The sequence below is a fragment of the Polypterus senegalus genome, chromosome 9 (genome assembly GCF_016835505.1).
Source record: "Polypterus senegalus isolate Bchr_013 chromosome 9, ASM1683550v1, whole genome shotgun sequence".
NCBI lineage: Eukaryota > Metazoa > Chordata > Cladistia > Polypteriformes > Polypteridae > Polypterus > Polypterus senegalus.
Genome location: NC_053162.1, coordinates 31537463 through 31825820, shown reverse-complemented (window position 1 = coordinate 31825820; position 288358 = coordinate 31537463). Strand labels below are relative to the sequence as shown.

Here is a 288358-nt window from a genome sequence, read left to right as displayed (position 1 = left end):
TCAGAGTGACGCAAATTTGGCCCTTTTATCAGTCTTCCAAATTTAGGAAACAACTCCTAACTTCACCAGGATTTAGGAGAGCTTGAGAGCTGTCCTTACTCGCAAGGAGCTACCAGAAGATGGCGCCAAGGCAGAGATTGATGCGAATATTCCGGGAACGGTGGGATGTTTTGGAAATATTGGACAGCCACGAACTTGTAAAAAGATAATTCCATCTCTGTTAATTCTTTCAGGGTGGGCGTCGGCTGTTGTCAACAAGAGGGGTTGAGGGTGGCAATCACCTGTAAATGGTGACAAAGCCTGCTGTTATTTTTTAGTTGGACTCCCTCTGCTAGAAGGAAAGTTAGCTTCATTGGTTTGACTGAGATTCCCTGTGCTCACGCCGGTAAGGAGAAGCAAACAATGGCAAAGATGGCATTGCCATCTGGTGAGATATCGAAGTGAATGCATAAAGCAAAATACTCTGTGGACAATATTTTGCATATTATCACTGAATTGGACTCTGACTTGTCAGACTCTGATTTTGATACAAGTGATCGAAAATGAATGTGAGGTACCAGCATCAGCTGATCGTTCCCCAGCTGATTGTGGTGCTGAACAGGTTTGTGCAGCCGATGTGCCTACGGCAAAGTTCACCTGGGAGGACCGCCACTTACAATGACCAGAAGTACAATTCAGACTGTTGCACTGCGACCACATCTGCCGCCGCCACCCTGCCACGTAAAGACATCCTGGTAGCCAGCCTGCCGTGCGTTCCTGCCCAACTAGCGGAAACCTCCACACAGCAACAGATCTTTTATGTTGATTTCTGCGTGAAACTGACGCCTTTCTGAAAATTTTATTATCCTGGAAAAAATATTTAGCCCTCAAAGAGTTAAATCAATAATATTTGTAACAAATTTGAATGTCACATGATCAGTCCGTCTACGTAAAAGCCACAAGTTCTTGCAAGGGCGATGGCATAGGTATGTCACACACAACTATTTCACGAATTTTGCACCAAACCTTTAACACACACGGAAAGAACATCGGGCCAAAGTGTTGACGAACATGCATATGTGAATAACAAGCAGTATCACCGTATCAATACACAGGTTGATATGTATCTGTAGCCAGGATATTACCCTGAGGTTGGGCTTGGCTGCATGAGTTATTGACAGTCAGCTGTCACACAAGTGGGCGCAGCTCGGCATTCCAAGAACCAAATGAATAAATTGTGTTAGATTTTACAAGCCTGGGAAAGTTCAAGAAGGCAGGCAGAGACTCGCAGAAGATAAGGAGGGGATCACAGAGAGACGACTTCAGAAACGCAGTGGCTTGTTTCAGTAACTGTTACTTTACAAGATGTCTCCTGTGGCCTAAACAGCAGGAAGGTCTGAAAGTGCAGCTGTAGAGCGAGAGAGAAGGAGAGGTTAGGAGCACACGCTGATACAGCGCATTGCCGCACCCACCACATGACAACCCAACTCGGGATCCCAGATCAGGACCCGAGTGCAGCCATGTAACGGGTGACACCTCAGCACCACACCAGTTCAGATGGCTGTAGATCATTCAAAATGTTACATAAACACACCCGTTACTGGGCTCTGTTCTTATTCAGTGCAAGTGTCTCAGTCTTCCATCTTGGTGATCGTTACAGCACTTTTCTTGACTGGCTGTGCAACGGCTTTGTGACGACTCCTCATACGTATCCTAGTCAGACGTTTAGTGCAAAACCCTAGGAGTAATTCTGAGGAGCTTGCTAAATGTGGGCACTGGACTCTGACTCAGCCCCTCCTGGACATTAACGTCGTTGTTGTTGTTTTTAAGCCATTCCTGTGTCCCTTTATAGTATGCTTGTGGGTCCTTGACTTGCTGGGAAACAAATCTTCTCCTGAGGGTGCAGGTTTCTTGCACTCCCAACAGTTTTTTCCCTCCAGGATTTCTTCGTATTTTGCTGCGTTCATTTTACCCTCACAAGCTTTCCAGGCCGGAGCCTGCCGCAGATAAGCATCCCCACCAACCTGCTTCATAGTGGTGATGGTGTGTTTTTGATAATGTGCAGTGTTCAAACATGAGACTCGGGATGCAGCCTGAAACTGGGGTCCCCAACTCTGGTCCTGTAAGGCTGCAGTGGCTGCACGTTTTCATTCTAACACTTTTCTTAATTAGTGACCTGTTTTTGCTGCCAATTACCTTCTTTTGAATTCATTTTAATTGGCTTACTTTTGAAGACTCAGACTCCTTGTTTCTTTTTCCTTAATTAGCAGCCAAACAACAATGAGATACTAAATGAGCCAAAACAGGACCATCAGGAACGTTGGTCTGCTCAGGTCCACAAAACGTTTTAGCAGAGCTCTTAGAAAAGAGAAAATTAACAAATTCAGAAATGTCTGCTATTGCAGAATGACAGCAGCAACAAGCCAAGGAATTAAAGAACGGATTTAATTAACAAAAAGACCCGGCGCCTAATTAAGCAACTGGTTGGAGTGAAATTGGAGTTTGAGGCCCCGACTTCGTTGATCTTCTGTCACTTCACGTTTCATTTCTGTTTGGGTGCCATTTAAGGAAAGAAATGAAGCAATTCAGGGGAACAAATCTTAAAAAATAAGTCCATTCAAATGAATTCAAAAGAAGTTCATTAGCAACAAAAACAGGTCACTGATTAAGAAAATGGCTAGAATGAAAACCTGCAGCCACTGCGGCCCTCCAGGTCTAGAGTTGGGGACCCCTGGCCTACACCTTGCAGCTCCATCACTGGTCTCTTGGTGGCTTCCTTCGTTTGTCGTCTTCTTGCACAGCTTTTGTGGATGGCCTGCTCTCAGCAGATTTACAGCCATACCATACTCTTTCCATTTCTTAATGACTGATTTAACTCAGGGCCGTCTTACCAGCATCATAGGCCTCTGGGCAAAGTAGTGCACTGGAACTCCTGTTTTGATAGCAAAACTGAAACATGCATAGGCATCAGAAACATTTTGCTGTTAATTAACTTCTTTTGAATTACAATTGACTTGTTTTTTAAGATTTGCTTCCCTGAATTGCTTCATTTCTTTCCTTAAATGGCACCCAAACAGAAATGAAATGTGAAGTGAGGGCCTCAGACTCCAACCTAATAATTAATTAAACCTGTTCTTTAATTCCATGGCTTGTTGCTGCTCTCACTGTGCAATAGTTGATTGTGGTTTTTTTCTTTTCTGTTAAAATGTTTTTTGTGACCTGAGCAGATCAACATTCCCAAGACCGTCATCTTATTATTTTCAGATATTGTGTTATGGACACAGTTTGGTGGTCCTGTTTTGGCTCATTTTTTTTAGTTTGGCTGCTAATTAAGGAAAAAGAAACAATTAAGGGGTCTGAGTCTTCAAGAGCAAGTCAATTAAAATGATAGGAAAAGGATCAAAAACAGGACACTAATTAAGAAAAGGGTTAGAATGAAAACCCAGTGGCGTAGCTAGGAGGGGGCGGCACATATTTGGGGGCGGCATTATTGGCCAAAAGGCTCAGTACAACTCGTGTGTAAGAAGCAGGGTTCGGAAAAATATCACTCATGAATGAAAATGGTCAAATTCTCTGATTTTTAACCACAAATGCTTGAAAAGTAATGTTCAGACTGTCCTTCTGCATCAGACACAGCACTTGAAATTTATGAGGCAGTAACAAAAATAAAAAAAAATTACACCGATAATAATTTCTAGGAAGATAAACAACTAATTTACAATTTCGTTTCGTTATCAATCCGAATGCGTTCTTGCTCTGTGCAGAAAACATCCCCACCAATCACTTGTACCCTACCTTGGTTCTGGTTTTCGTAGCGTAATTATATTAAACTAATAATTAGAACACGGCTTATCAGTGCGTCTATATTATATTCTTGTCTAGTTGATGCCTATAAATATATATAAAAAATGATTGCTGTTTCTTTATATATGAATAAATCTATGCAAAATGTATCTTAATTTTTCTCTATACATCATTTTAATTTTCTATTTAGTTTAACATATTCAGATATGTTGGAGGGCAGCAAATCGAAGCCCCGCCCCGAGCGGCACGCACTCGAGCTACGCCACTGAGAAAACCTGCAGCCACTGTGGCCCTCCAGGACAGGAGTAGGGGACCCCTGGATCGTACGGTGTAGGTATACCTGTAGGTACAGGTACAGGTACAGGTGCGTCGTCTTGCCTACAGGGAAGAGGAGATTAGTAATAATGGTATCTTGTAAAAAAACGTTCCTCAGCAGCCCAAGTGTAGACGAGCAGTGATGACGAAGTGAATCTGTCTTCAGAAGGCAGTGAAACCGAAAGTTGAATCTGATAAATCCAAAAGTGACGCTCGCTCAGTATATGCATCATCATACGTATTACACTTCTGACTGCGTACTTTTAGTGTTTTGCACGTTTTACAGTAAAAACCAAAAATGTCATTTTTTGAGCCAAAAAATGCAATGCTCGTTATGTTTTTTCGAGAAAAGGAAATGTTAATATTAACACAAATTCTTGTTGTTGTTCTACAGATCGTTTGCAAGACCTGAACAGGTTTAATAATTTCTTTTAATAAACAAGCAAAGAAGTCTGATCTTTGACACTAAATGTAATTGTCTACTAATATCAATTCTTTACAATGTGACGTTTTGATGTCCACACATACGCTAAGTTTTTTCAGAAGATTAATCATTCTGGCAAGATGACACTTTGGCTGCATCAGGATCGATAATTGGCAATACTGACATCTGTATCTCCGAATATTAAATCGAAAATGAAAATCGGCAGTAGCGCCCATCACTACTTTCCACCAGGCCTGTTGTTTGGTGTTGAGGCCAAATAGTTTGAATTTGGTCTCATCTGACCACAACACCTTTTTCCCCCCATTTGGCCTCAGAATCTCAATCGAGACTTAATGTGGCTTTTTTTTCTTGAAACCCTCCCATAAAAGCCCCTTTTGTGAAGTGCCTGTGATATTGCTGTACTGTGCACACTCTTTGCCATAAAGGCCTGTAACTCCTTCAAAGTTGCCATAGGTCTCTCTGACCAGTTTCCTCCTTGCTCTCCCATTTAGTTTGGAGGGACAGCCTGATACAGGAAGGGTCCTGGTAGTGCCAAACACTTTCCACTTCCTAGTTATGGACTCTACTGTGCACCTAAGACCGTCATAAAGCTTTGGAAAGTTTTTTGTACCCATTTCACAGTTGAGCCTGTCCACAACTTTACCCCCGAGATCTTTTGGTAGGGCCTTGCCACCCAGAGTTGATTGGCACTTCCAAGCACTGGAATGCTCCAGGGATGGCAGAACAAACCAGAATGATTACAACTGACCACAGATGGCAGCCAAATAGCTTGGTGTGCAATGGAGAAGTTGAGGAGTTACACCCGATTGAGTTTAGATGTACAGTTGATCAGTCTCAGTAACTCCGTTTTATTTATCATCATTTTTCTGAACTGATCATGTTATAGGTTGCAGCAAGTAAATAAAAGAATAAATGAAAAGATATTTGGTGTGTGTTTTGTGGCAGACGCCTGGAGGATGGAAGGTCCAGGAGAGGAGCAGTACCTCCCCTGGAACACGAGAAGGCAGCCCACCCTGGTGGGTGTTGGGGCCACGGGAACAGAGCTTGAAAGCTCAACTTTGTGGGGACCCGTGGCCACCACCAGGGGGCACCTGGATGGTTCAGAAGTCATGGTGTGCAGCACGTCTGCCACACCAGGAAGTGCTGCATGAAGGTCATCAGGGAGCACCTGGAGAACATCTGGGTGCATTATAAAAGGGGCCGCTCACTCCATTCAGGAGCTGGAGTCGGGTGGAAGAAGACGGCGCTTGAGAGGAGAGGAGTAGAGGCAGCAGAAGACTTGAGAGAGAGAGAAGTAAAAAGGACTGAGCCTTGTGGGTCATGTGTGCACTGTGTGCTGTGCAGAAGAGAATTTAATAAACGTGTGTGTTTGGACATCATGTGTCTCAGTGTCCGTCTGTAGCCGGGCTGGTCAACTACAGTTTTCATTTTAGGCTGTAAAGTAATAAAACTTTAAAAGAGGGTGATTCTTTTATAGATGTAAAAATAACAAGACTACACAGAATAGAAATATGGATACAGAATTATCTTAGAACAAAATTATTCAGCATTTTCCAGTTTATTCAATAAGCCATGAAAAGTACATCACAACCGGGCACCATGCGCTCTGCCAACTGTTAACGCAAAGAGATAACCGACACAAAACAAGCAGCAAGATGTGCTTGTTGATTGCACCAGCGTCTTTGCTCAGATTTCATTTACATTTTCTGGTGATGATACTACAACTATGATGTAACTGTATTAAACACTAGCAGCCCAGAAACATCAGTCACTGAAACCATTAAGACGAAATGAAGCTACACCTGGCAGTTAGAAAAACAACACAATTCAGGTGTCACATCTGCAACATGACAATGGCTTTAAAGGGCAGCTGGATGAAGAACCAGGGTTTTTTTTTTTGCTTGAAAGTCTACTCTTCTGCATCTCCAGGAATGTCTTTCTTTTTTTTCTTTCTTCAAACAGCACTGATCAGTGGTAACTTCAGGACGGATGTGCAGCTTGAATTTCTTTTTAATTTTTCAGATCTCCCAGTTTCAGGTGTGCAAAGTCTTTAGCCATCTGCAAGACTTCCTGGAGGCATCCTGTATTCCTGCCGGTGGCCTGGGCTGAAGTATCCTTTCCACCACCTTTGCCATCCATTAGTGTGCATACCTGTTGTACCCATTCATTTGCTTTCAGACCATGGTCTGCGGTGTCCTATAATCAAGTGATGCAAACAAATGTATCATGAAAATGTTAGGCATAAAAACACACTCACCAGCATTCAGCATGGCAGTCTGGACAGGAGCATCAACCATCCTGCACATTCAAGAACAGGTCACCACGGGCTGGGCACTGTCAAGACGTTTTTTTTAAGCATATGTCTCACCAAGCCAGTTTACTGTACATCTTCCTCAGTGGAGGAGCCGCACTTTTTCCTTTGCCCATTGTGCTGTTAAAATGTGCCAACATTACGCTACGGCAAGTTGCGTGGAGTAGTGATTAAGGCATTGGCCTACAGCAGGGGTCCTCAATTACGGTCATGGAGGGCTGCAGGTTTTTGTTCTAACCTGGTTGCTTAATTAGAAAGCAATTCTTGCCAATAATTTAATTTCATGGCTTGTTAGTGCTTTAACTCTGCCATGTCAGGTCATTCTCATATCCTAGATTTTCTTCCCCTTTCTAAGGATATCATCCAAATGACCTGAAGACTAATAAAATGGAGGAGTAATTCTCTTCACTTTCCTTCCATGTATTTAATTAAACCCAATAGTGCATGATAAATACACACAGGTGGAAATGGTGGTCTCATTTTTCATTTGCATGTTATTACTAATTAGGAGCCATTAAAAACCACGAATACGGCTGATTAAGACTAAAATAAGCAATAAGGGTTCAAAATCTCAGTGAGCGAGACAACTGAAGTGAAGCAGAAGTGTTACTTGAGCGATAAGTGCTTCTTATTAAGCAGTTGGGTTGGAACAAAAACCTGCAGCCACTGCGGCCCTCCAGGACCCGGATTGAGGACCCCTGGCCTACAGGGTTGTGGGTTCAAATCCCACTACTGATGACACCGTGTGACCTTGAGCAAGTCACTTCACCTGCCCGAGATCCAACTGGAAAAACAAAAAGAGATGAAATGGAACCAACTGTTTCTTAGATGTTGCAAGTCATCTCGGATAAAGTTGTGAGCCAAATAATACAGAGTAATATTAATAATAATGTTTCTCCGATTGATTGTGGCTGAACTGCTTAAACCTCATCCACTCAAAAGATGTAAGAATAGTCTACCTAGTTCACCGAGCGTGTCTGTATTTTAACAGGCATTAAAGAAATCCTTTACCAAATGAATCCCCGCTAATGAAAATGGCTCTGTGAGCTTGGTGGCACGTACCTGTGGCACCTGACATAAACATGTGATTTTCTCCGCTTCTGAATCAACAGCGAACAGCATGGCTGCAGTCTGGGGGGAGTTGGCTTTAAACAGCTTTAGAGACTCGTTGAGGGCCTGCAAACACAAAAAGTCAAAATCCATTCAAACCAATTTGAACACATGCTTGCCAGATATCAGTAGGCCGCTACACTTAAACGTACTCAGGCTCTAGATGTTCATACTGTGAGCAGATATGAAAAGGTGACTCATGCCAAGTGTGTAATGACAAATCATTTTTATTGTTGTTGAATGCATAATATTTGTGGAAAATGTGCACAAAGACCTGCACATCATTTGTGGCTCAGCTCCAGTCTTACTGAAGGAGTGGTTGAATTCTTTGGCTGACGACAACGGCTTGCCCAACAGCCCAATCAGATATTCACGATGATTTTTTGTATTAGTATATAATGTATATGGAGAAGGAGACACGGAAATCCTTGATATTCAGATTGACTAACTACCTCATGTCAAGGAGCAGAAAACAACCACCACCCCATCCACTCTTTTTTGGTATTTTATTATTTGGGTGAACAGTTTGAATCAGGCAAACAGAACAAAACCACAGAGTGCACTAAATCAAAAGAAAACCGCATTCGATTTGCCACTGCTTTACTTTGTTTCGTTCCAAACAAAATAGATAAAAAAAAAAAAAAATAACTGAAGGAGACATTGGGACGCCTTGGCTGTTAGTCCACCAAAGAAGCTTGATGGACTGAATGGTCTCTTTTTGTTTGTCAAATTTCTTATGTTCTTATAACATTTATCAAACCTGCCTAACCCAATTCAGGCTCACTGGAAGCCAGAGTTTACACGGGCAGCAGTGGTCTTAAGTCTTGCAGTTCATCGCCAGTGGCCCACTCTCACGTTAGGCCAAATATAGAATCACTCAACATGTATTTCTAAGGGATGTGGAAAGAAAAACTTGAGTACCCAAAGCAAAAATCTTCCATCTCGTTTTAATTATTGTAAGTAAGAGATGGTTAATTCTTGTGCTGTGTGTGCCACAAATATTTGAGTTTTTCTTTTTAACAGTCATACGTTTGTACTAATCATCATGTAATTCACACTCTTATTAGTGTTCCATATAATGTCCTATATACACTCACCTAAAGGATTATTAGGAGCACCATACTAATACAGTGTTTGGCCCCCTTTTGCCTTCAGAACTGCCTTAATTCTACGTGGCATTGACTCAACAAGGTGCTGAATGCATTCTTTAGAAATGTTGGCCCATATTGATAGGATAGCATCTTGCAGTTGATGGAGATTTGTGGGATGCACATCCAGGGCACAAAGCTCCCGTTCCACCACATCCCAAAGATGTTCTATTGGGTTGAGATCTGGTGACTGTGGGGGCCATTTTAGTACAGTGAACTCATTGTCATGTTCAAGAAACCATTTTGAAATGATTCAAGCTTTGTGACATTGTGCATTATCCTGCTGGAAGTAGCCATCAGAGGATCATGAAGAGATGGACATGGTCAGAAACAATGCTCAGGTAGCTCGTGGCATTTAATCGATGCCCAATTGGCACTAAGGGGCCTAAAGTGTGCCAAGAAAACACCCCCCACACCATTACACCACCACCACCAGCCTGCACAGTGGTAACAAGGCATGATGGATCCATGTTCTCATTCTGTTTACGCCAAATTCTGACTCTACCATTTGAATGTCTCAACAGAAATCGAGACTCATCAGACCAGGCAACATTTTTCCAGTCTTCAACTGTCCAATTTTGGTGAGCCCGTGCAAATTGTAGCTTCTTTTTCCTATTTGTAGTGGAGATGAGTGGTACCCGGTGGGGTCTTCTGCTGTTGTAGCCCATCCGCCTCAAGGTTGTGCGTGTTGTGGCTTCACAAATGCTTTGCTGCATACCTCGGTTGTAACGAGTGGTTATTTCAGTCAAAGTTGCTCTTCTATCAGCTTGAATCAGTCGGCCCATTCTCCTCTGACCTCTAGCATCAACAAGGCATTTTCGCCCACAGGACTGCCGCATACTGGATGTTTTTCCCTTTTCACACCATTCTTTGTAAACCCTAGAAATGGTTGTGTGTGAAAATCCCAGTAACTGAGCAGATTGTGAAATACTCAGACTGGCCCGTCTGGCACCAACAACCATGCCACGCTCAGAATTGCTTAAATCACCTTTCTTTCCCATTCTGACATTCAGTTTGGAGTTCAGGAGATTGTCTTGACCAGGACCACACCCCTAAATGCATTGAAGCAACTGCCATGTGATTGGTGGATTAGATAATTGCATTAATGAGAAATTGAACAGGTGTTCCTAATAATCCTTTAGGTGAGTGTATTAACAAATGATCTTAACAGAGTAGCACAAGGGCACTTGGGTGGTGCATTCACATCTCAGGCCTCAGGCAGTCTGCACTGACTTTGCTCATTCTTCTCTCGGGGGTCCAAGTGGTTTTCTCTAAGTAATCCGACTTCATCCCACATCCCAAAAGACAATCTTGTTAGCTTAACTGGCAACCTCAAGTGCCTCTGTGTAGGGGTGTAACTGAATCTGCTCAGTGACTGACTGGCACCCATACAGGGCTGGCTGATGCCCCATCTCCAGTGCTGCTGGAAGGGGTTTCTTCTGTGAGTGAAGTTATATTGGAAGAAGCACGTTGTCAGATTGAATTAATAATAAAAACAGGCCTTATAAAACAGTTAAAGTGAAGGCTGCAGCCAAACAGGATCCCCAGTACTACCACTGAAACTGACCTATGACATCAAATGTAAACTTGACAATATGACAGACTCTAAGAGCAATCCAGCTGGAGCCGTAACTGAAATAACCCATGATGCATATCTGGCTTCAAGCACATGACTTAAGATACTTAAGATTCTTTACAGTTTACCCTTTGATCTTAAAATGCACCAAATGAGAAATCTCTGTTGGACATTGAGGTTACCTTCGCAGAAGCTCCATTTTCCATTTCCATTACTACTAGTGGTTGATTGGGATTGCTATCAATTAATTGCTTTGTTTTTTCCAGGACCTGTGATGGGAGAACAGATTAATTAGTCTCTTTCATTTTTTTTCTTTCTGTACCATTAAATTAAACCTTAGGGATTTCATACTTACTCTTTTCTGCACATCTGCTTTGCTGCTCCTGTCAAGGTCATCCATGGTCTTCTTCAGCCCCTTTAGAGTTTCCCTCAGCGTATCCTTCTGCCACTGTGCAATCACTGCTGAGCCAAGCGTCTACAGCAAAACAAAACCCCTTTACTTGCAGTACATGCACAGCTGGTTCACATGCTTTTTATAGGGAGTTTCAGGATTTGCAGATAAGCTCATGAACACTGAAGATCATGGGAAGTTAGTTAATTCTGCAGTGGACTACTGTTCAGCCGGTGTTAGAAATGTGTCTAATCTCACCTCAGTCATATCAGCAATTTCCTTTTGTAGATCCTTGTTGGGAGCAGTTTGAACATTGACCTTCTTTTCAAGTTCAGAGAGAGACTGCTTCAATGAATCAGCCTTCCTTATGGCCTAAGGAAAGAAAAAGTTGCAGTGAAAGAACAAAAAGACTTCAGCAAACTCGAGTCCTGCTGAAAGCTCACACTAAGGGAGTCAATTCTGACTTTGTAATAACAACAGAATGCCGTCTTCAATGAAGGCTAATGGATATCCCAACTGCACCATCATCTTTAACTAGAAACTCAGTCCTTTCTGGGACTTGCATTTAGGCAACAACTTGCACTTTTTACTTTTCTGCACTGTGTTTTATATTCTGTGCTGCTGTTAGACAGAACAAGCGACTCTCCCTTTGGGATTAACCCATTGTAGACAATTGTTGTGAAATCGCTTCAAACCGCTTCTGGCCTGAATGCATCGCCAAGGTGGCGTACGTATCCTGCCAATGCCAGTTAATGCGTATTTGATACGTACCAAGGATCGTATTGGAAGCGCCGATCACGCCATCAAGCAGTCATAGTGGAAACTACATCCGCCTGATGGAAGCAAAGAGTGTTGGCATGGCCGTGCACGTGGATTTTGGCTGCCAATTTCGAGAAATTGTCTAAATTTGAGGTATGTTGTACTAAGATAAAAACAAATATCAGCTTACTGTTTGCTTGTGTGCTATATTCAAATTAACAATCTCCACTTAATTCAGGATCTGCTTGACAGCAAAAACACAGATAATTTCTTTTTTGAAATAATTGTAAATACATTTAGGCAACAAGGGGTTAAGTAAAGTACTCCATCTTTCTTTGTAATGGGACAGAATGGAATGCATGTGACGATGTGGGTTCTGGCTCCACACTCCCATTGCTGTTGGAAGCACTTGAACCCAACACCGTCGATAATGTAACCAAGTGAGCTAGTCAATGGAGGCAAATTACTGAGCAAGGGGAAGGTAGAAAGTGCAAAAGTGTTTTTATTAAAAACAGTCAACAAAAACAGTGTTCCAATAAATAGTGCAGTTCTTCAAAGTTCATTAAATAAATAATCCATAAAAAGAACGTGGAGGTTAAAATATTAAGAAAAAACAATCCTTTAAAACCAGAGGTTAAAATCTTCTCTAGGAAGCAGTCTTAAAAACAACAAACAAATCCGGTGCATCGTTTTTTAGCGTTTGTTAGCGTCTCACCTGCTTATCCCGTTTGGGCCAAGCAGCAGGCAAGACGCTCTCTGCAGCTGCCCTCCTGAAACACACGCATGAGACTGGAGACCTCCCGATCCCTGGCTTCGGTATGGCACTCATCCCAGTCTCGGAGAACTTGGTTTCCAACCAACGGCCAGGTCGCCCACGTTGGGGATTCCAGCACCAAGTCTCCCGACTTCCGCTGCCTTTCCATGGCCTCTCTGCGGCCAGTCGCCTTCCCTGGTCACTCCCGCTACCTGATCGCCAGCGGAGCGACATCAACACAAACACCTGGGTGTCGGCCTAACACCCAGCTTCCACGCAGCTGTCCACGAGCGCTCATTCGCTCGCCCGTCCGCTTGCTCTTCGCGGCTCTCTCTTTCACCGACCTGCTTCCTCTCCTGCTCCCGGTAACCTCCGTCCTCTCCTTTCTCTCTCCACTTTTTTCCCCTTTAAAACCAACTCGCGCTTCTTTTTAAAATGACGAGGGCCACAGCAGCTGCAGCATTAGCCACGGGACAATCATGAATGTGGGCAGTTCCTCACCTGTGCACTAGGTGAGGAACGCCCACACCCTACGGATCGTCCCGCGGCCCACTATGGCCCAACGTCCCCTCGCTAAGCCGTGAGCACATCGATTACTTATTTAAAAATGGCCTTTACTCAACGAGCTGTGGACCCATAACACCACAATGCACCACTGGAACTTCATCAGCTGATTTGCAACAGTATACCCATAATGCACTTTTCCATCATTACACTTAGTCCACGGACAAAAAAAAAAATTTAGACTGCTTTGAAGACAAATGGTGAACTTGTTTCCTATTAGGTGGAGCAATCTAATCTAGAGCTTTGTGTATATATATTTCACATATATTTTGCATTAACTATGGGTTCAAATTCTACTATCTTATTTTTCTTTGTCCAATAGTACTACTGTCACAGACTACTGACCTTCTGGGCTTCAGGACCTGTCACAGCTACAATGCGGCGTATACCCTTAGCAATGGCCTCTTCAGAAACAATGACAAAGGGTTCAGCGTGAATAGTGTTGAGCAAATGCCTGCAGATACAAGGAAGTATGTATGCCGTTAATTGTATAGTTAACACATCATTATATTTTTATCTGATGTAAAAAGCCATACACATTAAAAAAATAATAAAAATAAAATAAATAAAACCACTGATGCGTGCCAATATTGAAAATTGCTCGTAGGTGAATCTAAAGGACTTCCTACTAGGAATTATACATTTCACTAATGGATACAGGTAACTGAATACGTTATTATTTCTTTTTTCAAAGACTGTCCTTTATTTTTAGGTAAAGTTTCTAGATGATATCATTCTAATCTCTTGCTCTTCAATAACTTGGCATCAGATAACACCATCAATTTTATACACAGTGGCATTTCAGGAAAATGTCTGTAGAGACATAGTACAATGCAACACATTGATGTCATCAACACAGTGATACTAAAGAACAGCAAACAATTAAAAAAATACTCCCAAATAGTCCAGACAGACTAGAAATCATAAGCTTGACTTGCTACCTTTCTTACCTCCTAATTAGGCTAGTCTGACGGACTTGCTTAGCTTCTTTTCTCCCACACGTTAGCCTTCCCTCAACTTGCCTTTAAACTCTACATTCACCCCACAGGCCATTCTGTGTCTAACGGTCCATGCCATTTTTCCCCCCACAATGGCCTATAATAGTTCTGCCCAACTGCCAGTGTGGAATTCCTCTTCTCTGTCTGTCCCTTTCCAAGCCCTTCTTCTCCCCTGGGCCACCCTGATGCCTCTTACAACACTAACAATGTGAATGGAGTAAAGAAAGTAGAGAAGTGACAATTCTTTCACACACCCTCGGACTTCATCTTTCATAGCTGAACATTCACTGGGTTTTTTAGGCCGAGATGCTGTCCACTTTAAGTTTTTACAAAATAGTATTATCTGAAGAGCACAAATGTAATAAACAGTAACAATGCAGCATTGGAACAATATTAGTTTTATACTTTATGAACTGTGGGTGGCACGGTGGTGCAGTGGGTAGCTCGCAGTTAGGAGGCCTGGGTTCGCTTCCCGGGTCCTCCCTGCGTGGAGTTTGTATGTTCTCCCCGTGTCTGCGTGGGTTTCCTCCCACAGTCCAAAGACATGCAGGTTAGGTGCATTGGCGATTCTAAATTGTCCCTAGTGTGTGTGTGCGCGCCCTGCCCGGCATTTGTTTCCTGCCTTGCGCCCTGTGTTGGCTGGGATTGGCTCCAGCAGCCCCCCGTGACCCTGTAGTTAGGATATAGCGGGTTGGATAATTGATGGATGGATGGCTGACATCAACTGATAAGTAACTAATTCTGCCTTAAATATTTCCTCTTGATCATGTAAACATCTAATAAAAAGATATGACATGAAAGTATCCTTTGAAACATGCAGCATTACTTTTAAGGGTCTACATATTTTGTATGACACAGTATTACATACTTTTGACAAGGTTTTTTTTTTTTTAATGTAAACCTCACACTATGAATATTAAATCAAGAAAAATTCTGAGCAACAGTTTAACTTAATATACAGTGCATGATAAAATTGAGCATGCTTGAACAAAAATAACGCTGAAACGTACGTTCCTCCACAGAACTCAATCGAGGTTAAGGACCCAGCTGGCCCACTGGGGTCCTGCAGCAGATCTTGGACAGGAATGCCAATGGAGACCACACGCACTGGGTCAGGGTAGGTCTCATCAAAAACGGCTCTTAAACCTTGAATGGCCTTGGCTGTGGCTAAAGCAGCATCCAATGCATAGACAGGCTAAGAAAAGCAAAAATAAAAACACACACACACAGACATAAACAAAGCAAAACTCAGTTATCAGTTAACAATCAAGACAAGAATATACTGTGAACCACTGTTAACTTACTGGATAGAAAATATACACCAGACATAAAGTCACGAACATTTGGATAGATTTTTGGTCAGAAATACTAGAATTAAACGTTTTAAAAAGGAATTTGTTTATTTCTGTTTTAATTTAAGTAACCATTTGACCCTGACTAGTGTAGCACTCTTCAAATCAAATCTCTTGACGCTTGTTAAACAGTTTGTTAGGTATGTATCTGATTTGTGGCCATGCAACATGAACGAGAATGTTTAAAATCAAATTCATGTGATTTTGTTTGCCTATACACATGGGCTGACTGCTGCTGTCTTAAGCCAGTCACGGTTCCTCCATTGCTGGCTCCTTTCTTGTACCCACAAATCTCTTGGTGCAGCTCTGCCAGTAATAGCTGCAAAAACAGCAATAGTTAGCCATCTGGCTTTTGTTTTGCCTTCTCTGCGTAATTGCATACAGCTGATGAACTGTCTGCCCTCCTCTGGAGCAAAATGTGATGCATACACTAGCTACTAGTGCGTCCATTTTGTCGGTTTTAATACAATAAGTTGTCTCTCAAATATGACATGTTTTTATTGCTGGTGACGCAGATGATACAAATGTATCAGATGTGTTCACATTACAGTTAGATACAGGTCATTTGTACTTCTGAATGTGATCATGAAGATAAGAAAATCTAATCTGAGCAAAATATCAGAATGGAGCAATGAAGCTTATGATGTGAATGTAGCCAAAGAGGGATCTTACCTTTGCACTCTGGATCATAGAGCATACAATCTCCTCTGTCTTGCGAATTTCTTCTGTTGACATGGCTCCCTTTGCAGTAAAGTCAAAACGAAGCCTGTCTGGTGCCACAAGAGAACCTCTCTGATCTGCCTCCCCAAGAACAGAGCGCAGGCCAAAATTCAAGATGTGTGTGGCTGTGTGATTACTCATGACTAATCGTCGCCGGGCCTAAAACAAAATTCAAGTACGGTCAGTCAGTATTCATAAAGATTAATAAGAAAAAATAATCATGTTAAGAACGACAAAACCAAAGATCAAACTGTTGGGCAAAAAATAAATAAATAAAGACTAGCAGTTGCATAGATTGCTATTAATAAGTTTAATTAACCATTCATTAGTTTGATGGTTTTACAGTGTTTAGTATTAAATGTCTAGCATTTCTTAAACATAATGCACATTTACAGCATCATTACACTAACACAAGCTTTGTGAATGTAGAGCTAAGTGAAGAAGCCAAGGTTGTGGCAAAACTGAAATTATTAATCCAGAAGTATAAATTAAACTGAGTTTAGTGAGAGAAGGCCTCTTTTTAATGAGATTTGAATTTACTGCCTTTTCTGGCACTGGGTGGTGTTAGTAAAGTGTGCAGCAGCCATATAATTAAATATGCTCTTGTTCAATCTGGAATACTTTGAAGCATCTTTATCCAAAACCAATATTCACACATGCATAGGTTATACAGAAATGTTTGCATCATAAAATTATATTACTAGTCATTTATTAAAGCATTTTTCAAGTTCACATTCAAATTTATTGCCACACACAGAGCACAATTAAATTCTTGCTTGTCCGTTTGACCAACATGCAACACTGAACAGGTTCATAGGATAAATGGATATATTTGCTACACTATTTTTCTGCCAGTTCACCATTAACGTCAACTTCATAGAACTAACGAGAAACAAGTGCATGTCGCCCCATGGGCTACTGTACTCCAACCATACCTTCAATAACCTTGTCATCACTCCAAAAGCTTTCCCCTAGATGGCATTTTGAAGGCTCAAAAGAACTGGAAGATCTAGGCTGTACAGTGGATGGGAAAGAACAGTCCACCAAAGTTATAGGATTGCTTACAGCGTTTAAAACGCTTGTCATCTCAGAATGCTATTCTGACGGCCAACTGAGCATATACAGTATGCTAGGAAATGGACTGTTCTGCAGGGCAGCGAAACTAAGTGGGACATTACAAATGAACCACAGGAAAAGTTACAGCCATTTTCTGTTAATTCTGAATGATGTACAGAAAGTTGTGCAAAATCCTTTGTGCAACCGTAATTGTTTATATGCAGTTAAAAGGTGTCTAAACTAAAAGGAATTTTGTTTAATTGATAAAGTTCCCCATTGATTATGATTTAACAAAAACAGATAACTTGGCTTGATGCTTTTTATAAAAAATGAAAACACTGCAATGTCCTAAAGATTAAAACAAAGGATAAAACAAAAGCAAGGAATCAGCAGAACTGAGATTTAGCCCACATAACTCTGAATAAAGGTTGCTTTTAACTACTACATCTGTTGTAGAGATGTATGAAATCATCTTGAACAAAATGAGCTACAAAAAGGATACTTGGCTGGCTCTTCTGAAAGCTGACCGTGACGGTGCTGTTGATTTCCTCAAGATTAAATTACGGTGAGTAGCACTGGCAGGCAGTTTAGCCTGATGGATGAGATGTCGGACTGCGTTAAGTAAGTGCTCAACAGACCTACATGTGACCCTTCTTCAGATTCAACTTTGCTTTTCTAGACTGCTACAACTGCAGGAGAAGATGATTTTCAGGAGGATTATGTAAAGCAAATGTTACCTCATCAATGTGTAGCTTCACTTTGTCACCAACTTTCAGTGTCCCATATACAGTGCCAATGTGCAGAACAAAGCCACCTCTGACTTGCGTATTCTTCACAGTGAACTCCATTTTCTGAAAAGAGCAAGAAATAGACATTTAGAAACCAAATCATTTCAAAATATTCACACTATATGCTTATATACTCTTCAGAGTGCAGCAATATGCACATCATGATAAAAAAAAAATTTTTTATAAAAGGTATACTGTGTGCCACATCTCCGATTGATTGCATGGGACTACCTAAACAAACTAGCTGCATTATCTTTTTCATATAAATAAACTAGTTGAGTCAAATGGCATCTATTTATTTTCCAATCTTCTTATCCAGTTTGGGGTCACAGGAATGCTTTTTTAGTGGTATTTGAAGCAAGGTATGAACCAACTGTGGATAGGGCACCACAGGGCACACTCACACACACTGCCACAGTCATATGGTACCTGGTTTATACATGTAAATGGATATTTTATTATTCTGAACCATGTAGAACGTAACCATCGATCTTTTAAACCCACTTTATCCAAACTTACAGTTGAAGAGTGGAATCTGTCTTGGGAGGACTAGGTGTGAAGCAGAAACCACTTCTGCATGAGCTGTCATTTATAAAGAAAACTAATTGGATATTTTCATATACAGCCTGATGACAGAATGGTGCCCTGTCCAGGGGTTGTTCCTGCCTTCCGCCTGCTGCTAGCTGGTGTAGACCACAGATACCTCACAACCTCCCCTGGAAAAGCAGAATGGATGGATGGATGGATTTTCACATGCAGATAAACATTTTGGAGGAAGTGTATATAGTACAACTAAAAATACCCAAGTTCTAATGTGCTAAATATTTTGTATACTCTTCCTAACTTACAGAATGTCTACTGTCAGTCTTTAAAAAGTTTATGAAATAGAATATTTTATTGAATTTATGGAATTTGTTATGGGGTACCAGATTTTTCCCCTATTTGTTATGGGGTACCAGATTTAGCACCTACAAGCTTGTTTCCATCCATCCATCCATCCATTGTCGATCCCGCTGAATTTGAACACAGGGTCACGGGGGTCTGCTGGAGCCAAACCCAGCCAACACAGGGCACAAGGCAGGAACCAACCCTGGGTAGGGTGCCAACCCACCGCACACACACAAACACACCAAGCACACACTAGGGCCAATTTAGAATCGCCAATCCACCTAACCCAAGCTTGTTTCCCCCCCATTTTGTGTCCCATGAGTAATATTTCATCTAGAACCCTATCTGACACTTCAGAGACAAAAACAAGCAGACAGGTAGAATTACACACCAGTTAAAAGTTTTAGAACACTTCTGTTTTTTCAGTTTTTATGTCGGATAAATTCAATCCAATATCAACAAATTCTTTAGGGTAATGTTCAAGCATCAGCCACAAAGTTGAAGTTACGCAGGGGTTGGATATTCCAACAAGACAATGACCTAAAACACAGTCTGAAATCTACAAAGGCATTCATGCAGAGAGAGAAGTACAATGTTCTGGAATGGTCGTCACAGTCCCGCGACTTGAATATCTTCGAAAATCTATGGGATGATTTGAAGCAGGCTGTCCATGCTCTACATCCATCAAACTTAACTGATCTGGGGAGATTGTGTATGGAAGAATGCTCAAAAATACCTCCATCCAGAATCCAGACACTCAAAGGCTATAGGAGGCGTCTCGAGGCTGTTAGATTTGCAAAAGGAGGCTCAACTAAGTATTGATGCAATATCTCTGTTGGGGTGCCCAAATGTATGCTCCAGTCTAATTTTGTTATGATGCATATTGCGTATTTTCTGTTAATCCAATAAACTTAATGTCACTGCTGAAATACTACTGTTTCCACACTGCATGTCATATATTAAAAGGAAGTTGCTACTTTGAAAGCTCAGCCAATGATAAACAAAAATCCAAAGAATTAAGAGGGGTTCTCAAACTTTTTCATATGATTGTATATATGACATTCGGAATTATTCATTTTATGACCTATACAGTACATTTCGGAAGCGTGGCACTGATGTAACATTATTCATATTATTCATATTCATTCACATGCCTTCTGTGGTTGTAATCAGTGACTGTGTGTTTTCTTTTTTTTTCGGATCTTTCCCAGTCTAAACATTTTGGTGCATGGTGCTGTTTCTTTTGATATTTTGCTGTCAGCCTTCACACATTATACAGTTAATGTCTATATTTTGTCATTTATTACTAAAAAATGAAAAACATTTCTGTTTTAACAATGTTTTTACATAGATTGTTGTAGACACAAAACACACATCAAATTATTTCCCCTTACAATTCTGGGTAGCTCACTCCCAGATAATCAATCAAGGCAGGAAACTGGGAGAACATCTTGCCCATTCTGAGGTGATGGGGGGGATGGCATAGCAGGCTGCTTGCTGCTTGGGCTTATCAGCACATATACAAGACAAAAGAGGCTGACAGAGAGGTGCGAAGGGATTGAAGGTGGGCTGGATTTACGAGTTTTTTCGTAGGCTCTGGTAATTCTAGTGTTAAGTAATCAACAGAAGTTAGGACACCTGTGCAAACTGCTTCAACTTGCAACTTCATTTAATTACTGCAGAACATCTGTAGGTTGTAACTTATTACTTGTTCAGTGAAGAAGGCCCATTTATAATATTCAGAAATTTCCATTTTTTCAGCTTTTGCAAACCTAAACTTTAAATTTAAATCTCTGGCAGTTTACTGCTTACCTTTTCACTATTTTATGTCATTCATTGTATTTCAACTGATTAAATTTGAAGAAAAATTGGAAAAACAGATATTCTAAAACTTTTGACCGGTAGTGTGTATTTTTGTCATAGTAAGTAATTAATCACTGGTATTTTTTTTTCCAGAAGACCTGACATACAGTATATGAATTATTAGCTATTTACACTACAATACAGACATTCTGGGAAATATGAAGTATACAAAATTAGCAAAAGAACTGATACACTTCTATGGTAAACAACAAATTACAAAATGTACAAATGGTGTTACATTCAGGTGTGTTCAGGGAACTTTGAATGTTCTTTATTCCTGTTCTTGAAATTATTTTTAGAGTAATGTAAATACTGTATACATGTGTATTTGTTCAATGTATAAAGGCTTGAACGGTCATGCTTAGGAAGTGTCCTATTCAAATTATTTTTTCCCCCGTGGTTTGCATTCTTTTACTTTTACATTCATAACGATCACTAAACCGAGTGGTGATGATGAGCAACAGGAGAGAGTCAAGCAACCTGCCAATTTAACATCAAGTTTCTCCACATATGAGACTCTGCTGGCATTTCAATACTTTGTGTTGGGGATCTGTTTTGCCATGAGGAGCTGCTATCTGGTGTGTTAAAGAGAAAAATATAAAAGTTAAAAATAATCTCCCTCTCATGGTAAATGAATCAGTAACTGAGGTTGCACAGAATGGTGCAGACAAAAAACATTTTATGCAAACAAACCAAGAAACGAGAAATCACTGCTCTGCATGCTTTACTGCCCTCTACTGGCCTTTTTGAGATAGATGATTTTCAAAAATTGCCAATGCTTTTTAAATGATGATGACAAAAAGGTACTTTGCGTTTTATAAAAACACAGACTCCACAATTTCCCCATGCTCTACTACTACTTTACTTGCCGTTTTAATGCTTTTTAAATGGGAGTTGTAAAATTTCCAGATTTTTACAGCATTCTCATCTGAATGAAAATTGAACTTTCCCAACAAACGTCTTTGAAGAACAAGTCTACCAGACTTTAAAGAAATCAATCCATTGGGTGCAGAGTTGTTTTACATGGACGGACAGATGGACATCTTCACATTTTAAGCAAATGTACCAAAAAATACTGTGAGCATACACAATATATGCAAACATTAGAGTGCTTTACGCTGAAGGCGCAACATTTGGTATGCCCAATCTCAAATTAAGCACAATGCCAAAGATTTAGGGTCCTGAAAAAAGCAAATACACATTTTAAATTGTTCAAAATGTAGATTAATGTGTATTTCAAGATATTTAATTTATTCCCCTTTGTGCAGAGATTGAAGTATTACACTGGACCCTTATCATCTATATCAGAGTTTTACTGAAAAAATACAGATCTTTTAATAGTTGTTAACAGCAACCATGTCAGATTTCCTGCACAAAATAAATAAGAGAGAACATTTATGAAGTTATTATTTTAACAGTTGGTGCTACGCTGTCATGATAAAAATGCTATATATAAAAGAAACTGGTATTATTTTTGGAAGAGAGGTTTATTGAATGTGATCAAATTTTGTTTCACGCACCTTATTTTTTTTTAAGGACACATAACTAAAGAATTTATATTTTAAAATAATAAAACATTCACAAAGCTGCTAAATCCAATTCTGGGTTAAGAACCTGACCTAGCAGCACAGGATCCTAGACATGATGAAACTCTTGACGGCACACCAGTCTGTCCTAGGGGCCACCCACACACCCAATCACACTCACACTTGGCCAATTTATATGCACCAGTTAACCTAACCTGCTGATTTTCTGGAATGTGGAAGGAAAACAAAACAAAAAAAAAGTTGCATTTTGATAACAGTGACATTTAAAATTTCAGTATACTGTAATATCCTTGGCTCCCAATGTTTTACCCCAGACAATAAAAGAGTTTCTTACATCCTCAGAGCTGTCATCCTCACGGACCATGTAGCCTTCATCAAATATCTGCCCTCCTTGCTCAGCATAGAAGCTGGTGCTGTCCAGCAACACTCCGCACTCCTGGCCAGTGGTCACCTCGTCTACAAACATCTTCTCCCGCCGCAAAGCCAAGACAGTCCCCACAGCCACGTCAAACACTGAATGAAGGAGGAACTACAGTTAACCAGGTCACTCGAAAGACATACATGAACAGCAAAATCATGGAATTTATGAATGCATAATGAAAATATGATACATGTTAAAAGTTCTTTAAATGGTTTCCCCTTCCAGTTTCAGATTAGTGCCTTTTCCAGGCTGCGCATCTAAGTCTAAATTCTAGAGTTTCTGCTGCAGGGATGACCAAAAGTTGACTTAGTAGCAAGTGATAAAACTTACACATTTGGAAGGGGTTTCTTTGCCGAAAGAAATGCACAGAAAAATTTTACGTCTTGGTTTTAGCTGAAAATAATGTAAATATTAAAATCCATCCATTCGTTTTCTCTCTCATTAAATTTAATCTAGGCTTGTGGTGGTGGGTGGCAGGTTGGAGAGCTGGAGTATATAGGTGCTAGGCAGAAATCAAACAATGTTTAATAATATATACTACAACGGGATTGATTTACTCATCTGTCACGTGCTATATCTCTCTCTCTTGAAAACACAAACATGTCACTGTCTATTCACTAAGATACAAGTAGACACAAAATCTCAAAAGAATGAATGCAATGATCTTCCAAGACAATATTTAAATAATGCTACCTTCAAAAGAGACTCAAAGTCTATATACATAGTAACGAATTACAGGAGGGAAGCCTAGGAAAGCACATAGTATGGTGGACATGATAGATAGATAGATAGATATAGATATAGATAGATACTTTATTAATCCCCAAGGATTAATACATCATGTGACATTCCTGACAGTGCTAAATACTTAAAAGTTGATTACCATAGTTTCCAGAACCATCAACTCTATAGCTATATTTGGGAGAATCATCAGTGGGCTGAAAATCTTTGGACCGCAGTTCTTCAATAGCATAGATATCAAGCATGATGTGATCGTCATCTCCTGTACCTTTTCCTTGAGACTTGAGCTAAAATTCAAAAATAGAGTAATGATAAAGCATGCAGTACAGTTTTCACTTTGAATATTTGGAAGTTCAAAATGTGTAAGAGGAACACAAATTAAAGGTGTATTACCAAGTTCACAAGGCAACTTTAAATTGTTGTTTTTTTTTTTTTTAAATTATAGATACATGCCAAAAAACTAAAACTACTGGGAAATCAAAACTCCATCATCAAGTATGTGCTGTTAGGGGCAAAGATTTCATCATCTGTCACTTTCTCATCGTTCACCTGTGCAGCTTTTTTCTCTTCCTCAAAACCATCAAGATCAATCTTCATGCCTCTCTCCTCGGCAATGAGAGAAGTAAGATCCAGTGGGAAGCCATAGGTGTCATAGAGTAGCCAGGCAGTGTCACCTATAAATGTTTAAAAAATAAGCAATGTAGAGCCATTAACTGCACTTATTATGTAAAAATAAAGAAAAATGATGTATGATTAATTTTCTTAAACAAAAGTTCAGAGTTCTTAAGAAGTCTTACTGGCACTGAACACACAGGTGTGCATAAATTGTTTCAGAAGATACATCATTATACAGTTATGATGTAATCAGAGCTTAATCTGACAAAGAGGTTGTTTGTGTAAAAATTGAAAGAGATGAGGCCAAGATGTAGGTAAAAAAAAAAAAAAGTGTGATTAAAAGCTCTGATGAACAGCATGAGAGGAACGAGTCTCACAGCTAAGTATACCAAAGACCAAGTAAAGATGAACGAGGGAGTTTAGGTTAACAATTTAACTGGGATAAATCATGTGAATACATGTTAATCTAGTGGTTGTCTACTTTTTGGAACAGCATATCACATTGTCACTAGTTACTTTTAAAAGAAACACTACCAACAAAAAAATAAATGTTCACTTAAAATTACATTGCTCAAATAATTATCTGCTGTAAATAATCACGACTGATATAATCCTTACATTTGCTCAAATGAAGCTTCAATCAAAATGATTGTATTTAAAAAAATAAATATTTTTAAACATAAATACTATTAACTAATATAATTTAACAATATATTGTAGCAGATGGCATATGTAAAGATCTATAAACAAGAATTGTCCAGGATACCAAAATCAGTTACTGAAGACTTGCAAGCAAATGCAGGTTTATGTTCCAGTCAAAGTCATTAGTTAGAAGGTAATCAGTGCTGTTAAAAGAACATGGTAGAATTGTTGATGGCAGCTGTGGTGGTTCCAGCATTTTGTAAACAGCTGCACTCCTGGAATTCTTATGGCAGGAGAATGAGAAATATCCAGAAATAACCAGTTAGCACTGGTTCTGCGAGAGAAAACAATTTATTAATGAGAAAGACCAGAGAAGAATTGTCAGACTTGTTTAAACTGACAGAAAGCCTTCAAATACTAAAAAACAAAATGCAAAAGAAACTAATAAAAACTTTTTGCAACAGTGGTAATCAAAAGGATATCTCTATCGTATATACTCGCAGATAAGTTCTCCCACAGATAAGTCTGGAATTGATTTTACTGTAAAATTTCCGGTCTTCTTATATAATACGCTACCATGGCTGTTCGTTTGTCTGTCTAGGATTTTAAATCACATGTGGCTCGCAAACCGTTTGACCTATTGACCTGAAATTTGGTACACACATACTACGTGACGTCTACTATCTGCTTTCGGGGTGATGATTTTTATTACTCTTTTTATTTTTTTTTTATTCTACTGTAGAATCAAGTCTCGGCAGCGCACAGCAGGGTGGCCGTGCGGCGTTCTCATTCCCTACCATCTTCGCGGTCACTTCTCTTACCTCTTCGTATCTTAAATCATTGTTGAGGCAGATTGAAGACTTAAGTGCCAGTTTAAGTGAATCAGTTTTAACGTGAAAAGATGACGACAGAAGAAGAGAAGAAGCAGGCCGCTAGAGTGGAGAAAAGAAGAGCTGCTCACAACCTCTGTGCAAATGAATCCTAAACGTACCAGAGTATGAAAACTAGGAATGCTCAAGTCAGGTGTGTTATCGTGCAGTACGCTGTCACTGGTATTTTATAATGTCGGTTGTGTATAAGTTGAATTCAGAAAACTTGCGCTATTAGTCCAAGAGATTACGCCCATCTGAGAGAGTAATCACGGAGCACACAGCCTTTGTTTTCTATGTGGGTGCTGCAATGAGCTTTATCAGCATGTGATCCTAACCTCTCTCTCTCTATTGTGCCTACGTGACCACTGCCACAAAATCTGATGCGTCTGAGAAACTGGTGTGAGATTGGAAGAGGCAAGAAGATGTAAAAAAAATTTAAAAATGAAGTGTCGCATTTTTGAACCGGTCAGGGTCTGATTTTATGATCGATTTTTCGGGTTTCAAGACACCCGACTTATATGCGAGTTGTGGACTATGCCCGGCAGTTTATCCCGGCCAAGACCCCCAAGCCACCAGATGGAGCCCTCCCTGCTGTGTGGAGATGCCCCAAATTCCAGCAGGGCATCATGGACTTTGGAGTTGTAATACACAGCCCTGCTGGATAACGTCGGGGCCACCAGGGGATGCTGCAGGGAGGCACAGAGACATTTGGTGTTCCTACAGCCCGGAAGTACTTGCAGGTCACGAGAACGGAAGGAATAAAGTGCTTCCGGGCTGAAGAAAGAAGAGTTTTTTGACCTGGAAGTGCTAGGAAGTCACATGGACTGCAGGTTAAGGAGCACTTCCAGGTCATGTACTATAAAAGGACTGTGGGAGCTCCTGAGCTGGGTGGTAGGAGGGCAACGCGTCTGGGAGTCGGAGGATTGGTATTGTGATTATTATTATTGTGGTTAATGAGTAGTGTGGAGTCGAGGGTGCTTAGTGCACATTATTATAATACAAATAATTATTGTAGCACTTTTACCTGGTGTTTGGCTTGGTACCTGAGGGTTCAAGGGAGCAATAGCACCCCCTACTGCTACACAGTATATACAGTAAATGCATAATGTACTGTATCTAGAACAGCATGGGTTACAGCAGCAGAAAACCACAAGTGATCATGAGAACTGGATAATTAAAGACAGGGAAAACGTCATCTTGTCTAACAAACCCCAATTACTGTTGTGACATGCAGATGGCAGGGCCAAAATTTGGGGTAAACTACACATCCATCCTTTTTTGTGTCAATAGTACAGGCTCGTTGTCGTAGTGTAATGGCATACATTAAGTATCTTAATAGCCAAGCATCATTTTAGTACCAAAGTGTAACAAGGCATTCTTTTTTAGCAATTTAAACCCCATTATGGCAATGATGTACGCACACCTTAAAGAATTCAGGCTGTTCTGGAATCAAAAACTAGGTAAGCATACAAAATAAATAGGCCAGTAATCCTCCCTTAATCCCACTTTGTCCAATGTAGGATTGCACAAAACCAAACCTGTCCCAGCTGCCAGAACATTTAGATTCTCTCAGCATTCCTTCGTCTTTCTCAAATACCAAGCATTCTCTTATTTTAGCTAACACTTTGTCTTTTGCAACCAATCAATGACATATGCCTGTAGACAACTACTGTTACACTAGACGTGATGTTATTTTGGAAGAATTAAGCAGATAGCACTGGCGAGCTTTGTTGAGCAGAATGACCAGATTCCTGTCTAGAATGTTCTAATGTTCAGTAATGTGCCCAGTAAAACTCCTGGTTTATAATAAAATGGGCATTAACAGTGAACAGTAACAGCAAAATTGCCTTTTCGGGCTTAGCTCTTGCAGTCAAGATGATTAATTTTGCAGTAACACTGTAATGTGGTAGTAGGCTTCACGGGTTTACATTTTACAAAATTCAGCTGGTGAGGAATACTGACAGCATTTTAGTGATTTTAAAACAGCAAGCAGTTATTCATTACCCTAGCACTGCAAATTATTTTAATACATGGCATACCAAAACGGTCAGTTCTTGAAACTCAATAAGGTTGTCAAATGCTAAAGACAAGGCTTCAAAACTGTCAAAAATAAGAGCCTTCAGTTTTAGAGTTTTATCAAGACCAAGATACACTTTCAGAACCTCACCTGGGATGACTTGGCTATCTCCCATACTTTGAATCTTTCGATCAAGAATTCTCCGCCCTCTACTAAGAGTCTTAAGAAACTGTGTCTCTTCCTCATTAATAATATCTTTCACCATGTCTGGATCTTTGTTTAGTTCAGGGAATGCTCCTCCCTGAAAATAAGCACAAGTATTACTGGAACCTCAAATCAGAACAAAAAACAAAAGGGGAAAACAAGATGTATACAATATAACTGAAGAGCAACACTAAGAATATGTGTCCTCTACATAATTACAGAAAGTGAGATGGAAGCCCTCGGTAACAGAGACACTTACCAGTGAGTTCACAACCACATCAACAAGTGAGGCAAAGAAACCCTTTTGGGCATTTAGTTTCTCATGAGAGTATCTGACTGCACGACGCAGGATCCTCCGCAGAACATACCTGTGAAAGAAAAGTGGATTTAACACGTCGGCATGGAAACGACAGACGTCAAGACTTTTGTGAATTTTTTCTTTAACACATATTGCTAATTATAGTAATTCATATTAGCTTTAAACATCTAAAAATGTTGTGGTATAAATACTTACCCACGCCCGGTGTTATCTGGACGTCCTCCATCTGCCAGTGCAATAGTGATGGTTCGGGCATGATCGGCCAGAACACGGTATGCCATATCAATTCCATCCGAATCCTCGGCACCAACCTTTCCAGTATAAGGCCGTGCCCCAGTACCCTGTGTAACAAGAGCAGCTCAAATGAACAACACAACATAGATTTACACTTAATTTAAAACATGACAGTTCATCAATAAAATACAATGACAACTGCTAAAGACTACTGTTTGTAGAAATTCAAAAAAAGAACATATTAAAATGGAAACTTAGCAACAAAATGTGACAACTTTCTTTGAAAACTGTATCTTTAACATCATTTGTTTTAACCCTAAGTGTGACTTGGGCTCAGAATTCAGGGTGATGTTTAAGGATCTGCTTTACAGGGTAAAGCCTGGATAACTCTTGGGACAGTATTCTGCTGCCACCTAGTGGATGAGACAATATTATGCTCCAAAAACCATAAATGTTACCATGTGTTTTGCCACTCATCAACATTCATGAGTGGACTGGAGCCTTCAACCAAAATATAATGGTGTGTAAAAAAAAAGCTATAAAGCCAGATTACAAACTGAAACTAAACCTAAACCATTTGTCAAATCAAGAGAGATAGTTATGACAATGTAAATCGCCATCAGTCTTTGCCATGGATAGTGAAACTGATGCATATGGCATGGTGAATTTGGTCCTGTGAAGCTTCACTGCGTGTGGCAAAAAAGGCAAAAACATTGGGATCAAATAAATGGACAAGAAAGATGTTAGCCTACTAAGCACTCTTCACAATGCAGCAATTGTCAATGTTCACCCCAGGGGAAATATGAAAGTAACTAAACCTTGCCTTCTCATACGCAAGCAACAGAAAAATATTTTAAAAATGAGCAAAGAAACAGACTTCTACTGTCCTGATCGTGACATAGTGCATTGCGTTGTCTACTGCTTCAAAACATGTAACATGAAGGATGTATATGCATTACTACAGCATTGGATACTCGACATACATTTCCTACTGTATTTATGTTGACATTTTAATATTAACATGTTTTAAAAAAAAAAAAGCAATGAGATTTTTCTTGTTGACGTGGAAAAAAAAATCACATTTTATGGCTCATTATTCTGGGGGAAATGTAATGCTAAGGAGGCATACACACATATCAGTTCTTATTTGATAAATAAGAACATTGATAAAAGTTACTTTAGGCCAGCATCACATTCTTCTGTTGATTGTCAGTCACAGCCTTCATTTAGACAAGTTCTTAGAAAGTTGTTGATAGTCATACTAAGAGTCTGTGGCTTCCAATCACGTAGTGTGACATTTCTAATGACTCAGTCTTATTGCTCTGTGGTTTGGCACAACAAAAATCATACAAGCTTACTTCATCTTAAGCCATATTGGCGCAATCCTGTGTGAATGAGAGCTGATCACCAATGACCATTCAGTGAGAAGTGCAAGGCGGAGGCAAGGAAAGAATTAACATGGAAGTTTTGGATTGCATAAACAGCAGAGAAGCTTGTTTATCTGATGGTCTGTGTTTCTCTATTCACAACAGAATGAAATAAAAAGGCTAAGATCACAGCTGAACTTGCCAATACGGAAAAATATTTGTATAGTCCCCAACGCTGTCAGGCTGGATTAACTGGCTGTAAAAAAATGTGGTGAGATCACAATAATTAGAAATTTTAAACTATGCAGAAGAAGCATGAAAGTGTCATGTAATCTCTTGTCACCTGCTATTCCTTCTCTTGTAATCTGGCATCCTCAAGAAGAGGAGGTTCAGCAACTGCACTTGTTAAATGCAACAAGATCTCGGATTTGAAATCAATGGAACTGATACTGGCTTATCAGTATTTGTGGCTCCGAGATAGAATTCCCGTCTTTGAAAGTACTTTGCCAAATCCAAACTCACCTTTTGAATGGCATCAAAGTAAGGCAAAAACAGATCGGTGTCGTAATTGGACATCTTATTCTGCAGCACTGATACCAGCCTCTCCAAACCCATTCCTGTGTCAATACTCTTTTTAGGTAGCAGTTTCAAGGAACTATCAGGCTCCCTGTAAAAACAGTAAACAGCAAGACCTGTCTGTAATTCTTGAAGACATAAAGGAAAAACAAAATACTGGTAGAAAAATGTTTGTCAGCCCTTGGACTGTGGACAAAAATCTGATGGGCTGTGAGCTATAATGAACTAATTTCTTTAGTATGCTACACATAAAAGGCACAAAATTAAACCAAGTTAATGATCAGTATATTTAAGCATTCAGTAGGTAGTTCCAAATAATAATAAAATATCTGTAAATATCAGAAAAATCATAAACTTTAACCATGACTAACAATAACATTAAAAGTAAAGAATACTACATATTTATTTGCCTATATAGCAAGACCTTGGACACTTCTCTTAAAGTTGATCTCTTTCTCTGTCTTGTTGCCCATTGATTGACAATACAAAGTGATTGAAATTAACAATCTCTTGTATTGTAATATTAACCAAATGTTCACAATCTCATAGACCCCCAAAAGAGGACATTTCAGAGGAATCACAGCATATGGCCCATTTCCAAGGTACAAAAGCTCCTTACACAGTACAGTCCCTTCACCGCACAAGGACAGCAAGCCAATATCAAAACAGATATGATGGTATTTTCAAAATAACTACCAGTAATGCACCTTATTGATGTGCTAGATAAATATATCACATTCTCTCGAATGTTTCTAACACAACAGCTGAAAGTTAATGACAGATGCATAATTATGATCATATTGATTTTTCACTTAAATAGTCACATAAGCTGGGTGAAACGAATGGTCTCCTCATTTGCTACTGTCCTCTCTTCCCATTACTACTAGTTACACAGCATTACTTGTTGTTTTTACTATAAATACTGTACATCCAATTAATAAGATTCACAATGAACTCCCAAATCATTGAGAAATCTGTGCTAGGAAGGCAAATGTAGTGGAATTAGCAGAGACTGGTGGGAATAGACTTTCTGTTTTCACATGCAAAAGTTAACAGTCTGTAGATAAAACAAGTGAAACTGTGGGTGTGTACGTAGGGATCATCTCATTTTCATATATGTTTCTTTTAATAAAAACAAAATTAGGATTTAGAACCAAAACCACCATGTGTTATGGTTATTATATATATATATATATATATATATATATATATTGTGTGCTTCAGTAAAGTACCTGTTGAATTGGATAAAGACAAGATTCCAGATCTCCAATACATTGGGATCATCCTGATTAACAAGATGAGCTGCATCACGACCTCCAATACGATCAAAATGGATCTCACTACATGGGCCACAAGGTCCAGTGTCTCCCATTTCCCAAAAGTTATCCTTCATGCTTCCAGGTAATATGCGGCTTTCATCCATCCTATAATTTGAAACAAGGGAAAAGAAACTATTAAGAATGAAAGTATGTACAAAAATACAGCCTAACAGTATAATTTATAATACACTTCTTCAATTTGCATTTCAATAACCTAGTGCATATTTTTAGTATTTATGTAAGTGATAACAAGTCACACCCTATGATTGTGTATCCTAAATCTTTACATAAAATATAACTACTTGAAAAAAGATTGAATATATTAAAATAATATTCAAATTCAAAGTGTAGCCTGGATAAAAATATGAGCAGAAACACTCCATGGAGTGCTATTCTCCAGTAAAATGCTCTTAATAAGAACCCTTACAACATGTTTGATTTCTGTAAGATTTTTGGTAGCATTTTACATCATAAAACATTAAAATTAAAAACGACTGAAATCTCAAATGATATGCATTTTTAACAACATTTTTGGTGCATTATCTTAAATCAGCTAGAATGAACACAACAGCAAAAAAAAAAAAAATGAAAAAGAAACACATGATTTGTAAAGGTAAGCACCCTCACCCCAAGTCCAGCCAGATCTGCTTGCACTCCAAGTCAGGCTCCAGCCCAGCTTCTTCGTTTCCTCCAAAATAAGTTACGTACAACCTCTCAATTAAAATGCCAAACTCCTTAGTCAGCAGGTCCAGTGCTAACTGACAAGCTAGATGCTGTGTCAAAGAGAAGTAAACCTCAGCACCAAACATTACGGGTTGAACACTTAAACCATTAAGCATTGCATAGCTTACTCTACAGTACTTAAAAAGAAAGACATTTTATAAATGCTAATACTAAATAACACAAGTTTGTGACATACTGTATTATAAATCCTAGCCAAATAAAACAAAAAGACAAAACATCTTACATGTCTGAGAATACAGTATGCCCTTGTGAATCAACTTTGCTAAGAGATTACCTACTTCCAGTTATGTCTAAAGTATACGGAGTCTCACCTAGAAAACAACTTTTCAAATGATCTTGCTTAAGAGGAGTTTATCTGTATTTTCAGACACGATTTTCCATGCCTCTTTCTTACTTTTAAGTCTATATGATGTTCTATGACTGTCTGAGCACAACATTGAATGTAAAAAAAACAAGCGATGACACTAAAAGTGTGCAACACTAGAAAAGCCAATATGAGAAAAAAAAATGTAACTTTTCACATAAATTACTTCAGCTGTTAAGTTATTTTTTGAAGTACAAGATCAGATTTTAAAAAAACATAACATTCTCAAGTTTACTTAATAAAGGTCACTAAGGACTGCGGCCTGTCCTGGTAGCTTTGGGTACAATGTAGGAACCAACACTGGACAAGTAACTAGCCCATGACATATCCCACTCACATACACTCAAAGATGGGCCATTTTATAGTTGCCGGTTTACCTAGTCTGCACACCTTTGAAAAATGTGGGAGGAAAACCAGCGTAAATGAAGAAAAATACGCATAGACAGGGAGAACATGAACACTTCACATGGGCAGTGATGGTGTGTAGGTTTCAAATTCCACAGGCTGGAGCAATGAGACTAAACTACTACACCACTGTATCATGCCTGGTCAGACTTGGAAGTTGGTAAAATCTTTATTGGCTTATGGGTTTATTGACTATTGTTACGTGTATAGAGTACAGCATAGCTCTGAAATAAAGACAACCAGCAACAAATATTCATGTGGTAAGGCAATAAAACCACTTCTCATTTAAGAATAACAAATATCAGCAGTTACAGCACAATTGTAAAAAACGGCTTCTACTTAAAGACAAGTATAAAATAATTTTTTTTGGGAGAAAATGTCACTTTAAATCACTGGAAGAGTTCCAAATTGTTTATGAGGACTCAAGGCTTTTAGGCTTTAAATTCAAATTATTTTTAAATAAACATTAAACATAGCTGTTTATAAAAAGGAAACCACAGTAAGTCTAGCTGGGCCAGTTGATAAAAAATAGAAATTCAATATCTGATTATAACTAAACTCAAAAGCAAAAGAAATCAGACAATTCAGGGTCCGTTTTAGGGTTACAGAGCCTTTAGAAAAGGAGAAAGTGACCCTCAATTAGTTGCCAATCTGTCATAGAACACTTTCATGAAAACTCCTCATACTCTGCCAAATTAGGGTAAACGGAAAAATACCAAGAAAACACTTTATTAATGACTGTTGATATCGTTTTTTTTTTATTGTGGTTAACATATAACATTTCAAACAGCTTACTGTCAGTATACTACCGTTTCCTTACTAAGCTTAACTTTCAGCTTTGTATGAAAGACAGTGCAGTGACAACTCAGAGGATTTAGTTTCTAACTATACCACTTAACAAGGAAAAGTTGTAAAATCTAGAAATTATTATCTGTACTGGTCCACCGCCAATTTTTGTTGCGTAGGAACTTTCTCATCAGAGCCTGCAATACACAGCATTGCTCTGGTTGGTTAGCTATCAACTACCAAGTGTACTAAGCAAACTTGTTACCCTACATTTTAACCTTGAAATCCCGCATTACCCCTTTGGATTAATTAGCAATCAAGGCAAATAGTGGCACAGTGGCTAATCCAGTCCACTCACAAACCCAGCATTCTGGATTCAAACCCTATCATATCTCGTTACTGTTATGTGTGAAGTTTGCATAGTCTGCCTTTGTCTGTTCCTTTGTGTTCTTCAGTTTGACCCAGTTAGGGGTGTGTGTTTAAGTGGGCCCTTCCATAGACTGGTGCCTTTTTTTAGGGTTAATTTCTGTCCTGAACCAGAAGCTTCCAAGTGGACCATGGAATGTTAGGCTGTTTTTTATTTTATAGATGACTTTTGTTAGATACCACACAAATATGCTGCTTTTCGTTGTTCACTATCAGTGTGGGGTGATAACCTTTTTTAAACTTCTATGTTTTTTCCTACAGTATTTATATTATCTAATGTCCCACATTATACATGAGACGTTCTTGTCGGCTTTGTAAAATGTCCTTCTATAATGTGATCTGCAGAAGTCATGATACAAAAGGAGGACGGAATGAAGACCATGACATTGTACAAATCCTCTTCACCTCACAGGTTGATAAATGACTCACTATATGTTCTAAGTTAGGGAATCAAAGTCAATTTAAAATATACTTCAGTTTCAGTTTTTCATTACATATATGTTACTAATTTGATGGTCTACATTTGAAAGAAATCACAGAGATGTAACAGAATTTTGCACAAAATCTTATGTAACTGACAATCTACTAAAAAGCAAACTTACCTTGAAATAGTCACCAAATGACCATGAGCCCAACATTTCAAAAAATGTGTGATGATATACATCTTTGCCAACATCATCCAAGTCGTTATGCTTTCCTCCAGCACGAATGCATTTCTGAGTGTTAGCAGCTCGTTGCAATTTTGCCATAGGATGTGTAGGATCAATGGTATTTAAAAAAATTGGTTTGAACTGCAGACAAAATGTGTTAAAATGAATTAGAAAAGACTAAGGGAATACATACTCGGTTCAACATAATACGTCAAAAAAAAATTTACACCCAGTGGCTCACTGAATAGCTGCATAAACAAAATGTCAAAATACAATCATTGCAGTTAAACTGCCTTTTATACTGAAAACAATACATTACCTTAAGGCCATGTTATATTATGTGACTTTTCGAGCTTTTATTGATTTTTAGTCAGAGGGGACTGGGCGGTCTCTTGGTCTGGAACCCCTACAGATTTTATTTTTTTCTCCAGCCTTTGGAGTTTTTTTTTGTTTTTTCTGTCCACCCTGGCCATCGGACCTTACTCTTATTCTATGTTAATTAATGTTGACTTATGTTTTTTTTTTATTGTGTCTTCTATTTCTCTATTCATTTTGTAAAGCACTTTGAGCTACATTTTTTTTGTATGAATATGTGCTATATAAATAAATGTTGATTGATTGATTGAGTGATATTCAGTTGTAGCCTTCATTTACATAACCTTAGCAAGTTGGTTGCATTCGGCAGCTAGTTCCCATGAATCTAGTCCATGACAGGTTTGATTTTGTCTTTAGTCAGAGGTGCAGCCTAATGTGGGGTGCAGGGGTGCCCCCCCAAATATTTTAAAAACACTACTTAGATTAAATAGGTAATATCAAATAATCATGAAATAAATGTGCTTATTTGCACAATGTGCTTGGTGTCAGTGCATTTCAACATCCATTAAAAATTGCTTACTATTTGTATTTATTTAACTTCTGTGAGTGTAAAACAAAACAAAAAAAAGTATATAATTCCGTAATGTAAGGATGCTGGCCAAATGAGAGTCTATGTGAGTCATTGATCTTTTAGCAAGCAGGTGACCTTAGGCTGCCCATTAACTGGTTGCTTTCAGATGTTTTTGGGGACGTGGCTCTTGACATCCACCTTTAACATTATGTAACTACAGATGAACGAGGGCAACTTTAGAGATAGCAATTTTATGAAGAACTTCAGAAATAAAAAAATCAGGTTATTTCTTTAATGGAACACCCCATCTTAAATCATAAGATAACAGAGTTTGGACCAGACCGACCCGACGCAGAAAAGTGAATGAGAACGAGATTACACATTCTTTCAGCACTTGTTATGGCAAACGGTGTTGGCTAACTGGGTGTGGTGTAAGTAATATCTTGTTTTTTTTTTGCTTTCTCTGTTTGTTGTTTCAAATTGTTGGTATCGAAGCATTGTGGACAATGGGGGTATGAGACCTAAAACATCTTTCTGAAAAATGCAAGCGGCATGAAAATAGCCACAGTCATCTAGACAATAGCATGAGGCTAAATTTTTTTGGCAGGCTAAGTACTGCTGAACAGCTACGTAGATGATGACTACAGGATTGGCTTTGGAAGGCACAACAAAGAGTTAACCAAAAATTGTTACATCCTGTCCAGAATAATAGACTGTGAAATTTTGTGGAGCTTTTAAATTGGCTTTGTGTGGCCATGATGACAGCAAAAGCTCTAATAAGTCTGAAGTAATCAATCCTTCCTCAATCCATGCATTACAAAGGTTGAGAATACTGTGGTGCCTAGACCTGTTATGTAACAACAATTGCCTCCATAACAAATGGCCTTCTTAAGTATTCAAAATACAGAATTCATTTGACAGTGCTGTTTGCCGTACGCTATTATTGGTATCTGTAGTTTGGGTGCTATCATGCCAGTTAAGTGTTTTTTTTTTTTTTTGTTTTTTGCATTAACGTAAGGCCATTCTTTTAGTTTTCTTATTATAATAGCCAAGATAGATGGATTTTTATTTTTAACAGTGGAGTCTTTGAATTTGTGTGTGTGCACCTTCCAGTGTTGTATGCATTGCTGAGTTGGGTTTTATTAGAAGAAGATTCCCCTTGTTCGGCTGCTGATGGTCAAGTTCTATAAATTGCCTTATCTGGGTGAGAATTGACTCTGCTCCGTTGGGCCCATCAGCAAGACCCTTAACTTGCAATTGCTTCATCCTGTGTATGACGTTAGTCTGCACCCTGCCCTACAAGCAGGTTCTCCAACTTACAGGGAAAACATTGGGGTTGATGGCAGGATTGGCACCCGCTGCACTTGGGTCCCAATCCTGGTGGTTCGTCTTGTGGTGGGTGCAGCAACGTGCTATCAACGCTCTGTGTGTAGGCAACATTACAGCTTGAGTATGTGTTTTTTCTTTTCTCCTGAGCTATGAAGTGCTGCTTCAGCATGTCCCCAAAAAATGCACCCTTGTCCAAATTTTTTTCACCAGCCGCCACTGGGGGCAGCTCTGTATGCATTAGGGCTAACAGCCAATGAATGTTCACCTGAAAGTGCAATACATATAATGCAGCAATAAGGAATTGGGAAAACAGGTGCTTTGGATCACACAAACAGAAGAGAAGCTTGTCTATCTGATGTCTTGTGTTTTACATACCAAAACAGAACATAAAGAAGAAACGAAAAAGGAATGAGACTGCAGCTAGCCATGAACTTGCCATAACTGTTAACCTTTCTTACAGCACTGACTCTGTCAGGATGTCACAAAAAGAGGCAAGCACAACTATGCTGGAAGGTCGGCACTCAGCCACTAAGTGCGACATGCCCAGCCATTTTTAAATTTTCTTTTGTGAGTTGACACAGTCTGGCGGCAACATCAGCAACTGCAGTCAGCAAGTCTGGCATATCAAATGATTAGAAGTCACATAATGCAACATCAGCTTTAGGTAGATCAATTAGCAGTGCATGAAGAAACAAAAAACGCTGACTTCTAGAATTCATGAAAAGGTAAGACAACATCAGTGTTGATTAACTGAAAACTAATCGATCAATATTTTTTATTTGTAAGAAATTACCTGATTCATGCCAGCATTCGCAAACAGCAGTGTGGGATCATCCAACGGCACCGTAGCAGAAGAGTGCACATACTCATGATCATGCCTTTTAAAGAAGTCAATGAATTTCTGTCGAATCTGAGAAGCTGTAAGTGTTGAGTCCATTCTATAAATTGAGAAGAAAATGCAGACAAATTAGAATAATAAATCTTTAAACAATGCCAGCATGATATTCTTCATCTATTTCAACTAAACTCATGATAATGACCTTACAGATGTTCACTTTCTCAAATCACTGCAAAATGTAATGTATAAAATCCTTCAAATCTATGTTCATTAGTGACAAAGTACCAACAAAGACCATTTTACTTAAAAATTGAAAGAGCAGTTCTGTGTTTTTTTTCTAAGTGATATAATTTAACATAATTCAAACCTTTGGTCACTATACCTCACAATACAATAGCAAATATATTTTACTGGCCCAGCAATAATAAATTATATCATAAGATATGCTACAATTATTCAACATGCAGTAGTGGAAATTATAAATAAGACTGATAAAAAAAAGGTTAAAACTTTTTTTAAGACTTTTTTTGCCCTGCTGGATAATAAAACCCCATAGCCGAGATATACAGTGGAAGTCTGAGTTGGTAGTTGCTTTCTGGTTCTTCTTCTAGTCAATCTTTATCATTTATCTCTCCATTTTCGGGACCTACTTTTTGCCATTAGTGGATCGAAGAAAATCTGGATCTGTTTTAGCAGTCCTGGGAGAAAGAAAGGTCTTGAATCTAGACAAAACACTAGTTCTTCACAGGGCACAATCAGGCATACCCCACACTTAGTTATATTGAGCTAATTCAGAACACCCATTCAAACTTGCACAAATTGGGAATATACAAATTTCAAACAAGAGAAACCACTAAGTGCTTGGAAAACGTGAAAGCTCCACTGGACTTTGAAGGAGCCGATGATCAAATAGTAATGGGGACATCACCAACAACCGTAACAACCTTCTAAAAATCTTTTCATTCATTTTTTTCTGAACCGCCTTACTTCGATACAGGGTCACTGAGGGCTGAAGCATTCTTTAACAGCATCCAGTGCAAATCGGGAATCAATTCTAGATGGGGCAATAGTCCACCACTCATACTGAGTCAATATAAGTTCTCCATTAATTAATGAATGCTAACTTTATCGAACACTGTTAATAACTTTGGTAGATCAAAACGTAAGGAAATCCAACATATAAAATATATTGAAAAAATATATAAATGCATGTTATGTATATAATTTTGAATTATATTTTGTGTCACAAATCAAAAGTAAGCATTCAAAACGACCCATTGACTTTCAATATGGCAAGTGGGGCTCATGGAATTCCAAACTGCGCTCATGGTATTTATAGTACTAAAATTAAATTAAATCAAATGACCAATGAGCTTCAAGAGGTAGGGCAAGGACTGTCAACAAAGTTGACCTAAATTTTTCTTGTCGACTTAATCTCAGCGGTTTGGTGTTTCTGATTCAATAATGTATGTGTGTGTATATGTATGTATACATATATATACATATACACACACACACACATACATATATACATCCATCCATCCATTATTCAACCCGCTATATCTTAACTACAGGGTCATGGGGTCTGCTGGAGCCAATCCCAGACAACATAGGGCACAAGGCAGGAAACAAACCCAGGACAGGGCACCAGCCCACCACAGTGTATATATTATATATTTATATACACACACACACACACACATATACAGTACATACACACACACACACACACTTACTTCCCTGTGCTGAATATCTAAAATGTATTACATTTTCATTTAATTACTTAGTATGCGTTTTTGATCAAGGGATCTTACAAAGCAGATCTAATCCAATTATTCAAGTCTGGGCCCAGAGCGCCAGTGCCTGTTATGGCAGCAACAAACCCTGAATGACGCATTAAACAAAATATGCCACTGGCGATAAATTGTATGGCACTTGTACTTTCTTTGCACAATGGAACTATTTGTATACATGCTATATAACTAAACCCCAACAGTGGCAAACCTGACAATGTCACTTAGTCTGGATATTCTTGGACTCTAAATAAAGCATATGACGTTTAAAACAAAATTGATTAATGTGCCGTGACTCAAAAAGTGTAAACAATATATTACAGCTCATTTCGTCTGCAGAAGCGGTTAGTCGGAAATATTCCTGAGCAAGACACAAAAACCATCTGCTTTCTCAATTTACAATCGACAATTAACCTAAAGCTCAGGTAGTTGAGATGAGGTTAAAAAACATACAGGCACGCGGAGACGGACAGAGACCGGGCTCGCGTTTTGAACTGGGACTATAAAGGAACAGCGCAAGCCACTGCGCCACTTCCCTTGCTAAATTTATTTTACTTTCGTTTATTCAAAATTACAACAAAATATACATTTCCTAAATAACAGAAAATAGTATTTCGAATGTCTTAAAAATTTTTAGTACAGGTTGCAAAAAAAAAAAAACTTCATGGAGCATTAACAGGTTTGACTAGCTGCACTTGTCTGGAGGCAAGAACTACGAGGACTTCCCAATATCTTTTAAGTAGACCAAGCACATTTAGGAGGATCTAAAAAGTCCGATTTTGCCAAGATGGCAAATTTCCGTAAAAGACAACTTTTCACGACCCTTCTGTCCTGTGCGCGAAGTAATCGGGCGGTCAGTTTAAAATGCAAGGACAGTACAGTGACAGTGCGAAATAATAACAATTGGATTAGGATGATGTGGCGCGGTCAATTCGGTCGTGGCGTAACATAAACGTGGTACATAATGAGATCGTTAAAGTGCATCAAACAGCTCAGAGGCGTTAACGTATATCTGCGTGCAACTTATTTTTTTTACCACTTTTCCTGTATAATATCAAATAATACATGGATCGACACGACATGCAATTAAATGAAATAAAATATATACTGACTACCCAACAGTCAATTAATTTAAAAACACGAATTAAGTAGACTAAATTCTATCCAACTGTTTCGTATTTTAAAATAAATAAAATAGTAATTTTACCTGAAAGTGCCTCTTAAATTTAACAACTAATGCCCTCACACACCACCGGCGCAGAGAAACCACACTTTGCGATGGACCGCCCCTGAAAAACACAATTTGCTATATCTGGTAAATCTTTAAAAAATGCGAAAATCCATTGGGTAGAATTGGAATCAATCATAGATTCGGGTTACCGCCCTCCGTAAGAACTAGGTTGTGCGTAGCGCATGTGGCTGATGCAACTTAGACGTTCCCGGTGACACATGACACGTGACTGCGGTCTTAAGCAGCTGCCCCGCGCTTCATAAGCAACAAGGTTTGATAGTCTATTTAAGAAAACATGGACATTGGGCACGTTTGTGCATATATGTATATATATATATATATATATATATATATATATATATATATATATATATATATATATATGACTTAGGTCACTGAAATATTCGTATTCGTTAATGAGATCATTTTAAATTAGATACGTTTGGTGTTTTAAGCGCCACTTAATAGTGGATACCATGAAGCCGCATTTGATTTTCCATCCATCCATCCATTATCCAGCCCGCCATATCCTAACTAAAGAGGCGCAATATTCGTATTCGTTAATGAGATCATTTTAATTTAGATACGTTTGGTGTTTTAAGCGCCACTTAATAGTGGATACCATGAAGCCGCATTTGATTTTCCATCCATCCATCCATTATCCAGCCCGCTATATCCTAACTAAAGAGGCGCGGGGTCTGCTGGAGCCAATCCCAACCAATACTGAGCGCGCGCACACAGACACAGACACGCACCCGCACACCAAGCACACACTAGGGACAATTTAGAATCGCCAATACACCTAACCTGCATGTCTTTGGACTGTGGAAGGAAACCGGAGTACCCGGAGGAAACGCACGCATTTGACTTTTAAACCGATATCAGCATGCCACCATACCAACATCCCTGGCAGATTTTTGTCTGCTTGGTGCTTCAACTGGGACAGACTAAGTACAGGTACTGAGATAGGTCCAGGGTTGGTTTGGGGAAGCTACTAGGACTAACACCTACAGATAACTTTCTAGAAAAAGCAGTCTTCTCTACAGGTTGTTTGGAGAGATGCCAGATAGAAGTGTAGTAGCAATTGTTGAGTCCATAAAGGGAGGTGACCTGCTAGAGAAGAGCTGATGAGGAATTGCCAATGTGCAGTGGCATAACTAGAATTTGAAGGGTGCTAGTGCAAAAAATAAACATCTAAAAAATTCACATCTAATGTGAAATTAAATCCAAATTTAAAATTTCCACTGAAAATGAGATATGTCAAGCATATCAGCTAGTAATAGGTCCATTGTCATAATTAAATTTTATGGAGTTGTAAGGATGGTAATCAAATATCAATTCAGAATCTTTTGATGTGTAGCTTCTGACTGTCAGAAGGAGCTGCACACTTCCATTCAAAACTCTGACCTGCTCAATGTGTTTAAGAAGCGTTTGAAGACTCTTGTTTTGTGAATTTCCATCAAACCATAGCTGTTAGGCTTTAAATCCTAGAAATTGTAACTAGCTTGTATTTTGTTCAGAGTTCTTTACTGATGATCGATGTTTGTATCCTTGTCCAATAACACTGTTCTCAATTGTTTGATTATGTTGACCTGTTTTGTAAGTTGATTTGTATAAAAGCATCTGCTAGGCAAATACATGTAAATCTAATTTCATGAACAGAGAATTTTGCAAGGTAAATGAAGAGATTAACACAATTAGTAGTTATTGGCAATTTATATATTTATTGTACTGTTCATATTTTGAATTACAGAAAATATGGTCAATGTAGAGTTGCATTGAAGAGATCAGGGTTTGAGTCCCGGGTTCTCCCACAGTCCAAAGACGTGCAGGTTAGGTTGCTCGGTAATTCTGAGTTGGGCCTAGTGTGAGTGCGTGTGCGTGTGGTGTGCTCATGTATGTGAGTGTGTACACCCTGCGATGGACTGGTGCCCTGTTCACGGGATCGTTCCTGTCTAGAGCCCAGCTGTGAATTAAGCGGGTTTAAAAATGGTATGGTATTTGAATACATTCGTTATTTATATTGTAACAACCCGGCAGCAAGCGCTGGCGGAGTGACGCCTCATGGGTAATTTATGTAAATAGTTTGCGGGGAAATTATGGGTAATTTATAAAAAGCTTATTGTATGTCGGAATTTACGTATTGTCATTTGTGTTGTAAATAATGGTGTGTTTGTATTTAATTGGTTGGGTGGGTTTGGGTTATCGCCGTCCGGGGTTATTTATTTTGTAAAAAGTACCAATTTATTGAAATGTGTCTTCGTGCTTGACCTTGGCAATGGCCGCGCAGTAATGTTGAGCTTTTGTTTCTGACTATCTTCTGTAATAAAAAGATACAACAGGACAGAGCTGTTTTATTGCTAAGATTTTATCTAAGCAAACTACCGAGACACTCGGAGTCGTGCGTTGTATGGGGCACGAGTGTTCTCTTTCTTAAAGAGCTGGGTGCAGTTGCGTGCATGACGCTGGCAAGCCGCTAGCCGACAGCTTCGGAGAGGTGCACGGCAGAGTTCGGCTCGAAATCTTAAAAGACTCCTCCACGGGTCGCTACAATATCAATACTTGGTTCGGAAAATAGACGAGCGATACCTCTCCCATACAGTAGATGGCAGTAACAAAGTTAAAAGCGAATACTAAGAGCAACTCTTTTTCCACATTACGATTCACGTTGATCATCTCGCTTGCGCTGAATGGTAACTTCTTGCAATGCCGGTGGATACGAAAAGATTGCGAGGGCCAGAGGAGTCGCAAAGCCCATGGCTTTTTGTGGAACAGGAACAGCAGTCTCCGCCAGATGGACGGGAAGACGGCAGACGAAAGGGGCAAGTTGATGTGCGGCCGATATTCGCTCGTTGTGGACTGGTTAGTCAAGCCAAGGGCTCGGCCTACATCGAATCAGGGAAGACAAAACTCATTTGTTCCGTCTATGGCCCACGGGAGACCGAGAGGAAGGATGAGACCGACATGAAGTTTGGGAGGCTGGTTTGCACCTTCCGCTTCGCCCCCTTTTCCTGCGCGAAAAGATGCGGCTGGATCCAGAGTACGCAGGAGAAGGATCTGAGCCTGGCCCTACTGGAGAGCCTGCAGCCAGGGGTCTGCCTGCACAGGTACCCGCGTTCCCAGATCGATGTCAGTGTTCTCGTTTTGGAGAACGATGGCTCGGCTTTGGCTCATGCTGTCACTTGCGCGTCGCTCGCGCTGGCCGACGCAGGGATCGAGATGTACGACCTGGTGCTTGGCTGTTCTCTTCGACAAGAAGGCAGCGACTATTTACTCGACCCAACATTCGCCGAAGAAACACAGGAGCCGGCGACCGAAACTACTGGGAACCGAGGAGGTATGACGGTCGCGCTTCTGCCATCGTTAAATCAAGTTTCTGGATTACTGTGCAGTGGGGACTTGGAGCAGCAGCCCCTCGTGGAGGCGGTGGCTGCTTGCATTGAAGGCTGCCAGCGCATCTACTCCGTGGCTCAGAGGTGCCTGCAGACAGCCGTCAAAAAGAAGAATCCACCACCTGACGGATGAAATCGACGGATCCATTATTGTGCTTTGGCAAACCAAGAACTCACAATTAAATACCACTGGCTGATCTTTAAACCGGCCCATGGAAGCAAAACAATTCATTCTGCAACCCAGAAAATGTAAAGTCCTAGCAGCGCACTTGTCTCTTTTCTGTTTTCGGATTTGTTTTATGATACAAATCATTTTGAATATGTTCTGTTGTCTTTTATGGTATTAAACTGTTAATTCGGAGGACTTAAACCATTTCATTATGTATGTGCCCTAAAAGTCGGTATGTCAAATATGCAGGTTAATGTTTTAATGAGGATTTTGGGTCCAGATTCCTTGTACATTACTGCTAAATGTATGCAGAATCCGTAACGTGAGCGCCAGAAAAAACCCCAAAAACTGAAGTCCACTAGATGCTACTGGTTGCATCTGTTCAGGATGCTTATGTTTTTAAGCGAATAATGTAACTGTTTTTCTGACTTTCATTTTTACAAAACAATGCCATTGTTTTATAAAGTATTACATTTTCTGTGAAACAGCGTGATGATAATAAACACATATTGCAAACGTAAGCATGTGGAGCTTTTAATTCTGATCATGGTAACAAATTATTTATAGTTGAGTAGTAACCAAAGATGAACTCCATTTACTCAAACGATGAGTTGTGTTTGTGCCTCTCAGTTAGCCCAGGATGGGAGAATGCCTGTCCTATGAAAGACGGGCATCAAATCTAGGGCTGGTTGTTGTCGGGAAAATAGAACAAGTACTTTCTCAAAGTTGGTAGATAATGAGTCATTTTGGTTAGTAATTTTTCTGTCGGGTCAGCCACAATTTGTGAGGCTTAAGGACTGTGTGTCTGATGTGGACGTGAGCAACACTGGAGCCCTACTAGGAACAGGCCTTTCTGCTTATCTGTTCGTTGTGTACACCTTAGACTATAAATGTAACACTGGGTCATGTTACTTTCTGAACGTTTTTGATGATTCTTTCCTGAGGTGGTTCATTGTGTGGTGGATGCGGCCAATGATGTATCGGTGCATGCTCCCAACTTCCCTCATCACTCCATGTACTTATGGGGTGTACTGATAAGGTGGATGATTTAGAGGATAGTTTGGTGTTGAAAATATAGTGTACAACTTAACATTAATAAAACCAAGAAACTAGTTATTGACTTTTTCTGCATGAAAGAGCATGTACAGGTGTGGATGTGCAGGTGCTGCAATGCAGCAAGTACTTAGGGGTCAAAATCACTAAGACCGGAACTGTTTTGAGAAAGGAAGGGGCAGCCCCATTTTTCTTAGGAGACTGTGTTCTTTTAACGTGGGAAGTGATGCCCTGCACATCTTCTATAACTCTGTGATGGGCAGTGCAGTTTTCTGTGCTGTGGAGTGCTGGGCTGGTGACATCAGTTCAAGAGAGTTCAACCAAATTCAACTAAATCGGCAAGTTCAGTTCAATCAAATCAGCAACTGTATTAGAAAGGCAGGCTCAGTTATGGAATGCACTCATAACCTGCTGGAGAATGCAAACAAAACCAAGTGCCATTCTGAACAACGCTGCACATCCTCTCTCTGACGCACCAACACTGAGGACTTTCAGCCAACGAATCATTCAGTGGAAATGTGTCAAGAAGTGCTATGGGGGCTCCTTTAGACCGTTGGCAATATTACTGTATAATGCCTTTCTGCAACTCTTAAGTGCCAAGTCAGACGTTTTCTTTCTTTTTAGTTATCCTAGTGTATATTCAGAAAGTGGCTTGTTGTAATATAAAAATGTCATTTATTTTTTGAGCTTCTGTAAAAAGTCAAATTCCCCCTCTGGGATCAAATTATTTGTCTGTCTATCTGATCTAGTTTATCATAAAGCTTTCCCTTAACTGCTGCCTGAAGTATAATTTACAGAAAATATGAAAACACCTCTGTGCCAGAGGTTTCAGAAACAAACATTCCAATAATGTAATATATACATTATGACCAAAGCCTAAATTTTTCTAGGCCATTGAGTCCTTTATCCTGAAGGGTTAATTGTATTGATCTTTGAGGTTTGTGTTTTGAAAAGCTATCCATGGTGTTTTGTTGGATACCATGATGTTTGTATACATTACAGGTATCTGGTACATAGCTATAAGATCAATAAGAACAAAGCAATGAAAAGAGACTTGGATTATACCAAAGTACTTGAGCACAGTAGGCAACATTACTGCTTTACATGTTTTTGGATTGCTTACCTGGCCTTGAGGTCATCTGTATTTGAAATTTTTCCCAGTGTTCATTGATGTGCTCCATTACCTCCTGTTTTTTCCTGTAATCCTAATGCATGTTGTCACATTAATTAGCAATTATAAATTGCTTCTGTGAGTATACCCTGACATCTTATCAAACATAGTGTTCTGCTTTTGTTGGGATAAACAGTCTTTACATGTCTCCCTTACAGACAAAACAATTGTTTCAGTAGATGGATTTATAGAACAATGGGTACTGATGTGGCTGGCATAGACTCCGACTGCCTGCCTGATGGACAGTCCATGGATGGATGTGTTGCTTCTGTTTTGGAATCAACACATTCGCCGTACACTGTGTACCTGAGGTGACTTCATAACTTTGGGGGCTCTGTAAAGTTTAATATGTACAGTAATATGCATTCAAATGGTCATTGTTTATGTATTGAGCTAACTGAGTATTCTTTTATAAATCTGTTTTGAAAATAAACCACCACAATCACAGAATTTTACACCTTGAAGGGTTCAGTTGTAATGTTCATATAATTACATTTTTTTGTATACTATGTTGTTATGTAATCTGTATTTACGTTATTTTCACATGCTGCATAGCTTATGTACAAGTAGCGTACAACTTTGTAGTGTACTTGAATTTCAGGTTGATATCACAAATTATCGTGCAACAATGCAAACTTGAGATATTATGACTTTTCATAAGATCTTTGGTTGAGACCCACTAATACTTTTTTAGATAATTAACATATTCATTTTATTTTCACTTCCGTGTTGATACCATTGTACCATTTTGTGCTGCTTTCAAACCATACAACAAGTTGTGCATTACTAAGCTTAAACGTCTCTTGAATGAGAAGAGGAGAGCATCCAAATTTGGTAACAAAATGGCACTACAGGGCATACAAAGAGTGCTGAAGGAAAAGCTGAATGAAATAAATGAAACTTGCAGAGCTAAAATCAAAAACAAGCCCCCCTCAGAGCAACATGAATGGACTTATCATAAGATCTTATCTATCCATTAGTCTGTCTATCTATTATATAGTGCCTTTCACATCCATCTGTCAGTGAATTTCATTGTCTTCTCTATTATAGAGCATATTTCAGTGTCAATCATAGTGCAATCTATCTATCTATGATATAGTGCCTTTCATATCTATCTATCTATTGGACAATAAAAATGTGATTGGTTACTATCAGATTTTTATTGATTCCATGTGGTCACTTTTCAGCAGGTTCTAACTAAAGCAGAAAATATTACATGAAGAGTTTCGTTCATCTTGTTTCACACCCCCCAAACTAGCTTACTATTACAGTTTTACTGAGGTTTGGAGGACATGGCAGGAGCCAACCCTGCATTGGACACCCACAAACTCATTCACTCTAGGCCAACTAAGAGTGGAAACTTTACCTAACCTGTATGTCTTTAGAGTGTGAGAAAACCCACCCAGACATGAGTGGGTCTTTCAAACTCCAATGGCTGCCTGGAAAAACTAAGAGGATGTTAAATTATGATGGTGACTTTACATTATTGCTGTTTTCAAACTACAGTACTCAATAATTTGTCAGTCTCAAAGTTTGTGCAGTGTGGTGTAGTGGTTAACCCCTTTGGACATTTGTGGATACAGATCCTGCTACTGACACTGTGTGACCTGCCTGCGCTCCAATTGAGAAAACAAAGAAGTGCAAACAATTAATTGTACCTTATCTCATATTTTATAAGCCACCTTGGATGTAGCTGTCGGGAAAATAATATTACTGTAATAATAATAAACTGAGGTGTACTGCTGACTTGCAGTATCTTGTAGGCTTCTTAGTTCAAAAGTCTTGTAAAAGACCTTATTCTGCAGTAATAACCTGTAAGTCTGATATGGTTTGCAGCATAGGAGAGCAGCTGATGTTGGGGGAAAAAAACGACAGTTTCACAATCACAGTTTTATTGATTATGCAGAATTCAAATATTTTATAAGACAATCGTAAACTTACTATGCTTCACTTTTGAATGAGTGAATAATGGCAGCCGCCGTGAATTGATTTAAATTTGACTGCTCTCTATGCCTGGCTTCGATTAGCACAAATCTTAGTTAAAAAGCTGCTGCACCTACTTTATACACCAGCCCCTATTATTGCTATATGAGTATGAACTAGCCATCTGCCTTTTTAAACATTATTTGCATGCCTTGTTGCGAATAGAAGGGTGGTCGTTTACCACCGTTACAGTTGTGCCGGGTCTCTTACTAGTTTTTGAGAGTGTTCACTTGGAGCGTCTTGCCTAATTTTATTTTTTTTGTATCTTTCTCTTTGACAATGGTAAGTCATCCTGAGCTATATAAATGTTGTTGGAAAAATCAGCAGTGTTGTGGGGATTTTGGGCACTTTTTATTGCAAATGGTTTTTCATGAAAAAGAATGTAACGTCAGAAATATGACAGCGGCTTGTGTGCAGTGTTTTGTAAAATGGTGACGTGCACTACAATTTGTGTTTTTCTAGGCGCCGTTCGTTTTTTTCTATTGCAGTATTTTGGCGACCTCTGCTGGTCATTTGCTGAATTCAGCGATGCGCGGCGAGTCGCCCAATAAAATCCACTTGCAGCGGCCCGTCTTTTTAGGCGGGAAGGCCGTGTCGGCAGCAGCGTCTGAGCTGTTAGCGAGCTGAAGGTCTTGAATGAATTGTTCGCGGTTATCAAAGCATTACCTGTAAGGATTCTTTGTATATATTGCTGTATCTTTTGACTGAATATGTGCGTGCGCGTATATTTATATATATATATATATATATATATATATATATTTCGTGTTCGTGCCGCTCGGGGCAGGGCTTCGATTTGCTGCCCTCTAACATATCTGAATATGTTAAACTATTTAAATAGAAAATTAAAATGACGTATAGAGAAAAAGTAAGATACATTTTGCATAGATATTCATATATAAAGAAACAGCAATCATTTTTTATATATATTTATAGGCATCAACTAGACAAGAATATAGTATAGACGCACTGATAAGCTGTATTCTAATTATTAGTTTAATATAATTACGCTACGAAAACCAGAACCAAAGTAGGGTACAAGTGATTGGTGGGGATGTTTTCTGCACAAAGCAAGAACGCATTCGGATTGATAACGAAACAAAATTATAAATTGTAAATTAGTTGTTTATCTTCCTAGAAATTATTATCGGTGTAATTTTTTTTTATTTTTGTTACTGCCTCATAAATTTCAACTGCTATGTCTGATGCCGTCACAGGAGGACAGTCTGAACATTACTTTTCAAGCATTTGTGGTTAAAAACCAGAGAATTTGACCATTTTCATTAATGAGTGATATTTTTCCGAACCCTGCTGCTTACACACGAATTGTACTGAGCCTTTTGGCCAATAATGCCGCCCCCAAATATGTGCCGCCCCGACCAGCTACGCCACTGTGTACAGGGTAGCGTCTAGCAAGTTAACTGAATGCAATCTATTTTGCTAATGTCAGCGTTGTTTATAGTGTGCACCGCGGGTGTCGAACTGCAGGTTTGGAGGGCTGCAAGGGCTGCAGGTTTTCATTCTAACCCTTTTCCTAATCAGTGACTCGTTTTCAGTGCTAATTAAATTATTTTTCCTTTTATTCTAATAGCACTGTTTTTAAGGATTCAGTGCTCTGAATTGATTCTTTTGTTCATTAAATGACAGCCAAAAATAAATCGGACATGAAACAAGCCATCCGATGACCAGCCAAATTGGGGCTTCAAATTCCAACCAATTTCACTCCAATCAGTTTCTTAATGAGACGCCAGTTCTTGCTGGTAATTAAACCCGTTATTTAATTCCGCAGCTTATTGCTGCTCTCATTCTGCCATAGCAGACATTTCTAAAACTGTTGATTTTCTGTTTTTCCTAAGAACACCGTCAAAATGTTTTGGTGAGCAGAGAGATCAACCTTACTGAAACCCTCGCCTTTCTTTATTTTCAGATATTGTGTGATGGGCACAGGTGAACTGGTGATGTGGCAGCTTGTTTTGTGTCTCATTATTATTTGGCTGCTAATTAAGCAAAAAAAAAAACAAAAAAACAAGGGGGCCAGGGTAAAGTTAATTAGCAGAAAAAAACTGGTCAGTAATTAAGAAGACAGTTAGAAAGAAAACCTGCAGCCACTGAGAGAAATGGGCTATGAGATATGAGAAAGACGGTTTTGAAGAGGCAAAGAAACATCATGCTGTCTGGAGATGAAAGTAACAGTATTTGATAAGCATGCCTACCAAATGAAAATGCACCCAAATAAATACAAATTTTTAGAGAAAAAAGACAGCGCAAGGTGGGCTGATGCAAAGCTTGCAGTATGAACTTTGATTTAGACCAGGGGTCCTCAATCACAGTCCTGGAGGTCCGCAGTGGTTGCAGGTTGTTTGTTCTAACCCGGCTGCCTAATTAGAAAGCCATTCTTGCCAATAATTTAATGTCATGGCTTGTTATTGTTTCAACTCTGCTATGTCAGGTCATTCTCATATCCTAGATTTTCTTCCCCTTTCTAAGGGTATCATCCAAATAATTTGAAGGCTAAAATGGAGGAGTAATTCTTAGTCCTTCACTTTTATCTCTTTACATTCCTTCCAAGTATTTAATTAAACCCAATAGTGCATGATAAACACACACAGGAGTAAATGGTAACAAGCTAAATGGAGAAATGCTGGTCTCTTTTGTCATTTGCCTCTTACTGCTAATAAGGAGCAATTAAAAACTGAGAATACAGCTGTCTACGACTAAAATAAGCAATAAGCGTTCAAAATATTAACAAGCGAGACAACTAAGGTGAAGCAGAATTGTTACTTGAGCAATAACTGCTTTTTATTAAGCAATTGGGTTGGCGCAAAAGCCTGCAGCCACTGCGGCCCTCCAGGATTGAGGACCCCTGATTTAGATTTGTATGTTTGTATCTATTATACCTCCTTGTGCTTGATATGCCTGGTTTACCGGTACTCTGTAAACCAACTTACTTTACTGAAACCATCTTGTAGTTTGCTAACAGCTGCAATCAAGTGAGATGTTTCTGTCTAACCCAGGTCCTGTTGGACAATAGGGAGACATCCTTGTTCAGTTCTTTCAGCGGTAGAAAACTGGAAGCAGACTGCGAGTTGATCCCAGCAGTGTGCAACTATTATTGAGGTATCCATTTGTGAGTATTGCTGGGTGTACACGTAAAGCAAGTTTAATAAGTTCGGGCACAGTACAAGTGCATTTCTTCTTGTTCACCAATAAAAAAAAGAACCTAGAATGCTAGTATACTGTCTTTTTCTGGACTGTTCCATGATAAGACATTCACCCACCTAGTGTCCTTGCAGGTATGAAAAGTGCATCAGAACAGAGTGATTCTCTTTGTTGAGTTCATTTTCCTCTTTTTTTTGTGGTATATGCACTTGCTGGTGTTTGATTTTGAGCATTGAATACCATTTTGACTTGCTGTTTTAAATTTTTTTTTTTGCACAAGTGTTTTTTTTTTTTTTATACATGTGTATAAGTCATTATAATATTTAGCTTGCACCATGTTGTGAATGCTAGGATGCTATTTAGTGTATGTAGCTCAGCCTGACATGATTGATGTTTTACTCTACAGGGAAACCCAGGGGTGTGTACGTGAACATTATTGGTTTTATTTCCCTGCTTCTCTAAGTGGTGATACTTTTTATGTTCATCCTGTGGTATGGGACTTTGAGACTCCTCATCTCCAGTGTTTTATTAAAAACAATTAAACATACAGTTTATTCATCTTGTGATTATAGGCTTGGGATTATTCTTTGGTTAAGCAAGAAATGAGATCTTAATAAACAGAGTGCTGTTGGGAAAAATAAATGAGATTCCATTAATAGTCAACAGTTATGAAAAGTGCAAGGTTCGATGAAGTGAGATATGCATTATTTGAATCCCACAGCTTTAAACTTGTTTTGCTGTTGTTGTTCTGAAAGATGTCTTTTTGAAGCAGTAGATAGCACCTTTCAGCACTAAGAATGAAATTCAGTTATCAGCGTTGCCACAATCTGCATGGAGGTAGAATATTCATGGCATGTGTTTTTCTTCCACATCCAAAAGGCATGTGTGCTATTGCAATTGGTGACATTAAAATGCCTCAGCATGTGAGTGCATGAATGATACTGTCCAAAGTTAATGGCGTAGTTACTGCCTTGTAGCCAATGGTGCTGAGATAGGCTCTTGTCTCTTTTACCTAACATGGTGTGACAGATAGGGGGGTGCTGTCGTCCCCTTGAACCCTCAGACCAGACACCACATAAAAGTCCAAATGTTGACTTTCTTTATTTTCAAACGTGCACAAAGCACCTCCACCTCCACAGTATACAATAAACAATCCACAATAATTAATCCTCCACACCAAACAACAGCTCAGTCACCTTTCCTCCCAACTCGGCTCTTTGCTGGGATCTCTCACAGTCCTTTTATAGTCCTTGACCCGGAAGTGCTTCTGATCCCCCAGTCCATGTGATTTCCCAGCACTTCCATGTCAGGTGAAAACACTTCTTTTTCTTAACCCCGGAAGTATATCATCACTTCCATTCCCGTGATTGTGAATTACTTCCGGGCTATATGAAAAAGTACAAATCCCTGGGCCTCCCTGCAGCATCCCCTTGCGGCCCCCACAGTATCCAGAACGGCTGTGAAAAAAAACTCCATTGTCCATGATTCCCTGCTGTGATTCGGGGCACCTCCACGCTGCAGGGAGGGCTCCATCTGGCGGCCTGGGAGTATTGGCTGGGATGAATGGCTGGCCATATACCACAATGGATAAAGTGGGTTTGGAAAAAGATGTGTGGAAATTGTCCTACCTTGACTCAGCACGGACATCTGTTCCTTGTGACTGAGTGGCTTTCTATTCAAGTTTGAGCACTTCGCAAACTGTGGGCCCTTGTTTCCTTGGGGTACCGAGGAATAAGTGGTTTGTTTTGAAAATTCTAGGAGGTGAAAGTGATAATCTTGAGGGATATGAGGCCCTGTTATTTAGTGATATGAGGACTTGAGGGATATGAAGACCCGAAGGCTTGAACAAGTTGTCATTTAATTCCATTTCCAAGTAGAGTCACTTCTTTTCCTCTCTGTGTCTTTTTCACAGCAGAAGGTGCCCTTCAGTTTTTTAGTTTGCTAAAAGCAGAGCTTAGCCTCAGTACAGTGTGGAAACTGACACTTTTAGCAAATGTTTTACTTATTTATTAAATGCAATAGGATTTTGTCAGATTGTGAATGGTCCAATCCATAATCATAAGAAAATGTTAGATTTAATTATAACTTACAAAGTTGAAATTCAAAATTTAAATATTACTCCATTAAATGAAATTATTTCTGATCACTACTTAATTACATTTGATTTAGTCCTGCCCTTGCCAATGCACTCACAGATTAAAACAAAGACAGTGCGACATCTAGATTGTAATTCTGCTTCAAAATTTATAGATACTTTGAGTAAGTCGAGTGTAATTGTGGAAAACCATTTAGATCAGTTAACGTCAAATGTAAACGTGGAAAACAATTTAGATCAGCTAACATCACATTATAATGTGACATTGAGAGATGCTCTGGACGCAGTGGCTCCCCTTAAAACAAAAGTGATCAAAGCACATAGAAACTCTCCCTGGTTTAATGAAAACACTCGAGCTCTTAAATTAGAGTGTCAAAAACTGGAGCGCAGATGGAGAACAACAAAGCTACATGTCTTTCAAATTGCATAGACAGAGAGTGTTAAAATTATAAAAAAGCTCTCTTTAAAGCTTGCTCAGAATACTATTCTACAATAATAGACAGCAATAATAAAAATCCTCTGGTATTGTTTAGAACAGTGGCTAAATTAACACATGGGAATTCAGATCTACAGTGAAAAATACCAACAGATATTAGCAGTACAGACTTAATGAACTTCTTCAATGAGAAAATTAAAAATATAAGATCCCAGATCTCAGCATCACAGTACAAACCACATACTAGCTTAGCAGACCCTGTCTCACATTGCATTCAGCACTTTAGTAATTTTAATCCTGTAACTGAGCAGGAAGTCTTAACCTTAATTTCTAAAATGAAACCCACTACTTGTTCCTTAGATCCTGTGGCAATAAAACTAGTAAAAAGTGCAATGGATGTTCTTGCAGCGCTTATTCTTAACATTATTAATAGTTAATTACTGCATGTCACAGTACCTAATGCACTAAAAGTGTCAGTCATTAAATAATAATAATAATAATTCTTTGCATTTATATAGCACTTTTGTCACTACTCAAACCGCTCAGCAATTGCAGGTTAAGGGCCCTGCTCAAGGGCCCAAAGTCAGACCTAGACCCACACATACTTAATAATTATAGGCCTATTTCAAATGTACCCTTTCTCTCTAAAATACTAGAAAAAGTAGTCACCAGTCAGCTTCAGTCACACTTCATGCATTACAATTTATTTGAGGAATTCCAGTCTGGTTTCTGCACTGGTCATAGTACAGAAACGGCACTAACGTGGGTTGTAAGCGACATTCTGATATCCTCTGGTGAAGGAAACTCCACTGTAATTATGTTTTTAGACTTAAGTGCAGCATTTGACACCATTGACCATTCTATTTTACTGCACAGGCTAGAAAATGATGCTGGGCTTACAGGCACCGTCCTGGCCTGGTTTAGTTCTTATTTATCAAATCGATTCCAATGTGTACAGAAATGTGCTAACAGGACTCCATCATTATACACAGAACTGAAATATGGTGTCCCGTTCACTTTACATGCTTCCTCTGGGATCTATCATTAGGAAACATAATGTTAATTTTCACTCGTATGCAGATGACACCCAGTTATATCTTTCATTTAGATCAAGTGAAGTTTCTCCAATGTTGTCTTTAATTAGTTGTGTTAATTAGTTGTGTGAATTAAAGGAGTGGATGGAAGAGAACTACCTACTATATCTTTAAACACAGATAAAACTCAGATGTTAATTATTGGAGGGAATGACTAATTTTACTGAATCAGCCGCAATCTAGGAGTTATCTTGACTCTAACATGTTGTTAAAAGTGCACATTACAAAGTTGTCCAAATCATGTTTCTGCCACCTTAAAAATGTTGAGAAATTAAGGCGCTTTCTAAATAAACAGGATTCTGAAAAATGAATTCATGCATTTATTTCTAATAGGATTGACTACTGCAATGCTGTGTTCACTGGATGTTCAAACTGTTCTTTATACAGCCTCCAGTTGATCCAAAATGCTGCTGCAAGAATTATTACAAGAACAAGAAAATACAAACACACAACTCCAGTTCTTAGATCCTTACACTGGCTCCCAGTTAAGTTTAGGGCATATTTAAAATCCTCCTGTTAACATGTAAAGACTTAAATGGCCAAGGTTCGGCTTGTTTGAACATATCATGACTTACAAACCAGAGCGCACATTAAGATGTCAAGATGCTGGTCTGCTTATGATTCCAAGAATTAATAAAATAACAGTGGGAGGTCGAGCTTTTAGTTACAGGGCCCCTAAACTATAAGAGATGCCCCTTCGTTCTCAGCTTTCAAATTCCGGCTGAAGACTCACTACTTCAGTTTAGCACACCCTGACTAGAGCTGCTGATTAACTGTACCAACTGCATCTCTGTTGTTAGTCATTAGCACTAAAACATAAGTAACATGATAGTTGTAATTTGTTACTAACCCTCACCTATTCCTTTTCTCTTCTCAGTACTCAAATGTGTCACTTGGTGCCATGGCCCACCTGCCAGTTTTTTTTTTGCCAGCCTAAGGTAAAGTCATCCCTGATGGAGGATCACAGGAATCATGGGGTAGATGGGTCCTTTCATCAGATTGGCTGGCCCAGCGCTGTCTCATCTTTGGTATGGCCAAATGGGGGAGGCAGCTTGATGGCTGAGCTCTCCAGGACGCTAAACAAATCCAAATCATATTATTTGATGTCATCTACTGTTAAATTCTGCTCCGTATAAAAATATTTTTATCTTTATACTGTATTGAGAATTTGTTCTGTTCTGTGTATTGTATTGACCCTCTTCTTTTTGACACCCACTGCACGGCCAACCTACCTGGAAAGTGGTATCTTTTTGAACTGCCTTCCCCAAGGTTTCTTCCATTTTTTCCCTGCTATGGTTTTTTTTGGGAGTTTTTCCTTATCCTCTTAGAGAGTCAAGGCTGGGGGCCTGTTAAAGCTCATTGCAACACTTCTTGTGTGATTTTGGGCTATACAAAAATAAATTGTATTGTATTGTATTGTACATAAAAGAGCCGTATTTAGATGGCATTATATTTACACCAAAACTAATCATTGATCTTTTGTTTAAAAATATTCAGGCTCATCCATCATATTAATATTTTTTAATTTTGGAAGCAGTTATTTCAGTGTATTTATTTATTTCTTGGATTCGTTTTTCTGAAAATACTTTTTAGTTAATAAATTGCTTTCCTTATGGTGTTGCTTAGATGTATGTAGGTCAGAATACTCAAGGCTGATTCCTGACACCTAAAAATTTTATTCTAATTTAGTTAGAAGAAAATGGTTTTTAGAAGTACTAGACTAAGCAGGTGTAGAAAATAGGCGGTTGTGTAGATGGAGAATTTAAATGAATCAAATGTGTTTTTATAAAGAAATCATTTCAGATGGAGATATTCTAATAGAATAGGTTAGTTTGGAAAAGGTGGACTTCTCAAATACTGCAGACTGGACTTGTGAGTTCAGAGTGTCTTGGTATGTGCCAAGCTGAGGAATAGTAGTAGTAGTATTGTCATATGTACAAGGCATTGTTTCTTTATCACATTATTAGAAGAATTTTAAAGTAAATAAGAGTTTTTAAACAAACTGTTAAAATCTTTGCTGAGGTAGCAGGCTGTTTGACTTCCTGTTTTCAAGAAGCAACTTTTGGGACATTAAGTAGTGGCAGTAACTATACAACACTTCATAGTAATTATTAACCAAATTTCAGAGTAGAGACATTTTTTCACTGCTCAACAAGCTAAAACAAGTCTACTGTGTTCCTGCTTGTTAAACATTTTGCCTCCCGTGTCTTGCTGGAATCATAGATCCGTTTCCCAAACACACTGTCCTTTACAGTTATAAGATGCATGGGTGGAAAATTTACAATTAATATTTAGAATATAGTGGGTTGGAAAATCACTGACATAACAGTTGACCCACAACCATGCAGATGCATTAAAAAAAGGTGTTGAGAAAATAAAAGGATGTGTTTCTTTGTCCAGCTACTAATCCTTCCATTTTCTGAAACCACTTCATTTGTTACAGGGCCATGAATCAAAGCCATCTTGGAACAAAAGAGAGGAAACAACCTTACACTAGACACCAGTACATCACAGGGAGGATATATGTTCACACTGAGCCAATTTAGCATTGGTAATTCAGCCTTTGGAATGAGCAAAGAAATGCTGGTAGAACAATAATACTTCATATAGATTATGACCTGACTAGTAATTGAGTCCAGGTACTTAAAGCTGTACGTAGTGCTAGAAACTGTACCACTATGGCAGATGCTGAACTGTTGTTTGTGATTAAATTTGTTTTAGAAGACAAAGACAATGGAATAACAACATATAAAATGGGATACAAATCAAAATCACTTTCCCAACCCACACATTTGTTTCTGCTTTTTCTTGGAGACATCTTAAACATTAAAAATAAATGTATTGATTTTTAATTGAAAAATATGTGCTAATACTTTAAATGTGAGAGCAGCATGATTGGGCATCAGTTATTGCTGCTGCTTCATAGCTACTAGGACCTTGCTTTTTATTCCCGTCCTGGTTACGTGGCTTTTGGATGTTCTGTTTGTTTTTGTGTGGGGTATTTTGCCATATGCCAATATATCTCTGAGTGGAATATTTATTTGGCTATTGTCAGAGGTGGCTGGGGTGGCGACCCCGCAGGGACGCTCACGAGGACCAGAGGAGGGCTTGCGCCTTCCCCAGACCATCTGGAGGCAACCGCCCTGGTTCCTTTGGGGGCTATGGGTACAGAGCTTTGAAGGTCCACCCTGTAGGGGCTCGTGGTCACCGCCGGGGGGGCGCCCCCATGCCTTTGGAGCCCTGGACCTTAGCACTTCCGCCACACCAGGAAGTGCTAGGGGGAAGAGGAGCAGGTACACCCGGAGTGCTTCCGGGTGATAATAAAACTCTCCAGGGCCACACGGCTTTTCACTGTTTTTACTACTAAAATCTCGCTCCGCCTCGGATCCCTAATGCACGTTACTACAAGTATGTTTTAGGAACTGTGCAAACTAATTCCACAATGAATGTATTGACTGCTGACAGTTCATTAGTTGTACAAAATGTCAAATTCAGAAAGCAACAGGGGAACATATATCTACAAAACACATTATATAGTTCCCTCAGACGGTGTTACCTTTTTAAAATAGGCCATAATAATTCAGCCACCATTATGCTTCTTTATGCTTATACATTTGTAATATACTGTATTTTACTTATACCCAATTATTTACTAAAAAAAACAGATTCAGCTTTCCCAAATTGTGACCTTTGCCATGAATGCAGGTTACTTTTTTGCATAACTTTATTTTTAGCCAACTGATGTCCATTCCATTTCCTTGCAGCAGCACCACCTATGTGCCATTTATAAAATAGCTTTCCTGTATATAGTAAGCATTCTCAATCAGATGGCATGTCCACTCAGTTTATGTAGCACTTTTCATGATTGGCCCAGTTTTAAAGTTCTGCATACAACTTGAACAGTCCAGAAAACCTCTTTGATAGCTATTTTGTTGTTGTTTGTTTTCTACTATATCTGTGCCTGTTGATTTCTTTCCCCAAGTCTTTTCTGCATACTGAAGAGGAACCACATTTAATGTAGCCCAACTATCAAATGAATTTCAAATGGTAGATAAAACTCACGTCAGTATCCAAGATTTTCCTGTATGGGCTTGCAAAGCCTGCTTAATGTTTAACTGTGATGGGCCGTGCATGGCTGATCAGGGGAGAAAACGGCTTGGATGGCATGGAGACAGTTGGAGACACAGAGATACTTCTAGATCAGACTTGGCTGTTGTTGTGTGAGCATCCAGACTTCAAAATGGAGTATGACAAGAATGGTAGGTCTCTCTTAATCACTCTTCTCTCTAATCAGTCAGTCAGTCAAGTAAAGGCAAGGTTGTTGCTGATGGAGCTTTGGGGAGTATCCAGTAAGCCCTGATTTATTACTGGTTGGTTTTTACAGATGTCTCTGTAACATAAGTTAAAGTTAGTCATCCTCATTTAGAATAATTAAAATATTGCATAGGATCTCTGTCAATGATGACTTGAACTTGTGTTTTTATGCTTTTTGACTCTGTGTATCACAAAGAACGCAGTGGAACAGAGGATACAATTGGTTATTTTCAATTTATGTGGTAGCCAGTTAGGAAATCAAAACAACTTAAACAATCCAAATGTGACAGTTATTGTTTTAATTAATGAGGAACACTTTGTTCCAGTGCTGGGAAGCATAACATAACTCTAAATGAGTATTATGGTATTTAAAATGCATTAAATTCAGGTATGAGATTGAACTGTGATCACCAGCTTCCTATCATTCTGGTAACCAGTTTGGAAAACTGATTTTTGGAATAACTAATTGGTTTTCAAATTGCATAAATTGACTAAGTTACATGGAATGACTCTAACTGTGTGTAATTATTCCTGTCTATCTGCTGTTCTGTAATGTTTTTTTAATACCTTTGTCAGGGTGGTTCACTGGTTATTGCCTTCGTAAAATTCAAGAAAACTGGGTTCAGTTTCCAGCTGTGATCGTTTGTGTCAATATCTGGCATCTTTCCACTTCACAAAGGTGTAAAGTTTATGTTAATTGTGTTTCATTCAGTCAGCATTTGTGAGAGGGCTTATGAACAATTATGACTGTCGATTGACCTCTGTTTTTACCCAGTGCTGCTAGGACAGGCTATATCTCTCTGCTAATTTGTGTGGGAAAAAAATCAATTTATTATCAGTCTGGCTTTGTCAGGTTCAATGTTTTAAGGACTGGACCCTATGTCTGCAGCATCTGGCACAAAGCTGAGACCAACCCTACACAAGGTGTCAGTCCATCAGAGGGAGCACTCCTGTACCCACAATCACTTCCAAGGGGCGAAGCTTAGAGTCATGAATTAACCTAACTTGCCTTTGTGAGAAATGGGTGATGGACTAGACTATATAAATAATGGCTGATTCAGAGTTTCAACTTGGGACTTTAGAACTGTGAAACAGTATCGGTAAACACAGCATCACGCCATGGAAAAAATACAGTTCAGAAAATGGATGGGTGTATCATAATTTTATAGGTTTAGGTTCTATAACATATCAACAGTCTAGACACCTATTTCAGTCCATATATTCTCTTAAGCCATTAAGTCCAAAGCAAGATTGCCTAGCATAACATTATCAACCACAAGTCAGGGACAAATCCTGAACTAGACACCAGTGAACCACAGGCCACACTGAAGCACACACCCGCTCTCATTCATACCTCACAGATTTTATCTGTCTGTCTAACCTACACATCTTTGTGAGACTTCAATGTCTGGGGAAAACTTCAGCATATTCACTGGTTTGGGCAGAGTTGTGTAAGCTCCGCAGCTAATCACCAAGCTGAGATTTGAGTTCTCATCTCTAAAGCTTTGTGACAGCTGCAATAACCAATGTGCCTCTCTTTCTGTAATACTGAAATTCTTAAATATTGGAAAAACTCACTCCATGTATCACTCTTTCTTCTACATCAGGACCTGACGCCTTTCTGAGACTGTCCCAAGTGTCTGTTATTAATGTTCAGGTTTATCTCACTGTTATACATCTCCTGCTTTGATTCATATACCCCAGATTAGGCTTCTCTTCTACAGTGATCCTAACTTGAATCTTAGTGGGCTTGAAAATGAATAGAAACACTGTAAAACACTGTGAATTGTAAGAACACACTTCTCCACGTGTGACAGTGGTTAAACAGACAAGGGTTTAACAAACGTGTGTAAGTCTGAACTTGTGGCTTTTCTTAACAGGGCTACTCCTTAATGCCATCCTCTTCCTGGTCTTGTTTGGTGACTTAGCACTGTCATGTCCAACAAACTGCAAGTTTTGCTCCACTGGCCTAGCAGAATGCACACAGATCTCATCTCTGGAGGAAGGTAAGTGAAGTGTGGAGTATTTTGAAGTGAGGGTGGTGGTTGTGGGTATTCAAATCTTGAAATATCACTCCAGTAAATGTTTTTATGTATGTTATACCGTACACTGGAAGCTTGTCATGTGCAGGGTTCAGGCAAGGAAGAGAGGGTTTGGTGATCCTTAGTTGAGCCCCCTTGTATGTAATCAAAAGCTTTAACTAGAGACCATTGTTGAGAACTCTTTTGTCAATTAACTGTCTTCAGTATGCTGGGTCTGCTTTTATGGTCAATGAATGCTACTGCTGCTCCTGAAGTGCTTACCAGATGTACATGATTTGTCTCTGCATTTGTTCTGTAATGAAAATGAAACATTTCCAATCTTTTTAAAAATTTCTCTTTAAATTTTATTTCTTTTTAGAGGAAGTATGGTGACACAGTTGAAAGTGTGGCCACCTCTCAGTTTAATTTCTGGCTAGCGTGATTTCTATGTGCAATTTGCATATTGTCCCCATGCTTATATGGATTTTCTTCCACAGTACAAAAACCTGATGCTAACTGAAGATAATAAATCAGTCTGGGTCAGTGCATGAGTGCATCTTTTGATCAAGTTGGTTTCTGTTTGACCCTAACACCAGAGCTGCCAGAATAGACTCTGGTTCCTTTTTCAGAATGGAGGAGAGCCATTCACTCATCTGTTTCATAATTATAGGGTGGGCAATTCAAACCAAATAAAACTTTTTTTAGTATCTTCCAAAACTGAAAACATACAATGAACATTTATGATTGAAGCTATAAATAAAAAGCACAGTACTAGAGTCTAGTTCAGTATCTTATGTTTATGTAGAACTAAAAAACTGCATAGCCAGCTGCAAACGAAACTATACGAGCCAGTCATGTCAGCAGACTATAATTCACAGGAGCACAGTTTCACACTTTATTAGAAGTGCAAAGGCTCCCATTGTTGCAGTTTAGAAACACACTGTACAGACTCCAATGAATGGATAAGTACTTTGCAATGTCCTATGTGTAGATGTATGACATGTTTGGATAATGCATCATACTCCTTGAATTTCTGAAGCAATTAGATGCTAGCATTGATTATTGTAATTTTTATAATAATAATGATGCAATGCCCTATATAGACTATGTCCACTTCGTTAAATGCTTCTTTGTGTTTCAGTTTTAACTGCCTTACCAACCCAGACCGAGAAGGTATTATTTCGCAAAGGAACGGCAAGTCACATTCCGAGTGAAGCCTTTCAAAACTTTTCCAACTTGAATGTCTTGTCTATAACTGAATTTCCTATTTCATCTCTGAAAAACCACACTTTTCTGATGAGAGATTCTGAAAGATTCCAATTTCTGGATCTCAGCAGCAACCAGTTAACAAGTTGTGGAGTGGAGGCGTCATCTTTCACAGGGCTGAAAAACCTCACTGACTTTACATTGACCAACAACAAACTGGACAATCTGAAAAAATCATGGTTCTTTGATATGTGGCAACTTCAGAAGCTCAATTTGGCCTTCAATTTTATTTCGTACCTACCACCTCACACTTTTGACAATTTATGGAAGCTGCAGAAGCTCAATTTAAGCTCAAATGGCATCCTGTATATATCTACTGGTTCATTCTTTGGTCTTCTGAGTTTGACTGACTTGGATCTGTCAAGTAATGACATGGTATTTATTAACACAGATGCATTTGAACCTCTTGTGTCTGTGAAGCACATTGATGTCTCTCACAACAGACTAAAGACGCTGCCTGACTTTCCCAAGCTTGTAGCTTCTCTGCTGCTTCAAAATAACTCCTGGCACTGTAGCTGCCAGTTTGTGCAATTACTGGAAAGACTTAAGGATAAATTGAAAGATTCCAGAACTGTCACCTGCAGCAGCCCCGAAGAGGCAAACGACAGTCCAGCACTGATGGCTTATGCCATGGTCTGCAGCTCAAATACAACTGATGAAGTGCTTCCAACCATCACATCTGGACCCAGAGAGAGCAGCTCCTCATGGATCTATGGATTTATAGGTAATGAAAGATCTTCACACAAAGATGGAACACATTGTCACCTGTTATCGCTTAGAATCATTTCTATATACCAATATAACTAGAGTGAATTAAGTTTATATGCCACCAAGTTTTAATACTTTTTAAATATATAGAAATGTAAAAGTGGAATAGGCAAAATACCTTAAACTACATATGCTACAGTTTTATTTTGTCACAGTTTGTCCTATATAAACATTTCCATGTATTCATCCCTTCATTTTCTGAAAACTGCCTTATTTATTTCAAGGTTTTAGGGAGTTGGTGCCTGTCCTAACAAGATGGAATACAAGGCAGGCACCAACCTGAACTAAATGTCTTATTACAAGGAACACTTGCTCACACACTTCAACAAAATGGGTACATTCGAATGTTCATGTCATTCAGATGGCAAAAGGAGTTGGGTATGACTAGCACTCAGGTCAAAGGTTGGGAGAAAAATGGCAATAGTTTGCAACTATGGCTAATGCAATTCTTGATCTTTTGGGGGTTAAAGCATTTTGGTGCTTAGCAGGCCTTCAGTTGACAGGCTCTGTTATACTTTATAACCATGCTGCCATATAGACATGTAATTCATTATTTCATATTGGAAATATATAAAGCATAACATTCACACCTACTTAATACAAGTAAGAGTTTCTGGAGCTTAACTTGGCTGTGTTGGGCCAAAGGCAGGAGACAGCATTGGAGAGGACATCAGTTCATTGCAGGGCCCACTCACACATGCATGACCAATTAAGAGTAACTAATTCGCCTAACCTACATATCTCTGGGGATGTAAGAAAGTGAGAATAACATGCAAACTGCACAGAATTAACAACCAGGCACAACATTCAAACTTAGGATGCTGGATCTTTAATGCAACAACACTACTAACCACTGCATATTAAGAAATATTTATGAATTCAAATATATATCAGTGTACCTTTAAAATTGTGGTGGCCAAATGTACATGTATGCATGAGGTACATGGAACTGTCATGGTCCTGCTTAAATAATATAGAGTTTTATTAATGTTTTGTACATTTGTACATATACTACCAAAAACAACACTATTTTGCTCCATATTAATTACTGAACTAAAAAAAAACTCCTTGATTTAATTTTTTTTCCAGTTTGTATTGTACATGTTTTAGGAATGAGATTAGAAGCTCACTTGTAACACTGCACTATCTGGCTTCTTCTGCTGAAAAAGTAAAATAATAACTCAGGTCCACGGTGCAGACCACATTTAAATAAGGACAAGCCTGTAGGGTGGTCTTTCCCACTTTAAACTAAGATGACGGGAAAAAAGTATTCAACCAAAAACATAAAGAGGCTGTTCCAAGATGTGATGTGTAAAAATGAATAAGTAAAATCAAGCTGAAAAATATCAGTTTCACCAGGCGGCATCTAATACGAATGTGAAGCTGAGTACAGAAGTTTGAAACTTTCAGCCAAGATCTGAATATTTATATTATAGCAATCATTTGGGAATACTCAGAATTGAACTTTGAACATGCCAACCTGATTATAAGCTATATATAAAGACTGGCAAACTTATAAGAAAAAAATCCCCCTGTTGATGTTAAAGTGATGCATTTTTAGACTAGTCTTCTTTAAACCAGTGGTTCTCAACCTGTGGGGCGAGCCCCCCTAGGGGTGTGTGTAGTAACAAAAAGGGGGGCGCGAAGATGTGAAAAAAAGAAAACAAGAATCAAAAATATGAAAAAAACATCTGTTGAAAACAAAACAAATTAACTTAAATTACATTCTGATGCTAGAACAATAAATATAGAGTTAGATAAATGTAGATAAAAGTTAAGTAGGTATAATGAAATATGCATCTACATTTCAAAAAAATGTTAGGAGGGCGCGATCAAAACTGTTATGAAAACTCGGGTCGCAAATACTTAAAGGTTGAGAAATGCTGCTTTAAACTGTTCTTTTAATTTTCAGTATGAGCTGACTTGGAAATACTGTGCACACTAAACCCTTCTGAAATGCACTGTATTCAGAGGATAGCAGACAGAAATGTTTGCTGTTTTTATTGAACTGAAGTTAAATACACTTTAAAAGTCATAATACCTTTAGATCTGTAGGGGTTTTTAATTTCAGTTGAGACTAAGCATTGAACGTTTAAAAATAACTTATTTTTACAAATTGAAAACTGCGACTATGATTTTCTACTGATAGTGTAATGAGCACATAATTATGGTCACTTTGACCAAGTAATCCTGTCATAAAGACATCATATGCATTTTCAAGTGTGCATATGAAGTATAGAATCATATTTAGTTTGAAACCAAAAGGCCCAATCAAGGCTATGCAGGCCACAGAGTTTATAGTAACTGGTATACAGGTGTCATGGGAAGGAGATGTTTGTTATAAGGACTGGAAATGAACTAGCATGCTTATAGAGAGCCTGCGACTCCATAAACTGAAAACTTAGATCCACTAATGGCATGATTTTCTAGAAAAGTAAATAAAAAATAATAATGATAATAATTATTCAAGTAGAACAAGGACTGATGGCAACCATAACACACACACACAACATTGACTGCTTAATGCAATTAAAACAGGTGGGAATATTAAATAAAACCGCATTAATATCCTTATCAAACCAAAGATGATAATTATAAATAATCGCATTGTTTTTTGGACATTCAGTGAAAGTAATGAAATGCTTAACATACAAAGTGACTGGTTACTTCTCTTGTTTGTTTCAGGTGGACTCTTACTGGGGTTTATTTTATTCATGATTCTGTGGCTGATAAGAAAGGTTATAAAGCAGGGAATTCTTAAGAACCCTGCAATTCAAGGTATTGAGTCAGGGAGTATAAGAGATAAGAAATCATCAATAAGGCTATCAGTCACTCAACATGACCCGTTTTCAGCTTCGCCAAACCTGGGGTTTGGGCTTCGTCAGGGAGATCAGGATGATATGAAGACACCCCAGCCTGTGGTCAATCTAGATGATGTTCCACAAAACCCTTCAAACAACGAGACAGATACCGTAGGGAGGATTCGCCTGTGTAAGACTGCCCCCAGTCTTCTTCCTGCTCCAGACGTCTTCACGTCCTCCTCATGGTCCAAAGGGGGACTTGATGCCATCAAATTGCGAGGTAATTCCTTTGTTTTGTGAACCTTGCTCATTTAATTTCTGACCATCCCTGCTGCTTTTAATGAAACCGTCAATAGCACTGTAATTAAAATGAGAAGATATTTAAGTTGGGTTTAAAAAATGCAACTAGAATGAACTAGAACTAGATATTGGAATTTTTTTGCTGACAAATGCTTTTTAGCTGATTGTTCCCATTTCTAAAGTTGTATCTCTTTTAGGAGCATGTGTGTAATTGTTCAACGGTGTGCTCATTTTTCTATTTCTAACTGATACATTAATGGGGCTGGCATGCCTCACACCAGCAGATTCTCCCTCAGTGTCTTCGGCTTTGGTCCGTCTCAATCTGTTGAGTAAGATTTCATCTGGTTTATCTCAACCCTCTACCAGTTACCTCCATATAACTATTAATGAAAAAAGGAATACATAGGAATACATGCGCAAAACATGAGCATAATTCTATTGATTGTATGAGAGCGTGTTTACAGATGCAAACTGCACAGAATCATCTTAGCACTATATGATAAACCACAATCTAAATACTGAGATTATCTTTACATTTCTAATTTTGTCAAATTGATTATTTTAGTTTTGTACATAGCGCGTTTGCACTGAATCATAACGTGGTTTTTGTATGACAATTCTAATTCACACGCACATATCCAAATTATAGAATTTATTTGAATTTTTTTTTTTTTTAAAAATATCGTAATTATTTTCAATGATTATCCATTTCCGGACATAATTAAGAAAATGCAGAAAAATACAAGATGAGATAAAATTAAGAAGGTTCTTGTTAATAAAATACTTTATTATAAATGTCTTACAGTTTAAAGGGTGCCATATTTTAAGTAATCCTAAGTAATACTAAGTTACGTTTTGACACTTTAAAGCATATTAGTAAGTCTGTACCAAGAATGGCTTTAACATGCACTACTGTACTCTTCTTTACATGCCCTATGTTGTCAAGGTTGTTTCCTTTTTATAAAATGTGTAAAAAAAAAAAAGAGACACAAAGTCTGGATCTGTCAATAGGGTGTTCATGAATTAGGCTAAAATTTTGGTGCTAAAGGAAAATAAGAAGACATTTCACAAATGTACAGTATGTAACCTTACAGTTTAAATACATGAGCAACCGCAATTGCCCACCCTAAATACCTGGCTCATTTATTACACTTTAGGGGGTATTTGTGTGCCATTGCTTCTTTTTGCTCAGCCTATTTTGATAGGTAGCTTATTACCTCATGCCCCCCCCATCTATTAATTATTCTTCTTTGAATGAACCAAGCAAATAGAAAACAGCATTTAACCGAATAGTTTACAGACTTTACATGACTACAATTACAGCTGTACAACTTAACTTGCAGTACTAATCTGATTTTTTTTTTTTGTCATTAATGAATTTTATTTCATACAGTTTGTATCAGTTTGAGCATTCAGCTTTAGGTTCAGTTGCACGTATTTGTTTAGGTTCAATTTAACGTACCATTGATTAAAAAAATAATTTAATTATCATTAAACTGTTAAACTTTTTAACTATATTATTATAAAAATGTGATTCTTACATTAAGAAAACTGATTCATAGAGAGATGTCATTGTGATAGAACATCAGATAAAGAAAAGAAAACGTGGTGTTAAGGCCATGAGAGGTCCTAAAGCTAGCCTGAAAAAGGAGCTAACATCAGTAATCTGAAGAGGACCAGACAATGACTAACTTCACAATCAGCAATTCATACATGCCTACACAAACTCAACCCTAATGGGCATGTGCCATGATTATTTACTGTGTAGGTCATCTTGGTTCCCTTCCACAGTAAGACTAAAAGCCAAGAAATTCCAAATGTAAAGAAAATACATGATAAAAGAAACAAACCCAGCACAAAATGCATTGATGTGGAAAACCCAACTGTAGACCTTCTGAGACAGGGAAAACGTGATCACTGCATTGAGCTGAGCAGTAAGGAATACAATATGTGAAGTTCAAAGACACAGTCAACTTACTGCTCTGCATTTTTATTGCACTTTTTTCTTTCTTTCTTGGAACTGAAGGTTATGTTGCTAGTAACATTTTCTGGTGTTTGTGTGGATACAGAATAGCAACTTGTCCATGTGGCCTAAATGTGATTGATACCACCTTAGCAGTGACACAATCCTTTTGTGCCTGATGCTCAAAGTAAAATATTGTGGTTAAATTTAATTTAACCTTTATTATTATTTTTTATTTATAATTCTTATTTTCGTAAAAACCAATGCATCCTCACTAGTACTGTAGTTCTATCACTAGTGCCATTATTGTACTAATCTGATCATCCAATGAGTTTCTCCAACAGCATAGTAGAAATTATTGTCTTGGAAAGGTTGCAGAGGTTAAAAAGGCTTTTCACATTCAGATGTTTGCTGTTTTTCTCCCCCTTGAGAATTTGTTTATTGGAGTAAAACAGCCAGGGAAATGTGGAATGAAATAGTGGTAGTATCTGGCAAAGTCAAGAGTTTATACTCCTGTTTTTGTGAAAATGGAGTGAAAGACCCCAAGTTTCTCTAAATTTATATATACCTGTAGTTTTTAAGTCAACTTTTATTAAAAAAAAAAATCTAGATCAGGGGTGCCTAATACGTCGATTGTGATCGACTGGTAGATCTGAAAGGTAGTGCAGGTAGATCGCGTTGCATTCAAAAAAAATTTTTTTAAACGTTAGTCTATCATATATCCTCCCTATGGCATTTTCCACTTGATTGACATACAGGGTGGCCAGTCTGAGATCTCTTTTCTTCTAACACACTGGTCATCCCGCACTCACGATCAAACGCGTGAGCTACTGCAAAACTCCGGCTAGCTAAAACATCTAGCTAGCCTTCCAATTTATATAGACTAAAGAAGGGATTTAAAAAAAATTGTTGGTTATGGGCTGGATGTGGAATTAGAAGGGGATTTTTTTCTCTCACATGTCACAATTGAAGTGTGTTTGTCTGATCTGTCAATCTATCATTGCTATTCCAAAAAAGGAAAATGTGGAAAGGCACTTTCGAACTGTTCATAAAAACTATGAAACTGATTTCCTTCCGAAAAGTGATCTGAGAAAGAGAAAGGAGAGGGAACTAAAATTGCAGTTAATCGGACAGCCGTCATTTTCCACTTGGTTGAATTCAAAAGCAAAGGAAGACACACCGAGGCATCGTTGATCGATCATTAAGCATAAGAAGTCCTTCCAAGATGTAGAGATGATAAAAGATGCCTTCGTTGATGCAGATGGCTAGGGAGAAATTCCCGCTGAGATTTCAAGACCCCTGGCCAGAGAAAAAGGAGTTTCTTCCTTGTCATTAAACATGCAGAATACAATCAACTTAATAACGATCAATGGCCGCTAGACTTGGCATTTTTTTTCCGATCTGACCAACATGTTGAATGAGCTTAATTTACAGCTTCAAGGTAAAGAGAAAACTATGGTCAATATGATTAGCTCAGTTAATGCTTTCAAACGAAAAATGCAATATCTTTTCTCAATGCTGCAGTGCCTTGATTTGGGGAACATCCAAAACCTCGCGTCAGAGCTGGAGACGCAATGGAAGGCGTGTGCGCAGCTTGACAGCATATGCTACACAGAGCAGATTGAAAATTGTCTGTCAGACTTTATCTAATGGACAAAAAGTAACGATTCGAGTGTTGCCCAATGTAGCGGAGTAAGAGTAGCATTTCTTCTTCACAAATGTACTCAAGTAAAAGTAAAACGTATGGTGCAGTAAAACTACTCTTAGAAGTACAATTTTTTTAAAAAGTTGCTCAAGTAAATGTAACGGAGTAAATGTAACTCGTTACTACTCGCCTCTGATACTCAGTGTGTATATATATCATTTTTAATGTAGGTAGATCATTTTGACCTGGTCATTTTAAAAGTAGCTCGCAAGCCGACAAAGTGTCAGCACCCCTGATCTAGATTATGTTTTGTATATAACCTTTTTTCCTTTGTTTTTAATCCATGTTTTCTTTTGGCTTAAGATTGTTAATAACTGGGTTAGATCTGACCCAACCAACTACTGACAAAAACAACTACATCCCTTCGATTCAATATTCTATGTGTGGACACAGGATCGGTACCATCATATGGTAAAATATTGGTGACCCTCCAAAAAGTACTCAAGAACTCAAGTAACTTTTCTACAGTAGAAACATTTTTTACGTTTTGGCTGCTATAAGTAATCTCATTAGAACACCTTTTTTAATATATTGTCTTGGTTTAAGAGGCAGTACCTAATGTCTTGGAATCATGCCAGTTGGGCTTCACCATTCAGTTTTAGATTGCCTTGTTATGATCGGTAGCCTTTATTAATTATATTAATAATAAATAATCAAAAATACAAAATAAATATCTCAAAATACTAATTTTAAAACAAAGGAAAAAAAGCAAAATAGCTTACATGAATTAATTAACAAAAAGGCAATAACAATACATTTAAGGGCTCGTTTATACTTCACGCTCGTAACGCGTACGCGCCCGCATCATGGCTGCCATGCATTCCCAGCGTTCATTTGATGCGTCCTCTGAGCAGGTCCTTTAGAAATTAACGTGATGCGTGTGCGAGTTGCAGTACCAGCAAAAAGTAGCCGGATGCAGTGTTCTAAAAGGTGGAATGTCAGAGCCTCTGGTTACTATCTACATGTGACAGAAACATCCTTTTCAGAGATATTGCGGTAAGGTATAAACAGTAAAACAGCAGGAGCGTCCGTTGCAGCATGCGTCGCGTCGTGTGAAGCATAACTCCGGCCTTAGAGCCACAGTCCAGAACTCCAGATTTCTTTTTTTTTTTTCCAACGTTTTATTGAATTTCATTTCAAGCAATTAACATTCCACACAAGCATGTCAAACTTGACAAAACTAAATTCAAATCAGCCCCCACCCATGAGAAAGAGAGCAAGGCCCACAGCCAGAATCCAGATTTTAAGATAGGTATATCATGAAGAGACTTTAAACAAGGGAACGATGAAAAAGGAGCCAAAAATCCCAGTTGTAGATACAAATAAATAAATTTCAGATAAATGCAGGTTGAATTAATGCAGCACCTCAGAGTTAGGGTAAAGGAGCGAGGCTAAAATACAGAGCAGAATAAAATACACATAAACCAATATATCAATATCAAGAAAGCAGTGAAAAGTGACAAAAACAAGGAAAAATATTATGAAAGATGGAACAAGGCTCAAATCCTAATACTATATCTGTGGTCATTCATGGCTGAAGTGTAGTTTTACTTTGTTCCACTTGGGAAAGCAACCGACTTTGGTGATTTTAAATAAATTCTAATTTCTCATGTTCAAGGTTTATCCATGGCTGTTTTGCAATTTAGCACTTAATTGATGATAACAACAGACCCACACTGTGGCCATCAGTGACTAATGCTTAGAAATATTGATATGGAATCTCACAAGACAATGAAAAATATACTTTTGACATATATCTGCATAAGTAATACAATATGTAGGGAATGTACAAAATACAGAAAACATTTAACCACAATCTTAGTTTTCATTATGCCGATGATATTGTTTTCTGACTTTTATTGGTAAATATTCTGCTGGAAGTACTACTATACATGAGTCAGTAATGGCTACAAGGATAATTTTATTAGTGGCAACCATGTGTTAAGATGCATAAAAGTACACACCTTTAATATTCTATGTTTTCCTCACACATTCCCTGTTAATTGGAAGACATCAACCTTATTTTTAGAGAGGTCTCCGAATGACTGCTGTATACTTCCAGTATTCATTGCTTCATGCAGAAACTAATGTCACATTTCTAAGTCATATAGATTCATATTAAATGAGATACAGGGGTATAATACAGCAATAAATCTCACCACCATTTACTGAGAAGTCACATTATAATAGTTGTAGTTTAATACATTATAGTGGAAAACAGGTTCTAAATGTAACCATAACACATTAAATATACTGCAAGATCTGCATGTCACTCCACAAATGTGACTTTCCACATTACTCACAGCATCCTACAGAATTTAGCGGATAAGCAAGTGGAATGTTTTTTAAAAAACATTGTTCTTGTTCCATTCTTGTCCTCTAAAGAAACAATAATGCTTGCAAATTTTGAAACCTTTCCAACAGCTTAATGTTGTTTTAAGAAATAAATAATAAGTTGATTAAGTTCTCCTTCTATGTTTTAATCACTACAAAATTTAGGGGAACATTTTTAAAAAGTAAAGGATTTTGAAAAATAACACTAAATCATAATGTGCAAAAATATTTTCTGCTGCAGATTCACTGAAGTATTTTGAGACTGATCAGGTTGACCAAGTCACACTTCCACCAAAGGAGATGACTGTCCACACTGAAGTCTTTAACTTGCCCAGAGGAGACTACTATAACTCAGCCAGTGCCACTGTCAACCTAGAAAATCCTGGTGAGATGTTTGTGAAGTATTCTACTGCCAGAAGAAGCAAAACCTGGAGCAATCTATGTCTCAATAGCTCTAGTCCATCTTCGGTTGATCACCAAAGCACCAAATGCACGACAGCCCTCACCAACCTCTCTGGATTTACCAGTATTAAGGCTACTGGGCCTATGACTGAAGTACACACTAAAAAGACAGGGGAAGGCCCAGGCATTCTAGAGGAAGGACCAAGGAAGACTGGGTTTGGTCTAATTCAAGACTCTGATGATAGCTTCTCAACAAAGATTGATAGCTGCTTCTCTAATGATGCCTTTGAAGACAATGTGTGGTGCTACAAGACTCAGAAAAACAATATCCAGGAACCAGGAGAAGAGAACACACATGCTTCTGAATCTTCAGACTCATCTTTTCTGTCAAGCTTAGCAAAGTCATCCTGGGCAGAGAAAGACCATCATCACCCTCATGATCTAGAAGGTACCATGTGGCAAAACTCAAATGAGCTTGGGTTTGCTCAACCAAATAACAATGCCAGTCCCAGTGGTTTATTTAAGGTTGAAAACAGTGAGAGTTCTAGCACAGACCAATTCCATAGGCACTTCCAAATGACAAGGCATTCTAGTAACAAGCAGAAGGTAGAAGGGAGCACCTGGACAGGTGAATTATTGACAAGGGAGAGGTTTTGGAAATATCACACAAACTGTTGTGATGAGTACAGGCCATGCCCAACTGCTAGGAAAGTGATTAAAAGACTTAGGAATGCCAAGGTGATTGAGTCTGAAGGTGCCGATGACATTACCAGGCCTCCATGTGACCTTGAGCTTCTGAAAAATAATGAGGTGTTAGAAATGAATCTCTTAGTGAAATTGCAGGAGAGGGAAGAAAGAAAGCGGAGAGCCTTAACTCCCTGGAAGTGATGTTGAATATGAGAGAGAAAGGAAAAGTACAAATCTAGGGTCTGTCAAATTAATTATTGAATTATAGCAATTATAATATGAATACAAGAAACAGGCACTATATATGGTGATTGAATCAAAGGCTTAATTTTCTACATTTTCTTTTTGTCCATGCTTGAGAGTAAACTAGTAAAGGAAGTCAATCCGGGGTTAACACATTGTGGCATGTTTGTGTCAGTGACTTTCTTTACATACAATATATAATGGAAATAAAAATATTTAATGAACAAAATCAAAATCTGACAAAACAAATAACATGAATATTTATTTAAAAGGCAGTAGTAAAGGCAATAAAACCTGAGCTATTTTTTTCAAAAAGTGACATATTTTACAAAGTGATTTAGTGCAGCATGGTGGTGTGATGGTTATTGCTCCTTACACATTTAGTGTCCTGGCTTAGAATTCCATTACTGGTTTCCCTCTGTGAGGTATTTGCACATTCTCACCGTGTCTGTGTTGTTTTTCTCCTGGTTCTCTGCTTTTCCTACCACATCCAGAAAGATATCTGTGTTACATTAATTAATGACTTCAAACTAGCTGTGTGAAAAGCTCTCAAGAGCATTTCCTGACTTGCACCCATTGCTGATGTGATTGACTCTGGACTCCCATGGCCCTGAACGGGATTAAGTGGGTTTGAGAGAATGAATGTGAAACTTCTATTAAAAAAACGAACACAATGACTTTTGAAACCCGTACTGTTCTTATACATCTTTGTGAACTCTCTTTTTTCATTGTAGGATTATGGACAGCCAGAACTTGGGTGTAAGGCAGGAGCCAACCCTAAAAAGGACAACATTTTGTCATAGAGCATAAACACACCCACACACACACACACACACTTGCTCATATTATTCAGAGTTAGAGATGCCAGTATACTTAGACCTCCTTTCTTTAGAATGGTGGGAGAAAGCCATGGTACCCGGCGAAAATTCCCAAACAGTTATGGGGAAACATGCAAACTCCAGAGAACAACAACTGGGCTGGGAATCAAAGCAAAGACTCTGGAGCTGTGAGGCAGCAACACTAATCACTGTACTCATTAAATCTTGTAAACACAAATTGGCCTGAATGTAGACCATGTCCAGTGGTACTGGATGTGCTTATAGCCAGTTTGGGTATAAATTAAGAATTGTGAATAACATCACAATATAAATGTATTTTATATTTTAAACCTGTTTAATTTCTTTAATGTGACAGTATGTAGCTTCGATAAGATGATAAATATGAATATTTGCACATTTCTGACTACACTGTGATCTCAAAAATCATTTGTGATATTTCTTTATAGTCTCAAATGTTCCAGAAAGAAGATGTGTTAACACATTTTCTCCAGTCAATGATGTGGCATCTATGGTCCGGCACAGAGTCAATTTTAGGAAAGGCTTCAGTTTGCCTATGATGTCCAGGCTTGTTTCTGGGATTTCACAACTGGACTGCACTCATCCAGTATCCTGGAGTTCACCATGGGCAGGGCCCCCCTTGAGTTGTCCATTCCAAAGAAAACTCAACCTTAACCATTTCACTGAAAAGGAAGAGGCAGAGGTTGTCTCAGGCTTAGACAATATACTTCAGCCGACAGCAATGTCTTGTGCTTTGACAAAGAATAATGAAGTTAGGTGTTCCTTGAACCAAGAAAATGACCCTGATGTTTGTCTGAGTAATATGGGCAACCTAATAAATGGGTCTTGTAACACCTCCAGCAACCTGCACATGAGTAAAGTTGCTTTTTCAGAGTCTTCCCACAGTAGTGATTCATCTTTGAAACCAAGTGCTCCCTTTTCTGGAAACCTATGTCACCACAGTGAAAGAACTCTGCTAAAAGAAGATGAAAATGCAAGGGAAGGGCAAATCGAAAGATCGGCACAAATACCTTCTTGTATGTTCAGTGCTGCATTTGAAACCTGTAGTAAGAGCCAGTCACCATTTAAGGCTACAGAAGAAGATAAGAACAAAGCTGGAAAAAACCTGAATGAGCAAAATGAAATGAAAACAAATGAGTGTAATGGGCACTCACTGGAACAAGTGAATTTTATGGAGTCCACAAAGGAAACTGTCCACATTAAAACCATTAATAGAAGTAAAAGGACAGCTTCGGTACTGTTGGCTACCAGGGGTTTTGAAGAGACAGCTATGAAAGAAGGGAGTATGAGACCTGATGAAAAAATTGACCAGTCTTCAAGTGAAGAAGGCTCATTAAATGATTTTTACATAAATCAGTACTTGGTCCATACAACAAAAAAAGGAGTACTTCAACATGGAGGACTTGAGGCTAAAGCAGCTACCCAATCAGTAGACAATAATGTCCATGCTGATCAGACTCTTGAAAAACTACAGCAGACTTCTTATGACTCCACAGGTGAAATGAAAAGTATTCAATTGGCTAAAGATGGTCACTTCAAACTAAGCTCAGCAAATACAGAAACATGTGGGGATATATTCCGACAGACAAAGGATGCCTCTGTGGAGTTGAAGGAGTCTCAAGAAAGCCATAAAGACATTATTATCCAAAACAGAGGACACTTCAAAACACGTTACTCAGAAAGAAAATCACAAGAAGATTTACTGATGAATGCTGATTATGGCACAGATAAGTTGCAAAGATTGAATGGAAACCATCTGGCTAAACACGAAAGTCAAAACATGGAGCATTTCAGAAACAGTGACATGGGAAGAACAATACAAGAAAATTCACAGAAGGATACAGATTATCATATGGAGATCAACTCTCATGGAAGCTTCAAGGCTGTAGATGACACAGAAAGAACAGATGAGGCAGAGAAACAGAAGAATTCCTTTACAGACAAAGATAATGAAATACTAAAGACAAAAGCTCATGAAAATCATAAAATGGATGACAATGGCAATAAAAAAGATACCTTTAAAAGTAAACTCTTGTTGAGAGGAGCCCAAGAGAATTCATGGCCAAAGCTACATCATCCCTCAAAGGAGATACAAAGATTTTATGGAAGCTACCAAGGTGAAGATGTGTGTCATTTCAAAATGAATCACTTGAAAAGAGAGGAAGAGGATGCACTGAAAAAGGTGGAATGTGGCACAAATGAGGTTCTAACATATCCTGGAAGCCATATGGGAAAACATGACATTCAAAACATGGAGAATTTCAAAAACAGCAACATAGAAAGACCAACAAACGAAACCTCAGAGCCAGACAGGGATTATCATACAGAGTTAACATGTCATGGAAAATACAAAGCTCAAGATGGGACACAAAATATGACTTGTGTCAAGCCTGGCGATTTAGAAACAGAGAAACGGGAGGCTACTTTGGAAGGGACAAATTATGAAGCAATGGACACAATGTCTTACGGAATTGAACAAACCGATAGTGATGGTGGCCACCAAAGGATACACTTTAAGACTAGATGCTCTTTAAGAGAAACACCGGAGAGTTTACAGCTAAAGAAAGATAATGACAGAGAAGTATTCAATTCTCACGGAAGTTATAAGAATGAAGATGACACACAGAATATGGATCACTTCAAAAGTAACCATTTTGAACAGAAATCACAGGAGAACTGTTTTAGAGAGAGAGATTATGAAACAGTAAAAGCAAATTCTCATGGAAGCCAGGAAGCCGATGATGATGATAACAAAAAAGATCACTTGGGAGGTGATCAGGGGAGTTCATGTCCAAGCCTACATCACCCAAAGGAATTGCAGAACTTTTATAGAAGTTGCCAGGGTAAAGATGACACGCAAAATATGGATAATTTAGGAATGAATTACTTGGAAACAGAGAAACAGGAGCATTTACTATTGAATACAGAATGTGGCATAGAGGAGTTACAAAGATCTCAGGGAAACCATATAACTGAAGATGACATTCAAAATATGGAGCATTTCAAAAGCAGCAATGTGCAAAGAATAACCCAGGAAAATTCACAAATGGATACAAATGACCACATAATGGCCTTAAATTTTCATGGCAAATACAAAGCTCAAGATGATACACAAAACACAATTTATGTCAAACCCAGCCCCTCACAAAGAGATGTGCAAGAGATGTTTTTGACAAACACAGCTTATGACAAAATGGACTTAAAAAGCTTTGATGAAAGCCTTATAGTCAATGATAACACTGAGACAAAGGAGCACTTTAAAACCACTCACGTTGAAACAGCAGAGAATTTCTTCCCAGTATGGAATGATGATACAAAGGAATTTAAAAGCTGTAAAGAGAGCCACAAGGCAGAGAAGGGCGCTCATTTAGATAACTGTGACCCTTTAAAAGAAATACAAGAGACTTCATCGGTAAAGGTGAACTGTGATCAAAGTTCTCATGGAATTAATAAGGTGGAAAATGATGTCCACATTAAAAGTTACTTGGAAATGACAGCAAATGAAAACATATTCCTCAATACCACCCAGCCCTTAAAAGGTACTTGTGGAAATCTTAACGTTGAAGATGACTTTAATACCAAACACAAAGAAAGAGAACCTCTGGGGAATTCATTTTTACAAACGGATCGTTACCACGGCAGGAAATTGAGTATGACTGAAGACATTGACCAAAACAGGAAAACACAGGGAGTTTCATTCTTATTTACGGACTATAATAAAGGGCAATTACATGTAAGCCATGACGGAGATGATGACATGCAAAAAAGGTTTAACTGCAAAAGGAACCACTTACAAAAAGAAGCACTGGAGGATTCCTCAATAAAGATGGATTACAGCACTGTGGAGAAAAATCTCTCTCAGGAAGGCCAGAAAATGGATGACGACAATGAGAAGATGGACCACTTTAGATCAAAGCAGCTGGAAAGAAAAAGACAAAGTTTTCTTTCCCTTAGGATGGATGAAGACTCAAAAAAGGCAACTTATGGGAGATATTTGGTTAGTGATAATGACACCCAAAATGGAGCCCAATTCAGTACTAATGACTGGGAAAGAGAAACCCAGGAGTATGGATTTGACACAGAAACCTTGAATTGCTCTCGTGATGCAGAAGATGACAGACAAAGGAGAAGTCCAGTCAACATTAGTCAACTGAAAGAAGTGCCACATCCAGAGCGGGATGATAAAAAAATGAAGTTAAGAAGTTTTGATGGGTGCCAACATTTTGAAGAGAACACACCAAACCCTGGCCACTTCCAAACCAGTCATGCAGACAGCAATGCAATGAAGAATTTATTGCTGATGACAAATATTCAGGGCGAGGAGGTAGAAAATCATCACAGAAGTGGAAAACCAGATACGGACATCCAGAACAGAGATCACTTCCAAAACTATCTCTTGGGAAGAGAAACAGAGACAATGTTCTTAAAGAGCGATTATAATAAATCAGATACAAAAAGTTATGATGTAGGTCAGAAAATGGTCAACCAAAGCTTGGAAAAAATAACACAGAGGAAGATGGAAGGGAACAAGGAGCACTTAAAAGGTACTTTAGAAAGCCAGAAGGCTGATGATGAAGACAGCCAAAAGAATCTCTTCAATGCCAGTCATTTGGAAGACAATAAACAGAAGGATGTAATCATAAAGCGAGATAGTAGCAAAGGTAAAAATAAAAGTCATAAAATTAATGACATTCAGAGTTCACTGGATCACTATAATGCCACTCAGACGATGGCAGTTCAGGCACCAGATTCACCCTGGACACGTCTACCCAGACTCACCCAGAACAAATATGTGTCTGTGTTCAAGCTTCCAATACAACAAGCACATCAGGTAAAGAGTCAACAGAAAGATAACTTTGCAGATGAAACATCCGGAGGAACAGCACTGGAGAATTCATATGAGTCTCAATGGAAAGCCAAAGAGAAAGTCGATGTTTGTTATTCACAACCAGTGGACAAAGCAAACAAATGTCTGAAAAAAGACGTTCAGAACACTTTGCAATATGGCAGGCCCATGAGACCTTTTTCTCCCCATCAAAAAAGTTCAGTTGAAGGTCGAAGTGAAACTCCTCTTCCTGATGTAGATAACATTAGCGTTCTATCTAACCTCCATTACAAAAAAATCTCTGTCACTAAAATCCATCAGATTACGGTTCAGGAACGTAGGGATGATGAGATGGGAGGCCAAGAGAGTGACAACAGTCTTCATTTTCACCATGAGAAGTATGTTCAAAGAAGCCTACCTACGAAAGAAGAGTTCTTGGCAGACAGAGAGCTGGCATTAATCAATATGCTGTACCAACTAAGGCAGACTTTAGAACTGCAAAATGATGCATAGACGTTTATCTCATGAAACATCTCCTCAGAAATGGTAGGGTCCTCTGAAGAATGTGCATCAGTACTGACAGATGATAAAAAATGAAGGCAATTAGGTAGCTACAAGTGTTTCATCTTCTCAGCAATTGGCTGCTAGTATATGATAACCATGCAGCTAAACACAGGATTCAGGAGGATAGTCTGACCTCCACAGATGCTTCAGCTCTACATTTAGTGTGTGCTCATAAATTTAGAGTGGCTTGGCTTCATTTACTGGATAATCCATAAGGGCCTGTTCTTCCATCCAGGTTGAGCAGATCATTAGAAAAAATATACTAACCAGATACATGTTCTCTCTTTATATTTTTTATTTGCAGTGTTTATTTGCAGAACATTCATGTCAACTCTCTAATGTACAGTAGGCTCTGTCAAAATCTTTTGTCCATACTGCATATTAATGTATGGTAGTGCATGATGTACTCAGTCCTCTACTGCTGCCTCTTCCCAGGGTCTTTGGGAAGCCATTATAATTGACTGGTAATTGACTGGATGTTTATTACACGCTGCTTCAATGAGCACAGATAATTGGGGTTCTGCTTTTAAAGACGTGGATGGGTTTGACTTTAATAAAGATGATTCCTGTCTCACTGTTTTAATGGATTTTTTGGGTGCTTTCTGATGTTGGATCTCAGCCTGGCCCTGCTTAATAGTTGGTTTCTCAATTGATTTTGAGATGCCTTACACAACTGGATAGATAGATAGATAGATATAGATAGATACTTTATTAATCCCAAGAGGAAATTCACATATTCCAGCAGCAGTATACTGATAAAAACAATATTAAATTAAAGAGTGATAAAAATGCAGGCAAAACAGACAATAACTTTGAATAATGTTAACGTTTACCCCCTGGGGTGGAATTGAAGAGTGTGTGGGAGGTACGATCTCCTCAGTCTGTCAGAGGAGCAGGACGGTGACAGCAGTCTGTCGCTGAAGCTGCTCCTTTGTCTGGAGATGATTCTGTTCAGTGGATGCAGTGGATTCTCCATGATTGACAGGAGCCTGCTCAGCGCCCGTCGCTCTGCCATGGATGTCAAACTGTCTAGCTCCATGCCTACAATAGAGCTTGCCTTCATCACCAGTTTGTCCAGGCGTGAGGCATCCCTCTTCTTTATGCTGCCTCCCCAGCACACCACCGCGTAAAAGAGGGCACTCGCCACAACCGTCTGGTAGAACATCTGCAGCATCTTATTGCAGATGTTGAAAGACGCCAGCCTTCTAAGGAAGTATAGTCGGCTCAAGATAGGCCTGCCTCGCACCATATAATATGTACAGTGGATTCAGACAGTATACAGACTGACCCATTCACTTGCTGCATACTTTTTTGTGTTGTAAATTTAATTTTAAATGGATAAATTTGCCATTTTGCCCATCGGTTTACACTCAATAACCCACAATGACAGAGTGATAAACATGCTTTAAGAAAGGTCTGCAAATTTATTAAAAATTAAAAACTGAAATCGCTCATTCATGTAAATATTCAGATTGTGGTCAGGTGTACTATGTTTGCTTTAATTCTCCTTGAGATGTGTTGAGAACTTGATCGGAGTTCATTGAATTGACTGTACATTGTTTAGGAAACCACACATTTGTACCTGAGTAAAGAAAGTACGCCATACACACTGCATGTCAACCCAAACCATGAAGTTCAAGGAGCTCTCTGTAGACCTCCATGATAGAGAACCCAATGGTCACTCTAACAGAGCTTCAAATGTCCTCTGCTGTGATGCGAGATCCTGCTGGAAGGGCAACCAACTCAGCACTTCTCCATCAATCATGCACATAAGACAGCCCACTTGGAGTTTGCCAAATGGCATTTAAAGCACCCCGAGAGCATGAGGAAAATGTTTCTCTGGTCTGATGAGACAAAAATTGAACTCTCTGGGCAGAACTCTGTGAAATGTGGTGATGGCATTATCATGCTATGGGGGTGCTCCTCAGTGGCAGGGACATGTAGACTGGTCAGAATTAAGGGAAGAATGAATGTAGCCAAATAAAGAAGAAAACCTCATCCAGACTGCACACCATCTCAGTCTGAGGTAACGGTTCATCTTTCAGCAAGACAATGATCCAAAGCACACAGCCAAGACAGCACTGAAGTGACTTCAGCGTACATTTCAATGTTCTTGAGTGGCTCAGCCAAAGCCCAGGCATAAACCCCATAGAAACTCTGGAGAGAGACCTCAAGATGGCAGTTTACAGACACTTCCCATCCAATCTAATGGAGCTTAGGAGAAAATCTGCCAGGAGAAAGTGGATCAACTGCCCATATCCACGTGTGCAAGGTTTGTAGAGAGTTACCAAGAAGCGTCAAAGGTGGAAACACTGCCAGAGGGGCTTCTACTGAATGAAGTGTCTGGATACTTATTGAATGAGAAATTTCAGTTTTGGATTTTTATTAAAATTTGCAAACTTTTTGATTACGTTTTCACTATGTGTTATGTATAGATAGACGGGTAAAAATGGCAAATGTATCTATTGAAATAAAATCTACAACACAACAAAGTGTGGGGTCTGAATAAGACTGTCTGAATCCACTATTTAAGTGGACAATAATCTCCCTGTTTTGTTCACCATTCTCTCTCGTAAACTCTTTGGGAGGGCGTCACCAGAGAACCTTTGCTCAACTCATAAACTCAGAATTCTCTGCCCATTTTGTCTCAGACATAGAATGGCCGTTCAAGTTGTTCTTGGCGATAACCTCAAGGACCATTCAGAGAGTTCCTTTCAGGACTAGTTCAGATGGACCGGGTGTACTGACATCTGGAACCACTGCATGTCCAGAGTCCAGTCTTTCCACTTCTCCTTGTCACACACTGTTCTTTTATCTTAGTGAGGTTTTCATTAAATCTCCATTTTCTCAGTATATGCATGACCCCTCATTTGTACAGATCCAAACAACAAACACAAAAAGTAATAATGCTATTTGGGACGGTAGGAAGAAGCAGAAACACAGGAAAGGTACTCGGCTCTCGGAAGGAGCAACCTTCTTATTCTCCAGAAGGAACTTCTAGAAAATGGCATATTGTTTTTACACATTCAGACATCCGGGGTGTCATTATAAGTACAAAACTGGCACATCTGGGAATCAAAGTGAATCATCGCAATATGGACCATCCATCATATTTAAGACATTCAGGATCTAGCCATTGTTTGGACGCTGGTGAATCCTTGTTTGGAATCTTACATAAAAAAGAGTATTAGTAAAGCAAAGAAAACACAGAACAAGGTATTTAACAAGGCATCTCAAAATGTAAAAAAGGGAGTGGAGTGAGAAAAGTGTAGGACAGAATCCCAGGAGAGAGGAGAACCGAGGACTGGTGTGAACGTTTAACAGTGTGAGGAGCCTCAGCAGTTCTTTGCAACATCCATCAACACTTCATCAAAAAGCTGAAAAGAAGTCACCACAAGAGTCGCTTGTCAAGGCTGCATGCAGCTACTTTATTGAATTCTTACACAGAACAATAAAGCACACTGACTTCATATAAGAAATCGTACAAAATTATTTATTCTAGAACTGTTCAGAGTGTAATCTGCACATTCAGAAAACAGGGACGTTGAAGGGACAAAAAATAAAAAAAATAAAACAACAACAACAAATTTAGTTCAGTCTAAAAAGTGTTTTATAATGCAGTACTATATAAATGAAACAATATTCTCTAATACCTAAACTAAAAAAAAAAAAAATAGGTATAAAGACTTCATTTATATAACCAACAATAAGAAACTGCATGGCTTTTCAATATTCGTGAAGCAAGCGATTACTTCTGGAGATTGGGACGGTTTGGCCCTCTGGGAGAGGACGACTCTGATTGCTAAGAGTAAATATTTAGATTTTTCAGTCATTATTATTTAAAAAAAAGAAATTCCTGCAGATGAAAACTCTATGAATGATACTTCGTGATGCCGTTGACCTTACAACTGTGATTTTTCCTAAGAAGCAAAATGCATTGTATGACTGAAGTCGCTGGGGCAAACGAACAGACAGGCACACATAAACATTCAGTGCTTTAGACGTGAAAATGTGCTACAAGGTCCATCTCGCTTTGGATTTATTAATCCATTCATTCAATTTACAGTCATTATTATAAATGTATAGGGGCCCGCTTCAAATCAGCTCACACCCGTAAAGTTTAGGTTGTAACCAGCAATAAAAGAAAAGTGAAATGTTGATGTTAACTAACACATATATCCCCTGGTGATAAAAGGACAAGTGTCTGCGTGTCTGGCTATGGGTTGGTCCAGTTGCTATGTCTCTGTCATCACAAACATTTCTAGTACTAATGCATTGCATTTGTTATTCCAACAGATGGTGCACCACAAACATTACCACTGCTTTTACAAATCCCATACCAAATGGCACAGAACAGAGACCTGCACATTGCATGGTGCACTGCAAACATTACCACTCAGGTCTACGTGGATTACTTCGCTTTCAGTCCGTCTTAGACAGCTAGCACTGCTAGCTAGTGAGATAAGAAAACTACTCCCAAAAGAGACCTGCTTTTGCCTTTCGTTTGTGCTCCTAAATGTCTTGAACTAATGGAATGGTATGAAGAGTTCCAAACTTTCAAGATTACACCATTAGTGCATTGTAGGGAAGTTTTCTTTTTTTTCTCTTTTGTAGAAAATATTGACACCTGGACTTGGGTGTAAACACCATGCAAACAGCTACTCCACACCTTAATGGGAGAAACCGCTGCAGCGACAGGCAATCAGCAACTGGGCAAAAAGTCAACTAGGCATCTGCCACAGCAAGTGGGCACTTTGAGAAGACCCTGTAAATGACAGTGTGCTGAGACAGAAGAAGGGACCTTCCAGCATCTCCATTAGATGAACCGTTTAGAAAGTAAAAAGAGGACACAAATATAATGCTACTGCCCTCTAGTGCTGGCTTTAACTTATTTTATTTCTGTTTTTTTTTCAACATAGAAGGAGACTGTACATTACTTGATAGACTTACATCGTGAGATTGAGTCATCACTTATTATTTACAAAAGTACATTTTGTTACCGCTTTTTATTTACATATTTATTATATGTATTTTCAGTCCAGTGTTTTCAAATATGTTTATTCATCCATTTTCAAACTTGCTTATCCTGAGAAGGGACACATGGCAGGAACAATGTCTGGACAGGGTGCCAGCTCATTGAAGCGAGGATTTACTCACTCACTCACTCACACACACACACACACACACAAGTCCACCTAACCTTCATGTCTTTGGACTGTGGGAGGAAACCCAACTCAGACCCAGGGAGACCATGCAGACGCCATGCAGTTTTTAAATACAGTTTGTCTTCTTTGAAATGATTGACTTTGATAATGAACGTCTTTTCGTCAACTTGCATGCTTACAGTTCAATTTCACTGATGCATATATCAAAAGTGAAAATGATTTAATGCCGGCCTTATGCAATAACAAACAAGGAAAATCAAAAGTCTTTGGGCATTCAGACCAACGTTTTCTGAATTTCAGTTTTTCCTATGGTGGCCCCCCCCCCTTAGCCCACTAGTCCTGCCTGTCCCTTACGAGGTGACTCATTACACTGCATGATGCCCATGGATCAGTACAACAGAAGATGGCAGAGGTGTGAGAAAGTCCCTTTAGTGGGCTAGGTGGGTGACAGGTTTGGGTGGGCAGTGGGACTCCCACAAAGCTGCGGTTCCTTGTGTCAAAACATGTTCACCATAACAGGAGCTGATAAACTCCAATTTATTTACTTTTGTTTTGTAACATTTGTGGACTTTTTATGTGCCCACCACATACCAGAAATCGGAACCCAATGCCATTTCTCTTTGGTTATAAGCAAAAACATATGCAAAATGAAAGCCTAATGCAATGATATGGCTGATATAATCAATACTGATTTTAAAATTAAAAAACAAAACAAATGAACGATAAAATAAATAACAATAAATTAATACAAATAATTATATATACAATATATATAAATACACATTCAAACTATACACTTACTCCTGCATTTTCTATTTACTTTAGACAGCCATGTTGCCTCAAGTCCTGTATATACTGTAATGCTTGATAAATAATTGCATTAACCCCCCAGAAAGAGCACAGAACTTGTCTTTGTCTTCACAAAGTTCACAAGGAGTTGTGTGGAGAAGGACAATAAAGCGAGAACTCCTCATATGGTGAGTGGCTTATTTGTAGCTGGATGGACTCTCTGTGGAGGGGATTAGGAGAGCAGAAGTGTCCACGGGTGTGTTAAAAGAAGGAAGAGAAGACCATTTGGACCGAAGACAAGATGTTGACGGGAGAAATGTATCTTTTCAGTTTTGTTGTTTTGGAAGTGTTTTTGACACCCTGTAAATGGAAAGCGAGCGGGGCTCCAAACAAATGCAGAATATATCAATTTGGGACACACCAACAATATGGCACTAATGAGTCATTTATAGAACTATGCATACATGACATATGCGCATTTATGTTAAGTTCACATTGATCATGAATTTCTCCTTATCAAAAAGTCAGTTCTAGTTCTTGATCTTGGAGAGCTTTGACAATTTGTGATGTGGTATGTAAAATGAACACTGTTGGTATTTAAATGCAGCCAGGATGAGCCCAGGCTTCTCACGACTCTCAACTGGAAACGCTGGTAGTATACGGACAGAAGGAAGGAAGGAAGGACATCTTTGCGTGAATTATGAAGTGCACTCAATCGCTAGTCAGAAAGAAACGCCACTTTAGTTACATTGTAGTTAGATGGAATTGTTCGATTGGAATGGATTCTGTTGAGTTACAATTACGGCCACAAGGTAGCTGACAGGAGTGGATTAGTTTTTAAATTATGTATGTACACAGATAAAGAAATGCCTGCTTTTGTAACGTACAGGAGAATTCCATAAGGGTAAATGTCACAGTATCTTTACAAATGGAGAGTTAAAATAAAGGACAAGGGTACAAGCTGGCTCACTTCGAGTTTGAAACATGTCATATGCTGCATTTTAAACGGGACTCAGAAGTCTGGTGAACCTCGGCAGGATTTCATCAAATATATTTGAGTCTACAAGGAAAACAAACAATTAGGGTAAAAGGAGGCAACGGTGGTCTCACGAGGGCATACTACTATTCATAAGGAGAGTGTAGAAATGGAGAAATGCCATTGCAGCTGGTAAACAAATGATCCTCTTTAGAAAACGGCCTGCCTTTGTGCTGTTCAGATATACCAGAATGAATGGAAGATGTCCATGAAACTTCCTCAGTGGGTGAGACGGAGTTAGACATAATGTCATAACAGAGAAATGGGCGAGACACTAGAGAAGTCACCCATAGAAACGTAGGCTTAGCCTTGAAAGTGTATACAGGAAACAAACTGAAGTGGGGCTTTGTGGCTAAGGAAGACTTGTACTTCATGTACGCTCAGATCAGGATATGCGGCAATATGAAAACTAAATAAGTAATACTTGCAAATGTAGACCATTTGAATTGCGATAGCATTACAGTTCTCCAGATAATTCTCCTCAGACATCATTGATTTGAATGTTTAAAATAATTCAGATGTGTGGTACAGGGATGTAGCATTAATCCTGGGGCATCGTGGCAGGTAAATATTAACGGAGCGCCTAAGTACGTTAAAAATTAAGCAGAATGTATAGCATGGATGCTTACAATTGTTTATGGACGTATGTACATTAACACCTTTATGTTGCCTACAATTCTCAAAATTTGACCTATCCAGGACCAGCCCAAAGATTAGGTATCTTAAAATTTGTGTTTTTCAGTGTAGGTAACTTTGAGTTATTTAACAAAGGTCCACTTCTATGGATTCTCTATTTAGGAATCGATTTTTTAATAAACCACAGACATTTTTTAAAAAGATCAGTGTGGCTTCTGATCTGGTTGGATCTCTTTAATAACTAAAACAAACATGATTGCCTTCTGCTATGTCATTTTCTCTTGACTGGTAAATATTCAACATATAAAAGTTATTAATTTCCCCTTAATGATAATTACATGAATGTACATTACTGGGTAACCATTAAAAAAAGTGCAGAAAATCTCAGAAAATGCAATTTGAGTTTAATTAGGAGTAAAAGGCCATTTAAGTGAGAGATGGTTGGTCCTTGTTTGCTAAGTTTTCACTACTTCTAGGAATACTAATACACTAAAATAATTTTTCGGATGTGCATGCAAGTTTGGTTGTAGAGTTCCCTCTCCTGTTAATGTGAGTCGTTGGGAAATTACAATGAAATGCACACCGCTCCATACTTAAGCTATGAGGCGCTAATCTGGAAGAAACACATGGCAGTATTAAAACACAAATTGCTATTGTGCCAGCTAGTTTGCTCTAGTTTCTCATAACATAGTAATGCCACAAACAATAAATAAATTAGAAGATAAATAAATAATTTGGCTGCCTTCCTGGTCTTTGCACAATATATTCATTACTTAACTCTTCATATCCTAAGTTATGCCTTAAGACAATTATATTTTTAATAAATAGTCTTTTAAAGTTACATTCATATTTTCTTTTGAATGTTGATTTTCCAGTAATCAATGCCAGTTGAGTCGGAATTGTCAGGGAAATTGCAGAAGACACTATAAGCGGTGTCCTTGTCATACCATTGTGACATAACGGGTTAAAAGTATTTCACTGAAGAAGTCAGCAACCCCTGAACTACTAAAAGAAATGTATCATGAGAAGAAACACTGTCCATAAGAAGTTATGCTCTTTCTACTATGGGGAACAAGTTCCAACTCTTTGCTCTTTTCCATGATAAAATTTCTTTTGTAAAAAAAAAAAAAAAAAGGTCCTGAGCTAAAACTTCAAAAAATGATATTTTCCCTCCTGTCTTCACAAACCTAGTCAAAGCAGCATTTCACATGAGCTGATCCACCTGATAATCCATGCTGAATAACCGCCATGCTTCAGCTACCTTCAGCATCTCTCTTTCCTTTACTGTCTTGTTCCCTTTCTTTGTCCCCCAGTACCAGCCGCCCAGGGGCACTGTCCATGGATAAGGCTCCGTGTATTACACCTCTTCTAAGAGGTTAACATCAAAAAGATATGGCACACTGAAGCTCACAGGTCATTTCTACAGTGTTGTTTCATCTCTTGTTTCACTTCCAAATTCTTGTTTCAAGCCGAAGCATCCTTTTCCTTCTTGAGATTCACTTGGCACGTGTGCCAGAGGGTCTGATCGGATCAGGTAACTAAAGGAAACAGGAGAAGATGAGAATTAGTTACGTCACGTTGATTCAGCACTCTCCAGGAAAACAGAATGAAGAATGAGAAAGAGTAACATTGTTTTTATTTAAAATTTGTGGATCCTAATAGCGTTGTAATGCTGTATGGCGCAATGTGTGTGCATATTTGGTTCCAGCTATAGTTTCACTCTTCTCTACTAACTATTGGTAGATGTGGCACAGGAAGGGTAGTTAACTATAAGCATGGAAGTAATTTAGCTGTTCCTCCAAACATAAAAGGAACTAAATAAAGAGAAATAACGCCTTGTGTCTGTGGGCTTTTTATTTGACCCTGAAAGAACCTTAAGTTTCCCCTCAATGTGTGTGGCTTGGTAGTTGCACATATTTACAATGAAATAAACACAGTTGCAATAATATTTAGACATAAGCTCAGCGAGATGGTAACCACAACTCCCTGTGTGACCCTTAGCAAGTCAGTTACATTTTTAGAAATATGAGAACCATGGTACAAACGCCTGAATGACTTCAGAATGGGGTCCACTATAGAAGGGTACATACAATGCAAAAGATGTGCTGATAAGACAATTATGGCACAGTAATGTGGTATTTTCTGCTCTAAAGTAACACATTGTTAACGCAGTTGTAAAGGGCTATATAAAAGTTACATTTACTTATCTGGCAAGGATACTTGCAACATTTATTATACATCTGGTTACACTTCTTTTAGTTTTCCAGTTGGAGGACAGGCAGGTGACTTGCTCAGGATCATATGGTGTCAGTAGTGGGATTTGAACCCATAACCTCTGGGTTTGAAGTACGAAGCTTTAACCACTACACCACACCGCCAGCCAATTTTAATAAAATAAAATAAACGTAGTCTGCAGTTGTGCATAGGAAGTGTGACCTACTGACAACTAAGATGATGTCCTGTGAAGTATGAGGCTGTTAATTCAGTCACCACCATCGACACATTGTGTCAGTGTTTCAACTGCTACCGTTTTGTAGTTAGTTTGTATATGGGTGTTTTTGCTCAAAGCAATCCCATTTAGATTCATGATTTTTAAATTATTCTCCTGAAACCGAGTGCAGTGCAAATATTTTCTAAGGGGACAATACAAAATTGTTTTTGATAACATAGTTATGACAAGATAGTGTGACTCTAGTGTTCTACACAAGTGAATACATATTTTAAACAAAGAATATAAATGCTAAAAGAACCGCAAGATAGTAAATCTCAGTGGTTAAGGCTTTGGAATTCAAACCTTGAGGTTTTGGGCGTAAATCCCGCTACTGACACCGTGTGACCATGAGCAAGTCACATGACCTGCCATTGCTCCAATTGGAAAACCAAAAGAGAAATAACAAACTGTATCTCAGATGTTGTAATTCGCCGTGAATAACAGCAACAACCAAATAAGTACAGCAATAACATGAAGAGTACAGCATACTGTATATCAGCAGTTCCCAGACTCAATCCTGGAATACCCTTATGGATGCTGAGTGTATTTAATTATGTACTTTTGTTCTGTATATTCAGAAATTCACTGCAGTGTTTTGCTGTGGGGTGGCATGGTGGCGCAGTGGTAGCAGTGCTGCCTCGCAGTTAGGAGGCCTGGGTTGGTTTGCTTCCCGGGTCCTCCCTGCATGGAGTTTGCATGTTTGCTGTGTGGGTTTCCTCCGGGTACTCCAGTTTCCTCCCACAGTCCAATGACATGCAGGTTAGGTGTATTGGCGATTCAAAATTGTCCCTAGTGTGTGCATGTCAAGCAGTGGGCTGGTGACCTGCCAGAGGATTTGTTCCTGTGTTGGCTGGGATTGGCTCCCCCCGTGACCCTGTGTTAGGATATGGATGGATGTTTTTCTGTGTTATGGTGTTTGGTAATATAAGCTGGAAGCTATTCTGAGTTCTGAGGTTGATGCTAATTTATTTGAAAAAATATATAACATGGAAACACTCCCCAATACTCCAAATTCTACTCTTGTGCAGGGGGAATAATAATAATAATAATAATAAATTTTATTTATACAGTATGAGGATGTCATGACTCACTCCTGGATTCCTCATTTCAAGTCACAGTATTGTTTTAAATTCCAGCACAAACATTTTCTTTACACAGTAGTAACAGATCACAGATGAGACTCAGCTTCACTAGAGGCTTATTGCTGGAATACAACACATTTGTCAGGTATGTTGATGCATTCATTCTTTCTCAAACTTGTTTACTCCAGTTCTACATTATGTGGATGTCAGAGCCTAACTCAGCAGCAGCCGTTCTTTAATTTTGTGTTACTAAGAATGTTATTGACCCCACTTTTATTAGGCATCCTTCCAAGTGAGACAACAGAGAAGAGAGTGCATGGCTGTCCAGAGCATAAAAATACTCACACAATGTCATTCAATTCCAGGCGTGTGTCTGGAGGTGGGTTGATCAAGACATATGATAACGTGTTCTGGTGGTCATTCATTTCATCTGAAATGAGACAGACATCAGGTGTCTTCCTGGAAAGCAATATCTAAAGAAATGACTGCACTGGAAAATCATCAAAATAGACATATACTGTATCAGAAATATAGGCCTGTTCAAGAAACAAATCAAATCAAATGTCAGTCAGATCTGATCAGATTACAAGAGAGACTAAATGACTTTGAAAAGCACTGACATTTTGTAAATATGAATATTCAGAAAACATACAGTATGAAATATTTTAAATAAAGTAAAATATTGGGGTGCAGTTTACAATGGTGCAGGATTTGATTTTAAGATTGACCTAGTTACTCCAGGTGACAGTACATGAAAACCTTATTTACTGTAATGCATCATTTGACTTTTTTAATTGATCCAGAAACTTTAAGTTTCAAAGGTATTGTCTATCTTCCCCATTGTCTTGGTGAGAAAGGACTCATTTGTCGGTAATGTCTGTCCCGTGTATAGGTTGCACAGTGTTTAGATAAGCTAAGGTTAGAGTCTGACTGCTGGCAAGTTAACAAAATCGACATTCTTCAAGCTAAAGGCAGATTTCAAAGAAAAAACAAAAAATGCTGAGGAAAAGACTTAAGACTCACAGTAATAAGTTAATCTATAATGGTTTCTACAGAGACATATAAATGCACATTTTACCATGACCTTACAGATGCTATGTTAAAACTGGATAAGCAGAAGTCTGAAAATGAGGGCTTCAAACTGCTTAAAACACAGGTACTGAATATTGCTGAATCATTATGGAAATGAATGTCACTGATAGAGCACAGAACAAACCAAGCTCTCCTTTATTTTTAGTCGCAGAAATATTTAACGAAAGAACAAGTTGATCCTCTCTAATATGTGTCTTGTATCTGTTTGCTGTTTAACCTGTGGGATTAACAAAACACTTCTTCTGCCATACACATCTGGATACTTTGAGTCTACTGTGGAGAATGATAAATGTAAAAAAGAAACAGGTGAAGCGTCAAAACCTGTGGCTCTGCTTCTAGCAGCCATACCAAGACTAGTCTGTGAAGCTTGTAGTACTCATCATTGGTGCTCTTTAAAAATGAAAACCATGATAACTTAACAGCATTAAGTACATTCCAAAAGTAGTGGAATTACTTGCTGCTTGAAAGAAGAGGGCAGATATCCTGGGGTCTCTGCCCATAGTACCAGCTGCCATACCACCTGAACTTCATAAGAGGTCATCCACCTGAAGCTAAGCATGTTTAGGACCAGCCAGTACCTGGATGGGAGACCAGTCAGGAAAAAGCTTGGGTTGCTGCTGGATGAGGTGTTGGCGATTCCAGCAGGGGGTGCTTACCCTGTGGTCTGAATGTGGCTCTCAATGCAGCAGTGCAGTGACTGAGGAAAAAAATGGCACTGTCCTTCAGAGGAAATGTAAATCCAAGGTCCTGACTCTGTGTACTTATTAAAGATCCCTAGGCATCCTTTGTAAAGTGTAGGGTGTATCCCAATGTCCAGGCTAAATTATCCACCACGATTTGGTCAGTCTGGCCACCCAATCTCCTCCTGACTCTGACTTACCCCTTTACCACCTAACAGCTAATGTGTGGCGAGTGTAGTGGTGTAAAAAAGGTTGCCGCCATATCATTCAGGTTGATGCTGCACATTGGTGGTGGTTGAAGTGGCTCCCCACTCACTGTGTAAAGAGCTTGGAGTACCTTCAAAAACGCTATATACATGTAATAAATTATTATAGCTGAAGTAAATAACTTGAGAATAACAGTGTTACTCATCTAGATGTTCTTTGATAGCATGCCAGTGATTACAGCAATAATTAAGACCATGTAAGCAAGTTTGAAGGAGTACACAGTGCCTTCAGAAAAAAAAAATCAACAACCTTCACTTTTTTGAAATTATTCTAAAACCATTTAAATTCAATCTTCCCTCATCAAGCAACACTTAGTACCCATTATTGTTTTGTCATTCTGGGCTATTTGAATGTTGCTTGATGTGAGAAGGCTGCAACATAACAGAATGTGTAGAGGTGAAGGGGCCTGAATAAATTCTGAATCCTCTATAATCATATGATAATACATATAATAATATGTTACATTTCAATCATATAAGAAAATGTTTTCATTCCAACTGTCTGTAAAACCAAATATTTGCAGATATTGTATGTGAGTTTATCTGATTAAGGTACAGTATAAACCAAAAACATTTCCAGAAACTATGTAAGAAAATGCAAGACAATCTAATATTAATGTTTTTATGTACATTATTATGTTCTTAGCTCTTGAGGTTGCCTTGCTAGCAGGGCACTGAACTGAAGAGCAAGTTGGAAGAGGAATGACAGGATAAACGATTCAAGCTCAGAACAAGTGCACAAAGAGGACAGAAAGCGTCACAGATGAATGAATGCACAAAAGTGAGGGCAGGTCATGCACTTCTTAATGAGCAGACAAAGCTCTTAAAATATGTAGTTGTCAAGAAAACAGTGCAAAGCGTGTTCTTTAGTAACCAAGGCAGCATGATAAGTAGGAAACATGTCACTCATTAGTTACTGGGTGTGAAACAAATATAGAAACATATTTTCTAAATAAATATCAGGTCTCTCTGCCATTTCAGTTTAATTAAATTATAATTTAAAAACAAAGAACAAAAAAACTATATCACTGAATATTATGAAAAACAATAGTGATTTTTAGCATTCAAAAATTCTAGGCCACACTCAGTACAAAAAGTTCTATAATTAAATATTAAATGACAATAGGAAATTTTTAATGAACCAATGCAATGAACATTTTTAAAACTGAAACGCCAAGTCTTCATTTGTTCCTTTTTATTTTTTTACACAGTCTTCCTCCTTTCCCCTCCTCACTACATTTGATCTTTGCCCTACTCTTCCCAGTACGTAATATATACTGTACAGCTGGACTCCCAGAAAGCCTCATCACTCTCTCCTCCTAAGCCCTAAAAGAATAGTGCTTCAAAAGATTGTACACTTAAAAAGGAGTCAATAAACAAATACTGCTTGTTATAATTTCAACTGAATATTATTTCTTTCACAGCATCATCAGTTAGTAAAGACCATGAAAACTACTTTTTTTTCACAAGACTGCAAAGAAAGGTTAATTTTCTTTTAATGTTCTCTTTGCTTTTGATGACAAAAACCTGCGGCTTCAAATCTGCAGTAATTCTTTATGAAAAATGTCTCTGTGTTTCCTGAGATAACATGCACGTTTGTGGATGCACTTCATCTGGCTTTAATGGTCCTTGGCCACTAAAGAGAAATGTCCAATGATTACCAGATGCAAACTAATAAACATTTTATGATAGGTTGCTTCACTGCAGTCTTATTAGGCATGCCTACTTTAAAATTCAACACCCACCTGTAAGTGTCACTTAAAATGCCAGAGTGATATTGGAGAGAAAATGTCTTACAGTTACTTCTATGGAACAACCAATCTATGCACTAGGTGGCCTTCTAGCTGGACTTTCCCACATACCAGAAAACATGCCGCCACCTTCGAATCATGAAAGTCACATGGATTTCAGTGCATCAGCATTTCCATACCAGACTCCTGATCTTCAACCAGGAGGGATTTTAGAAACTTCATAGCAGTGCATGCATATACGAATAATGCTGGATGATTATTTCACAGAGCAGATTGATGGATGGAGTCACTGAGCAATGCTGTGTTTAAAATGTCCTTTTCCAAAGCTGGATCAAATCTCTGTTGCAGCATAAATTAAGCTTGACAAGCAATTCTCTTTTACCCATGAAGCATCTTTATCTCAGGAAATGCTTGAAAAGCAAGCACATGCTTCTGCATTTCCTAAATATCACATAGCACTAACTAAAATGAACTGCTAATGCAGCAGAAAGTAATGCATACAATAGAATGAATGCTTCTGAGTTCAGCATGCATTCTTTACAAAGCTTATTAATCCCCAGTCATGTCAGATTTACAATTACTTATACAGTAGCACATAAAAGAGTGGTCTTCTAAAGCAACCAGGTACTTAAAGTAAAGAGATCAGCATGAAAGAAATACTCCACAGGAAGGGGTACTGGTCAGGCAGAACAGAAAGTGTGTGGGGAGAGGTAGAAAGCATTAATTGTTGAAAGAAAGAAAGAAAGAAAGAAAGAAAGAAAGAAAGAAAGAAAGAAAGGCATTGGGAGTGAGACATTTTCAGTCTAGGTGCTAAAGTTTCAGAAAAATTTAAACTTTCCATTTTTTTAACTAATTTCCCAATACTGGCTGATTCCAATTTTTTTTCTATTCATTTTCTCAAACAATTTTGTTTTAAAAAAAAAATTTTTTTTTTTTTTTTTACTATTTGTAAAAGCAGCCATGTAGTACCAGTATGGCGAGAAGTGTTTCCTACATGGTTTAGTGCTCAGTCACCTGAAAATAAACAGCTTTTATTTCAAATTCTACTCTGTGCTACAAATTAAAAATCCAGCAAGACCCTATACAGTGCTGCGGGGATGATACTCACCATTTAACACAGATATTTGAAACTGAGCAGAATTTACTTAGTTGTAGCAGTTGCTTGTTTAGGCAGTTACTGTATGTTTTCCATTTTCTTTCTGGCATCATGGGTATAGCACAGAGTTTATTTGTTGTTGTAAACAATGAACCTTAATCAGATTTTTGTGTTATTCTGCCTTAACAGTTATTATTTGCTTGTGCCACGATGCTTTTTACAGAGCAGAAGACCTTGGACAGTGTAGTCAAGTGACTAAACACTTTGACAATTTTGACAATATTCATTAGCAATAAAAATGACTTTGCATATTACACTATATATAAGCTCGAAAGCCGTTAATGTGCACATTACCTAGCTAATCTGCAGGTTAACTGATTTGCTCCGTTAACGTGCGGAATCAAGAGTTTTCCGCATTTTATAGGTAATTTGCATATTAACGGCTTCCGTATCGTTAAAGTTCAAAAGATTGTTTCTCTCATTTCCTTTCCCTACTCCTTCTCCCTCTCCCTCCACTTTTAGTTTGGTTTTGCCAGCGTCTTGTCGTCGCCGGTTGTTTTTATGTCTCATAATTTGAGTCGGCTGCAGATGAAGGTGTCACTGTGAGAATTAAAGCACCCGAAGTAGATATAGCAAAAACTGATGCCCGCTCGATTTTAGCTGTGGTTCTTAGTAAAACAGAGGATGGCTTTTATAAACCTGGTACTAAAATGGGTATTTTAAAACAATTGTATGCAAAATTTGAATTCAGTGTTTGCAATGAGATATTTTTAACGAAAGAAGATGTCCCTGCATATCTTTACGTCAAACAGCAATAAAACAATCCCTTGGTACTGGGCAGGGTTTCAGAAAATGTGACTGCAAATCTAAATGTACCACAAATAGGTGTGCTTGTCGCAAAAACCAATTGCTATGTAATTCAAAGTGTCACCAATCTTCAGATTGCACTAATAAGTAAGCATAATTTTATCATATGTTTTGCAAATTCATTTCCTTAATTGTAATAATATTTTAAACCGTTTGATTCTTTGTATTATAGTTTTTTAATTGATTGATGATATCAACTAATTTGTTGATTGTTTGATTGTATTAACTTGAAGAAGGGGCCTGAGTTGCCTCGAAAGCTTGCATATTGTAATCTTTTTAGTTAGCCAATAAAAGGTGTCATTTTGCTTGGCTTTTCTCTACATTCATAATGGCTAACACGGTACAACAACCTAGTACTACAGATTTTAAAAAATAAATAAGTAACATTATGTTAATTTAAGCGTACAGAAACGTTGCTGTTGTTCCAGCAAAGATCTTATTTTCACTTTAACGAGTGCCTAGTAGGTAATGTGCAGATTATCTAGGTAATTTGAGAAATGAAACAATTTTCGGCACTTTAACGGATCACCCTAGTTAATCTGCACATTACCTAGATAATCTGTAGAATAACTGATATCTGCACTTTAGCTGTAACATATATATATATATATATATATATATATATATATATATATATATATATATTTCATAGCAGGTGGCAGAGTGGTGCAGTAGTAGTGCCAATGCCCCACAACAAGGATGCTGGGGCTCATATCCTGGGCCTTCCCTGCTCCCCTCATGTTCATGTAGGTTTCCTCTGGTTTTCTCACACTGTCCTTGTGCCCTGTGCTTGCTGGGTTTCAGCTTTCCATTAAACCTGCTCAGAATATACTAGGTCTAGAAAAATGGATGGATGAATGAATATTTCATTACTTTTGAATTTTTAATGAGTATATTTTCATTGTTTATCATTATATGTGATATTCTGATTGTGTTGTATTTATAATTAGTATATAGCACACTCAGCTTATATGCAGAACTGTACATTTCAAGAATAAATGAAATTCTGTGCAAACAAATTGCTCTCTTCAAAAAGCTGTGTTCCAGGTGGCTTTTGTGAAATAGTAATTTCTTATGTCTAGTGGTTACCACTACAAAGTTGCTTAATTCAGGTTGCTATAAAAAGTGGTAACAGAACATAAATGGTTTATAATGTTCCTGGAATATTTATACTTTCACTGCAGAATACCGGCAATGCCACAAAGACATGTTCATCAGTTGTAAGAACAACTGTGGGAATGAGTGAGGGCGTTAATTTTATGTGACTAGGTACTTAGATGGGCATATGATACCACACTGTGGTTCTACAGATTTGCAAGTGGGCCAATATTGTTGATGAGTTATATGTAATTGACTGCCCGGAAAAACTATAAAGCAGTAAAAATAAACATTGTTGAATTTAGGATAATAGAAGTCATATTTAGATACAGTCTTTCAAGTCTAATATTCAAGTAATACAATATTAAAAACTTTAAAATAATTACTATTTTATAAAGTAAACACATCCTAACTCTACACCAGAATAGACAGTCTAATTTCCATATAAACATTTAAATAATGAAGCAGGACAAAAGATGCATGGACAAAAATATATTGTTATTAACAATCCTAATAATAAAAATAAGTGGTAATGTAATATATTCTGTTTCACAACTAGTAGAAGGTGGCAATGATAACGCATGGAATGAGGTTTGGTTGCTGGAGCTACTGGGATCATTTCCAGATGGAGATTTCATAATCTTTTACAATTATTGTGCTGAGGTAAAATCTCACAGACACATACTGGTAAGCATTTGCTGAGCACATGCAATGAAAAAGAGATATTTATAGGAATATACAGTATAGATAGAAAAAGTAGGAAGGAAGAAGCACAAAGCTCCTTAGAGATGTCCCCCCCTCGCCTCCCCCCAAATCAATTCCCATTGAAGCAGGGCTTTCTCTGGACTTGATGTTCTGACTCACAGAAGTACTCCTGCCACAAAATCACTTTTCTGGCGACATGCAACCACTACAAGACATCTCAGAATTTTAACTATATTGCCTGATTTCATTTTATGAATGTAAAACTGTATTAAAGGTTTCCCCACATCATATAGATAACATGGTCTGGTGTGAAGCGGAAACACAGGGAACATGCTTGAAAGATGTTACTTTCCAAGTTAGAACCTGTGGTCACTAGGTGGTGCTACGTGCCTAAGACACGCCGTATTTACTGGTTTCCTCAGCTCAGGTCTAATTCACTTAGTAAAACACTTAATTAAAATAAGTTATATTGTGAAATATATTACCTTTCATATTAAAAAAAATCTGAATTTATAGGATGACTGTCTGTTTAGTAATATCTGCATGATACCTTTAGACTATTTTATAGAGGCAAATTATATTTTTAAGCAAAAAAATTCTCTATTTTGATGCACCATTACCTTCTCCAAATTCCTAGAGATTCTTCAACCAGTATTACCAGCACAAAAGTCACGTACTGTTTCTTTCTGATGTCTTGATGCTATGCACTAAGAAGGCTGTGAGACCACCAACAGGCACAATGAACCATGGTCAGATTCGTTGTGAATTACTCTAAACATATGAGCGCTCTGGATTTTTCTAGTGCCAGCCTTTTAACTCGTGGCAATGCTATTCAATTCATAGTGTATACTGACGCAGTGCACGTGATAAACAATACCTGACAGAAGAAAAGAAGTTAATGAAAAGTAAGACAGTAATTATACGAGTGCAGGCGGCACAGTGGCGCAGTGGGTAGCGCTGCTGCCTTGTAGTTAGGCGGCCTGGGTTCACTTCCCGGGTCCTCCCTGCGTGGAGTTTGCATGTTGTCTGCGTGGGTTTCCTCCCACAGTCCAAAGACATGCAGGTTAGGTGCATTGGTGATCCTAAATTGTCCCTAGTGTGTGTGTGTGTGCCCTGCCAGGGTTTTGTTACGGCCTTGCCCCTGTGCTGGCTGGGATTGGCTCCAGCAGACCCCCGTGACCCTGTGTTAGGATATAACGGGTTGGAAAGATGATGACTGATAGGATTGAAATGAAAATAAAACATTTGAACAACAAAAGAAAAATATTGTCCAAACTTACATTTTTTTAATACTGAAACTAAAAAGCTTGCTTATAAAGTCAGGCTGGAGAAAACACTGAAAAGATGGTAATTTTTGTTTGCTATTATTTTAAATAAGGCAATATAGTAGTAGTAAACTTCTGTGAGATCATGCTTCAAGTCCTGTCAGTTAACAGAGACTACCCTGAGCACACTCATTAAAAAGATGAAAGCTGTTGAGTCACTCAAACTGGTGCAAAGTCCACAAAGGCAGAGGCTTAGAATGTCAATTCAGCTGCTTCATTTCTGCAGTTTGCAAGTATTTTGTATGTTTATGATTTCTTATTAATATCAAATAAATGGGTTTTTTTACTTCACAATGAAAGGGGCAAAGTAAAATTAACCATGACTGACTGCATTTTTTTGTTTGCCAGTAATCCTTAGGGTTTATGATATGAGTTTACAATAAATGTAACAGTACCTCACTAGCTATGTGAAAATCATTCTTTATACTGATCTACTGAGGAGTGTCATGTAAAATGCAGTGCAACAGTATGCAACTGGCACCGTGATATGAAATCTTGGGGGAGTTTATTTGCCTAAGATAGAAAGATGCTGTTTATGTATTCTTTGTGCCTGTACATTAAACTGCCTAAACATACATTAAGTGGAAGACACGTTTACCTGACTCATCACACTAGTTCACTGAAAACAAATTTAACAATAGAATTTTTTCAAATACAAGTCAACTGTAGATAATTATTTTTTTATAGAAAAAATTCTGCAGTGTACATGGATGGGATACAAAGACATGACTTGCAGACCATTTTATGGCAAACATCAGAGCTTGTGGAACTGATGACCACTCCAAATCTACTGAGGCCCACTTCACTTCTCTTGGTCATGACAACAATAATCTGCTTGTTTTGTGACATAAGGATTCAAAGCCACCATCAAACAAAAGGACCAAAACTTAAAATAATGTTCAATCCAAGTTTTCACAATGAATGAAACTAAACTTTAACCCTACCCTTTACTTACTCAGGTGGACACCAGTGTTCAAAGTTTAATAGTGTTACTGTAAACCCTCGTTTATCACGGTTAATCCGATCCAGACTCTACCGGGATAAATTAATTTCCACAAAGTAGGATTCTTTATTTATAAATCGAATATTTTCTCAGTTAGAGCATAGAAAACCTGTTTACAACCTTCTAAATATCTAAATAAGTTTTTTAACATTATTAGAGCCCTCTAGAAATGAAATAACACCCTTTAGTCAAAAGTTTAAACTGCGCTCCATGACAAGACAGAGATGACAGTTCTGTCTCACAATTAAAAGAATGCAAACATATCTTCCTCTTCAAAGGAGTGCGTGTAGCAGAAAATGTCAGAGAGAGAGAGAAAAGTAAACAAGCAAAAATCAATAGGGCTGTTCGGGCTTTTAAGTATGCGACACACCGCCGGACAAAGCAGCTGCAAGGAACAGAGCAATATGAAGGTAGTCTTTCAGCATTTTTTAGAGGAGCGTCCGTATTCTCTAGGCCAGTGTGTGAACAGCCTCTCCGTCAAGAGCAGAGAATGTCAGAGAGAGTGAGAGAGACAGAGAAAAGCAAACAATCAAAAATCAATACGTGCTGTTTGGGCTTTCAAGTATGCGAAGCACCGCGCGGGAAGCATATCGTATATCATTGAGGAGTTTTATTCAATACATAATGTGTGCTCTGATTGTGTAGCTTCTCACCCATCCGCCAATAGCGTCCCTTGTATGAAATCAACTGGGCAAACCATCTGAGGAAGCATGTACCATAAATTAAAAGACCCATTGTCCACAGAAACCAGCGAAAAATCTGTGATATATATTTAGATATGCTTACATTTAAAATCCGCGATGGAGTGAAGCCGTGAAAGTCGAAGTGCGATATAGCGAGGGATCACTGTATAGAGTAGTGAGTTTTTCTTAATCAAGATGTTAGCTATCTGGAAAATCTTTAGCACAGATAGTTATGACAGCTAAGTGTCTTCCTGTTGGAATTTCTTTGAGTGCACCAACTAGGGTATAATCCCCTTCAGGTCAGCAGGTCAGATTGATTGTGTGTCCTGTCCATGGTGTGACATTTGGTTTGATGGATGGCTTTTTACTGCAGCCGGTATACAATGTGCACTAGACAATACACCCTTGGCAGAAGACACAAAATTAACTGGGAAGTAATATAACCTTGTTTAATGTACAAAGCTGTTATGGTGCAGCAACAATATTGTCTCTCATTAGGCTATGTTTGTGTTTCTTTTCCTTGCAAATCCTAGATGCACATAGAAGGCCCTTGAAAGCAAGCTGAAGAACTGTGACACCTTGCCTTGTCAAGAGACTGCATTGACTTCTTAATGAGTGTGCTTTTCAGAATCCCATGTTCCCATAAAGATTGTTTACCTTGCAAATATCCAAGATTTACCCGATTCATCACATCACTCGCTGTTAAATTTGCTACATCCTCTACAGAACGAAAAGGAACGAACAGACACAAAGGAGAGAAAGAAAAGAGTCAGCCAGCAGCAGTAACAGCAATTTAAAAGGAAAAAAGCAAAACCTTAAAAAAGAGCAAATATACAAAAGTACAGTAGCAAAGGATAAGAGGAAAAAGAGACAAAGCAGATGAAGAAATGTACAGCAGATTCTTGGCAGCAGAAAGTAGTAATTGCCTTTTTATTTTGGTACACCTGGACTTGTCCAAAAAACACAATCATTGTGAAATGTTTCATAGGTCATTTATTTAGATATAACATTGTCTAAACGGGAATGGATGTACATATCAATGCCGGTGTGAAGCAAAGGGACGAGGAAACATTAAAAGTACAATTTCATGTTTTATTGCTTTGTGTTTTTATAATAAAATACTGAATGTGAAAAACTCAGAATACAATGAAAACTTTTTAAAAGCTTATTAGAACATAATCTAAATTAAAACAAGACAATTCAATTAAAAGAGGATTGTTCCAACCTACTAATGAATGTGTCTATTAATGAGCTTAATATAAATGGCTTAAATATTTTGTAAGACAAAACATGCCACCTAAAGAACAGAGTATTGTCTGGAAAATATTGAACTTGCAATTAAACAACAATAAGCACAACAAAGATTACTAGAAAAAAAAGTGTCTAGGCTAGAGGTCTGCATTTCTGGCAAGAACTGACTCAGTATTTTGTGCCATGGGACTAAAATGTAATATTAGTACAGTATAGGGATGCAGCAAGTAGACTTTATTCCTGCGATTGTGAATGGGTGCTCAGAGCACTGATGAACCTCTGAGAAAACGTGAAAAAAATAAAGTGTGTACAGTATATTAGTTATTTCACTATTATAATTTATCATCAATGCTATAATTTTTTTTCACTATAAAAACTTATACAGTCAGAAAAGAAGAACAGACAGTGTGCAGGTGTCTGTGATATGAGCATGTCTTATTTTTTTAACTGTATTTTCAAATGAATCATCACAGGCATTGTCATGCATATATATATATATATATATATATATATATATATATATATATATATATATATTTGTGAATTTCCCCTTGGGATTAATAAAGTATCTATCTATCTATCTAGCAGCCTAGTTGGAGTGCTTTTTTTCCCCATTTCTTGCTAATATAAATGCATCACCTTTTGTTCAGGTTTGGTGGCGTGTTTGACTGTGCTGTGGTCAGCTCACATCTTGCCTGGTGTGTGCATAAGAAACGAGTGTTTAAAATGCCTGTCTTAGTAACACACATGCCAAAGCAGGCATATCTATCTACCTATTAGGGAGACCAGATTTTGTTTTCCAAAGAAGGGGACCAGGACAGGGATATAATCAAAACATTACTTGTGCCTTCATATACAATGGGTTTCTATTAGTTTTTCTAATTAAACAATTTGATTGTTTTAAACATCTTTGTTAATATTCACTTACTTGGTAAACTTTGTAAGGATTTTCAAGGCTACTGATTTTCTTTCAAAAACACAAAAATATATATTATAAAATTAATGTTTTTTAGCACGCTGATTTCTTAACATCTGAAACAGAAATGAAGACTGCTGCATGCATTGTAACCTAGGAGACAATCTCATTGATTGTAAAAATTTTCAGTTTCAATGTTAACATTTTGAAACATAATGAAATGAGCCTCTTCAAATAGTCTGTCACTACTGCTGATGAGCTCTCTTCCTTAAAAGCAGTTTTATGTTCTTTAGAGTGTGTGGTCCCCGGCCGGGACGCCCAGGAGGAGGAGAGGAGGGCTTGTGCCTCCTCCAGACCGCGAGGGGGCGTCCGTCCTGGTTATGTTGGGGGCCATGGGTACAGGGCTTGGAAGCCCAGCCCTGTAGGGACCCGTGGCCACCGCCAGGCGGCGCCCCAGTGCCTATTGATCCCGGGAGCCCGGCACTTCCGCCACACCAGGAAGTGCCGGGGGGAAGACGAAAGGGGACACATGGACGGCTTCCGGGTGCGCAGCCGGCACTTCCGCCACACAGGGTGTGGCCAACGTTAAGTGCCGGGAAGCAGCTGGAGCCCATCCGGGTTCCCATAAAAGGGGCTGCCTCCCTCCAGTCATTGGTGGATGTCGGGAGGTAGCGGACAGAGCTCGAGAGAGGACAGGAGGCGGCCAGGAAGAAAGGCACAGAGACTGTGGGCCCTGGACTTGGGGAATTCGGTGCAAGAGGCACTGGGGTTGTGAGTGCACGTGACTTTGAATATTTGTATATAGTGTAAATAAACGGTGTGTGGGTGCAAAATATGTTGTCCGTCTGTCTGTGCTGGGGCCAGTGTTCACAAGTGAAAGTGAACTTTCACATTCCAGCTCTACTGATTGCAGATTGGACCTCCTACTAGTTATGTCCTAGTCAAAAAAATGAGAGGTAATTTATTAATATTATTATTTTACTTACCTGTAGAGGTATACTTTCATTTTTTGGACACCTAATACACTTAGAAGTTGGTCTTGCATAGTAATATGGCTCTACCCACTCCACTTAGCAATAACAGGAGTAAACCTGCCATAGTTTTCTTTAAATAATTCCTATGCCACACATGAGTTATGCTGCATGCACTTTCAAAACACTTACATGGATTGGTCAAAATATGTAGGTCTGTTGCTTCTTAACATTAATATAACATTATCATTACTTAGACTATGTAATGTTTGGATGCATGGCTGGCACAAATAGAAAGGGAAGGTCACAACAAGAGTGGGCAGATGACCTGGAAGACTGAACCGGCAAGGATATTGCTAGACTAACAACAATGACAAGAGACAGAGCCAAGTGGCACTAACTTATACAGCAGTTAGTCTACACCAATGGGCATTGAGCCTATGGACCAAGAAAAAGAAGGAGAAGTAATGATCAAAGCAAACATTTAGGGATTTTATAAATACCAGCCAGAGTACTGTTTTAGATCTCAAAAAGTGGACATTGCTGGAACAAAAAGAGGGGATCTGGTCAGCCTTTATCTATTCATTTAGGTATTTAATATTTTTTGAGAAGGATATCAATAGATCAACTCTGTCATAAACCAATCTACTCTCATATGTGTGATATTTTCCCCCCCAAGACATTCTGTTGTTTTATGAATCCACTTAGGCTATGTGTCCAATTAAGTGTCTTTTAAAGGGGAAAGCAGGAATGTAGTCGAGAGCGGAAAGGAACCATTAGCGGGCACAGGAGAAAGTGGGCAGAAATAGGATGGAATTTTGTCAAGAGCTGGATGAAAATGTAGCGGGAGCAGTTGGGAGTGGAACTAAAAAATCAGTACTGTGCACTCCTCTAATTTGAGCCTTTGTAGGGTGGATGTCTGCCTTTCATTTACATTACTTGCACTTTTTCTTTGCTCAGTTCAGTTCACCACATTAGAGGGATGTCATTGAAATGGCTTTAGTTACAGTGCAAAAATAGGAGAATTCCATTGCAATATCTATAGCAAATATCTACTTGTAGCCTTACTGACTTACTGGCAAGCTGAGCCTCTTCCCTTAAAAAGGAATTGTTGTATTACTTATGCTTATCACTGATCTTGGTCTGGACTCCTACATACTTCTTAAATGTTTCAATTTTAGGAGTATGAGGCTTAAAACCTCTATATTCTCAACAATTGGCTTAAAACTTCTATATTCTGTACAGGTAGTTCTTGGGTTATGTGAATGAATGCCCACACACAAGCTCCAAAAGATACTGGAAATAATACAAATTTCTGAAATGAAAATATTCATCACAGGTTTTCACATAGCATAATTAAAAGAAGCAGAATTATTAAACTACATACAGTGTTAAAACCAAAAGCTCTTTTTTACTAATGTATTTGTACTTTGACAGATTTCCATCCTTTACCTTGTTAGACGTTAGGATAACATACCTGATTAAAAAATGAAAGTATGATTGTAAATATTCAAAAAGCACTGTAAACACAAGGATATGTTCATTATAAAAAAATAGTACGGCTTCCTTAACTGCTACATAAGCTGCAGAGTTTACAATATGTATAAATATCACCACAAGCAAAGTTGATTGGTCTGTTGTTCTTCCAAGCAACTAGGCTTCTTGTCGTCTAACTACTCTGTGTAAAAAAATAGTTCTTTGTTTCAGTTTTGTGTTCAGAATATGAGATTTTTGATCTAATTCAAGATGTTATAAATTTGACTAAGTTTTGGTTTAAAAACACAGACATTAGTCTTCATTTACATTTTTCATTCACACCACCCTGCCATTTTAACCCCCAAAAACTGAGACTTTTAAAAACACTTCCAAGACCCGAATACTTTTGAAAACGCAGCCTCAGCTTTGTAGTGTGAATGCGTGAAAATGCAGTTTTTCTAAAATGCTGCTTCTAATCAAACTCTGATTTGTTCATGCTTATTACATAGTCGTTCCCTGATTGGATTCTGGTTTTACAGTGTTGCATTCCTTAATTGGTCATCCCTCTTGGAAAAAAAACATATTCCAACATAGCAGACATAGAACAGTTGCTTTCCATGTTGCTTTGTGTGTCGCTAAACTACACATATCTAAATTGCTTTTTGTACAGTTTGAATAATGCATACATACACAAAAAGTAACTAATTTACAGGTAACTACAGTTTTGTGATAAATCCTGTGGCTGTCTGAGTTACTTTCTATTTAAGGATATTTTTTGCTGATACGTACCTGCCTAGTGTAGTGTGGAGGATGGCCGGCCGTTTATCCCGGCCAATACCCCCAAGCCGCCAGGTGGAGCCCTCCTTTCAGCATGGAGTTCCCCAGAAGACCAGCACGGCATCATGGACAATGGAGTTTTTATGCACAGCCCTGCTGGATGCCATGGGGGCCACTAGGGGACGCTATAGGGAGGAGTAATGGATATTTTCCCTACGCCCCGGAAGCACACGTGGACAAGAGGAATGACGTGCTTCCGGGGTGAAGAAAAGAACTTGTACCTGACCTGGAAGTGATTGAGAGTCACATGGACTGGGAATTAGGAACACTTCCGGGTCAGGAGATATAAAAGGACTGTGGGAGCTCCCAGACGGCGAGCTGAGCTGGGTGGAAGGGTGGCAACGCGTCTGGGAGCTGGAGGATTGTTTATTAGTGATTATTGTGTTTGTTTATGAGTATTGTGGAGGAGAGGGTGTTTTGTACACTGTGGCTGAAGAATAAAGTCAATTTGAGGACATTTACCTGGTGTCTGGAGTTGTGGACAGGGGTTCAAGGGAGCGAGAGCTTCCGCTATTTACCACAGTAGGTGAACTGCTATGTGTTTTCAGTAAACAATATGAAAATGCTAGTGTGAAGAGAGATAATGTTAGTTTAAAAATGCTACTTTTAAAAGAAAACTTACTAGTGTGTATGTTCTAATTGTATTACTGTATAGGTTTTCTTTAAGCTATTGGTACCTGTTATCTGAAGCCTATTTGTTTATAGCCTTGGTTCAAACATTCAAACTTGCACATTCTCAGAAAAGAACAGAACTCCTTATTGATATAAATGCCATCCCACAACCTCTCTGCAGAACTGCCTTTAACAAATTTTGAACGAACCTTAAATGGCGTTTAGAGTATAAGGTAAGCTTAAGAATGAGGCAAGTTTGTCCAATTGTAAAGCTGGATTCAAGTATTAGAGCTTATATGAAAAGAATACAGATATTTGGGAAGAATTCCATGAAATGGCTGAAGTTAGACATTCACTGAAAAATTCTTGAAGCAGTTTTTAACAAATTTTAAATGAGGAAGTTTTTACATCAGTCTGTAATATTTTTAACTAAATTTTTCCTCCAGTAAATTACATTATAACTAACATTTACTTATATATTTAGATATTTGAGGTTTTCACCCTTGCTTTCCAAGACCAATTTAGAGTGAAAGGCACAGCATTACTTACCATAACCAGTGGTAGGCAAACCCAGATGCTTCATTCTGTTCTTGACAAGCTCAGAAAGCTCTTGTCTCTCTGAACGTCTGTATAAGTTTACCCTTTGCTGGCTCATGCATTCTGTCTTACTTGTTTGCTTGGGACCTTTTCGACTTAGTCGCCGGGCCCACTGCAAACTTTTCTTTCTAAGTAGTGGGTGCTCAGACTGATCACTGGAGGTAGAGTTGCGATGGTTGTTTTTATGACTCCACGTTTCTTTCGCTTCTTTAGTGTCTTCGCAGTCTTCTACATTAATAGAAACCTGAGACTGAATTAAAAAAAGGAACGATAAATTTAAGAAATGTTCGTAAGAGGAAGATGGCAAAGCAATTTTTATATGGTAAAAAATACTAATTATTCTAGCAAAATCAATAATGATTTTATAAAACATCATTAATAACAAGTACAACAAGGCAGCATTTACATTTATCACAAGGATCTTGTGGTTATTGCTGACAAACATGTAAACAGCAGGTATTAAAAGATTACATACAAACTGAACAAGCTACATAGATTGGTAGGTGTTTTACAATATTGACAATTGCCACAGTAATATTTCAGGAAAACATAAAAATTATGGCTAGTGCTTCAAAGACAGTACACAATGTTAATATGATAAATAGTGTCATAGTGACAATACTGTTTAAATGATGAGCAGAACATCTTGAAACCTGTAAACGAATGAACATCAATTAAAAAGTCAGACAGGAAAGGAGCAGCTGACATGCCAAGTGGACTGCAGTGAATTCAGAAAGAAGCTTTTTAGAGTAACAACTTTTTCCTAAGAATTTAATTCTGAAATACCAAACCAAACAGCAGATGCACACAAGCACCAGCCGGCACATTATGAACATTATACTAAATTACACTGTAACCTTACAGGTCTTCAATGATTGAATTACACTGAAAAATGTGTATAAATGAATTGAGGCTACTAATGGTGTTCCTTCTGGATTCATGTTAGGGCTGTTAGTTTTACAATTTGTATTATTGACATTGCTTCTAATATAATAAAGACAATTTGCAGATAAAACCAAAAAATCAAGAGGCAGCATAAGAAATTCATAAACACTGGGACAATCTTCAGACTTGGGCAAATACTTGGAAAAATGCAGTAAAGTTAAACAAGTGCAAAGTGCTACATGCAGAAGAAGAACATTATAAATAAAGGATGGGTGACACCAATCTAAAGGAAGCACCTTTCAAAAGAATCTAGGAGTTTGTGTTGACACAACATTCCCGCTGTCCAGGCAAACAACAGAACCATCAAAAAGACAAGTGAAATGTTATGTTTTAGTTGCATTTGTATGTATCCAAGAATCTTTAAGTTCAGACTCTATAATACGTTAAGCATAGTAAGACCACATTTGCATTATTTATGCAGTTTTGGTCACCACACTATAAAAACATAGATGCCTTAGAAGTTCTGAGATAACAGCATTCAAAAATGGAAGTGTATGTCTAGTTCTGCAAAGTGTAAGAGATGGCCGGTAGCTCAACCCGGCCGGGACGCTCTAGATATGGAAGGATGGCGGAAGGCAGCTTGTTCAGGGCACTGCCTCTCTCTCTCGAGACGCTAGATGGCAGCTCCCTGGGTTTCCAACTGACTCGGAAGTGCTGGCAGATCACGTGGCTGGGACAGCAGAAGCACTTCCTGGTTGGACAATGTAAAAGGACCAGACCAACCTCACACAAATGGGCCAGAATTGGGTGGATAGTGGAAAAACCTTGCTGGGAGGAGTGGAGGAGGAAGAAAGAGAGACAGACAGAAAGATAGAAAGAATAATGGTGTGCTGTATTGTGTATTTACTTGTGGCAGTGGTGGTGGAAAGAATTTACAAAAATAAACAAGCTCTTGGTGTTTTTAACGTGTTTTCCGTGACTGTGTGTTGGGTTTGAGGAGCAACAGTGCCTTCTAGTGTCCACAAAGACTATAGAAATTCAGTCTCCTTAGTTTATAGCAGGTAAGGCTGTTTGTGAACTTAACTGAGAATTCTCAAATTCTCTTAGCTAAATAGAGAATTATGTATGAAAGAACACTGGTAGAAATTAGGAGGAAAGTCATTTGAGACAGACTCTAGGATGCACATTTTCACACCAATAGTCATGGAAATCTATAGGAAACTACTGATTCAAGACACTGAAGTGAAAAACATGGCATTATCTGGATGATGAAATGGGACAACTTAGCAGCCAACTAAGCAAATGAGCCTGATAGACAGAATGGGTTTCTTTTGTCTGTTAAACTTAAGATCTCGCTGCAGAGGGGATTCTGTGAGACTGCGGAAGCTGCTATTTTCCACCTAATTTGTTGCTAAGTAAATTGCATTATATTCTTTTTCTTTACTCTTGTCTATAAATGGGAAAAATAAGTATAAAGTACTCAGGCACCCATTAAACACTAAGTAGCAAGCATTATCAGTGATAGTTGAGATTAGTAAAAGATAGATGTTTATTTTAAATGTCTTTCTATTATTTGCTGCTTAACACTTTGTTCACAATAAATATAATCACTTATATATTCACTAAAGAAAGGGTTAGAAAGCTAGATGGAATTATGGTGAGCTATACATTAGCCATATAATTACTTTTACTGTACTGTATATGCTGGACATTTTTATAATAACTTTTGAATAAGTAATAAGAACTACCAGATCAATAAATTAAAAATACTCACTTTCCTGAAATCTTGAAACATAAATGTGTCCAAAAATAAAATATAATCAAAAGACTGATCTTTAAGGACACACAACCTGCTCTTCATGAAGCCTTGAAGTCTTTAGCAAAACAAACTGAAGGCAAAATTATACATCACACCTACTATAAAAACAGAAAAGCAGTGTATTGTAAACAAACAAATATTCTTTTTAAATGCTAAACCGTATACCTAAGATACCAGCAGACACTGCTCTGCTGAGAAATATAGAAATGAATCTCTCTAAAAATTAAAAAAAAAAAAGCTTTCATACAGGAATAAGTAACTAATTCAGTCCAAAAATATAAATAAATTCCAAATATATAGTATATTGTAAATAAATAAGTAGTGTTATCTTAAATACTGAACAATCTTATGTGTGTTTGACTACTAGAAAATACCTCTAACAAAGAAAATCCACTTTGGTATTAAACAACAGCGTTCAAAAATTAAAAATGTACTATCCTGTGCTGTAAGACAAGACTGTAAATCATATGAAGCTAAATTTAATAATGCAGATTCAGTTTGTATACACAAACTATGTACAGGTAAACAAAAACAAGTTCCTAGTTAAGTACACCTTTAAATGAAAAGCATGGATTATATTCTGAAGAAGATACTGGTCACAGTGGAAACTCTTAGCTGCAGTGGTCTAACCAAGACAGAGACTGTGTATTCCTGGTATGAATAAAAACATTGACATCATTACAAATATAATATACATGCATAGTCTGTCTAGGTTATTGAAGGCTTTCACTATGTGGAGAATGTTCCGCCCCACATATTGTTAGCTGTTACTGTTATTTGTTGAACTGTGCTCTCCCTTTGTCTTGTCATTTATTAACACACCTGTCAGTCACGTTCAACACTCACAGTGGTGTCATAAATGTCTATGAAACTCACATAAAGCATGTAGGTCCCATGATAAAATTTAAATACAATACACCCCATGTGTCTCACGTAGGCACCCCTTTATCTCTTGTTTCGGTCATGTCTGAAGTGTATCTTTAAGGTATATAAACCCCTGCGTCTGGTTAGTTGTGGTACGCAGCAATCTGAACCTCTGTCTATGCACTTCTCTTTGTCTTGATCCAACAGTGGAAATCACTTGCCTCGTAAGTGTCTTTTAAAGCTTTATTGTTTAATGTATACTGCCTGCTATGTATTGCTTTGTAAATTATTATTTATTGTCTTTGGTTGTACACCTGTATATGCCTGTATGTTTCTTTTGTATATATTTCAGTTTACAATAAGGTACATCCAGTAAAAGCCTTTAAAAAAGCTCACCCTTGTTGTTTTTATATGGATGTGCCGAGTTGTTTCATAGCTCTGTGGCCGCGTTGCACGGACAGCACGGAGTGAGGCAGAAAAGGGATCAATTTTATGTTTATATTTGTTCTTTATGCAGAAAATTGAATTTTGAATAGTTGTTTTTTGACTTAGTTGTCTGTATAATAACGTCAGCAGTATGACATTCTTTCCAGGGTTATGCCTGTTGGTACCAATATACTTTCCAACTAACTCCCTGTAACTATTTCTAATAAGTGGGTTTAGATTAGGTTGAAGAAGTGTTTGCAGCTGATTAACTGCTGACCTACTTGAGAGCAATGAGAAATTGTCATCAGAAAGCTGATGACACCCGAAACTGGATAACTGGGTAAGAAAGACAATGGAAGTCACTGGTCAATTTAGGCTAGGGTTAGGAATGGTTTATTCAGTGACAGTAAGCTGCCTGAAGTGACAAAACAGCCACAAACTGCAAGGCTGATATGACCATTTTCAACAGCTGACACGTTCGTTATTTGCACCTAATTCTACAACTGGCATTATGGAAACATGTCTCCAACTTATACACAGCACATTGTTCTAGTAGTCCTTGTTGATTTGTTTTCCTTCCTTACTTCTCTGTATACTTTTGGTTTAATTGTGGTAAAGTATGCATTATGACCATTTAATATTAAGTCATGGGATGACAGATACATGTGCATCAATTAATCTTCTTTTGAAGGTCTTAACTGTTAGACTAAATTTTACATTTTTACTTAAAGACAAACAGGTCATGTTACTCCTTAATAACTATCTACTTATTTAAACATAGTTTTGAACCTATAACAAATTGTAAATATGCAGGAGTTGATTAAGCCAGTGAGGTCTAGTAACAGTGCTGTTATATTAGGTAAACTTAATTTATTAACGGAAGTGGACTGGACCATTGGTTAATGTTACTGCTTCACAAATCCTGCATCTTGGGTCAAATTCCTTATATATATATACAGTATATATATATATATATATAACCGCACACCTTTCTGATCGTTTTGGGAGGATGGTCTATAATCTTCTATTACCCTGAACTGGATAACCCAGGTTCTTTATCCATGTATTAATGTAATCGATTAATGATACTCTAATAAGAATCATATTCCTTTATATTCACATGTATCACAACACCTGTCCACTCCCAACCTCAGCCTGTAGTTTTATTAAAAAAAATAAAAAAATAATACCATGGGGCACAAATATTCTTAATCATACAAGCATGTAAAGTATATTTCCTTCTTCTCCAGATTTAAAATAAACAAATTATGCCTGTATTGTATTACAGATGTTTACTTCAAGAATATAAATTATTTTGTAATCTTTAAAACTTACATAAAGAACCAAATAGCAACTTAAATACTTATTTTACTTAGCTCTATTGACATTAGCATAGTTTCTTTCATTTTAAGACTCACACTCATACTTTTTTGGGTTTGTATTAAAGTATCAGTGATATTTTTTTGTGACAGTGTGCCATTTTTGGCTGCAGCAGTGATGCCACAGAGGTTTCTTATCAGGTCAGTATGACACCTCTTCCTAATATCATCAGTTTAGCAGATAGTGACAGAGACCTTTGATTCCAATTTAAGTTTAATTTCCTCTTCTAAACTAAAACTCACCACACAGCTCATGTTATGCATTGATTCAGAAAAAAGAAAAAAAAAGAAAGAAAACAAGCAGATGGTTTCAGGATGAGACAGGCAAAGCTCTCTTACCTGTGCAGCAATATCTTGAGACTGCAAAAGAAACAAAAATCATGACTGCAGAATTGTAAAGTTGCTTGCCATCACAATTCCACCAGATAAGCCGGGAGGGCCAATAAAGCAACGTCACTTTGGAGTCCTGCCTCCTTATCTAGTCTTAATTTGCTCATTTCATTCCCCACGTTATCAAATACACACTCTGAGGTCTTCACTTGTTTTCATTTGAGCAAGACTGCTTTTTTGGGTTATTTGTCTGATTCTTCTTTTAGGTGTATAAAGATCAATCATTTTTTAGTTTAACTATGCTTTTATGAATTCCAAATAAGTTCTAAAGGTAAACAATGTAATCTATACACTGGACAAAATTTTAGCCAGGAATGAAATTAGCAATTAATTAAAAAAAAAAACACACACATTTTAGATTATGTGCCGTTTACACAATATAGCTTGAAAAGAGCATAACATAAACTCACATGATGAAATAAATAGTTTATTTCTGTGTATATTCATACTTTTGTTGTTTCCTTAGATTTTAGCTAAATTCCTCTTGAGGCTGCGGCAGACAAATGGACAAACTGTCATGATAGCTTGCGAGTAATTTACGAGGACTTGCTTAGTGCTGTTGCAGAGGTTAATTCTTTACCCAGCCTTGTGTAAATGCCAAAATCCTTAAGGCCCTTTTTATAATCAGTGAGAACATATTCGACCTGTATGAAGTCAGGAGGAGAGGGCGTATGTAGGGTTCCCAGAGATCAGGCATTCTAAGATTACTCAGTGTTGATATGTTGAAGTTACCAAAACAATGTTAAAGTAAATTAACCATAAAAATAGTTACTTTGTACAACAAAATTAAAATGTATGGTTCTAGCAGGATTATAAAACAGGCCAAAGCAGTGCTCATAGTGAGCATTTCAGGGGTTAAAGGTGGAAAATATGGCACAAATATTTTGGTAGCAAAGGATTGAGAAGGAAACCACACCCCATGGTGTAAAACACAGATATCACTCTCTATATTCAACACAATTTATTGGAAGCAGGTACATTCATATAAAACATGCTTTAACTCCATTATGTGAGACAAGATGTCACAGCAGACCCAAAAAATAGCCATGCAAACAGGCATAACATGAACATGCCAGCACTGTTTGCAATATTGCACTATCCATTTACAGTGTTAATTAAATTGATTTGAGATGGTTGGATAAGAGCATTTTTCTAATTATATCAATATAAACATGAATTGTAGAGAATTTTAATTCTTACAGGCAAGCTTTTCTTTCTTTGAAATCCAAGTCTACCACTTGTTATACTGTCTAGCATGTACTTATGCTATTGTAAAATGCCTAATAGGGACCACGGGCCTCATGTATAAACGGTGCGTACGCACAGAAATGTTGCGTAAGAACTTTTCCACGTTCAAATCGCGATGTATAAAACCTACACTTGGCGTAAAGCCACGCACTTTTCCACGGTACCTCATGCCTTGTCGTACGCAAGTTCTCCGCTCGGTTTTGCAAACTGGCAGCACCCAGCGTCAAAGCACTGCTACTGTTCCTGTGTGATTACTCATTATTTTCATGACGCGGCTTTATAAATACACAGAAACTAACCGCATATTGTTTATTAGTGTAATGCATCTGATTGTAATTAACTCGTAACAATATAATGGTCCAGGGAACAGCCATAGTATTCCAAATACCATAACTGCTTTAGCGTTGTTACTCTCACTTCTTCTTCTTCTTGTTCTTCTTCTTCTTTCAGCTCCTCCCGTTAGGAGTTGCCACAGCGGATCATCTTTTTCCATATTACTCTCACTGCACGACTCGGAGTATTTACGTATATCACTGTATCTGAGTGTGAATCACAGCAGCAGCTGATCGGAAAGAGAATTATCGGTATACAGCTTTAAGGACACGCTACTTCAGCCACTGCAAAATGTTTTAAAGCCTTTCCTGTACAGACCTCGCGGTTCAGAAACAGTTTAATCCCAAGAACTTTAAATGCACTCAATCAATTGCTCCTTGTAGAACGGTTTGTACTTATAAGTACAATCACCCCACTGTAAACTTGCACTACAGTTATATCTCACAACCTGGGCCACTTTATAAAGCGCGTATTTACATATGATGACGATATCATTTTTAAGGTGAAATGCAGCAAAATATGTTTGTTAAATTATACACATAAAACTTTAACTTCATTTAAATAATCTATATTCTTCACTGGGAGTGTCGTGAAGGATAGAATAATTAAACATGTACTACGAAGATATTTCAATGTTCTTTAAACGTTTTGAAGAATCGGCGCTAAGCTTACAGATGGCTTAACGTCTATTACAGAGCTGATTGTGTGGCGATCGGTTACTTGGGGAAAGAAAAGCAAGGACTCTTGGGCGCACGCCAATATATATTGAATATAAAACAGAAAGAGAAAATAACAACACAGCTAAAAACGCAGCGACAAATTTCGACAAAAGATAAATGCTTGTCATGAGCACGAGGCTCATGAAACACATGTTTAATAATGTGCTTTAGCTCCTATCATCATGAAAATGACATCACGTATACATCTCAGTATTTTAGTTATTCAGAGAGCTGTAATATCACGAATGTAATGGACTCTGTGTCCAGTTGGAGGAAGAGAGCCAGTTTAAGAAGCAAGTAGTGATTCACACACATAGATCACATACGAGTAGAAGATCAAATACAAAACAAAGCATTTAACGTGCTACTTTAATTACGATGTAATTTTGAGAAACTGGTTAATTAAACGATTTTAAGATGAAGTTTATAATGTTCTACTAAATGACAAAATAAACTACGTGATTAAAGTGGAAAATTCGAGATTAAAGTTGACATTTCGTGCTTTTTCCCCACCGTGTGCCTTTTTTCTCTGTACCCTAATAAACTTTCATATGACACTCAGACAGTGGGCTTACAACTCTTCTTTTCACGGCAACTTTGATATGTGACTTCTTTTTTATTTTCGGCACTGTGCGATTTTGTGAATGTGAGCTTTCAAGTTTCTCCAACACGCTATGTCACTCGATCAACTTCATTTTGTTGATTATACCACGGTTTATTTGAACAAATAGTATGTTTTTCCTTTGCCTCCACATGGTATTCGCTGAAATTCTTATATTTTCCCCGTGCTTTTCCCATTGTCTTTTCACAGAAGGCTGCGCTTAAGGGCGATTTATATTGATTTGCATATTCAAATAGGCGTAATTCTGGGAGGATTTAGGTCGTTACAAAATGCGCGTGCACGAGCGTTAGTTTTCACGCTGATCGGGATTTATGTAGCGGAAGAACGTGGAAGTTGGAGTACGCACAGATTCCTGCATCTGGATTTTTCTGTGCGTAAGCACATTTCGGCTTTTGTGCTTACGCCATGTTATAGTGCGAGTTCTACGCACGGCGTTATACATGAGGCCCCAGGCGTCCAGTTTGCCTAGGTCATCAAAAGGGTGACTTTCATAACTGATCATGAGCTCCCAGAGCTTGACTTTCTCTAGTAATGCTAGTCCTGGGGTTTTTTCTCTTTATTTGTTAACTGTCTATATCTCACTCATTAATAGACTTTATATTGCCATTTCATTATATACTAATCATTTAAATTGCTTTGTTTATTATGTGCACTACACAGAAATAAAACTCAATATTAAGAACTCTCTTTTCTGTTTAACTAGCCCCTTTACAAAAAAGTCAACTTCAAAATCCTATCATTAAATTTCTGAGTGGCTGGTTAAGAAAGAATAAACAAAACCCCAGTAAAATAACAGAAAAGCAGGATATAAATTGAATACCGACTTTTCAAAGTAACACCAGTAATGCAACAATTCACATATTACTGGGTCATATTATAACGTTGGGAAACAATGCTCAATTCTCCCAATTAAATGAAATCCTAAATTCACTCATAATGTACCATCTATATTCTCAGATGTTTACAGGATTGTCATGCAGCTGAAATGAATTTTTGTAAATGACCTGTTTAAAAGTAAAGGTTATTGTAGTTGCAATTCTTAGGTGACTAATTTAAAGACAATGGTTATCTGTCAATTAAATGTAGCATTTATACAATTCTATAAGAAGCCACTTTCATTTCAATCCTGTAAGAATTTAGAAATGTGAAAAAAGGCTTTCTGATTTTGGAAATTTCCTTAACTTGTGGCTTAATTAAAGCTTGCCCGTTCAAAGAGGATACTTTAGTTTATCCCTCCGGATTTTAACACATGCATAAATATTGATGTGATTAAGAAATGAGTTAAAATGAAAATCAGCAAAACACTGCATTATTTATTGATTGGATTAGATTGGTAGATAGAAATGTATTTGTTCCAGGGAAATATAGCTTTTACAGAAGTTTAAGAATTATAGGGAAGTCATTTTTAAAACCATTAACTGTATGAAATAATAATACAAGTGTTTTGTTCTGAAATAAAACCTTACAAAGAAATATGAATATCAAAAAAAAAAAACCTACTTTTACAAAATAGGATATTTCTTACCTCAGATGCTGAAAACATGTGAGATTCTGTTCGATAGATGCCAATTGGAATTTCAGCACTGGAAGAACACAGCTTTTGAAATAATCTGCCATATGTTCGGATCCATAAATCATCTTCTGTTATTTTCATCTGATTACATGAACAAGTCAAAAAAAATGTGTAGAGTTAAAAATGAACAATAGAATCTTGCATATAGAGAGAGTGCTGTACAGTATCTGGATGAAATTTAATTAGGTAGGGTTTGTTGAGCACTCCAAAAAAAATCATAGATGTAAAGCCTAAGGTAATTAACACCCATAGTCTTCATTATGTTCGTTTATAAATACCGCAAAGTTGCTGATCAAATATACTAGAAATCATCAGAAATAATGTTGTACCTGTATTCAGATAGGGGAGAAGAAGTGAAACAACACTTTTATTTGGTTACTTATTTGGCATGAGTTGCCTTAGTGGCTGAGGCAATGGGCTTAAAGTCAAAAGGTTTAATGCACAAACCCTTCTACTACTTTACTGCTTAATTCAAACAAGTTACTTCACCTGTCAGTGCATGAAAACAACTGCATTTTTACTTTGGACTAGTAAAGCATCTTGTACTAATGTTTTTCATGGCTTTTATTTCCACTGATGTGCAAATTACACATTTATAGTCCTACATTTAAAAAAAAAACAGGATCTGCAAATTGCACTACTTGCTCTGTCATAAAACAAAGTAAAGTCTTAGTCAAAATAAACATGTTACGCACCAAACAGTGTCCACCAGCATTAACAATGTGGCTGTCTGAACAAAATATTGCTATTTTTTCTAACCTTCTTCAAAGCTAAAGTCCCGTGTTTAAGTAACAATGCAATATATAAACGTTTATTATCCACTATAGGGCTGTAAGAAGCTGAAGCAACATTTAAGGAAAGGCAAACCATTAGCTTTGACAGAAACCCAGACTATTAATGGGCATATTCACAGATACACTTGAATGCTTAATGCAAGGCCAATTTAGAGTTGCTAATTAACACAATATGTAAATGCTAAGGGAATGGGTAAAACTCACATTGGCTTTCTTAAAACTTGGCACTGTGGTGGTCCAGTCATAATCAGATAGCACATCATCACATTAAAAACCAGGTGTAAAGAAACTCACACTACATTTGAAGGCAGTCAGAAAAGGATAGTGACCACATTTACAAAAAAGTGTAAATGCAAATTGTTGTTTTTTTTTTGCAAACGTCAACCATGTAAGTGGAAGTTCATTTGAATTTTGCCTGGGAAGATGATATCAGATCTCTATCCAGATAAAATGCAGCTCTATTGTCTACTTTGTCTTATTTTTTTTTTATTTGTATTTATTTTATTTGAAGAACATAACATTGCAAACAATCAAATCAAATGTATACAACAAATGACTTCATATTCAAACTAAAAATAAAGGGACAAAAAAACAAAACATAGCAAAACAGAATTCAATCCCAAGCTGAGAGAAAAAGAGGGCAGCTAAGAGCATAGGCAAAAATAGTTAAGAAAAAGAAAGGAAGATGTCCCTATCTGCCAAATATAAATGTTTATTCTAAAACTACTATTAATTAAATCATAACATATTTTAGAAAAGTTCTGAACACATCCTCTAAGTGAAAATTAGATTTTTTTTTTCAATTTCAGATAGTAATTACAAAAGGTGGGATGGGATTCTTCCAGTTAAGCAAGATAAATCTATGTGCTAGTAGCGTGGTGTCAGTAATTACAATCAATCTGTCCTTCTCCACTTTAAACCCATCTGGAGGTCCATCAAACACAGTTGTTAACAGTTTAGGAATGATTGTGCCACCAAGGCTGTATCTAAAGATTTTTATCCAAAATGATGTCAATTTGGTGTTCTCCCAAAACATGTGGCCCAGGTTGGATGTTGCCCTGGATATATTTTGGACAATTTTAAACAAGATACCATACCATACCATACCATTTTTATTTGTTGAGCGCTTAAAAACACAGCATTACAACTGACCGAAGCACTGTACAGTTAAAAAGAAGCAAGACTAAAAACAAAATATTAAACACAAACATTAAGAGAGAAATTAAAACAGAGATACTAAAAAGAGGCCAGAGGACCCAATAAAATAGGGAAATAGGAAGAAACAAGTGGAAATGAGACAGGTTAAGAAGTAAAAGTGTGTTTTTAGGCGTGATTTAAATGAGGCGACTGAGGTGGCTTTTCTAACCACTAAAGGTAGGGAGTTCCAGACCCTGGGTGCACAGACGGAAAAAGCCCTTTCACCACGAGCTTTAAAACGTGCCTTGGGAACAGTTAACCATAAATTAAAAAACAGTTAAAGATAAATGCAATTAATAAAAGATTTCAAGTTTAATTATAGGATGATTTGTACATTTAGAGCTAGAGTGTATTCTATGCATAGTTGCATGTCACTCCTTTTCTGAGATATTAATTGAAAGATCCTTTTCCCATTGTATCCTAGAATCTGTGAAAGGAAGGGACTTTGAGATGTTCTTATGTATTGCTGAAGTGCTGTCTGAGTATTCAAGACTGAGCAGTATTTTTTCTGAAATAGAAATGGGTGGGAGGTGTGAAAAATTGGCTAGGTTTCTTTGAGCAAAATTTCTGATTTGAAAGAAGTAGAAAAATCGTGGTGCTTGGAAGCTGAATTTGAAGCATAATCGTTCATAAGGTACACAAGCTTTATCTATATACAATTCTCTATATGTTTTAATCTAGGATGATTTCCAAAGATAAAATACTGTGGTGGTTTAGGAGGGTTGAAAAAGGTGATTATCATGAAGAGGAGCAAAAGATAAAGTTTCTCTGCCTTGGAGTACATCCTGCATTGGTTCTATATGCTGAGTGTTGATAGACAATTGGATTATTGGTATATTGACAAAAAATTGTATTTACTGGGGCAAAAAGCAGGGCATACAGCAAGATTATATGGCCATTGCAGACCAGGCTTCTGTAACTTCCTCAATTTGTGTCAATTTCCAGGTCTTTATACCTTGTATATTTACTGCCCAGTAATAAAACTGAAAGTCAGGTAGTGTCTTGCCATCTTCTGCTTTAGGTCTTTGTAAAGTCACCTTCTGAATGCATGGGCGTCTCTAATTCCAGATACATGAGGTTATAATTGAGTCGAATTTCTTAAAAATCATTTTGTTAATGTAGATGGAGATATTCTGAAATAGAAAAAGAAGCTTGGGAAGTATGGAGTTGCATTTTAATAGCAGGTGTAAAGGAGATCAATGACGTGTAAAGAACATAAACAAGCTCTACTCAGTGACCATGTCAGGAATCAATCATTTGAGCTGGCAGCTATAAGGCTTATCTTGTACTGTATATATCCTCATTTATAATTGATGATCTTTGGCCCTACATTCCAACATAATAAATTTCAAGATTAAGTTTTTTGAGGCTTCCTTGTTTTATGTATATTCTTTGACAGTTTATATTTTTAATGCATAATGTGTTATACAATATAAATAAAAGAAGAACTCAATAAGATACAAATGATACATATGGGTGCCTTGTTGTAAGGTCATTGTTAAAAAAAAAAAAAAACCTTATTATGCATCTGATGGCTGTTGCGAGCTGTATTATACCTAATAATAACATACTGACATTTTCTAGCCCCACATGACCACAGCTTTGTGCTACCACTGGTTAACTGCCATAATTATAATATTCTTATTACATACTATTTCAAACATACAAAAGCAAAGTCAAAGATATTCTACATATGGTTTTTAAATAGGTAAAAATATACACAATACACCCCCCTATAGGTAACCATAAACACAAAACAACTGTAGCTGGTCTCATATGGATTTTTACATTTACATTTGCTATTGTAAGATTTATATTTAAACAATTAGCTTGTTACTAAAGAGTAAAATTTAATGGACGAGTCACATTTTTTGCATGATAATTTTTTTTTCCAATATTTCAGAACAAAGTGTGTTACGTGAGTGATCAGACTTTGTTATTGCTTAGCCTGTGTGCAAATCCACAATTACAAAAGTTACCTGTAGTCAGTTAATCATAACTGAGATACTGCATTACATTCACTAACCATTCTAATATACGACATAAGTTCTTTTAACTATGTTCTTCACATTTTAGGGGTTATGCTTATAAACATTAGTTTGCGCTTTGAAAACCTAACAAATAATACAAATGTAGTGTTTTCAGAGTTGTATTCAGCAATGAAGCAGTGCTGTTTTGCTGTACTGTTAATGTACATATCATATTAATTGGGAAATGTGCTTCAATCACTTCAAGGACTGAAATCTTAAATACATTTTATGTTAGTACTAACAAATGGAGCAGCTGCATTTTATCAGTGACTTAGGCAAGCCAGATAGCCACTTCGTTTGAAACTTGCCTCGATGTTTATTTTAATTGCTTCGACTCTTGTCATCACTGTCGCTGTGCCTGTATGTGTAAGTAGGTGAGTGCAAGGTGGTTTCACCTACAGCCTTTAACTATATCCACCAGTTACATGGACGAACAGGTGTCGATGTGTTTATTACAAACAAGGAATGAATGCGAAGCTTCCATTCCTTTATCGGGACTATGTAGGACACTGCATTAAAAAAAAATAATCCCCCATCATTTCATCTGCTGTAAGAATGTGTTACACTACATGCCAAACAGTTACAACTTGCATCTGAGGGCAATAACAAAATCCTGTGTGTCTGCGTGTTGGTTTTTTGTTTTCATTGATATGCACATTTTCCCAATTCGCACTTAACACATTTGTATTAGCAGTGTAAATGAGAGCCAAAGGTAACAAATAGTACTGACGTCGGGTAAGTCGCCACCTAGCTAATGTTACAACCTTGGCATAAATCTCAGGATTGCGTGCTTCTAGAATCCTTTTCAGGTTAGTGGTGTTTTTTTCTGTGAGCTTCATTTCACGTGGCTTACACTGGGTATTATTTTCATCAGTGTTGTAATTAAAGTTGGTCCATATGTCTGCTTTTTACACAAGAGAATCATGTTGGCTGACATAGCAGAGAATAATGGAGCTGTATTCTGGCTGATGTGATAATTTTTTGATGGCGCCCAAACTTATCCAAGTATAAGCATGCTTACAAAATGATTAAAATTGCATCACTGCGTTCATGCTCGTTCCTTGTTGTGTAATGTCATTTATAATAGAGACTGCAAACAGCTTCACATTGGCCACTGTCCTGTCATCCGTCTATAACATTTTCATCTTGTTTAGTTTTTGTGAAAAATGATTTTAAAAGCATTTGTCTTAGTTTTCGTCATTAAAGAAGAATTTGTATTTAGTTTTTGTTCTGTTGTCGTTGCTGAAAAAATGTCCTTGACAAATATTTTTTGTCTTAGTTTTTATCAATAAAATGAACACTGGCTTGGATTACTTTATTGTTTAAGGCAACTCTTTTTGCCTTCTGTGCTCCATGGAGCTCCATTCTTCCTCAAGAGCATTTTTTTTTGATAAAATAATTTTTCTTATTTTTTTTAAAAGGTCCCACATTTGCCCATGTACCTAGCTGGGGTTTGAAGGTATACCCACTCTAGTGGGCATTTCAGAGACCTGCAGAACTCTTAAGTGCTTTGAACTTCAAGTTCATAAGAGTTCTGGAAAACAAATATTCCTCTGAGAATGCTGCATGGCAAATTTTCACGAAAACATTCAGCAAACAAGGTGATAATTGCTGTGAAAAACACTTTGGCATGTGGCCCTCTAGGTGGGCACCGTCAGCTCAACCCAGCACAGACAAGTGTGGGACACAAGTTCAAGGAACACAAGGTTTTTATTTTTTCCTTTTTACCTTGTGGGAAACGCCTTCCCCATTTCCCACAAGCCCAGCACAGTCCCCAAGCACAACACAACACAATTCTCTTCCTTTTCTCTTTACTTTTTTCTCCTCCACTCCTCCTGGCAAGCTGCGTCTCCCTCCTACGACTCCGGCTCTCAGATTAGTGGCTGCTGACTCCTTGTATGAGGTACCCGGTGGAAGAGCTGTTAATAGCAGCAGTATCTGCTGTCGCACCCCCTGGCGGTGCCCATGGATTCCATCAGGGCTGCATCCAACTCCAACTCTCGTGGAGCCCTGCAGGAGTCTGAGGCACCGCTGCAACCCAGGGGGGCTGCTACCTAGCATTCTGGGGGAGGTAATGCTCTGGATACACACCTCCCCTGGTCCTTCCAGCGTGGAGGTGTCCAGGCTGGGCAAGGGCCACGGGAGTAGACAGGTGAATTTTGACAATCAATAATAGCACTGATCGTAATGTAGTTATGGCAGCCTATTTCTCAGCTTTGATTGCTTCCTTCTCTCTAGGTAAGAGAAATCAAATGTAAAAAAAGAGCTGAGGATAGGTTTTGGAGTTAAAAACTCAACAGCGACAACTCTTTTACAGATAAAAGTGGAGTCTAGGAGCAAATACAATATTTATAAGAATACCTATTTTAAAGAAAGTAATCTGTAAAGGACAGGAACCTAGCAAACTGCCCAGATGTTAGAATTAAATTGCTTGAGCTGAGTCTCTGAGATCCAACCAGCATTGAGCACATAGCTGCAACCAGCTCTGGGCAGGACAATAGTCCATCACAGATCATGCAGACATTGACTGGCCCCACTCAACCATTCACAAAGGAAACAGACATGTTATTTAATCAGTATATTGCATATCCATGCAGAATGAGGTCTTTAAAGTTCTATCTATCTATCTATCTATCTATCTATCTATCTATCTATCTATCTATCTATCTATCTATCTATCTATCTATCTATCTATCTATCTCTCTATCTGTTCTTTAGTGTTTCACTAAGAAAATGGATGATACACAATAAAGGCTAACTGCAAAGGTGACAAAGATTTTTTCCTGCAAACATAACAAAAGGCCTCATCTGACTGGTGTGTGTGTATATTTGTTTGTTAAAACACTTTATCATGGAATTGTCTCCTCTGTTAACTCCTTTCAGGTTGTGCTATATGACCTTGTACTGACAATTAACATTGGCAATCAACTACTAGTAAGTCAATAAAACCGACAAGTACAGTTCACAGATTCAGATGAGTGCAGGAATCTTGATTCAGGTTTAAAATTGAAAATATTGAAAAGCTGATGAAAATGTACACGTAATGAAGATTACTTACAGCACACAGGTATCCTGAGCCAGGGGTTGTGTCAAGCCCAAGTAAGAGTCTTGCAATTGGGATCATGTAATCTTTGACAAAGGACTAGGACAAATAAAAGGAAAAGTGTAAACATGTGAGTAGGCTATATATTGACAAAAGCACCTACTACCTTGTCCACATGGAACAGTACTTTCTATAGATTATTATATTTTGGTTTTTTCATCAAGTATATGGAGCATTTTCACGGCAGAAATTCTCACTGCATGCAGATATATTGGAAATACAAATATAAGAACATTTCTGCTATTATTAAAATCTGATTCCGCTATTATTGAAAACTGATTTAATGTGAAAAGAGAGCATGAACTTTGACATTAACAGTAGTAGAAAGCTTAGCCAAATCCTTAAAATATGAAACTCTACCCCTGCTGTTTTTAGGTAGATGGGTTACTTCTGCAGAGGTAGCATTGAAGGTGGAGGATAGACCTTATTAAATGGTAATAATGTTAAATTAAAGCTCAGTCATTTTCTAACAAGCCAAAAGTTGCTTAATAGCCTTGTAGCTTTAAAATATCAAGGCTGATGCATAAGGAAAATGTAATTTACCTGGTAAAGCAAAGTGTCCAACATGCTAATACTGAAAACTCTCCCAGCAGCAAAAGGAAGCCTGAACATAAAAGCCAAGTTAGAGCCTTTCTCACGTTCTTTCTAAAAAACAAGAAAATGAAAATTAAACTTACAGATTAAAACAGAACTGTATTAAATAATTAATTAATTAATATTAATTTGTATTCATAGCAGTAAGAAAATAAAATAATATCAATACATATAACATAGCAGTGCCATTTGTTTCCACTGTTGTGATGTGTTTTCTGGTTGTGATATGTTGGACTGTAAATGTAAACATGTACTGACTAACCATGTTATTGTAATGTGTCATCAATCCAACAGTAGAAATATAAAAGCATAACATACAATACCATTTTCAAACCTTATTAATTCAATTTATGGTTGGAAGCACTGGGTGCATGGCAAGAAACAGCCTTGGATGGGGTACCAATCCATCAAATAACTTACTTCGTACATACCAACACCTAATCTGCATTTCTTTGGGGATGTGAAAAGAGAACCATCTTCCCTAGAGAAAGACACACACACACACACACGCACACACACACACACACACACACACACACGTAGATGTGATGCAAATTCCATATGGACCACAAGCAGGCACAGGGTTAAAACGCACCAAATCTATAAAAAGCAGCATTATTTGTTATGCCACCAATCATTTGAAATGATAAAGAAAAATAAATTAACCCTTTTTCTAAAAGTAATTATAATATAGGTGGATACAATGCTTAAAACTTTAGGACAAATATGCCCACTCCTGGCCTTATAGAAAGGACTGATCTGCTTATTTGCCCATATTGTAATATGATGCTTGGCTTAAAAAGACACCATATAAATGGTGCAAGAAAGAAGAAGATCCTGTAGAAAATCTGTGTAGCAAAAACAGCCCCACATTGACAATGGGAAATCACATTGGCATGTCAAGGTGGAAAGAAAAGTGACATGGGAGGGTAGTGGCGATAAATCACTTAGTTGTCCCCCAACCCAAAGTATATGAGAACAGATACCCCAGAATGCTAGACAAAGACAGCTGAAATTGAGAGAGACAATGAGGTCAAGGTGGACCTACAGTAGTGAGAGGCAAAAATGGCCTTCAAGGTGAAAGTGTGACAATATAATGTCCCTAACTGGCAATGTGAAGACCATGCTGCTGATTTTAGAGCAGGGGTCCTCAATCACAGTCCTGGAGGGCTGCAGTGGCTGCAGGTTTTTGTTCTAGCCTGGTTGCTTAATTAGAAAGCAATTCTTGCCAATAATTTAATTTCATGGCTTGTTAGTGCTTTAACTCTGCCATGTCAAGTCATTCTCATATCCTAGATTTTCTTCCCCTTTCTAAGGATATCAACCAAATGATTTGAAGGCTAAAATGGACGAACAATTCTCAGTCCTTCACTTTCCTTCAAAGTATTTAATTAAACCCAATAGTGCATGATAAATACACACAGGTGTAAATGGTAACAAGCTAAATGGAGAAATGCTGGTCTCTTTTGTCATTTGCATGCTATCGCAAATTAGAAGCAATTAAAAACCAAGAATGCAGCTGTTTAAAAACAAAATATGCAATAAGGGTTCAAAATCTTAATGAGCGAGACAACTGAAGTGAAGCAGAAGTGTTACTTGAGCAATAAGTGCTTCTTATTAAGGAATTGGGTTGGAACAAAAACCTGCAGCCACTGCGGCCCTCCAGGACTGTGATTGAGGACCTCCATCTTAGAGGAATGCCGGAGTGGGGCTGACAGGTCAGTCGTCTCTTGTTCAGCCAGTAGGAGGCAACATAGTTACTGATTGAGAGGAAGGAGACATTTTTTACACACTGGCCTTTATGGCCTTTATGTTGCAATACTGTGTTGACATGGCATGGTCCAGCTTTGTGTTCAGAATAGCCATTTTGGATCAATCAGAGTGAAGGTGGTAAGGCAGACAGAAAATAATCTATCTGTACAATTTCTGAGTTTAAGCTTTCCAAGACAGGGTCAAGAGGAGAAAGAATCTATTCCAGAAGAAATGTGTGTAAGAAAAAAACTAATTGTGAACAAAACAACAGGCCATAGCGCCGCTGCCTCGCAGTTAGGAGACCCAGGTTCGCTTCCCGGGTCCTCCATGCTTGGAGTTTGCATGTTCTCCCCGTGTCAGTGTGGGTTTCCTCCGGGTACTCCGGTTTCCTCCCACAGTCCAAAGACATGCAGGTTAGGTGAATTGGTGATTCTAAAATTGTCCCTAGTGTGTGCCCGGGGTTTGTTTCCTGCCTTGCACACTATGTTGGCTGGGATTGGCCCCAGCAGACCCCATTGACCCTGTAGTTGGAATATAGCGGGCTGGATAATGGATGGATGGACAACAGGCCATTGAAGGGCACCCTCATGCACATACTCATATAGTGACCATTTAGTAATGCCAATTGACCTGACATCATATCTTTGAATTATGGGAGAAAACACACACAAAAATGGATAAATTCAGTTGGCAATTAATTCAGAGTTCAATTGCTTTGAGATAACTATAGTATGTTGCCTGCTATGCTAGAGTGAATCTATGAAATTAAATAAAAGGAACAGCCTCTGTGATACATCTTTGACCAATCTCTCTTAGGGCCTCTGATCTCTTGTACCTTCAGCACATGACATGTCAAGAATAATAATTAGCATGGAATCTGAAAAAGAAAAGCCCATACAGTACCATTAGCTAATGTTATCCACTTAGTTTAAGTAAATGTTGTTTGACTGCTCCAGTTAAAGGTTTAAGAACAAACTCTGAACAGATTCAGAATGGGATGTTCCCACAGTTTGACTGTTTATAACTATGCTATTAATAAGCAGTGATGCTCTCATCGTGGAGTGCTTTTTTCTTCATAATAAAAAGCCAAGGCCTGAAACCATCACTGCTTAAAGATTACCTGCCTAATCTTATTCAAATGGTCTCACCTTTTCAAGTTTAGAAAGAGCAAGAGAATAGCAGTCTTTGGCTCGGAACTGCATGAATCTCATATTTGATGGGTGAGTAAGTTCTGTGATAATACTGAGACTGGGAAACAATCTGAAAAAAATGAAAAACAGAGAAATAAGGAAAGGTAAAATTAGCAAGAATAACACAGAAGTAGATTAATTCAGAAAAATTCAAATACCTTACTTAAGACTTTATCAGATACTTGGCCAAGTACTGACAGGAACAGATGTCCTTTCTTTTTCCTTACTCTTTTTCTGTTTACACTGTGTCTTAAAAGATGAGTAAAATCACATCTGCTGCAAGCTACTATGCTGCTTTTCAACAAATTCCAAGTGAAGGAAACATCATTTTAAAAGGTTATATTAAAGCACAAGGACTCTTCTGTGCATGTTCATGAGCCTCCTGACACAAAGGCTGTGGAATCATCACAGCACCATCTGCTCCAATGTTAGGCTGACCTACTCTAAAAACATGCAGCAGTAAAAACAAGCAGAGTCACTGCTTTCACCCCATCATTTTATTTTCTCCAATGAAAATACATAAAGTATAAGAATGGCTTTGATGAGAACAGGCCATACCATCCAATATAGATTGTCAATCAAAATATGCAATACATAATTAATATGTAAAGGTTTCCAAAGCAATGCTATCTACTACAAAGCTTGGTAGCCTGTTCCATAGATCTGTGATTTTCTGTGTGAAGAAAATCTTTTGAAAATGTATGTGAAAATTAAGGTTAACTAGCTTCCAACTGTGCACTTGATACCGCTGGAGATTTCATTATAAAATAACACCTGGAAATTATTTTCATAATTTTAGAGACTTCTATCTTGTCCTATCTATTTTTTTTAAACAGAACAAATTCTACTTCTTCAGTTTTTCATTGAACCCCATACCAAGCAATATGTTATCCAGCAACATTATACTGTGTGACAGATTACGGGGTTTTCTCGCACCCTTGTACCCTCAGACCACACGTCAGACACCAGATAAAAGTCCAAATAATTATTTATTATAATAATTATGTGCACAAAGCACGCTCCTCTCCACAATTCTCCAATAATAATCACAAATAACCAATAAACCAATCCTCCACTCCCAGACGCTTAGCCACCCTGCCTCCCAACTCAGCTCATTGTCTGGGAGTTCCCATGATCCTTTTATACCTGACCCGGAGGTGTTCCTGCCCAACAGTCCACAAGTCCTTATTCCTTCCGGGTCAGGGTAAATAGTCCTTTTCTCACCCTGGAAGCCCGTCGCTCTTCCTATGACGAACTTCCGGGTCATAGGGCACGAAGAACTCTTCGGTCCTCCCTGCAGCTCCCTCTCGTGGCCTCCATGGCATCCAGCAGGGCGGAGCATAAAAACTCCATTGTCCATGATGCCCTGCTGGTCTTCTGGGGACCTCCATGCTGCAAGGAGGGCTCCACCTGGCGGCTTGGGGGTATTGGCCGGGATAAACAGCCGGCCATCCTCCACAACTGATATCTTTTGGGACTTGTACTGAAATGTGACCTGTTGTGTTAAGATCAAACAAGGATTTATAGAAGAATTTTATATTGAAACTGGTGTAAGACAAGGTTGCGTTTTTTTCTCCATTCCCGTTCATCTTGCCTATGGATTTCAACATGCGATGGGCAACATGTGGTGCATACATTAGTATCTCATGGACCAATGTAGCTCGACTCGTCGTTTTGGATTTTGTGGACGATGTGGCGCTATTAACTGAGACGTAACCAGCTCTACAGAATGCAGCCACATAGCTTGTGAAAAAAGAAGCAAGGAGCACTGGTCTTTGAGTCAGTAATTAGAAGATGAAGATTATGTGGTTCAATCAAACTACAAAACTGTACATCACAATGGGAGACCAGATAGTCGATGAAGGCCAAGTTCACATATGTGTACAGCATCATTACAGTAGACAGCAGTGCAGATGAAGATGTGTGCTGAAGGACTGGTGAAATTGTGGCAGTATGTGGTTGATGGCGTTACTTGATTGCACAGCAAGTGTGAATTTAAATCAATATTATGGTGTCATCTGCTGTATGTGCTGGGAAGACATGGAGGGTGGTGAAGGGTATAGCTCAGTGCCTCAATGTGCTTAATCAAGGGTGTTTACAGTGAAGAATCTGCATTATGTACCACGAGTGCATCATCACCAATGAAGTATTACCACTGAGTGACCTGTCAAAATTGGACGACACAGTCACTGCCTGTCGAATGCACTTAACGAGGCACATGCTCAAATTACTCGGCCATCAGATCCCCAAGGCAGTGATAAACTGGAAATCCAAAATTGGAAAAAGAAGGCAAGGATGGATATTTAAGACCTGGTGAGCGACCTGCCATTAAGATCTCAGGGCAATCGATATTAAATGGATGGGATGTAGCTGCAATCATCGTGACTAATTGAGCTTGTTGGTGAAAACATACTGCCCACTGTGCCAAATGGTGTGGGAGAATCTAAGTCATACTTTTCAGTCCTGGGATCAGTCTATTAGATTTCCAAAACTGCACATAGTGTTCCGGGTGAGGCTCATAAAGGGTTTTTACAGCTCCCTCTCTCTTTGCCTGAATGTAGCTGTGGCTCTGCAGCTAGACTCTTCTTTCATCTGAATATTAGTCTTGGCTCTTGCTATTAGTGTCTTATGCCATGTATCCATAATCGGGTAGTAGTCACATGATTGGAGGGTCAAGGTAACTAACAGAGGAAATTTGCAAAGGCACATCTAAGTATGGTTTGTCTTTTTGTCAAGTCTGCTTTTGGATACCTTTAATTATTTGTTAAAATATCAATATATGATGATTTTCTTAATCTCTTTGGTCTCTGCTCCTTTATTTTCCCATATGGGAATTGGTTGCTGCTGCCTGTTGGCTGCTGTTTGATGTTGCCTTTTGACTTATAGACGCTAAATAATGCACCTGCAATATACATTTGGCTTGTCCACTAATCAAGATCTGCACCCTAACCTAGGTTCCTGCTGCCTGCTGTGCTTTTACAAGGGTGCTTACTTTATTGTAGCCCTATGGTTCACCTTTTCCTGCAGGAAAGCCATCACTAATGGCCTGTACTGTGAATAGTCATGCCTCTACGCACCTACCACCCTTAATTTGTGCTCCAGACATAGTGTTATGTAAAACAATATCCAATTAGTATTAATCCTTGCTGTACATTGTCTGGATGTTATTAGTGATGATTCCAAATCAATTCACAAGTCCTTCACATCAGGAATGCTTTCAAGTTTAGTAAACACTCATTACATAATTCTATCTAATATTTAATAATTCTTACATGTAGATTTTTACATTTATTAACATTAAACTTAATGAAAGATATATGCATAAGTATGCACTCTGTGTTTTGTACCCTCTAGGACATGCCCTTAATTTAGTATGTTATGAACATTTACAGTAAGCAGCTTTTTTATTGAAACTATTTACATAAATCAGTACTTCACCAGTGGGACTCTGAGGGACATAATGCTTAATTATCACCTAATTCAGAAAAGTTCCCTGTCCTATAATCTCTTGTTTTCTCTGTTAAAGACAATTTTGCCCCCTTTTGCACCTAGCTATATAATGTAATTAATAAGTTTGGCATGTCTTAAGTTTTCCTTATGACACACTTTTAAAACCTGTTAAATGCTTTCTTATCAATGTTTAATGGAGGTAGCTGTCAGCCTGAATGTTCTGTTCATGGCATATTTCAATAGTAGTGTGCCCTTACCTTGCTGTGCTTTTTGTAAAGTGATTGACTCAGCAGTGGGAGGCAAAGGAAAGGAACATTCACATAGCAGTGTGAATGGAAGATTTTTCTGTGGTTAACAGACTCATTATAACGTCTTGAGAATAAGAAAGCCTACTGCCTCCCTGGAGTACAGATCTTAATGTACCGAACTTCATAGAGGTCAAGAAAAAGAATGAGAAGTATAATAACAAAAACAATAAAAAGTGTTACATAATACTGACGCTTTTCAGAACATTCAGACTGACATGGTCCATTTGAGATGCTTCTCAGTTACATACATAGCTGTTTTTTTATTTTAGGATGTGCGTCCATTTTAGACAGGGAACATTTTCATTTCTTGCTTTTGAAACTCTGAAACTGACCAAACCAAAGCAGCCAAGCAAATGATTCAGGGCCCTGACACATTTTTCCTGTTCATTAAAAAAAAATATTGTAAGGTTATAAAAAAACAGCTGTTTCAAATCCCCAGTTCATGATCAGCATTTTCCTCCTGATAAAGAGTTAAATGATCATCAGTGCCAATTTAGCCTTTAACATTTCACAAGAACCAATATTAGTAAAAGATTCAGGGAAGAGTACTTTACAAGGCTTGCAATTCAATTTTAGACTCATTGTTTCCCTTTGAATGAGTTTCTAAACCTACCAGAGGTAAAATTACACAAACATAAAAGTACCTTTACTATAACTATAAAGCATTTTGGAAAGGCACTTACCAGGGTAAAAAAAGTAACATTTGGTATGTAATACCACTATGGCTAACTATTGTGCTCTAGTCTCTAAAAAATACAGCACTATAAACCATATGACTGGTGATCCCATCACCATCAAAAACACAAAGTGAAACCTTGTGTGAGTCACTGCACTTGTCAATACTCTATACAAATATGGAAAAATACACGTATAACAAGTAAAGGTATATTTCTATGTGCATACTACTTGGGATTTATTTTATACTTGGATTTACTTTATTGTCATTCAAACCTTACAACAAAGAGTGCACACCCGAATGAAATTGTGTTTCTCCAGGCTTATTGTACAAACACAGAGAGACAAGTGCATGTTACACCACAACAGACAGACATAATAGACGGCATAAACAGACAGAATATATGTATAAACCAATTGACAAATTGGTGAATAGTTGTAAAGTGTTCAAGCGATGAAAAACATTAACATCATGCACAGACATAACAGCATTTTAGGAGAGATGAAATTCTGGTTATATGTGTTCAGACAAATCTAGTATTTAGCTGCATAGAAGTAAACAGTATATTTAATGTAAATCACACATCACTGTTGAGAGCTGGAGTGGCCGCCGCCATAACGGGCATGCCATAGAGTCATATTTAGCACAGTGGACTTCTACTTTATTGGATAGTACTTGTGATTTATTGCTATTTTGTGCTTCAACTACATTATATAAGGATTGGGTGGCAGGTTTTAAGACATTATCTGCAATTCCACTTCTCAAGAGTCTCAAAGTTGGGAATTTTTCATTTTCAAAGTATCTTTCTTCACAGTCTATACATTTCTGGCAGTGCTCAAAAATTGCTCAAACCAGTAAACATGTTAAAATAATATTCAAGGCAGCACCTGTGGCTTTTTGTACTTTATTCATCAGAAGAGAATTTCCTTTCTTTTCATTTGTATTTCCAAAGTTCATTGATTATGTACTCTGAGCTTTACACAACATTCAGCTGTACATCTGAAGAAACATCACTTGTGGTTGCCAATGCAAAACAGGAGCTTAAATATTGCATGTACTTGAAAGTTTTGCAATTAGGAACAGGCAAAGATTTCTATAGATCAGTGTGAAAAACCAATCAATAAGTGTAGGATGCACCGGTTTATAGTCACAGATGCCACAAGATTGAGTAATCAATTACTGAGCCCAACAGGTATTACTTTTTTACATTGGGGACATGCATGCTATTTCTCTATGAATAAATTAATTAAGTTTACTTAAATTCTGCTGATGACCCCACGTTTAAATGCATGGCAGTTAAGACGTTAATTGACATTTTACCATTGTTTGTTCTTTTGGGTGTGCCAAGCTTCATTTCCAGGATATTTTTGATATGCTGTTTGTGCCTCTCTTATCTAGAAGGGGAGTGACATAATGAGATCGATCCTGTCTACAAAGCCATGAGTACTAATACTACAGCTGATCCAAAATGCCTTGCTGGTGCAAAAAGCTGAGTATGAAACTCACTGCACCTGTGCCAAATGGTATATTTTGGGTGTTAAGCCTAGTGAGCTATTGGTTCTTAAACCGTGTTGACATTAGGTTTTGGGTTTCAATTCCACTTTTAAAAATAAATCAGGTATTCTTACCACTCATCCATGACCCAGTTTAAATAAACAAATCTTTTCATGAGTTTTATTCAAACTAAATACCTGACTGTCCCTTCCCACGTCCCCATAAATGTGTCTCCTCCTTTGAGAATCTGTCACTTATATTGATATGTTCTGAGATTACTCCCAAGTGTTGAAGTTCTGGTCTGAAGTGTCTTGATTTTCTGGTGTCCTTTATCTACATTCATATTTTTCTTCCCCACATTTTTCTCATTTTAGATTTTTCTTAACTTCACTGCTTTAGGGACAATAGCTGTGAAACATGCTTTACCCTAAGCTGGAAAATCACTGATTATCTTTCTCCTTCTATTTGCAAATCCTCCATTTCCAGCCTGCCCTACTAGAGCTCTCCACAGTGAAGATCAATATATTTTAAATAAAACCTAGAAGGCGGGGTTTCAAGTGAATGAGACACCTCATATGATGGCTGGATCAAAACCAGTAAAATGAAATCTAGAGGCCAAGATGTAAATATAGTAATTATAAATCAATTCAACGTGCTCACCTGAACATGGTCTGAACATTGACAATTGTTTTTGCGTCCGCCATATAGTCTTCCTCAGCACTCATTGTACTTTCTTTATCCACCACAACTAAATTATCTGCATAAATGATTCCACATTGCAGGAGGTTGTCAAGACTGAAATAAGCAAACAAGATTATTATACATGGATTATGTGTACAGATATCACCCCCTTTTAAATGAAGTGAGGACGCCACACTTCAGCAAGCTCAGTTCCAAGTATCTGAACTTGATGGATGTTTTATTCATTTGCTTGCATTTGTGACCCACATATTCCTTCTAACAGCAGTGTAGGAGGTGGTTAAATGTAAGAGTTCTATGCAGGCATGAAGAAATTGAAATCAAGAGAAAACAGCTAGCTTTCTATATACAGTAGTTAACTCTGCTCTTTATAAAGCACATGGACTTTTAACTATATAAATATTGAAATGGAAAAGTTTCACTGAACATACTTGTCAATTGTCCCAGCCATGAAGTACACCATTGGAAAATAGCAGATAGCTTCCAGGAAGTGATTATCAGGGCTGCAAAATAAAACAAAATAAATAAAATTATTTTTTTACTGTTAAACTATCAATTACTGAACCGATCTGTCCTTAACATTAATTGACAATGGAAACAAGTAAGCTTCAGGACTATCAATGATAATGCAGTATTATAAAGATCAGTAATAACAAGATGTGGCATCATAGTGGTACAGGTGATAGTAACCAGATAATAAATCCAGACAGGACTTCATTAGCATATATATACACAGAGATATATATTTTTATAAAACTCTACATATAAAAGTTTACTAATTTTTAATAATGCTTTGCCTTTTTGAAGCAAACCAAGTGAGACTATAATGTTTGGTTAATTTCTTTTTTAAAGATACGGAACTTTATTTTAAATAGTAATAGTATGAAATGGCACGGTGGACACTCAAATAAAAAAAAGCTTTTGTGTGGCCATTACTTTTGTGGTTATTGACTTTTGTTTTGATTTTCTTTATTACAATTTTTCAATGGGCGGCACGGTGGCGCAGTGGGTAGCACTGCTGCCTCACAGTTAGGGGACCGGGTTCGCTTCCCGGGTCCTCCCTGTGTTGAGTTTGCCTGTTCACCCCGTGTCTGCGTGGGTTTCCTCCCACAGTCCAAAGACATGCAGGTTAGGTGGATTGGTGATTCTAAATTGTGTGTGTCCTGCGGTGGGTTGGTGCCCTGCCCGAGATTGGTTCCTGCCTTGCACCCTGTGTTGGCTGGGATTGGCTCCAGCAGACCCCCGTGACCCTGTATTTGCATTCAACGGGTTGGAAAATGGATGGACAATTTTTTAATGAATAATTTGGCTAGTTAAAAGATAGTACTGATAAAAGATAGTACTGCTTTTCTGGGTATGATTCTCTGTTCACCCTTTAAAATCTGGTAGCCTTTTCTGTAAGGCTTAATAGCAAATACTAAATTTGTGCTGTTTATTGGTTTTTCAAGCCAAAGTAATGTTCATGACTGTGATAACTAAATTGTGATGAATGTAACAACACATATTTCAATCGTTCAGAAGAGAATGGAATGTTGTCCCTGCAGTTACAAGTAATTAGTGAATGTACTGTATAGTCTGTCTACTTCAAGAAGTAGCGGCAGGGGATGAGGTGGCAGTGCGAGGCATAGCTTAGCTCAGCAACTGGACCGTGGCGGTGCCAGGCATAGCACAGCACATCAGTAGGATAGTATCTATTAATAGTAAATATGTCAATGAGTTTCCCAGCAAAAAAGGAAGAAAACTATTATGATTACAGCTCCAATAATACTAAAATACATATTAAATTCAAAAACTGGCTGGAAGGTAGTATTTTTGTGTCCCAACTGGAAAATTGGCTTTTAACGGAACTGAAGAAATAAAGAAATATTACAACAAATAACAACAACACTAACCCTTTTTAGACATGCTCAAGAATTACAAGACTTGGCTAAAGATAAGACAGCAATCACAGTGAGGCATTCTAACAGTGTATTGCCATAGGTATGATGTAACCACAGTAGTGGCCTACAGATAAAACCAGCCCAAAACTCAAGAAACAGACTTCAAAGCTTGCAGAGGTCAAAATTGACCAGACTGAAGAAATATCACAATAGAAGGAAAGGAGGGGAACCGTTAAAACCACTGGCCCAAGAACAAAAAGAAGCCAAAAAAGATTTGCCTGCAAATGAAAACCATAAAACAAGCAAAACCTAATCTGAAATCAAAGAATCAATAACCAAATAGAAAGGCAAATAGTCCAGAAAGCAAAATAACCAAGAAAACACAAGTAATCCAAAAATACTAGAATAACCTGAACAACATAAGCAAGAGCTAAAATGTCAGCACTAGTCCTGTAGCCTTATGAATTAAAAAGGAACCGAGGCAGTCCTACAGCGGTAGCATCAGGTGGCCCTGTCTACTTTGGCTCAACATCACTTCACTGGGACTAAGAAGAAGGCAAAGGTAAAAAGCAAAATTAAAGACAGTGAGGGACGGGAGCACTTAAGAATTTATTGTATTAATAGTTGCGTTAACTTAGAAAGAAATAAAATGGTGAGGAGACTTAACAAAACAGACAGGTGTAGGCAAAAGTGTAGTAGAGATAAAACACATTCAGCAGGCAGCTTAAGAAAGCTTATAGTAGTACTTGTGTGCATATCTTTAACAGTAAATACAGGGGCTTAGAGAGGGTCAATGGGTTTTAAGCAGGTACAATGATTAGTTAAATTGATATTTAATTTATATTTAATTTAAAAAGGGCTAACTGTCAATCACACCCAAAAAACTTTACATGAATCCAATATAATGCAAGTTCTATATGATGTCGGACTTTTTGGAGACTGGCTTTGATGAGGACTGCTTCCAGGAGTGTTACATCAATGCCAGCTGATTAAATCTTAAATTTAAGAAATTATGAAAAAGTTTAAACATAATTATCAGACATGCTATATTTGTTTGATTGATGAATTTACTAGGCAAATTTGCCTCTGTTTCACACAAAAATGCACACGTAAAAAATGTAAAAGGTCATATTGTATGAATGAGGATGCCTATGGGGTTCTGGGTGGTGATATAAGACGGTAGTCTATAGATCCTGGTCTTTATTGCTGTGAGCAGAAATTATTTTAATGGTTTTGTCCATCTACAATATTCACAGTGTGCACCGCTGCTTTAACAGCAGGTTATTACAGGTTTAAAATTGCCATGTTACCTCTAATTACTATGTACTGGAAGCGTCAAGGAGAAGCCAAAAGGATGTGCTACTATTTAGAGTGTGTCCCCTGAAAGGCAGAATAGGCAGCAGAAATGTGGAGATGAATTAATAATGAACATAAAGAGTATGGAGGAGAAAGGAAAGTGGCTACTGAGATTTAAAAAATGTCTTCACTTGTGCTATAAAGTGAAACCTGAAGATTACTGTTTATCTCAAGGGCATTAAGACGGAGGTGCTAGAAGTAATGGCTTTTGTTCTGATTTGTTATAGAGCCGTTTACTAAGAGCTTAAGTCAGTAGGAATATCTTACAGTGCTAACCTGTTTTTTCTTTTATTGTCAGTATACAAACTGAGATGACTTTGAGGTCATTTAGCACAGCATGCTCTATCTGACTCATGAGAAAATCACCAATTTTAAAAGAAATAAATTGTTTATACGATTCCCATTGACAGAAGATTATCCCACAGCCAAGGAAAGACTCTTTACAATCATGCTTCAACATTCATGTCAAGAATTTCCTTAGAGATTCAGATTTGCATCTGTAACCATGGTAATCCTTTTAAACTGCCCACATGGGAATACCTGACAGGAGCTTTAATTGCAGAAAAATGTTACACACCAATACAATGAGGAGCTTCAGTAGTGTAACAGAAATTCTTCACAACTAAAGATTTTTCCTTAAATGTCACTGCTAATGAAACTTTGAATATAAAGTATCTATTGATGTGATATCTTTTCATCAGCTGTTCAGATTTAAAGTCTATATTAAAAATGCATGTTACAGAAAGACAAATATTACTATAATAAGCAAGCTGTACAGGAAATGAACACGTTTGGAAAGGGCTACAATGAAAACGCCATTCTTACAGAAAGGGAGATTTGCCAGTTGAAAGGTGTTCTCTTTGCTTTGGGTATACTGAAAATTAACATCAAATGTATTTGTGAGGCATCAACCAGTTACAGAGATTACTTTGGAAACTGAATGTGCCTGAACTGACAGATATGTGCTTTTCATATCATAGTGAAATCTGGCATGGTCAATATGCATTATTAGATGGTAATGAATTCCCTTCAAAAGTGTAAGGTGAAAATGGACCTTCAACTTAACCATCTTTGGTAAATGCTTTGTTCCATTTCCATGATAGATATGAGAAGTATGGCTTTGCCAGTAGGAAATTCCTTCCAAATGGTAGCCACCAGATGAGTTTTTCAGATATAACTTTGTTACTAAATTTCACTAAATTGTAAAAAATAAATTACACTCGGCCAATAATGACATTTTATGAGCACAATGTATTTAGAATGATACAATGTCAGCTGAATTATAGGAATTAATTAAGGGCTTTCTGTAAGAATCTAATAGCAAATCAACAGTGTCCACAAATTTCTCCCAGTACTCCACCTGGAAATACATGTGAAGAAAATTGGTTGTAAAAATGTGATTTCACAAATAGGAATTCTGAATCATATTGAACCGTGTGTAGTTGTTGAGAAAGCCTGAGAAAACTACAGTCTCTGCTCAAAAATGTCTTGTGAAAATGGATGAAGAATGGGAGGGAGGGGGGTTTATCATTAAATGAGGGAGTGTCAGAAGACAATTCTACTATAGTCAATCTGAGGTTTAAAATGGATTAAGCATGGTTTTATTTGTTTATAGGAAAGAAGAAAAAAAAAATATATATATATATATATATAGAGAGAGAGAGAGAGAGAGAGAGGAAGGAATATATGACACCCCAAAATATGCCCTGTAAAAATATTTTGTAAAAATATTGTCCTGTAACACTTGTTACCAAACAGTCCCTACAGACTGCTATTTACTCTTTTTTGCAAATTGCTTTAAACAAAAGTGTCTGCTTAGTAAATACACGTAAATGCAAATGTAAAATTACTTGCCAGAAAGCCAAAGATGAACAAAGCTCAGTCTACAAACCATAATTAAAGTCTGAAAAATCAAGAGGAGAATCTATAAACCTAAGAATCCAACAAAGAGAAAACAAACTAAAAGAGAGCCGAACAAACATGAGCGAATGCCAATGAAAGTCCCTGAATCTCTTGAAGACTTACATAGACCTGGGGGTGTACCACAGCAGCAGCATCAGAGCACATCACCCACTTAGGCTCAATATCACAAGAACAATGTACTGTACATAAAGCTAATAAACACATAATTAACATTATACAGTACTAACTGATTGACAGTACTAAAAGATAAACCAAACAAAACTCATAGAAAAATAAAATATAAACAGAATGAAAGTACAAACATAATTTACAAAATATTATTTACAAGACAATGAAAAGGTCACATATAAAGAAAAGACATTAAGCCAGGGATGAAACCTTGGCTATAACATAACATTACCTGTTAATGCATGTAATATCCCACATGTGAAGGATGAAATACTTATTATTAGTTTTTAAGTCCTTTGTGGGAATCAGAAAGTGCCACAGTGCTCTAGTGTTGGTTCAACAATAAAGTCTTGCTCTGGTACTATGAAGTAGGTAATGCTATCAATTGTGATAAGCAAATCTTAACCAAATGATGCATCATACATGGATACACAACTTGTCACTGAAGGCCACACCACCTTGTAATTCTGACTTGAATCACACAGATCAGCCACATTCCATAAACTATATATTCTGTACAGGACAGCAGAATCTGGCAATTCACTTGACATAGCAGTGCTGATGCCTGCTTCAATAGCAGCAAAACATTTCGTTAAAAGTTTTTCATTTGGGATATTTTTAACTTTATTGTTTGCTTTTATAAGAGTTATGACACAGTTGCTCTTCTCTGGATTTTCTCTGTCGCTGCTATGTAATTTAATAATATGGAGACCAAAACTAAACACAATACTCCATCATGCATAATGGCGTGCGTAGAATTCACACTAAAACATAACGTATGGACAAAAGTGGAACTGTGTGTACGCACAAAAAAATCCAGATGAATAAATCTGTGCGTTTGCCAACTTCCATGTTCTTCCGCTCCATAAATCCCGGTCAGCGTGAAAAGTAATGCACGTGCATGCGCCTGCTGCCACTCCCCAACTCCTCCCAGAATTACGCCTCTTTGAATATGCAAATCAGTACAAATAGTCCTTAAGCTCAGCATTCTGTGAAAAGGCAATGGCAAAAGCACGGGGAGAAATAGAAGAATTTCAATGAATACCAAGTGGAGGCAAGGAAAAACGTATTATTTGTTGGTTTAAACAGTGGTACAAACAACAAAAGTAAGTTGATCGAGTGGCATAGAGTGTCGGAGAAACTCGAAAGCCCAAGTTAACAAAGTCGCACAGTGCCCAAAATACAAAAGAAGTTGTCAGATATCAAAGTCACCGTGAAAAGGTGAGTCATAGCCCACCGTCTGAGTGTCATATGAAAGCTTATTAGGATACAGAGAAAAGAAAAAAAAAAAAAATAGGGACACAGTGGGGAAAAAGCACAAAATGTCAACTTTAACCTCAAAATTTCCACTTTAATCACGTAGTTTATTTTGTCATTAAAGAAGATCATGAACTTCATCTTAAAATCTTTTAATTTACTAGTTTTTCAAATCCCATCGTAACTAAAGTAGCACGTTAAAATCTTTGTTTTGTATGTGTTCTTCTATGTGCTGTATGTGTGTAAAACACTACGTGCTCTTAAACAGGCTTTCTCTTCCTCCAACAGGACACAGAATCCATTACATTCATGATATTACAGCTCTCTGAATAATTTAAATACTGAGATGTATACTTGATATCATTTTCATGACAATAGGAATTAAAGCATGTGTTAAACATGGGAACACGGTGGCGCAGTGATAGTGACGAGCTGGCGCCTCATCCAGAGATTGTTCCTGCCTCGCGCAAGATGCTTGCTGCGCCATTCGCAACCTTTGATGAAATAATTTACTGCAGCAGTACTGTCTCTCTCAAAATGTACTAACCTCCAATTCCTGTCCTTCCTTTTCTTTCTCCAAGTAATCAATAGCCACATGATCAGCTCTGTAATAGATGCCAATCCATCTGTAACCTTAGAATGCTGATTCTTCAAAACATTTATGAAACATTGTAATATCTTTGTTGTACATGTTTAATTATTCTATTCATCTATCCTTCCAGTGTCGCGCCAGCCCCAGCAAGAATACAGCACGAGACAGAAACAATCCCTGAATGGGGCGCCAGCTTTTTGCTAGTGCTGTGACACTGTGTCCTCACATGTTTAATTATTAACAATATAGATTATTTAAATGATATTAACATTTAATATGTAATAAACATATTTTGCTGCATTTCATCTTAAAAATGATATTGTCATCATATGTAAATACGTGCTTTACAAAGTGGCTCAGGTTGTGCAATATTATAAATGTATTGCAAGTTTACAGTGAGATAATTGTATCTTATAAGTAAAAACAGTTCTACAAAGAGCACTTGATGGACTGATTGATTGTGTTTATAGTTCTTGGGATGAAACTGTTTCTGAACTGCGAGGTCCGTACAGGAAAGGCTCTGAAGCGTTTGCCGTCTGGGAGCAGTTCAATAGACAGCATGGCTGAGGCAGCTTGTGCTTGATGCTGTATACCAATAATTCTCTATCCGATCAGCTGCTGTCCAGCTGTGATTCTACACTCAGATACAGTGACATAAATACTTTGAGTAGTGCAGTGAGAGTAAAATGGAAAAAGATGACCGCTGTGGCAACCCCTAATGGGAGCAGCTGAAAGAAGAAGGTACAGTGAGAGTAACAATGCTAAAGCAGTTATGGTATTTGCAATAGTTTGGCTATTCCATGGACCATTATATTGTAACATATTAATTACAATCAGATACCGTAAACTAATAAACAATATATGGTTAATTTCAGTGTATATGATAAAAATGGTAACTGTTTTCTTGTGAATCTAAACTGAAAAAATAGCTGTATGCTCAGTTTATACATCAAGATATAAAAGATATTCCCATCGGAATATCTGATGAATCTTTGGGATCTCTGGCAGTGAATAGCTCCTTTCAAAAGTTCAAAATGAGAGCTGCTTAATGACAAATTTAGCTGAAACCTTATACATTAAAACCCTATATAAAATCATTTTCTGCTGCTTTTGGAATAACTTCAACATTCAAATTTAAAGTGCATGTTGCATAGGCATTATAATAAATCTCATACATTTTTCTTTCATAATATTTATTTGGTGAACAAATTATGTCAATCTTGTAAAAATATTGCAATATCTAAAAACGTAGGTCATGAATGTGATTTTTTATTTTTAATGTGCTAGAAACGTCTCCTATAAACATAACGTTTTAAATATAATAAGCAATGTGAGAAGGATATTTTCACAGAAATAAAGACTATTCAACTTACGGGTTATCCAGAAGAAGCACAATGGGGTTGAGCTCCTTTCTGGGTCTGTAGTAGGCCCTCAGGGGCACAATGAAGTTGTACAGCCCATTTCCGGCAGTCTCTGCTGAAACAATTATGAGTTTATTCTTAAAACCATAAGCCTTGGCATCTTCAAAACTGTTATGCTTGCAACCCTGAATAAAAAATAGACAAAACAATGAAAATTAAAAATTGATTTAATATTCAAAAAGAACACAATTAAAAGCATGAACAACATTAAAACACAATATTTTAAAGCAAAATGAACTAATATAAGGTTAAAAATTAGAACTAGTATAAGCAGAAGGATGAAAGCAGTAATAAAATAGGATATGAGGTGCTTGGAATAAGCTTGACATTAAGAACAAAGAAACAAGTGCTGAGAAACCAGAGAAATCAACAAAAAGTAGAAACTACTAAACAGCTTTGACTGAGGCCCAAAAATTATCTTTTTTATTGTTAAAAAAGTAACAAATTTTTTCATTCATTGATTTTCCAAACCTGTCTATTGTAATACATGTTTGGAATGGGGTTGGAAGAACGTGCTAGCAGCATAATATGAAAGGCAAAAAGCAATCTGAGATTAGATGTAAGTCAGTAAAAATGTACAAAATCACCAAGGACATTTATTGACTCCACACAAACTAGCAGCCTGACCTTGGGCAGAAATCAGGGCCCTTGGAAGAAATTAATCCAGAAACAGGCAACTCAGCAGAGAGCTGAACAAAAAAGTGCCACTTTTTCTGCCACCGTGTGCTCATCATGTAATTTAATGGAGATCAGTAGAGGAATGAAATAAAACACAATCAGTAGGACAGTTGTTGTACAGGCTTTTAAATGTTTGAAGCGCCGCATGAGATGCAGATCACGCAGCACGGCAGCAACAGTAGCAAGCCAGCAGCTGATCAAGCAAAGAGCAGTTAAAAAATACTATTTGCTTCCCATTGCATCACTGTTTAAGAGGGGGTTTTGGAGGAATGACCAAGTCCCCTTGGGGTGCAATCAGCCCCACTCTTCACAACGCAAGCGGCAAAGATGCAAAGTAGCTGGTGAGTGAAGCAAGCGGGGGGAACCCCTAGGATATATATATCTATATATCTATATATACTAGCTGTGTAAGCCCATGCTGTAAAAAGCCCGGGCTCCTACAAACCATGAATTCTGGCACTTCAATCAATCAATCGCATCAGTTGTGCATTAGCAACTAAGTGAAGTTCTCTTTCCTCAGCAGTTTTGTTTTGTCTTTGTGCTCGCCTCCGTTGTCTATCAGTGGCTAAACAAGTTTCTCTCTCCTCGGAGGTTTCGTTTTGCCAATGTGCATGTGTCACTTGTGTATTAGCTGTTAAGTGAGTTTCTCTCTTTTCTCGGCGGTTTCACTTTGGCCACAGAGTCACTTTCTTTTAGCTTCATGCTGCAGCCTTGCACTTCCGGGCCAGACAGACAGACACACATGCTTCCATGCGCAGACATTTATATATAAGATATACTAAGTGGCTCCGCCCCCTGCTCGCTTCCCTCTTCCACCCCGGGGTTTGGTTAACCGGATATACAATTTAAACAGATTGTTATTTTCATTTCATTCATTTTTTATTTCTTGATATTTTCCAGTAATAAAACTGTAGTGAATGAATTATTCCCACTCATCCCCCGGGGCCTGCTATGCGCCAGCCACTTTGCATCTCTGCCTCATGCGTTGTTCTGTTGATGGCGTTCTCATTTGATTCATTCAGCCCTCTGATACTTTTAGTACTGGCCTTAAATCATCAACAGACATTTGGACATAAATCCAGCATATGCAAACTTAAGAAGAAGATGTTCATAGTAAATAAAACTTTACAACCAATACCCCACGTAATTTTTGCTATTATATATATATATATAAACAGAACATAGAAATAGAACCAACAGTTTTCTGATTCACATTTTATTGTAAGTTCCTCCACTCTGGATTCTGTCTGCTGCAGTGTTTCAGACGTCCTTGAAATAGACTTTCTTGTGGCATCTGAATTCTACGTTTTTTTTCGGTGGCATGGGTATGTTAGCGAAAAGCAGGACAATTATAATGTGTTACATGGTATCACGTACAGAATAGGCATCACAGTGAGATGAATTGATGTTATTTACAATACGTTGGAAAGCGAACAAATAGCACCAGTCAGTCAGAAAGAGCAACACTGAAATCGTACTGTGAGTCAGAAAGCAAGCAAATAGCACCACAAATACGGAAAGCCAGTGAGAAAGAGTAGCACTGAAACCGTACTGGGAAAAATGGCAGGGAGGGGTGCTCTGTTTCTAAGGAGCGTCTGTGCTGAACTGTGATGCCATCTAACGGACGTTGACGATGGTAACTACAAAGAAAAGTCACATACAACTGGTGCTGCGTTTTGGGAAAATGGTGGGGGACAAACAAACATACATACACACATACATACATCGACTTTGCTTTATATATATATATATATATATATATATATAAATATATATATGGGACGTGGGATGCAGTGAGTGTGTACGTCTGATGAGCCCAGAATTAGGGTGAAACATGTGTCACATACTCTTTGCATTATTTGACAGTAAAATTATTTCAACCATTCTATGATCTGTTTGTCACAACTGAAAGAGAGCACCGTGGCGGATGTTAGCCAACTTGCTGACCAACCACAAGCGTTACCTGGTAGGTAACCACCCATACAATCAGATTGTGATTCAGACTACAAATGCCATAAATATATATATATATATATACAGCCTTATATATATATATATATATACAATATATTATATACAGTATATATATATATATATATATTTATATACAGTTGTGCTTGAAAGTTTGTGAACCGTTTAGAATTCTCTAGATTTCTGCATAAATATGACCTAAAGCATCATCAGATTTTCACTCAAGTCCCAAAAGTAGATACAGAGAAACTCGTTAAACAAATGAGACAAAAATATTATACTTGGTCATTTATTTATTGAGGAAAATTATCAAATATTACATATTTGTGAGTGGTAAAAGTATGTGAACCTCTAGGATTAGCAGTTAGTTTGAAGGTGAAATTCGAGTCAGGTGTTTTCAATCAATGGGATGACAATCAGGTGTGAGTGGGCACCCTGTGTTATTTAAAGAACAGGATCTATCAAAGTCTGCTCTTCACAACACATGTTTGTGGAAGTGTATCATGGCACGAGCAAAGGAGATTTCTGAGGACCTCAGAAAAAGTTGTTGATGCTCATCAGGCTGGAAAAGGTTACAAAACCATCTCTAAAGAGTTTGGACCCCACCAATCCACAGTCAGACAGATTGTGTACAAATGGAGGAAATTCAAGACCATTGTTACCCTCCCCAGGAGTGGTCGACCAACAAAGATCACTCCAAGAGCAAGGCGTGTAATAGTCGGCGAGGTCACAAAGGACCCCAGGGTAACTTCTAAGCAACTGAAGGCCTCTCTCACATTGGCTAATGTTCATGTTCATGAGTCCACCATCAGGAGAACACTGAACAACAATGGTGTGCATGGCAGGGTTGCAAGGAGAAAGCCACTGCTCTCCAAAAAAAATTGCTGCTCGTCTGCAGTTTGCTAAAGATGACATGGACAAACCAGAAAGCCATTGGAAGAATGTTTTGTGGATGGATGAGACTAAAATAGAACTTTTTCGTTTAAATGAAGAGCGTTATGTTTGGAGAAAGGAAAACACTGCATGCCAGCATAAGAACCTTATCCCATCTGTGAAACATGGTGGTGGTAGTATCATGGTTTGGGCCTGTTTTGCAGCATCTGGGCCAGAACGGCTTGCCTTCATTGCTGGAACAATGAATTTTGAATTATATCAGAGAATTCTAAAGGAAAATGTCAGGACATCTGTCCATGAACTGAATCTCAAGAGAAGGTGGGTCATGCAGCAAGACAACGACCCTAAGCACACAAGTCGTTCTAATAAAGAATGGTTAAAGAAGAATAAAGTTAATGTTTTGGAATGGCCAAGTCAAAGTCCTGACCTTAATCCAATCGAAATGTTGTGGAAGGACCTGAAGCGAACAGTTAATGTGAGGAAACCCACCAACATCCCAGAGTTGAAGCTGCTCTGTATGGAGAAATGGGCTAAAATTCCTCCAAGCCGGTGTGCAGGAATGATCAAAAGTTACCGGAAACGTTTAGTTGCAGTTATTGCTGCAAAGGGGGGTCACACCAGATAGTGAAAGCAAAGGTTCACATACTTTTGCCACTCACAAATATGTAATATTCGATCATTTTCCTTAATAAATAAATGACCAGTATAATATTTTTGTCTCATTTGTTTAACTGGTTTCTCTTGAGGAAGAGAAAACATTATTATTTAACTCACAAATATCAAGGACTGTATTTTGTATGAATCATGCTGCAGAGAGCTATATGATTTGTTCCTCATTTATGCAGAAAAAGAATGAAGCTTTGTGCACAGAATTGAGGGACTAACTTGCATCATTTATAAACTGCTGACCTCTTGATAATAACAGAACACCCTGTGATATTACGAAATCAGCTGTGACCAGTTTCTGAACCCTTGCTTAAACTATTTTGAGCATATTGCTAAAGACTTGGGTATGTAGTTAATTCCTCCCGACTGTTGTGCAAAAACATTGCATACCTAAGCAAGATAAGATAAAGATAAGGTAAACAGATCTAGTATAAAATAAAGAAATTCCCTGTAATGTGAAGCTGATTGCACTAGCTGCTGCAGCTTCCTACTCACCAAGAATAAAAAGCTTCTTTCAATCTACAGGTCTCCTGTCATTCCTGACCCTCAGCGTCCACATTCCTTTTTTACTTTTAGGACTTGAGTGAAAATCTAATGATGTTTTAGGTCATATTTATGCAGAAATATAGAAAATTCTAAAGGGTTCACAAACTTTCAAGCACAACTATATATATGAAGGGTGAAGGCTGTGCAGGGTGCCGCCCAGGAACTTTACCCTGCCAGGACGTCTATAGCGTTGATGGTCAGGGGAAGACAGTTTGCACAGGGCTTTGTCTCCCCCAGGACGCTAGATGGCAGCCCCCTAACCTGGAAATACTTTCTGGCCATAATTATGGGACACCAGAAATACTCCCAGATTTTCTATAAAAGAAGCTGCCTGCCTCATCTCAGGAAGCCAGAGTTGGTACAAAGCTTGCTGGGAGTAGTGGAGGAGTCAGTGACAGAGAAAAAGAGAGAAAACAATTATAGAGCATTGCTTTGTAGCTTGCTATTTACTTGTACTCGTGGCTGAAGAGAAGTGGGAAACGTTTACTAGGAAGCATTTCACATCAAAAAAAAGCTGGATGTTTGTGAAGCTGGAGCGCCCTGGTGACTACAATATATACATAATATATAAAATGTTTTTTCAATTCATGAAAGTGCTTAGTCCACTGCAACTGTACCATCATGTTTTAACAGATATGAGTGCAACTCAGCTGGGTCATTGGCTATTACACTACATCCATGACAAAGTACAATGAGTTGTTCATTGCCATTTGTCTCTTTCAGTGTACCAGATATTTGACTACTTTAGGTCATGAATTTCTTTGCACAAGCTATGTCAGCTGTATTTGCCCCTTTTGCCAACAGTCTCTGTTTTTAATCTCTGGGTCACAGTTGGCAGAATATGATTTTAGTAGTAAGTAGCATGTTCTTTACTTATACATGACAATGACATCAAAGTCACGGTAGCTTTACTGTTCTTAAAACTAACACTAGAACTATGCCCATTACCATGCCATATTTAAAGCTACGTAAAGTTTTAGTCTGTACATATACAGAAAGTTTTAGTCTGTACATATACAGCAGTCAGTTGGTACCTGTCTACCTGGTTTAGACACTGCTGTTTGCATGGGATGCTGTGATTGCCTTACCAGTCAGTTTGCATGTGAAAGACAAGTGGATCTACTTGAGTAGCCCTCAAGTGTGGTCAGCATTATCATATACATGAAATGACTCCTGGCTGTTTATTACATTTTTGGGAAGTGGTCATGTTTAAGTATTATAAACATGTTTCAAATTGTTCATGTTACCATAATTGCAATCATGGACAAGAAATATTATACACAACAGATTCTAGCAAAGGCACAGTGAAGGGCAGCAATGTACTGTTGAATCTGCTAGAAATATCCTTTAGTTGAGGATAAATATACTGAAAAGCAATTAGTGGTTGCCAAACTGAGCCGTTAGTACAGTCACACAGCTGAATGTAAATAGTGAAAGAGTAGGTTCTCTTATGTTCTTAGGTATTTTCTTTGGCTCACCAGCTGTTATTTAGGGATTTGTGTTTTTTCTACCTTCATCCTTTCTCTACATTACTTACGACTTTGCTTTAGTCATCTGTCTAATGTGGCTCTTAATGACTTAGTCATTTACCTGCCATGAAATACAAACATCAGACTAACTGTGAATGCTCGAGTATAATTGGACTTACCTTGTCTAGCCTTAGACAGCAGAAGGGTGCTTTCTGTGGAAGAAGGTGGCACAAAGTGGGTGAGCTACCAATGTAAGGAGAGTTAGGAGGGTATCCTTTAACATACCTGAAAAAGTAAAAGAATAAGTGAACAACTTTCTGAACCAAGTCCATTTTCTTTTTTCTCTGCTATTCATGGCCTGGTACTAATAATAAGAACATTCAACATCAGTGCTACTTGACAGTATAGAAGCACAGTAGGATAGTGATAGTCTCCCTTTGGACATAATTGACACTCTCTATGTCGGCCTCTTTGCAGGATGCTGACCCTATCCATAGCTCAAGAATCAATGTACAGTGAAAATATACAGGTCCTCTGCAACCCTAACCTTCCTCTTATGTTAGCTTTCTGTTACTATCTCTTATGTTAACGGGTCGGTTTTGACCCGTGTCTTTAATCAGCCATATTACCCTCAAAACAATTATTTATCATCCAATTTCTTTTCCTTACCTCTTGGTTACTTTGTTACGCTTCCTTGTCCATTAAAAGAATGTTTTTAATATTTTTACTGTGACCTCATGAGCTTTTACTTTAACAGCATACCTCTCGTTTTCAATTTTAAAAAATGATTAAATGAACCTCAAGAGAATTATTTAAATAAATAAAAGGTTGTTATGTTACCTGACTATTACTGAGGGGTATTAGAGTACATCTCTTAAATAAATTTGTTATATATATTTTTTATTATAATATTAATTACTATAGTAACATTTATGGTGTTACGGGTCAAATTTGACCCATATATATTTATTTCAAAGAAAAAGGCAAAAAAGCATTTTCAAAAATAACTTAATAAATGGAAAGCTAAACAAGTAAATCTCAAAATGTGGATTTGCAAGGTCAAACAAACAACAAACAATCAAGCAAATCAAACCAATAGAAATGAGGCACTAGTTCCAAAAAACGTCTTTGTGTGCAAGAACATGCATGTGTGGCAAAAAGTGACACTTTTAATGTGTTCTTTGCAAATATATTTTTTGCAGTAGAAGCAGCAGTACGTTTGTCTTTCTTTCTTTCTTGCTAGGGCAGACCTGACACCTCTTTCTTTTAGAACCTTTCCCAGACATCCCTGATGGGAGCAAGCTTGTCAGGTTTTTCTCTAGTTTGTTTTGTTTGTTCAGGTAAGAAGACAAACAGGCAAAGAGAGAAGCCCCTCAAAGTGTGTTTATGATTTTTGTTTTGACCCTAACTATTGTTTTATAACCTTAAATTATAACTGGGTCAAAACTGACCCTACCAACACAAAGGTAATAATTTTCACCAGAGCATTTTATAATTTAGTATAATTTTTAATTTTAATTAAATACAGATTCCTGACAAAGTCAAAAAGCCTTGATGCAATAAACAAAATTAGGTAGTAGTTTTATGCATTTAAAAAGTAAAATGGGTCGGTGCTAACCCTAACACAAGAGGAAGGCTAAACAAGTGTTTACTTTTTCTGGCACTTCTAGAAATTCCAAAGCCCTTGAAAATTCTTCCCTAGGGTCTGGGCCACTTAAATATTACAGCACCCCAATTGGGCCTACTTCCAAATATGTCACCGTTTACGGAGAAACATAACACAAGGTAGTTATTCTCAGCCTAAATACAGTAAATTAAATTAGAAACTAATGCAGAGCTTGCAGTAACAACCCATGGCAACACAGTTCCTAAGACTTAACTGTACAGAGATAAAGTACATAAAATGAATCCTACCTAGGTACTGCCCAGAGGAAGTATATATTTGTACTCACTCTGTAAGTTTGGGTTGTCCAACAGCTCTGATAGACACATTCAGAGCATCTATTACCTAAAAAGAGGTATTCTATCAGTGGTCCAGACACAATAAAGTGCTATCTTCCTCAAAAACCAAAACATGATCAAACAAGGTGTGTGTGTATGGGAGGTATTTTCTGCAAAGATGAAAATCTCTTTTGCAATTTAATTTTCAAAGTCTGTGCGCAAGAATGCTACAAAAATGAAAATGAAACAATCCCATTTGCACTTTCATTTTCACTCTGAACTGCAATGAAGCTGCAAAAATGAAAAGTAAAAATGCAAACAAGCACTGGTGACATCTGCTGATCATTGAATTTTCAATTTCCACTTTGTATTTTCAAGTTCTCAATATGCAAATGACAAGGTTTAATTGGCTGGGCATGCCAATTTTCAACATTTTTATTTTGTCCCTTGTAGCTAAAGAGCCACTTCGATCAATATCGATAGAATGCTTCTCACTTCAACTGTGTTTAATTCATGAGATTTTTCTCTTTTCACCCCTGTACTGTGAGCTTCACAGCAAAACTATCTCACAAAATGCAAAGACCACACATAATTATAGTTCTGAAGAAACTGATGTGCTATTTAATTACAATATTTAACATGACAGAAATTATCCTTTATTACATCCTAGTTTACATTTATTTACACTGAAGTGGAAACAGGACTCTTTGCATTTTTGTAGTATTATATTGTACAGGGGTCCTCAGGTAACGACACAGTTCCGTTCCTACAACGGTGATGTAACCTGAACTTTGCTGTAAGTCGAAACACACCCTATCCTAAGTCACTTACCTATCTTAACACATTTGCAAAATCATAATCTAGAACAGTGGTGGCGAACCTATGGCACGCGTGCCAAAGGGGGCACTCAGAGCCCTCTCAGTGGGCACGCGCGCCGTCGCCTGAGCACAGAGTTCGTTACTATAAAGCCAGAGGAATGCGGGGCCGGGCTGCTCCCCCACCGCTCCCTCTTCACTTGGCCGAGCACGTTTCTCACATCACCCGCCCTCTGCCCAGCAGCCCAATGGGAACGCTTCCTTCCTCTCCTGTCTGGGGTAATGCGGGCGGCACACATGCTGCTTGAGGGTGCGGCACGGACTGCAGCCTTTTGAGCCTGTGATTCTCATGGTGGGGTTGGAGGGGATGTGGTATAGCGGGTCCACAGCTCAAACTTGAAAAGGCCAGTTTTAACAGATAATTGCCGCACTCGCGGCTTAAAGGGGTTTATGGTAGAGTGGCGGGCGGTTTCCGGGAGCTTTGTGATGCGGGCAGTCCTCGCTAAGCGCACAGGTGAGGAGTCGTCCGCATCTGTAATTATTGCCGGGAGTTGCTAATCGCCGCACCTGATCCACGACCCCGTAATATATAATGGAAGCTTTGGGGCGGAGCTTAATAGGGAAGACCTGCGTGAAACACTTGAGAGGATCGAAGGGATGACAAAGGACAGCACAGTTAGTTATGAAAATAAAATCCTTAAAGTGTGGAATTCTCTGCCAAATAATCTTAAGTCAATGAAGGCACTTGAGATTGCTTTCCTTACTTTGTTTGGAACATCTTATGCTTGTGCGCAGCTGTTTTCAGCTTTGAATTAAATCAAATCTGACACCAGAAACAGACTAACAGATGACCTGAGTGCTGCATGTGTTGCTCTCAAGCTTACAAAGTATGAGCCAAGGTTAGACAAATTATCAGCATGCATACAACAGCAAAAAGCACATTAATTGTTCAAAAGCATACCGAATGCAAACTTTTACCTTTCAACAAAAAGTTGTTTGTATCATCGAAAGCTCTGTTATTATGTTTTTCTTTTAAGACAAAAGATGTTAATGTATGAGTGGCTTTTCTAAACTAAAAGCTCAGTAGATAGACAGACAGAGCATCAGTATTGGCAGTCCAGTCCAATTTATCATCCAGCTGCACTCCCAGGTATTTATTGGTCTGTACCCTCTGCACGCACTCACCTCTGATGATCACGGGGTCCATGAGGAGCCTGGGCCTCCTAAAATCCACCACCAGCTCCTTGGTTATGCTGGTGTTCAGTTTTAGGTGGTATTCAGGTTAAATTGCCATGTTGGCACTTTGCGATAAATAAGTGGGTTTTGGATTGCAGTTTGGGCACTTGGTTTCTAAATGGTTCACCATCACTGATCTAGAACATTAAAACTCAACTAAGCCACAGTAAAAGAAAAAGGGCATAAATATACTGTACTGTACACTGTACTGTAGTAACAGAAAAAATGAGTGTAAAAAATCCTTACCTTTTATTCCTTCTCATGTCTCAATTTTTTAAGTTTTTATGGGAGTGAGCATTGTAAACCCAAAACGTTGTATGTCGAGACGTTGTAACCTGAGGACCCCCTGTACTGTTGGCGCCGAGCACTGTAATGGCTGGCCGAGGTAGTGGAGTAACCTGGAGTGCCGTTTGCAGCAGCAGTATAGGGATGGTGACAGCTGGGAGACTGGCACCTGGGTAGCTCCACCACTGCTTCTCCATCTGCTAAGGTCCATTTTTCTGGGTGCATGGACACCAGCAGAACTTCGGGCTAATGGAAATGGGGAAAAATGTGGCAGATCAAGTTGCCACTGACCCCAAATGAGCCGTGAGAAACGGGGCCAGTGGTAAAAATGCACATGCAAAGGACAAGACAGATTGTAGAGGCATTGTGAAGCAGTGGTGAAGGAAGGGCCTCAAAGCTGTCCTCTAGACCTGGAACACAGTCTGCAGCACCAGTTTAGTAAACGAAAACAGCAAAGAAACTGGTACATCTGCTTCTCCACTTTAGGACATTCGCCTACTTGCCTACAGCTGACCAGCATTGAACACATCATCTGCACCAAACAACAGCACAGCACTGAATATCCCAGTTGTGCCATCTGTCAGTGCAGCATGCAACATCCCTGCTGCTCCATCTGACAATACAGCACTCCCAAACCCTGCTGATGTGCCCTCAACACCGGCTGAATGACCGAAGCTGGAGAGAAGACCACCCAGCTGTTTCAATGCATTTGTGCACTTTTGCAAGGAGTTGGAAGTGGTCACTGGGGACAGTAACTTTGAAGGGAGGGCTATGCAATGGCACAGGACAAGTTACATCAACTAGGGATGAGTCACTCAAAGATTGAGCTGGCATTATATCATCAAGAGCAACAGCTCCTATAAACTCTGCACAGTCACACGGGCTTTTCAACATAGTGCAGCAAAAGGCAAGCTGTTCTGTTAACAATAGCAAGCCTCCAAAAAGAGCCATGTAAACAGCAGGGAATCCACCCATTGCATTATTCGGTGCTGATGCTACACTATAATACTACAAAAATACAATATGTAAATGTAATGTAAATATGACATAATAAAGGCTAATTTCTGTCATGTTAAATATTGTAATTAAATTGCACATTAATTACTTCAGAACTGCAATTATGCAAAGTCTTCGGATTTTGTGAGACAGTTATGCTGTGAAGCTTGTAGTATGGGGGTGAAACAATCAAAATCACATGAATTTAACACAGTCAAAGTGAGAAATAGTCTATCGATCAAAGTGGCTCTACAGTTATGAAGGACAAAGAATTGTGGGAAATCGAGGTGTAAAGCTTCCCCCATTGACCTGCGCTATTTGCATGTTGAGAACTTGAAAATGAAAATGCAAAGTGGAAATGTGTTTTACTTTTCATTTTTGCAGCTTCATTGTGGTTCAGGCTGAAAATGTAATTGCAAATGAGGGTATTTCATTTTCATTTCAATTTTTGCAGCATTCTTACACGTAGACTTTGAAAATTAAATTGCAAAACAGAGATTTAATTTTCATTTTATAATTTTAAATTTTTGCAGAAAATATCTTTCATAGTATGTGTTCTTCACCTCTACTTACTGTAAGTTTAAACTCTGTGCTAAGAATTGCAATTAGAAAAGAGTATGATATGAAACTTTGCTCCAAGCCTTGGTGTTGTCCTTTCCATTCTGAAATCTATGTTATGTGTTAGGCAGGTGCCACAGAATGAATTTTGCTTCCCCCAAAAAGCTACACCACCATCCAGGAAACTCATTTTGTGTAAAGTACAAATAGCCATGGCGTCAAGACAGTATTTTGGAAATGGTGAGGTGAATATTTTAGTCCAAACACTATCTTTTTCCCTGGAATATGTTTCAAAAACCATAACATCAACAAACAGGGAAACCAACACAGCCGGAACATTGGCAGTAATGTCAATAGTTTAAGCGGGGCCAACATATAAAACAAATTTTAACTTGTTGTTCTTGAGATCAACTTTTTATTCACAAAATAAAAAACAGAAATACATCACAAAAAAGCAACAATAAATGGTTCGGATTATACATTCATCGTAAATGAGGTGATTATAGAATGAAAGTATCTTAGGTATCTGGAAAGACTTGCCTGAGGAATGTTAGAAGGAAATGAAGAAAGATAACAAGAAAGAATCAAAGGGGAAAGATTGGATTTGGGTCAGGTAGCTAGGAAAGACTTTTACAGGGGTAAAACAAGTTGAGGATATAGGAAAAAATCAACGTGGCATTACCCAAAAAAGTACAATTATCATTACCAAGAAAATAAACAATATCATCATCATATAAGGAGACTTTCTAAAGAATATCTGTAACCTTTATTGGGAGTTATATGGTCTGAGCTACAGAGCACAACCACAAGATTTTTGTAACAAGAGAATCAAGAGAAGTGAAGAGAAATAACCACCCTATCTAGCTCTTTGAAATACATATAACATGAGGGAGATATTGGCATTAGTTAGACATATAGAGTCTTAAAACGTGTTAAAAAAGACAGAACCAAAGTCCATATAAGGCAATAACTTTCAATAGTACAACCAGTTCATCCTGTCAAGTACCTTCTCTGTGTTTAGGGAAAACAAAACTTGGGTAGTTCTGGAAAGTTGATTCTGTTCATCTGGACATAGCTTTTTCCCCGATACATTTCATCACTCATCCAAATGATGATGTTGCCATCCTTACTGAGTGCCATGAGAGCCTGAGCATGCATTGAGACAAAACTTGGGTAGCTAAAATGCACTAGAATGTGAAAGATTTGCAACAAATGATGTACCATGTCTGAATCAAGATAGGACGTCATAAAACCACTTTGGTCGGAGTGACCCATTTCAGAATTCACTGCATATACATGAACAAGCAAGCACCCTTTCAAAAGCTTGCAAAGTAATCAGAGCATTGCGATACTTACTTAACAAAATGAAATTGCCACTAGATGGCAGTATGGTGCTGGCACAAGACAAATCTATTAGCACACTACTGGAAACAATTTATAATAAAAATATACTGTATATACATAATAAATAAACAAATGATATATAAACAAACAAACAAATAAATAAATAAAAAGAAAAGCCTGAAAGGTTGAATAAAGATTAAAAACTTAACTAAAAAATTCACTCTAAACGTAAAATAGAAAAGAATTAGACCTGTATGAATGCTAGAAACTACAGCAAGGGATAAAAAAACAGTCAATTTTACAGTAGCTACAGTTAGAAAAACAACTTTAAAAGAATTTATGAAGCCTCTGGGATATTTAAGGAGAAATCAGTGAGAACATGTAGCAAATAGTGAATGAAGTACATACAGTGCATCCGGAAAGTATTCACAGTGCATCACTTTTTCCACATTTTTTATGTTACAGCCTTATTCCAAAATGGATTAAATTAATTTTTTTCCTCAGAATTCTACACACAACAACCCATAATGACAACGTGAAAAAAGTTTACTTGAGATTTTTGCAAATTTATTAAAAACTAGCAAAATACCGCTTTGCAGAGAAGTAGTGTTTTAAAGAAGTAATGAAAAAGAAAAGGAAACATTTTAATAATAACGTAACATGATTGACAATGTAATTGTTTTGTCATTGTCATGAGTGTTGCTGGCATATATATATATATATATATATATATATATATATATATATATATATATATATACACACATACATGTCTACATATATAGACACACACATATACATACATATCTATCTATCTATATATATCTATCTATCTATATATATATCTATCTATATCTATATATCTATCTGTATGTATATATCTATCTATCTATCTATCTATCTATATCTATCTCTCTCTCTCTCTCTCTCTCTCTCTCTCTCTATATATATATATATATATATATATATATATATATATATATATACTGTATATATATATATCTACTTTGGGGTGCGAGCAGCTGTTGCTGGGGGTGCCAGAATCCATCGAGGAAGAAAAATTAAAAACATTATTTGTACAAAATCTTAATTTATCTATCCATTCCTAAATAATTAAATGGGCAGGCTATTTCGTATCAGTGCAATATGCTGCTTGTTAAAACGGATGACTCCTGCTCTTACGTGCACTTAGTGCTGCGTGGGTATTATGAACTATCGTATCTGTTCAAGTTCTATTTAAATTTTAAATATAAGTAATTTTATTTAGTCGACAAAAATATGTTTAGTAGGAATGTAAGTTAAATTTAGTCATCATTGCATAAATTTTTCTTCACCATAGAAATTTAAAGACTAAATTCAACTTCCATTCCTAACAAAGATATTTCTGGCGAGTAAATAGAACCTACTTATATCCAAATTCGAGTTATTGAGCTGTCGCCTGCCTGCCTGAATAAGTCACCCCCTTCGCTCTTACTTTTTTACCGTTCATTTAATCATGGCTAGTCGCGGAAAAATTATAAAAAGGAAGGGGGATTACACTGAGTATGGCTTTACCAAAACAATTATTGATGGCGAATAAAGTATCCATTATTCATAAAGCTTCAATTGGTGATCTGTTTTTCTGCGTTAACCTCATATTTTTTCATACGTCTTCTCAAACCAAGGGGGTGGGAGGGTAAAATGAATCGGGAAGCGCTGATCAATATAATCGGTGTACCTGGAAATCATGCATTGAGAGAAGTTCCCCTTTGCTTGGAATGCAAAGTGTGATTAAATGTGTTATTTTTTTAACGCGTTATGGAGCACATGCATCGAAGCTTCTCAGCTGTGCTTGTGCTAAGAAAAGGAAACATTTTAAAAATAATGTAACATGATTGTCAGTGTAACCTTTTGTAAGTAGTGCCTGGAGGATTCAGAGTGTGGAGAAACTCGAGACAGCGTGTGTATTAACTTGTGGATTTTTCTGTGAGTATTTGGTGGCAGCGCGACAAAGTTGGTTCCGCAAGACTGCGTTAGCTGTGGAGCTCAGCTCAGAGCGAAATGAGGTGAATGGGAGGGGAGATGATGACGTCACTCCCCCACCCGCATCAACTGTGAATCCCCCCACAAACACAGTCTCTCGGAATTTGCATAAGCACAGCCCTTCACCAGCAATTTTAACTTAGTTACAAAGTGATCACAACTCTTCTTTATACCCTGCGTCATCGCATTAAACTTGTATCCCGCATTAGTTGTGGGCTTGACAAACGCCAGCGGCAGCCTGTCTATGAACTTAATTTAAACTTTAGGTTTACACCATGCTTTGAAGTAGCTGCAGTCATGAATATGCTTGTATGCGTCACTGTGCATGACAAACGGCAGTGGGAGCGTGTCTATAAACTTAAACTTATGGTTTACACTGTGCTTTGTTTCCGCAGTAGCTGCACTTATGAATATGCTTGTATGTGTCACTCGCTCGCTTCTTATTGTTTCGCTGCCTTCTCAATTGTATAATGCATGTTTTCTTCAGCGCTTTTTGGAGCTCTTCCTTGTTTTCTACATACTGTGGTCACAGTCAGTTCATGTGATTACGTGGGAGGCGTGATGATGTCACACGCAGCTCCGCCCCCCACGGCCATCGAGCTAACGTCCATTACAGTATATGGTGAAAAATAGGTTTCAGTTATGATCATCACGCGTAGAATGTCGAAATGAAACCTGCCCAACGTTTGTAAGTAAGCTGTAAGGAATGAGCCTGCCAAATTTCAGCCTTCTACCTACACGGGAAGTTGGAGATTTAGTGATGAGTGAGTGAGTCAGTGAGTCAGTGAGGGCTTTGCCTTTTATTAGTATAGATAAAAAAACTGAGAAAGCACATGTACATAAGTATTCACAGCCTTTGCCATGAAGCTCTAACTTGAGCTCAGGTGTATCCTGTTTCCCCTGATCATCCTTGAGATGTTTCTGCAGCTTAATTGGAGTCCACCTGTGGTAAATTCAGTTGATTGGACATGATTTGGAAAGGCACACACCTGTCTATAGAAGGTCCCACAGTTGACAGTTCATGTCAGAGCACAAGCCAAGCATGAAGTCAAAGGAATTGTCTGTAGACCTCTGAGACAGGATTGTCTCGAGGCACAAATCTGGGGAAGGTTACAGAAAAATCTCTGCTGTTTTGAAGGTCCCAATGAGCACAGCGGCCTCCATCATCCATAAGTGGAAGAAGTTCAAAACCACCAGGACTCTTTCTAGAGCTGGCCGGCCATCTAAACTGAGCGATTGGGGGAGAAGGGCCTTAGTCAGGAGGTGACCAAGAACCTGATCGTCACTCTGTCAGAGCTCCAGAGGTCCTCTGTGTAGAGAGGAGAACCTTCCAGAAGGACAACCATTTCTGCAGCAATCCACCAATCAGGCCTGTATGGTAGAGTGGCCAGACGGAAGCCACTCCTTAGTAAAAGGCACATGGCAGCCCGCCTGGAGTTTGCCAAAAGGCACCTGAAGGACTCTCTGACCATGACAAACAAAATTCTCTGGCCTGATAAGACAAAGATTGAACTCTTTGGTGTGAATGCCAGGCGTCACGTTTGGGGGAAACCAGGCACCGCTCATCACCAGGCCAATACCATCCCTACAGTGAAGCATGGTGGTGGCAGCATCATGCTGTGGGGATGTTTTTTAGCGACAGGAACTGGGAGACTAGTCAGATTAAAGGGAAAGATGACTGCAGAAATGTACAGAGACATCCTGGATGAAAACCTGCTCCAGAGTGTTCTTGACCTCAGACTGTGGTGACGGTTCATCTTTCAGCAGGACAACGACCCTAAACACAAAGCCAAGATATCAAAGGAGTGGCTTCAGGACAACTCTGTGAATGTCCTTGAGTGGCCCAGCCAGAGCCCAGACTTGAATCCGATTGAACATCTCTGGAGAGATCTTAAAATGGCTGTGCACCGACGCTTCCCATCCAACCTGATGCAGCTTGAGAGGTGCTGCAAAGAGGAATGGCCGAAACTGGCCAAGGATAGGTGTACCAAGCTTGTGGCATCGTATTCAAAAAGACTTGAGGCTGTAATTGCTGCCAAAGGTGCATCGACAAAGTATTGCATAAAAGGCTGTGAATACTTATGTACATGGGATTTCTCAGTTTTTTTATTTTTAATAAATTTGCAAAAACCTCAAGTAAACTTTTTTCACGTTGTCATTATGGGGTGTTGTGTGTAGAATTCTGAGGAAAAAATGAATTTAATTCATTTTGGAATAAGGCTGTAACATAACAAAATGTGGAAAAAGTGATGTGCTGTGAATACTTTCCGGATGCACTGTACATACTTTTCCAGAGTTTAAGATTAAATTCTAATGATAAAATAGAAGAACACTTGCATGGAATATGCTACGTGATAGCCAGCAAGTATTCCTGAGAAGTTCCTGAAAACCCCGACTGTTTGAGGTTTTTGAATAAACAACTGGTAAAGTAGACAAAATTAAAGCATACAACAAATTTACTTTTAAAATTTATTCGATACAGTTCCACTCTTAAACAGTAATACAATTGGAAACAATTTTTTTTTTACATCTTCTTTGATTGATCAGCTGCTGCATTGCTGCTGCTGCCGTTCCGCATGATGTGCTTGCCATGCTGTACTTCGAACATTTAAAAGCCTGTACAGCAGCTGTCCTTTTTGTCTCACTGCCTTGTCTCTCTTCTCCCCCAGACATCCTCAAACACTATTAGATCTCTTTTCGCTGTTCCATTATTTCACCAAGTAATACTTTCCGTTTGTTTGCACTAATGCGATCTTTGCTATCATTTTTTTGAGACTTTCAAAGTTTCCTACTTTTATTATCTCTAATCTGCTCTGCATGTGTATCATGCCAACATTTTTGAATTCTTTACAACGTTCTACTTTGTCTTTTTCCGGCCCCGGGTGTGGTTAAATCTCTTAGCATAAAGTCTAGTTTTGTGGGATGGGCTGACACTTTCCTTATTTTCAGAATTTGCATATAGATTATTTTTGTTCTTTTTTGCATTCTTTTCTCTCCAATGCTTTCGGGTCACTTTTTGACGCGCTGCTCTTTCTTCTTTACTTAGTTGTTGACGTGTCATCTAGAACGTATAAAATTTTTAAGAGATGAGAGCACAGGAAGTGTGTCCGCCAAAAGCATTTCAACAACTCAGAGGTTAGATGACCGTGGTCTTGTTTGAAAATGGTTGTAAGTACGCCGTGACTTGTAAAAGTCACTGTCTCATGGGACTTGCTTCCAAAGTTTGCAAGTATGATGTGACTTGACTGTCTTGTGGGACGTGAAAGTGTCTCTCTGTCTCTCTTCAAAAGATCATGTCTTGTCGCAGGAACAAAGTTTCATCTTGTCCCAAAATTTTTTTTATAATAGAGAGATAACAGTCAATTTCAATTAGGCTAATTGGCCAGAGACAGAATACGGACAGGAAAACAATACTCAGAATGCAGTGATACAATCACTGGAGTTTCTCAGGGTGTCTGTGCTTGGATCTTTACTCTGTTACTTATATTATCATCATTGATTCTGATATTAATAGGATAAATAGCCAATCATGTACTGGAGGATACTGGTGAAGTTTAAGAGGAACCACATTTAAGACCAAAGCCAAAACACACTTTACATAAAGGTTGTGGAAATCCAGAACAAACTCATACAGTTGAATCAGCGACCTTGAAAACTTTCATTACTATACAAATGTGATTATTTATAATAATAATAATAATAATAATAATAATAATAATAATAATAATAATAATAATAATAATAATATGAACAAAAGTCTGACAAAAATCAAGAGAAGCATTGCTAAATTATTTCCAGGTGCCCAGGGTATAAGTTATATAGGGAAAGGCAGAAAGAGCAGAATTAAAATAGAAGTATGCATGGTAGCCAACATGTAAGCATAAGATAAAACTAATATTAAATGAATAAAAATGAGTTAAGTAGCATCATTCAAGCAGATACAGTATGAGTAGATCTCATATTAAACAATCTTTTTGGTCAGACCCTTAATGATACTATTTATACCCACCACTACACACCTTTTGTAGATGACTTTATAACGTCTCTCTTTTGCACTTCACCAACTGAACATTCAATTTAGGTATAACAAAAATTCACATTGAACTTTCATGATAAAATAATATTATGAGTGTAATAAATAAAGTTGATGCAAATTGTTCATTTTAAAATTACTATTTGTTGGCTTAAGCAGTGGTATAAACAACAAAAGGAAGTCGAACGAGTGATACAGAGAGCGAAGAAACTTGAAAGTTCAAGTTCAGAAAGTCACACAGTCCCCGAAATAAAAGAGAAGTGGTAAGATATCAAGGTCGCTGTAAAAAGGCGAGTCATTGCCCAATGTCTGAGTGTCATACAGAAACGTATTAGGGTACAGAGAAAAGAAAAAAAGGTTGAAATTTCCACTTTAATCACATAGTCATTAAAGTCATTTAATAGTCATTAGTCATAAAAGTAGAACGTAATAAACTTCATCTTAAAATTGTTTAATTTACTTGTTTCTCAAATCACATCATAACTAAAGTTGCATGTTAAATGCTTCGTATTCTATTTGTTCTTCTATGTACTCTATGTGTGTGAATCACTATGTTCTTCTTTAACAGGCTTTCTCTTACACCGACAGGACACAGAATCCATTACATTCACAATGTTACAGCTCTCTGAACAATTCAAATACTAAGATGTATACTTGATATCATTTTCATGATGATAGGAATTAAAGCATGTATAAAACATTGGGGAACGGTGGCGCAGTGGTAGCAACAAGCTGGCGCTCCATCAAGAGACTGTTCCTGCCTCCCACAAGATGCTTGCTGTGCCATATGCAACCCTCGATAAAATGATTTATTGCAGCAGTACTGTCTCCTTTCAAACATACTAACCCCCAACTCCTGTTCTTCCTTTTTTTCTCCAAGTAACCAATCGCCACACAATCAGTTTCATTTTAATATCAATATCAATCATTTAAACAAATGTCTTAGAACGCTGAATCTTCAAAACTTTCAAGAAACATTGAAATATCTTCATAGTACATGTTTAATTATTCCATCCATCTATCCATCCAGGGTCACGCCATTCCCAGCAAGCACACAGAGTGAGGCAGGAACAATCCCTGAATGGGGCGCCAGTTCATTGCTACCGCTGTCCGCTCGTTTAATTATTAACAGTATACATTTAAATTAAGCTAAAAATTTATCTGCATAATGTAACTAGTACGCCCTGTTTAATGTTAAGCAAGCTCCAAGTACAAATAGCCTATAATAAGCCCAAAAAGCTTCCACAGTTTTGACTATGACCAAGCATAATAAATACCTCATTCCTCAAAAGGCTTAAATACACAAGCTTCTTGTTAAAAAGCTTTACTGCTTTAAATTCTTCAACCGACATATAAAACACTTCAATTCAACCCTCCAGTTTACACCATTGCCTCATATGATCATTTCAGACAACTAAAATTCTCTGACGCTGGACTCCTTACAATTTGAAAATTCATTTTCTCTTGACTAAGGCTCATTTACTTTTGTAGTTCCTACTATCTGGAAATCATTTTCAATGTGAAGGCGACATAGAATGTTGCTTATAACCTTTTCTCTATTGCATTTTGATCAGCCACGAGTCTAAATCTGTACTATGCTGACTTCACTTGTAGTTTATGGTCAGTCTTCTCTCTAGTTCACTATTACCCTTGTAGAGTCCTTTTTGTTGTTTTCTTGTAATTTATGTTTTTTTTTATTTCAATTGTACTTTTATTCACTTTGCTCTGCACCTCACAATGTTTACTCTGTGTAGGTAATATGTGCTATATAAAATAAAGATTTCATGATTGATTGACATAAAAAGCAGGGTGGGGGGGAGAGAGAAATTGGCATAGCATCCAGATCGCCCCTGCCCTAGGCTACATTTTGCCCCAGCCCTGAACCCCACTATAAAGTATAATGAATAGCTAGGAGAACTCAGTAAGTGGATGATTCAGTTAGCAAAGATCTAAAGAGTCACAGGGGTAGACAACATGAAAAGATGATACAAGTCACCCTGTAAAAAATAACAATTTCTAAAAGCCATAACACTGCATTAGATATCATTCGCCATTCTAACTTAAGTAAAAAGCTATAGGCACATCCATGATGCTAAAGTATACATGGCTCCATCAGAAACAAATAATCGTGCTCATTTAAAGCATATGCTGCTCAAAATTAAACAACATCAAGCAAGGTATTCTAAAATGAAGATACATAAACAGTCTCAATTATGTTGTATTCTATTAGAGAGGTCTGAAATTCTAGCAATCACCAATATATAATCATAAGTATTAAACCACAATCTAAATCTTGGTATACTTTAATGTCTTTATTGTACGTTGTTCAGAATAAATGATGGTCCATACTGTGTCCAAACAATATGTTCTATAAGAGGTTTATTGTACAGGTACTAAACTGAGGTTGTACTCTCTGCAAATAGGCGCAGAAGCAGTGACGGGTCCTTTGTTCCCTTTAACATTTCCACATATTAGCTAAGTGGTAGTTATTTGTGTAGGGGGAGAAAAAAATGTAATGTATTACCATAAATGAAAAGGCAGAATGTAAATGTGCATTGTGGCTTCAGTACAAAGGCATATTACTTGGGGTGGCTGGTGCTTGGAATGATTCACTTGCAGGTGGGCGTTAAACTGCCACTTGGCAAAAGCTCAGTAGTGTGGCCAAGATGCTTTTGAAAATAAAAAAAAAACAAGGACTGAATCCATCTAAAAGAGATACAGCTCACTTTAAAATTACAGCCTCATTTTAATAATTTCTGGAAGAAAACTGTGGTGTATAAAATAATGCTTTTCAGTCATTTTTTTCATATTGAGATTAAATTCCTACTTTATTTTTCTCCATTATACTTATTTATGTACTAGTCTGAAAAGAAAAATAACTTGGCAGTGCAGTTTATTATTATTAGATTAGATTCCTGTACTGACTGAACTTGCATTTTGCTTTTAGCAAACCAGTCAGGTGAATCTTCCTATTATTGCAAAACATATTATCTATAAGTCACAATCTTACAAAAATAAAACATATTTCCTGTTATAGTTTATATCTTATGTATTATTCTTTCTTTGCAAACAAAAAATAAGAATGGATAAAAAATAACAAATGCCACAAATAAAATAATATAAATAATAGAAAAAATTTAAATGACTTGAATATATTAAAAAAGGACAGCACAGTGTTATTGGTATCATACTTTGAGAGATGATTTATCCATTTCCCAAAGATAAGTGGGCTTTGTTAACTTAGTGTACAAGATAGTGTGTAGGATAAGGTGTAGGATTTAGTAAGTGTAAATGTACATAGGCAATGTAGTTTTGGAGAAAGTAGACAAGTTATAATACTTATGTGACATGCTGAGTGTTGATATGCCAACTTGCATAAACCTGGAAAATGGCCATTAAACTGGTGATGATAATATGTGAGCTACTATCAGTGTTAAAATCACCACGTCTGCTTAAGCATTAAGCAGAAACATGAAGAAAGGCTGCTTTTAGAAAGAAATGCAATTACTGTGAAAGTAACTTTGAGCCAAAGCTGTTATTGAAAAGGTAAGGTTGGTTGATTAAAGCCAGTGGCACAATATAAAACTGCTCAAAAAAATTAAAGGAACACTTTGAAAACACATCAGATCTAAATGGGAAAAAGAAATCCTCCTGGATATCTATACTGATATAGACTGGGTAATGTGTTAGGAACGAAAGGATGCCACATCGTTTGATGGAAATGAAAATGATCAACCTACAGAGCCCTGAATTCAAAGACGCCCCAAAAATCAGAGTGAAAAAATTATGTGGCAGGCTAGTCCATTTTGCCAAAATTTAATTGCAGCAACTCAAAATTGTACGCAGCACTTTGTATGGCCCCTGTGTTCTTGTATACATGCCTGACAACATCGGTGCAATGCTTCTAATGAGATGACAGATGGTGTTGTGGGGGATCTCCTCCCAGATCTGGACCAGGGCATCACTGAGCTCCTGGACAGTCTGAGGTGCAACCTGGTGGCATTGGATGGACCAAAACATAATGTCCCAGAGGTGTTCTATTGGATTTAGGTCAGGAAAGTGTGGTGGCCAGTCAATGGTATCAATTCCTTCATCCTCCAGGAACTGCCTGCATACTCTCACCACATGAGGCCAGGAATTGTCGTGCACCAGGAGCCACTGTACCAGCATAGGGTCTGACAATGGGTCCAAGGATTTCATCCTGATACCTAATGGCAGCCAAGGTGCCTTTGTCAAGCCTGTAGCGGTCTGTGTGACCCTCCATGGATATGCCTCCCCAGACAATCATTAACCCACCACCAAACTGCTCATGCTGAATGATGTTACAGGCAGCATAATGTTCTCCATGGCTTCTCCAGACCCTTTCACTTCTGTCACGTGCTCAGGGTGAACCTGCTCTCATCTGTAAAAGCACAGGGCACCAGTGGTGCATCTGCCAATTCTGGTATTCTATGGCGAATGCCAATCGAGCTGCATGCTGCTGGGCAGTGAGCTCAGGGCCCATTAGAGGACATGGGGCCCTTGGGTCACCCTCATGAAGTCTTTCTGGTTGTTTGGTCAGAGACATTCACACCAGTGGCCTACTGGAGGTCATTTTGTAGGGCTCTGGCAGTGCTCATCCTGTTCCTCCTTGCCCAAAGGAGCAGATACTGGTCCTGCTGATGGGTTATGGACCTTCTATGGCCCTCTCCAGCTCTCCTAGAGTAACTGCTTGTCTCCTAGAATCTCCTCCATGCCCTTGAGACTGTGCAGGGAGACACAGCAAACCTTCTGGCAATGACACGTATTGATGTGCCATCCTGGAGAAGTTGGACTACCTGTGCAACCTCTGTAGGGTCCAGGTATCGCCTCATGCTACCAGTAGTGACACTGACTGTAGCCAAATGCAAAACTAGTGAAGAAACAGTCAGAAAAGATGAGGAGGGAAAAATGTCAGTGGCCTCCACCTGTTAAACCATTCCTGTTTTGGGGGTCATCTCATTGTTGCCCCTCTAGTGCATCTGTTGTTAATTTCATTAACACCACAGCAGCTGAAACTGATTAACAACCCCCTCTGCTACTTAACTGACCAGATTAATATCCCATAAGTTTCATTGACTTTATGCTATACTCTGATTAAAAAGTGTTCCTTTAATTCTTTTGAGCAGTATATTATTTATAGGCTAGGTATCAAAGTCAGTGACTGCGTTTGCTGAATCTTGTTGTGTTGACGATGTCAGATTCCACACAACTAGGAATTGCAGGAGATGACAAATCAGAAGATTCTGAGATGACTTTCCATCCCAGTTTCAAATTTTTAAAATATAACAGGTTTGCTGGATGCCAGATTAACGGGCTGCCCGATGGTGCCAATATCTGTATGAATGCTTTGCAGGTATGGCAAATTCACTTCCAATTCCTGCTCTTTTTTCATTTTTTCCATTCTGTTGTCAGTCAGTCAGTCATTTTCCATCCCGCTATATCCTAACACAGGGTCACGGGGGTCCGCAGGAGCATGATAAAACAAAAATGAGACATCAGATAGACAAGCTTCTGTTCGGTTTGCATGGTTTAAAACACCCAACTTCCTTAACCCTCAGAGGTTGCATTTTATACATTGTACTTCCAGGTGAGTGCACATTGGTTATTAACTCTTGCACACACTCAAGCCCATCACTATGACTTAAAAGAAAATCAAACCCATATGATTTAGTTAGGGTATGTCACAGACCAGTCCGAATGACATTCTGTGGATGTCAAATGATACATCATGATGTGGGCTTCAAATATTAAGTAACTGAAAACAGCAAATGAAAATTGTCTGAACAATTGTGCTGTGTGATAGGGCATTAATAAGTGCTAACTTCATTTTTAGTGACTGAGTTAAAATCATTGTCAAAGAAACAAGCACAAAGCACAGAAGACACTAAAATATCTGGCTATTGGCTTCAATCTCATGTTTAAACAGTGTTCAGGTCTAAACACTGATGGTGACTGACACATTCCCTTATATAAGGGTGTGTCCCCAAATCTAAAAATGCCAAGAAAACTAATAATAGAAGGAAAACTACAGTTTTAATAAAAATAAAGGCAATAATGAAGATTACAAGACTTTGGAAGCAAAAACACAATAAATCAATATAAAAAGACCTTTCACACCTCTCCCTTCTTGCACCTCTCTCCTTCCACTTGCCAAGTGAATTTACATCCACATTCAATCAGATGCTAGTTCACTGAATCAATGACTACTGGCTTCTTTTATATTGGTTCCCTGGACTACTTCTGAGGTCCCTTTAGGCCAAACCCTACTATATTTACATCCCCTGAATCATTCAAGGGACACTTTTTCAAACATCTCCATCTGGCATCACTTCTGGGGCAGGTTATGATCGGCCTTCAGTTAAGAATGTGTTCTACCACCTGTTGACACCGGCTCTGTCCTCAATCACATTTACAGAGCTATAACTAGAAATCCTGAACTCCTTGTCAACAGGCATTTGAGAATACCAAAGAGCCAAAAGCCAGACAAAGGAAGTTATGGATAAGAATATAATGTCAATGTCTAGTACGAACAAAGAGCACAGAATTAATTTTATTTACAGACCGTCAAGTTGCTGGTTTTGCTATGTGTCTTGGTTTAGGGCTTTTTGGCGATAGATTGGTAAAAACTAGTGATAGCCTTTATGGTAAAACTGTGTTAAATGCTAAACTACAAACTATAAAGAAGTTAGATAATTTAAACTGCTACTGCAAGGAACTGAACAACAGAGAAGACATAAGGCATAAGACTAGTTATAGAACACTGAGGAATAGTAAATAGGAGGGTAGAAGATCTAAACTGCATGATGCAACATTATTTATATTTAGAACCATTCAGTTAAATGAGTAAGGAATGTGAATATTTTAAATTTACTGAATTGAACTTTTAAAACAAAGACACAATGCACGGTGTTTGTCTCATTCTATCAGCGAGTCCCGCAGGCAACTGAATGTTTATTCAGAAGCAGGCAACTTTACTGTAAATTTGGAGATGGATGAAAGAAAGAGAATTTCAGCAAAAAGGATAAAACATAACATAAAAATTTCTCATACACCATACATTCCCTGCACAATAAAAAACAGGGATCCCTGAGTTTGTTAAAATAAACTGTTTTACTGATAAAATAATGAAATACCGTAACATTTTTTGCATGTCTGTCATTTCATGAAAAGATTATTTGTCTAACACCTGTGACGGACAGCTGGGTCCCATGCCCGGCCGGGACGCCTCTGATGCATACGTCCCGGGGGAGCCATCATGGACTTTGCAATACCTCCCGCGGGGCGCTTGGGGGCACTCTCCCTGGCAATGGATTCCTCCTCAGTCTCCCCCGTGGCTCCATGGGACATGGAGTCCACTACAGCAGCCCGGTTGGGAGATGGGGTGGCCGCTAGGGGGTGCTGCAGAGAGCCAGCGACCACACTGGACGGTTTATCAGCCCCACCCGGAGGTGCAATTAAGACCAGCTGGTCAGGCACCTGGATCACTTCCAGGTGGGGTATAAAAGGGCCTGCCTCCCAGCAATCGAGGCCAGAATCGGGAGGAAGAGGACGAGGTTGCCTGGGAGGAGTGGTGGAGCAGGAAAGTGTGGGTTTGTGTTGGTTTGGTGCTTGGGACTGTCCCTGCACAATAAAAAACAGGGATCCCTGAGTTTGTTAAAATAAACTGTTTTACTGATAAAATAATGAAATACAGTAACATTTTTTGCATGTCTGTCATTTCATGAATAAAACTGAATAAAAGATTTTGTCTAACACCATTGAAATTAAGTGTTCACATAATTTCAAGCAGGGCAGCGTGGAGGTGCATTAATTAGTTCTTTTTTCCCCAAGGTTCAAGTATACTGGGTTTGAATCACACTCCTGGTCACTGGATGTTCTTTAAGTACCTTCCTGTGGTACTTCGGTATTTCTGGGTACTCCAGTTTTTGTCACACATGCCAACTATGTGTATGTTAGGGTAAATGGCAATTCTAAATTAGTCATGTTAGACCCTGGGTCATTATCACCGCTTAACATAGGTTTTTGCTCATCCTGAACCCAACCTGGACTAAGTACATCTAAAAATATTATAATTACAAGAAGTACCGTACATTACATGTAAGTGCACAAAGTAATGTAGAGAAATACTCTGAAGTTTTTTTTTTTGTGAAGCGATAAAACTTTAACATAGTCGGAGAAAAGATGTAAGCAGTGCAAAGTAGTAATCATTTGAAAAATGAAACATTGTTGAAAAAATTCTGTAGAGATGTGGATTAAAAAAGTCGTAATATTTTCAAATACCTCTTTGATGAAATAGCTGCAAAGGCAGACATCCTGAAAAAAATGACACTATAGTAGGAGTCAAATTGCTGAAAGCTGTATGGTACTAATGGATATGAAATACAGGCTTTAAACCACTAAATCACTGAATTAATGAGCAGCGAGACCATTAATAAATGGTGCACAGTATAGACATCACGATAAACAGCATGTGGAAACCTAACATTAATTGTGACAAAATAATCAATTACAATAGCACACTGCTGAACTAAACATCATTTCATTCAAATAACTCAGCATGCTAACAAATAGCAGTAGAATATTTCATCCCATCACAAGAGTATGCATTGAATAAGAAAACACTTCCCTTGATTGTGAGGACAGGCACTGATGCAGATAAATAATGGAAAGTGGTGATTTTTTTTTTATTAAGTATGGTTGAATTCACATTTGATTACAGAACCTAAATATCTACTGTATCTGTTGTTAATAATTCCAAGAAGGATACAAGATAAGTGAATTTAATGTCAATAAAAGAAGTAGGTTTCTGTTCAAATAAAGATAAACGTTCAATCAAAGGATTTGTTCTGTTGCTTTTTATCCCTAATTTTCCTTTCATGTGTTAATTATTTTTAAACCTTTTGATAGACAAACCAATTACAAAGGTGAACTGCTAATTATCGCCGCCACTGACCTGAGGTGCCATTATTTAAAGCACAGTATTTGCCTCAGTTCTTTGCAGAGATGTTGTCACTTGGGGAGTCTTTTCTCACCGTGCTTGTTTAGAACAAGTCTTTTAGTTAATGGAAACTTTCTTTGTGATATTTTGGCATACTGCATCTTGTACGTGTTCTGATTTTCAGTTTTGGGTTGCTACTCTATTTTTTGTGAGAAGTTTATTCTTCTGGAATTTACTTTGGGACATTTTATTACATATATAATTTTCACTTTCAAATTCTTTTCAAGAATGTGGAAAATAAATGTATGCAATTGCTGCTTTTTTGTGAGTTTCAGAGAAAATTGTGTGTTGAAGTACTTAGCACAGCTTCCTCAAAGCAAAGTGGCAAAAAACTGGCAAAGTGGAACTGAATCTCAGAAAGTGCACACATTGCAGGGAGGTTTCCCATTTTGTTCATATGTGCCATCATCTTTCATGTCCATGCACTCAAATCTCCTCTTATTGTTCTTGTTTGTGCTGAACATATACCAACTGATGATGAAAGTACAGTGGAACAAAATAATAAATAAATATTATAAAAAACTAAAAATTAAATTGCATATACCAACTGAAAAAAATAAATAAATAAAATAAATAAAAAAATAAATACTTTTAAATTCCAGATGAAACAGAGCTACAAATTAACATGGAATAGCAAAATCAAACATTGAGAAGGGAGGAAAAATGTGGCAATAAAAACAGTATGTTTACACAATATTCTTGCAGTGCTCAACAATACAACACAATAGCAAGATTACTATTGTGAAATAACCCAAACAAGTCTAACCTTAACTAATCTGCTGCAAATGTGTTTGGAGAAATTTTGAATGTCCAATGTAGAAGATAAATCAGATTTCTGCCCTGAGCAGAAGAACAAATATAAATTTAAAGATTCTTACTCGGGAGCTGGAATGCCCTCATCATCAGACTGAGTCATTTCATCTTCTGATTGGTCGCTGAGGAGGTCACATGGCAGAATGGAGGCTGAGTCTGCAATCTCCAGCACAGGTGCAATACTTGGTCTCCGGCTCTCTGCTCCATTCTCTGTTGGCAATGCCAGCTTGGTGCAACTATTTGGCTGACACTCTGTGTTCTGCAGATCCATGGCAACTGTTCCTAGAAACAAGAAGACAATTAATACAGTTCCCAGGTATTAAGAAAGTACTAAGGAAGGCAAGCAGGCCTATTCTGCTAAGAAATGAAAATAAAGGAAAACATATGCACAATGATGAACTGGATAAGTGTGTTGAAAAAAATGTATTGATACTATGTAAAAAACTAAAAATAACAAGCACTCAGTAGGCCTTTACTTAGCTATTTAATAATCAGACATTGCACACATATGCAGGTATTGCCACAAATTTAACAAATGTATAGTTAATTCCTTAATACCCAGCCACCTACCATTAATAAACATATCACAAAACTGTTGGTTTTGAGTTGAGCAGGACTTCCCCTTTCCCTTCTCACACAGTAAGAATATGCATCTATTTCTGTCACATTAGACTGGTGTCCCAGAGAGTGGATGTGTGTAGTATACAACAGGTATGTTCAGTAATTATTTTGTAACAGTGATCTATATTAGAATTGGTTATTCATATATGTATGCATTTACTATATTTTCACATTATACAGCCAGACTTTGCTTCCATATATGCACAAATAATCAACATTTTAGCTTGTACTGAGAATATGAAATGCTATATGGACTACAGTATAAAAGGCATCCAGAGACAGAAATTATAAAATCACAGCTGCAATCTTAGAATCCACCAAAATGTCTGGCAACAATGTGAAAGAGTGGGGCATAAGCAGAGTTTTATTGCTTACTCAACAATAGCTAATAAAAAAGTGAAGGTACTACATGCTGTTATCATTATCTACTGTATGTACATGGTTTAACATCTTAGTGTTATGCACCTTTTTCTGAACCAAATCATGTAGACAAATCTAGGTAGACAAAACCTGAGCCCCAATCAATAAACTTGTCCTACTTCTTGTTGTATCACAGACTCACGTTTGATAATATAGATGTGCTGTTTTCAAAATTGTTTGTCTGAAGTTAAGCTAAGTTCTACTTCTTAAGCTACATGTTGTGTCTCCTGTTTTAAGGTGCGTGGGCTGTGTTTTTGAGCTAGTATTGGGTCAAGACAAAACAAACTATTTTTTGGCAGTGTGTGCCCTCTGCACTATGATGTTTAAGTTGCCATGAGTTTCAGGGTTGCTTCAATGCTGCTTCCCACAACCCTATAATGAAAAAAGTAGGTTCAGAAAATGGATACATCTGTGGTATTCCTCCTTTGTCAAAAACAATTAATTGTCATAACCTGCATCCATGTGCTCTATAGTTCAAAACCTTGACTTTCTAGCAAAAGTAGTAACCTGTACATATAGTGCTACACTAGGACATTTTTCTACCATACTGAACAAACAGTATTAAGACTGCAGATATCCTGTTTAAATTATAGGCAGTTGTTCCACCTTTACAGCTTACCCATACTAGCGATGATGCTGTGGACAGGCAGTCTAGAAGGACCAGCGTAAAAGCTCCCTGAAGATATGCCTTTGCGATTATGCTTCTCTTCCTGTTTGAAGATAAAGGCGGAATTCTCCTCTTTGGTAATATTGATATAGTAGCATGTGTCTGAGGCAGCCATGATGTGGCGGGGCCCAGGGTTTAATAGAATGCTTTTATTGTCTTCCCGTTTGACACCAATCAAGCAAACACCATACCTAAAATGTGAATTGAAGTTCTCAGAATAATCAGCTCTCCATACTAATTGATATTCAATCAAAATAAAGAACTCACTATAACTTTAATTCCACACAATGTTTAATACATCAAAGGCAGAAATGGTCAAATTACTAAAGCTTAAACAACTTGGTGAGTAAAACATGACATGTACTGAAGCACTTTAAGCATTTAAGGTGTATCTGAAATGGATCATTTATAATATTTCTTAGGCAAATGAAAGGAAACAAAGATTAATTTATTTCCTTTATGTTTCATATTATACAGTTGATTATGAATAAAGAAAACAGTACAGGATATTTTATTAGATCAGGTAGACTTGTATGTATTTTTACTCTCGAGATACTATACACTGCCCCCTTTCTGCAGCATAAGCCCAATGCCATAAATTAAATTAAATTCTAGCAATCTTATTTACCTACAAGAATCAATATATGTTAACCCACTTCACCTCCACTTGCTCTCTGCTACAAATTGCATGCCACTCAAACATTTATGAGGTGCCAGTACTTCCAGCAACATTGATATTATCAGCTCTATTCTGCCAGTAGTTACCAAGCAGGACATAAAAGATAGGTCAAACAATATAAGTTAAAGCTAGAGAAATGACGCAGAAGATCCAAATGGATGGATACTACTAGGGAATTATTGTTCATGTAGCATGCTGGCCCAAACATAAAGATTGATTACAATTATTCTTTATTTATTGGATGAATATACAAAAGGCAGATTTAATTTAAAATTAAATTCTTCTTTGTTTGATAAAAAGTTATTAAATAGTGAAAAAGAAGTTCTAATATTGTATTTTAAAAGATACACACATAAATGTTCTCCTAAAATTCTAGCATGCTTCGTAACTGTTATCTAGGTAATCAATACTCAACTACTTAAGAGTTCTTGATGTTTGCTTTTTGTTGACAAACACAAACAATTAACAAATGGGCTGGAGTAATAAGAAATACAATATGAAAGGGATTTGAGTTTATGTGATATAGTGGACGTATTTGGCAGGCAATGGAGAGCAGCAGTTAAATGTTTAATAAATATCGATGGTTACACACTATGCAAACTGAAGTATATACAGTAAAGTAAGAAACATCTTCTCATAGATAATGAAACAGCGGCTATCACTGCTGCATCACAGCATTAAAGACATCCCTACACAGTGTATTGGGAATGCTTACATATCATAAAATATATTTTGCCAATGAATTAATTATGTTGTAGCTACCTAGTTATCTTCTGTTTTTCATATTCTCCTTTGCTTGATGATGATGAGCCTTCACAGAGCAGAGACTGACTTACTAGTACGCCCTTGACTTGGATAGCCATATTATTGGCAGTAAACAACTTACTTTTTATGAGCATGGAAGGAGGCATAGGTGAAGCTCTTCCCTTCATACTCTCCGAAGAACTTGCTGTCTCCAAGTCGAATATGATAAACTTCATTCCCAGAACATCGACCATACATCTTCTGCCACTGCTCTGGAGACTGTTGGCCTTCCCTGCAATATTAATAGAGGAAACTGAAAAAGGAGTAAAAGATAAAGGCCAAAATTTGCAGGTTCCACAATTTGTTATTGAAGAGACTGTATTGGTTTTCCTATTCCAAGAAATGTATTTATTTCCCAGTCAATAATAATGGATAATACAGAAAATATATAAAGGAAATGCATTTTCCCATTCACTCAATATGGATTTTCTCCATGAAGAATGCACCCATGCCATTCTGTTTCATCCCTTATAAAAATTTCCAAATATTGTTTAGTCTTTTGAAAAGTAGGCTGCCCTCTGGCTCTCAGTTTAGGCTGCAGCTTCATTCATTTATTAGCAGATATGAATGAATCATCTATTCCATACATTGCATGTCTTTCTTTTACATTTCCAGTAGCTTTTCATTTCATTAAAATGAAGCATTCTTTTTGCGAATATTGAAGGTGTTTGGCAAACTCCTACTGTATCATTTGACCTTAAAGTCAGATTAAACATTGGATTATTTGACCTGATGCTTTAGACAGCACAATAATTGTGAGGCAGTGCTGTATATGTAACATGTGCTAGGAAAAAGGATTAAAACACTCAGCACTGCACATGTCAAAGATGGTGGAGATAAATGTGTCTTCCTTTTTACAATAATAGTCCAACAGATACCAATGAGCCACATGCATCAAAGTTTTCATTCATCAATGTTATTTTTCTGTTTTTACTTTTAAGTGTTTTCTTTCTTTTTGTGAGATCTTTTTGATATAACATAACAGATTACATCTTCTGGACTATATATTGCCTACTGTAAAGTTTGGCAGAGGAGAAAAATGGTGTGGGGCTTCTTTCCATGCAGGTTATTATTAATGCTACAGCATATAAAGACATTTTTTGACAGCTTTGTGGCAACACTTTTTGGAAGGCATGACTGTGTTCCTCTGGACAATGTCAGGCCCGTAAAGAAATAGTATGATGAACTTGATATAGAACTTGAGTTGATAGAGCATTGAACTATGACCTCAACCCTACTGATCATCTTTGAGATCCCTAGTGTGTGCTTGGTGTGTGGGTGTGTGTGTGTGTGTGCCTTGTGGTGGGCTGGCACCCTGTCCGGGATTTATACCTGCCTTGCGCCCTGTGCCCTGTGCTGGCTGGGATTGGCTCCAGAAAACCCCCGTGACCCTGTGTTAGGATATAGCGGGTTGGAAAATGGATCGATGGATGGATGAAATGCTGATTGGATTTTTATAGTGAAGCAAATTGTGACAGGAAGTTCATCATCTTGTGGAAGGTAGAAGCAAAAAAAAACAAACAAAAAAAACAAAACAAAAAGAACCGGAAACAAGAACAGAAGACATTGGGGAGAAGGAGATCTTCCATTTTGGAAAACAAACTGCTGGGACTGGTATTAAGGATTACAAAGTGGTTGTGGAATTCTAAATGGAATGGGGAACCTTCCAGATAATTTGTTTATTGCAATAGGCCCACTGAATGTTCTCAGACTTTACAAAAAAACAACCAGCATCGCAGAAGCAAAAAAGTTTCATGGGATGGGTGAGATTAATCAAATTTCATAAAGAAAACAGAGAATTACCTTACTTGTTAGACGTGATAAAATTAACAGACTCATATTCTTTAGTTTATTCTAACCTTTTTCTTTTATATTATATATATATATATATATATATATATATATATATATATATATATATATATATATATATATATATATATATATATATATATATATAAACTAGCAAAATACCCACGCTCAGCGGAGAAGTAGTGTGTTAAAGAAGCAATGAAAAGAAAAGGAAACATTTTGAAAATAACGTAACATGATTGTCAATGTAATTGTTTTGTCACTGTTGTGAGTGATGAGTGTTGCTGTCATATATATATATATATTTACACACACACACACATAAACATATATATATACATATCTATACATATACACATATATACACATATATACAGTATATATATATCTACATATATACACATACATATACATACACACATACATACATACACACACACATATATATATACATACACACACACATATATAAACATATATATACATATAGATACATATCTACATATATACACACACAGCTATTTCGTATCAGTGCAATACGCTGCTTGTTAAAACGGATAACTCCCGCTCTTACGTGCAAGTCTGCGTGGATATTATGAACTATCGTATTTGTTCAAGTTCTATTTAAATTTTAAATAGAAGGAATTTTTATTTAGTCGACAGAAATATCTTTGGTAGGAATGGTAAAACAGACAGGAATATTATTCGTGAATAAATCAACTCAAACCTTAAATAACTTAAAAGAACAAACATTCAAATTTCTTTACTCTTATGTAAATTTATATAAAAAATAAACTTAGATTTTAAATATCCCAAAAGATTTTGCTCTCCATAAAAATATATCCTTTCAAAATTATACAAATTCAAATATGAACATGCTGCATAACAAAACCTGGAAATATAAATAAAATGTGTTCCTTTCAGCAATAACAAATCAAATCATTAAGTTGTCTTTGCTCATATGTCATTTTAGAGCTGGACGCCTGGCATCTATTTTTGGCAACAGGTTCGTTTCTGTTTGGTGTGAGGTTCTGTGTTGTGGAGATTCTCAGGATGGATTGCAGGTGCTCATCAGTGAGGCGACTCCTGTGTGCTGTTTTGTTATTCTTTATCACTGAGAAGAGCTTCTCACACAGATATGTGCTACCAAACATGCACAAGGTTCGAGCCGCATGTAGACGGACTTTTTTTGTTCTTCAAAGTCACCAAAGCGCCTGCAAACTCAGTGCTTCGGTTTATCAGCAAAGTGCGATTTGGGAACACCGTAGTGACGACTTGGTTTAACATTACTTGGCAACAGGGAAAGTTGCACTGGTGCATTTGTGTCTCCCATAAAAGCAACTTCACTTGAAATCACTTTGTGATTGTGCACGGGTAAAACGTCCGCTGAAGTGTCAGATTCTTATTTAATTCTTCTGCTTTCTGTATCTTCTGCATTGCATTCAGGTCTTTCAGCCTCACTGATGAGCACCTGCAATCCATCCTGAGAATCTCCACAACACAGAACTCCCTGATGTTTTGTCTCATAGTGCCGTCTTAGATTAAATTCTGTAATTACAGCCACATTAGCTCCACAAATGAGACACACGGGTTCAGTAAACATATACTCAGCCTCCCATCGGTTTTTAAAGGCTCTATTTTCAGAATCAACTTCTCTCTTCAGCATCGTGTGAGCTAGCTTCGCAATAACTTGCAGCATCATAAGCTAGACTTGATTAACGCGTAAGTGTTGGCAAGGCAGCTGAAGCGCTGCATTATGGGATCTGTAGTTTATTGTGTTACCAGCGCTTCATATACCCGGCTTTAATAACAATAATACAGTATATAAAATGATCTCGGGCGGATATAATTACACGCCGGGCGGATGTGGGCCCTTGAGTTTGACACATATGGACTAAATAGAACTTGAAAAGATATATTTTTCAAATGTGATCGCAATTCAGATAGAGTTGACGCACTACAGCCTGCATGCCTCAATAAGTCATCCTCCCTGCCTTACTTTTTACCGTTCATCTAATGAATACACTGAGTATGGCTTTACCAAAACAATCATTGATGGCGAATAAAGTATCCATTATTCGAGTATGTAGATCGGGATATATATACAGTATATACATATATATATATACCCGCGTATGGCAGCGGAGAAGTAGTGTGTTAAAAAAGCTAGAAAAGAAAAGGGAACATTTTAAAAATAACGTAACATGACTGTCAATATACAGTATTTGTTTTGTGAGTGTTACTGAGTGTTGCTGTCATCAAGGATTTGATTATCATTATTTCTTTCAATCAGGTTCGTATTTGTAGGATGTGTTGTGTTCAAGTTACATTCCGTGTTTGTCAATCGTTGTAAAGATGACAGGTTTCATTCATCGATTCGTTTCTTACTGCATCAATAAACAGCTCGTCTTCTTCTTTATCTGAGACCTGACACACTGCATGCACGGGTTTTTTACACTGTCTTCCTTTAGCGGACATTGACTTTTTCCACCGTGTGCTTTGTTTCCACAGTAGCTGCATTTATGAATATGCTTGTATGTATCAAACGCTTCATATTTTTTGCTGCCTTTTCAATTGTGTAATTCGGTTTTGTTCAGCTCTTTGGAACTGTTGCTTTTATCTGTGCACTGCGTCAGTTCACGTGAGCCACTCGGTGTACATGCATCGAAGGTTCCCAGCTGTGCTGGTGCCATCTCGTGCTATGTCCATGGCTGTATTTAATGTTACCTTAGTCCTGGCACTTAAAACTTTCTCTCGCAGTTTCGCTGAGTTTGTGTCAAACACCACCCTGACCATCTCATCTTCCTCTCCATAAGCACAGTCCTTCACCCGTGAATATTTAGTGGCAGTTTGCTATTGGATTGCCGCTGACGGACGGCCTTATATGGGTGGGCACTAAATTACAAACGCCAGCGGCAGCCTGTCTATGAACTTAATTTAAAGTGTAGGTTTACATCGTGCTTTGAGTAGCAGAACTCATGAATATAGCTGTATATGTCACTCGCTCGCTTCTTATTGTTTCGCTGCCTTCTCAATTATATAATGCATGTTTTCTTAAGCGCTTTTTTGAGGTCTTCCTGGTTTTCTATGTACTGCGTGATTACATGGGAGGCGTGATGATGTCACACGAAACTCCCCCACGGCGTTGAAGCTCATCTCCATTACAGTAAATGGAGAAAAACTGCTTCCAGTTATGACCATTACGCGTAGAATTTCGATATAAAACCTGCCCAACTTTTGTAAGGAAGCTGTAAGGAATGAACCTGCCAAATTTAAGCCTTCCACCCACACGGGAAGTTGGAGAATTAGTGATGAGTCAGTGAGTGAGTGAGTGAGTGAGTGAGTGAGTCAGTGAGTGAGTGAGTGAGTGAGTGAGTGAGTGATGGCTTTGACTTTTATTAGTATAGATATATATATATATTGTGGTCCCAGGAGGACGTGAGGAGGGCTTGTGCCTCCTCCAGACCGCGAGGGGGCGTCCGTCCTGGTTCTGTGGGGAGCCACGGGTTGAGGACATGGAAGCCCTACCCTGTAGGGGCCCGTGGTCACCGCCAGGCGGCGCCCCAATGCCGGTTCATCCCGTGTGGCCCTCGGCCCTATGTTAAAACAGAGAAACCTTTCATTTTGCTTCAAGTACAAATTAGTCTACTGTTTCAATTTTACCTTTACAGGGCTTACTCCAGGTTTTATATTTTGCACATTTCCTTCTTTTACCTGTCCACCAGAAACTCTGATCCTTTCATAGGGTACTACTGATAGTGATTTTATGCCAGATTATTATTGGGTATCTCTCTATTTGGTACACTTTCAAAAATGTTGTGTTTAAATCACAGACCCTCCACCACTAACACACATCATTTAATGATATTTTTATGTCACTTGAATTGGAATCTGTGTTGTATTAAAGATATTGAGCCTCCACAAGTTTATTTTGGCTACATTTTTAACTACGTGACATTGAAATGAACTGTTAAAAAGCACATATTTAATGCAGTCCACTAACACATGTTCTGTAATTGCTTTCTATTATCTCTTTCATTATTGAATATGACTCACTGTTACAAAAATATTAAATAAACATAAATGTGATAACTGACTCTTGGATGGCAGAAGTAAAAAATGAGAAATGCTCAATGCACTTGAATATTATGCAATGCGTACATTTTCTAGCTTGGCTGAATTTGTAATCATCTACCAGTGGCAGTGAAACTTTAGTAGTGTTTTTGCCTGTCTTACCTCATTTAAAGCAGTCCTTGGCTTTTTAATGTGTTTAGTGGTTTCTTTCTTATAAGGTTATAGTGTCATTATAGTCACATGTACAGAATAAAGTAGAATTCTTACATGTATTTGCTAATCAGTCTGTAGCACTATTTAAGATCTACTCAAGAGTCATGTTGGTCTCCTCTCCATATTTCTTGTGTTTAATAAAAATAAACATACCTCACCTGACATTCACATCATGTACTTTACAATCACAAACATAAAATATATATTCAGAGTTGGTCAAAGGCATTTAATTTTTTGTAAACACATTAAATCACAACTATGTTCAATTATGGTAATACTTACTTTTTTTCAAACAAATATCAGAGAAAAACATGTGAATTTAGCAGGGCAGCTATCCTATCTTACAATTGTTAGGATGCAGTCATTTACGGTTATTAGCGTTAAAGTGTTTCACTGATTGCAAAACCGATTTGAACAAAAACCCTGCAGCCACAGGAACCCCCAAGGACTGAACTTCAAAACCATTCCCTTAAGTAAATCAATAAAATAACAAAGTTGTTTGCAACACATAGTCCAAGACAAAAAAAAAATCAATGTCCAAACGGAATTTCAAAATACCAAAGGAGATATAGAAAGTAAAAAAAAATAATGGCAGTAATGTCATACAGTATGTCTGGCCTATAAATGTGTGATTGCAAAAAAGAAAATATACACATATAAGTTAGTTTTACATATGTTATACTTTTGAATGCAATTTTAGGTGGGAAAAAAAAGCATACAAACGTAAGCCAGTAATGCGTAGCCAAGGAGAGTGCGTTGATACTCACTGTCCTCTTGATGTGTGAACTAACAAGGTGATCATTGTGGAGGTGGCAGGGCAGATACAGTTTAGAGCCAGCATTGCATACTTAAACTCTTCTTCACAAACAACATGATCTGCAAGACAAATTCTGTAAGTTACAATCTCTAATTTGGCAAATTCCTGCTTTCTTTAAGGTATTTTTAGGACTGCTTCAATTCCTTTTTATTTTTGGCACCTTCTGATTAACTGAATATTTTCATGGGGTGACAGTGCTATTGCAGTTTCAAGGTATCTAAATCCATTTTCCCTTTTCTTAGTTTCCAAATTACTTAAATGAACATGTTAAATGAATTTAAATTCATCCGAAATATTGCAATTTCTCTACTTTAATCTGACCTCAAATATGTTAGTATGTCTTTGCTGCTGTGTGCCAGCTATGATGGATTAGAAAAGAAAAGTACTCTTCTGTGTCCCATAAATGAGATAACAACAGAAGATACATGCTGACTCTCTAAACTATGTTTTCTTTCAGGAAAAGCACAATAACCTGCCCTCCTTTATTTCTCCCCTGTGCTTTCTCTTCCATTTTCCCTAATTCTCAAATGTTTTCCACTAAACAGTTTATATTGATGACATAGATGAAAACAGTCTTTCTATGAACTGTTCCCTGGCCGACCTCATTGGTCTTAAAAGTGGACCAAAATATAATGTGTCATGTACGTATTCCACTTTCTCTGACCCATGACCGTAACTAAAATATGTTCAATATGGCAGGTGAACTGTCTATTATGATGAGCTGTCAGAGGTCAAATTGAACCTTAAGCTTGCTATAGCCTCACTAATAAAAGTGAAACATTACAGAGAAAGAATATAGCTCTTTTCACAGGTATATACAGTTTTTATTATTATCTCTATTCAACAGCAGACCTAGGGCATACCTGCAAATTTTACATGGAATTTGTTCTCTGGCTTTAAGATCTGTACATAAAGTGGGCAGTTGGGAGCAAAGTCCTTCACAGCCCATGCTCTTAAGATGGTCTGGTGGTCCTGAAAATAAAAAGGTATATATGTTTACATAAAACGGCATGTTACCATAGCTACTGGATAATGTATATGATTATAATAATATACCATACTTCTTGCTAAAGCCTTGGACGTGAAGTAAACATAAAAGATAAGTCATCTTACCGCTGCTGTTCGGTCCACCTCATTTCGACTGCTGAGAATAAAACAAGCCTCTGCATCATCCATCCTATGGGAAACATTGAATTAAAAGATCAGGAAAATCTTCAGATGGGCTGTTGCTGATCATTTTAACATGTTACAGCAAATTACATAACAGAATGAGCAAGTGTGGACAAGGTTAAGAGCTGGGGAAAAAATACTTTGTAAAAGACAGTTTAAGGTAAATAGGTCCAAACCAGAGGCATGAATGTTGCTGCCGAGGTAAGTAATCCTCTTGACGAGGTCGACACTCTCTCCGCAGACAGACACACGGCTGATGGCTGTGCCCAAGAGGTCATTAAAGGCCTGGATCTTGGTTTTTAACCAGGACACTCGCAAGCCCAGACACTCATACTCCTTGCTTAGTCTCTTGGGAGCCCCAATCAGAGCTCCATTGACTGAGCGAAGATCATGGCATAAAACCAGACTGCTCCTGTCGTTGATAGGTGAGCAAGTGATCATGGATCTTACTGAGGATGACCCTAGCAAGGACCTTAACCAGCATCAAGAACAGTGTTATCCTCATGTAGTTGCCACAATCCTGGTGATCAGCCTTCTCTTTCCAGATAGGGACGACACGTCCCATTTACCAGTCAGTTGGGATGATGCCCGTTTCTCAAATGGAAGCAAAGATTGCTTGCAATGCCAGGAGGACAGCCTTACCACCAACCTGGAGAAATTCACCCTGGACACCACAGATCTCTGCAGCCTTCCTTACCTTCAGCTGGTTCAACAGCTGTGCAATCTCAGTGAGCCTGGGTGGTTTGCATCTAATTGAAAGAATTACAGAGATGTCCTACGTTCTAACTGGAGGATCAGCTTTAAACAACTGATCAAAGTAGCCAGCCCAGTGGGTCACAATTGCAGTGTCATCCATAAGGGCCATTCCATCACCTGCCCTGACTGCAACTCTCCAAAAATCACATTTGGATGTGCATAATGCTTCAGTTCCACTGTAAGCATGACGTGGGTCGCTAGACCACAGATGGTGTGTCACCCGTTTACAGATTTCTCTAACAAACACCTCCTTATCTGCCCTCAGAGCCTTTGCACCCACCCTTCTCAGTTCCTGGTACAGATTGGAGTTGGCATCAAGCTTTGTGCTGTGACTCCTCTCAATGATATGCAGGGTGTCCTGTGAGATGAAACATCCTACTGGGTACGCTGGTAACACTAACACAACCCTCAGTAACCTTTAGGGTCTTGTCATGGAGGGTTTCCCACATCACAATAGGAACAGCAGTCAGACACAGGTCTGTAAGTTCCTCACACAAACTGCATGCAAACTCATAGAAACATCCTGATCTTGGAGTCTGGCCAGGTCCAGCCTCATTTTCCTAGTAGGTGGTAGCCTACTGGACCTGTGCTGGATCTAGTAGTTGTAGCAACAACAAGTCTGTGGTCAAAATTCACTAACTGGGTGCTTCTGTAGACCCTGCAGTTTTGTAAGAGCCTCCAGTGTCTGCCAACGAGGATGTGATCAATCTCTTTCACCACACCACCAGTATTGGAGTACCAAGTCAAACAATGCAACTCAGGGTGCTAGAACTAGGATAAGAAATCCACAGCCTCTGACCTTTTGCAAGGTCAAGGAACATGGAGCCGCTTTCACCACAGCTGCCAGACCCATGGGGATCAACACAATCCTCGTAGCCAGCCATGTCTGAAATCCCAACAAGGCTCATCTTACAAATAGTCAAAACTACTGTATATAACTAGCAAGAAAAGACTTGCAACAGAATACACCCTCTGTCATTCATGACTAATCTGATGGCACTGCATTCTGAGACAGACTGCATCACTGATGGAATGAACAAGAAGTGGCAAATTAAAGGAGAGGGAAGATAACCCAAACATCTGAAGGTGGTTCCCAGACATAGCTACCTCCTCCATCTCTCCCTTGATCTACTGTATGTCTCAAGTGCTGAAAATCTTATTTGCATAAGTACACACAACTAACCTTGAGGAACTCCATTTTTATTTTAACTTTATAACTGATGGTAAGTTACACTATGATTACCTATGACAGTAACTGGTCCACAAAGGATGCCATTTGTCTTGTTTTACATTAAAAGCAACTACCAGGTTACATTTTATAGACTAAAGAACATGAGTTAACACAATAATTTCCTTTAAACTGAGCTTCAAATTTATTGTACAGGGGCTTGGAGACAATCTCTGTATTTGGATTTTTAATTTTCTGACCAGAAGACACCAGACTAAAAGCTGACAACAACATGTTTTCTCTGTTGAGTATCAACAGTGCCTATAACTGTGGGAGATACTTAATGCCCCAGCTTTACTCCATGTTCAAATACAGACAGACACAGCTTGAACTTATTGATAATACCATTGTAAACCTAATCATTAACAATAAAGTGTTATCGATAACGATAAGATCAAGGACCAAGTATTTTGGAGTTACAGAAATAACTTTACTTTTGTAATCAGAAAAACTTTAGAACTGAATCATCAAAAAGAGAGAGAGAGAGGGCCAAAACCATTTTTACCTCATTAAGGTGTTTTGGAAATAGTCTGCAATTTCAAATCTTTGGGCACCTTTATCAGTAACAACAACAAAACAATGTAATTGAAATAATCAAAGTCTCATGAGTGCTCCTTTATTCTTTCAAAGAAATTTGGCAAGTCTTCACAATTCCTTGTGATTTTCAGAAAATATTCAACATAGCCATTTCTTATTTGCTGACTGATTCGGAATTCTTCCAATTCTGCACTGAAAATGTTACTAAGGATGAAGACAACAGAGAAAACCATTGGTAGAAACCTTCGCCATCAATGAACACTGACACTGTAGCAGGCGATATAATCAAAGACTATAATATGATCAAGATCACATTTTTTTTTTCTCCGCTAACCACTGGACAGTGGTACAAAACTAAAATTTCCATCTTTAGAATTTAAAAACTGCTTTTACCATTCAAGTCATCAGACATTTGAAATATACTTCATAATACTCTTACAGGTGATGTAATCACTGTTGCCTTGTAGTTTTATGCAAATTCATAATTTTAAATCCAGTGTTGAATATTGTTACGCTTTTTATTTTTCATTAGTATTTAATTTGTTTTTGACTACAGTACTTATCTTTTTGAGTGCAAGTGCAACTAAGCATTTCATTGTACTGTTGAGAAAAGCCAAGCAAAATGACACCTTTTATTGGCTAACTAAAAAGATTACAATATGCAAGCTTTCGAGGCAACTCAGGCCCCTTCTTCAGGAAAGATCTTGCCTGAAGAAGGGGCCTGAGTTCCCTCGAAAGCTTGCATATTGTAATCTTTTTAGTTAGCCAATAAAAGGTGTCATTTTGCTTGGCTTTTCTCTACATTCATAATGGCTAACATGGTACAACAACCTAGTACTATTGTACTGTTGAGAATATGACACAGAACTAATTAATGGAACTTAAACTACTGTCAAGGATTGCTGCTACATTTGAGGTATGTCTGTAATGTTTTAGTAGAACTGGCATGTCAAATGTCAACAAGTTTTATCACAACCACGAGATGGCAGTAGAAATCAGCAAGATTTTAACAACAGACAGACTTATATTTAACTTATTAAAATCACATTAACAAACATTTTCCATATTTCAACAGTTATTATCATGAAGTAGTTATTAAAAGTTATCAATGCTTTGTGCAACATTCTGTTTTGTCTTCTAATGACCATTCTGGAAATGTTTTGTAAAGTAAAACATATGCTGAAAGTACAAAAAAGAAAACTGTCTTTAAGAATTGAAAATTAAGAAACACAAAAAGAATAGAATTTGTTTTGGCATGGACAAAGTTGGGTAACATGTACAGTACATTGCACCCAGCTGACTGACTTCTGCCTACTAAATCTAAAATACTGCAATACCATAAAGGCAAAACAAAATCAGTAAGAGAAAGTAAGACAGACATTTACATTAAATGTACAGTATACTAATGTTTTGAATTTTGTATGTCCATACTGTTGTTTCTGTTTCATGAGATGTGCTTACTTTGCTCTCATGAGGTCTTGGTCTTTAAGTGCTGATCCCTGAAGGTAGATCACTCGTTGTGACCATAGGGGAATCTGTAGCACCCTACGAACTTGAATATCCATTTCAGTCGGGCACAAGATCACTACATAATAATCCTGCAAGAAATGCAATAGAGATAATGCATTATTTTTTATTAGAATTTAGGAGCCACAATGATTTATCCATATTTGAAGAATACAATGAAAGATTCAGTAAGATTGCAACATACAGTTCTGCATATTATATCCATCAGAAAAAAGTTGACATACTTTCAACTTTAAAATAAAAGGTTTTGGATATAGAAAGAATGATGTGTACAACTGTGCTTTGGTGGGTCACCACATGTATTCTTCATCAAATTTCACAATTCTTTTTTTTAAGGAATAAAAAACGTTTTCTGCATATTAGATCAAAAAAGTGACTAATGTTTAAAATGAAAGCAACAGAACAGAAGTAGAATGAAAAATTGATAAACGTTTTTACCCACGTACCCATCAAATCTCACGCTCATTTATGTAACCTAGTATCACAACAAACAAAGTTGAAAACATTCCTACTTCAAAGGGCATACACAAACACAGCCTTACATACTCTTTCACCCCAGACCAGTTTAGAGGTGCCAATCAACCTCACAGCAGGTCCTGGGACTATGGGAGGAGGCCCAAGTGCCCATTAAGAAGCCACAATAAATGCACACAAAAGGTGCCTCTACTCCAGTCCTGATTTAGGTTCAAAAAATCTCGTTGTGTTTCTTCTGTTCGGGTACTGCATGTGAACGTAGATTCTAAAAAAAACATAGATTAAAATGTCCACCTGCTACCACAAAGATCATGGTGAAATCATTGCTGCATTCTTAGATGACAAAATCTATTAGAAGACTTGAAGCCTGTATTAAATTGACATCAATTTAAAATTAGAACTCATCTTGTAAATGTAGTTAGTATTTTTAGGACATCTTGTTATTTTTTAACAGAAGGAGTTCATTTGCAGACAGTAAGCTATAAATTCAAAATAACACCTACAGTTTGCAAATGTACTGAATTTTTTCAAAAAATTGGTGTTTTCAAGGATAGGGCAGCTGCAGAAGAACATATTCAACAACTGCAAAGCAACAAGACTGTCTGATGACAAAGAAAACGACTAACACTTGTAGTTTGTGTGTAATGTATGACCAGACTAGTATTTCAATAATACTAAAGTTCAGAATGACATTTCTCATTTAAATGTTCGCTTACCTGAAGTCGTGGATGAGCATAAAACTCATTCAGAAAGTCCATTAGTAAATCAATTTTCAAAGAGCTGACACACAGCACCACATGCTTCTCTGTCTGCGCTCTGTGACGACTATAATTGCCACCAGACTTTTGTCTTTCCATCCACAGGTAGACTAGCTCCTCAAACTGAAAGAAGGTGCATATAATAAAGCATTGTACTTGGCTGTAACTGAGCAGATGATCCTAAAAACAACAGGCTGCTCCAAAAATGAAGTGCAATATACACAGGAAAGGAAATTTTATTTTATACTTTTATGTATTTCTAACATTCAGGACTGAAATATGCCTAAATATGTTGTAGTAACAACAGTAAACATTGGAGCTCATCTTGCATAAGGTGCAACTGCATTGTAAAGCACAGTGGGTTATTTATACCGTGTTTCCCCGAAAATAAGACAGGGTCTTGCTCTAAAAGATGCACTAGGGCTTATTTTCAGGGGATATCTTATATTTATTCATGTACAAAAATATCCATTTATCCAAATATAGTCATGTCATCTTCTTCTAGTATATTGTCATAACTCTCCACATTCAAACCCTGAATTTCAGCCTGAATTTCTTGCTACTCCAGCTGCTTTTAGGATCCTCCAGGATCGTTGTGCAGTTGATGAATGGTTCGATGTGGTGAAGCAAAATGCCAACATACAAATGCATTCATGGTGCTTTTATATTCAAGAATTGCATATTCCCCAAAGTAATGACACGATACATTTTTAAATTCTCACATACCATCTTCAGTGCCGTCTTTTATTTTTTTGCGCCTTTACAATACCATCAAAATGTACGCCAGCTTATTTGAGGCACGGAGAAAAAAATAAGGACATAATGAAAATGTCTATTTTGTGATTAAAGGGAAAATTTCGGCTTTAACTTATAGTTTACTTTATCATTAAAGCAGACCGTCGTAAACGTCATCTTAAAACCGACCCAGTTGTTAAATTGCTATGTACTTCTGAGAATTCCTCCTGAACTGACAGCAGCATCGCCCCACTGAACACATTACATTTATGATATTCCAGCTCTCTGCACATTTAGAATTCTTAGATTTATACTTGATATCACTTTCATGATGAAATGCATTAAAATAATTATGTTACATTTTACCGATAAATTGTTAACTTTGTTTAAATAATGAATACTGCTAATAGTTGCACATATGGGATGGCACGGTTGCAGAGCGGTAGCACTGCTGTCTCGCAGGGAGTCACGTCCCTTGTGATCCCTGCCTGGAGTTTGCATGTTTCCACAGTGTGCTCAGTTTTCCATCCAAAGACATGAAGGTATGGGGATTTGGTGAAGCTACAATGACGGTAAGTGTATTAGTGTGCTTGTGTTCACCTTGTGATGAGCTGATGCCTCATCGAAGGATTTTGTTTCTGTGTTGCGCCGATGCTGCTGGAATGGGCGCATCTCCGAATTGATGGGTGTAATCATTAAACATTCTTTTCAGCGATATTGTGGTGCCAAGGTGTCCTCGGAATTTAACAGATGTTTCGGGCACACACGTCGGATCTCGTGAAGTATAAACCTGGCCTTAGGCGCCTTACTTTTTAGCTTACGATCTTGACTAGGTCTTATATTACAGAGCAACCTGAAAATCATGCTAGGGCTTATTTATGGTGTAGATCTTATTTTCAGGGAAACACAGTAGTCATCATCTGAACCTGGTTGCATGTATTTCAGCTATGAGAGGGCACAAAACTTCCCACATGAAATTAATCTAGACATGAAAGTGGCAATGTTTTCCTTCTTGGTGCTACACTCTGTTGTGGCAGCAGATTTTAGTATTAATTTTTTCTTCATGCTTTAAATGAGCCCTTGGTTTATTGAGATCCTGTATTTTTCTTCTGAATATACAGAGGTCACAATACTCAATATTGTGGGTTTAGGTTTTCAAAGGAGGTGCTCCACTTAGTTTTGTCAGGTTTTACAAAGCTAGAGTACATTTCTTCCGTTCACTATTTTGTTTCTGCATCACTTACTTAATTTTCTTGTTAAAATCTGGATTGAATTTTTGCAAAATAGCTTTAGAAGATGCAAACAACTCCATTGTGCCAATTGACATACATCCTTTAATAAAACTGAGAATCTGGTGTGACTAGTTACTTGATCCCATACAAGAAAAAAATTAATAAGTGAATGGAATATTAAAATAGCTAAAAACTTTCACTTTAGATAAAAGGTTGACTGCAATGAAAATAAACAAGAGGTCTATGTGAAATAGCCTTGAGACATATTACCTTTATATTTACCTAATTAGTCTTTACTTTTACTCAGACTGACATGAACTTTTCAAGTGCCTAAAGACAATTATAAAAACAAAGACAGGTGTGGGCAAGGAAGAACATTCTTTTAATAGGACACACTGCAGCAACATTAGCTGTGGAACTGAATGATTTGAACAATATAGTAGCACCCAAATCAATGATTAAACGAAAAAAGTATATAAACAGAATATACTGTATCTCAAAAGCGCATGCTGTTCCTTGAATTATTTTCAGCGGTTTCAAGCATTTTTAATGTAAAGTGAGAATAAAAAGGTGAACAAGTATAAATCATACACTGAATATTTTTGTTATAATTTCAATAGAGATAATAACTATACTTTACTTCCACAGGATACACAAGGTGCATTGTCAAATCATTTTATCAGTGCATTTTTATTTGCTCAGCTACAACTTATTTGAACAGCAAGATGGCTGTATGGGAGTTTATTGTGATATATCAGAAACCTAGATGAATATCACAGACACCAGTGAGTAAAGAGTCAGTGTGTATCCTAGAAGATGAACTTTTGTGGTTGGTGGTTTGAATAAAGAGCATGGTGGTCTGGCATTCAGTTAGTTTCCTTTGGACTGAATGAACTAAGCAACTGTCATGCCCTGATATATGCCGTGAACCTGACATCAGCCAGATCTAGTCCTTTCTGTACTTTTTCTTTGCTTCACTGGCACACTGAGCTTGCCTCTGTGCCTTCAGCTCCTGTTTTCAGTAAACTGAACCTACATTTAAATTAATATTATTGTTTTCATTAATACACCATATAATTCAGTCTATTTTGTTGTTCTCTACTTATCATTCAACAGGAGGTAGCTCAGAGTGAACAGCTATAGAAAACGTTCATTTTATATGTGCACAGTTATGCACTGTTACATAACATTGAAGCCTCCTGCACATGCACTCCATACAAGGAATTTACTGCTAAATCACCAAGCTGAAATACGATTTAAAACAAAAATCAATTTGACACTCCAGTGTCAGCCAGCAATGTTTCAGAAAAAGCTAGTTTCGTTTCTGTGAATCTGTTATTTCTGCTTATGTGTGATCAAAGCAAAAAAAATGACCACGACAAGCACTTATGTTTATGTGAGTGGGTCAATTAAACTCAAAAAACGGAATGTATACTCTGAGAGATGGCCAGCAGTTTATCCAGGCCAACACCCCCAGGCCGCTAGATGGAGTCCTCCCTGCAACATGGAGGTGCCCCGAATTCCCGTAGGGCATCATGGACAATGGAGTTCAGCTTCACAGCTCTGCTGGATACCGTGGGGGCTGCTGCAGGGAGGCACAGGGATTTATATTTTCCTTATAGCCCGGAAGTACTTCCTAGTCACGGGGACGGAAGAAATGAAGTACTTCCGGGCTGAAGAAAAAGAAGAGTTTTCATCTGATCCGGAAGTGCTGTGGAATCACATGGACTGAAGGACAGAAGAACTTCCGGGTCGAGCACTAGAAAAAGGACTGTGGGAAACCCAGCAGATTGAGCCGGAGTTGGGAGGGAGTGTGACGGAGCTGCTGGATGGAGAGGAGGATTGATTTATTGTTGATTATTGTTTATTATTGATTTATTATTGTACAGTATATTGTGGAGGTGGAGGTGCTTTGTGCACATTATTTAAGAACTTAAGAAATTAAGAATTTAAGAAATTAAAATGATTGCTGGGACTTGGTGTCTGGACGTGTTGTCTGCGGGTTTGGAGGAGCAACAACGACCCCTAGTGTCACAATACGTTTAAAAACATATTCAAGCTAGATGTCAAACAAGTATTAAACTTAAATTTGGTTTTATTTTGAAAGGTTTGTTATTTAAAAAGTATGGTCTAGAAACTGAAAAGGTAGCCTTGTTTCCTCTGGACCAAGATCAAAAGTTGTGTAACTTTCCAGAACACTAAAATATGCATTAGTATACAGGAAATAATAAAAGATCAGAATGACAATGTTCTTGTGAACACATCTTATAAAGAAATAGAAATCTCTTGGGATAGCAGATTTAATCAGATTAATGCAGATTTCAGTGGCTTTTGCCTTTGACTGCTCAAATCTGGAACTGGCGCCCATGAATGCCATCATCCTAGAAGATTAACAAGTTGTCCTTAGAGATGTGTCTAAATTAGTCTTTCTAAATTCCTGTGATATTTCTTTGTAGAGCTTGATTTGAAAAAGTAGCTATTATTAATACAGTGTTCACATGAAAGTAAAAACAACATGTAAAATGCATACAAAATGTATCCATGCTAAGAAATTAAGTGAATCAGGGATTGGTTACTGTAACTTTGTATTGCTACCAAATATAACACTGTACTCATGTCCTAGAGTTGATATTCTTACCTGAGTGCTGCTGTGCAATACTGTGCTCAGCTAGGAAATGGCAATGTTTGTGTTTTTTGAATGTTAGGAGACTCAGAATTCGCCAATATAATTCATTTATATTTCTGCTGTTTTAATTTTGCCCATTAGTTAATTGATTTTATATGCCTTTAGGGGGTCTTCTGTTTAACCATGTGAGATCTAAATTAATAATTTTTAATAACTGCTACAATTAAAAATCACTCCATTACAATTGTCATTTCACTCCATTAGATGCATCTGCAGCTTTTACCTACCAAAAAAATCCTTTCAACAGGAATACTGGTGAAAACAAATGCAACAGTAATTCTGCTTTACATTTTAATAGCATCATTAGAAAAGCAGAGAAACAATTACTACATAATTGTACTGCAGTAAAAATTATTTATTACCTGAAGTGGTAAAACCACTAAAGCAACACAGATCATGATAACCACAAGAAGTTGTGAAGGCCAGATCTTTGGTGTGACGTCACCATATCCCACAGTAGAAAAAGTAACAATACAAAAATAAAGAGAATTGAAGAGTGATAGGTTGTTGCCTGCTCGTTCTAGATGTTGGATTCCACAGGTCCTACACAGAAAAAAACAGATCAAATTCCAGGAATAATTACCCACAAAAAAACTGAGTAATAAGTTACAATTCCTTGACTCAAAAAATTTCTGGCAGCAAAGATTCACAGGTAACTACATCTTGCTTAATTTTCTTACTAACACATAAACAGATCAGTGAGACACAAGCGGCTTTAAAGCAGTGTTTGAGCTTCTAGGGAAGGGATGTATTCGTCATGTATTTGTTTAGTTAAACACTCAGAGAACAGTTTCAGCACACTAAGAATTCTGTATTTATGGAATTAATTAGCACTGTTGAATGCCACAATGATCTTGTGTGCATAGTTCAAGATTTCAGCCAGTATGCTGAGATTTGAATTTTCAGAGTAGAGATATATATTAAAATGTAGATTTAATCTGTGGATTAAGTACATGCACATTTCCATGTGGAATAAATTTCACTAGAATGTAACTCTTAATTTGCTGTTTTATGATGGACGGATTAAAAGGAAGAAGTCTACGTGACCATCATCATCATCAAGCCCTTCCGTGAGAATCCTAAATCCAAAGAGGACTGTTTCATTTATGTTAGGTAGAATGCCCAGAGGGGACTGGGCGGTCTCATGGTCTGGAATCCCTACAGATTTTATTTTTTCTCCAGCCGTCTGGAGTTTTTGTTTTTCTGTCCCCCCTGGCCATTGAACCTTACTCTTATTCGATGTTAATGTTGATTTATTTTTTATAATTATGTCTTTCATTTTTCTATTCTTTAATATGTAAAGCACTTTGAGCTACTGTTTGTATGAAAATGTGCTATATAAATAAATGTTGTTGTTGTTGTTTGTTGTTGTTTGAGTAATAAAGTAGTCTTTCAGCATTTGTGTATTATTCAGGTTGTAGAACTATTGTTAATACCAGAAAAATAGATTGACTGTTAATTATCTGAAGAAAAATACATCCTGTATTGTTCTGCAAACTCTCAGATATAGTTTAAATTTATATTTTACTCATAACTTTCCTTCTGCTCACAGTGCACTACACATGAAATGACATTGTATACATCATTTGTAACTGAAAATGCAACACTTACACAAGATGCCTACACAATATTATTTTTGAAAATATAACTGGGTAAATGGACAACAAAGACATGTCAACAACATTACAGACTGCCACTTCTTCTTGTAGCTGCTGTGACAGCCTGGAGCTCTCCAGAGAAAACCAGGCAGAATGAATTCAGTAATCCAGTGGCACAGATTTTAGGTGACATTAGAGAAGGAAAGTTAGAAATAGCCAGGCCAAGAGGTCATTCCTCAAGTTTTGAAAGAGATTGCTAAGCTTTGTTGGTTAAGTCATTCTCTTATTTTAGAACAAAGTTCAGAAGCTTCAGAAGTGTGTGTCCACCTTTAATAACATGGCTGACATGATGACACAGGTCATGTAGCACTTGCACCACTTCTTTAACAAGCACATAGTGATACAACCCCAAAATGACGGCATCCAAGAAAACTGGAATAACAAAATGCATCTGTCCATTAAAAAACTGATAAAGTGTCAGTATGAATGAAGTAACTGAGCATTCCCTCCAACTAGAAGAATTTGAGTAATTTGACATTAGCTTAACAGAGACATTACGTTATAAAGAAGCCCAGGTCTGCATCTAAAATGGAAAGGTTTGTGGCTTCTTTGGCCAGAATTTGTTCATTTCACTAAAGAAAACAGAAGCTATTAATATTAAAAAATATATAAATTAATAATTAAAGGAAAAAATTACTGTACCAGGCAATGATGCTCAAGTAAGTATAAGGTGACTTAAGATAATCGTAAAACCTTTAAACATTCTGTTATCTGAATATTCATATAGTCTTAAAAAAAAGTTAAAATATATTCAAAATTCAGATATTAAGTAACAGGCTTATTATGTGTACTAAAAAGGATCACATCATTAGGCTGGAAGGTAATAATCTTGCTTTTAAACCAATCAAATTACTTAGCACTCACTCAGTCAGAGAAGTAAAGTGATAAGCTCAACCCAATGGTCATTTTGTAAGAGGACATATTAAACTAAACGAGGTGGGTTTCCCAAAAAGCATTGCAGCACTAAGATCTTAGCAAACATGATCTTAAGATCAGTTGTTAATTTACAAAGGCTTCCTGAAACTCACTAAACCAAAAGTAGCACATTAAAGCCTTACTAAAATTTATACTTGAGATGATACAATTTTCATAATGAAATGTGTTAACTGCATACATTTTGTATTAATATATTTTATAGATGTATGGTTATGTTTAAATTATTCCTGCTGTTAATAATTTTTAATCTAAGTTCCAAGATTGCCGACAGCATTAGTTGAATGAGAATTTTTCTGTCCTGTAACTGGTTATCGAGAGATTTGGAAAATAAAAAGAGGGAAGAATGTAATGGTTTCTGGAAAGGTATTAATAATAATAATACATTTTATTTATATAGCACCTTTCCCATGCTCAGGGTATTGCAGCTGCAATAAAGAAAACCTACTGAAAATATCTTTTGAATTCTATACCTGTGCCTATGATCACCAGCTCATGAACCCAACACTCATACAAGTTAAATCAAAATCCTTTGATTGTAGCAGATATCCAGTGTAAGAGGTGGCCAGCAACCCAACCTGGCTGGGATGCCCAAGGAATGGAAGGATTAGGGAAGGCAGCTTCTTTAGGGCACTGCCTCCCCCAGAACGCTAGATGGCAGCCCCTCAAAGGAGACCACACTAGAAGTGCTGCTAGAAGAAGATCACCAGACACCTGAAGCTCTTCCAGGTGACCTATAAAAGAAGTCAGCTGCCACTACTCTGGGAGCCAGAGTTGGGAGGAAGAGGACGAAGCTGGCCAGAGGAGGAGTGGTGGCAGAAAGAGGAAGAAAGAAGAAAATAAAGTGGTGTGTGGTGTACGTATTGTACTGTGCTACTTGTGGGAAAAGTTTGGGAAGCGCCCCCACTAAAAATAAAGTGTGTTGCGCTTGAACTTGTGCCTTATGTCTGCTTGTTCCTGGACCTCTCAAAGGAGCCTGTCTGCACCTACCGTAGAGGTGCTCCAAATTGAACATATATTGCAAAGTCAACCCATTCTCGCTTCATCTTGTAAATTCAATACTTTGTCAGAGAACAAGACAAGTTTATTGGTGGATGACTACTGGGTGGTATTGTAGCAAACAGTAATCTGTCATTTGTAATTTTGTTTTGTTTTAGTTAGGAAGTTCCCCAAAATCAAGTGTTCTTGTAAACAGTTTGCTTATTTATTTCTAATTTTTTCAGCTACATGTTTTTAAAGGGGTATGGGGGCCGGAAATGGCAAAATCTCTGGGAAGATGGTTCATACCAGGTGGTGTGGATGCTAGACAGGCCACCACCACTACCATTTTTACAATGTCATTCTGTTTTGTTCACCAGTTTCTAATGGGCTTTGCTCCCATTCCATTGTACTTGAGCTATTCTATATATATTTGAGAAATAAATAGCCCATGCACAATAACCTTTCAGTGTCATTGATTTCGGAAATCTAACCTTTGATAAGTAAGTACTATGTAAGAATAACATAAGAAAAGGTTTTGAGAATAGGTGAACATAGTTTGTCCACTGTCATTCATCTATTGTGTACCAAATAATGTCAACCTGGGGTATCAAGTTTCATATGGGTAGTATTTTTCAAGCCATATTACTAGGCAAATCTCTCCATGTGTCCAAAGTGTACGGTATTATGATGCACTTTCTAACATTTAAACAAAACTTAACCTTAGCCACAAACCTTGTATGTCTCTGTATTGTTCTTGATGAACTAATTTTAAAGTAACAGCTGTATTTAATTTTAAATGTTTATGTACTCCTTTCTCCTAACATAAGAAGTTAAACTTTGACTACTTTGGAGTTGTCTGATTTCCTTGCTCTACAGTCCTGAAATTGGTCTAATAACATTTCTCTTGTATCATTCTAGCAATACAGAGGTCAAAAATCAACTCAGTATTCCAAATCCAAACGCATAACTGTGTTATACGGCTTAAGCATAACCTGCCCTGATTTGCAATGTGTACAACATGGGCACTACATGACATGGACAGCTCGTACATCAAGACTACCAAATATCTATTTTTTGTTCTAATTTCTAGTTGCAGAATCTTTAATATATAATTATATTTACAAGTTTACATTTACTTTACAATTATTGACACTAAACTTCTCTTGATTCATTTATATCCAAATCCCAAATTTCAAGCAGGTCTAACAGTAGGAATTTTACCAGCTATATGTGTAATATAATTTTGACTACAAATTAAACCACCCTGTTTACTACATTTTTCTCTAACTCATTTACATGACTTATAAAAATAAATTGAATTTTAACCCTACCCAGTAAACACAAGGCACAGAAGAGTGCAGATTAATATCAACACCTGGTTGAACATCGCTGACTGAGTTCTCTGGATGGCTCGGTGCAAGTCATTCTGCAAAGACAAGACAACAAAGTCTCAGAGAATTCAAGATGATCTGCAACATGACACTTGTGATTATTTTCATAAAGTGTATAAAGATGACATTACTAATAGTAATACTACACCATCACACAAAAGTGCACAGCTTGTGATTTGGTGCTTCACCATGTATTACTGTTTTACCGAGTAAATGAAAATGAAAGCAATGGCTAAGAATTATGAGTAATATTATGTTTGGTCTGCAGAACTTTGTTTCTCCAAAAAGAACATCTGCTTAGTGTCAGGCACTTGCTTTTAAACTGGCCAAGTGTGAATTAATACAAGTGCTTGAACATGAGAAAGTGTACTATAACAGACAGCTATGCTGTCTTGGGAAACACATTAATTTCTCATGAACCTGTCATACAAAATGTGGGTTAAAACACTGATTTATTTTCATAGGCATGCTATTCTCTTTTCTTTTTCTTCTAGTAGATATATTTTGGAATTATTACTGCTAATGTTTATTTGTCGAAATGACCAACACAGTTAAAAAATAGAAATAATACAACTCTTTACATGTGTCTTGTTATAAAGGATCTAAACAGTAATAAGAATATATGTGCCCCAGATAAGTTGACAGCTGGTGCAATTTGGAAAAATCCCTTATTTTGACTAAGTCAAACTGAAACATGATGCAGAACAGCTTTTAGAAAATGTAATAACTGTGAGTTTTGACTTGTTAATTGGGGAATTGGATTTATAACCAAACTTGTTGATTGTGACCTTAATCCTGGAAGCAAATTTTTCTTCACTTTTTCTTTTGCTACCTTTTTACTCCCTCCATTCTTAATTTATCCCCAGGATCAAAAAGCAGTATTTTATAAAATGAGTGAATGCTTCAAAGCCTCATAAATTATATTAGCACCTCAGGGTGAAATTGGCAATTTCAGAATTTTAAGAAAGGAATAGAGGGGAAAAAATATCCATATAGCTGACATAAAGGACATCAAACTGTTGGCCATAAGTCTGCGTCCCTATTACTGGCGCACAGGGTTTGGATATGTCATTGTTGTTATTGTTTACATCCAACCTCGGGCAGACGTGGAGATAGTGTGTGACGTCATCCACGCCGCTGTTGCTAAACTCATATGTGGATTGTAACACCCGGGGAAATACGACTATTGACCTACTGTATGCAAACGTTAAAGACGCATACAGCACCACCCCGCTGCCTGCGCTTGGGAAAGCAGATCATAACCTGGTCCTGCTTCAGCCTCACTACAAACCAAGACTGAGGGCGCTACCTACAACTACACGCTCATTCAGGAAGTGGTCCCCTTAGGCAGAGCAGGCTCTGAGAGACTGCTTTGGAACTACAGACTGGGATATCCTGCAGGGATCATATAGTGAGAACATTGAGGAGGTTGTTGACTGCACTACTGAGTGCATCAACTTCTGTATGGACATTTTAGTTCCAGTAAGAACAGCACACTGCTATGCTTACAACAAGCCATGGATTACAAGTGACATCAAGAGCCTTTTGAACCAGAAGAAAAGGGCTTTTAAAGGCGATGATCAGCATGAGCTCAAGCGTGTGCAGAAGGAACTGAGTCCAGCTCAGGTAGGCGAAGGAGCAGTACAGGAGAAAGCTGGAGCAGAAGTTGCAGAATAACAGCACGAAGGAAATGTGGGATGGGATGAAGATCATCACTGGCTGCAGCTCGAAGCAGGGTACCACCATTGAGAGAGACGTGGAGAGAGCAAACCTGATAAACAACTTCTTTAACAGGTTTGACCACTCTAACCCACTCTCATCTCAGAGTACTGCATCCTCCACCCATCCTTTTGCTGATACCAGCATAAGAGAGAATTTCCCCCTACCTACAATTACAGTAGCCCAGGTAAGCAGAGAGCTGAGAAGACTTTGTGCCAGCAAAGCAGTGGGTCCAGATGGAGTATCGCCATGACTGCTGAAGGCCTGTGCATTGGAGCTGGGGAGTCCTCTACAGCGCATCTTCACCTGAGCCTGGAACAGGGGAGAGTCCCGAGGCTTTGGAGAACATCTTGTATCACCCCAGTCCCAAAGGTATCACGGCATGGTGAGCTGAATGACTTCCGGCCTATTGCTTTGACGTGACGTGAATACGACCATGGAGCGGCTGCTGCTTCACCACCTGAGGCCACAGGTCCGCCTCGACCCTCTGCAGTTTGCATATCAGGAGAAGGTGGGAGTGGAGGATGCCATCATCTATATGCTATACTGATCCCTCTCCCACTTGGACAGAGGCAGTGGTGTTGTAAGAATTATGTTTCTGGACTTCTCTAGTGCCTTTAACACCATCCAACCTCTGCTCCTTAGGGACAAGCTGATAGAGATGGGAGTAGACTCACACCTGGTGGTATGGATCGTGGACTATCTTACAGACAGAGCTCAGTATGTGCATCTCAGGAACTGCAGGTCTGACATTGTGGTCAGCAGCACAGGAGTGCCGCAGGGGACTGTACTTTCTCCGGTCCTGTTCAGCCTATATACATTGGACGTCCAATACAACTCGGAGTCCTGCCATGTGCAAAAGTTCGCTGACGACACTGCTATCATAGGCTGCAACAAGAGTGGGCATGTGGAGGAGTATAGGAACCTAATCACGGACTTTGTTAAATAGTGTGACTCAAACCTCTTACACCTGAACACCAGCAAAACCAAGGAACTGGTGGTGGATTTTAGGAGGCCCAGGCCCCTCATGGACCCTGTGATCATCAGAGGTGACTGTGTACAGAGGGTACAGACCTATAAATACCTGGGAGTGCAACTGGATGATAAATTGGACTAGACTGCCAATACTGATGCTCTGTGTAAGAGAGGACAGAGCCGACTATACTTCCTTTGAAGGCTGGCATCCCTCAACATCTGCAATAAGATGCTGCAGATGTTCTATCAGACGGTTATGGAGAGTGCCCTCTTCTACGCGGTGGTATGCTGGGGAGGCAGCATAAAGAAGAGGGACACCTCACGCCTGGACAAACTGGTGAGAAAGGCAGGTTAAATTGTAGACACGGAGCTGGACAGTTTGACATCCGTGGCAGAGCGCTAAGCAAGCTCCTGTCAATCATGGAGAATCCACTGTATCCACTGAACAGGATCATCTCCAGACAGAGGAGCAGCTTCAGTGACAGACTGCTGTCACCGTCCTGCTCCACTGACAGACTGAGGAGATCGTTTCTCCCACACACTATGCGACTCTTCAGTTCCACACGGGGGGTAAACGTTAACATTATACAAAGTTATAGACTGATATACCTGCCTTGGACTCTCCACCTTGCATTTTTTAACTTGCACTGCGCTTTTATTGCTCTTTAATTAAGATTGTTTTTATCAGTATACTGCTGCTGGATTGCTCTTTAATTAAGATTGTTTTTATCAGTATACTGCTGCTGGAGTATGTGAATTTCACCTTGAGGATTAATAAAGTATCTATCTATCTATCTATCTATCTATCTATCTATCTATCTATCTATCTATCTATCTATCTATCTATCTATCTATCTATCTATCTATCAAGTTTCAAGTGATTTCCTTTAAAATTATATATACAGTAAAACTTAACATTTCTGGTTACTAAGACTATATAATGATCAAGACTAATAAAGCACTTACTATCATATTCTCAAGAGCGCACTTTGCCAACCAACAATTCAAAAACACTGGAATGAAGATGTTCCTTAATGGAGGCCAAAAAATCTAAAAGTAAAATAAAAATATGTTTTCATTTTATATCTCATTGAGTAAACAATAAGCTTACATAGGTTGAGCAAAATTGCTTTAAAACAGAATGGAAAAATACATGGCAACATATACAGTAAATAGCTTTGTTCATAGTACAGACTTTTACTTTTATCATAAAAAAACAGCACAGAACTTTAGCATATGACATTTTGACCTTCATTAAAAGTATTGCAAGTCAGAAAAGAAGTACATACTGTAATAATGAAGGGGACTGTGTTAATCATCTCCAGAATAAATGATATTCGAAAGATCTGCTCCCAGATATTTCCCTAAGACAAAAAAAAAATAAATAAAAAAATAAACAATTTAGAACTAGTACTCTATGAATTATCACTCATCTGTAGATGTATGTATGATACTAATAATTAATCAACGGACAGGGTGATTTGCTTAAAAATGATACTAGCCTCTTTATTAACTTAGAGCAAATTGCATTAGTATAATAATAGTAAATTAATTTCCTAAACTTTATTTGAGGACATATATGTGATGACAGAACCTGATTTATTTGGACCATAAATCTTATTGAATCACAACCGAGTTCTATAAATTACATGTAGCTTGTAGCTTTTGAAAAGCCATGTAAGTAAAGTTGCTAATTTAGTTCTGTTCGTTTAAGGGATGATGACTAAGTGTGACAGGGCAAAAGACAACCCATTCTTTGAACAATCCATTCACTTTTTCTGCCACTTTTATGTTTACTAGAAGAGAACCTGCATTGCTCAGGCGTAATCTATACTTTCTGGTCTTTATTCCTCTAGCCATTCCTTACGCATCTGCCAACATTCACAAATCTATACAAAACATCAGGCAGTTCCATTTTGCTACAAAATGTAACAGATACAGATTGCATAACTCATAATGAAAAGTAGCAGGATATAACTGACTGCAGAAACAAACCAATGAAAAAAGTAAAATGAATCTATACATTTCTCACAAGATTACTGCATTAATTATTTTCATATTGACCAATAAAATAATAAGTTGTAAGAGGTGCTTAAATGCATAATCATAAATTAGAATAGGTAAGCAACATAAAAATGAACTTTGAAGGTTTGAATTAGGTCTTGGCCCAATTAACACAATTATACAATATATTAGTCATGTCACAGAATTCTGAGTCTACTCTTGCTGCATCATGTGCAAGGCAGGAATCAATTGTGGGTGATGTGATACTTCTCTGGCATATTTGCTTACACAACCATACTTACATGACTAACAGAGTATGTCTTTGAGATAAAGGAAGAAGTAAGAGTATGAAGAGTAAAAAAAACTATGTGAAATAAAAAATTACAATATTGTCATAAATGGCAAATTGGTTTAACTAAAATATTTTGAAAATATTGATTTTTGACCATCAAAAAGCAGAATCGCCATTTCCCAACCTTCTGAACCACAAAAAGCTGGGCAACAACTGTCCTACCCACTATCACACCACAACTACGTTGGTGCGATTTTTGTCTTACCTTATAGCTCAGATATGTCAGCAGCATGGCTTCCATGAAGCTTATTAAGGCCACAATAACCTGAAAGAAAGAAAGAACTGATTCTTAGGGGCATTTTGTAAATATACTGTATGAATAAAAGATAGTTTACATTAGAAACATTAAGAAAGAATTTTAATTCATTTCTCAGTCTTATTTGAAATGGTGGAGGACAGGTTTTCTCAGCTAAGCAGTCCACCTGAACTTTTAGACTCACTATAACAGAAGATCGTTAATGTGCTGGGTCAGTGAGCCTTTATCCTAATGGGATGAGGTATAAAGAGTATGATTGGCTTTGAATGCAAACAGTAGCCAGTGACTAGGTGGTATTTTAATCCATGTTCCCACTTGCTATGCTTTCTACTGCCAGCTCACCCTAGATTTATTAGTAAAATCAAAAAGAATACTCTGTACTGGAATATACATATATCGTGTACAATTTGTATTTTATCATTGTAGTATAGTAGGAACTGAAGAAATACCCTTTTCCTTGAAGTCATATAAGTGGAGTGCAAAAGCATAGTCTACATGGTTGTGTTATGCAATGTGTCACACATGTATGCTTGGGGAGCAACCTAAGGGCTTAGTTAAGTGTGATTTACCACCAAGACACGAGGGTGCACTGTCTAATAACACTCTCTCTTCTCCTTCACCCTGTCCCTCTGGAGAAAAGAAGATTGACACCTCTCCCACACTGACGTCACTTCCGGAGTCAAACCACCTGAACTCTCCTCTTCCTCCCAGAATTCCTCATACAGGAGACCAATGCCATCTTAGAAGCAGAATGTCTTGAGAATTTACAACTTGTGATTTGCGTAGTACCACATATTTTCTTTTTATGTCTTTTGTGTCTTTTTGTCTTTACATCTGGCACTAGCCCTGTATGTGTGCACCTTACTGAGGTAAACTGATATGATTACAGTAAAGTCAGATGGAATTGCTTTATATAACAATGAGGAATAATCTTCAGTTTTATAAATATTATTTTTCAGTGCATATTAGGAATATTTAAAATATGCAAAATTGTGCATACACACCTGAATTGCCCAAACTGGAAATCTTCTGTTCACCCACAAGATGGGTGACCTGGTTTCAAAAATAAAAGTAATAAAAGCATATGTTATATAAGAACAGTGCTAAAAGATTACTGCCTGTTAATAAACACCTTTACAAGTCCAGTCCTATTTGGACTATACTGAATGACGAAATAAAAATCCCAAAACATCAGAAAATGGCATATTTGTGTGACTATCTGCAGCACTGTTTGAGGATCAGCCACTTAGTTTTGACTTTTTAATGTGCAGCTAGATTTCATATGCTTACAGAATTTGAGCTGCAACTGAAGGTTTGAATAGTAGAACGTGATTAATTAATATAGTATACATACTTTGTAAAACCAGCATCATTTGAACACTCATTACACAGCACAAATACATTGTAATATTTTTAAAAAGACAAATATGTTTGAGTAGCACCAGGCAAGGATGCAGTCCATCACTGGAGACACTTAGGCCAGGTTTATACTTCACGTGACGCAACATGTGCTCCAGTGGACACTACTGTTACGCAAGCGTATTGTATTGTTTATACTTGTGTGCATACTTTACGTAAATCTGGAAGATTCCACCAGGTGGCAGTGCAAGATATCATCACGGTGAGAAAACATTCAGCTTCACTGTGTTGTGAATTGCCTAAAACATCCATTAAATTCCGAGGACACCTTGCCACAATTTCTCTGAAAAGGATGTTTAATGATTACATCCATCAATCCAGGGATGTGCCCATTCCAACAAGCATTGGGCGCAAGACAGAAACAAAATTCCTGAATGGGGGATCAGCTCATCACAAGCTGAACACAAGCATACACATACACTAGCATTATTTTAGCGTCACCAAATCCCCAAACACCAAACATTCATGTCTTTGAAAGGAAACTGGAGCACATTGTGGAAACCCACCAGGAAAATATGCAACCTCTGGGCAGAGAACACCAGTGATGTGACTCCGCTCTGCCACTGTGCCGCCCCCACACATGTTAATTATTAACAGTATTCATTATTTAAATATGTTTTTTAACGATTCATTTCATCATGAAAGTGATATCAAGTATAAATCTAAGGATTCTAAATGTGCAGAGAGCTGGAATATCATAAATACAATGTGTTCTGTGTGGTGATCTATTGCTGCTTGCCGCTGCTGTCACTTCAGGAGGAAGCCCCAAAAGCATGTAGTGATTAACAACTGGGTCGGTTTTAAGATGGCACTTACGACGGTCTACTTTAATGATAAAATAAACTACAAGGTTAAAGTGGACATTTCAAGATTAAAGCCAAAGTTTCAACTTTAATCACAAAATCGACCTTTTCACTGTATCCTTAATTTTTTTCTCAGTGGCTCAAGTATGCTGCTGTACATTCTGATGCTGTTGTGAAGGTGCAAAAAAAAAAAAAAATAGACGGCACAGAAGATGGTATGTGAGACTTGTATTGTGTCATTAAATTGGGGAATATGCAACGCCTGAATATAAAAGCACCACAGATGCATTTGTATGTCAGCATTTTACTTCACCACATTGAACCATTCATCAAACACCGAAGCAGGCTCATTGATCCTGTAGGATCTGCAAAGCAGCTTTCTGTCACATATAGATAGTAAATAGTAAAGAGAGAGTCTGACGTCACGTTCTAACTTGATCACACTCTGCCCCCTGACTTTTTGCTGGTTCTGCAACTCACGCACGCGTCGTGTTAATTTATAAACATGCTCAGAGTACGTGTCAAATGAACGCTGGGAACACGTGTCAGCCATGATGCGTGCGCATATGCATTCTGAGCATGAAGTATAAACCAGCCCTTAATCTACACAGCCATACTGAAGCATACAGGTCCAATGCAGAGTTCCCAAATTAGCTTAACCTTTGGAATGTGGGAGAAAATTCAAGGTATTGATGTGAAATAAAAGTAAACATTTGAAGAAGATGGTGACAAGGGCAGGAATGAAAAGCAGTTCTATGGAGCTATGAAGCAGCAGCACTATATACATCCACATTGATAAAAGGACAAATGTGTGCGTGTGTGTGTATCTGTCAGGCTGCTATGTCACTGTGATATGCCATTTGGTATGGGACTCATAAAAGCAGTGGTATGGTTGTGATGCACCAACAGCTGGAACGGAAAATGCAATACATTACATCAAAATACAGATAAATCTCTTACCAGCTTATTTCTGTGGAATTAGGGTCAGGTGTATAATTCTGCTTTGGGCAACCCCAACTAGAAAACAAATTAATATGACAAACACACAACTTATTTTAGCTTATACTTTGCCATTTATGTATATCATAAATATTTAGTTGCTATAAGAAGTTATTAAAATGTTTATGTGAATTCAGCATTTTTTGTGATTTATTACAATTTAGCATACAGGTTAACTCTAATGTACATAGTCCTCTAGATTTAGTAAAGGAAGTGTGTCAAATAAATGTATTGTTTTTTAATCTCTCCCTATAAATATTTATTAAAATTAATTACAATGACTTCTCAGTGATACATTTTTCATAGTTACTACAGTTGCTGATGTTTGTACAGTAATACCAAGTCCAAAAAGCATAGTATATTTCCATTAATCACAGGCAAAATATATACTGTCAATTTTGTGAGTATAGCCCCTTACAGAGACCGATTTGAAGTGAACACAGCGGAAAGATCATGACCAATAAAAATGCCTCTGTAGGCTACCAGTCTTTATAAACAGTATTGCATTCAAAATGAAGTCAGTCTAAATTGGACTCAATGAAGAATACATAGCAACGATGCTCAGCCAACTCACCTTTTGTTTCCTCTACTCTTCCTGCATGATGCCAACAAACAATGTTACCATTCTGGTTCTGCGAGCCTTTTTAACATCTTTTTTGTGGTTTCTTGACAAATGTATAACAGGTTATGGTATAGTATTTGCCACCTTTCTTGATTTTTAAAGATATAAAGATGATTTATATAATGTTTGTTAATAACTTGTTAATGATATTATAAAGTGTTAACAAAAATAATTAAACAACACCAATTTCCAACACATGGTCTATTCACAAAGCTGTGGATATGTATAAATGAGCAAATGCTAACAAAGCATAGCTAACAGAACATGAAATATCTGAATCTAGAATGTGGCTGATTGATAAAGCATTTACATAATTATATTTTATACATCCAAAGCTCCCTTCGAAGATGATTTATGTTTCATATGAATACAAAGTCATTTCAAAGCAGACATTTGGTCTGTCCATTTCGGGAGATGGACGTCTAAAACGGAACTCCGTTAGCAGTGGTGTTATTTTACCTTTTTACTGTCATTACGAGGTATCCTGTATTTACTGAATCCAAAATGCTTTAATTAAAGTAAATGCAAGTATACACAAGCATGAATAGTGGGAAAAGGGCTCAGAAAAAAATATTTAGACAGCTAAAACTTAAATTTAAATCCAAACAGGGCTCAAATTCAAGTTCAATGTACATCCTGCCAGATACTGACCTGGAACAGACAGGCAAAAGAATCAATCTCCCGGGACCTGATGCCGCAGCATCGCCTCCAGCCGGGAGCAAAAGTGGGAGTGAAAGTCAAGTGAGTCGGGCCAGGAGAACTCTGCGATTCCAGAAGGTTTGTTGAAACTGAAAATGACCTTACTATTCGTGCTGTCAACTACCCCCCACAAGCCAGCGACACCGACTCCAACTGGCCTAGCTATTTCACCCACGGAACACGGAGAAGACTGAAACAAACAGTCGGAGGCGAATGTAACGATCACCGCAATGATTAATGATTACCTTAATAACTACTGCTCTCGGAGAGGACATAAACGAACTATAGAGTAACATAAAGAAGGATACAAATGATATAAGGAAAGATAAAAGACATAAACAAGACAAATGAAAAGCTGCTTCAGGATATTAAAGACCAGGAGAAACGTTTAAGTAATTGCTTTGGGGCAACCTTTAAAGGTATGCTAGACAAAAATTGAGGAAAAAATACAGGAAAATGCAGCTAAGTTTGAAAATAAATTTAGAGCACTTGGTGTCAGTTTGAAGATGTTAAGCAAATGTTCACGACTCATATTGAAATAGCTGAACAACTGGCTTCTACCGCTGATGGAAAAGCAACAGCAGCAAACTCTCAATACAAAGTTCTTGGAGACAGACTAGCCACACTGGAAGATGGATAAAGAAGGAATAATATCAGAACTGAAGGTCTCCCTGAAAACTGTGAAAGTTCAAACCCAGTGAAGTTCATTGTTGAACTATTCTCCAAATAATTGGAGAGGACTTTAAATCAGACACCGACATATAAGCAGCTTACCACATACGTGAATCGAGTGCCTCAAAACCTGGAAGCCTCATTGTGCATTTCGATAAATAAAAATCTAAATTAAATGTGATATCAACTCTCAGACTGAAACAAGAGATTACATTTGAAAATAACCGCATTCGTATTTTCCCTGATTTCTCACCTTCCACAGTGGCTAAACGTGCCATATTTTACGGCATTAAATAGCACTTACGGAAAGACAAAATCAGATACAGCCTCTTGTATTCTGCTAACCTGATATTCAAGTCAAGTTCTACATTTTTTGTTCTCCAGAGGAAGCAGAAAAAGAGCAAAGAAAATTTATCCCGACACCGTGAGTCATATCATGTCCTGGCAACGCAAAGAAGATCTTACCTACTGGGCAATTGGTTTATTGGGTCCATTCACAACGTGACTTTTGCCGTAATTATAAATTATATTTCCTTCTTGGCTATTTTTACATTTTAATTACAATTATAATTCCCCCCAAACAGGACTGTTTAACATCATACCCATAATTTATTGTTTCAGGACTGTACTATCACATGTTATTTTCTTATCCATGGCTACTGTTTAATACCATTCCCTGGGTTTACTCTTTCAGGACTCTTTTAAAATTAAAGTCTAGGTTAATAGTATTTGGACTGTACTGTCAATAGATATCTTTACTTTAATCCCTCTACACCACTGCTGGGGGACGTGTTTACTTTTGGATGTGCTCGATCTCTAGGTGTGTCAGACGACTAGGACTTTGTCAAGTGTGTTCTAGCCTCACGTAAGGAAACAAAATAGGGGGTAGAAAGATATTTCTAGTATATCCTTTTAACCCTTAAAACTGTAAGTGCCAATGCAACAATAGGCTTCATAGCAATAACTCATGGAAAAATTGGAAATTAAGGTCAAAGCTATCTTATGTAATAATGTACTACCTTAATCTAAGACTATAAAATGTCAACAAAAGTTCAGAAGCAATGTCTCTATAACAAAACAGTGAACTTGTATGCTGGAAAGTCAAAGGTCTCAATCAGGAATTAAAGAGAAAGAAAGTATTTTCTCACCTAACTTACAGAAGACCCACTTTTTAAGCAAGGATCAGTTTTGGTTGTAAAGAGATTGGACAGGCCAAATATTCCACTCCGGGTATACAAAAAAATTGAGGTACACAAATTCTTACACACAGAACATAGTACCTGATTCTAAAGAGTGATATGTGATTGTTATAGGTAATTTATTTAACTATAAAGTGATTTTTGCTAAATATCTACACACTCAATGTGGTGGCAGAGACTTTGTCCGAAAAGTATTTGTATCCATTCCTTATGTGAACACTCATAAAATTATAATGGCTGGAGACTTTAAATGTGTTTTAAATCCAGAACTGGATAGGTCTACTGCCACAGGGGTGAAAACACCTAACACTGCAAAAACAATTACACAGTTTGCAATTGATCACAACTTATCAGACCTTTGGAGATTTCTAAATCCAAACCCAAGAGCATATTCCTTCTTCTCACCAGTACATCACTGTTACTCAAGAATTTTTTGCCCACAATCAAATCTTGTAAGTATGATGCTATTGTTAACTATGACCACTCCCTTTTGATCATGGGGCTCAAATCATTATACCCCCACATACTCATCTTGCAGTTGAAGTCTTAACCCACTTTTATTAACTGATGAGTTTATATCCAAGCAAACTGACTTTTTTAGAGACAAATGCATCCTCAGAGGTCTCTGCAGGAATACTCTGAGAAACTGGATAAATCTCTGACATTCTTAGAATTACTAGATGCTATAAATACAGCAGGCCCTGATGCCTACCTTGCCGAATTTTACAAAAAAAAAAATCAGTTAAGTTAGTTCCCCTTTTATTAGCAACTTTTACAGAAGCCAGAGACAATAAAATTCTACATCAAACTTTTTGCCAAGCATTAATTACCATATTTCCTAAGAAAAATAAGGACTTACTACATTCTGCATCATACAGACCAAGCTTCTGAAAAATGATGTTAAGATACTCTCCAAAGTTCTAGCTATAAAGATTGAGAAAGTGCTTTCTTCGGTCATATCACAAGACCAAACCAGTTTTATTAAAGGCAGACACTTAGCTTCCAATCTTCAATGCCTATTTAATGTAATATATTCACCCACAAAGTCTAACACCCCGGAGATCTTATTATCATTGGATGCATTCCATATGGTTGAATAGGACTACCTATTCAAAACACTGCACACATTTGGGTTTGGCCATAACATATGTGCAGGATAAAACTACTATATACCAGTCCAGAAGCTTCAATTTGTATTAACAACCTTGTTTCCCACTATTTCAAACTAGAACGTGGCACTAGACAAGGATGCCTTTTGTCACCACTGCTATTTACAATCGCCATTGAGCCCTTGGCAATTCCATTTCAAAATGCTTCTGAGATAAAGGGAATTATAGGAGAAGGACTTGAACAGAATATATCACTATATGCAGATGATATGGTACAATATACATTAAATCCACAAAATACTGTGCCTGCAGTCCTAGCACTAGCAGAATTTCAAAAGATATCTGGACTCAAAATTAATTTGAATAAAAATGTGCTCTTTCCAGTGAACTCTCTAGCACACAATATTAGATTGGACACCTTCCCTTTTATCATCGCAAATCAGTTATATACCTATTTTGCTGCCTGTATGGAAAAAACTTAAGCAAGACTTGGATAGATGGTCTACCCTCCATCTCACTTTAGCAGGGAGAATTAACACTGTCAAGATGAATATCCTTCCTAAGCTTCTTTTTCTATTTCAAAGCATCACCATATACATTAACAAATCATTTTTTAAGAAATTAGATCCAATCATAACCTCATTTATTTGGAATTCAAAACATGCACGCAATCAAAAGGACGATCATACAAAGACCCAAGGCAGACGGTGGCATGACTCTACTAACTTTCAGTTTTATTACTGGGTGGCAAATATTCAGGCTATGAAAACCTGGGCATTGACACAAACAGATGAACACACACAGGCTTGGTCTGCAATAAAAATAAAATCCTGCAGCACTTCTTTATGTTCCTTGCTTTGTGTCCCAGTAAATACAAGTTATTGTCAGTACACTAACAACTCAATTGTGCTTCATTCACTCAGAATATGGAACCAATTAAGAATGACTTGAAAACAGAAAAACTTTTATCTGTGGCACCTTTGCATGATAACCACCTTTTTCCACCCTCTCAACCTTACATACTGTAGTTTTTAATATTTGGAAAACATATGAGATTAAATCCCTTAGAGATTTGTACATAGATAATGTCTTTGTGGCCCACGATCAATTACACTCCAAATTTAGCTTCCCATCTACACAATTTTTCCACTATTTCCACATTAGAAACTTTGCTAAACAAAATCCGCCCAATTTCCCCCCCTCCCACCTATTTCTATTCCCAAAGAAATACTAATCAGTCTTGAGGACTCATACAGCATTTCTATAATATATAAAAGCATTCTAATGTCCCTCCTTTCAAAGATACCAGTACAGTGGAAAAAGGATCTTCAAAAAAGGAGTAAAAGGCAGCCATGCACAGAATTCACTCTAGCTCCATACATATAATTATTCAACTTAAAATCTTTTAGTGAGCACATCTGTCACGTTTAAAATTGTCCAAAATGATTGCAGGGCAAGATCCAACCTGCAAACGTTGCAATCGAGCTCTAGTCTCATTTGGCCATATGTTTTGGGCGTACAGTAATCCCTCCTCGATCGCGGGGTTGCGTTCCAGAACTCCCGCGATAGACGAAAATCTGCGAAGTAGAAACCATATGTTTGTGTAGTTATTTTTATATATTTTAAGCCCTTATAAACTCTCCCACACTGTTAACATTATTAGAGCCCTCTAGACATGAAATAACACCCTTTAGTCAAAAGTTTAAACTGTCCTCCATGACAAGACAGAGATGACAGTTCTTTCTCACAATTAAAAGAATGCAAATAGATCTTCTTCTCTTCAGGAGCAGAGAATTTCAGAGGGAGAGAGAGAGAGAGCTCGCAAAGAAAAGCAAACAATCAAAAAATCAATACTTGTGCTTTTAAGTTTGATGCGGCATTTTTAGAGGAGCGTTAGTATCTTCTAAGCAAACAGCCTCTGTGCAAACAGCCCCTCTGCTCACATCTCCTCCGTCAGGCGCAGAGAACATCAGAGAGAGAGAGCGAGATTAAAGCAACAATCAAAAAATCAATACGTGTGCTTTTGTGCTTTTAAATATGCCGAGCACCTCAATAAAGCGGCATTTTTAGAGGAGCGTCAGTATCTTCTAAGCAAACAGCCTCTGTGCAAACAGCCCCTCTGCTCACATCTCCTCCGTCAGGCGCAGAGAACATCAGAGAGAGAGAGCGAGATTAAAGCAACAATCAAAAAATCAATACGTGTGCTTTTGTGCTTTTAAATATGCCGAGCACCTCAATAAAGCGGCATTTTTAGAGGAGCGTCAGTATCTTCTAAGCAAACAGCCTCTGTGCAAACAGCCCCTCTGCTCACATCTCCTCCGTCAGGCGCAGAGAACATCAGAGAGAGAGCGAGATTAAAGCAACAATCAAAAAATCAATACGTGTGCTTTTGTGCTTTTAAATATGCCGAGCACCTCAATAAAGCAGCATTTTTTAGAGGAGCGTCAGTATCTTTTAAGCAAACAGCACCTCTGCTCACACCCCCTCCGTCAGGCGCAGAGAATATCAGAGAGGGTGAGAGAGAGGCAGAGACAAGCAAACAATCAAGCTCCGCACGGGATGCATATCTTATAGCATTGAGGAGTTTTAGTTAATATGTAATACGTGCTCTGATTGGGTAGCTTCTAAGCCATCCGCCAATAGCGTCCCTTGTATGAAATCAACAGGGCAAACAAACTGAGGAAGCGTGTAGCATAAATTAAAAGACCCACTGTCTGCAGAAATCCGCGAACCAGCGAAAAATCTGTGATATATATTTAGATGTGCTTACATTTAAAATCCGCAATAGAGTGAAACCGCGAAAGTCAAAGCGCGATATAGCGAGGGATTACTGTACAACAAATTAAAATCATTCTGGCCCAAAATCTTTAAATCAGACAGCCTTAGTGTCACAAGTCCTAATCCATTAATAGTGGTGTTTGGTGGACTCCTAGATGGGCTTAAAGTGGAGAAGGACAAACAAACTGTAATTGCCTTTACTTCACTATTAGCACATAGACTTAACTTGCTCAACTGGGAAAATCCTAGCCCACCTCTTGTAAGTCAGTGAGTAACTGATGTTATATACTATTTGGAATTGGAAAAAATATAATTCTCACTTACAGGATCTTTTCAAAACCTTTTAAAAACCTGGCAGGTTCTAATTAATAACATTTCAGAATAAGCATTTATATTAGGGAAAAGGATTCTCTCCCCTTTTTTCTGCTCTTAAAGTTTTACTCTGGCTGTTGTTCTTCCTCTCTTTCTCATGGTTGGGGGTTGAATTGCAAGTGTGACTTGCTTGTATTGAATTTTACTTGCTTTTAATAAATTCAATAAAACAGAAAAAACACTACAAGCTATACTGTACTTAAACACATATACAGGGTAAATACAATATAGTTCAAACATTCTGTGTATTATAACAAATAGAATTAAACAAAGAATATGTTGTAGCATCATTTTTGTTTTACATATATTTAATGATAATATGGTGTTATCATTCATCATTTTGATGAAGCAATGAATAACAGAGGGCTATGGGCTATATTGTGTGTTAACAACAATGCATGACAAAAGTCATGTTTTTAACTCTAAAAAATACAAGGAATTAGTTCAACAGAATTTTTGGATAGACGATCCAAAGTAAGAAAATCTCAATAATCTCATTAAGTCAGTGTTCACAATTTCTTGAAACAATCCTCATAGGAGTGAAATGCTATTTTTTTAACAGTAGGTACAGTAAGTTGGAGGTATTGTCAATGAACTTTGTCAAAATAAATCAAAAAACTGATGTTCTGTCATATAAGGGTTTTGTGTATAACGATGCACTTGAGCAAAATATTATGAGAAAATAGAACAATGGTAAGCACTTTCAGCTGTATATAATATACATATATGCTACTATACCTATGAAGGAAAAACCTTTTAATCACACTGAATTATACTCAACGGCCACTTGATTAGGTCCATTTTCCTATAATGAAGCAAAACCTACCTTTGTTTCTAGAACAGGTCTAATTTTTTCAAGGCATGGCTTCAGCAAGGAGATTTTAATAATAGTCGGACTAAACAGCATCATGCTATTCCTACATAGTTTTTGGCTACAAATGTATGCCATGAATCTCCAATTTAACCTCATCCAAATCATGGTCTATTGGACTGAGATCTGGGGATAGTGCAAGAAACTGTTCTTGGGAATTAAGTTGATGAGCATTTTGTGACATGGTACATTACCCTGCTGAAAGCATCCATTTGAAAAAGGGCTGGACATAAAGTGATACACATTGTTAGCAACAATTCCAAGAAAGACTGTAGCATTCAAACGACACTCATTTGATAATAAAAGACCTAATGTGCTCCAAGAATGCATTCCCCACACTATTACACAACTAGCACCATCTTGTACTGTTGACTCAAGGCACAATGGATCCATATATTAATTCTTGTTGTGCTAAATTCTGACTCTGTCATCTGCATTTTGCAACAGAAATTAAACTTTGTCTCCCTCCAGTCATCCAATTTTGGGGACCACACTCCCATTGTAACTTCATCTTCCTGTTCTTAGCTGTCAAGTGTGGAACACAGTGTGGTCTTCTTCTGCAAAACCACATCTGCTTCAGTGGTTCAATTTACTGTTCAGAGATGCTCTTCTGTGCACCACTGTTATAAACAGCTGTTACTTCAATATCTGTTGCTACATATGTGAGCTTAATTGCTTGCGGTTATTCTGTTCTCATCTTTATGTTATTTCACTCTGATTTAAAAGGAGTTTTTACCTATAAAACTACAACTTCATTGGATGTTGATGTGTTTATCTCACCATTCACTGTAAGCTTGAGAAGCTGCAGCGAGTTAAAATCTCTGGTGGGCAGAAATTTCGGAGTTGTTTTAAAACCACTATCTCTGCCAATATCATAATCGCTGTCAAAACTATTTAGATACACAACTTACATTTTCTAGTGTTTAGTTGAACAAGTACATTAAATAAGTGCATTTGTTGATTTCAACTCTTTCTTCAACAAAGAAGTTTTCTGATAAAATGAAATAAACACAGACTGTGATAAAGTATGAATTCACAATGAAAAAACACAATGTCTATAATTAGGAGACCAATTGCAGCATCTCTAATTCTACTGTAGATTGAAAGGGCTGCTGTCTCTAAGACTGTCCCCTTTACCATATTTGGACACTGATATGCTTTTACAGCACAATGTCTGGAATACCAGTTTCCTACAATAATTATGGAAATGGTAACTGGAAAAAGAGGCAATAGCCATCGAATTTGATACAACCTGCAAAATTAAGGAGCATAATTTATGCACATCTGTGAAATGCTCACTCACACTGATTAGGCCCACACAAATACTTTTAACACTTCACATTATATGGAGCTCCTCATGTGACATGCTCATCTGCATTTCTTGGTTACACTTAAGCCTAATAGTGTAAAAATGCCAATTCCACACAGAAAACTTCAACAACACAAATTTACATTCCAAATAACAACAACAACATTTATTTATGTAGCACATTTTCATACAAACAGTAGCTCAAAGTGCTTTACATAATAAAGAATAGAAAAATAAAAGACACAATAAGAAAACAAAATAAATCAACATTAATTAACATCGAATAAGAGTAAGGTTCAATGGCCAGGGGGGACAGAAAAAACAAAAAAACTCCAGACGGCTGAAGAAAAAATAAAATCTGTAGGGATTCCAGACCATGAGATCACCCAGTCCCCTCTTGGCAAATGTACTTAGAACAGATAACCTGTAGTGACTATATAAATACATACTAGCCAAATAAAGTATATTTGAACAGTTATGAAAGATGTTGAAGTCAATTGCTTTTGCAATAATTATAATCTACTTTTATTACCGTGGATGGCTTTGGGCATTAAAGTGTCGCACTTAAGGCCAGGTTCCAGTCCATGGACTTTTTAAAGTGGCTTCATCAGTATTAAAAACATGTTACATGCAGCATACAATAATCATTACCTTTCTCAAAGACGCCCATTAAGGTGTGCTTCATATATGCATTATATCCATATATAATTTATATTTACACCCATCATTGTAACGCATCTCAGCTACTAGCCTGTAGATAGAATAGGAACTGGCTGTTCATAATCACCCAAAAAGAAAAAATGAAAAGAAGGTGACATGCATTACTGCCATAAACAAAATAAGCGTTTTAGCATGATGCCAAATATGTGACGGTCTCAGGAAGGAGTTGGGAACATGCACAGGTGTTAGAGCCGGCCACCCTTCCATATCTTACTGATGCCCCACACAATACTTTTGCATTTTCCACTGACATGATTGCTGTATAAGAACAGACACTGCACTTGTATTTCCACTCATGTTAAATGTGATAGCAATCTGTTTCTGACCAATTTGAAATTTGGTCTGTGTGACCGATCACTACTGTGTTAAATCTGAGTTCTTTAATGTGTCCAAGTGCCAGCCGAACGTGATAAATGTTAATGCAAGTGTAAATGGATGTACATTGCTTTAGCTACAAATTTTTGCATGTGTTTGGACTGCCGCTCTCATTTGTCTTTATGCATAATTTTTTCACACAATGCTGATTTTGGTCACATGACCACTGATAGGTTTTTTTAACCCACTGCAATATCCAAGAAAGAAAAGCTGATAAAGAGGGAGGACAAGTATAAGAAAGATGCAAGGCAGAATATGTGATTATAGAGAAAAAGAAGAGATATGCCCGTATGTCTGGTTTGTAAAGAAATGGCCCACTTTGGGTATACAAAATTTTTACCTTTCAGTTAAACTGACTTTGACACCTCTGGCTTAGAGTTATCACTACCATTAACCCTGTATGAACTGATTGGTGCCTATAGAAGTGCATCACATTCATGTGATTTTACTGGTATTCAGTGTTTAGAGATGAAGTGCTTATACAGTATAAGAATTCTAAATTGTCCTGGAAAGAACTATTGGTTGCACTGAAACTTTAACATTTCTTGTAAAAATAACTGGGTAAATGAGACTGAATATTAGCTATACTAAATGTTTTAGCACCATAAAACACTACTTTACCCATTCTATTCCATTACAAGAGTAACAGACATTTATTACACATTTCGACACGTGTGGAATGCTGGCACACATTTTGCTCACGAGTGCAAAAATGAATAACAACTTACCATCCAATTCCCTCTGTTGGATCATCCAACAAAACGCGCACAATGTACAAAAGACATGTAAGAAGCTTCAGGGAAAAGTTGAAAAGTCGGATTCGTAAGCCTGAAATGGAAACGGCAGTTAGTAGACTGGAAACCCTAAGGTTGGATTTGAATCCTTACAAGAATGTTATAATCACCCATTATTCAGGAGCCATCAACTTGGAAAGTCAATGCGTGAAAATAAAATGGCTTACTTTTTGCAGGAAAATGTTACCCCATGAAGAAAAAATTACCTGAGCTTTTGTTAGCATTTTTCTGATAGGCTAATACTAATTGTACAACATGTCTTAGTAACATCTTATTTCAGCGAAAACCTTTCAAAAAGGAATGGAGTTAGATTAAATGGAGTACACAATCGAATAGACAGGGCTAAAAGTGGCCCTAAATGAAAAAAGACTACCTACAGTTGTGCTTGGGGAACCCTTTAGAATTTTTTAGATTTTTGCATAAATATGACCTAAAACATCATCAGATTTTCACTCAAGTCCTAAAAGTAGATAAAGAGAAACCAGTTAAACAAATGAGACAAAAATATTATACTTGGTCATTTATTTATTGAGGAAATTGATCGAATGTTACATATTTGTGAGTGGCAAAAGTATGTGAACCTCTAGGATGATCAGTTAGTTTGAAGGTGAAATTCGAGTCAGGTGTTTTCAATCAATGGGATGACAATCAGGTGTGAGTGGGCACCCTGTGTTATTTAAAGAACAGGATCTATCAAAGTCTGCTCTTCACAACACGTTTGTGGAAGTGTATCATGGCACAAACAAAGGAGTTTTATGAGGACCTCAGAAAAAGACTTGTTGATGCTCATCAGGCTGGAAAAGGTTACAAAACCATCTCTAAAGAGTTTGGACTCCACCAATCCACAGTCAGACAGATTGTGTACAAATGGAGGAAATTCAAGACCATTGTTACCCTCCCCAGGAGTGGTTGACCAACAAAGATCACTCCAAGAGCAAGGCGTGTAATATTCGACGAGATCACAAAGGACCCCAGGGTAACTTCTAAGCAACTGAAGGCCTCTCTCACATTGGCTAATATTCATGTTCATGAGTCCACCATCAGGAGAACACTGAACAACAGTGGTGTGCATGGCAGGGTTGCAAGGAGAAAGCCACTGCTCTCCAAAAAAAACATTGCTGCTCGTCTGCAGTTTGCTAAAGATCACGTGGACAAACCAGAAGGCTATTGGAAGAATGTTTTGTGGACGGATGAGACCAAAATAGAACTTTTTAGTTTAAATGAAAAGCGTTATGTTTGGAGAAAGGAAAATACTGCATTCCAGCATAAGAACCTTATTCCATCTGTGAAACATGGTGGTGGTAGTATCATGGTTTATTTTTTCTCCAGCCGTCTGGAGTTTTTTTTGTTTTTTCTGTCCCCCCTGGCCATTGGACCGTACTCTTATTCGATGTTAATTAATGTTGATTTATATTGTTTTCTTATTGTGTCTTTTATTTTTCTATTCTTTATTATGTAAAGCAATTTGAGCTACTGTTTGTATGAAAATGTGCTATATAAATAAATGTTGTTGTTGATGGTTTGGGCCTGTTTTGCTGCATCTGGGCCTGGACGGCTTGCCTTCATTGATGGTACAATGAATTCTGAATTATATCAGAGAATTCTAAAGGAAAATGTCAGGGCATCTGTCCATGAACTGAATCTCAAGAGAAGGTGGGTCATGCAGCAAGACAACGACCCTAAGCACACAAGTTGTTCTGTCAAAGAATGGTTAAAGGAGAATAAAGTTAATGTTTTGGAAAGGCCAAGTCAAAGTCCTGACCTTAATCCAATCAAAATGTTGTGGAAGGACCTGAAGCGAGCAGTTCATGTGATACTGAAAGCAAAGGTTCACATACTTTTGCCACTCACAAATATGTAATATTCAATCATTTTCCTCAATAAATAAATGACCAAGTATAATATTTTTGTCTCATTTGTTTAACTGGTTTCTCTTTATCTACTTTTAGGACTTGAGTGAAAATCTGATGATGTTTTAGGTCATATTTATGCAGAAATATAGAAAATTCTAAAGAGTTCACAAACTTTCAAGCACAACTGTAACATCTACAGTAATGTACCAGTAGATGTCAGTGACTAGGCAGTGTATAGACAACACAATTCTTCTGTCAGGTAATGTAGAGAAGTGGTAAAGCACTGGACTTTATACTGCAGGGTTCAGTTCCCACCTCTAACATACTGTGTGGTCCTAAGCAAGTCATTTAATCCATCTGTGCTACAACTGAATACAAATGTTTGTATACAGCTAAATAGGGGGGAGAATAAAGAGAAGGAAAAATCTGCAGTGAATTGATTTAATTCAATAAATTTTTTAAAAAGCCAGAACCTTCAGGTTTATAAAGCTAGAATTAACTTTGGATTTCTTATGTGAATCACAATCTATCTATTGTTAGCAGATTTTGAATAGATACAATTAGAACAACACACAAACATTTTAAAGCAAAGAAAAGCTATCAGTAGTGAATTCTGAATGATTTAGAACATTCACAACTAACCCATATGCAATTGTGTTTCTTATGTCCTCTGCTTAACAATGAATCTTAGCTAAATGGTCAGTGAACTTTCATATAGCTCTGGGGTTCCTATTCCTTGAAATTCTCTTGGTTTAACTGTGAGTCTCTGTCAGGGTTATAACTTAAATCATTTCAGAATGCCTGTCTCTCTCTCTGTTAAACTTTAGAGGAGGATGGCCTCTGTCTATTTTATTATCTATTCTTTATTTAGCTGTCATACAAGTGCAGACTGTTTTGTACTACTGTTATTTATCATGCATGTATAAGAATTACTCTTTGCTGCAGTTTCTTGTCATATTTTGGAGGATATTGTTTGTATATCACTTTATTTATTGCCTCTTATAGCAAAAAACAGTTTGATCGAATAGTGTTCATGAAGAAAGCCAAACTTTTTTTTTTTTATTGTGGAAATAAATACTGTATAAACCTTTTAAAAACATTTCAGGGTCATTTTCTCACTTAAAATTAAAATCTGTTATGGTTACATAAATGCAATGGAAACTAATGAATATTTTAAATATTAACAAATGTATCAGTGTCAGTGCAGTTACTACAGAATGTAAGTAAAACACACATTAACAGTGGTGGAGGAAGTACTCAAACAATTAACTTAAGTAAAAGTAAATGAGCAAAAATATACTCTAGTAAAAGCTGAACTACCCCGTTCACCTTTCTACTTCAGTAAAAGTAAGTACTTGCTTGAAAATATACTTAAAAGTATTAAAGTACAAATATTTGTTCAATGAATTGCCTGATTCAACAGCATAATATGGCATTTGGTGTACCTAATGAATATTGTAAGGGATGGCCGGCAGCCCAAAAGATGGAAGGATAGGGGGAAGGCAGCTGCTTTAGGGCACTGCCTCCCTCAAAACACTATATGGCAACTCACCTAGTTTACAGTGGTGCCCCAGATTCCCACAGGGCACCATGGGACTTGGAGATCTCTATCTCAGCCCTGTTGGGTGCCTTGGGTACTGTGGAAGAACCATGGGACATAAGGTTTTCGCCTGACCCGGAAGTGCTGGCAGATCACGTGGGTGGAAGAAAGGAAGCACTTCTGGATTTGAGAATATAAAAGGACCACACCGACCTCACAGGGACGAGCCAGAGTCAGGTGGAAGACAGATGAAGCTTGTAGGAGGAGCGGAGGAGAAAAGACAGAGAAAGAAGAATTGTGTGTTCTGTATTGCTTACTTGTGGCTGTAATGGTGGGAAAAGCTTTGGGAAGAGTTTCCTTAAAACTAAAAAGCTCTTTTGTGTTTTTAACTTGTGCCTGGTGTCTGTTGTGTTGGGTTTGAGGAGCAACAGTGCCCTCTAGTGTCCACAATATATACTGTATTAAATACAAAAATAGTACAGGTTGTGCCCTTTTAATTAAGAATACTGCATTGTAGATTATGCTGATAAATGTACTAGTTTATTATTTATATATTCTGTTTAATACAATTCCAATAATGTAATGAACAAAATCATTTCTAAATTATAATATAAATGTTACTACATTGTATTATCCTGATTTAGCTCTAAAAAGAACAAATCATGAATCAGACAGATGCTACTTTCACTTGTGCTTTAAACATCTAAACGAAGGGGGTTGCCACTATCAATCATGCACTTTAAGCCCCTAACGCTGGGGTTCTTGAACTTTGTAATCTGAGGACCAAAATTAGAAAATCGGTACTGTACTATGACCCACAAACAGGCTGATTATCATAGTGACAATTGACAAATTATAAAGAGACAAATAACAATGGGGACGGCACGGTGGCGCAGTGGTAGCGCTGCTGCCTCGCAGTTAGGAGACCCGGGTTCGCTTCCCGGGTCCTCCCTGCGTGGAGTTTGCATGTTCTCCCCGTGTCTGTGTGGGTTTCCTCCAGGCGCTCTGGTTTCCACCCACTATCCAAAGACATGCAGGTTAGGTGGATTGGCGATTCTAAATTGGCCCTAGTGTGTGCTTGGTGTTTGTGTGTGTCCTGTGGTGGGTTGGCACCCTGCCCAGGATTGGTTCCTGCCCTGTGTTGGCTGGGATTGGCTCCAGTGGACCCCCGTGACCCTATTCGGATTCAGCGGGTTAGAAGATGGATGGATGGAAATAACAATGGCCATACAATAAAAAAGTAAATGTTTTTGTTTTCATTCAAGCATATTTTCTCATATGAGTATTAGTAAAAGGGAAAAGTTGGAGACAAACATATTTTTAAAAAACAATACTCTATTTATCCATATTCCAAATATGTTTATTCAGAGCAGGGTTTGGGGCAGCCGGAGCCCATCCCAGCAACTAGTGTTTTGGCACTTTTGTGGAGCTCTACTGAATCGACTCATTCAAACTTGCTTATTGATTCCCATGATTCACTGAAAAGAGTTGTTCAAAAACAACAAACCGTTCATGTGACCGTAACGCATTGCCATGCAGATATGAGGCGGAAGTAGAAAAATGAGTATTTGCTGTAAAATGTAGTGGAGTAAAAGTAAAACGTACCCACAGCTAAATTAGTAAAGTACAGATACGTGAAAAATGTAAAAATAAAAATAACTGTACTTTGTTACTTTCTACCCCTGCACATAAACAAAGTACAACCATTTAACAAAATATTACTTCATCACTGCACTGTTAGATTTAAAGCATTTAATGAATCCCAGGGGTGGTATACTGGGCATAGGCCCCTGGGAGGATACCCTAGCCACATTAGTCAGATATTTTTTTTAAGAAGGCCTTGACATAGATGAAAATGTTCTTGAACGAGTAAGAGTTTCCTGCTGTAAACTGAAAATCTGGGTTCACCTGCTTGGCTATTCACTGTGACCCTTAGCAGAAGAAATGGATGGAAAGTGTCTGAGTAAGTAATTCACTCTGTGAAAAAAAATAGTCTTGCTTATTTTATCCACAGAATTCATACAGAAAATATATGCACATAAAGTACTTTTATACCAAAAGCATCCCAATGTTTTTTTTTTTGTTATGGGCAAATTGTAGCAAAAATGTTAATACTATTGTTAATGTTAATACTAATAAACTAATAATTTAGCTTTCAAGAGCAAGGGGATTGCGGAGGTAAATGATGTCCCTTATCCATATTAAAGACTTACATTCTATTTTCACTGCAAAGCTGTACACATTTCTAACAGTTGTTTGTGATATTTTTAACTATCCCTGTTCAGTTAATAAGACTGAAAAAAGACAGGACTCAGCTTTAACAGACAGCAAAAATAAGAACATAAGGGAAAGAAAAAAATGGTTAGAAATAAAAGAAGAAAATAATAGGGATGTTAACTGTGCCGGCACTTGGGATTAAATGAGGGCACCGATGATAGCAGACTTGAAAATGCTAGCTTGTCTGCTAGGTTTAATTTATAACCAGGTATGTGTACTAGGATATGCAGCTTCTAAAAAGAAAGCAACCACAACCATCACAGAATTAGCATAAATCTAACAATATGTTTTGTATGCATACACCAAGCTGAATGCCATGCTGCCACAATTTGCCTCTAAAATACCCAAATTGTTTCTTCAGTAGTCTCAATTAACCAAAAACACCCGGCCATGTTCTTTCTCTATCTCCTCCTAAAACCCGCTGTATATCATGGTTTTGGCAGGGTAATGATGGTTTTAGAAAACCACATGTACTTTCTGCAGATCAAAGTTTGTAAATGCTTTTTTCCCTTTGCAACTATTAATTCTGAAACATTTAATTTTGTCCAATTCGTGAATTTTAACTGGAGCTTTTATTGTGTGTATAAAGGGACTTCTTTTTAGTAGTAGTAGTAGTAGTATGAATGGTAGTTGTACTGTCAAGTGTACAGTGAAATTCTTGCATTCTAACCAACATGCAACATGCTGGCTCTTTCTTGTGACAAATAAATATGCATTAAAATACATCATTTTAATGAGGAGGCTCAATTTTGCCATCCATAAAGAATCCACATGCAGTGAATACAATAATACTCACTGTTTATACTACTGCATAATATATTGGCATGGCCTTGACGTACACTGCTCAAAAAAAGTAAGGGAAGACTTAATCATCAACGCTGTTGTGAACGCTATGCAGCGTGCAACATCATCCAGCATGACTGGTTTGATGGTGGGTAGTGCTGGTTTGAGGAGGCATATCCTTAGAGGGTCGTACAGACTTCCATGTGCTAGGCAACGGTACCCAGACTGCTGTTAGGGACCAGGATGAAATCCTCAGAGCCAACCTTACACTGATGCAGTGGGCCCTGGGTTTCTCCTGGTGAAGGACAACGCCTGGCCTCATGTGGAGAGCGTGTAGGCAGTTACTGGGTGATGAAGGCATTGATGCCATTGACTGACCCACGTGTTTCCCAGACCTGCATCCAACTGAGAACCTTTGGTACATTATGTATCGGCGCATTCAACGCCGCCAAGTAGTGCTACAGACTATCCAGGAGCTCACTGATGCCCTGATCCAGGTCTGGGAGGAGATCCTCCATGACACCATCTGCTGTCTCAGCAGGACCAGGCCCAGACATTGTTGGGAATGCATACAAGCATGATCCAATGTATAATTTAAGTATTCCCTTAATTTTTTTGAGAAGTATGTTTAAAATAAGCCCCATAAAGTCACACTGAGCAATAAAGCATTGGTATTTCTCTACTTACTTGATCTTTGGTTTTTTATGAAGAAAAGTTTCAGCCTCTCCTTGAATGTATTTTCATTTACATAAAATTCAACTTGTACCCTAGGGACAAAAATGATAACAGAAAAAATGAGTTGCCTATTAATCAAGGAGAAACAAAGCAATGGCACAACTGCTAAACATAAGTACTTAACTCTTATCATTTGAAAGCCTATATGTAATGTTTAAGCTTTCCTTATTCATTCCAAGTGAGCAAAATATTCTGACTTATAAACTGTATATATCTGTTAACATCATAAGAACCCAATGTTTGACATAAATACCAAACCAAATTGTAAATATTATTTTCTAGAAAATTATAACAATCTAGATGAAAACAGGCCATTCAGTCCAACAAAGATCGCCTGTCCTAGCCACTTAATTCTTCCAAAATAACATCAAGTCTAGTATTAAAAGTTCCTAAAGTCCTACTGTCTACTACACTACTGGGTAACTTATTCCATATGTCTATAGTTCTTTGTGTGAAGAAAACCTTCCTAATTTTTGTGCAAAATTTACTTTCAACAAGTTTCTAACTGTGTACCAGTTGTTCTTGATGATCTCATTTTAAAATAACAGTCTTGACTGGACTGGACTAATTCCATTCATAATTATAAATACTTCAATCACGCCTCCTCTTAATCTCCTTTTGCTTAAATTGAAAAGGCTCAGCTCCATTAATCTTTCCTCATAACTTATCCCCTGCATTCCCGGAATTATCTTGCTCTTCTCTGCACTTTTTCTATAACTGCTATGTCCTTTTTGAAATCTGGAGTACTCCAGATGAGAACAAACCAGTACATTATAAAACATGAGCGTAACCTTCTTGTATTTGTACTTTACACATCATGCTATATAAGGCTAACATTCTGTTAGCCTTCTTAATGGCTTCTGAACACTGTCTAGCAGTTGATAGTACTGAGTCCACTGAAACTCTTAAATCCTTTTCATAGGGTGCACTTTTGATTTTCACAACTTCCATTGTGTATTCAAACCTATTTTTTATTTCCTACATGTAATACTTTACATTTACTTACATTAAATTTCATCTGACACAAACATGCACAAACCTGTATGCTGTCCAAGTCCCCCTATAATGATTCAACTGATTCTAGACTACCTGCCAATCCACCTAAATTGGTATTATCTGCAGAATTAACAGGCTTGTTATTCATATTCCGATCTAAATCATTTATATATGTATATTAAAAATAACAGCGGCCCCAGCACTGACCCCTGTGGGACACCACTCTTAACATCAACCAATCCTGACAGGGTTTAATCGCGCCATAACCATTTGCTTCCTGTGTCTGAGCCAGTTTTGCATCCATCTACACACTACACTCTGACTCTGGTTTCTTTTAGTTTTATGCCCAACCTTTCATATGCCACCTTATTACAGTAAATGATTCCGGAAAGTCAAGATAAATAATATCACATGTTGCACATGGATATAAATAATATCATATGCTCCAACTTGATCATAATCTTTTGATGCTTCCTCAAAGAATTCCAGCATGTTAGTAAAACATGACCCTCCTCTACTTGAACCCATGCTGTCTGTTTAGTAAAACTCCTGTTCTTGCCATGTGCTGCTCAATCTTTTCCTTAATAATTACTTCCATTGATTTACCTGCGATTTAAATTAAGCTTAATGACCTATAGTTACTTGGCTCTGCCCAATTACCTTTTTTATATAACGGGATAATATTTGCCATTTTCCAATCCTTAGCAATTTCCCTTGTGCAAAGTGACTCCCTAAAAATATCCATCAAGGGTTTATACATGTACTCATTAACCTCCTTAAGACCCCAAGGATAAATATAATGCAGTCCAGGTGATTTGTTTGATTTCAGCCTATTTAATCTATGCAGCACTTCTCCCTCTATAATTTCCAAATAATTAGGAACTCCTTAGTTGTCTCTTTAACTGCTGGGAGGTCATCTACTTTCTCACATATTAAGACCTCAGAAAAATGCAAGTTTAGAGCATCTTCTGTTTCACTGTCTGTATTTGTAATTACACTTTACTGTTTACATGCCTTATACAGCTGATATGAGAAGAGAAAATTTCTTATTCTGTTACATTTTCTTCCCTTTTAAAATGAGAATTTACATCTATGCCTTAAGGTACACACACAGATACCAAATAAGGAGCCCAGTTAAGCTAAGGAATTCATTACCAGAGTTAATTATCTTCTTATCATCACATTGGCTGGAATGAACGCTGCAGGACCGATCTGTCCATTCTATTACCAGAAAATGATGCACCCTGTTGCTTTTCTTTCAAGCAACTTATTAATTAAGCACTAATTCCTGCAGCTGTTTGACCAGACTGCCGATTTTGTTTTTTAAAGATAGAAATAGACAACAGCAAGCCAAAAGAAATTAACCAGCTTTATTTTTCATTTGTTAGCCTTATCTGAAGTAGTTAGCTATGCTGTGGTATTGTTTATCTATCTAATCATTGTTGTGTTGTGAGTTTTTTTTTAATCACTGGATTTGCAGCAGGGAGGGAGGCTAACACTGCTGCTTAATGGATCCAGGATTAAATGCTTCAAATATGTGCAATGGTCATTGTTTGTGCGGAGTCTGCATATTTCACAGAAGCTGGTGTTGATGTCTAAGGGTTTTCTGGAGTTATGTGCAGTCTAAAGATGTAATTAGTGATTCTAACATGGTTTTATGTAAGTGTGTTTGTGTGTTTGTGTGACTAAGCCTAGTAATGGATATGGTGCCTTATCTAACGTTGACTCCTGCGTTACACCTAATACACCTCTGCAATCTTGAACTGGATTAAGTGAGTTGGAGAATACTATATTATATAAAAAATGGAAAGAGCAAAACCATGTTCAGACAGAATTCAAAACAACACATAAACCAGCCATGTATAAAATGAGAGTTATTTAACTTTTCCCCACTTTCTGTTCCCATTAATTACATCCCCTGCCGTCTTGGCACTTGCAAGTTTATTAATGGCCGACTATTAAATCAAAATAATTCATATATACTATGGAAAGAATTTCACTTTAGTTGGCATGCCATTCGGTGGATAACATAAATTTGACAGAAGCATCAATACATGCAATTTCTACATGTTTCTAAATGCTGTATTATCTATAATGAGTAAAAAATAATAAAAGATACCTCCCTAAAACCCACATTAGGTACATGTAAATAAATAAATAACATTTACCATCATATACATACTATAACATTTACATTTATAGAACTAATTTAAAATTAAACACTTTTTAAAAGTATGCCTTATGAGCCTTAATTAAAAAATAAATATTCTACAATCTTCTCTAGAATAAAGAATACTGACTAACAGTGGCACAGAGACTTTACAAATATTAACCCTGAATGAAAACAAATGAATGTGAATTATGATTCACTGTCATTCACTATATACTGTAGAAATTATTCAACCCACTAAATACTGATTGCCATGTTTGACTTAGCAGTTCAATTAATCCTCCAGTGCTCCAGTTTAAGAATATGAACAAAACAATAATCACTTTAGGTTTGAATAAGAACATGAGCTAAATAAACTGGCCTAGAACAAAGCAACAAAAAATTTTTAAATGACTCACTTCTTCTGATGAGTACATCTTGTTTACTTTTTTCTTTTATTCAGTAAAGTGTGAAGGTCTGGACACCATTAAAATAAATGTAACATTCTGAGCACTTTATTGTACCTCTGGATATTGTGGAGTACAGTGACTAATGTCAAAGGCTTTGGATATTCGTCTTCCACGAGTTGTTGATTTGTTAACTTTGATATTCAATGCAGTCCACCTCACACTTTATATACTGTATTGTATAAGGTAAATCCACACCAAGTTCAGTGTGTTCTTCACAGGTTACTTGTTTCTTCAACACACCGCCCGGTCCAAAAGCCATTTCTACAGCGCAATGTCAAGTGCTCACCTGTATTTTATTATTTTTTTTAATTTACAGCTGATGGCGATGAACACTTGGATATTATACTAGTTAAGATATTTTTAATAAGATCAGTAAAGTCAAAATTCGAAAATGCGGCCGAGTCTCCCACCCGACCTTACCACCCCTTACTACTGGTTTCACTGTGCTCAAACTCGTTGATAGCTGTAACATCACCAGTTCGTGCCATTTAAATGGGCTTCTTATGTCACACTCTTCTCTGTGAAGGTTTCAATATTTGATATTAAATACCTGCGGTGGGTTTGTTTCCTGCCTTGTGCCCTGTGTTGGCTGGGATTGTGTTATGGTGTATAAAATCTGTACATTTTGGTTTCCATTATATTTTGTTCAAGACAAGACAACAGATGAACTAAGACAAATTAAAGCAGGTTTTCTTCCCGTACACCTTACTTTTATAACACTTGTTCATAGCTTCGTGCTAATTTGGTTTATAGCCTGGGAAAGGATGCTGAGCTGATACCTCAGGCTATTGATTACTTTATGGATGGACATCTGGAACAACAATTTGCTTTATAGCCTGGAACAGGAAGAACTACTGATACCTCAGAGCACATCAAAGGTTTTTTTTTGTGTGGGAAAACGGACAGTGAATTAATTTATCAATCATTTGGACAGCCAGCCAATCAGGTGCATGTGTTGTGAAACCAAGGCTTGAAATTTCATAATAAATATGCCTTGGTTTGGAAAGCAAGAAGAGAGAAGCAAAGGGAGAAGAAGAGACAAGCAAAGAAGAAGAGAAGAAGAGGAACGGACGAAGACGGCCCTGGTCGTCAGAAAGGCATCATGAACATCGATTGCTAAATCAAACGCCTCCCTGGGACATTCATCCTTGTCATCTGTAACTTTTTTGTAAGCTTTTTCTAAAGACTACATATATTCAGACTTTCCTATCAGTACCTATTTTCTAGTATTCTTTGTTCTTGTGGTATTATTATTATTCTTGTAATAAATACCATGCTGATTTTAACTTTCAATGCTTTGTCTTAATGTCTAGAGTGATTGAAGTAATAAGTTAGATTTCTTTGAGCACCTGGTGACAGCCAGATTTTTGCCATTATTTCTGTGCTGCGAGGTTTATAAGGCTGAGAGTGAGAGCGCTATACCCAATAGAAGGAACAAATACGATAAAGAAGGTATTCTAGGCTGATGAATGGCCTATAGTCAAGAGTGCTGAGTCTTTGTATGTTTAAATGTAATTTTGTAGACCAAAAGTAATATTTAGGTCTGAGATATCACTAAAACATTGTATTGTTGTTTGTGCCGAAAATAAGTAAGTCTCTTGAAGTGCTGAATGACAGGCTGTTATTCCTATAGCACTTGTGTGCTTTAAAGTGCTAAGGGTTAATCTGCGTGTGTGTGTCATTCATGGGGCACTGTTGTGGTTAGGGTCTGTGTGTGTGTTTATCTATGTGTGTGTGTGTGTTCATCTTAAAGTGCAACAGTAGACCAACCCGATAACGAACTTGACGAGAACACTTACCCTTGAGGAAACAGGTAAAAGGGCAAGTAGAGGGAAATACCACGGTAATACAGATTGGCTCCAGCAGACCCCCGTGACTCTGTAGTTAGGATATAGTGGTTTGGATAATGGATGGATGGATGGATATCAAATACATTTTTTAGAATATTGCAGGATGGTCAGTCATTCTGAACCAGTCATTTAAAAGTGTTATATTGCAACACTATCTCTCTGAAAGGCACAGCTGAACGTAAGTTATTGCAGATGCGTGTTTGTTACAGTTAATACAATTTGTTTCTTATATAAAATTTATCATTGAAAGAACAACATAATTGTTATGTGTCTGAAGCGTCTCCCTGTAGGTATTGTTACAGCATCTTCAAAATAAAATTTTATTTTTACATGCACACATAAACACTTGAGTAAAAATATGCAGTAAATATTCCTTATAATAAATAACCTTAAATCTAACTCTGTAGTTTCTGCCAAAATTGTGTGCTAAAATGCTGTTTGATTGATTATTTCACTCCAAGTTGTCTCTGTTCAAAACGTGCATCTCCACTTAACCATTCATACTATGATTGAATGAACACACTAACTAATCAATGTTTCATGCTAACAACCAATCAGAAATACATTATTCTTGTGTCAGAACAGTTTTCAAATCTGGTACACTCTATCTAAAAATGTCTGCACACAATTCTCAGCCCAGTACAGCTCACATGTCTTTGTAACCACTCAATTTTCATTTATAGATACAACTTGGTCTCAAATCAAAACTCAGGGTACCAGTGCACCAAACCACATGTCACCCATGTAAGCACAATAGACCAAAACTACCTACACTGGTCTCTGCATATACATATACAAACATCACACAATGACTTAGGAAAACAATGGAACAAGGAAGAGCACGGAAGATACAAAGGACGAGAAAGAAAATGAAACATTTCAAATGAGATAAGAGTAACTGTGTTTGATAGTATGTCATCAGCCATAGCATGGGCATGCAAGAAGCTGGGCAGCAGTTCCAGCCCAATTTGAGCTGTTACACTGTAGATGGAATCATTGAGGCTTTGTATTATGATAGGCAGAGTTAGGCCTGAGCTCTCTGTCTGCCTACGTTTGACTGAGCTTTCTGTACTTTATGGTATACTAGACCATATACCATAAGCATGATGTAGTTTTTGTGTTCTTGATGTATGTATGGTACTGCAAATAGTATCTACTGTAACAATTTTACTCTTCATCTCTCATTATTTGTATATAATAATAATAATACATTTTATTTATATCGTGCTTTATATTTAACAATATCAAAGTGCTACAAAATAAGAATAAAATTAACAAACAAGAAATCTATAGAAATAAATTAACAAAATGCCTTTCTAAAAATGGAATTTCTATATATGGAATTATACATGTTTTTGTTAAATAAATTGACTTTATTATGTTGTGGCACTAGCTGTATCCTTATTTCCTAAAGAATATTATATTTTGATGCAATAGCTTTTTGCAACACAATGCCTAACTCATGCCCAGTGTGAACTACATTTTTCTTGTGTGAGTATGTGATTTAAACTGAGATATTTGGTCTAGAAGACTGCATGTAGATGTTTTCAGCAAAGCACGTTTTTGGATTTGGGGAAGTGGTGTTTAATATTGGGTATTGTATGTATAGCTTTGGGGAAATAACGTAGTACTGTATTCTGAAAAATGTGTGCATCTGACTGGAAAAAACTATAGTTCTTTACTACCATTTCTTTAAATTACATTAGGTATCAACATATATACCAGATATGTTTATTTCATTGGGCTTAGCTAAAGTTGCAAATGTAGGCATTTGTGTTGCTAACATGTCAAGAAATGTATTAGGAAGCAAGTGGCACCAGGGGCAGAAATATCAAAATATTTAAAAATTTGATACTAACTTTTTGAAAATTGATATCAAAAACTGAATTTTGATGTCTACTCTTTTGAAATTTATTATTAGTGTTTTAAACTTACCAATTAACATTTAGATGTTTGATAATGTACCTGCAAAATCTGATATCATATAGTTAACAAATTATATTAAGAGATAAAAGTTTGATATCTGCTTTTGAAAACTAATACCAATGTTTTAAATATTTGATATCAACTTTTCAAAATGTGATGTCAACTTTATACACTTGGATATGAACTTTCGTAAATTGGATAACAGCATTTTAAAAATTCATATGAATATTGAGCAACTTAATATCATCACTTACAAAATTGGTATCAACTAGTAATCAAAAGCAGTACCAATCTCTTTTATGGAAAGAACAATAAATTTGTTTGCCTTATAGAATCTCTGAAAATATAATTTAATGCTCCTTGATGCCATGTCAGACACTGACAATATAGTTATTCTGATTCTCGGGGAGCTTGTTACCCATGTTGTTAAGTTCAATATAGTGATTCTGAAATTTGATATCAAGCTTACAAAACTTTGATACCACATTCATAACATTGTTGTCAAGGTTTTAAAATTTGATGTTGATGACAATGAGATCAAAATTGTGAATCCTGATAACAGATTTTAAAGCTTGCCATTGGGCACAGTACTTGATATCAAACTTAAGAAGTACCTATCAAATGTTAAACAAATTATTTCAAATTTTTAAACTTTGATATCGATGTTTCTGAAAAGTGATTATAACATTTTAGGAACTTGATATAAAGTTTCTGAAAACTGCTATTAATTCGTAAAAGTTTAACATAGAACTAAACACATAAAGTCTTTGTGTATTGAAATTCTTGTCCTCAGCATTTAAAAGAAGAATCATATAAATTATCCTTCCACAACTGGTTAAAGCATGTGCCTGTTACAGTAAATACTGTAAGTAAACTGTAGAGGTTGTGAATGATATAAAATTTCAAAATGTTAATATCAAAATTAAAAATGTTGATATTAAAATTCAAAACCTTGATATCCAATTTGAAAAAGCTGATGTCAAATTTTAAAATGCTGATAACAAAATTAAGAAATTTGATATCTACTTTATAAACACTTATAACTTGTTGTTATTAAATTTCAAAATATCAAATAGAGATTTAAATTTTGATATTAAAACAGGCGATTTAATGCTAAAAAAGCTTTTCACAAGAAGTTGCATTTTTGTTTTTGTTAGTGTAGTGGTGAGTATCTTCTTGTTCTTTGCACCCTATAGTCCTATGGATGGTCAGGGCCAATGGTGGGACCTTCTATCTCTTCCCCTCTTGGTCTATGGACTACACTTTGGCAAGTATTTCATGCAAAGCTTAACATTATGGTGAATTCCAAACAAGTTCCCATGCAAAGCTTCTAATTGGCCCTGCCATTTATAAGCATCCTGCTCAGCGATGTTTCCTATATTCATTACTAGCAAAATACCCGCGCTTTGCAGCAGAGAAGTAGTGTGTTAAAGAAGAAATGAAAAAGAAAAGGAAACATTTTAATAATAACGTAACATGATTGACAATGTCATTGTTTTGTCATTGTCATGAGTGTTGCTGGCATATATATACAGTATATATATATATATATATATATATATATATATATATATATATATATATATATATATATATATATATATATATATATCAAAATACCAGCTTTGCAGCTGAGAAGTAGTGTGTTAAAGAAGTAATGAAAAAAAAAAGGAAACATTTTGAAAATAACGTAACATGATTGTCAATGTAACTGTTTTGTCATTGTTGTGATGAGTGTTGCTGTCATATATATATATATATTTATACATGCAGTATATATACACACACACACATATAAATATATATATATATATATATATATACATATCCATACATGTATACACATATATATATACATACATATATATATATATATATACACATACATCCACATATATATACATATCTACATATACACACACACACACATATAAACATATATACATACATATCTATATATATACATACACACACACACACATACATATACATATATATATATATATACATACATATATACATATATATATATATACATACATATACAGTCTTTGGGGTGCGAGCAACTGCTGCTGGGGGTGGCAGAATCCATGAAGGAAGAAAAATGAAAAACATTATTTGTACAAAATCTTAATTTATTTATCCATTCCTAAATAATTAAATGGGCAGGCTATTTCGTATCAGTGCAATACGCTGCTTGTTAAAACGGATGACTCCCGCTCTTACGTGCAAGTCTGCGTGGATATTATGAACTATCGTATCTGTTCAAGTTCTATTTAAATTTTAAATAGAAGGAATTTTTATTTAGTCGACAGAATATTATTCCGGAATAAATCAACTCAAACCTTAAATAACTTAATATTTTGCTCTCCATAAAAATATATCCTGTCTAAATTATACAAGTTAGAAATAAAGTAAACGTTAAAAGAACAAACATTCAAATTTCTTTACTCTTATGTAATTTTATATAAAAATAAACTTAAATTTTAAATATCCCAAAAGATTTTGCTTTCCATAAAAATATATCCTGTCAAAATTATACAAATTCAAATATGAACATGGTGCATAACAAAACCTGGAAATATAAATAAAATGTGTTCTTTTCAGCAATAACAAATCAAATCATTCAGTTGTCTTTGCTCTTATGTCATTTTATCAGAGCTGGACGCCTGGCATCTTTTTTTGCCCACAAGTTCGTTTCTGTTTGGTGTGAGGTTCTGTGTTGTGGAGATTCTCAGGATGGACTGCAGGTGCTCATCAGTGAGGCGACTCCTGTGTGCTGTTTTGTTAGTCTTCATCACTGAGAAGAGCTTCTCACACAGATATGTGCTACCAAACATGCACAAGGTTGAGCCGCATGTAGACGGAGCTGGAGCATTTCTGCGGGAATGGAGTGAATAAACTGTGCGGGCCCTGCAGTATCGTACTTTGCCTTCAGTGTGCCATTACACTGCAGCTCAATCACCTCCATCTGAATCTGCACAGGTGCAGTTTCCACATCGACGGCAAATGGGTTGAAACAACTCAAAATTCTTTTTTTGTTCTTCAAAGTCACCAAAGCGCCGTGCGAACTCAGTGCGCAGTGCGCTCAGTTTATCAGCAAAGTGCGTATTTGGGAACACCGTTGTGCCGACTTGGTTCAACATTACTTGGCAACAGGGTAAGTGGGGCAAGTTGCACTGGTGCATTTGTGTCTCCCATAAAAGTAGCTTCACTTGAAATCACTTTGTGATTTTGCACGGGTAAAAACGTCTGCTGAAGTGTCAGATTCTTCTTTAACTCTTCTGCTTTCTGTATCTTGTGCATTGCATTCAGGTCTTTCAGGTTATCTTGATGTTTTGTCTCATAGTGCCATCTTAGATTAAATTCTGTAATTACAGCCACATTAGCTCCACAAATGAGACACACGGGTTTACCGCAATGTCAGTAAACATATACTCAGCCTCCCATCGGTTTTAAAGGCTCTATGTTCAGAATCACCTTTTCTCTTCGGCATCGTGTGGGCTAGCTTCGCAATAACTTGCAGCATCATAAGCTAGACTTGATTAACGCGGTAAGTGTTCGGCAAGGCAGCTGAAGCGCTGCATTATGGGATCTGTAGTTTATTGTGTTACCAGCGCTTCATCTCCCGGGGCCATTAATAACAATAATACAGTATATAAAATGATCTCGTGGGCCGGATTTAATTACACGCTGGGCCGGATGTGGCCCATGGGCCTTGAATTTGACACATATGGACTAAATAGAACTTGAAAAGATACATTTTTTCGAATGTGATCGCTCAATTCAGATCGAGTTGATGCTCACTACAGTACATCGAGCCCGCGTGCTATTGTGGTTTTGCCTGCATGCCTCAATAAGTTACCCTCCCCTCACTCTTACTTTTTTACCGTTCATCTAATGAATACAGTGAGTATGGCTTTACCAAAACAATCATTGATCGCGAATAAAGTATCCATTATTCATAAAGCTTCAATTGGCGATTTGTCTTTCTGCGTTAACCGCATTTTTTTTATACGTCTCAAACCAAGGGGATGCGAGGTTAAAATGAATCGGAAAGCGCGCATACATACTCAGTGCATCCCCTCTCGGGAATCGAACCTCGGCGTTAGAGGCGAAGCCTCTACTATTAGCCACGCGTGTGGTTTGTCTATTTGAGCCTAGCAGTGTAATTCGGTTTTTGTTTAGCACTCTTTGGAACTGTTGCTTTTTGTCTGCGCACTGCATCAGTTCACGTTAGCCGCTGAATATGGTTTTATATGTCACTCACTTGCTTCTAATTGTTTCGCTGCCTTCTTAATTATATAATGCATGTTTTCTTAAGCGCTTTTTGGAGCTCTTCCTGGTTGTGCAGCACTCAACATCCCTGCTGTACCACCTGATAACGAAACACTCAAAACCTGTGCTGATGTGTCTTTGTCACCAGCTGCACAACTGCTACAGTTCTGATGAGTTTGTGTGCTATTGCAACAAGTTGGAAGTAGTCGCTGGGGACAGTGACTTTGTTGGGAGGTTTATGTAATGGTGCTGACAAGTAGCTCCAGCCTGGGAATGGAGTAGCAACAGAATGAGCTGGCATTCCACTATGTAGATGGGCAGCTTCAGCGCCAACTGCACGGGAGCCTATCAAAATGAAGTTGCTTATGAATCCCAACTAGTTTAGCAACTAGTACAGTGAACTATCTATAACAATGATGTAAAGAGCGAGAAACCATGGGCACTTGGCACCTGCAAGCACCGTAGAGCTACAATATAAGAGCACGGAGATGAATATTTTGTGCCTTAAGCGTTAAACTTGAACTCTGCAGCCAGGAATTAAATTCAGGAGGTAAGAGAAAGTACACTAATCATGATTTTAGTTTATAATCAATCGGTTGAATCTATTGGAACTACTTTAACAATGAATTAATGGACAGATATTGCTGGGCTCCATTTATGTTAATTTTGTTTTCCTGTCAGTTTAAACAAATCTATGCCTTTACGTGTACTAATTGTACAATTCTGTTTGTATTTGTACCTACCCCAAAACTTGTTACAGAACTCTAAGACTGCAATCAGTGAAGAGCACCATCCTTATCTCTATATATAATCTTCATTTGGATCTTGATCTTTGTTTGTCCGCGAATGAATGAGAAGAAGCACTAGATGGCAGTAGAGAGACAGCTAAAACATAGGCATTGCATTAAGAATCTCCTCCAGGCTTATACTACTGAAGACTGTAGTACGCCAGTCACACCTCAAAACACAGACATTCAAACTAAACAAATTGTTGTGCTTTAAATTAACTAATCTTTATATATAATCTTCATTTAGATCTTCATCTTTGTTTGTCCGCGAATTCCACGCATGCGTAGACCACCTTCCAGTTTAGTACGTTGTTGTTATTCACGGATGTCAACAATGTGCCGGAATAACGAAAGGGGTGGTGGACAGTGTTACGCTGGTTAGCTCCTGAGGCCTGGTTAGAGAATGAGACTGCCGAAGATAAAAGGTACGTGCCTACGTAACATATGAATGAAAGAAAGACAGTGGGTAAAATGAATGACAACGTAACAGCACGTTCTGTAAATTATTATTGTTACGTTGTAGCCGGCGAGTGCTGCGCGTCTCACAGTTGTATCATGGCTTGCTCACATGTCAGGGAAGTGATCCCTATTTATGCTTTAAAGAGCCTGGATACCTATGTGTCCCCCTTTTATAACCATTGCTCCGTGTATATTGCCTTAGGGCTCATTTATACTTCACGCGACGCGACGCATGCTGCAGCGGACGCTCCTGCTACGCAAGCATTGAAGTGTTTATACTTGCGCGCGTACTTTACGTAAATCTGGAGGAATCCACCAGGTGGCAGTGCGAGATATTATCGCGGTGAGAACATGTTTGGCTTCTCTGTGTTGTGAATTGCCTAAAACACCTATTAAATTCTGATAACACCTTACCGCAGTATCTCTGAAAAAGATGTTTATTGATCAAATCCAGAAATCCAGGGATGTATGTGTCCATTCCAGCAAGCATTGGGCACGAGTGAGAAACAGTCCCTGGACGAGGTCTCCGCTCATCGCAAGGTGAATACAAGCACACATACACTGGCGTCATTTTAGTGGCAACAAATCCCCAAATCTGCTTATCTTTGGAAGGAAACCGGAGCACAGTGTGGAATACAAGCAGGAAATACCAGCAACATAACTCCCTGCGAGACAGCAGTGCTATTGCTCCGCCACCGTGACACCCCCATGTGTGTAATTATTAACAGTATTCATTATTTAAATGAAATTATATGTAAAATGTAACATACACACTTTAATGCATTTCATCATGAAAGTGATATCAAGTATGAATCTAAAGATTCTAAATGTGCAGAGAGTTGGAATATCATACATTTAATTTGTTCTGTGTGGTGATCTTTTGCTGCTTGCCGCAGCTGTCAGGTCCAAGAAGCTCGTAGCGATTAAAAACTGGGATGACGTTTACGATGGTCTGCTTTAATGATAAAGTAAACTACGAGGTTAAAGTGGACATTTCGAGATTAAAGCCGAAATTTCCACTTTAATCACAAAATACACGTTTTCACAGTGTCCTTTATTTTTTTCTCAGTGGTTCAAATATAACGCTATACATTATGTTGCTGTTGTTAAGTTGCAAAAATAAAAAAATTAAAAAAAAACGACACAAAAGATGCTATGTGAGACTTTTAAAATGTATCGTGTCATTACATTCGGGAACTATCTACATGTGACAGAAAGCCTCTATGCCGATCCTACGGGATGGATGCTTCGATGTGGTGAAGCAAAATGCCGACATACAAATGCATTCGTGGTGCTTTTATATTCAAGCGTTGCATATTTTTTTTTTTTTTGCAACTTCACATCGGCAACATAATGTATAGCGCTGTATTTGAGCCACTGAGAAAAAAATAAAAGTCTATTTTTGTATTTGTGATTAAAGTGGAAATTTCGGCTTTAATCTTGAAATGTCCACTTTAACCTCGTAGTTTAATTTATTATTAAAGCAGACCATCGTAAACGTTATCCCAGTTTTTCTTCGCTACGAGCTTCTTGGACCTGACAGCAGGTAAAGTAAAAAAATAAAAAATAGACGGCACAAAAGATGGTATGTGAGACTTTTAAAATGTATCGTGTCATTACGATCGGGAATATGCGACGCTTGAATATAAAAGCACCACGAATGCATCTGTATGTCGGCATTTTGCTTCAACACTTTGAACCATTCATCAAACAGCAAAGCGCGCACATCGATCCCCGAAGGATCTCCATAGAGGCTTGCTGTCACATGTAGACAGTAAACAGAGACTCTGACGTCACGTTCCGACTTTTAGAACACTGCGCCCCCCGACTTTTTGCTGGTACTGCAACTCGCGCACGCGTCGCGTTAATTTCTGAGGACCTGCTCAGAGGACGCTGGGAACGCGTGGCAGCCATGATGCGGACGCGTACGCGTTCTGAGCGTGAAGTATAAATGAGCCCTTACTCTTTGGATTGCCACAAAGCAGCCTGCGAGATTGGAGAAAGGTTGAGAAGAGATCGTGAGAGAAAACGACACGGACTGTGAACGGACAGAAGCAGAAATGCTACTACACCACCACATAAATACTATTCGGACAGTGATTCCGAGTTGACCGTTCCTATCGAATCAGTATCCAAGGGTTTTCTTTTGTAATTTTGTTTCCCTTATAAAAAATCATAATGCTGTGCGACGAAGGGCCCAGTTCACGACTGGCAGCCGCATTTAAACAGGGAGCCCTTCACAGGCAACTTTAACACGCGCAACGTAGTTGGGTGCACATGGCTAGTACAATATATAATTTGATACTATCCGTATGTATGGTGTTCGCAGCAATACCTCGAGCAGCCACAAGAGCAACAGCCGCGGGAAGGATGTGTAGGAAACCAAGTCACATGACTGACGCGAAACGCAGACTTGCTAATGCGACCACACGTACACAACGAGCACAACAAACGGATGAGCAGCGTACGGCTACAAATGCTACTAACGCTGAAAGAAATCGTGCAAATCCGGCACAAAGGACAGATGATGAACATGCGCTACAGAATGCTACTAACGCTGACAGACATCGTGCCAGCTGTGCACAAGCGACTGAAGAAGCACGAGCAGCCGCGAATGCAGCACGGATTGAAAGAAATCGAGCAGCCCGTGCCTTGTGGCAGCCGAAAAGGTCTATTTTAACCACAGATCAGTGCCATGATAACAAAATCATTCCAAGGACTTAACAAAACAAATAATTCTTTTTAGAGAAAAAACGTTGAATTTGTAGCCCGATTCGATCGGGCTCCCAGTCCCTAGTACAAAGATAAACTGAATTGAACCCCTATACCATGAAAAAAACAGTAACATGGGAGTTCGACTGTCGAAGTCTGGATCAACCAAATTCACTTTATTGGCGAAATCCCACATTGTAAAAATTTACTTCACACAATATTCAGAAAAATATGAATTATAAAAATGTATATAGGCTTGTCTTATTCATGTCTCAGTATTACAAAGCAGTAGTTTTATCACATACATCACCAAAGATCAAGGATCTTGACTATTTGTTGTCAAAATGGATTTGCCTGATTTTGAACAACAGTTCCTCATATTTCCATAGATGTCAATCATTTTACCCACAACTTCCTCTCTAATAAATATTGCACATTGTGAACAGAAACTTGAAACCATAAATGAAAGCTGTCAGCGCTGCTTAGAAGTTGAAGAAGTGCTGAATTGAGCATATCTTTGAACAAAATGAATGCAAGTACTTTGTCAGCAGATGCCTTGCTGCTATATTTAACCTGCTGTACTTTTACTCATCTCGGCTTTTAGGCAGGATGACAGAGTTTCCTACAACTACCTTTAACCTTTACTTCACTGAAGGGTTGCTTTTGATTTCAGTGTGATGAACTTTATTCCTAAGTTCATGTGACTTGTTCTGATTTTTAATTTGATTGCTCTTGATGGTTATGCTGGATTTGTTTTCAAAAACACTCATGTTCTTTCACGTGGGAGGTGATACAGTGGTAAAGTGTACTGGTGCCTCATGGATCTACTTTAAGTCCCATGCTTGATTGTTGCCTGTGTAGGGTTTACCCATCTCCTTTTTGAAAAGGGAGTTGCCAATCCACAGGTGCTCTCCCTATTTTCCGCTGGGCAAGAAGTCAACAATTAAATGACAGCTCACACTTAGACTGCCTAACACAAGAAAAACCTAAAGTTTCAATCACAAACAATGAGTGGAAGGCCACTTAGCAAAGAATACACACTTCCTTAATGTGTATGTTAGTCAGAGATGAATATAATTTAAAATTATATTCCATACTCATGTCTTCAAGTTCAAACAATTTAAAACCCACTTGAAAGAGATGCAACGAGATCCCAGTCTCCCTTGAGTATGCATTTTGATCATGTACTTAAAGTCTACTGTTTTCCCCTTTTATTTTATTGCCAAACATCCATCATCCACTTAAGAGTTACCAAAAATGGAATTCTTTTGTAAAGATAAGCCTGCCATTGTCATCTTTGTTATATTGCTACAGTACAATAGTTTATGCAATTTATTCCAGTTTGCAATGTTTCATACTGTATGTCCTAGAGATATTCAAAATTACCTGAAAATAGAAAAGATAATATCTAGAGATAGATAGATAGATAGATAGATAGATAGATAGATAGATAGATAGATACTTTATTAATCCCAAGGGGAAATTCACATAATCTAGTTAAAGATCATCAGCTCAGCTACTCTACACAATCTATGAGACCATCCTCTTTTTTAACATCCAGATTCATCTTAATCCTTTTTTGTGATCAGCTGTCTATTGAATATATTCAATATAGTAAATAAGACAGAATAGTACAGAACATATATAACAGAATCTATACCTAAATACAATGCTGACTCAAAAAGCACAGAACTAGCAATAGCATTAATAAGCAGCACACATCCAGGATTTAAAGGACTGGACACTTGTGGACCAGCCCTGAACAGTTTTCATGGATACTTTGTTAATGCAAGATGCAGATGACTCCATACGTAATAAACTGTAGCATTTTGATACCCAATTATCATGAGTGACAGTCTCAAGGGACTTCTACCATAAGGCAAGGAGAAATTTTAACAGTAAGACTGTCTAAACACATAAGGTTCTGCTGGTTAGAGGTGAGATGCAGGACAGAGCACAGAAGTAAAAGTATTAGAGTTTCAGGTAAAAGTAGACAAGGAGCAAGATACAAAGGCCCAAAAGGAAAAAACAAGAGGGCAGAATTAGGAAATGTGGAGGAATGTGCCTTGCATACCTAATGTGCAAAAGTAACAAAGACCAATCAGATAACGTTTATGGGTAGTAGAGTAAAGTCTATGATCAAAACTTTAATTGGGTTTATTGATAATTAGGATTTCGGGGACAGCATTTTGAATAATGATCACTGAGACAGAAGAAATAGAAGGAGAAGGATGTCACTGAGCCAAACTGAAATTAACAGAAGAGGTTTATAAGCTGATTTACACAATATAGTATAGCAACGGGAAACCGGAGGGTTCGAGGGTCAGAAAGAGCGAGACAGAAGTTAAGAGGATGAGCAGGTGGAGCAGAGATACTGCATGTTCTTAAGAATGAACAAATCTGAAAATACAATAAAGAGATGAGGAAGGAGGGGGAAAAATGAAACTGGAGAGGCTGGAATTGCAGACACCTGGCACCAATAAATAGGTCACAAAGTTTGCTAATTCCTGCAGTCTGCCAAACACATAAACACTTGGGTAGTCACCAATGTTAAGGGCATTGTAATGAAAAATAGGGGGGCGTGTATCCGTCTCTCCACACGACCCCAGATATGGAGATCACAGGGAAAGAGACCAAGGGAAAGCACAAAGAACTTAGGTTTCAATTGAAGAAAGAGAGCCTACACATGAAAACAAGGAGTGACAATGGATGATTTGATCTGCAAATATGATGGAGGATGTTAAACTTTTTTATTTCTCTCTCAACTGAGTTTCTCATTTATTTAGGGGGTGCTGGTGGTAAGAACAAAGAATATTCTCTCAAAATGGAAAATATACATTTATTTAGATGACTTGTTTAGAACATATTTCTGTATTGTACTTTTTAACATACAATAAAGGGATTCAACAAACACATAAATCTCTAGCTGTGGTGGAATTTGTTGACTTGGCTATAATCAATTAGTTTGAGAATTTCAATATACTTCATTATAATTTATAACAATATTTATTTATTTAATCACAGGGGATCATCTTTTTACTAAAGCAATGCATAAATTAAGATTCTTCTCTAACTGTAAAAAATACGTTGGCTTTTACATATTGTGAACGCTGGCCCGGACACAGACAGACAGACATCGCTTTTGCACCCAACACACTTTTATTTACAATATTTACAAGGTTTTACTTTAGTGCACGTCCCAGTGCCTCCTGCACCGTTCCCCCAAATGTCCAGGCCTCACAGTCCTTGTGCCTTTCTCCTGGCCGCCACCAATCCTCTCTCCAGCTCTGTCCACTTCCACCCGACATCCACCAATGACTGGAGGGAGGCGGCCCCTTAAATAGGAACCCGGATGGGCTTCAGCTGCTTCCTGGCACTCCTCTGAAGACATGCCCCAGTGTGGCGGAAATGCCGGCTGCGCACCCGGAAGCCCTCCGGGTGTCCCCTGTCTTCTTCCCCCCAGCACTTCCTGGTGTGGCGGAAGTGCTGGGCTCCAGACTTCTACAGGCACCGGGGCGCCGCCTGGCGGTGGCCACGGGTTCCTACAGGGCTGGGCTTCCAAGCCCTTTACCTGAGGCCCCCAACATAACCAGGGTGGACGCCCCCTCGCGGTCTGGAGGAGGCACAAGCCCTCCTCCGGTCCTCCTGGGCGTCCCTGCCGGGGCACAAAACACATATGCATGGAACTTTAGAAGACAGGAGGCACAATTCAACCATAGAAGATTTGTCTTCAAATTAACATGCAAATTATTTTTGATTTTCACAATTAAACTAATCACAGTAAAATTGAAACCTAACTGCCTGCAATCAGTAGTGATGTCAGCAAAATGTTTAAAAAAATCAGAATATGATTACTTGGAATGTCTTGTCAGCGCATTTCAGCTGGCTGATGGGCTGATTTCATACATTAGTAAAGATATTTTAAAATCAGATGTTGACTGCACAGCAATTAGATATTTTCTGATGTGAGTTCATCCTTACACATTAATTTATTTTATTTGTTTAAGGCAGTAATTATTGTACTAACTGTAAAAAATGAAATCAAGTAGTCAATACACACAAAAAAATAAATCATATGCTTTTATCCTCCATCCATTTTCTAACCTGCTGAATCCGAACACAGGGGTCTGCTGGAGCCAATCTCAGCCAACACAGGGCACAAGGCAGGAACCAACCCTGGGCAGGGTGCCAACCCACTGCAGGACACACACAAACACACCCACACAAACACACACTAGGGCCAATTTAGAATCGCCAATCCACCTAACCTGCATGTCTTTGGATTGTGGGAGGAAACCGGAGCGCCCGGAGGAAACCCACGCAGACACGGGGAGAACATGCAAACTCCATGCATGGAGGGCCTGGGAAGCAAACCCGGGTCTCCTAACTGCAAGGCAGCAGCACTACCACTGCACCACTGTGCCGCCCCAGCTTTTATCCTGCTTCACAATACTTAGTTTTCACAGATTTTTAAATTAACATAAATAAACACACAACACACAGACATACTGTATGCATAACACACACACACACAAGGCTCACCCAAGTTCAAAGGAAAATGTGGTATAAAAAATGAACTCAAGCCCTTAAACTGTATTTGTACAATGCAGGGGTGATATTTGGTATTGATATATTCGGTACTCAAATGCGGCAATTGAGCCACGGCCCACCTGCCAAGTTGTTTGCCTGCCTATGGTAAAGTCATCCCTGATGAAGGATCGCAGGAAACAAGAGAAAGAGGGGTCCTTTCATCGGATTGGCTGGCCCAGCACTGTTTCAGCCATGGAATGGACAAATGGGGGAGGCAGCTTGATGGATGAGGTCTCCAGGACTCTAAACAAATCCAAATCTTATTATGTGATGTCATCTACTGTTAAATTCTGCTTCGTATAAAAATATTTTTATTTTTATACTGTATTGAGGATTTGTTCTGTTCCGTGTATTGTATTGACCCCCTTCTTTTTGTACGCCCAACCTACCTGGAAAGGGGTCTCTCTTTGAACTGCCTTTCCCGAGGTTTCTTCCATTTTTCCCTACAAGGTTTTTTTTGGGAGTTTTTCCTTGTCTTCTCAGAGAGTCAAGGCTGGGGGGCTGTCAAGAGGCAGGGCCTGTTAAAGCCCATTGCGGCACTTCCTGTGTGATTTTGGGCTATACAAAAATAAACTGTATTGTATTGTATATTTGTCCTGAAAGTGCACATGTCTACTGTTTCATCTAAACCAGCTTTCTTAATATATCCTTGTTGAACTGAGCATGTGCACTTTCAGGACAAATATCACCCCATTATAAAAAGTTAATAAATAAAAAAAAAAAAACTCATCGTACCAGGCTGCTTCTGTTATAGAGAAAATGTTTCTTTGACATTTAACATTTTGTCAAAAGCTGTCTAGTAATAAATATATCATAGCCTAAGGAATGTTCCTTGCTCCTAGCTAGTGGGTTATTATACACACCATTCCTTCTGAATTGCTTCAAATGATGTGTCCTAAAGTAATCATATAGTTTTGATGTCATGCTGTTAGTTTTTGGACAAATAATGTAATACTCTTGTCAGGCACATGAACCTAGAGCATGTCAAAGGCAAGGGGTAGACTGATATTTATTAGGAAAGGATTTTAATATAGCACAGACAGTAACCGAGTTTCTATTTGCTTTAGAATGGAAGATTAATTCAGAGGACCGATGATGCTCTGTCCTTTCCACTTCCGCCTCTACTTAAATCATTTGATCCAGGAAGTCCTAGTCATTGTGGACCAAGCCTTTAACAGTAAATTCAGTCTTTTAAAGCACTTAAACTCAAAAACCTCAAGACTATCATGTCTTTTCTTTATTACAGCCACTAAAATATGGACATTACATGGGGTTTCTGGCTTGCACTTTCATCTTTTGTAGACCTTGTGTTTATTTTACATTCTTCTGTTTTTCATAAATCTCCTCTATGTGTGTTGTACAGGTGTATGTCTGTACCTCTTTGCTTTTAAGCAGAATTTTATTTTCTGAATATATTCAGTATAAACCTGACCAGGAACAATGACTGTTACGTGGAGATTTTTTTTTCTAAAGCAGGATGTGCATTACACTGCCTTATTATCTCTCACTTTATACAAAGATCAAATGATAACTTGTATTAATACCTTTGGGGTTAGCATCATTGTATTTTTTCCATTTTGAAGCTGTTAATCATAAATTTACAACTATTAACAGACACTGACATGCTGTACCGCATTTTTTCTAGGCTACATTTTATCACGAAATAGAAATTAATGCATATATAGCTGAAGAGGAAATTTAATTACACGGTACATTTGATTCATGAGCATTTATTCAAATAAAAAGAAGAAATTATAGCTTAGCTGTACTAAAAACAAATCTAAAATGTTGCCTCATTCAGCATACTCATGTTTGCTGCTTGGCTACTTTATAAAATGTACTAGCAAAATACCCACGATTCGCAGCGGCAAAGTAATGCCTTAAAATTTTTATTAAGAAGAAAAGTAAACCTTTTTAAACTGAGGGAAAATACACCAATAATTATTTGTTAAGGATCTCTTTGTATACCACGTTGTCAGTTCGGCCTTCCAGTTGTAATATGACCAAGCTGTGCGCTGAGCTCACTCTTGAGCATGCAATGTACAGTTGGCCATGTGAACAGTAATCTTGTCTGAAATCTCACAGCTTGGATTGCTGCTGTCATAATCGGTTTGAGTTTCATGGTTTGTTTCAATTACGACAGTATTTGCAGGACTTGTTGTGTTGAAGAGACATTCGGCATCTGTCAAGCGTTGTAAGCATACAACCGGCTTTATCGATAACTTCACATCCAGCTTTTGAGAGTTTAAACATTCATAAACATCAAAGTGTCCACTACTGAAATCGTCACCTGTCAATCTAAGATGTTTAAGAGGCATTGGCGGTTGTCGAAAGTTGTAAAATATTTGGCCATTTTGGTACACTTGAAAGCGACAACCGAACAGTTCAGCGGCATCCATCAACTCACATGCAGAACCATAGGTGAGGGCTTAAGCATTTCACTCTCTATAGTGCTCCTCTGTAGTATAATTATCTCCTGTACCGTCATCAGTCCACACCTTGAACCTGTCCCAGTCATTCAATACAGAAGACACAATGTTCCTCCGGATATCAAGAGTGAGCCTGATATGGCCGTGCAATATGTAACAAAGAGAATGGAAAAGGTAGGTGCCATCTCTGGGCATTGAAACCACTCAGTAAGTGACAGTTCTTTGATCGATGGTGATCACCTCAATAGACATGTTAATGGGGGTACAGTTGGAATGATAAAGGAAATGGGTACCTGAACAATGTAAACTAAGTCTAAAATACCTACACAATAACTATAATCGTAATAAACGAACAATAAAACAGCAGAGAAGCCATAATAAAATAAAATAAAAAGGCTGCAGTTATCAGCAGGGAGACTTGAATCCTGTGGCGAAGCAAGGAAGGGACACGGTGACCGAGCTGCAGACTATGGATGTATATATGTACGTAAGTAGGATTCAGTTAGTGTTGGGAACCCGCATACCAAATTTCTTGAAGATGGGCCCATAAGTAACAAAGACCGTTGGAAAGTTCAATATGGTGGCCGACAGTGGCATAATACCACCGAAATAAGTACGTACATCGGTTTCAATTAGCGCATGGAAGCCACCTACCAAATTTCGTGAAGATGGTGCCATAAATAAGAAAGTTTAACATGGCGGACGTTGTCGACCGTTATGACCGTTACGCATAGAATTTCGAAATGAAACCTGCTTAACTTTTGAAAGTAAGCTGTAAGGAATGAGCCTGCCAAATTTCAGCCTTCTACCTACACGGGAAGTTGGAGAATTAGTGACGCTGTAAAGTTCAATATGGCGGCCGACAGCGGTGTCATACCACCGAAATAATCAATAAATTGTTTGTCCCTGTGATGATACTTTAATTAATTATAAATACATACAGATACCATTATTTGGTATACTTTTCATATTCATTTAGCATGCATTTCCATATACATTTAAGAATATTTTAGCTTGCACTTGGACCAGAAGATGCTATGACACCTTTTGCAATTTAAATATACAGAAGGAAATGTTCTGATTAAAGTGACAGAAAGTGGGGCATATATTGAAGCTGTATATTTTATTGGGAAGTTGTTTAAAGTAATAGTTGAATAAGAAGATAAAAAGAGAATGGTACTACTCCCTCCAGCTATCTATTGTGTTTCATGAGTTAAGTTAACATCTGAGTGATATCTCATTGGAAATCTTCACACCATCCAGCCCTTGCATCTTTTGGTAGAGCTGAAGGACTAAGGAAACTCAATCACAAACACGAAACTTTCTTTTGTTCTTGCAGTAGCAGAGACACTTGTTTGATGATGTTAATATGTTGCCTTCACAGTTGTTTGTTTCAAAGGGTTAAGTCAAAATTACCTGCCTCCTGTAGTGAGAATGTGTGGGTGTTGGTTAGCATTAGGCTTGAGATAAAAGAACCCAGCCTCAGGGCATGCATAAACTAGTGTGTTTCTTCATGCTGGTCCTAAGCCTAGAGAAATGGTGAGGGTTACATCAGGAAGGGCATCTGGTCCAAAGTTTTGCCAGATCAATATGCACACAACAATACAGATGTCCATACCAGACTGGTTAAGGCCCTTGTTAACAAAGGTCGCCACCAGTACTGTTAGCCCACAGGGTGCCGGTGGAAATTGGGCTACTGTTGGTCAAAGAAGGAAAAGAAGAGGGGGAAGGTGTGTCCAGAAGCAGGGGGAGAGTAGGAAGCAAAAGAGAGTGGAAGTGAGGGTAGGAACTTTGAATGTTGGCAGGATGACTGGTAAAGGAGAGAGTTATCTGATATGATGGAGAGAAAGAAGGTTTAAATATTGTGGAGAGAAATGGTCTTCGATGGTGCAGATGGAAGGAGAAATGGGGTATGGGTTATACTGAAGGAATAGTATGTCAAGAGTGTTTTAGAGGTGAAAAGAGAGTCGGACAGAGTGATGACTATGACGCTGGAAATTGAAGATGATGAATGTTGTTAGTGCATATGCCCCACAAGTTGGGTGAGCAATAGATGAGAAAGAAGATTCCTGGAGTGAGTTGGATGAAGTGGTGGAGTGTGTACCCTTGGGAGAGAGAGGGGTGATTGTAGCAGATTTCATTGAACATGTTGGTGCGGGGAACAGAGGGGATGAGGAGGTGATGGGTAGGTATGGTGTCAAGGAGAGGAAAGAAGAGTGGAATTTTGTGGAAACGATGGACATGGCTGTGGTGAATACATATTTTAAGAAGAAGGAGGAACACAGGATGACATATAAGAGTGGAAGAAGATGCACACAGGTAGATTATATCCTTTGCAGAAGGGTCAGTAGGAAGGAGATTGGAAACTGCAAAGGGGTGGTAGGGGAAAGTGTTCATAGGCAGCATAGGATGGTGGTCTGTAGGATGACATTGGATATCAAAAAGAGGAGGAGAGTGAGGGCAGAACCAAGGATCAAATTGTGGAATTTGAAAAAGGAAGCCTATAAGTTTGAGTTCAGGCAGGATGTAAGGAGGTTGGATGCTAAGGAGGGAGAAAAGGACCTGTACCGATTGGCTAAGATGGAACAAGTACTTTGAGAGGCTGATGTATGAAGAGAATGAGAGAGAGAGAAGGCTGGATGATGGGATGTGAATCAGGAAGTGCAACAGATTACCAAGGAGGAAGTGAGGACATCTGCAATCTAGGAAAGTGAGAGGATGCCTGAGGAGTGGAGAAGTGTACTAGTACCAATTTTTAAGAATAAGGGAGATGTATAGAATTGTGTAACTACATAGAGATATAATTGATGAACCACAGCATGAAGTTATAGGAAAGAGTAGTAGAATCTAGTTTAACCTCCTTAGCGTTAGACCCAAGCATCACTCAGGCTCTAAAAACAGTGCTAAAAGTATTAGTCCCAGGTGTTACTTGGACAACAGTATAGACATGTCTCACGTAAAACCTGAAGATTACTCAGGCTGTAAATGTTGCAACAGCGATACCTCTGAGTGTCACTCAGGCAATGGTATAGGCATGTTTTGCGTATGTGTCATGGCTGAGAATTACCTGGGCAATAGTGCAGACGCATCTTCTCCTCGCCTCATAATGGCATCATGTAAGAAATGCCTCAGTAGTGTGACTGAAAGTGATTCTGGGAATTCGAAAGTGACGCTTGCGTCACTTGCACAAGTGCAGTGTGCTGTTCATATTATAATTAATCATTATTACTATTAATATTATTATTATTCTTTCTACATTTTTGACTTTGTACTTTTAGTGTTTTCGACGTTTTATAGTACAAAGATGAGATTTAATAAAAATTTAACACTTTTTACATGTTTTTTAAAGAAAAAACGTAACACTAAGGAGGTTAAGAAGGGATGTGATGATTAGTGAGCAGCAGGATGGTTTCATGCCAGGAAAGAGCACCACGGATGTGATGTTTGCTCCGAGGGTGTTGATGCAGAATTATAGAGAAGGCCAGAAGAAGTGCCACTGTGTCTTTGTGGACTTAGAGAAAGCATATGAGAGGATGTCTTGAGAGGAGTGGTGGTATTGCATAAGGAAGTCATGGGTAGCAGAGAAGTATGTAAGAGTGGTACAGGATATTTACGAGGAAAGTGAGACAGTGGTGAGATCTGCAGTAGGAGTGACGGATGCATTCAAAGTAGAAGGGGGTTTACATCAGAGATCACATCAGGGATCTTTCTTATTTGCAATGGTGATGGACAAGTTGACAGACGTGATTAGACAGGAGTCCCCATGGACTATGATGTTTGCGGATGACATTGTTAACTGTAACAAGAGTAGGGAGCAGGTCAGTAGGAACAAGACTAAATACATGTGTGTGAATGAGAGGGAGCTTAGATGAATGGTGAGGATGCAGGGAGTAGAGTTGGCGAAGGTGGATCATTTTAAATACTTGGGATGAACAGTACAGAGTAACGGGGATTGTGGAAGAGAGGTGAAGAAGAGAGTGGAGGCAGGGTGGAGTGGCTGGAGAAGAGTGTCAGGAGTGATTTGTGACAGACAGGTACCAGCAAGAGTGAAAGGGAAGGTCTACAAGACGGTAGTGAGACCAGCTAGGAAGATATGGAAGAAGATGATCCGCTGTGGTGACCCCTAACAGGAGCGGCTGTAAGAAGAAGAAGAAGTCTTAAGATAGAAGAACCTAGTTTTCAAGTAGTGTTTACATCATATAAAATAGAAAATTAGAAAAAAGCAGACTGTGGTAAATTGAGTTCTGCAGCTGTTTGGTGGTTAAAATAAATTATTGCCGCATTCAAGTCTTTGTGTGGGAGGGCATGGTAGCATGGCGAGAGCACCCACGACCCTAATTGATGCAAAGAGCTGCTGAATGCCACAGCTATGCCGCGCCCCACTTTTAAAGGGGAAAGAAATAGTACTGAGAAAAAGAAAAGGTGGAGGTTAAAGGGAGAAAGAAACAGAGAAGACAGGACGTTGAAGGATCAGGTGTGAGCGAGCAGGATGGAGCAGGCTTGAGGGAGAGAAAGCAGGCAGCTGGGAAGGACAGCCCCTTGAGCGTAGTGAGAGGCTGATGCTTGGGTGATGAAGGAGTGATCACCCTGGCTCAGCAACTTGGGGACCCAGAGTGATGTGCGTTAAAAGGAGCGAATTGCTGTAGAAGACCGGGAAGGCAACAGGAGTCAAGAAGGCATGGGAGGAAAGCTCCAACGTGAGCACCATGGCCGTTGGGGTTCCAAGCCTAGGTTCAGAGAGGGAGCCTTACCATAGTCATGGGACAGCAGGGACCTGGACCTGTGGAAGGTTAGCTGTGTTTGTCAGTAGGGCAACTCCTCGCTGAAAGTCCCATATGGGATAAGCAGGGGAGCCGCCAGTGAGAAGGAAGGCACCAGGCTTTTTAATAAAGAGTTTCCTGCCAGCTGATTTTAACCTTGTCCTAATGGATTTATTTATGTGATCATTTTAACCTCACACAAGCACTTTTTATGGATGATTTATTGAACTTGTTTTGTGAATTTTTTAAATAAAAACACATGCACTTTTCACCATCCCCTTGCTTCACGTGTGTTTGTCCTCATCTGCTATGCTCATCTTGGTTACAGTACTGATGGTGTTGGGTTCAAGAGGCTTCCATTATGGAAGAAGGAGCAAGGAGTCAACCAGCACCGTCACACAGACTTTACCTACTTCCTAAGTTCGCATGAAATAATATGTGTTAAACTTTGAATTTGTGCATGATGTCCTATGCCTTTGCTCACTTGTTTAAACAAGATTGCTCACATACTGTAAACTCCCTCTTTGATCTGTATGTTAGTCTTTCTAAATGTGTTTGCAGAATGTTCAAGTTACCTTTTCAAGGCAAGTTAAGGACTAACATCCCATCCAGGCTTGGCTCCCACCTTGGGCTTATTATAACTGCCAGAATAAGCTTACTGTGACCTTCAAGTGTATAACTTGGTTAGAAAATACCCAAGATCATTTCTCTATAATTTGTTGTCAAAGCAATCCTAACTGTAAAAAACATTCTTGAATTTACTACTACTTTCTTTGAATTTACTGCTGAATTTCAGAAAACTTTGTTTAGTTTCGCTATGTATACGCATTTTTATTGGGAATGGCAACAGCTTAAGAGGTCACTTCCATTTACACATGTGCACACTCTGCATGTTGATACTGGCATTTCCACATGGTTAAAAATAATGCTTTAAGGATCTAGTGGTATTTGTGCACCATTTTGTCCTACTTTTTATTTAGTAGATCATTGTTTTTAGTCCTAGGAGTCACATTTCAATAATGTCTTTGGGTACTTACAGAATTTTTCCATAAATCATGTCATTGCTAGGCCACATACAGTACAGTGGCTGCTAATACTTTGTCTTTTCAATCCCAGTTTTATTTAAACATGATGTTGCCTTTTATCACATAACATTTTCAAACTTCATTCTTCATTATTTCACTTTGTGGCTTATACACTAATTCATGTCTTTGGTACCTCAAAGACTGGTATTGTAATATTCTACTGGCTTGTATGTCAGCTAAATTTAAAAACAAGTTACAGTTAGTTCAGGATTCTACTGCTAGTTTATTAAATCAGACTAAGGCTACTGCCATACTACTATGTATGTCCTTCAGAAGTCACACTCGGTTCACGGATGTGATGCTTTGAAACTAGGTGCTGCATGCTGTTCAACATCCAAGGTTTTTGACTATTTTTTATTTTTATTTTTTTATTACTACAGATCTGGTTAATATATCAGGCTTTGGTTCCTAGTTTAAAAGAAGTTATGATCCTCTTTTGACTTAGGATCTGAATTATGTATTGGCCTCTTATTTCTTAGTTCTTAGTTTCTCTTCTGATTCTGACCTCAGACTGTTTTTTTTTTTAAATTCAATTCTTTTTTTTTTCCCATCTTCTGATCCTTTTCTCTCATTTCATTTCTTGCCTTTCCCTTTCAGGTGCAACAAGAATGTAGTAGAGAAATTAAATCAAAGTCTTTAGAGAATAATTCTGAAGAAGGACTGTCCTTGTCTTTGACACTACAGTTTTAGCCAAATGGTGATAAAGATTAATAGATTTTTATCCATGCCTATTTCATGATTACATTTTGAATACCATTTCTTACTCAGGCTCCATTTACACTAACATTAACAGTTCCTTTTAAAAATCTCTCTGTTTTTGCCTTTCATGCACACTACCACAGTGTTTTTACTCTTTACATTGCCATATTCTTCTGAAAATGCACTCTCAGCATTGTGATGTGGATGTGCAAAAATGCAGACTGTAACTCCACTCTGATTTATTTGTGCTTACTTATGTGGTCCTTCCCTGATTGTATCCTGCTCATTACTACATCTTATCCACTAATTGGTCACTCTTCACATAAGAAAAACATATTTCGACATAGTGAATAAGGAAGAGTTGCTTTCCATGGTGCTTGTTGTGTTTCTTACCTGTATGAATCAAAATTTAGATTTGTACTCAATGTTGCATACATGCTCAAAAGGCAAATAATTTATGGATAGCTACATAAATTAAATAAGATAAATTATGTGACCAGCAGCATTACCACCCATTCAAGGATAACCAGTACTGGGTAAGATGTCTATGCATGCCTATAGGGATGGCATACAACTACAACATATGCATTTTTGGCTGTTTTAGTGTGGATGGAGATGCCTTTGTAAACAATATGAAAATTCTAGTGTGGACGGAGATCATTTTTGTTTAAAAATGAATATGTAGTAAATGAAAATGTAGTACTTTGGACATAGTGTAAGTCTTTGCCAATCAGTTCAAATAGTGGATAAATCTAATGATTGTAGTTCATTTCATGCATTGACTGTGTAAAAATAGAAGATTTCACATCAGGAGAAAGATAAAAGGAAATGTCACAAAAGTATATAACAGCTAAAGTAGGTGTAATCATCTGTAATTTGACACGCTGCTGGAGTGTGTGTGACATGCTAGGATGTGCATTAGTTGGTAGCACCCACTGGGTTACTGAAAGGGTTGTCATTCTTTCCTTTTTGACACACATTTGTTTCCCTACTCCTCTGTCTCTCGCTCTCTATGGCTATCCACTCTGTTCCTGCAGTCCAAGACCATATTTTTATCTATAGAGAAATATCTAAAGGGCCACCTTCAAGGCAGTATATGCAACAACCATTTGCAATAGCTCTGTGTCAAGACTTTCTACCTGAATACCACAAGATTTTTTTTTCTTTAACTAGCTGAATTTATAGGATCTATAGGAATTATCTGCAGATTTTGAAGCAATATAAAAATATGCAAATGAAGAAGATAAAAAATTAGACCTTGTCTACTTTCGTAAGTGCAGTTAGAAAATTAAAACCAAATTAAGAAGCTACATCTGATGAATATTCATATCACATTTACACTCCAAACAAAACATCTTAAAAGGAGCTGCTGTAAGTAATAGCAAATCATTAAGGCAGCAGCAGTTTTTCCTCCTATAAACATGTAAATGGTGTGCTTGTGTGTATTATTGATGAAAAGAAAGATCACTCTGTGTAATGAACAAAAAAAGTGGATGGATATTATAAAGTCACTTAGCAGCAATGTAATGCAAATTATGCTGTAAACTGTACCACAGGGGTGCCTAATGCGTCGATTGTGATCGACCGGTAGATCGCAAAGGTAGTGCAGGTAGATCGCGTTGCATTAAAAAAAAAATGTTTAAACTTTAATCTATCAGATATCCTCCCTATGGCATTTGCCACTTGATTGACATACAGGGCGGCCAGTCTGAGATCTCTTTTCTTCTAACACACTGGTCATCCCACACTCACGATCAAACGCGTGAGCTACTGCAAAACTCTGGCTATCTAAGTGATCTAGTTAGCCTTCCAATTTATATCAACTATAGAAGGGATTTAAAAAAAAATGTTTGGGGAGGGTATGGGCTGGATGCGGAATTGGAAAAGGATTTTTTTTCTCACAATGTCACAATCGAAGTGCGTTTGTCTGACGTCCGAGGTTCAATCGCCGATGAGGAGTGCAGTGGATTGTGTACACCTGATGAGCCCAAAATAGGGCGAAACACGTGTCGCGTACTCTTCACATTATTTGACAGTAAAACTATGTAACATTCTATGATCCACTTCTCGCAACTGAAGACGGTACCGTGGCGGATGTTTGCCGACTTGCAGACCAACCGCACGCGTTACCTGATAGGTAACCACCCATACAATCAGATTGTGATTCAGACTTCGAATGCTATGTGTATACAGTATATATATATATATATATATATATATATATATATATATATATATATACAGTGGTGTGAAAAACTATTTGCCCCCTTCCTGATTTCTTATTCTTTTGCATGTTTGTCACACAAAATGTTTCTGATCATCAAACACATTTAACCATTAGTCAAATATAACACAAGTAAACACAAAATGCAGTTTTTAAATGATGTTTTTTATAATTTAGGGAGAAAAAAAATCCAAACCTACATGGCCCTGTGTAAAAAAGTAATTGCCCCTTGTTAAAAAAATAACCTAACTGTGGTGTATCCCACCTGAGTTCAATTTCCGTAGCCACCCCCAGGCCTGATTACTGCCTCACCTGTTTCAATCAAGAAATCACTTAAATAGGAGCTGCCTGACACAGAGAAGTAGACCAAAAGCACCTCAAAAGTTAGACATCATGCCAAGATCCAAAGAAATTCAGGAACAAATGAGAACAGAAGTAATTGAGATATATCAGTCTGGTAAAGGTTATAAAGCCATTTCTAAAGCTTTGGGACTCCAGCGAACCACAGTGAGAGCCATTATCCACAAATGGCAAAAACATGGAACAGTGGTGAACCTTCCCAGGAGTGGCAAAATTACCTCAAGAGCGCAGAGGCGACTCATCCGAGAGGTCACAAAAGACCCCAGGACAACGTCTAAAGAACTGCAGGCCTCACTTGCCTCAATTAAGGTCAGTGTTCACGACTCCACCATAAGAAAGAGACAGGGCAAAAATGGCCTGCATGGCAGATTTCCAAGACGCAGACCACTGTTAAGCAAAAAGAACATTAGGGCTCGTCTCATTTTGCTAAGAAACATCTCAATGATTGCCAAGACTTTTGGGAAAATACCTTGTGGACTGATGAGACAAAAGTTGAACTTTTTGGAAGGCAAATGTCCCGTTACATCTGGCATAAAAGGAACACAGCATTTCAGAAAAAGAACGTCATACCAACAGTAAAATATGGTGGTGGTAGTGTGATGGTCTGGGGTTGTTTTGCTGCTTCAGGACCTGGAGGGCTTGCTGTGATAGATGGAACCATGAATTCTATTGTATACCAAAAAATCCTGAAGGAGAATGTCCGTCCATCTGTTCGTCAACTCAAGCTGAAGCGATCTTGGGTGCTGCAACAGGACAATGACCCAAAACACACCAGCAAATCCACCTCTGAATGGCTGAAGAAAAACAAAATGAAGACTTTGGAGTGGCCTAGTCAAAGTCCTGACCTGAATCCAATTGAGATGCTATGGCATGACCTTAAAAAGGCGGTTCATGCTGGAAAACCCTCAAATAAAGCTGAATTACAACAATTCTGCAAAGATGAGTGGGCCAAAATTCCTTCAGAGTGCTGTAAAAGACTCATTGCAAGTTATCACAAACGCTTGATTGCAGTTATTACTGCTAAGGGTGGCCCAACCAGTTATTAGGTTCAGGGGGCAATTACTTTTTCACACAGGGCCATGTAGGTTTGGATTTTTTTCTCCTAAATAATAAAAACCATCATTTAAAACTGCATTTTGTGTTTACTTGTGTTATATTTGACTAGTGGTTAAATGTGTTTGATGATCAGAAGCATTTTGTGTGACAAACATGCAAAAGAATAAGAAATCAGGAAGGGGGCAAATAGTTTTTCACACCATATATATATATATAAATCATTTTTAATGTGGGTGGATCATTTCGACCTGGTCATTTTAAAAGTAGCTCGCAAGCCGAAAAAGTGTGGGCACCCCTGCTGTACCATGTCAACTTCATATAATGGAATTACTGTTACAGTAAGAATTACCTCTCACTACCTTCTAGAAGTACAAAGTAATATTATCTTAGTGAGGATGCAGCTTGTACTATGTCAACATCATTTAAGGCTTCAGTACGCTAATTGTTAATGGTTTGGTTATATATTATGTCTTTCTACAATAAATAAAGTTTGAGGAAGATGGCATAATGTTACCGATGCTGAAATCTGATGATGGTATGGCAGCCTTTACCCTTCTCACTGGAAGGTAAGGTTTAATCCTATAATTTTCCATATTGATGCAGTCTGTACCCTGTCAATTATCAAAATGGAGTTAGCACAAAAGGTGTTAATATTATAAAGCAAAGGGGTTGACACAGGATGGTTTACTACTATTACAATCAAGAACCTCTGTTGTTGTTACAACATATCATGGCCAAACAGTATTAAAGGCAATCTGTGACTTCATAAGAAACGTTTATACTGTATTCTCTTTCACTTGTCAGTTTTAGGCTAAGGTTTTTCATTCATGAACCGAATTCAGTAGTGTTACTTGTAAAACAGACTTGGAGCAGGAAAGCATGATGTTCTGAGAATAGTGCATAAACCAAAAAGAAACTGCTGCTTGCATACTGCAGAGACACTTCACCAAAGGCTCTGTTTAGAAACCCACTTAAAACACATAGCATTATGAAAAACACATTACTTGACAATCTTATTTCTGTATAATTCATAACTTAGTTTGTAAAATCCCACTTATTAGAAAGCCACAATCTCAGTAATGCTTTCTTGTGTGTGGTGAGAACTACATTTGTGTTTATAATGAACAAATGACACTGTTGAATAACCTCGTCCATTTTAGTATGCAGTATTTTCTCATGTTTCTAATTATGTGTCATGTACATGCACTTGTTCTTATTAATTACTTTAAAAGGGCAGATGAGAATTCAAATACAAGGATCATTTGTGATAAGTTTCTTCATTATGTAAGATGTCATATGTAAAATTAGTCTCATACAACTTAATAGCTGTATTGATTGGCATTATGATACTGTGACACATACACTCATATATACAGTATATACATTTTTCCTGGCCATTACTGCAAACAACACAGGGTAACACAAATAAAATATTTACATTTTTGGAGCAATATTCCTTTAAAACTATTATTTTATGTTAACAAAAAATCTCATTTAAGTACATTGAGGTTTAGTTTTATGAAATCAGATTCAAAGGTGGAAAAAGTATAAAGAGGCTGAAAGCACTTTATAGCTATGATCCTGGGGGAGAAAATTTCTACTTTTCTCTACATAACATCTGGAGTCAAATGGTTAAATTATAACACTGGAGATAATAAGTAAGAGTGATTGGGATTTTAATTTAGGTTACTAATTATTCCCTAAGATCATTCAGTCATTCCCGATCACTTCTTACCTCCACAGCAACTTCTGCCCACATAGCTGGAATGCAGGGCTACGATTATGCTCACAACCTTCTACTTATACCCTTAAAATCCTTCAATGTCTATTCAGTGTTAATTACTGTCTTCCTAAGAAAGATGTACAAAAAGATAGAGCGGGCACAAAAGGCTATACAGAATTGGTCAACATCTATAAAGCCAATCATATAAAAAAAAAAAACTTATATGCTAAATACATGCTGATAAAGGGCCAAAAAACATGGGATGTACCAGCTTCCAGTGCTTTACACATTTGTCAGTACATTCAAGTTAAAAAAGACAGTTGACATAGAGCTCCATGGAGACTCATTCAGCAGGGATGAGCAAAGGTAAAACACATTTTTTTTAATTCATTTAATGTATTTTAACTCCTTGCCTTTTACACCTTCCTGTTTATTTCTGCATTTAAAATAAACTTTGTCATTACTGAAATATTACAGTTTAAATAGTATTTCTGTTGATGAAAATTCATTCCCAAAAAATTTCAAAAGTTACATAATGGAACATCCATCCATTTTCTAACCCGCTGAATCTGAATACAGGGTCACCTGGAGCCAATCCCAGCCAACACAGGTCACAAGGCAGGAACCAATCCTGGGCAGGGTGCCAACCCACCGCAGGACACACACAAACACACCAAGCACACACCAGGGCCAATTTAGAATCGCCAATCCACCTAACCTGCATGTCTTTGGATTGTGGGAGGAAACCGGAGCGCCCGGAGGAAACCCACACGGGGAGAACATGCAAACTCCACGCAGGGAGGACCCGGGAAGCGAACCCGGGTCTCCTAACTGCGAGGCAGCAGCGCTACCACTGCGCCACCGTGCCGCCCTATAATGGAATATAACAATGAGAAATGCTATACTGTATTTCCATTTCTACTTTTGCTTATACCAATACAGTGTTACAAGGCATCTGGAGCCGAATCAAGCAGCGTCCAGCACAAGGCAAGGAAAGAAAATGATGTTAAAGACAAACCAAACAATTCCAAAAACAAATAAAACCAGGACCAGTTAAGTGGAAAAAAGATACTCAAAAGACATGATGACGAGGTGAAGAGGCTAAATATATACAGTATTCCTCTGAAATAGTGATGCATGCCTCAGGACTGATTTTAATATTGTACACATTTCTTGATCATTCATACTCATCCCTAATATATATTTTATACAAAATAACAATAAACTTGTTTTTTTATAATAAGGAAAGGTTAATTAAATACATATATACTGTATCTTAACATAGAAATGTTTTGGAATTTAATGGAATCATAATCACTTTACTGTTGCCTCCTATCTTTGCGCCTTTCTGATGCAAGTTCAACATGAATATGTTGCGTGAATATATGAATAGGGCAGGGAATACAGTGTAGTGGTTATGGCTTTGGACTTCAAACCTTGAGATTGTGGGTTCCAATCATGCTATTGACACTATGTGACAAACAGCAAGTCACTTGTCCTGCCTGTGCTCCAATGCAACCAACTGAATCTCAGATGTTGTAAGTTGCCTTGGATAAAGGTGTCAGCCTAATAATTACTTACTTGACTATGAATATTAAGCAATTTTTGTCTGTATGGAAGTTACATTCTGTTTGAGAGTATTCATATCACAATATCATATACTGTAAATTACCCAAACAAAAAAAAAATCTACTGTAATGGCAAATAAAAGATAACAATATGAATCTCCACATTAACCCATTTCAAAAACAAGAAAAAATTAATCACAACATACATTTTGGGGCAGGCTGGTTGTTAACATTTTATTAGTAATCTTACTCTTCATTACAGAAGGACTTGGATAGCATACAGGCTTAGGCAGATTTGTGGCAGATGAAATCTAATGTCAGTAAATGTAAAGTATTACACATAGGAAGTAAAAATATTAGGTTTGAATACACAATGGGCGGTCGGAAAATTGAGAGTACACCTTATGAGAAGGATTTAGGAGTCATAGTGGACTCTAAGCTATCGACTTCCAGACAGTGTTCAGAAGCCATTAAGAAGGCTAACAGAATGTTAGGTTATATGGCACAATCTGTGGAGTACAAGTCCAGGGAGGTTCTGCTCAGCCCTTATAACACACTGGTGAGGCCTCATCTGGAGTACTGGGTGCAGTTTTGGTCTCCAGGCTACAAAAAGGACATAGCAGCACTAGAAAAGGTCCAGAGAAGAGCGACTAGTCTGATTCCAGGGCTACAGGGGATGAATTATGAGGAAAGATTAAAAGAGCTGAACCTTTACAGTTTAAACAAAACAAGATTAAGAGGTGACATGATTGAAGTGTTTAAAATTATGAAGGGAATTAGTGCAGTGGATCGAGACTTGTATTTTAAAATGAGTTCATCAAGAACACGGGACACAGTTGGAAACTTGTTAAGAGTAAATTTCACAAAAACATTAGGAAGTTTTTCTTTACACAAAGAACGATAGACACTTGGAATAAGCTACCAAGTAGTGTGGTAGACAGTAAGACGTTAGGGACTTTCAAAACTCGACTTGATGTTTTCTTGGAAGAAATAAGTGGATAGGACTGGCGAGCTTTGTGGGGCTGAATGACCTGTTCTCGTCTAGAGTGTTCTAATGTTCTACTCCTCAATACTTCCCTTTTCTGTTTCTGCTGTGTGTTTTGGGACATATTTTGTCTGTTATGTCTCTCTCCTAGGTCTACTCAGGTATCTTTAATTTTGAATCTTTAAGGGTTCCATTTTGCAGGGCATTCTAGGCTGGGGGCTATGGATGAGTTGTTCCTGCCTGCTTATGTCATTTTGGCACCCTTTCATGAGTGTTACTTTATTTTGAACTCCTATAAAAATCTGATCACTTAAAAAATACAGCACAAAGGGACGACTCTTCTAGATCTCCTCTCTTTACCACAGGTACTAAATGGAGACTTTTCAGGCCTCAGGTTTGGTCACAACTTAAATGTCAGGTGACCTGGCTCATAATAGTATAGCAACAGCACTGTGAGTATCTTACACAGTTTAACTTCAAGCTTACTGTCATGTGCATACAGCACAACTTGCATGTCTAGCAGGACTAGCAAAGAGAAAGATTAGACAATGAATAAATCCAAAGCAGCAGGTAATAAACAAAGCACCAAACAGTAAATACAACACTAGATAATGTTAAACAAATGATCAATTACAGGAAATGCACATGAATGTGATTATAAGCAGCTATTAAATATCCTTATGACTTGTGGAGTGCTAATGGTCCTGTCTGGATGCCGAAGGAAAGTATTTGTGCAGGATGACTGAGATCTTTAATGAGATTATTATAAGGCAGTGTGTGTTGTATACGCCCTAAACCAGTAGTGGAACCAGTGGGACTGGAGGGGCGGGAGAGTGGTGGTCTGGCCTTAATCCCAGGCCCCACCCTAACAGTACAAACATGACAAAAGCAGTTCATTTAACAACATTCTGGTATATTCTAATATTAAGCCCCATATAAATAACATATTTATATTTATTTAACCCATTTATATTTTATGCATTTATATTTTCTTTATTTAAACCCAGCCACAAGGAATGCACAAACCAGTGTGTTACTTTGTGCTGGTCCCAAGCCCACTATAAATGGGGAGGGTTGCATCAGGAAGGGCATCTGGTGCAAAATTTTGCCAGATCAACATACGGACAGCAATACAGATTTCCATAAATAACATATTTATTACAGAATACAGTTTTAAAGTTTAAAAGGGGCATGTGTTAATTGCGTAAACACACATCAGGCATGTTGGAGCACACAATACAGTGAGAAAAAGCAATTCCACTCACACACTTACTTGTTTCAACCCAACCCACAACTCCAAAACTGCAATATCAAAGTGCACAAAGAGGAGCAAAGTGACACAGTAAAATGTGAAAGTGACCATGTAAATCACTCAGAAAACAGTGTGATGGATGCATTTGAAAATTTTAATACAGAGAAAGAGAAGAAAATGCAGCAGGTCATGAAAACAGCAGTCCTGACATTGCTACCTTAGCACCTGCGTTCAGACTTAACACTCAAGAAATAAACGCCACCAATCTGCTCAGGGTCATAAAACGTGTGTATCCCAATGTCATTACAGCTCTTATCAGATTATATGTTAAATCCTTGGAATTTGTGTGCACTGAGCATATGTTATCATGGCAAGGGTGGTGGGGTTAGCTTGAGGGGAGCTCCCTAATGGGTGTGCCCCCTCAGTGTGATTGTGAGCTGACTTCAGGTGGGCCAGGATGTAACAGGATGTAAAGCAGTCAGGATAGACTCCATCTTTAAAGCTGAGCATAATTGGGGATATCTACACAGATGGATAAGAAAGTAAAGTTGTTTACGAGCTTTTCTTGATGATGATTACAAGGTCATCAGTGATGGTGTCTCCAAGAAATTTAAAGCTGTTGACCCTCTCCAACCAACTAATGGGATTTTGGTCTGCCTCTGGAAGTCTAAGACCATCTCTATAGTTTATCTGACATTAAGATTAGGATGCAAAAAATGTTGCTGGTCATAACTATTCCTGACTGATAATTCCAACAATACAATAATTACTTCTCACATATTTCCTATAGGCAAATGTTTAATTTTTGGACATTAAAAAAATTTGAAAAAAAAAAACCCAAACAATTCAAACAGCAGATCCTATTTGAAGTTTACAACTAATAACTTTTGGAAAGTTCTTATGACACTGTTTAGAATGCAAGAGAGGTAGTGTGGCTCAATTCCCAGTTTCAACCACAATACCTCACTGTTTGTCACTGAGCATGCCAGAGCGTACATTTGAACTAATAGTAAAAGTACACACCAACAAATTGACTATAACCCTACATTACTAAATCACTTGTTCACTGTGTTCACTGCAGAAAGACACTATATGTAAAAATCTTGTGCATTGTACACAAGGCACACTTACTCATACCTGGCCAATTTTAAGTCACAGTGTGTAGTTTTTCAGCAAATCTTCAATCCCTTCCGTCCTACAAAAGGTTTGAGTTGTGTGGTACCAGTCTACTCAAGACAGTGCAACTGAAAGTCCTAAATAACTACCAACTAGTGGCGCTGGCTTGGTCAGAACAGCAATGGACCCTCTTCAGTTTGCCTACCAGGACCACATGGGTGAGCGATGTTGTCATGTTTCTACTGAACAGAGCCTGTTCCCGTCTGGAGAAACAGGGTAGCAGGGTGAGGCTATTGTTTTTGACTTCTTTAGTGCATTTAACACCACTCAGGACATACTACTGGGGGAGAAGCTTTGGTCAATGCAGGCTGATGGTACCACAGTGTCCTGGGCCATGGACAACCTAAATGGCAGACCACAGTTTGTACAGCTTAAGGACTGTGTATCAGACATGGTCATAGTAGTACTAAGGTGTTGTACCATGTAAGCCATTATGGATGTAATGAGAAGTCAAGCAAAATGACACCTTTTATTGACTAACTAAAAAGATTGCAATATGCAAGCTTTCGCGGCAACTCAGGCCCCTTATACTGTATCTTGCCTGAAGAAGGGGCCTGAGTTTCCTCAAAAGCTTGCATATTGTAATCTTTTTAGTTAGCCAATAAAAAACAGGGTCATGAATAGCACAGGGGTTCCACAGGGAACTGTAGTGGTTTTACCCTGTACATTTCCGACTTTAGATATAATATGGAATCATGCCATCTGCAGACATATTCAGATGACACAGCCAAGGCTGGGTGTACCAGTGGTGGGCAGGAGAATGAATGCAGGACTTTGTTAAATGGTGCAGACTGAACCATCTGCAGATCAACAGCAGTAAGACAAAGTTAAAAATTGCAAATTTCAGGAGGGTCAAGTCCACACTAGCCCTGGTTCTAATTGTTCATAAAGATGTGCAGGTGGTGAGGATACACAAGTACTTCAGGGTGCACCTGAATAGCAGGCCTGACTGGAGTACCAGCACAGAGGCTGTATACAAGAATGGTCAAGAGTTTCACATTCAGTAACAGACTGAGACAACTGCTGTGCTTCAAAGAGCGTTGTGTGGGGTCATTTCTGCCCTCAGCCACTGGGCTCTTTAATGAGTCATCCCTCAGCTGAGGTGGTCTTGCTCCTTGTGTGCTGAATGGTACTGAGCTGGTCTAGCAGACATCTTAACAAACAATGTCACTATACAGTATGTACTATACTGTGCCAATGACTGATATCCTGTACCGTGAAATTGTAACTGATAAGTATGTGCAATTCTAATCACTTTATACTGTACCTAGTAAATATCTACCCTTTGTTAATTTACTTATAGATCATTTTTGTTATATGTGTAATTTCTAGCTTGTCAGCATACTTAAAATTATGATAATTCTTGTTATGTGTATATTTTTGCCTTTGTATGCCTGCTGCTGGAAACTTGGATTTTGTAAAACAGGATTTTGTAATCCTGTTGTCTTGGCACACTTGCTGTGTTGTTATAATATATCTGAAATATTCATTACTGACAGCAGTCATCTGATCTCAGAGTGCAGTGACCACAATGGATGGTTTAGGCACTTATGGAGTGAAGCTCACACAAACACATTAACAATCTGATTCCAAAGTACACAGCTTTTTTGAAAAAATGCACATCATAACATAAAATTAGTCATTCTGTCTGACTCCTCTAATGAGTCCTCATTTTTTATGTACTCTCATGTAATCAAATCTAATTGGATTTCAAGATTTTGCTCAAGCAATACTTTTCTGTACAGTCATATTGGGTGTCAAACTAATAAAATATTTAAAAAGCATACAATTTAGCTAATAAGTGTACTGGCTTTTGGCCAAAGCAATTTCAGAAATTTCAAAGGAAAGAAACACTTTTTCTTCATTATTCACAAAGCAGACTTTTGGGAAGTGATTTATAAAAAGTAAATTAAAAAAACAAATACACATATTTACTGATTCAGAAAATTTCAACAAATTTCATTTCAATAAAATATAAAAAAAATAAAACTTACATTTTTGATTGTGAGTTTTGAACCCTGTGACATTTTGACAATTAACATTGCAGGGTAAAATATCCCAGTCTTTGGTTCTGTATTTGTACTTGCATTTCACTTTAAGGTATGTTCTTTATCGGGATTGTACTCTCACTCTGTCACGTCGGGCAGCATACTGTGGCAGTAGTACAAACATGGAGTTGTGTACATCATTTTAGAAGAAATTATAAATGCAAAGGAAATGTTGGGATATATTGTGAAAAAAGTTGACTTTAAATTTAAATGTGTTATGCTCTGATTGTACAGTATAATGTACTAGTGAGCCCATATATGGAGTACTGATTCCAATTCTTGTCACCATGCTATTAAAAAGACACAGCGTGTAAGTAAAAGGTGTGCAGAAAAGAGGAACCAAAAGGATCCCAGGACTGAAGTCCTGTCCTGTTGTTTAAAGCTCACAGAAATAAAAGAGAAAAGCCATTGTAGGGATCTAATCTAGGCCTTCATAAATTCTCAAAAACACCAATGAGGCTTCAGTGCATGGAGGAATGATAGTGCCTGTCCGGCTTCAAATCTCATACCTGATTGTTGCCCATGTGGAGTCTGTTTGCTGTGCAGGTTCTCTTCAGGTTACCTTGGTTTTCCTTCCAAAACCCTGAAGATGCTCAAATTAGAATAATTGTCAATTCCAAATTAGACATCGGAATGGTGAGTCTGTAAGGGCCCTGTAGTGACTTCCTATGCAGGTTTGCTTCCCATATTGTCCACAGCCCAATGTCAGGGCATCTAATTCAACCCTGAATCAGATTAAGGGTTTGAGATGGTTATGTATGTATTTTTAGAGTGAACTCGAAAAGAATTATTGCAGTTAAATATTGAATTCCATTCTCAAGGACAGCTCTGTAAATTAAGCAGAAGTGTCAATGACAGATTGGCCATCTAGCTCAGTGAAGAGGATTATTTGTACTCTGTTTTGTGTGGTGTATTTACCCCATTTTTTGATACCCATCCTACCTGGAAAGGGGTCTCTCTCAGAATTGCCCTTCCCAGGATTTTTTCCTACAACTTTTTTTTTCAGAGTTTTGTTTTTTTGCCTTCTTAGAGAGTCAAGGCTGGGGGCTTTCAAAAAGACAGGACCTGTTAAAGTCCATTGAGGCATTCCTTGTGTGATTTTGGGCTATACAAGAAATAAATTGTTGCTGTAGTCAAGATCAAATCCATACAGTATGTCTTTACAAGAGTCAACAGAACATGAGTCCTGGAGTAGAAGCTTTGACTGCTTTATATGGTAATTGGATAAAATACTGGGATAGCTTAAGTCGATGGCACATTCTAGTCGTTGAGTATGTCAAACTTACCGACTGAGGTATCTGATCTTGTCACTGGACCATATTGATTTACACGACTAAAAATCGCTGGACATGTAAAATTTAACAACTGCATGCCAACCTTCCTGCACAGTTGTGCTTGCCCCTTTATCTGACAGCCAATAAATAGTGAGCTGCTGGACAGATCCAGTTCTGTATGAAGTGTTCACAGGTACAGCAGGTACACAATCTCTGCCTTTTTTTCATTTTTCCCTACTGCCATGGTATTTAAAACACAAGACATCAGACAGATGAGCTTCTCTTCTGTTTTTGAGGTTCAAAACACCTGCCTTCTTTATTCCTCGCCACTTCATTATATACGTTGTACTTTCAGATGAGCATTCATTGACTGTCAGCTGTCATGCACACAGACCCTACTGATGACTAGTGAAAAAATCAAATCTGTTTGATTTTTTCAGAGTGAGCCATTGACTAGTTGGAATGAATTGTTGGGTATTTAACCCAGGAGAGCGTGCCAACTGCCTCCGACTGACTAAGATTATGTAAATGAAGGCTATGCCTGAAAATCACTGGAAAAATAGTCTAAATAAACCGCCTTTAGTTTTGTGCTACTTCTCTATTAACTTCAAGGTTAGGCAAAATTCACAAACCTTTCAGGCATTTCCACAAACTCAAGGTGAAGCGAATTCAGTGGTGTTCATTCATTATACATAAATTACCAAAAAAAAAGATTTTTCAATTGCAAATCAACAAAATCAAGGAGACTGTGTGGGCTACATGTTCAAGGGAGGTGGAGGTGGTGGAGCACAGGCGGAGAACCCCTGAACTAAGCTGATGCCTGTTCATTTTATTTTCTCAATTGGCACAACTGCAGCATGCACAGAAAGCGGGTGCATAAGATATCAGCCCTTATATGAAAACTTCAGTTATTTATTTAAGAAATTAACTTTTTGTTTTATTTTGATTAAACAGGCAAATACAGATGAGCCATCAAGATGCTTGCGAAGCTTAAATCAGGTAATGCATATTAAGTTCTGGTTGATCATATGGTTAATTTGGCTCCCGGTTCATGGATGATTTAAAATTAGCACATTGTGGGTATGTGCATGAATGTGCTTGGAAATGAACAGGTTGCCAGAGTAGAGCCCCTGCATCCCTATACAGGAAATGAATTAGTTTTGAAAACAGATGGATAGCTGGAGACATGAAAGACACAAACAGCATATAATATACAAAATGCAATACATAATATACACCATGCAGAAGAAAAATCCAACGCGAAAGACACACACAAAAAGGATTAAAACATGCACATTGGTTTTTAATGCCTCCCATGGTATACTCTCAATGTTTTAAATGCAAGGTGCTGATTATCTCTAACTATAGGAACTCACAGTAGACATTGATAACTGACCAATGCACAACTCTTGACAGTCAGAAGTAGCCCACAAACTCTAGGAGTTTAAAAGAAGATCGAGGTATGATTGCCAAGAGTCCAGAGTCACTTATCTTTCCCATATTACTAACCTGGATGTGGCTCCTTTTGCACATTCATCATTGCTTTCCAAGTTTTGAAACTAGTATTGAAAGTTATTAGGCCATATCTGTTTATTACAATCCATCAAGCAAACTTTATTGCTTATAGCACTGAAACCAACACCACAAGCCAATTTCTAAGGCCCGCAGGAATGCATTTCAATGCAGTAAGATAATAAAGATAAGTGCTAAGATAATACAAATAGATAATACATCACAAGGACATATTCAAACAGGCCTAAAGTAACCTTACAAAGAGGGAGAAAACTATTTGGAGGCAAATTGAGCCAATAAAGAGCACCATAGGAATGGGTAGGAGAGTAAAAGAAATGCAGGCCAATTTAAATGCAAGAGAGATAAGTTGAGCTTTAAGAACTCTCATGGCCATTCGTAGGCAATCAGCTAGGTGGCCTTCTGCGCTTCGGGACAATCCCACTACTCTTTTCACCATTCAGACACAGCGAAGCCTGATGGGCAAACTTCAAGATAAGTGATATGTCGCCAGCATTATCAGTTGGGCTGAGCAAGGCTCTGTCTGCCATGCTCGCTAATTGCATCCTTCGTGGGGTTAATTGAAACAATAGCCTGCCAGACACAATGCAGGAAGCCATTAGCTCAAAAGATGCCACGTTCTAATATCTCAGTTCCCGGTTGCGTCCTAACATTTTATGAGGGTTTTGACCTACAATGTAAAAAGCAAAGTGGTTACTTTCACAAACCGCAAGTTGTAGAACAAAAGAAACCACAAAAAAATCATAATAGCTTCAAACATAGGTTGGCAAAAATCAGCATTTTTCGTCTTCTATAAATCTTTGTTTTTCTTGATGTGATTGCACAATTACAACATCGATATTTGGGAGATGTAGGGGGTAACTGGGAAGAAAAGAGACATTACTTTTAGTTTTGAAGCTGTTGGATGATTTAGTTTGCAACGCATTCATTTTATTAAAGGATTTTTAAATATCTTTGTGGGTTATACCTGCTGGATCACTTCAAAGTTGCAGGTAGGCTAAAGTGGAAGATTTACAACATCAGGAGACACTTCGGTGGATGCCTGCAATAGTCTAGTAAAATCAGAGCTCAAAAGAGATGCATTATTAAAAGCAGAGCTGTCAAGAGATGCCAGTACTGTAAAAGATGCACAAGCACCTGCATTTTCGGAGGCACCAGAGGATGAATAAGACGATACTCTTAAACTATTACATACTGTATACCATACTGTAGGTATGTATGAGTACATGTATAGGCAAATTACTATGAGGAGACATTATTTCAACATAGTTAAAGTGATGATTATCCATTCAATCATTCTGGAACAAACCCAAAAGAACTGGGCTATGGGGGAAAACTAGCAAAGTCATGTCTGATACTGCCAGCCTAAAAGAAGATCTCTGACACAGACCTGGTTTTGTCTACCTGTTTGGTCGATACCATTCCTACCTTCATTACCCTTTTAAAAGGACCATTATAGTAACCACCAACTGTATGCTATCCAGTAGAAGGATGAATCCTTGCTACCACAATCTACTGCAAAAGTTGACATCCCAGTGACCTACAGCAAATACCATTCAACAAACCAACCAGGTAACAGTCTACAGTATACTTGGGACTCCAACCATCCTCTGTTTATTCTTTTACAGTGGTCTTGCATATTTTTTGGAAGCCCTGAATAGGACCTGACCACTTCTGAAGTGATATCTTTCTGTCTGTGGATTAGGAAGAGAGTCTGTAGATGTGATAACTCAAAAATGAATCACTCAGTCCAATTGAAACCTCACACAATTATTAGCAAAAATGTGCAAACCTACTGATGCTCCTAATCTCTAGTAGATTCCGTGTACATTTTTTAAATTCCCAAAAACCTTTTCCACTAGAAGAATGTCACAAAAGGCAGACCTGGGTCATACAGGTGTAAACTGCACTTCATTCTCTGTTCTTTTCTATTTTTCAATATGCTTTTTTAATGTTAATATCAATCAATCATTATTTCCTTTTTAAATTGCAATTAAATGACATTGGGGGGAACGGTTGTTAGTACATCTGACTAACATTCTAGGACCCTGGGTTTGAATCCAAGCCTAGTCACTATCTACAGTATGTCAAGTTTGCATGTTCTCCCTGTGTCCACAGGCAGTTATTCTCAGCTGCTTCAGATTCCTCCAATACGCCTTTAATGAAATGTGACTTGTCCAGTGTTGACTCCTTCCTGTGCCCTATGGAGCCAGTATAGATTCCAGACTCCACAACTCAAATTTGATTTCAGATACTGTATGATCTGCCATTTCTATGGGTGTAAAAAAGGTTAAAAAAAACAAAACAAAAGTATTTATTCACATATACATGTGAGAATCAAAAAGTAAAGGAAAGTTACCCTTTAATACTGGTAATTGTGAGCAGATGAATATAATAGTGATATCACGTGTCCACATCGTACTCCTGCAGCTTTTTGTGTTTTTCCACTAATTAGCTTTTCAGCTACTCACGAATCCAGGTCTGCACCGCTTCTTTAACCTCTTCATCAGTGGCTAGCATGCAACCGTGAAAAGCCTCTTTATGTGGACCTAAGAGGTCACAGTTGCATGGTGCCAGATCAGGGCTGTAAGAGGGATGTCAGGGAAGACAGTTTGGATGCCCATCTTGTGCCAACTTTATGTTACTCCAAGTCATCATGCACTTTGGCATGTGCAGATCCATAGCTGATATCCAAACGTGCAGTAACAATGGACATCGTGATCTGTCGGTCTTCTTCGATGAAAACATTCACCATGTCGATGTGGGCTTGTATGTGTGATATTAATGGTACACCAGATAGACCTTGTCAGTTTCACTTGTTCTTCCTGCTTTACACCTTTCTACTGTGAAAGCTAGGCAGTGCCAATGAGCCCAAAACCCTAAACATACTAAACAATCCCGGGTTCAAATAAAGGGGAAGGTTATTGCACAAATACATTTTTACAGAACAGTTAAACCAGTGTCTCTTCTTCTTTCTCTCTCTGCACTGCTGCTCCCCCATACACCCCAGCAGGGTTGCACTACTGGACTACAATTCCTGGCTTTCCCTGCTGTTGTCTTATAGGGTATCGAGACCAAGCGATGCTGCCACCTAGCGTATGGGTAGAGACAATAACCTAGATATTTTGCTCTCCCCAGTCCTTCCATATAATTGGTGATCAAGCCAGGTAAGGTTCTCAAGTCAACTCCATCTGGGATGCCAGTCCTCAACTGTTGTCCCTCACACTACCCATTTGATAAACTTTTTCATTAAGTCATGCTGTTTTCACTTCTGTACTGAGCCAACATCCTTCTGTGAATTTCAGCAGGTTTTCTTCTTCCCGCTGCCCAAAGAAATCTCACTCTGACTAGTTGTTCAACAATGGTGCAATCTTGCAGCAGAGCATCCATGTTCATTTGACATTGGCTTCACCTAGACTTATGGGTGAGCGCTGCACTGTGCGTGTTCGAACTACCCAGAAGCCATTGTGAATGTGTTGCATTGCATTAACTTCTATCCATTGTGGTTACCATGTAATTTTCAAATTGGTCTTACTTTTTGATTTATCCTCATTAAATAAGAAATCTACTGCAATTTGAATGAACAGGGACTGAGAAGCTACGAGCTTAATGGCTTGGTCTTTGTCAGAATTGTCCTTAGGTTCTTATGATGACAACCAAAAGAAAAAAAAAAGTCATGAGATTTTTATTCTTTATATAAGAGTAAAGCTGAAGGCTGTAACACTGATATTTGTATTAGAATGTGTAAAAACTCAACAACTTATTATCTCAAATTGCATAAAAAACTGGTGCACAGCATTAGTTAAGTGATGACATTCAAGTTTTTATTTTTTGGCTGACCTGGTATAATCTGTATGTCACACTAAAGCATAAGGTGTTAAATTAGATTTAAAAGGGCAAAGTGTCATTAATTACCCAGACAGCAGACTTTTAAAATGTTGCTAATTTGTGAAAGATGATATTCAGACATTTGGATAAAGTTGCATGCTGTGTTGATGCTAAGTACAACACAAAAAGAAGTGTTCAGTTTACACGTCTTCTATATAAAAGCGGTCGGGATTGTCCTTCCATCCCGTGAAGGCTACGCAGGTGCGGAGGTTCACACACGCCCCGTCCATTTTGCAATGTACGATGGGATTTGTAGTTTCGTTTTTCCAGGTAAAAGATGATTTTCTACTCCAGACTGTGCGATATCTTCTTCTTCTTTCTTACTATATAAAAGCGGTCGGGATTGTCTTTCCGTACCGTGAGTGGAAAGCGTAGCGGTATTCCGCTTATCACAGACTTACTACTTGCAGCTTGAGGTACAAAGCGACATGATGTGAGCAGAGTTCTGGTGCTCCCATCGTTCCCTTGCTTTTGTGCGCAATGCGCTGGAAAAATAGACAAAATTATGTCTCTGGAAATAATTAATGTTGATGGAGTACAAATGCCTCACCGCGTAGTAAATATCAGGGGGGTTCAAAAGGGCGACCTCAATATAGAAAAAAGTTTAAATTTCATCACAAAAATAACAGAAACTACGAGTATTAAAGTAATACCGCTCAAATGCAATATAACCAAATTAATGAGTTTGTATAAAATATCAAATTGATCAACATATTGAATTGCTTTAAGAAGTGGTCAACTTAAAAGGCGGTCGCCTTAAAAGGCGGGTCAGCCTTGTATTCAATAAAAGTATAGCACCACAAAAGTAAAGGAAAAATTCTTTCCTTCAGAACAATGAACAATTATGAGTTTATGTTTTTGTAATAACTGTTGGAGCATTAAGAAACAAAACCATGGGAACAAATACTGTTATAAGCTGCATTAATGCAACCAAGTAAGCTGCCACAAACATTACCAGAGGTAAACCATAAGTGGAGAAATCCCATATGATATACAATATTCATTTAGAAATGCCACTAGGAGGTGACCCAGCACTCTTGAAAAGATAATCAGGGTCCATTAGGGATACTTTGACTCCTGTGACTGCTAGCGAATATTTCAGACCCCCACACCTCAGACACAATTGTACTCACAACTGTCCCAGTTCCCAGGTTCAAATGACTTGTTTTTAATTTCTTTTGCATCTTACATTAAAGGCTTCTTGTTTGCATATTTACAAGTTATTGTGACTTATAAATGATACATTGTATGCACATATTTTCACGTTCAGATCTACACAAAGTTTTATAAACGAGGCACCAGGACGGAAATATCAGTCATATTCAGTCACATATGAAATTAAATCGGTATCGGTATTCTGAATTCAATGGCAAAAATTAAATGGCCTTCTGAAAAAACAGAAGCAACTAATAATTATTATGAGAGAGATAAGCTAACAGTGTCCAAAGGGCAGTGTGTTTGAAAGGTATTACTTTGGCATTTCCGAAAGTAACCATTACAAAGTAGTCTCTTGACGGTAGACAATTTGCTTCTGATTCAGCTCCTAGTTAGTATTTCTTTCCATTGGGCTTCCATCCATCCACCTATTTTCTGCATTCACTTAATCCATTTTTGAGCCATCAGGGCCAGATAATAATTTTAAAACAATCCTAAAGGTTTTTTTTAAGTGCAAGAAAACTTTGCCCATGCTGGGTGGGCAAGAGGTAACTATAAAACAAGTAGAACAGATGGAAAGTGATCAGCCCTGTAGTTGTGCTCTGCTGTGTTGTCACTGCTTGTTAAGTTTTCACATGTATCATTTAGCAGTAATATAACACAAACAAATGAACATTACCAAGCTAAATTTGTGGTGGTCATGTTTCACTGAGTAATCGCCAAAGGGGACAAGCCTTTTATCTAACACTAGAAATTTCTCTGTACTGTTAAATTTGTGTGAAAATATGCCAACCTGACAACATTGAGGAAAAGTGTAGATGAGATATTTGAGGTTAAAGAAGTTGGGTTCTTAGAAAAAACTAATTCAAAATGGAATAGAACACCTCTAGCATTAGGATCCAGTACATACAGAGGCACAAGCTACAACATTCAATTTGCTCTGCTGATTATTTCATTTGAAGTCATTCTATTATTCTATTTAGTCATCCTAACCTTCCTGTCAATACAGGACCCACACAGCATACAGGAAAGACTGGCATCAGCCGCCCACGTCCCATCACTTTATCAGAGTCTAATGACACATTGGCGTAATAAAGAATGTGACATGCTTTGTTAACCTCAAGTCAAGTTTAATTCTTCGGCACCTAATGAACAGTACACATGAACTACCTTGAAAGATAATATAAAGATTTGATGAAAGACCATAGATAAACAAGGGAATAAGTTGACAGTGAAAATATAAAGAAAACATACAAATATACAACATACATTCATCAGTCTTTAGAACCCAGTGTGTCCAATACTCTATCTAAGGGATGAAGTGCCTATCTCAGTAGCACCTGGCAAAAGTCACACATTAAAACTGAATAAGAGGATAAGAAACCATTCAAATGCAGGGCATAGCTACTCAATCACTCATTCATTTTCATTCAGGGCTACTAAACACAAAATCTGTACATTTTTGGAATATGGCAGGAAATGACAGAACTTTAAAAAATCCATGGGGACAGGGAAGAACATGCAAACTCCACACAGACTGTGATGTAATTGGGAAGTGAACAACTCATCTCAAGGCACACTCACTTACCCAGCCATATTTAGAGTGACCAATCAACTTGAACCCACAATGGAACCTTGACAAAAATACATATGCAACACATGAGCACAGTTCGACACAGAGAGTGTTCAAGCAGTGTTATGGTAATCCAAATCATTTGAATAAGCATTAAAACAGATGCGAAGAAAACTCTTACTTACTATGCACTTCTTTACTCAGTCATTCTCTGCCGTTTGTGCAACATGCCCAAACCACCTTAGCTCACTTGTTTTCACCACGTAACTTACTGCCTTTACATAATCTCTAAAAACTTTAAACTTTAATCTTTCTATTATATAAAAAAAATCCTGCGACGGAAAGAGACTTTGGACATGAGAATTTTTCAAGTCATGCTCTCCATTTTCAACCACGCACACAGTACTCTCACCTCTCATTCGTGTGAATGCTTTTGACAGACACAGTTCTTGCTCTCTCATCTCTTATAAATTTTCATGTTTTCCTCACTTTAAGTTCCCAATTAAAGAAGACGTATTTTGTCCAAATCTTATTGAAGAATTTCATCACAAAGGGTTAACAACAGAAGAAATGAGTACATGCGCAATCCTAGTACCGAGAAACGATGAAGCCAAATGAATTAATGCCAAAAATGTTGATCGGTTAAATGCATATCAATACACTATGCTGAAACAGTTGGTGGTGATCGTGCGGAAGATATAGACATCAACTTACAATATACCAAAGAATATCTACAACCGTTAACACCGTCCAGTCTTCCTCCACATTAAATACTGTATAGAGATGGGTGTATCCAAGAAAGGTAATGTAGTACATCTTCACGGGATAACAGACAACAAAGGAGATCTTGATATTCCATTCATATTAAAACGTTAACAGTTTCCCATTAGAATAGCTTTTGCAAAGACAATCTACAAATCTCAGAGCCAAACATTCAAAAAAGTTGTTTTATTTAATAGAGAGAAAGAAACGAAATTTAATCACGGGCAGTTGCGTTGTCACGATGAAAGTCCAAGCACAGAATCAAAATTCAATGTGATATTGATGAAAATTTTATTCAAAAATTGTTTTTACTGAAGTTTTACAGTAAAAGTGTAAGTTTAAAACGTTTTTGCGTGTTAATTTCAAAGCCAAACAGAACGAAATTTTATTACTCAACAAATATCTCTAACCCAACATGAAACATAATTTATTTTCAATTTTTTTTTACAATTTTACAATCTTTAATATGGTTAATTACTCGCCATAATGTAAAATAGTTAGTTCTATTATGCACATGTAACAATTCCCATGAAAATAACAATCTGTTTAAATTGTACATCCGCATCCCCAAACGTGAGCAGCACAACCGCAAAGAGGCTAACGTGTAGCGCAGGCCCGGGGGTTAGCAAGCAAAGCGAGCAGGGGGCTTAGCCCCCTAGTCTATGATATTTAAAAGTGCACAAATTCATTTACAATCATGTTCTAAAGTAAGTATACCCTAATATCCCAGGAAATGATAACCAATCATCTAGCACTTTGTCATAACGTTAGGGCAACCTAACCTTTGGCAAAATACCACAGAATTTAATTTGTCAATTTTTATGCTCTACAAACAAACCAATATTCTGGCACAGCTACATGTGAAAAAGTATACCCATACCATTTGCATTAGTTAAAAAGGTAATTTGAGCTGCTAACTGAAAATACATGATATTACGATGTACAATATTATGATTTAGCTAATACCTTTTTTCTAAGGCAACTTACAACATTTGAAACACAACTGGCTTCATTTCTTTTTCCCCAGTCAGACAGACAGGTGAAGTGACTTTCTTATGGTTACTCAGTATAATGGTTTGTCATAGGTCTCGACCTTCTTGTTGCGTTTTAGTGTTGTGTTTTTCCTTTTCCTTTGAACAGTTCCAATTTTGGTTAATTTTTCTGTTAATAATGTTGTGATTGTTAAAAGCCTTTCAGTTTCTTTTGTTAGTTTCATTAGCTCCTTTTCTTGGTTAATTACAGTATTTGTTAAGTGTTGAACTGTGAGCCAAGACTGCAGTGAAGTTAACTTCCATCAGGTATTCTCACTGGACTATTAGGTAGTACCGGTTGAGGGTGTGCAAGAAGTGCCTGGAATCATTACTCATGATGCAATGGTATTTTTCTAAATTTTCTTAGTGCAAAACCATCACTGACAGGAACACTGTGCTGTAAAAATGGTCCTAAAAGAATCCTGGGCATCTTTCAAAAAGAAATGGGTGTTTTCCGATGTCCCAGCTAAATTGTTCACCATGCCTGACCCTTCTGGCACCCTAAGCATTCTCTGCCTCTGATAGGCTCTCTCAACCCTTCATGCCGAATAGCTAATGTGTGGTTAATGTACTGGCACAAAAATGACTGCCATCAAATCTTCCAAATGGATGTTACATATTGGTGGTAAGTGACTCCAGACTGTCTATGCAAAGAGCTTTGAATAGTTTAAAGCCAGTTGCTAGTCTTACCAGAAATGGACATCCATAGAAATTCCCCCCAAAGATCAGAATGTGATGCACTGAGAAATCACAAACAACCCAAAATCTACATCGACGTTTTTTAGGTTTCTCTTTCAACATGGTTTGTGACTCTATCATCATACAATGCTCAATGAGTATACCTCTAATGGAGAGGTAAACAAGAAAGAGCTGCTTCTTTCCAACAAAAGCAAATGGTTGGACCTCTTAGGTTTACAAAATTGCATCTGAATGAGCCACAGGATTTTTAGAACAATGTCACTCTGAACAAACATTTTGTCACTGGTGATGAATCATTCAGTGTGACACTCTCTTTCTCTCTATTTCTTTATTCATCCTAGAACAAATGACAGAAATGAAAACCTGAACCCAAGACAATGGAATCAGAGCTCCTGGATTTATTGCTTTGGTAGAGAAAATCTCCATCAGCCAGCAGCCGATTTGTCCACTTAGCTTATGAGGCAGCTTTCCTGCATAACAGTTCTTGATCACACTAGAAGATCTACATAGCTCCCGCTGCCTCAAAAAAGCCCATAACATCATAAAGGACACCTCACACCCTGGACACTCCCTATTCGATCTGCTGCCGTCAGGCAAACGGTATAGAGCAATACATGCAAGGACAAATAGACTCCAACATAGTTTTTACCCAACTGCAATAGCACGTCTCAATGCCACTAAAAGCAGATAATGGTCACATAACAGCTATATGAATTATGCACTGACTTATGCAATTTGCACTACTGAATGTTATAATGTTTGTTTAGATTCACTCGTTTTTTTATAGATGTGATAATTTGCACTACTGAATGTTTGTCTATATTCTACTCGTTTTTTGGTTTTTTTTATATATATGTGATAATGCACTGACCAGAGACATCTTCCAATTTCGTTGTACCTGTGACAATGACAATAAAGATCATTCATTCATTCATTCATTGATCTCTTCCTGGTCAGTGGGGTTCACTTATCAGTAATGCACAATATAAAGCCCCATATGGACAGTTTGTAGAACATCAGATGTCAAGAGACATCAGTCTATGTGAGATTAAGGGAAGGAGCAGAGCTTTGTCAATGGAATGCCACAACTGGTATCTTGTTTCTTTAGGTACCCTGAGACACTGTATCTGGCTAAACTATACCTACTTGCACAAGGTATGTGTTTTTAGATATCTAATTCTGGTTTTATGAATATATTGTGGACACTAGAATTTAAATAAAGTCAACCCTGTAAAGCAAATGAAAAAAATGTTCATCCCACTCTTCATCTTGCATATTGGCACAGGGTACCTGTTATACAGCCTAAAAGGGCAAAAGGATATGCACAACAGTACTATAGGAATAAGCAGGTTTTTTTATTTTGCCACACACACACACTTAGACAGAAGTGGACAGAGTACACCGACAATACTAAATATTCAAACATTTAACCGTCCTGGACCAAACCAATAGCACCTCTGTAGTTGCTGACCACATGCTGCTCTCTCACAAGACTCCAGATTTCTCTCTTTTGCCTCTAACTTCAACACATTAATCTTACATTCTCTGTGGCTGCGAGTTGGGATCTGTTTTATCTGTTCTAAACTTAATGAGAAGTGAAAGTGGGCAGCCATTTATTTAATGTGTTGCTGCCACCTGCTGGCCCCAGTTTTCACAGAGCTGCCTGCTGTCCTCTTTACTTAACAGGGACAGACACTCACTTTTGTGCCTCTGCAGTTCTAGGACATGAATCAGCAATAATGGGGTTGTACTCTCCTGCTGCCCAGACTTTCTGTATTAATGTATGTTAGTGTATATTTATGAATTATGCTATCTTTTAAAATGTCTGCATGCATGCACATTCTAACTTACTGCGCATTAGTAGAATCCATACTGAACTCTTCAGAATATAGCCTAGCGAGCCTGGACATAAGATACATGAACAGAAGAACAGTAAGCAATGCTGCAAAGAGAAAAGGAGTTAATGCAGGGCATGCAATGTTGAAAACATTCAAAAATGTCCTTAATATCTGGATTAGCATAATAAGACAGCTTTGAATGTTTGCACGAAAAACTCAGTTGTACATATAAGCTATAAGCCAAAGGTAGGGGGGTCTTTGGTTCTGGAGAGTCACAGTGGCTGCACATTTGCTATCAGAAGACAAATTCCTGCTTTTTTTGGGTAATTACATTGCTTAATGAAATATTTTGGCACTTGTACAAATCTAAGAGGGCACAATGCTGTATGTTTGGCTTTCAATGAAATCCAGTGATTTGAAATTGTGCTCACTTATATGAACTGCATTACTGCAATATGCTGGTTAAAAGGCACAGAAAGTCTAAAGATCCAACTGAAAAGAAAAGGATGTGATTAAGAGCATGTTATTGTGAGAAGCAGCTGAGACAGGAAATGTGGTTACCAGTGAAGTGCCCACCACTGGCATCTTCTGTGACTCTGAGCATGTTATTTAATCTAACAGCGATTCATAATGATGACATGTGAAAAAAGTGACAAGTTTGAAAAGAATAAAGATGTGGATCACTACGCAGAGATGCTATACTTTAACGTGAAATATTAGAAGAAGCAGTTATGACTACATGGTGCGGACGAGTAGCTAAAGTATTGCTAGGTGAGCGCCACCCACCGAATTACTATGTGTACTGTGGAATTGAAAAAATATCTGAACTATATGTGTAAAACACTAGAGTGGCAATATAGCTATTATAGTTTATATGGGTATATAGTTATGGCCACTTGTTATTAGATGATACACAGCATGTCACTTAATCTGACAGAAATCACATTGTATAAGTATGAAAGAAATGTGTTCTAAGGGTCTCGGGTGGGGTTCAATATAAAAATGCATTATAAAAGACAGGTTACCTTGATAATGGAATATTAAAATTTAATGTGGCCTAGCGGTCTCTGTGATTCTTCACAAGTGGAAATATGAAATCTGTAGTGGGTGCAAAGCACCTTGGGATAATATGCACTATTTAAAGACACTATATTAACAAAAACTTTACTTGAGAAACTAAATAGTGTGGCCTAGTGACTAAGGCATTTGGTAGGTCTATCAACACTATTATAACATCCAGGCATAGAATTTGAGCCCAGGATGCTGAATCCATAAGGCAGCAGCACTAACCACTGTGCCACCACACTAGGTTGCATATTACGTTGATAATATTTAGCAGTGTAGGCAATACTGGCTTAGTCCAGGCCATTTATTAATAGTGTGACCCACAGCAGGTGACTCAATGTGACAGTCTTCTATATGTAGTTGTCCTGTATACATTTGCATATTCACTTAACCTAACTTAGAGTGGTGCGGTGTAGTTGCATTATTGCTGTAGTTAAAGATTCACAGTAACTCTCTTGTTTCTTTGAAACCATAAAGCTAAATACATGTTAGAGAGTAAGTGGACTCATGTGCAGAAAGCCACAACATCGGGTCTGTTGAAGTATTTTACATAGAGTGTCTCTCTTGCATTTAGAGTGGAAGACACAAAATTAAGACGTCTAATTACAGTAGGCCAGATGTTCAGTTTAAAGCATCAATTAGCTTCTTGCAGTAAAAGTCTGCAGCGACTGTTACCCTCCAGGTTTCCAGATTTCCTGCTCCCTGTTATAGGCAAAAGGAAAACAGATAACAATATAATGTTAAAACGTTTATGAGATTTCAGTTTGGGTGTGACAATGAAACCAGAGAGAACCATACAAATGGTAATAAATATATAAGTAAATATAAAACCAGATCTCAGAAAGCTACCAAAAATGAAGAGTACGGTTAATATGGGCATCGTCTGTGCCTGATGTTAAAGAAGACTTCCAAGCACTCATATCTAGAATTCGTGAGCAATGCCCAGGGCCAAGCAATCCAAACCAGCCTTGTAGTCATACCTCAAACAGATAACACCCATACATCAGAGAGACCCAAATTGTTAAGACTGTTTTGCTAAACATTTACTTATTGTAACTATTTAAAAATGTCACAGGGCTATTAATGACAAGGTGACTAGTTTTGCGCTTCATGCTGCTGGGTCCTTATGAAGTGATATACAGTGCCTTGTAGGATAAAGTGGCCATTGTCCAGACCTGTTAAGAAAGCAGATTTAACAGGGTCGCAGGCAACTAGCTGCACAAAACTCCCACTTGCATTCCAAACTAAGTGACTGAAGTCCAGCTTGTACCAGGATCTGCCTGGACTTCATCTGATAACAAAAGTATAAATCAGAAATGAACTGACATCTCTCCAGAGGCCCCTCTGTAGACCTCTTGAGCCAGAAGGTACAAAATAGACATGAGCAAGGACAAAGACCTGTAATTCAAAGGATGACAACTAAGGTGGGCAAAAGAACCCACCTATTACAAGACACTGATTTTGTAACTGGAAGAGACTTTAATCCAATCAGAAGAAGGTTCAACCTTCCTTTAAAACCACATGCACCCCATCTTTCAAAGTAAGTAAACTGAAGAAAACACAAGAAAATGGCAAGATGAGAGAAGTTCAGGGATTCTCTCAAGGAGGGGGAGCTCTCCAAAATGAAGGAAACATCTGAATCCTGATCTCTGAACTGAAAAGCTATGAGCCTCTTCCTTGGAAGAGCCAAATTTGACAAACTCTTATCTTTGTGGATTAGAAGCTGAGACCCACTCTGTCAAGCTAAAGCTGTGTTCCAGTAGTCCGATGAGGCTGAGGAGCCATGACATCAAGAAGGGAACTTCAGCATCTGAACTCTTGGGCCAGAATGAGTACTGCCTTTTCCGACAAGCTGAGGAAGCAGCAGCACAGCACTGACAAGGATCATGCAGCAAAGAGAAGGAGTGCACTCCAACGCATGAAGAATTTTTTACTTGAACAACAAAGCAACATTGGACATCACTGGACATCATCCATAAAGACTTGGGTTTCTAAAACTATCTGTGCCAAGATAAAGTAGAACTATAAATACCACTAAACAGCCAGCCTATATGTTGGTTTGTCTAGTCTGTTTGTGTCCTTATATGTCAACACACACATATATATATATATATATATATATATATATATATACATATACAAATATATACATATACATATACATATATATATATATATACATATATATATATGAGCGGCACGGTGGCGCAGTGGTAGCACTGCTGCCTCGCAGTTAGGAGACCCAGGTTCGCTTCCCGGGTCCTCCCTGCGTGGAGTTTGCATGTTCTCCCCGTGTCTGCGTGGGTTTCCGCCGGGCTCGGTTTCCTCCCACAATCCAAAGACATGCAGGTTAGGTGGATTGGTGATTCTAAATTGGCCTTAGTGTGTGCTTGGTGTGTGGGTGTGTTTGTGTGTGTCCTGCGGTGGGTTGGCACCCTGCCCAGGATTGGTTCCTGCCTTGTGCCCTGTGTTGGCTGGGATTGGCTCCAGCAGACCCCCGTGACCCTGTATTCGGATTCAGCGGGTTAGAAAATGGATGGATGGATATATATATATATATATATATATATATATATATATATATAAACTGCTCAAAAAAATTAAAGGAACACTTTGAAAACACATCAGATCTCAATGGGAAAAAGAAATCCTCCTGGATATCTATACTGATATAGACTGGGTAATGTGTTAGGAACGAAAGGATGCCACATAGATTGATGGAAATGAAAATGATCAACCTACAGAGCCCTGAATTCAAAGACGCCCCAAAAATCAGAGTGAAAAAATGATGTGGCAGGCTAGTCCATTTTGCCAAAATTTAATTGCAGCATCTGAAAATTGTACGCAGCACTTTGTATGGCCCCTGTGTTCTTGTATACATGCCTGACAACATCGGTGCATGCTTCTAATGAGATGACAGATGGTGTTGTGGGGGATCTCCTCCCAGATCTGGACCAGGGCATCACTGAGCTCCTGGACAGTCTGAGGTGCAACTTGGTGGCATTGGATGGACCAAAACATAATGTCCCAGAGGTGTTCTATTGGATTTAGGTCAGGAAAGTGTGGTGGCCAGTCAATGGTATCAATTCCTTCATCCTCCAGGAACTGCCTGCATACTCTCACCACATGAGGCCAGGAATTGTCGTGCACCAGGAGCCACTGTACCAGCATAGGGTCTGACAATGGGTCCAAGGATTTCATCCTGATACCTAATGGCAGCCAAGGTGCCTTTGTCAAGCCTGTAGCGGTCTGTGTGACCCTCCATGGATATGCCTCCCCAGACAATCATTAACCCACCACCAAACTGCTCATGCTGGATGATGTTACAGGCAGCATAATGTTCTCCATGGCTTCTCCAGACCCTTTCACTTCAGTCACATGCTCAGGGTGAACCTGCTCTCATCTGTAAAAAGCACAGGGCACCAGTGGTGCATCTGCCAATTCTGGTATTCTATGGCGAATGCCAATCGAGCTGCATGCTGCTGGGCAGTGAGCTCAGGGCCCATTAGAGGACATGGGGCCCTTGGGTCACCTTCATGAAGTCTTTCTGGTTGTTTGGTTAGAGACATTCACACCAGTGGCCTGCTGCAGGTCATTTTGTAGGGCTCTGGCAGTGCTCATCCTGTTCCTCCTTGCCCAAAGGAGCAGATACTGGTCCTGCTGATGGGTTATGGACCTTCTATGGCCCTCTCCAGCTCTCTTAGAGTAACTGCTTGTCTCCTAGAATCTCCTCCATGCCCTTGAGACTGTGCAGGGAGACACAGCAAACCTTCTGGCAATGACACGTATTGAATTGCCATCCTGGAGAAGTTGGACTATCTGTGCAACCTCTGTAGGGTCCAAGTATCGCCTCATGCTACCAGTAGTGACACTGACTGTAGCCAAATGCAAAACTAGTGAAGAAACAGTCAGAAAAGATGAGGAGGGAAAAATGTCAGTGGCCTCCACCT

At 37.9% G+C, this 288358-nt stretch overlaps 4 protein-coding genes across 4 annotated transcripts; 2 read left to right on the top strand and 2 right to left on the bottom strand.

Moving 5' to 3' along the window:
• Nucleotides 1–6431: 6431 nt before the first annotated feature.
• aars1 (alanyl-tRNA synthetase 1) lies at nt 6432–41221 on the bottom strand. Its single transcript, XM_039762840.1, has 21 exons — nt 41124–41221; nt 38079–38223; nt 35023–35211; nt 32323–32468; nt 31609–31800; nt 30323–30467; nt 28395–28540; nt 28140–28248; nt 27827–27977; nt 24080–24204; nt 23673–23817; nt 22703–22881; nt 18020–18133; nt 16179–16385; nt 15165–15349; nt 13502–13610; nt 11338–11451; nt 11044–11163; nt 10871–10957; nt 7917–8030; nt 6432–6739 (listed from the first exon to the last, which is right to left on the bottom strand). Exons 2-21 carry the CDS (start codon nt 38220–38222, stop codon nt 6554–6556), a joined length of 2907 nt encoding a protein of 968 aa, XP_039618774.1. The 5' UTR covers nt 38223; nt 41124–41221; the 3' UTR covers nt 6432–6553.
• A 2564-nt stretch (nt 41222–43785) lies between these two features.
• exosc6 (exosome component 6) lies at nt 43786–45229 on the top strand. Its single transcript, XM_039762839.1, has one exon. It carries the CDS (start codon nt 43854–43856, stop codon nt 44670–44672), a length of 819 nt encoding a protein of 272 aa, XP_039618773.1. The 5' UTR covers nt 43786–43853; the 3' UTR covers nt 44673–45229.
• Nucleotides 45230–59819: 14590 nt separating this feature from the next.
• LOC120535478 lies at nt 59820–74461 on the top strand. Its single transcript, XM_039763359.1, has 5 exons — nt 59820–59958; nt 61894–62019; nt 63176–64024; nt 66754–67149; nt 73413–74461. The coding sequence occupies exons 1-5, from the start codon at nt 59820–59822 to the stop codon at nt 74459–74461; spliced, it is 2559 nt and encodes an 852-aa protein (XP_039619293.1).
• Nucleotides 74462–85908: 11447 nt separating this feature from the next.
• LOC120535477 (potassium channel subfamily T member 1-like) lies at nt 85909–232113 on the bottom strand. The gene is made up of 32 exons (XM_039763358.1): nt 232046–232113; nt 227963–228042; nt 220757–220856; nt 209264–209320; nt 207086–207134; nt 206031–206090; nt 204759–204833; nt 204436–204519; nt 200716–200810; nt 196175–196355; nt 191118–191282; nt 189862–189998; nt 185823–185886; nt 185573–185681; nt 184660–184768; nt 177876–178025; nt 176263–176501; nt 174668–174884; nt 151720–151825; nt 145269–145441; nt 137151–137222; nt 136681–136815; nt 130051–130162; nt 127100–127201; nt 126512–126595; nt 119385–119513; nt 114887–114907; nt 109127–109424; nt 103172–103234; nt 95732–95743; nt 92294–92378; nt 85909–89913 (listed from the first exon to the last, which is right to left on the bottom strand). Exons 1-32 carry the CDS (start codon nt 232111–232113, stop codon nt 89796–89798), a joined length of 3549 nt encoding a protein of 1182 aa, XP_039619292.1. The 3' UTR covers nt 85909–89795.
• Between the last annotated feature and the right edge of the window lie 56245 nt (nt 232114–288358).

Bases quoted from the DNA above. Each gene is read 5' to 3' on its own strand.
- aars1 (XM_039762840.1), bottom strand. From the start codon at position 38,222: ATGGACTCAACACTTACAGCTTCTCAGATTCGACAGAAATTCATTGAC. The intron at 11,452-13,501 runs GTCAGTAGTCTG...TTCTTTCCTTAG, and splicing joins CAGGTCCTGAAGCCCAGAAG to GCCATAAGGAAGGCTGATTC. The intron at 11,164-11,337 runs GTGAGATTAGAC...GTTTTGCTGTAG, and splicing joins AAATTGCTGATATGACTGAG to ACGCTTGGCTCAGCAGTGAT.
- exosc6 (XM_039762839.1), top strand. From the start codon at position 43,854: ATGCCGGTGGATACGAAAAGATTGCGAGGGCCAGAGGAGTCGCAAAGC.
- LOC120535478 (XM_039763359.1), top strand. From the start codon at position 59,820: ATGGGCCGTGCATGGCTGATCAGGGGAGAAAACGGCTTGGATGGCATG. The intron at 64,025-66,753 runs GTAATGAAAGAT...TGTTTGTTTCAG, and splicing joins ATGGATCTATGGATTTATAG to GTGGACTCTTACTGGGGTTT. The intron at 67,150-73,412 runs GTAATTCCTTTG...TTTCTGCTGCAG, and splicing joins TGATGCCATCAAATTGCGAG to ATTCACTGAAGTATTTTGAG.
- LOC120535477 (XM_039763358.1), bottom strand. From the start codon at position 232,113: ATGGCACGAACTGGTGATGTTACAGCTATCAACGAGTTTGAGCACAGT. The intron at 204,834-206,030 runs GTAAGACAAAAA...TTTTTGTCTTAG, and splicing joins TGACATATCTGAGCTATAAG to GGAAATATCTGGGAGCAGAT. The intron at 174,885-176,262 runs GTAAGCTGTAAA...TCTTGTTTCTAG, and splicing joins CAGCATCATCGCTAGTATGG to GAACAGTTGCCATGGATCTG.